This window comes from Carcharhinus amblyrhynchos, chromosome 7, assembly GCF_965287045.1.
Source record: "Carcharhinus amblyrhynchos chromosome 7, sCarAmb.v2.hapA, whole genome shotgun sequence".
NCBI classification, from domain to species: domain Eukaryota; kingdom Metazoa; phylum Chordata; class Chondrichthyes; order Carcharhiniformes; family Carcharhinidae; genus Carcharhinus; species Carcharhinus amblyrhynchos.
The window spans coordinates 9,921,961-10,210,318 of record NC_137330.1 but is presented as its reverse complement, the minus strand read 5'-3'; the positions used below and the strand labels follow the sequence as shown (position 1 = coordinate 10,210,318).

The 288,358-nt window shown below is 42.9% G+C and overlaps 3 protein-coding genes, 1 long non-coding RNA gene and 1 other non-coding gene across 5 annotated transcripts in view; 4 read left to right on the top strand and 1 right to left on the bottom strand.

Moving 5' to 3' along the window:
• LOC145345348 (uncharacterized) overlaps positions 1 to 5,201 on the top strand; it is a 7,240-nt gene extending 2,039 nt beyond the window's left edge. Inside the window, exons 3-6 of the mRNA XM_080193163.1 lie at positions 556 to 732; positions 2,450 to 2,540; positions 4,512 to 4,589; positions 4,672 to 5,201. Of these exons, the coding sequence (XP_080049289.1) occupies positions 556 to 732; positions 2,450 to 2,540; positions 4,512 to 4,589; positions 4,672 to 4,919 (594 nt within the window). The 3' untranslated portion in view covers positions 4,920 to 5,201. The remainder of the gene's footprint in view (positions 1 to 555; positions 733 to 2,449; positions 2,541 to 4,511; positions 4,590 to 4,671) is intronic.
• A 5,514-nt stretch (positions 5,202 to 10,715) lies between these two features.
• On the bottom strand, positions 10,716 to 10,907 carry LOC145345782 (U2 spliceosomal RNA). The gene has a single exon (XR_013887166.1). It is a non-coding gene; the product is annotated as a U2 spliceosomal RNA (small nuclear RNA).
• Positions 10,908 to 38,476: 27,569 nt separating this feature from the next.
• Positions 38,477 to 40,981, top strand: msh5 (mutS homolog 5). The gene has a single exon (XM_080193162.1). The coding sequence runs from the start codon at positions 38,477 to 38,479 to the stop codon at positions 40,979 to 40,981; it is 2,505 nt and encodes an 834-aa protein (XP_080049288.1).
• Positions 40,982 to 54,787: 13,806 nt separating this feature from the next.
• LOC145344797 (uncharacterized) lies at positions 54,788 to 81,048 on the top strand. The gene is made up of 3 exons (XR_013886979.1): positions 54,788 to 54,858; positions 68,440 to 68,527; positions 81,012 to 81,048. It is a non-coding gene; the product is annotated as an uncharacterized LOC145344797 (long non-coding RNA).
• Positions 81,047 to 278,827, top strand: LOC145345346 (uncharacterized). Its single transcript, XM_080193161.1, has 27 exons — positions 81,047 to 81,154; positions 85,416 to 85,976; positions 108,856 to 109,021; positions 109,137 to 109,362; positions 119,035 to 119,208; positions 119,811 to 119,888; positions 122,639 to 122,722; positions 128,480 to 128,542; positions 171,123 to 171,176; positions 171,268 to 171,321; positions 176,125 to 176,178; positions 177,810 to 177,863; positions 177,971 to 178,024; positions 178,330 to 178,383; positions 182,515 to 182,568; positions 204,960 to 205,004; positions 208,924 to 208,977; positions 215,859 to 215,912; positions 220,748 to 220,801; positions 223,008 to 223,079; positions 233,771 to 233,806; positions 245,498 to 245,542; positions 259,802 to 259,834; positions 259,938 to 260,093; positions 260,178 to 260,232; positions 262,312 to 262,503; positions 278,733 to 278,827. The coding sequence occupies exons 1-27, from the start codon at positions 81,055 to 81,057 to the stop codon at positions 278,825 to 278,827; spliced, it is 2,721 nt and encodes a 906-aa protein (XP_080049287.1). The 5' UTR covers positions 81,047 to 81,054.
• Positions 278,828 to 288,358: the final 9,531 nt, after the last annotated feature.

Here is a 288,358-nt window from a genome sequence, read left to right as displayed (position 1 = left end):
GAGTTAGTCAGCCAACAAGTGAGATGCTAATTTCATATAATGAAGACCAATTTTAACAAATGGTATTTTTACTGGTAACCTAATAATCTTACAAATGGGGGCAATTATATTTTAAATAACCACTTTGTGCTTCAATACTATATACACATTACAAAAGTTTTCCTACAATAACTAATGAGATGATAGCAACCAAGTTTTCAGCCAGGTGAATATTTTGAGTCTCAAGAAAAAAAGTTGGCTTTGTTATTCAGATTGTAAACAATAGATTTTTTTTATTTTTAAAGTTTAAAAGTTTATTTATTATTGTCGCAAGTAGGCTTACATTATCACTGCAATGAAGTTACTGTGAAAATCCCCTAGTCGTCACACACCAATGCCTGTTTGGGTACACTAAAGGAGAATTTAGCATGGCCAATGCACCTAAACACTAAAAAAAAATCTTGACTGATATTTTCAACATGATTGGAATAATCCAAGTTCATAATCTAACACAAATCTTAAATCAGCACATTGCACAGCAGTTGAAGCATAATTTTGTTCATATTTTTATTTTAGGGTCCAATTTTGCCCGCCAGTCACGTGATTGATGTCTGCAAGAAACTTGTCCTTGAACAAATATCACTATATACAAGCATCGTGAGAAGGAAGTGTTTCAGTGCATGCCCTCTTTATGGTGATGTGCCAATAGGACCTCCTGGACCAATTGGTGAGAATGGACAACCCGGCCAAACTGTGAGTAAACAAACTGTATGGTGAAAGAATCGAAAGAACCAGAACTGCTGATCCATAGCTTGTTGACTTTTAGGCCAGTTTTCAAGGAGCATATAAGGGCAGGAATAGGCCCCTGGTGATTTATATCAGTTTCATTAACAAGTGATTTTATTTCTTTGCATAAGTACATTTGAACTCTCTGGATATTGAATTTCCTTCCTAGATTTCAAAAAATGTCCTTATTTTAAATTATTCCCCTCCCTGTTTTTATTGTTATTTTCTCCTGTCTAGGATCCTTCAATATCTTGTATTATTCTGACTCAGACAGCAATGAACTAATCTATTTCCTGGCTTTTATGCTGCAATTGAACCAATTGCTGGGAGATGTGCTGAGGCAATGCAAGATGACTCAACCTTTAGTTGTTTTACACACAGTAGCCGGGACATTTAATCATAACAGAACCAACGGAATATGATCCTGGTGCAGGGCATACTGGACAGGCCTGAGAAGGATGACGGCTGGACCGTGAGACATTTGTCTATTGGCTTCATTTGGGAGTACTTGCAATCTGTGGATGCCAGCTGGCCACAGAGGTCGCTCATTCAATCTATCTAAGGTTCACTAAGAGGAAAGCAGTCAGAAAGAATGGCAAGTTGTGGTGGCAGAGTTAGCAGTTTTGAAGTGGAAACTCATGATTCCATTCTAAGGTATCTTTTAAAGACATCTCTAATATTTTGGTCATGTCCTCCAGAAATCTTCTTAAGAATAACTAGTCATGGTGCAGTGAAACTGGATAATCATCAATGTCCTGACACTGCTTCGTTCATGGCAAAGAAATTCTGGCTTTTGGTTCTGAATGAAAGTAAGACTCCATATTGGACACACACGGAGCAGGATTTTTCAGCCTTGCTTGCCCCAAAACTGGATCTCACCCCAGATCAACAGACTTATCAGGTTTGCCCTTGCCCATTCCAATTCCCTTGGCGGGGAGAACCGGAAAATTTGCCCCAAAAGGTTTGATGTTTGTTTTGCACAGCCAACAGGGCCAGCTCTACAGCACTTGATAGGGGAGGCGGTGGTGTAGTGGTATTGTCACTAGACTAGTAATCCAGAGACTCAGGGTAATATTCTGGGGACTTAGGTTCAAATCCCACCATGGCAGATGTTGAGATTTGAATTCAATGAAAACCTGGAATTAAAGAACTCATGATGACCACAAAACCATTGTCAATTGTCATTAAAAACCCATCTGATTCACTAATGTCCTTTAGGGAAGCAAATCTGCCTTCCTTTCCTGGTCTGGCCTAAATGTGACTCCAGACCCATGTGGTTGACTCTCAACTGCCCTCAGATGGGCAAGAAATGCTGACCCAACCACTGATATCCAGATCAGATTTGGAAGTTGTCCCACACCCTTGAAACTAGACAGCTTGTTGGGTAGAAAATAGAAGCAGTGAGATAACTCCCAGGAGTTCCTCTGAAGTTACCAGAATTATGGTGGTACAATACATCAGTATTGTAATCAACAACAGTAGCTACCCTTTCAGGACTGACATGTTTGTTATTCTCGCTCATGAAAGATGCGCAATTAAATAATATGAAGAAACCGTACTTGGCCAATATGGTTTACTGCATAAATCATTGTATGAGTATTGACTAATTTTTGTTTGTCATTTTAAGTAGATTTATCTGATAAACAACTTCTAACTCTCATTAGACTCTCGATCTATTTTTAAGGGTAAACCAGGAATCAATGGACAGGATGGAGAACAAGGCCTTGAAGGATTTTATGGAGAACCGGGTGATCCAGGATTGCAAGGGCTGAAAGGTCTGCTTAATAACGATGATTAGAAAGATCAGATTCCATTTTGCGGCATCTTTTTGATAGGTCGTTGTTACAATAGTAGAGTCTTTGGAGGGATCATACCAAAAAAATTCCAAATACCAAACAAGTGTGTACATTTGCACCTTTTTTTGGATGACATAAAAATCGAATCTTACCTGACTTGGTCAAAACAAATCTTGCCAAATGTATCTTCTGCCAGCAGGGGAGTGGGTAGGGCCTAAATCACCTGAAAGCCGGCTGATAGGAGCAGAGGGTGCAATTACTCTTGTGTAGATTTCTGTGCCCTGAGAGCACAGAGTCCTGTCACTGTTTCTCCTAGATGTAGCAGGCCTTCATGGCCAAAACCTGCCCCCTCTCCCGCTTCCACAGGGATCCACGGCCAATCCTAACCCCACCCAACCCACCCAAACCAAATACCGATCCCCTTCACTGATCGCCAACCTCATGCACCCAACCAATCGCCATTTTCTCCCGCCAAATGCTATTGCAGAGCAGTAGCAATTCCACACTCCTCCAATTATTGTGCAGAATACGCAGGGGTCCCCCACCACCCCCATGATCGCTGTTGCAGAATCTGCAACGATTCCCCCACCCACTGAACAGTCCACTGCCAGTCTGGTCGTGCCCCATCGGATCCCCCCCACTCTTGGCACTGCCTGGTGGGTCCTGCCAGTGACCTGTCTAGCAGTGCAAGGGCTGGAAATGGCAGAGTGCCAGGGTGGCCTCCAGTTCTATTGGCAAGGCCATGACAGTGGGACAATATGTGATCCTCGCCAGAGAGAATCTCCACCTGCGAGGCTACAGTGGTAAGTGAGTCCAGATGATTCAGTCCTGGGCTCTAATTCGATTAAAATCAGACTCAGAACATTTCTAAACATTATAAAAGGCACAAGGCTAATCTTGGCTGATATCTGGTTATGGTAAGATCACAGGAGGCGAGAAATCGGGTGCGAATGTGATTTCCTGGCTCTCATGATTTTATCAGCAGAGAAAAATGATAAGATCACCCCCGATGTTTCAATTTTCGTTATTTTCATTCTTTTCTGTTTTTTTTTCTAGTAAGTTTTGTTTTATTTTCCTCACTCACCTATCGTATTATACAAACCCTTTCTCCCATGTCCCCATCCTCTGCGGTTTTCTCCCCTTGTGCTAAAAATAGTCCTCCCAATCACGTGATGAAAATGCCCAGTCCTATCATGAGAAAAACACTGAGACTCAGATCAGAGAGAGGGAGCAGTGGAGAGATTAGGGGAGGGGGAAGGTCGAGATCACAATCAGGGCGAGGGGGGTAGGGTAGGATGAACAGTAACCATCTATGGCCCATGGTTTTAATCTGAGGTTATGAGGAGTCGGACATAAACTTATCTCGTCAGTGGTGGTTTGCAATGGTTCCTTTAAGGTCTGTCGACTAGGCAGCATGTAAACCTAGTTTTCCTAAATGCAGCTGGCAGCTTCAAGGCAATGCCATATTGCAAAGGCAAAATCCCTTATTTGCTGTGCAAAGAATTTAACAACTGTTATAACCCAGAGCCTGGGCTCCTTTTTTGGCCTACACTAATATTGTGAGTGTTACTTCTGATCTACTTGATTACATGTTTCCTGCCTGTCATATTGAAGTCTTAAGTACCTCGTGGCGCTGTGAGGCATAGTAGTTACCACTGCTGCCTCACAGCACCAGGGACCGTGGGTTCAATTCCTGGCTTTGGTCAATGTCTATGTGGAGTTTGCACATTCTCCCCGTGTCTGCATGGATTTCCTCCGGGTGCTCCAGTTTTCTCCCACAGTCTGAAAGACGTGCTGGTTAGGTACTAAATACTCCCTCAGTGTACTCGAACAGGTGCTAGAGTATGGCGACTAGGGGATGTTCACAATAACTTCATTGCAGTGTAAACGTAAGCCGACTCGTGACACTGATAACTAAACTTAAACTTACTGCTGCATTTCTTTTTTCAGGTGAACATGGAGACACAGGTGATCAAGGTTCTCCGGGAGTTGGGCTCCCTGGATTTATAGGAGCACAAGGCTCAAGAGGTAAGGTGTATTATAGATTAGATCATGTGCATTTTACTAATGGTTGTATCTTTTCGAAACTTAGCTTTGGTTTTGCATGTAGGTGAGCCTGGGAAGTCTGGATTGGGTATACCTGGACAACCGGGGCAACAAGGTCCACGAGGTCACACAGGGCAACCAGGCGTAAGAGGGCACCAAGGACGCAGGGGACCTCCAGGTGTGTGTGGAGTAATGGGATGTGACTGGAATGGTGTTTCTAGTGCTTCAATTCCTAACACTGAAAATCAACGCCCTCCACCACAACGCATTCCACTTCCACAGAATTTCATTGATCAGGAAGAGTATGTTTAAATAGCAAGAAAGTGAACATTCTTAGATGCCACTAAACAAATAAGTATATTTGTAACATGAATCATCTTTTCAATCACGTGTTAAAAACTGGATTTAAAGGAATTCTACAACAGTTTAAGCGGGATTCTGACATAGAAGCATTCAGTCATAAACCCCCGGATGGTGGCTTCGCACCGTTGGCTCCTCGGCCAAGCACATATACCAAATGTCCGAACCTGCGGTTCCTCTCGTACTGAGCAAGATTACTATTGCAACAACACTTTGTAATCATCAGTAGGGTAAAAGTAAAGCTGTAATTATAACCGACAAAATATAAACTTTTAACAATTCCTACACTCGTAATTCTTCATTCTTTCGCTGTGTTTCTTTGTCCTGTACAGAGGTTTCTGCTTTTCTTGAATTAAATCTAAATGTTTCTGTGTATTACAAATTAGTGTAAATTCAGTGGCAAAAGGAATAAATCAAAAATTAATGTTCTGATGTTAGGGTTGCTATAAATAAACATTCTGAAATGCAGCAATAATCAGAGAATCTCTACAGCGCAGATGTAGGTCTTTCAGCCCATCGAGTTTGCACCAACAACAATCTCACTCCAGCCCCATCCCCACAACCTCACATATTTACCCTGCTAATCCCTCTAACCTACATATCCTGGCACATTAAGGGGCAATTTAGCATGGCTGTTTTTAAAAGTTCTATTCACAGTTCTCAATGTGCCTTGAAAATTTTATGGCGTATACCAGCTTGATGACCATTTTACAAGTACACAAGTTAAATACGGATATATTGAAAACTAGTGCAGATACATAGGGCAGCACAGTGGTTAGCACTGCTACCTCGATTATCTGTTCGATTCCCGCCTTGGGTCACTGTCTGTGTGGAGCCTGCATGTTCTCTTCATGTCTGCATGGATTTCCTCGGGTGCTCTGGTTTCCTCCCACAGTCCAAAGACGTGCTGGTTAGGTGAAATGGCTACGCTAACTTCTCCCTCAGTGTACCCAAAGAGGCACCAGAGTGGGGCGACAAGGCCATTTTCTCAGTAGCTTCATTGCAGTGTTCATGTAAGCCTACTTGTGACACCAATATAAACTTAAATTTTAAACTAATTGACAAGCTACCTGCACGCCTATACGTGAAGGATAGACTCCAGAATAAAAGTGCTAAGTGATTAAAAGCTACTATATAGGCCACTGATAGCACTCCATTTTCCACTCCCAGCTAAATTATTGATCTTTTTTATGATAAATTTAGGAAAGTTGGGTTGTAATCACCACTTGCTTTTAAATATTGATGTTCTGCCTTGCAAAAGACAGGCTTAAAGTAGAACCAACCCTTAATAATGCTCTAAACAAAATTACAACAAAAAACATCAATGTCTTCTCCTTAGTGTGTAATGAAAAAAAGAATCCGGTTAAGAGATCCAATGTAAATTCTGCTGGCAGTAATACTCAATTAATGCAGGGAGTCAATGGCCCAGTGATATTATCGCTAGACACTTAATCCAAAAACTCAGCAAACGTTCTGGGGACCCGTCATGGCAGATGATGGAATTTGAATTCAATATTTAAAAATATCTGAAATTAAGAATCTTCTAATGACCGTGAAACACTTGTCGATTGTCAGAAAAGCCCATCTGGTTCACTAATATCCTTTAGGGAAGGAAATCTGCCTTCCTTTCCCAGTCTGGCCTACATGTGACTCCAGAGCCACAGCAGTATGACTAGAGATGGGCAATAAATGCTGGCCACTCATGTCCCATGAATGAATAAAGAAAGAAAGCTAAATCCTTAGCTGAGCAGGTCATAAAACCTTTACACTACTACAGAGTCTTGTCCATTCTGTATGGAAATAAGAGGCTTCACTTTGAAGATTCCCACCATTGGGTAAAACACTCTCTTTCAATCCTACATTCAAAGAAAGTCATGGACCCACAAAACGTGAATACTAGACATCCATTTATTTCAGCACCACAAGTGCCATTTTACTTCCGTCCTTTTTTCTTGTTGTGTGTACAATTCTGATTCTTTTTCTCGTTAGACACTCCTCCTTGTTTAGCAGGAGAGAGCCCACCCTGCCTCCAGGATTATTTTGAAGGCATTATCAACTAATCTGAGATCGACGAATTTTTGTTAAGCAAAGTGATGAAGGGCCAAACACTGGTATGGAGTTAGGCTACAGATCAGCCATGATCTCATTGAATAGCGGAAGAGGTTAGAGGGGCTGAATAACCTACTCTTGTTCTTGTGTTGCTAATTTTGGATTATACAAGGACATACAAGCACACAATATACAGGAACAAGTGTAGGCTGTCCAGTCCCATTGTTGGTTTGATTGTGGTCTCAATTCCAATTTATTAGAGTCCAATACCCTTTTACTCCCTTGTTCAACCTTTCCTTATAAGATAACCCGTATCCCAGGAATCAGACAAGTAAACTGTCCCTGAAATGCTTCTAGTGCAATAATATCCTTTCTTAAATCAGGAAACCACTACAGAAATAAAGTTTACTAACAAAACCAAGCTACAATTCATGCTTAAATCTTCTTGTTATGGATTGAGTTGGTGATTGCATAATTAAAAAAAGTACAGTTCCGAAAAAAAAGTAAATTTCAAGAAACAAAATAAAGAACCCAAATTAAAAAAGAAGGCAAAAGAAATAAAGAGGGGAGGAAGTTAAAGAAGCACTAAGGCTCAAGCTCCGGTAACTGCAATGGCAGGCAAATGTGGTACCCTGGAAACATTTGATGAAAACATAGAAATATGGAATGCTTATGAAGAGATGTCAATATTATCTTGCAGCAAACAGGATAGGAGATGAACTTAAAAGTAATTAGTTTCCTTAGCTGAGCAGGTTATAAAACCTTTACACTACTACAGAGTCTTGTCCATCCCAAGAAGCTTGGTGGAAAAACCTGCGAGGAAGCGACCAAGATTCTAGAAAATCACTTTTCACCTAAACCATTAATAATTACTGAGAGATTCAGATTTCATTGGCAGAGCCAGGAAGAGGGTGAAACTATATCACAATTCGTAGCAACGTTAGCAGAGAACTGAGCGTGACCTGATCCTCCAAGGCGTTCTGCGAGAAAGACTTGTTTGTAGACTTGAAATAAAACAATTCAAAGACAATTGCTCACTAAAAGTACTTTAACGCTAAAATTGTTGGTGAAATTCTGGTGTCCATGGAATTGACCATGAAAGAAGCTTCCCAACTTGGAGCTGGAGCCAACATGTACAAGATGGGAATCGACAAAAAAAATCTGTTAAAATGCAAGCGTGCCGTAAGTATGCTCTGGTGGGGTGCTCTCCATCTGAACGTTACAGCAAAGAAAATATATTTTTTAAACTATGATGTATGCATAGTTTATATATCCTTTGTCATATATTAATGTGGTCAGCTCACTTGTCCAGCAAGATAAATGGATGAAAAGGTTGCTACGTTGTGGATCACTAATGCCATTGAATACTAAGGGGAGATGGTTAGATTATCCTTTGTTGGAAATAGTAATTGCCTGGCACATCGGTGGCCCAAATTTCACACATTACTTATATCCACATCTCGTACGTATGGACACAAACTGCTTTAGTATCAGGATGGTGCTAAACGTTGTGCAGTCGTCAGCAAAATCCCCACTTCTCACCAAACGAAGGGAAGGTTATCGTCGAAATAGTGGAAGTGTCCTGAGCCTGGGACACTACCCTGAAGAAGCCCAGAAATTATGTTTCGGAACTGAGATGACTGACCTCCAAATACCACAACCATCTTACTTTGTGCTAGGTATGATTCCAACTAGTGCAGAGATCAGATTCCATTGACTCCAGTTATGTCTGGGCTCCTTGATATCATACTGGGTCAAATGTTGCTCTGATGTCCTTGATAGAACCCAAACTGAGTGTCAGTGAGAAGGTTATTGCTGAGTAAATGCTGCTTGATAGCTCTGCCGATAATACCTCCATTACTTAGCTAATTGAGAATGAACAGACAATTAGTTAGTCTGGATTTGTTCTGCTTTTTTGTGGGTAAGGACATACCTGGGAAATTTTCCACATTGCCAGGAGATGGCAGTGTTGTAGCTCTACTGGAACAGCTTGACTAGGGCTGCTGCTAAATTATACAGAAGTCTTCAGTTCTGTTACCAGGATGTTGTCAGTACCGATAGCCTTTGCAAGAGCTAGCGTTTTTCAGGCATGAATTAAATTGGTTAACTTTGGCATCTGTGATGCTGGGATCCTTAGGAGGAGGCCGAATTGGATCATAGAAACGTAGAAAATAGGAGCAGAAGTATGCCAATTGGTTCTTTGAGCCTGCTCCACCATTTATTATGATCATGCAACTCAAACTGTTATCGCTTTCCCACATTTCCTTAGATCCCTCTAACCCCAAAAGGTCCAACACCTTGAAAACATACAATGCTTTGGCCTCGACTGCTTTCTGTGTTAGAGAATTCCACAGGCTCATCATGCTCTGGGTGAAGAAATTTCTCCTCATTTCAATCCTAAATGGTTAACTTGATTACCTTCATCACTCACCTGATGAAGGAGCAGCGCTCCAAAAGCTCGTGACTCCAAATAAGCCTACTGGACTTTAACCTGGTGTTGTGAGACTTCTTACTGTGCCCACCCCAGTCCCACACCAGCATCTCTACATCCTAGTTACTATGAATATAGTCCTTACAAACTATAAACTACAAAATAAAGATCTTACCAACTACAGGCGATAAAAGTAGTCAACGCTAACCCAGCCATACTCACCCAAATCAGTTGTTTCCACTTGTCCCACGTGACTTTTGAATCCTGATGTCATTTCAAGAGTTGCAAACTCCAAGCTGGTACTCAGATTTCTCATTGTACTCTTGCGCTGTTTTCAATCTCCTGACAATTTTTTTTCTGTACCCTTTTGTTACTTTATTTCTAATCAAAAATCCAATTTGGCCCAAATATGAGTCCTTAAATGAGAGACATTATGGATCCAAGCTGAAAAAACAGTCCATTCTCCTGTTTTGGGCTCAGTCAAACCACATCCCAGCAGATGGCTTTTCAAAAAATTGCTTCAATCTCCTGACAATTCTTTTTCGTTATATCCAATCAAACACAATCAAAGTCCAATTCAAAGTCTCGACCAGCGAGACTTTACAGATCCAGGCTGACAAGATAGGCTGCCGGATTCCTGTCTTGGGCTCGATCTACATGATCCAAGCAGATAGGAGAAAGTATTTCACCCCCCCCTCCCTCCCTCCTGTGCTTGCTCTCATTTGCATCTTATCCAACAGGCCCAGATGCTGTTTTAAAAAATTGTTTCAAATGAAGCCACAGTGTAACCTCACTGACTTCTATCAAGTGCAGGAGCAAAAAACTACACTTGATCTCAGCCAAAACACCAAGAAGTCTCCTGACAATTTTTTTTTGTTTATATCCAATTCAATCCAAAGTCCAACCCAAAATCTCAGCAAGTGAGACATTCCAGATCCAAGCTGACAAGACAAGGCTCTCACTCCCTGTCTTGGGTTTGATCTACATGATCTAAGCTGATTGGAGTAGGTGTAGCTCCTCCTCCAAGGCTTGATCTAATTTGCATCTTTGCCAAAAGGCCCAGATGCCGCTTTTAAAAAAGTGCTTCAAACGAAGCTGAAATGTAACCTAATGACTTAAACCAAGAGCAACATGTCAATTATTTTTTGTTTACTTTATTCCAATCCAATCAAGTCAAATTAAAGCCAAATCAGAGTCCCAACAAGTTGGGACATTCCTGATCCAAGCTGACAAGACAGGGCTCTCACCTCCCATCTTGGGCTTGATCTACATGGTCCAAGCTGATTGGAGTAGGTATAGCTCCTCTTCCAAGGCTCGATCTCATTTGCATCTTAGCCAAAAGGCTGAGATGCTGCTTTAAAAAATTGCTTCAAAAGAAGCTGAAATGTAATCTAGTGACTTCAACCAAGCACAGCATGTCAATACTACACTTGATCTTGGCCAAAAGGCCAAGAAGCGATAGCCTGTAAACTTCCACTCGGACGCTCCCCCCCCCCCAATCCCCCCCCCTCGCCCCCCAACCCCCCCCCTCATTCCCCCCCCCCGACCCCCCCTCATTCCCCCCCCCCGACCCCCGACCCCCCCTCATTCCCTTAGCCACCGTCTTTCTCGTGCATCTTGTTGAGCATGTCAAAACAGTCACCCTGACTAAATGGTGCAGTTGCAGTGAAATGCAACAGGGGGCATGGTGTGCATGCCCTGACTCTAAAGTCTCCCAACAATGAACTCTTGCCCTTGTATCCTCTCCTCAAGCTGTAAATGCTCCTGACTGTCTGTGCCGGTGTCCTCCTCTCACACTCTCCTCTAGATGCTGCTGAATGGAATCATCTACTCATTACTTCTGGCTGAAGGTGGTTGAATGATTCCCCCATCATTGAGAATGGGAATATTTGTGGAGTCTCTGCCTCCAGCTAGTAGTTTAATTATCCACCACCATCCGCAACTAGGCTGCAGAGTTTTGAGCTGATCCACTGGTTATGGGATCACTTAACTCTTGCTATCACATGCTGCTTCCTGTGTTTGGCATGCAATTAGTCCTGTACTCTAGCTTCTGTAGGCTGACACCTCATATTTAGGTGTACCTGGTTCTCCTGCCATGCCCTCCATTGAATTAGGGTTGATTCCCTGGCGTGATGGTAGAATGGGGGAATTTGTCCAGCTACCATATTGTTATGATACAATTGTTTACCATTTTGCTGCTGCTGATAGCCCACAGTGCCGCCTCAATGCCCAGTTGGAGTTGCTTGATCCATTCCACACAGAGGAGGGTATTCTCAATATGAATATGGGACTTCATCTCCACTAAGATTCTGCAGCAGTCACTCCTGCCAATACTGTCATGAATCAATTTGAATCTGAACCATTATCAACCTGAATCTGAATCATTCTGAACTAGAGTCATTTTGAATTGGAATTGTTCTGAATCTGAATCATCCTTGTAGTAGAGCAGAGTCCAGTACTAGGCAAATCCAGGGTGTGCATGTAACAGCAGGAAAAGAAATGTCTAAGGAATGATCCACCATAACTGCAGGCAGACATACCAAATTAGCATCTCAGACTGCCAACATAGTTACTTTACAGATCAGATCATTTCAAGGCCTTGGCGAACAATGCAGGGTCGATACTGATGAGCAAGGCTCCACTGAACCTAGAGAAGCCATTGTTCAAAGAAACTGGGAGATGGGGCAGTTATCGTACACATCATTTTTGTATCACAAAACAGACAAGAATAGTTGGACACAACTGATTAACATTGTGCCCAGGACGACAGACCCACCTAATGTGATCAACTATAATCAATTCAAGCTATTCGTACCAATGATATCCTGTATTACTTTGGACCCCAGAGAACTGTGTAAGTAATGTGTACAGACTTCGTATCTTCAGAATCAGTCTAAATACAAACTGGACTTCACTGAATCCGGGCTGATTTTCCCTCATGCACGTGGAAATGAAACTGTTTTACTGAAGCCTGACACGGACTCAAAGGCTCATCGTTTATTCCCTCCTGCAATCATTAATCTGACTCATTCTGAATCAGACTCGTTCTAAATTTTATTCATTCAGAATTGGAATCATTTCAAATCTGAATCATTCTGATTTTAAATGATTAAGTATCCATATCAAATTGTGTGTTAATCTGAATCATTCTGTATCTGAATTTGCTCAATCTGAATCTTCTTAGGATCAGAATCATTCTGAATCTGCATCGATTCTCTCTGAGTGTGAACCATTATCATTCTGAATCTAAAACATTGTCATACTGAATCAGTCAGTCTGAAACTGAATAAATCAGAATTTGTACTTGAATAATTTGAATGTAAGTTATTCTGAATCTTAATCATTCTAAATCTAAATAAATCTGAACCTGAATCATTTTGATTTGGAATTATCCTGAATCTCAATCGCCATCATTCTGAATCTCAATCTCCATCATTCTGAATCTCAGTATGATTCTAAGTTAATCTGAACGTGAATCACGCGGACATGAAATTCAGTTGTCAATACTGCTGGAGGCCTTCCGTTTGTGTGATTTTTGCTGGTCACCTCATGCATGATCTATGCAGTATTACCAAAGTGGAATGGTGCACACATGATCATGTGTCCATGGACCTAAAACGGGCACTACCATGACGTCAGTGATCCAAGGTGGCTGGTGCAACATGAGGACACCAAATTTAGTCAACAAATCTCCTGGCAATATCTTCATCACTTTTAAAACAAGCATCAATGAGCAAAATGGTCTCTGTTCTGGTATTAGTTAACGGACGACTCAACAAATTATAGCTTGCTGAGGTGGTTCTGAATGTATTTTTACAGAGTCAATTTTTGTGAAAGCACTGCAATGAGCTGCTGGAGACCTTTGGAGGCTTCTGCTGACCGCTGCAAGGAGGGAAAGACAGTGTCTTGCATAGATATCAGAGCAGTTGTTACAACTAGTGCCACTGTTCTGCAACCTGAGCCAGCATGGGAAAATCTATGAGGAGGGAAGTGAAGAAAGATTTGCTGCTGAAGACCCTATCCATTAAGGGGTTTTAGGAGTATTATTTCTACTTGGCACTTAGCGATGAGCCAACAGCAGTACCTGAGGAGCCTATGGTGAACGACTAGTTCACCAAAGTGTTGTGCTACTTCTGTTGCAATGTCCTATTTTGATCTTCAAACGAAGGATTGTGCTCTGGGTAGCCATCTGCCATTGGTGGGTACAAACAACGTCAGCAATAGAACACAGTTTGCCATGCATTGATGCATCAAGGACATCACAGTGATACTGCATTCAAGGTGAGAGTACTTCATCCTCTGAGAAGGGAACCTCGGACGAAAGGCTACATGGATTCACTATGATAACAGGTTACATAATGATGCAAGCTACTGACTGGATGCATGTAGCTCAGTGGGGTCCCTTGCCAATGATGAGGCGTATCAAAACTGCAAGAACTACAACTCTCTGAACATGCAGTTGGATTGTGACCACACCAGGAAGTTCACTTTGGTGAATGACCACGGTTCTCATAGCATCTACATCCCATTCAATCTTCACTCTCGCATTAAGGGGATTAAGAGTTATGGGGAGAGGGCGGGAATGTGGAACTGAGCCACGACAGATCAGCCATGATCTTATTGAATGGCGGGGCAGGCTTGAAGGGCTAGATGGCCTACTCCTGCTCCTATTTCTTATGTTCTTATGTTCTTATTACACATTTTATCATGCACCAATCTGCAATATGAACCATCTATAGGCTTCCAAGATGCACTGCTAAATACCTTCTCAGTGATAATGACGACCACCTCCGCTCATAGTTCACGTACAACTTTGATGGTCCAGTTACAAAGGTCAGAGGGCATTCAGTGGCAAAGGCTAAGTACAACTCAGCAATAGTTTTCCTGCTTAGATTGTTCAGGGTGATTTCTGCAATACATGCCCCAGAGGGTGTCGATGTTTGTGGTGCTATGTTGCATCCTCCACCACATGGCAATATTGACGGCCCTGCCACTACCTCTTGAAAACCGAAGACAGAAGGTGGAACAGAGAGGGGAGATCACATCCACTATCTGTGATGGGACAGAGCAAGCGAGACCATATAGGCGAGGCTTTGCTTCAATTAAGATTAACTTCAGGACGAAAAGCCACATAGGTTCACCAAGATGAATTAACTTTAGATTAACAGGAGAGCCACTTAGGACTGTAATATAAACAGGGCCTAGTTTTAAGGCTGATAAAATTGGATATCCTAAATTAATGAATTGGGCATATTAAAATCAAACATAGTCAAAACTCGGGCAGGCCAACTGTACAATACATAAATATGTCTGAGCCTGATTCATCAATCTCCCATCAAAGGTCGTTGCACCCTACTGACACTTAGCAGGAGATCATTGCACCCCATTGACATGCACCAGCCTATTGTTAGAAGTCCAGACTGGGCCAGACTTTCTGTCACCACAAGTTCTTGCAGTTGGCTTAATCTGATAACGGGTTACATGTAAGCAACGGCATGGAGATGGACACCTGGGGGTGGACCCTGGTGTCCTGTCAGGCAGACATCAAGAAACCCACTGGGTATTGGAACCCCCTCCTGAGACCTCATTGGCTGGAAGCCAGAGAAGTTTCTGGAAAGGCAAGCAGGCAGGGGACAAAAGGGACACATTTTCAGACACCAGCAGCGAAGACTCAATGAAGGAGGCGACCCTTGACCATCCAGAAGACTAACCAGAGAAGGAAGAAAGAAGCTGACAATGAGACTCACCTTCGTACGACAGACCAGAGGGACTCAGAGAATCGAGCCTGCAGTTTTAACCAATCCATCTTTGTGGATAGTATACTTAAATCTGGGGTATTCTTTTGCTTTATGTGGGTAATTTAAGGGTTAATAGTGTTATTATTAATAAACTTGTTGAACCTTACTTGTGTTTGTCCTTTGTCCATCTTGTAAATAAGGGCACAGGGGTAAAACCTTGGAGGAAGCAAACTGGTCAAAAGTATCTGAGAATTAACAGGCACAACAGGACCGTGATAAACTCATGATTTTATGACTCCCCACATTTTTTCAAATTGGCAAAGGCAGTGTATTGTGTATTGTGATCCGCAGCAAAAGTGGAATTATCCAACTTTTACTGTGGGTACATCTGATTAAAATTTACCAAATACTATTCCCTGCTGTAATATACATTTTGGCAGAATTCAATTGTAAATAATTTATGTTCTAGTATTATTTTTTCCAGCTGACTTTGGTTGGAATTATGACATTGTGTGAAAAATATAAGCATAATTAAAAACATGTAGGTTTGGGATACTGAGTCAGGACTGTCAAGGAGCTTGACTGGATAGATGCTGAGAAGTTGTTTCCCCTTGTGGGAGAGTCTAGGATCAGAGGACATAATCTCAGAATAAGAGATCACCCATTTAAGACAGATGAGGAGGAATTTCTTCTCTCAGACAGTAGCGAATCTAGTGCCTTCTAGAGGCTGGGTCATTATGTATGTTCAAGGCTCAGATAGACAGATTTTTAAATGGTGAAGCAATCAAGGCTTGGGACAGCTGAATCCTCACCTCCAACAGACCTCTGTGTGCCCGAGCCCTCGGATATGCCCGCCTCCACCCAATGTGCATCAGTGCCTCTGCTGTGCTCATCATTAAGTGACCCAGGAGCCTCAACACTAAAAGTACCCACCATGGTGATAGCCTCTGTGCTGATGGCTTGTGTGGTAGATGACAGTGCCACTTCACTGGTGCTGTTCTTGGATGATTCTTCAGAGCCTCCCTGCGAGGTGTCGTCTGGGGGATTGTGGGGAGTTTCTCCAGAGCAAAAGGAGGGCAAAGAGCTGGGTCCAGGGCTGCAATAAAGAACACACATTAGTGGAAGGGATGTAAATCATTCTATGCAGCATCACACTTACTGTGAGGAGGACCTAGCTTGAGGGCTAAGCTGATGCTCACCTGCATGGTGGACACTGGCCTCGCTGTCCGTCCCCATTTTAGATGCCCCGAAACCCCCTGCCAACTCCATGGCATGCTGCTTGAAGCTGGTCAACTGCTGCAGGTCAGGCACACCACCACCAGTCTGTGCCCTCTCGCATTGGTTGTGCTTGCTTTTCTCCCAAGGGAACACAAGGTGGATAGCAAGCATAAATATATTGAAGTGTATAGCATGCAATGTCTTGGACATTGTGTTGGCAGTTTTGGGGCAAAGGGTCAACACTGAAGGGTGCTAGCTGAGGGGTGAGGGGAAGAGGTTAGATTCTGTTCCTGGGTGAAGGTGCCTTGTTACATGCCCTTCAGATGTCTAAGCATGGTTTGAGATCTGTGCCAACCATGTGCGGGTTTCCAAGTGAGATGCTCACTCACTCTTGCTGCCTGAAGAAGGTTGTACAGCTTCTTCTTGCATTGTTGGCCAGACCAAGATGTCATGCTCCTGGCTTTCACAGCATCTGCCACCTTCTCCCACAATGCCTTGGTGGCTGCACCTCTCAGAGTCATAGAGATTTATAGCATGGAAACAGGCTCTTCAGCCCAACTTGTCCATGCTGCCCTTCTTTTAAAACCCCTAAGCTAATCCCAATAGCCCATATTTGGCCCATATCCCTCCATCCATCTTACCCATGTAACTGTCTAAATGCTTTTTAAAAAAGACAAAATTGTACCCACCTCTACTACAAACTCTGGCAGCTTGTTCCAGACACTCTCCACCCTCTGTGTGAAAAAGTTGTCCCTCTGAACACTTTTGTATGTCTCCCCTTAAACCTATGCCCCCTAGTTTTAGATTCCCCTACCTTTAGGAAAAGATATTGACTACCAAGCTGATCGTGCCCCTCCTTATTTTATAGACCTGTATAAGATCACCCCTCAGCCTTCTATGCTCCAGTCTATCCAGCCTCTCCTTATAATACAAACATCAAGTTCGGGTAGCATCCTAGTAAATCTTTTCTGCACTCTTTCTAGTTTAATAACATCCTTTTCATAATAGGGTACACAGTATTCCAAGTGTGGCCTTACCAATGTCTTGTACAACTTCAACAAGATGTCCCAACTCCTGTATTCAGTGTTCTGACTGATGAAACCAAGCATGCTAAATGCCTTCTTCACCACTATGTCTATCTGTGACAATTTTCAAGGAGCTATAACATGTACCCTTAGATCTCTTTGTTCTGTAACTGTTCCCAACACCCTACCATTAACTGATTAAGTCCTGCCCTGGTTCAATCTATCACAATGCATCATCTCGCATTTATCTAAATTAAACTCTATCTGCTATTGTCAGCCCACTGGTCGAATTGATCAAAATCCAGTTGCAATCAGAGATAACTTTCTTCACTATCCACTATGCCACCAATCTTGGTATCATCTGCAAACTTACTAATGATGCCTCCTATATTCTCATCCAAATCTTTATTATAAATGACAGATAATAGTGGACCCAGTACTGACCCCTGAGGCACACCACTGGTCACAAGCCTCCAATTTGAAAAAACAATCCGCTACAACCATCCTCTGATTTCTGGCAAGAAGCCAAACTTTGTATCCATTTAGATATCTCACCCTGGATCCTGTGAGATTTAACCTTATGCAATACCACGTGGGACCTTATCAAAGGCCTTGCTAAAGCCCATGTAGACAACATCAACTGCACTACCCTCATCTATCTTCTTGATTACTCCTTCAAAAAACTCAGTCAAATTTGTGAGACATGATTTTCCATTCACAAAACCATGCTGACTTTTCTCCACAGCATCAAACAGGTGGGCCTTGTCAGCCTCGCTGAATCTTGTTCAGGGTGATTTCTGCAATACATGCCTCAGAAGGGTGTCGATGTTTGTGGTGTTATGTTGCTATGTGGTGCATCCTCCACAACATGGCAATGCTGAAGGCCCTGCCGAAACCTCTTGAAAACCGAAGACAGAAGGTGGAATAAAGGAGAGGGGAGGTCACATCCACTATCAATAATGGGACAGAGCAAGAGAGACCACAAAGGTAAGGCTTTGCTTCAATTAAGATGGACTTCAGGATGAAAGACCACATAGGTTCACCAAGATGAATTAATTTTAGATTAATAGGAGAGCGACTGAGGACCATGATAAACTTATGATTTTATGACCTTTCCACATTATTTCAAAAGTGGAATTATCCAAGTTTTACCGCAGGTATATCTGAGTAAAGTTTACCAAATACTATTCCTCACTGTAACGTACATTTTGGCAGAATTCAATTGTAAATAGTTTATGTTCTAGTATTATTGTTTCCAGCTGAATGTGGTTTAACATTGTTCATGTTGAAAATAAAAGCATAATTAAAAACATGTAGATTTGGGGTACTGAAACATACAGAATTCTCAAGGAGCTTGACATAGTAGATATTGTCCCTTTGTGGGAGAGTCAAGAATCAGAGGCCGTAATCTCAGACTAAGAGGTCAGCCATTTAAGACAGAGGAGGAATTTCTTCTCTCAGATGGTAGCAAATCTATGGAATTCTTTACCTGAGAGGGCTCTTGAGGCTGGTCATTATGTATGTTCAAGGCTGAGATAGACAGATTTTGAAACAGTGAGGAAATCAAGGGTTATGAGATAAGACAGGAAGGTGAAGTTGAGGATTATCAGATTCAAATCAGCCATGATCTCATTGAATGGTGGAGAAGACTCGATGAGCTCCTATATTTTATGTTCTTATAGTTCTTACGACAATTTGGGATTTTGCTACACTCAGCAAATAGAATTCATAGTGCGCAAATGCTATTTAGGGAAAGTAAAATATAATATATTTAACTCTATGTGATGTCTCTATGTTATACAATCTATGGCTCTTGTTAATATGTATTTGATATTAACTACAAATGGTACTTACATTACTCAGTTGTCACAAACCATGTTGATGTTATCTGTGAGGGTATCTCAATGTGAGACACTGGTTCGTGATGGTGTGAAACCACCTGTGTGAATAAGCAGCCCAGTCACTGTATCAATTATTAAACGCTAAGTAAAAGGAAAGACAAATATACATGATCAGGATTATAATTCTTTAATAACATAAATACTGGAGTAATACAGACACACAATTTTATCTTGAAATTACCCCTTGTTCCAAAGTATATCACCGATTCCTGCACTCAGTAAGACTTCCCTGTCCAACAAACAACATCCACTTTAAACATATCTATAAGTCCAATCCAGTTTATAATTACTATATAATACTGGAAAGATGATCCAGACTAGGAAGTGCCTTTGCCTGGTTCAGCAAAGATAGTCAAACTGCCTTTACGATGGTGCTTGCATTAATATAGTTGTAAGAATTTAAAAGAACCTCAGCTGTTAACTGCCTTCCTGCCAGATGTTAAACTGGCCTATCGCTCAGTCATCTTGCTAAACTGTTTTCTGATGTTAGGGCTATATACATCTAATCTTATCGAGATGTTTGCTAATTTCAGTCTCTTTGATTGTGGGTTACTGTTATCATCAGGCAAATTCTCCCTTGTTGCTAGGTAGATTACATCCTATCATTTCCTTTGTTAATTCTGGATCTTGTTGCCAGGCAAATCCATGACACACTTAATTTTTCATATCAACCAACAAGATCTTTTGAAAGTTTTGTAATATAGTATATAGTTCAAGATCCTCTGGAACTGCTTCTCAAAAAGGCAATAACTTCAACACTGATATTGCATTCAACTTGCTACATGAACACTTAAATAAATTTCTGTAAGGGCCGTCAAATATCATGGAAGTGGCTTTCCACTGCAAACTGAATCAGGTGGTTGCTGACAGCATAGCCTATTTACTACACTTAATCTGCTTCAAAAGTTGTTGAATAGATGGAAGTAAAACTTCAAGTCCTCAAGGAATCTCACCACCCATCCAAAAGTGTTGCTCTGAAACATAACTCAAGTTGATCTGTCAAGGCAGTGAAATTAATTATATGGTTCCACAGAAATCAGTTGGAAACATGAGCAGCTTTGTACTTCCTTTCAGCCTCTGGTTTGGGATTTCTTATTGGCATTAATAGTTCTGGATCTCCAAGAGATTTCAATCTCCCTGGTCTTTGAAATAGTACTGGCAAAACGGACCAGCTCAAAAGGAAAAATGGTGACTACAGTTTGTTCATCAGCGTTGTTCTGTTTTTGCCATCTAAAACCATATTGAAACTTTCCCTTGTCATATGTTCTGTGGGATTTTTGATCGGAGTTCTGGTGGAAATCAAGGAAATTTGCCACATGGTAAAAGTGCCATACTTTCTCAAGCTGTTGTTGACCCTCTATAGGAAAATAGACAAGGTGTTATCCCACATGGTTTCCATTGCATATTTGAAATATGACTAATGTAGCAAGTGTCACCAGTGGTGCCTTAAAAGGATCTTACTTTAAAGTTTAACCCTGTGGTATCCCTCACAATAATGAGTACGTTTGTCCAGTTGACATTGGCTGAAATTCAGATCCAATAGGTGGCGTAACTCACTCACAGCCTTCCTTGTGAGGCAGAAATAGTGACAGCAGTTTTTCTCAGACATGGCCAAGTACATGCGCCTGGATCTAAATTACTTAGTTCCTGGGCCAATTCGAAGTGGGTGCCAGATGTCTTTCTTCCCTCTGTTTGAGTTCTTCTGTCTTCTCCAAATTCTTTAGTCATTAGAGGCCCCACAGAATGTGGTTGGAGTTCTAGTTTGTGGCTGCTAGCAATAACAGTGCTGGGGTTACAGATTTATGCAGCATGAGCCCTCAGCTGCAAACATTCAGTAGTGAACATAAAACTGTTCAAACAAACAGAGACAAATTGAAAATTGTTAACAATCTGTAGTTCCAATGTTCACATCTAAATTCTAATATGCACAGCATGGGACTCCTTAAGCACCTAAATTAGATTGCGACATCAGGATGGGGGGGATTCACTAGGCCTGGTAGCTTCTGGTGGGAATATCGATGGGCTGATGAATTGGGAATCAGCTAAAATGGGAATTGCACCAGGCGTCAGATCTGTTGCAATTCTCCCGCCCGCCCTAGCAGTCCCAATTAGGTTTCCAGCCACCATATTCAAACAGAAACTTTTGTGTCATTGCTGCTTTTCAGGCTCGATGCTCCAGCCTCCGGGTTGCTGCCACCCTTCCAGCAGGAAATCCATCAGGTGGGATTTGGTGCAGATCCTTGGATTCATAGAGGGGGCAAAAAGGTAAGTGCTGTGTCTCTGTGTCTCTCTGCCACTGCCAGGCTGCAGAGAGAGAGCCCCCCAAAGGATCTCGGGATTGGGTGGGCTCAGGTTGGGAGCAAGTGGTTAACCTCAGGATTCTCCCCTGGGATGGTGAACTAGTGGCTGCACCTGTCCTAGTTGTTCTGGAAAAAGTGATGTTCACTCTTAGGATGGTTATTTCAAATACCATTTTGGTAAATGTATTTATTATTGTTTCCGAACTTTTAAACCTTTGAAGTGCCCTGATCACTTTGATATCCATGCGCCATGGACAACTGAAGCCTTCAAAATCATGTATCACTCCATTCCACAGTAAGGATTGGCCCTGGTTAATGTCATAAGCTCCAGGTGTTAAATTACCTCTTTAAAGTGCTCTTCTCAAAAGGAACCTGTCAGTATTACCAGGATGATCCCCTAGCTTTATCTCATAAGGCCCAGCTGCTTTGAAGCCTCTTTGTAGTGCTTTGATACACAAGGTTAAGTGAGGAGATCCCCTTTTACCATTGCAACACTGGTTAACAGTTACCTGTCAATTGAAAGTGGATGCCTGAATAGTTGTTAGTTATTGTAACAGAAAATTGACTTAGCCAAAGCAGGCAGATTTTGCTAAAGGACAAAGTACAGGAGGTCAGAGGTCATAGAGGTTTACAGCATGAAAACAGGCCCTCCTTATCCATGCCGCCCTTTTTTTTAAAACCCCAAAGCTAGACCCAATTGTCCACGTTTGGCCCATATCCCTCTATACCCATCTTACCCATGTAATTGTCTAAATGCTTTCTAAAAGACAAAATTGTACCCGCCTCTACTACTACCTGTGGCAACTTGGCCCAGGCACTCACCTCTGTCTGTGTGAAAAAATTGCTCCTCTGGACACTTCTGAATCTCTCCCCTCTCACCTTTAAGCTATGCCATCTAGTTTTAGACTCCCCTACTTTGGGAAAAGATGTTGACTATCTAGTTGTTCAGGACAGATTGCTTCAAAGTATGAATGCCAACTTGGGAATTTGGTGCAGGTGGGAATTCAATGCAAGGTTTTGCTTTTGAAACCTTTTTTCCCAGACTTGAGAAGCTGGTGAGAATTCAAAACTACTGAATATGCAACAGATGTGTGATTGGTTGGTGTCTGGAGACTTTTATCCCTCTTTGAGATTGCAGGAGCAGAGGGGGGCAGTAGCTTAACTGGGTACTTGTAAATCAAGATTCAAAGGCAGGTAGTGGTAATGCCACTGGATTTATAATCCACAAATTCAAGCTATCGATCTTGGAATGGGAGCACAAATTCCACAGCAACCAGGGTAATTTAATTTCAATTGATAAAATCTGGAACATTCACCTGCAGAATGTTTGAGGTGAGGGATGCCATCAGTATCCCTGCTGATTTCACCTGTGAGAAGTGCACCTATCTCCAGCTCCTCAAAAACCGTGTTAGGGAACTGGAGCAGGAGCTGGATGAACTTTGGATCATTCGGGAGGCAGAGATGATCATAGATAAAAGCTTCAGGGATTTAGATACTCCAAAGAATGAAGGTAGTGGGTGACGGTGAGAGGGGCTGGGAGGAAGCAGCTAAATGCGGGGATCCCCTGTGGTCATTCCCCTCGGCAATAAGTATACTGCATTGGATACTGTTGGGGGGGAGCAACCTGCCGGTGGTAAGCCAGGGTGACCAGATCTCCAGCGCTGTGTCTGTCCCTGTGCCTCAGAAGGGAAGGGGGGTGGAGCAGAAGAGCAATAATTATTGGGGACGTGATGGTTAGAGGGACAAATAGGGGGTTCCGCGGCAGCAAAAGACTCACGGATCGTAAAGGTTCACTAGGTTGGCAGCCAAGGTTCACTAGGCTGATACCGGAGATGAGGGAGTTGGACTATGAAGAGAGACTAAATAGACTAGGTCTGTACTTGTTGGAGTTTAAAAGGATGAGGGGGGAGCTTATAGAGACGTATAAGATAATGAAGGGGGTGGATAGGGTAGAGGTAGAGAGATTCTTCCCGCTTAGAAAGGATAGCAGGACTAGAGGACACAGCCTCAAGATTGGAGGGGGGGCAGTTTAGATCAGAGTTGAGGAGGAACTTCTTCACTCAAAGGGTGGTGAATCTCTGGAATTCTCTGCCCGTTGAAGTGGTGGAGGCTACCTCGCTAAATATATTTAAGTCACGGGTAAGATAGGTTTTTGATAGACAGGGAAATTAAGGGTTATGGGGAGAAAGCAGGAAAGTGGAAATGATCCACTTCAGATCAGCCATGATCTTAGTGAATGGCGGGGCAGGCTCTAAGGGCTAGAAGGCCTACTCCTGCTCCTAGTTCTTATGTTCTTATCGTATGTTGCCTCCTGGGTGCAAGGGTCCTTGACGTGTTTTCAGGATCCTTAAGGGGGAGGGGGTCGTGGTACACATCGGTACCAACAACATAAGTAGGAGAAGGGATGGGGATTTAAAACAGGAATTTAGGAAGCGAGGATGGAAGCTGAGAGCCAGAACAAAGCATGTTGTCATCTCTGGTTTGTTGCTGGTGCAACGTGCTAGCGAGTTGAGGAACAGGGCAAGAGTGCAGATTAACATGTGGCTGCAGGGATGGTGTAGGAAAGAGCGTTTCATTTGGATAATTGGAACACATTCTGGGGAAGGTGGGACCTGTACAAACAGAACGGTTTGCACCTGAACCAGAGGGGCACCAATATCCTAGGAGGGAAATTTGCTAGGGCTCTTCGGTGGGGGGTGGGGAGGTTTTAAACTAATTTGTCAGGGGGATGGGAAAATGAGCTGTAGTCCAAAAGCCAGTGTTGGGGGTAGTGAAGTACTGAGGAAGGTATCAAGGTCGCAGGAGTGTTCAGGCAGATAAGATGGTGGGTTGAAGTGTATCTACTTCAATGCAAGGAGCATCCGGAATAAGATAGGTGAACTTGGAGCGTGGATTGGTACTTGGGACTATGATGTTGTGGCCATTATGGAGACATGGTTAGAACAGGGACAGGAATGGTTGTTGGCAGTTCCAGGGTATAGATATTTCATTAAGAGTAGGGATGGTGGTAAAAGAGGTGGAGGAGTAGCATTGTTAATCAAGGATAGTTTAATGGCTGCTGAAAGGAATTTCGAGGGCGATCTGCCTACTGAGGTAATATGTGTTAACATTTATTAACAGGGGGTTTGAGTTTAAGAGCTGTGGGGTTATGCTGCAACATATACAGGACCTTGGTGAGATCATATTTGGAATATTGTGTGCAGTTCTGGTCACCTCATTATAAGAACGATGTGGAAGTATTGGAGAGAGTGCACGGGAGATTTACCAGGATGCTGCCTGGTTTGGAGGGTAAGTCTTATGAGGAAAGATCGAAGGAGCTGGGGCTTTTCTCTTTAGAGCAGAGGAGGATGAGAGGTGGCTTAATAGAAGTTCATAAGATGATGAGGGGAATAGATAGTCTCTGAACGTCCACTCTATTTCCTCAGGCGGATGGAGCTGTTACTAGGGGGCATAACTATGAGGTTCATGGTGGGAGATATAGGATGGATGTCCAAGGTAAATTTTTTGCTCAGAGAATGGTTGGGGTGTGGAATGCACTGCCTGCTGTGGTAGTGGAGTCGGATACTTTAGGAACTTTCAAGTGGTTATTGGATAAGCACGTGGAACACACCAGAATGATAGGGAGTGGGATAGCTATATTTTGGGTTCGGATATAGCTCAGCACAACATCGATGGCCGAAGGGCCTATACTGTGCTGTACTGTTCTATGTTCTATAAACATATTCTCAGTAGTGGTGAGTACTGAATTATCATTGTTGTAAAAGCCCATGTGTCTCAATACTATCCTTTAGGGAAGGAAATCTGCCATCTTTATCTGATCTAGATTGTCTACACATAACTCAGACCTCAGTTATGTCTGAGTGGGGTGACTCGTAACTGCCCTCTGAAATGGCTTAGTAAACCATTCAGTTCAAAGGCAATTAGGGACAGGCAACAAATGCGGAACTTACCAGTAACCAGTACCAGTAATGAAATTAAAAATGTGAAGTTTTGAAGAAAAATACTGCTATAATTGTGGGAGACATTGAACTTCATATAAATTGGGCAAATCTAATTGGCAAAAGTAAACAGGAGTAGCGAAAGTGAGTGTCGATCACTTGGAGAGTGAAACTGGATCAATAATGGGAAACAGGAAATTGTGACGTGGACATACCAGCGTTGGACTGGGGAAAACACGATAAGAAGTCTCACAATACCAGATTAAAGTCCAATAGGTTTATTTGTTATCCCACTCACCTCATGAAGGAGCAGTGCTCCAAAAGCTGGTGGCTGTGCTACAAATAAACCTGTTGGACTTTAACCTGGTGTTGTGAGACTTCTAGCAGGAAATTGACAGAGCCTTTGAATAAGTACTTTTTTTATTTATCATCCAGCAGAAGGCACAAAAAGCACACCAAGAATAGTAGAAAATCAGGAAGCAAAAGGAAAGAAGGAACTTAAAGCAATCACAATCAAGGAAGATATTAGAAAAACTATTGGGACAAAATGAAAAGTGCTGTAGACCTGATAGCATTTTAGGCATGATGTGGATATGCCGGTGTTGGACTGGGGTAAACACAGTAAAAAGTCTGACAACACCAGGTTTAAGTCCAACCGATTTATTTGATAATAAACTCACTAGCTTTCGGGACAAACCCGAAAGCTAGTGAGTTGACTATCAAATAAATCGGTTGGACTTAAACCTGGTGTTGTCAGACTTTTTACAGCATTTTAGGCACCAGTATTGTTAAGGAGTCTTTTGCAGTGTTGACTGAGCAGTGCCCTTTCATTGTTGGTGCTGAGGTCTATACCTGGTGGTTCATCCTTCTTTATTTTTCTTTATCAAAGGCGGCACAGTGGTTAGCACTGCTGCCTCACAGCACTCGGGTTCAATTCTGGTCTTTGTTAACTGTGTCTGCGGGGGTTTCCTCTGGGTGCTTTGGTTTCCTCCCACAGTCCAAAGATGTGTCGGTTACATTGAATGGGCATGCTAAATTGTCACTTTGTTTCAGGGCAACTAGCAGGGTAAATATGTGAGGTTAAGGGGATAAGGTGAGATTGTTGTCAGTGCAGGCTTGATGCACTGTAGGGATTCTATGCTTCTTTTCCATAGTGGCTTAATACAACTGAGTGTCTTGTTAGGCCATTTGAAAGAGCAGTTAAGAGTCAACCACATACTGTGGCTCTGGGGGCCAGGCAAGACCAAAAAAAAGTTGTTTCATGGCCATCATTACTAAGACTGGCTTTCAGTAATGAATTCAAATTTAAATTCCATTAGCTCTTATGTTGGCATATGAACTCATACTCCCAGAGCATTCGTCCAGGTTTTGGAGCACTAGTCCAACATCATTGTGCGATGTCTCTCATGACTCATTCAGCCAATATTCAACAAGGTCAGTATATGCATATACCATGACCTTCCATAAGTACATTCTAGTCTTTAATTAATTTGTTTTTGATAAATGATTCAAATGTATATACAAGCTAAATATTGTTGCTTGGCAGAGATTGTATAAGGAACCAGCCTCTCAAATGCAAAAGCAGTATTTTATTACCAGGTAAAGATAAAGTATTAAATTTTCCTCATTTCGGTGCTCAGTCCTAGGTGAACCAACAAGGTTAAAGGCAAATAAAAGAATCGTTATAGCACTACAAATTAGTTAATGGATTGCTAAAATGAGGCAACTGCTGGAGAAAAACTCTAGAGGCTTGAATGATTAGAAAGTGAGTCATCCTGTTGAATCAATCTGTCAAAAAATGGGAATGTAAAATTGGCTGGCCAAATAGGTAATTTTTGAACAAGTGGTAAAGAGGAATGTGTTGCAATGAGTCATTGGGCAGGATTTTCTGTCTGTTCTTGTTGATGGGATCTTCCAGTCCCATCGAAGATGAGCCCCTACATGGGTTCCCCAGCAGCGCAGCCAGCAAGCAATGAAAAAGGGTATTGATTACGGTGGCCAATGGCAAGCCACCTCTGCTGAGGGAAAACTGGCACCTGAGGGCAAGAAAATATTGACCATTGTCATCAATGAAGCACAACGGATCTCTCTCCAGCATTGGGGTTTGTTGCAAATATCCAGTTCATGGATTTATGTGCCAGAGTCTAATTTTAGTTTCAGAAATTAACGTTTAACTCTAGAAAATGGGATAAATGCAATTAAAGCAAGCTTGGAGCATATTACACACAAATTTTCTAGCGCAGCTTGGTGGGAGAAATCGCTCTGGGCACGTGCAGGACTCATGCATGCGTTCCCACTGTGAATGCATCTCCCAGCGCCAGATTTCCAGCACCATCAGATTCATGCCAGAAACTGGGAGGAAGCAGCAGGTAAGTAAATAATTTACATTTTACTTTAATGTGATTAGCAGACACAGAATTGAATTCTCCAGGCCCGCTAGCATCTCCCACTCCACCAGGAGTATTTCACTCTAGCGGGGTTCAGACTAGCTCCCTACTTTCAGAGAACTAGTGGCCTGACCCTGCTGGAGTGAAGGGAAGGCATCTGGGCATGGGCACACTGGCACTGCCCAAGGAGCAAAGTGCTCATGCTTAGGCGGCACCTTGGCACTGCCAGTGGGCAGTGGGACCTGGCAGGGGGCGGGGCTTAGGGCCAACCAGTAGGGGTGGGGGGTCCCGCTGGCACTCTGCATCAGTGTTGTGAGGCTTCTTACTACGCATGAGGATCGATAGGGGCAGGTGAGAGGCCAGTGATCGTGGCGGGCTGGGTGGTGGTTGGGACTGCTGAGTTGGCGGGGTGGAGGTGAGAATCTGTTTTTAGGGGCTGGAGATTGGGGCAAACTGGGGGGATGCCTAACTGGTGTGGGGGTCTGCTGGAGAGGTGGGTGTGGGGGATCACCGCTGCTGGGGAAGCAGGGGGGATGAGTGTGGACATCGGGATTATTTAGGATAGGGAGGAGTCAAAACTGACCTGGGAATGGTCAGGTGGGGCTGCGATTGGGCTGAGGGGGCATGCGCAGAGTCCTGCTGATTTCAGCTTCTCCACCTGAAATTTAATGATAATCACGCAGGTGGCTTCTGCACCGCACAATGTGGGAGATTCTCGTGTGAACTCGCACTGAAAAAAACAGCTTGAATTATTCCAATTTTTACACAAATTTGATACTTAGGGCTTTTTTGGGACTTTGGCACCCAAAGTTTGGGCCATATTGTCTTAAGAGGGTAACAGCCAGAAAGGTAAGGTAATTAAAATGCTGGGCATTAGATATTGCCAGAACACTTACAGAAATGGCAGTTTAAAACATCGTTCACGTTTGTTCAATAAAGTCAGAATGAGAGAGAGTGGTAAAACAGAAGATGGGGTTAATTAATTAAAGAACTGGAGCTATGATGTCCGCTATTCTTGTAGTAATGGCAATCCACAGAGATATTATTTATTTTAAGAGTTAGAGCTAAATTAATATGAAAAGCATCCAGTAAACCCTGAAGGTTGTAAAACAATTTACTTAATCAGATCGAAAGGATAATTAATCTACAGATCAGTTTGAGGACAACCAAGAGCACAGTACATTGTCCTGAAATGGGTGGAGCTTAAGAAGGTTCTCCAGTTTCGTGTTATCTGTTTTTGCTATGTTAGTTGCTCCCTTGGAAGTTGTTATAACTTTTTCATTTCGTGGTGTTTCCCAGCTTTTCAGTCTGCACGAACACATTCATGGATGTTTACTGGGTAACAAGGGTTATACACTGAAGATATGGCTCCGAATGCATGTGCACAAGCCTGTCGTAGAGGCAGAGGATACCTACAACTGCTGCTATGTGTCAACAAGAGCACATTGAACAGGTTATGGATCTTGTGAAAATGATGTTCTAAAGCCTGGTCAGAATTGGGGAGTCTTTGGTAGTATGCTGTGCTCTGCACAACCTAGCACTCCAGAGGAAAGAAGTTTCAGAGTCGGTGGACTTTCTTACTAAGTCTCCTGTTACTTCTGAGGAGCAGGAAGACTCGGAGTCTGCACACCAGATGGACACGGGTAATCTAACTGTGGGACCACTGACTTTCAGGATGGCTTAATATGCTGCCTGGAATTTTAACATATTTTCTGCAATATAATGCACAGGCACAGGTTAATTGCACACTGAGATCCCTGTGCTTTTTTTTCAGTCTTATTCAAGTTTTGTTCTGTGGGATTTGCACAACCAATTTTCCCCACCCTGCTGAGCTCTAGATCTAAACTCTGCAGCTGTGGGGAAAAGTTAAGTGTGGAATCAAGGAAAAAAACTGAATGTAGTAATTTCCAGGCTGCTCTCAGGGGCTTTTCAGAGTAGCATAGGTTTCTTCTCAAGAACCCAGGCTATATCTTCTGAGTGCCAATACCATGGGAGGGGAGGGGAAAAATATGATCAGAATCAAACTTCGTTTTGTGTTTTTCCTAAATGTAATTTGTTGCCAGCATAATAGAAAAAGATAGAGCTGTTACTGACAGAACTGAAAAATATAGAGTTGTTACTGAAAAAAGACAGACAATCCCTAAAAATATTTTGAACTTTTTTTATGGCAACAAATTAAACTTGTTAGCAAAGTTCCTTTGAAAAACTGCTGTTCCACTAAGTTCTGCAAGTACATTCTTGGTTGAGTGGTTAAAAGAAGTTATATAAAATTGCAAATGTTAAGTACAATTAATTTGTAAAATTAAACACACAACGGAATCTGAAACTTTACTGAAATGTGCAGTACAATAAAAGCTCACGGTATTGGCCCTGCATCCTCTAGTCTTGGAGAATATCAGAAACAGATATAAAACTGTTCTTTATTAAGTACTTTTTGACGTTAATGGAGCATAAAAGTAGGTGAAATATAAAACAGCCCTCTGACCCAAATTCACTCTTTTCCCAGTGGGCAGGTTACGTTAAAATTAAGGTTTGACTCTGATCACTGAATTTTGGGGACAGACTTCACTTGCAACACAATTTATTGTTAATTCTTATAAACTAACTGCAAAGGTGCTCTTGACCATTAAAGCTATTAAAGGGACTATGGTAGCTTCCCCCTGAAGAGTGAGTTAATGGGGTCAGGTGAGTTAATGGGCCACTCGTGATGAGGCATGTGAATTGAGAATTGGAGCATGGGTTTTCTGGCAGTTGGAGTCTAGGAGTCTTGGGAGTTCAGAAGCATTCTTATCTCTTGTATTTAGTTTTCCACAAATAAACCCGTTTATCTGCCTTGTTGGTTATCAGTTCCTCACAACAATTACATTTGGTGACAAGGTAAATCAGAATTATTTTTTATGTCAAGAGAACAGCCTGCTGGATTCAGACTTACAATGTTGTCTGACTTCTCCAGGGTCCACAGATACAAAAACATTCAAACAGCTGGTTGCACGGTTCAAATAACACTATCATGCAAAACCATTGGTGATAATACAGCAACATAAATTTAATTCAACAATGAGAAACATTGGTAAGACATTCATGGCATGGTTGAGGCAGTTAGCTGAGCAATGTGAATTCAGATCAACACTCAACAATATGCTAAGAGATAGGTTAGTTTGTGAAATGAATAACTTCACCATACCAAAAAACCTATTATGCAGAGACAGAAATTACTAGAGCTTAAAGAGATTGCTCAGGCTATTGAAAGTGCTGTAAAAGGTGCACTAGACTTGCAAAAGATGCAGCTAGGCAAGGTCAGCCAGCTTTAGCGGGAAACCTCGGAGCTGTGGGCATTGAAAAAGTTGTGAGCCAAAGAGTGGTGAGCAATACAGGGTACAGAGATACAGAAAGTCAGGTCTACAGACCAAGAAACTAGAAGAATGGTACCAGTGAGGGGGGCAAGCACCTCCAGGAGAGATATAAATTTAAAGTTTTTTTTGCCTGTAACGGAAGGGGGCATATTAGGGTTAAATGCAGACCCAATCAAGGCTTACCAAGGGCCAAACAAAATAAAACAACTTTGGCACATAGTTTAGAAAATAATTCCAAAATGTCTCTGAAGTTTACAGATTAACCAATATTAAAGTCAGCAAGTCAGCCCTACCTGTATTTGTGTTAATGGTGAACAGTTGGCCAATAAAAATGGAGGTGGATACAGGACCCTCTACCATTGGAGAGCAATTGTATCCATATTTGATGGTAGGGTCTTGCCCTTGGAATTGAAAGCATAATGGCCAGACTGACCACATACACTGGAGAAGCTCTGAAGATACTTGGTACCACAACCTGATGCTCAGTCCAGTTACCTACCATTGTAGTCAAGGGCCAAGTCTCATGGACCGAGATTAGTTTTCTCAAATCTGCTTAAATTGGTTAGACCTTCAGTATTAACGAAGGCAATTTTCATGAAATATTAAGGAAATTCAGGACGTATTTCAGAATGAACTGGACAAGATACAGGGTATCAAAGCAATCATCTACGTTGATCCTGAGACAACACCCAAGTTCTACAGCGCTCATCCACTGCCCTATTCGCTACCCAAAAAAATTAGAAGCTGAGATCAAGTGGCTGCAGAATTTAGGAATAATTAAGCCTGTGTAATTTTCTGAGTGGGCTGCCCCACTGTCCCTATTGTTAAGCCAGATAGGACTGTCAGGATATGTGGTGATTATAAGCTAACAATCAACCATGCAGCAAATGTATAGGATCAGTATCCTATAACCAAAATTGAAGACCTATATGCCAAATTCGCTGATGAGTTGACTTGTACTAAACTTGACATGAGTCATGTTTATCAGCAGGTAAGAGTTAGATGAGGCATCTAGGGAATTCATAATAATCAACACCCAGAAAGACTTGTATCAATATACCTGACTGGCCTTCAGAGTATCTTCAACATGTGCCATGACTTGAGGATGGTGTAGTGAGACCTATCATTTTTGCTTCAAATAAAGTAACAGATGTTGAGAGGGCCTATTTTCAGATCGAAAAGGAAGCTTTAACTATTACTTACAAGTTAAAAATCTTTCATCAGCATATTAATGGATATCACTTTACAATAATTACCAATCATAAGATACTTCTAGGTTTGTTCAGAGAGGACAAAGCCAATTCCCTATCACTTCAGCGAGGCTCCAATGTTGGGTTCTACTGTTTGCACCATATGACTTTACATTCCAACATAAGTCTGTCACCTACAATGCAGATGTTTTAAGCCTTCCTTTGCCACAAAGTATTCTAGTGCTACCAGTGCCCCAAGAAATTGTACTTGCTCTTAACTTTCTAGCCATTTGACTACAACAAATTAAGTTGTGGACCTAAAGGGATCCCATATTTTCTAAAGTCAAAAACATTGGCATCATAACAAATCCAAACAATTTCAACCTTTCCAAACCACAAAGGATGAGCTGAGTTGTGAGGATGGAGTATTGCTGTGGGGAGGCAGGGTGATCATTCCTGCTCAGACAACCCTCTTAGAAGAATTGCACTGCGCACATCATGGTATGACAAAAATGAAAATCTTAACCCAGAGTTACATGTGGTGGCTCGGGATCAATGAAGACACGAAAGAGCTCGTCAGACTCTGTGACCAGCATCAAGTACAGCAGTCTTAATCACTCTTAGCTCTTCTGCATCCATGGGAATGATCAAGTGTGACTTCATGGGCAACGTGTTTCTCCTCATTATTGATGTTGACTTTAAATGGATGATTCATGAGATGAAGACAGCAATCTCCTTATCCACAATTCATAAACTACAGCAGACGTTCACCTTACCTGAACTGCCTGATGTTCCAGTCTCTGGCAATGGGACTGCGTTCACGAGCAAGGACTTTCAATTCTTCATGCAAACCAATAGAATTCAACAAGTTAGAACAGACCCCTACCACCTAGCCTCATATGGGTTAACTGAAATGTCCATCCTGCTATGGAAAAACAGTCCTCTGAACCTTTAGAACTTTGGCCAGTTTTCTACTAACATACAGAATAACTCCTCATCCCTCTACATGAGTTACCCCAGCTTAATTGCTCATGAGAAGACATCTTCGGACAAGACTTGATTTAATATTTCCAAATTTGGCATGGAGGATGGAGGCAAAAATGCACAGAAGTGATATCATGATTCCACCAAGATTGAGAGGACTTTTCAGGTAAATATTCTAGTTTACGTAACAAGTTTCAATGCTGGTCCAAATTGGGTCCCTGGGATAGTCATAGCCAAAATAAGTCCAGTGTCATGCATAGCTGAGGGACAAGGTGAGTGAAAAAGCCTGTGGGCCACCCTGAGGAGAAGAGAACCATGCATAGGACCAAGTGAGCAGTCTGTCCCTGTCATGCCTGTTAGTGTGGCTCCAGTGATTGCAAGTGGAATCGAATCCAACAATCCTGAGGGGTCAAGTAACATTCTAGTGGGAACTGGAGGCTATCTGCACTTTACAAATTGAAAGCTTTCCTACTGTTGTTCAAAACAAAAACACCTCGGCTGATGAAGCACCTGTTAATGCATTATGACGCTCTCAAAGAATTAGAAAATCTCCAGATTGATTTACTTTATCAAAGACTATATCAAGTTTCCCTCTTTTGCTGTCTAATGTTGTAAATAGTTTTGCTGTTATTGTAAAATATTAATTAACGACTGAAAAAGTGAAGGATGAAGTCTGCCCTTGGGTAGGTCCTGGGTGAAGTAGGGAAGAAAATTTTCAAGAGCTGCCAACAGGTATGGTTTCTGTGGAGCCAGGAGGGACAATCTTGCGTTTCTTGGTTCTATGTTCAGGTATGAACTTTTAAAATAAATTTATGTTTTTTGTGATGTGCTCCAGCCATGTTTTAAGGACCGCTGTTCAGGTCACATGTAAGTTGGTTATTCTAAATGCAACAGATCGACCCACTACAGACTGCAATGCGTCCAACACAGTTTCAAGGGGGAGTCCTAAAACAGGTGTTTGGTTCATTATTGACATTTGCAAGGGGCTAAATGTATGTTTTAAGTATCTGTCCTGGAGAATAGATTTCATGAATTTAGCAGCTGAACCACTGCCTATGCAGACTGGATGCAGTCCATCCCACTTTTAAACTGGTATACATTTGCTTATTTTGTGCCACAAATGAGCCTGTTCCCAGTAACTGGAAAAAGCAAATAAACCATGCTGCTGTTTTGCTACTTGTCCAGAAGGTTCCTGCTGTGACTGATGAATGACAGAGGAAAGAGTTACCTGTTACACTAATAAATCAGTGGCATGGCAGAGGAAAATGTCTAGCACAATTTTTTCCTAAATGTTTACAACCTTATTAGTATCAAATGAACAACAAAACAGCTGGTACATCTCATTAATTTAAACTGTATGATATAAGGCAGCTATTAAGCAATAGAGACAATTTTCTATTAGAAACATTACAATTCTACTTACCCACTATAATGATAAAAACCTAATTTATTGTTTCAACAAATAGAAACTAAGCTCCTCCATAACTTAATGGCAACCACTATCCAATGTTATATATACTGAGCCATACAGACAGTACATCCCACATTTCAGTTTGATCAGATTAGCTGATGAACAAGATAAGAATGATGATAAGAACTAGGAGCAGGAGTAGGCAATTCTCAAGCCGACCCACCAATTCATGCTGATTTTATCTCGACCTCAATTCCACTTTCCTGCCCACCTCCATAACCCTTCAGCCCATTACTAATTAAAAATGTTTATCCCCTCCTTAAATGTACTCAATGTCCTTGTATCCATCACACTCTGGGGTAGTGAATTCCACAGATTCACCACATTTTTAGAGTAGTAGTTTGTCCTCATTTCAGTTTTAAAACTACTAACCCTTATCCTAAATCTATGACCTCTTGTTCTAGATTGCCCCATAAGAGGAAGCATCGGCTCTACATCTACTTTGTCAGTGCTTTTATCGTTTTATATACCTCAATTAGATCGCTTCTCAGAGAGGTGACCTAGACAGTATAGGCCTAACCTGCTCAATCTCTTTTCATAAGACAAACCCCTCATTTCTGGAATCAACTGTACATAGCACTCCAAGTATGGTCTCATCAATGTCAAGATGGTTGCAGATCTCCTATAAGTTGACTCAACACCTCTAAAGTATAGAAAAAAACAAATTATCCAGAATTCCCATTTCCAATTTTTATATGACAATCCCTAGGATGTATGTTAAATTTGTGTAAAACACCAATTCAATCTCAACTGGAGTATTGTATCCAACTCTAGGTGCCTCCCATCTTTAGGAAAAATGAGGAAAGGGAGAGAGTGCAAAACAGATTTGTAAGAATGCTCCAGGCATGAGGAACTTCAGTTATGTAGAGAGACTGGAGAAAATGGTGCTTTTTTTCCCTGAGGAAAGATCAGGTTGAGAGGAGGTTTGATCGATGTATTCACAATCAGGGAAGGAACCTGAACAAGAGTGGATAGTGAAAAACTCTTCCCAGTGGTCGGACTGGGAACAACAAAGAGCTGAGGCAATTTACAAAAGCAGCAGTGGTTGGTTAAGGTCTACAATGTGCCTGAGAGTGTGGTGAAGGCAGGTTCAATCGAGGAATATACAAAGTTATGGGGAAAAGGCAGGGGGATAGCATTAAGTGCACTGGTCATTTGGAGAACTGGCGTTCGCGCAACAAATATCTTCCCTCTGTGCTGAGACAATTCTATGATGCATGACTTGTACATGTTGAGGACAGCTTTTGAATAGAAGTTGTATTGGTTGGTTGTGATTTTTGAGCTGTTTGCCTGAAGCTACTCACTAGACTCGTATTTGAAAAATAACCAATTCGATAAAATGCAGGCAATGTCTGTAGATTTGTGACCTAGCAAGAAATCAACATTTTCAAAAGAGAAACATGAAGGGAAAATAAGTTGTCAATTAGTCATTAGTTGTATATGAATGAATGGGAGATTTCTGGCAATAAATGCTGAAAATTGGAAATCACAGAAGACCATAAAGGTAAATTTCCTCACCATAACGCAGGAACAAAGATGACTTTTTTGCAATAAAATCTGAGTGGAAGCCATTTGGCCCCTAGCCACATTTACAAGGCTTTTGATCCTTTGCACTCTTGCTGTATACCTGGTATGTCCACTGAGTCATTTGATATATTTGTTTGAACATATCAAATGAGAAACATATATCAGAATTCTGTGTTTCCTCCATTTTGACACTGGTGCACTTTTTTAAAAAAATCATTTATGGGATGTGGGCGTCACTGGCTAGACAGCATTTATTGCCCATCCCTGGTTGCCCTTGAGAAGGTGCTGTCTTCTTGAATCGCTGCAGTCCCTGAGGTGTAGAGATATCCACAGTGCTGTTAGGAAGGAATTCCAATATTTTGACACAGTGACAGTAACAGAATGGTGATGTATTTCCAAGTCAGGATGGTGAGTGGCTTGGAGGGGAACCTCCAGATGGTGGTACTCCCAGGTATTTGGTGCTCTTGTCCTTCTAAATGGCAGTGGTCAAGGGTTTGGAAGGTGCTGAATAAGAAACCTTTATATGGTTGGTCAAGTTCAGTTCTGTTCCATGGTAACCTCCAGGATTTTGATCATGGGGGAATTCAGCGATGATAATGCCATTGAATATCAAGGGTGATGCTTAGATCCTCTCTTGTTAGAGATGGCCATTCCCTGACATTTGTGTGGCGTGAATGTTTTTGCCACTTGTCAGCTCAAGTTTGGATAGTTGGGGCGGGGTTGAGGTGATCAGCTTGGGCGGTGGTCCGATGGGGGTGGGTGGTCGGATTGGATGACAAGTGGTCAGGTATTAATTGGGTCAGATTGAATGGGTAGGTTTCAGTGGTTGGAATAGTTGGCTTTGGTCATGGGAATAGTCAGATGGCCTTAGCAGAGGTAGCTGATTGGGTGGGAGCCTGTTTAGTTGTGAAGTTAGCCACATGTTGAACCAGGTTCTATTCTATCTAACATTTCCTGGGTGACTAGCATAGTAGTTACCGTCCCAAACTTCTGAATCAACTTGAAGTTGGAGACATTCATGTAGCAGGAAATCAATCCATGTGACGTTTAAACATCCCAGGCTATTCCTGCAAAGATCTGCCCCTCACGTCTTCTTCAGGCTCCCAATCTTATTATCAGATGTCTGGTCTCTGATAGTTCAGAGCTGAAAATTTGGGATTTATTTCATGGATCAGAAAACAATGGTGCATTTATTAGCACAAAGCAATTCTCCTGTCATCAACTTTGCCCAGGCTCCTCCAACTTCCACCAGCCATGCAAAAGCAACATGGGCGGTATGGTGGCACAACGGTTAGCACTGTTGCTTGATGGAACCCGGCTTCAATTCCAGCTTCAGGCGATTGTGTGCCAGCTGCACATTAGCTCTGTGGGTTTCCTCCAGTTTCCTCCCACACTCCAAAGATGTTAGCTTGATTGGCCATTCTAAATTGCCCCTTAATGTCAAGGAGACTAGCAGAGTAATGACCAGGAGGTATGGGGCTTAAATTGTTGTCGAGGCAGGCTCAATGGGCCAAATGGCCTCTTCCTACACTGTAAGGAATCTATGATTTGGAATTTCTGTTCTGTGACCAAAACATGACATTGGGTGGCACAGTTAGCACTGTTGCCTCACAGCATCGGGTTCGATTCCTGGCATGGGGCACTGCCTATGCAGAGTCTGAATGTTCTCAGTGTGACTGAATGGGTTTCCTCCCATAGTCCAAAGAGGTGGTGGTTGGATGCGTTGGTCATCTTAAATTCTCCCTCAGCGAACCTGAACAGGCCCTGGAGCGTAGGGGATTTTCACAGCAACTTCATTGCATTGTTAACGTAAGCCTACTTGTGATACTAATAAATAAAGGAGTGCCATTGTTAAATGTCTTGCTCGGAAGGGAGCGGTGCTGAAGTTCAGGACCGCGCGCGGTGACCGTTAACTGTCGCTTCGAGCGGGAATTCCAGAGCCGCGCGCGCGGGGCGACCGTTAACCGTCCGCCTCGACCGGTGACCCAAATGGCGCCATGGACAAACCCATGCGGGCAACAGACCATGATGGTCATGCCGAGCGTTTAGCGAGCCCAGTGAGTAACTCTGCCACCCCGGGACGACAGCAAGCGGCTGGTGTGAGCGAGACGGCGGCGGGCCATGAGGACGACGCCTCTCAGCCGGAGATTTACGCCAGCCTGCTGTGGCATGGCGGGCAGCTGGGGCTGGCTTACTACAGCACCAGGGAGTGCGCCCTGTATTTCATGCCGGACGTCCCGGACGCGCCGGACCTCCGCTTGCTGAGGAAAGTGGTGGAGGAGCTGCAGCCCCGCTGCCTCCTGACCAGCGCCAAGCAAGACCGGCACCTGGCCGACTTCCTCAAGGCGGCGGGCACGGAAAACGGCGGCAGGGACGGGAAACCCGAGATAGCCGTCTTCCCCAACGTGGACTTCGGGCTGAACATCAGCAAGCAGCGGATGCTGTCGGTCAACCTGCCCTGCATCCCCGCCCACCTGACCGAGGCAGAGAGGATTATGTACCTGGCCTCGGTCGTCCCATTCGAGAGCGCCACCATGTTGCGAGCCCTGGGCGGCCTGCTGAAGCTGCTGGAGAGGCGGAGGATTGGGGTGGAGTTGGAAGATCCCAGCGTGAGCGTCCCCATCTTGGCCCTGAGGAAATTCACGCTCAGTGACACCGTGCACATTGACCGGGACGCCTACTGCGTGCTGCAGATCTTCAAGTCAGAAGTGCACCCGTCCGTGTACAAACTGGCATCAGGGCTGAAGGAGGGACTCAGCCTGTTCGGGGTCATGAATCGCTGCAAGTCCCAATGGGGCACCAAGCTGATGAGGCTGTGGTTCATGCGTCCCACCAAGAACCTGGACGAGTTGAACAAACGGCTGGATGTCATCCAGTTTTTCACGCTGGCTAGGAACAGCGAACTGGTGCGTACCCTTCGAGATTGCTTGAAGCACATCAAGAACATCCCACTCATCCTGAAGAGGATGACACTCTCCTACACCAAAGTGAACGATTGGCAAGGTCTCTACAAGACCGTCTACAATGCTGTGTACATTGGAGACACTTGCAGGTCACTCTCCATGTCTGTGGAACTGTTTGCAAAGATTTCTCAGACATTCACCGACGATCTTCATTATATAGCCCGTCTCATAAATAAAGTGGTGGATTTTGAAGGCGGTAATGCGGAGAACAGATTCACAGTTAAGCCAAACGTGGACCCAGCGATAGATGAAAAGAAACGTAAACTGATGGGCCTGTCAGATTTCTTAACTGAAGTAGCAAGAAATGAATTGACACTATTGGACAACAGGATTCCCTCATGCTGTGTCATCTACATACCATTGATTGGATTTCTTCTCACAATTCCGCGTCTTCCCAGCATGGTAGACAAGAATGATTTTGAAATAGAAGGCCTGGATTTCATGTTTCTCTCCGAAGATAGACTCCATTATAGAAGTGCTAGGACCAAGGAGCTTGATACAATGTTGGGAGACTTGCATTGTGAAATCCGAGACCTTGAGACAGCTATTATGTACCAGTTGCAAGCAAAGATTTTAGAGAAATCCGCTGTCCTTTATGATGTGATGGAGTATGCAGCCCAGTTGGACTGCCTAATTGCCATGGCTGTTGTAGCCCGAGAGAACACCTACACAAGACCAAAACTAACCAAGAAGAATATAGTCAACATCAAAGATGGAAGACATCCCTTAATGGAGCTGTGTACAGGAACATTTGTTTCAAACCCCATCAGTAGTGGCGAGGACCATGGAAAGATTCGAATTCTCACTGGTCCAAATTCCAGTGGCAAAAGTGTATATCTGAAAGAGGTTGGGCTAATAGTGTTTATGGCACTAATAGGTAGTTATGTCCCTGCCACGGAGGCAGATATTGGTCTAATAGATGGAATTTACACAAGAATCCAAAGCCGTGAGTCTGTGTCCGTAGGACTCTCAACCTTCATCATAGACTTGAACCAGGTGGCAACTGCAGTTAACAATGCTACAGAGAGATCCCTCGTGCTAATCGATGAATTTGGGAAAGGAACCAATAGTGTTGATGGTTTGTCCCTTCTTGCAGCTGTTTTAAGACACTGGGTGCAGCAAGACATGAAATGCCCTCACATATTTTTATCTACCAACTTTCACAGTTTGGTCCAGCTCAGCCTTCTCCCTTCCAGTACTCTTTTACGGTACCTAACGCTAGAGACCATTCAGGATGGAGAGGAACTGGTGTTTTTCTACCAGCTGAAAGAGGGTGTGTCCACCAACAGCCATACTGCCAATATAGCTATACTAGCTGGGATGCCACCACAGGTGGTGCAGCGAGGGGTACAGGTTTCTGAGCTGTACCGCAGAGGAGAACCTATTCGTCGTATTGACTGTCCTGCAAAAACAAACCAATTTGAGGGGTTTAAGACGTTGGTGAATACATTTCTGCAGTTAGATCTCAGTGACCCCAGTGTGGACTTGCAGGAATTTTTGAGCAAGGATGTGTTGTCATTTGCAACACCTGAGCTTTAACTTGATTTGTTGGTGAACAACATTTCTTGGGATAAAGCCTAAAGTGTAAAGCAAATTGGACAGCTTTATTTTTACAGATAGTAAGTAAATTTATAAAAGTTACAGATAAAAATCTCACGATTTAATTCAAACTAATTCTCATGAGTTGCAGAAAGACAAATGCACTGTCCTACTCATCTTACAATTTTGGCCACAATACTGATTCTAACCGGTATTCAGCTTATGATAAAATATTTTTCTTCTTGATAGATCCTCTTCCCGTCCTGGACCAAACTGGATTGAATGGTTTTAAATCCCTTTACCCTGTTTTTACTATTTCCAGAAAATGAAAATGCTGCCCCCGTGTCTTACCCCGTCTCTTGCCTGGCAAATAAACTTGCTACCCTCTCCCCAAGAGGATATTCTCAGTTTAAGTTGGTTAGCTGGATGGCTGGTTCATGATGCAGAACAATGCCAAAAGCGCAGGTTCAATTCCTGGACTGGCTGAGGTTATTCATGAGTCGTGCTTTTTTAATCTTGCTCCTCACCTGAGATGTGGTGGTCCTCAGATTAAATCACTATCATTCAGCTTTCCTCTTAAAGGGGATTTGGGACTGTGGAACTTTACATTTATTCTCAGCAAATAAACTGAGTACCCAAGAGTACATACCTTGAATAGATGGTATATTTTTAGTTTAAATGAAGACAGTTAATTACTTAATGTCTCTAGTCATTGTGGAAAATAGTAAGGATATTTGTTAAGTCGCAATCCCACTTTGTTACAGCTGCTCCCAGGTGGATTTTAAACCTTTCTGAACTCACTTAATTTTAAAACATAGCTCGTACCTAAATCTTTCTGTGAAAAAAATTGTGAAAGAATCCTGAATCCAAAGAGTCCTACTTCAAATTCATATATATATTCATAATGTGGTAAATTGGATCAGCAAATTTGCTGATGATACAAAGATTGGAGGTGTAGTAGACAGTGAGGAAGGGTATCAAAGCTTGCAGATGGATTTGGACCAGCTAGAAAAATGGGCTGAAAAATGGCAGATGGAGTTTAATGCAGATAAGTGTGAGGTATTGCACTTTGGAAGGACAAACCAAGGTAGAACATAGAAGGTAAATGGTAAGACACTGAAGAGTGCAGTAGAACAGAGGGATCAGGGAATAGATACATAATTCCGTAAAAGTGGCATCAGAGGTAGATAGGGTTGTAAAGAGTGCTTTTGATACATTGGCCTTTATAAATCAAAGTATTGAGTATAATAGTTGGAATGTTATAGTGAGGTTGTATAAGACATTGGTGAGGCCAAATTTAGAGTATTGTGTGCAGTTTTGGTCACCTAATTATAGGAAGGATATTAATAAGGTTGAAAGAGTGTAGAGAAGGTTTACAAGGATGTTGCTGGGACTTGAGAAACTGAGTTACAGAGAAAGGCTGAATAGGTTAGGACTTTATTCCCTGGAGCATAGAAGAATGAGGGGAGATTTTGATAGAGGTGTATAAAACTATGATGGGTATAGATAGAATGAATGCAAGCAGGCTTTTTCCACCGAGGCTAGGGGAGAAAAAAAAACTAGAGGACGTGGGTTAAGGGTGAAGGGGGAAAAGTTTAAAGGGAATATTAGGGAGGGCTTCTTCACACAGAGAGTGGTGGGAGTGTGGAATGAGCTGCCAGATGAAGTGGTGAAAGTGGGCTCACTTCTAACATTTAAGAAAAACTTGGACAGGTACATGGATGAGAAGGGTGTGAAGGGATATGGTCCAGGTGCAGGTCAGTGGGACTAGGCAGAAAAATGACTCGGCACAGCCAAGAAGTGCCAAAAGGCTTGTTTCTATGCTGTAATGTTCTATGGTTCTATGGTGTGCTGAAAACGACATGAGGATGAACATTTGAGAATAGGATCAGGTGCTGTGCACTGTAATAAAATCGCCTGCTAAAACACAGTGTCCATACAAGAGAAACTACATTTTGGACAAAATACTGGAGCATTACCGTTTGCATTTAGGATCCCTTATTTTGAATCGGCATAGATTTATTACAGAATAGAAGGAGGTTTTCAGTCCATCTAGCTCATGTGTATATATAAAAATACAGATTTGTTCAGAATTATCATCTTTATGGTAAATTTTTGGTGTTACAGACTACACTGTAAATGGACTTTTTGCCCTACAAACCAGAACGTGAGTTTACCTGCGCTGTATTTTGGTGGACAATTCTGAGATCCCCTGCTTAGTCTCTACACGCTAAGAAGTATGTCAGACTTCTTACTGTGTTTACCCCAGTCCAACGCCGGCATCTCCACATCATAGTTTCTACACGTCCAGTGGGTAAATTGAATTACAGATTCTGCCAGACTGAGACTTACACCTTACATCAGCAGTAATTTATCTTAGGTAGTACAGTATTCAGTATAAAATCATTTGCATTTTTTAATTTGCAAACTTTAGTTCACTTTACAATGTGTCAAAGCAACAGAGGTCAGAGGTCCATTTATACCTCATCTTGACAAAATTTTCATTATTGTCATAATGCAGCAGTTTCTGTCCCTAAAATTATACTTCTTGAGTTATCAAATAGCATAGCTTAATCTTTGAAAATTATTGTTAGTTCCTTATATGGTAAAACACTGCCATGGAAACAAACGAGCATAGGTTTTAGAATGACTTCTGGGTTGAGACTAACATTAGATAAACTTCTGGCTGCAGATTTGTCAATCAAAATTATCTTTCTGGGATGATTGATGTTATGATGAATCAGATGATTAGAACAGAGCTGAAATCTGGGTCAAATATTTTGCATTTTGTGGCTGGCAATTAATATGTTGTCTCCTCAGCTTTCAAAACTGCAGTCAACAAGTACTGTTCAAATGTTTCTGCACTCAGTCCACATTACCATAGCAGATGCCATTGATTGTTTCACCTGCCTGGATAAAATGTGTATTTCTACACAATGTAGAGACAACTTTGAAACTGCAGTGAAATTGATCCTGCCAGTATTGTGTTATAACTTTAAAATCTCTGATTCTTTTGACCAGTTTGCTTACTCCAATGTTTTACCCCGGTGCCCTTATTTGCAAGGTGGACAAAGGACAAACAAGTAAAGGTTCAACAAGTTTATTAACAATAACACTACTAACCCTTAAATTACCCACATAAAACAAGAGGATATCCCAAAATCAGATATACTACCCACAAAGATGGTTTGGTTAAAACTGCAGGCTCAATTCTCTGAATCCCCCTGGTTGGTCGTCACAAAGGTGAGTCTCGATGGCAGATTCTTCCCTCCTTCCTTCCTTCTCTGGTCAGTCTTCCAAATGGTCAAGGGTTGCCTCCTTCATCGAATCTTCTCCAGTCTTCGCTGCTGGTGCCTGCAAGTGTGTTCCTTTATCCCCTGCCTGCTTGCCTTTCCAGAAACTTCTCTGGCTTCCGGCCAATGAGGTCCCAGGAGGGGGTTCCAATACCCAGTGGGTTTCTTGATGTCTGCCTGACAGGACACCAGGGTCTGCCCCCAGGTGTCCATCTCCATGCTGCTGCTTACACGTAACCTGTTATCAGATTAAGCCAACTGCAGGAACTTGTGGTGACAGAAAGTCTGGCATGATCTGGGCTTCTAACAATAGGCTGGTGCATTTCAGTGGGGTGCAGTGATCTGCTAAGTATCAGTAGGGTGCAACAACCTTTGATAGGAGGTTGATGAGTCAGGCCCAGACAGGTTTGGGTATTGTACAACCGGCCTGCCTGAGGTTTGACTGTGTTTGATTTTTAATATGCCCAATTCTTTAGGATATCCAATTTTATCAGCCATAAAACTAGGCCCTGTTTATGTTACAATTGTTAGTATTAATTACACTCAATAACCTAAATCAGATAGAATGCTGCATAGAGGATACCAGATAACTGTGGAATATACCCACAGAATTTAGTTCTTTCAGGAGATATTGGGTACAATTCACCCGTTTGCAATCTAAATGTTCCCACTAACATGAGAACAGGAGTGTTGCCTGCAGGTAGCACTCAGCAGGCTCTATTCTCCCTATTCAAATTGGCCAGTCTGAACCCCACCTGAAGCACATGAATTCTCCAACTCCAATGGTGCATGATTCGCTGGAGTTGGAAAGTTACCCCTTAGCCCTGAGAAGTGGAAGCAGCATAAAAGAGCTCCCTGCAACTCCCATTCTCACTTCATCAGGCAATATGAAAGTGAGAAGATCTGCAACTATCTTTCTGGATGCAGATACTGATATACTGGATGCCATTGAGGAGAGGAGGGACAGACACCTTGTCATAGAGATTTAGAGCATAGAAACAGGCCCTTTGGCCCGACTTGTCTATGCCACCCCCTTTTTTAAACCCCTAAGCTAGCCCCAATTGCCTGCATTTCTCTCTACACCCATCTTACCCATGCAACTGTCTAAATGCCTTTTAAAACACAAAATTGTTCCCTTCTCTACTATTACCTCTACCAGCTTGTTCCAGATACTCACCATCCTCTGAAAAAATTGCCCTTCTGGACCCTTTTGTATCTCTCCCCTCTTAAACCTGTGTCCTCTGGTTTTAGACTCCCCTACCTTTGGGAAAAGATATTGACTATCTAGCTGATCTACGTCCCTCATTATTTTTTAGACCTCTATAGGATCACCCCTCAGCCTGCTACGTTCCAGAGGAAAAAATCCCAGTCTACCCAGCCTCCTCTTGTTATTCAACAAGGAGAAAACATTGGAGCCCATTCCTGGCCCTCCACCAAGGAGACTGAGGTAGTTCCCAGACCTGAATACCCCCTTCTTGACACCAGCACATCTCCTGGGAAGCAGGCAGAACAAGGTGACATGGCATCACCTATGGATGTCAGCCAGGACATTCCAGATCTGAACCCTCCAGAGGTTACCCACTAGAGGCTGTGGAAAGCAACAGCCCTCCTCCACTTCCGCTGTGCAATCTGTGTAAACACTAGAACAAGCAGGAGGCCATGAGAAGTTGCAGGACCACTGAGTTGACCACTGCAGTCTTACAGCGTTAGGAAGAGAGCACAAAATGATAACACTTACTTAAACCATTGCTGAAATCCAGACCAAGTTGCCTTTCACTGTGCGCAATAACCCTCAGCACTGATGGGTGGGGCATGGACAGTGGATGCTTCTGTCTCCAAGTCGGATCTTTGATTTTCCCACACTACCCACAGCCTTGCCCTCAAGTTGAGAGATAGAGTTAGACATTCTGTGAGAACAGCGCCCCCATCTCCTCCTTCCCATCACCACACCCATTGACATTGCCAACACAGGCCCACCACCCTGGTGTGATGGAACAGTGACCCCTGGAAACGGGAGAGAGGGAGATCACATTTCATGGGACAGGCGGAAATGTAAGGAGGAAGTTGTGGGGAGACAAGGGTTCAGAGGAAGAGGGAGAGACAAAGAGTTGAGAGGAAGTGGGGGAGGGATAAATGTTGAGAGGAATGGGGGTGAGAGACAAGGCTTCAGAGAAAGTGAAGGGAGACAACGATTAAGAGGAAAGGGGTGGAGATAAGGAACTGGGCAAGGAAAGGTCTGAGGATATGTGGGCTGGTTGGGATTGAACTGTCGGACATTAATCATCCTAGCTGGCAAATCTGGAGGCTGCGAGAGCTTCCCTAGCCCTCCTGCCCTATAGTATCCTGGCCCCCTGTCCAGAATCCTGTGGGTTCTCTTCAGGCTCCTAGACACCATCCTGGTCCTCTTCCTCAGATGAGATCATCTTTTCCTCTTCCTCCAGTCTGTTGTCCCATTACTGGGCAAGGTTATGTAGCGCACAGCAAATGGCAGTATTGAAGAGCCACACCAGAGTGGTTCAGACATGAGAACTGCAGCTTTGGAAGGCCTGTACACAGCTCAGTGATGCTTCTGGTGGAAGAGTGGGCCTCATTGTAACAGTTCTCTGCTTTTGTCTGGGGCTCTGCACACATCATCAACTGTGACCTTAGCGGCAACCTTTGTCCCCACTAGCCAACCCATCAGCTGAGGGTGACCCTCAAAGATGCCAAGTGCCTCTGAGTTTGACATCTGCACGCTCCCGGGGTAGTGTACAGATATGCATGCTGTTCAGCTGGTAATTGCACACCAGCTATATGTTCTGGGAGTGGAACCCCTTCTGTTGATGAAGGGCACTTCCTGTCAATACGGTGCTCTGAGGACAACATGGGTGCCATCAATCGCCCCTGGACTTGGGCATCCCGACAATGGCACTGAATCCTGCACCCAGGCATCCTGGTGGGCCTGGTCCAGGTCCAGGGTGATATAATCCAATGGCTGGGCATACAGGACATCTTACCACGCATCTGTGGATGGAGGATTGTAATCTCTTGTGCAGCCCCCCTTTTGAGCCATGGAAAGATCTAGTGGTATAAAAGTTCAGGGCAACCGTGACTTTCACAGCCACCGAGTGGGTGCCCTCTTTGCCCTCTTGCTGCCTGGTATGCAAATACCTAGTATAGGTGCCGCACTGTTTGTGTGTAGGTGGAGTCGTTGATGGCACATGTCCAACAGCACATGAAAAGACCAGTGCCTCCTGTAGCCTACACTATCACTGTCTTGCTACCCCCTCCTCAAACTTGTGGGCGGCCAGCACTTTAGCCTCTATGGCAGCACCCTGATGTTCCGGGGCTGGCTCCTGTGGCACTGGGTTATGCCTCGGCTGGACCTGTCCCACCAACACCTCCTGTGCTTTGGCGTCAATCAGCAGCAATAATATGAGCTGGCCCAGATCCAAACCAATATTCATCTTCAATCTGTGAGGATGTGAAAAAACGAGAGAGAGGGAAACAATGAGTAATGTAATCCAATCTTTGACTCTAACCTCCCTCCTAATCCCGGTTGAAGGTGGACCAAACCTCAGCATTCTCGCTGCCCAACTCTGCTTTACAGCAGATAGTTTACATGGTCATTGACACTGCCCCTATGTCCCATCATCTTACAATATGGCCTCCTGTCTGCATTGTCCCTCCCATCATTTCATCAGTTATGAAGCACCATGGCGATGAACCTTAGGGCCCAACCTGTGACAGTTTCTTTCCCGAACACTTGATAAAGTTCAGACCATGGAGGATAGCTGATTTATTGATGATGAGGAACAGTTTATAGGAGGATCGGGGTTAGCATGGATGAGAGAATGCATGTCTTGATCTCACAAATGAGGAAGGATGCCAGGTAGAAACGCATGAGTGAATATCTCACCAATTTCTTCTTGGCAGGTTAGCAGACTCCAAAGGCCTCGGCAGCCACGATATGACTTGGTGCATAATGTTCAATTGGCAATATTTCCCACCCTCAGCCCCTTCCAGGAACTGCAGTTGACATTACACCCTGATAGCCTTCAGGGAGTCGCTGGCCTCCCCTTGGTATGAAACCGGCAATCCACACAATTGTTCCCTCACACATAAGGAGCTTGTAGTAGCTACATTAAGTGTTAAGGAAATGTGCTGTGGCCTTTCTGAGATTTCCAGGGAGTGCAAGGTAGCCTCCTCAATGAGGCTTCATTGTAGCTTTTTGTGTGAACCGGTATGTGGTCTGGATGTTAATGCAGTGCAGGCAAGCGCCTCCTAAAGAAGCTGAAGTGGTGTCACAGGCTAAGGATTTTCCTCTGTGCAAAATGTGTGCCTTTGCTTGAACCTCAGCTGTTCTGAGTGATATAGCCACTGGTTAAAGTGAGAGTCTTGTCCATAAGCACTTGTAGCCTCCAGCAAACTTCTGAGCGTGTTATTGCTATCTAGTGGGGTAAGGATGAAACCAGAGGGAGCAGCTGTGGTGCAGGGGCAGTAGCCTTCATGGAGCGTTCAATATATGTCTCGGCAGTTCAGCTTTTGATGTGATATGGGATGCCTGTCAGCACATCCTTTACCTGGTAATGGGGCATCTGATCCTTCTGTGCAATAACCTTGGCGATTTCCCTTCCTCATCTGCTGTGAGACTGTCAATGAAGAAAGTTCCATGAAATGTGATAACAGCTTTGCTCATTCAAATTTACAAGACAGAGATCCATTGCTCTGTGAGTGAGAAGAGTCAAGAGAGTGCTGGCACAGCTGGTAGTCATTGAGTCAACCCAGGGTGAGGCCAGGTTGCTAGTGGGTTACCATAGAGATATGCAGGGTGCCAGATGGGCATGATGCATGGATTAACAGTGAGCAGAAAACTCAGACCTGTTACAAGACACAAAGAAGAATGAACATTTTTAACAGGTCCCTGAAACTGACTTGGTGGGAATTAGTTGCTGATGTTTAAACACACAATGAAGCTGGCCAGGCCAGGCACCCCCATTTTGGGGATGATCTCCTGAGATTCCGCCCCCCCATTAGCTTTGACGCTGCACAGGTAGCTAAGATTAAATTTTGTTTTAAGATGTTGATACCAGTTGATGGCCATAACACATGTAAATTTTAAAAATTTACCTCAATCAGTTCCTTCTAAACTCTAGCAGAACAAGCCCAAACTATTCAATCTCTCTTCATATGTTAACACTTTGATCCCTGGAATCAATCTAGTGAACATCCTCTGAACTGCCTCCAATACCACCACATCCTTCCTCAAAAAAGACCAAAACTGGGCACAATACTCCAGATGTGGTCTCAACCAACATCCTATACAATTACAACAACATTCTCTTCTTTTATATTCCAGTCTTTTGCAATAAATGCCAACATCCCATTTGCCTTCTTTATTACATGCTGGGCCTGCATTTCGACTTTCTGCAATTCGTGAACATAGACGCCCAGATCCCTCTGCTCAAACACATTTTGAATCTATTTTCCATCCAGGTAATTTGCCTTTCAGTTTTTTCTGCCAAAATGGATAACTTTACACTTATCCACATTAAATTCCATCTGCCAAATTTTAGCCCATTCTCCGAGGCTACCTGTATCCATCTGTAGAATCTTTATATCCCCTTCACTGCCTGCTTTCCCACCTATTTTAATATCATCCGAAATTTTGTTATGCTATCCTCTGCCCCAGATTGCAGATCATTTACATAGATTGTGAACAGTTGAGATCCAAGGATTGACCCCTGGGGCACCCCATGAGTTATAGTTCACCTGCCACAGAAGGACTTATTTAACCTGACCCTCCACTTTCTGTCAGTCAGCCAATCCTCAATCCAAGTGAGTACCCTATTCCCAATGCCATGCAATCTCACCTTCTGGATCATGAAGCATCTTGTCAAATGCCTTCTGGAATTCGTTAAATTAATTAAATTTAATTAACTAAATCGCATTAGTTCCTCTCCCACAAATTTCTATGAGGTACAGAACCATTGCCTTAGTTTGTTTTATATCTGTTTCTTGACTCTGAAAACTTGATCAAATTCAAAAATAAATTTATCTAAAGAAACAGTCATGTTGGGGAGGGAGAGCATACTTAATTCATGAAAATGCTCCAGACCTCCTCTATTCCTATTTTGGGCAAATCAAATGACCAATTAAAGCAAATCCTTTGTTGGCAGCCTGGGTAATTTGTATAGATATTTGAATGTATTGGTTCCCATTTATTAAGTGAATCGTTAAAGTTTATTTAAATTAAAACGCCTTTGGACCAGGTACAGAAAATATATAACCAAACTTAATTCTTTCACTTACAGAACTGATAAACTAAAATGGGAATTATTGTATCGGCTTGACACTGCCCATTTTAAGTACATTTCTGTCTACCTAAATCCAGATCTTAATCAAGCTATAATCTAGGGGAGTAATGGCATTTAAACACACTCTTCCCACCCAGTTCCCCCCGACTGCTTGTCTGATGCTGAATTTTCTTTTTTTTTTAGAGATTTACTGTTTAGTAAAAGATTTATTTAAAATATTTGTAATTTGTATCAGTCAAATGGTAGAGTTTCAAATGGCTCAAATCTTTGGATCTGGAAATGTTGAAAAAGCTTCAAAGATTTTTTTTTAAAATCCGACAAACTGCTAATACACTCCTAAAATAATACTGTCTCTTCTGTTATTTTATGTTCTACAGAAACAATTGGACTGGATCAAGTTTAAAAGTAATCTGCTTAATTATTCTACTTGTGATTTGGTCTTTAACTTGTGTTGCAAACATCATTACCTCATCATTTTGTGTATCCATGTTCATGAAAAAGTGGACAAAGACTTGGTCTGCCTGAAACAATCATAATGCAACCAAGCATATGCCTCCCACTCTAACATTACACTTTTGTATGTTGAGTCCACACTCGCCACATAAAGTGATGACTTGTTCCAATAATCTTTTGCACAAGAAGAAACCGCCTGACATTTAACCTAGTTCTATGCTTGAATTTGGCGTAATATATAAGAAATATTGTCTGCAGAATTCAAGCATGTTAACTATCTCAGCAAAGAGTATCAGGTGAGTCTCGTACAATTTTTGTAGCATGTACACATTGGCAGGATATATTGGAGGGATTGAGTGTTCATGTTAGAAGTTGATTAGATGCTAAAATATCCTCACATAATCTGGTCAAATTATATTGCTAACTATTGTTGTGCCAAAAAATACCACTTCTGAGTCTGACTGGAGGATCAGTAATACAGTTTTATTTAACGAAGCTTCATGGAGAGAAGGCACCAGCACCTCACGCTACTGGACAGCTACCTTCTCTCGATGAAACAGTAGAAGCAGCCCACCTTTATACCCTTTACCCAATAGGTGGACCGGACACGATTATCACATCATTATAGTCAAATGGGTACAACATTTCTTAGCTCATTATTATGGACAGGTACAGCCATTAGCGTTTCAATATCACATGGTTCCATGAATGGGTACATTTCCTCTTATCAATGACTTATTTTATTCTATTCTTGTAGTACATGGTTCCTTTGTGTTTCTCTTAATCTCCCTATCAGGCCCCCATTATCCCAGGACTACCTTTATCTCTTTTAAGGTGCCTGGCTTCCTGAAGCGTTTGTTCCCTGTTTTAATTCAATTAACAGTCTGTCCTGTGGTTTAAATTTTAAGTGATTGTCTGTCTGTGTTTGAAAGTCAGTGTCTGTGCTGGAAGTCAGTGCAGGTTTAATGCCTTTTAACCCCTTATGTGCTGGACAGCTATTTTTATACCAGGTACCCATCTTTATGGCTTTTTTCCGCCTTCACTACTTAAGCCAAGTCTAACATGTTTGGGCTGAAGTGTAATCAATTTCTACTTAAAGTCATTAAAGATGAAGTCTGACACATTAACTAATGCTAACTGCTTAACAACATCTGTGATAGCACAAGTAACATAATCACAAGCTGAATGTTGAAAATTGCTGAAGTAATTAGATAATTGCTAACACTAATTGTGTTTTGCTTCACAACAACATAACAGTTCAATGTTCAAGATTTCAGAATTTTAGTAAAAATAAGTTTACAGTCTGCTATTAACGTGTATTGATAAATTTGCAAAATTGTGGCTTGCCCATCAGTGATACGAATGTGACTGATATAAAATCTCCTTATTTGTAGAAGGTTGACTGTTGTGCTTGATGATACTGCTTTCTTCAGGTTGCTCAGGCTTCACTTAAAGGGATACTTTTTGCCCAGTATGTACCTTATCACATCACGTATTTTTTTTCATCTTAGTTTGAGGATTGCGATTTCGTATTTTCCTCGCTGATGTTGCAATGACGTTCCCACCCAGAAAGATCATGAACCTCATTTTGATACATTAAAATATAAGTGGGTGTCCTGCTATAACCTCCCCTGACTGCATAATCAAACCTCACCAGCATGACAACATGCCTGTGTAGTGTACATTTATTGATTTATAACAATGTGAACCTGACGACCCCACCTCTGGGGGGAGTTCAGAAGTGAGTGCACAAATTGTCAATGCCCACCAGGGTGATCCCAGGATTCATATGTTCTAATCATACTATTGTCAGAAAGCAGAGGTAGTTTTAAGTGATTCACAGTTGGATTAGATATTGGAATTAAGGTAATTGAGTGTTTTTGTGTAAGAAAATGTAAAACTCTTGTTAAATTCATCTTAAACCAAGGTGTTTGCATTTATATTGGTTTTTGGCTTCAGTTTAAACTGTGTCTGTACTGTACTTAGAGTTTACGACGTGAAAAATAAACACGAGGTGGAATAAGAATGAACTGTTCTTTAACAACAAGGATAGGAAGACCTTTAGTTTTGCTGAATTCATAGCAGTTGGAGCTTAACAGTGAAAGAGAACAAAGCCCTCGGAATCATGCTGGAAAAGAGGAAAGCAATAGCGTGGAGCAATGGACGAGAAAGCAAGTCCAGAGGCTAAGGGACAGTTAGTTCTAGAAACTAGAGAATGAAGAGAAGTTTCCAGGAAGGAAAAGGGTAAAAAGGAACAAAGAAGAACTGCCATTGGAGCAGGATACTGTGCATTGAAGTTAAAGTCAGAGCTGAAAAGTGCAGACCTGGTAGAGTTTGCTAGTGAAAAGCCAGTGATGTCTGAAGCACTCCTAAGGCTGATGATATCTTGCTACAGCTAGTGAAGTAAAAGATTGAAGCAATTATGAAGCAATCAGAGGTTGGATCCCTGAAAGACTGTTTGAAAGCTTCTAGCTATTCAAAGACAAAGGAATACTGAAAAAAGTTGGAAAACCTGGAGGAAAATCCTTGCTGAAAACAGCTGAAAGAAAGTTGTGTTTGAAAGAAGATTCTAAGGTGTGTGTCATTTGGAAACAGACAGGTGGAGGGTGGAGTCCAATGACAGTGTTGAAATGAGCAAATGGCACAAAGTTGGCTTGCTGCCAGTGTTGGACTCAATGGATGGCATGGTGGCACAGTGGTTAGCACTGCTGCCTCAAACAGTAGGGATCTGGTTTTGATTCTCGGTTGGGTCACTATCTGTGTGGAGTTTGCATGTTCTCCCTGTGTCTGTTTGGGTTTCCGCCAGGTGCTCTGGTTTCCTCCCACAGTCCAAAGATGTGTGGGTTAGGTGGATTACCATGCTAAATTGTCCCTTAATGTCAGGGGGCCTAGCTAGGGTAAATGCATGGAGTTCTGGAGATAGGGCCTGGTTGGGACTGTGGTTGGTGCAGGCTAGATGGGCTGAATGGCCTCCTGCACTACAGGATTCTGTGAGTCTATGTGTGTTAATTACACATCAGGATCCCCACAATGCTTTTTTAGAAGCGATCAAATTTAGCCTGTTAATGATGTAGGCTGATTTTTTGCAACCTTTTTAAAAAAGCTATGGACTATCTCCTCCAGAGGTCACTGTTACATTGTAGGCTCAGAAACATAAGCTGTTAAACGTAATAGGATCCAATACTGTTTTTCCTTTGAAATTACTCAACAAATGAATAATGTCACCCTTTTTTACATTTTGCAATTACTTTTGCAAAACTACTTGGGGAATGTAGCAAGTATTGGCAATACCAATAGAGATCTAACATTATTATGGGAGGAGTTTTTGTTTTGAAGGTCTAATGCAGTAATATACTGTTATTCAACCTTTTAAAAATATTTAAAGAGCACAAAAGCAAGAGAGTGAGAAGAATAATTGTTAATTCTGAAATTATCTTGGAATAAACAGGTAACATAACTTTTGAAAAATTTTACTTTTGCCAATGCAGCTGCTGCGGCCATATGGATTGTCGATCAAATATTCTTACAAGTATTTAGCTTGTTGAATTCACCAAAGCAAATTGCGGAGCAACCTTTAAATAAAACAGATCCAAGGTCTTTCCTTTAGAAATATGTATCCCTTGTGGCCGTGTGCAACTCTGTCAGCAAATGACATCTTGCCAGATCCACATGAAAAATTGTGAGAGCGAGTCAAGTTTTTAGTAGTTCAGAGAGCATCAAGACTCAGGCAACATCAGTCCATACCTCCTGCTTAGAGATTACAGCTGGTACAAAGGCTCCTGTCAGCTCTTTCAGATGGTATGCTTCTGAACAATTTATCCTCATTGATTATTGTGTAAGTAGTTGTGAAAAACTATGTACAAAATTGTATAAAAGAGACAAATAGCAAAACATGTTACCCAATTCTAGTACTCAGCATAACTTTGAAAACAAAATACTTAATTCTAAATTTTAAATTTGCATACAGAACTGATTGAAGTTGGTTCTAATTAGTTTATTTGTACAAAGTTAAGGTAGAAACAGATAGACACTAAAATTGCTCTAATAGTGGTCTAAAGAAAGAATCAGCAGACTTTACCTTTTTTACGTATCTAAAATTAGAATGTTGTACTTTTGCAGTACATGTAAGCTGTGCCTGGTTCTCAACATTCTGTGGTTTATTTAGATTATTTATTATTGGTAGTAATGATTAAGCAGAAAATATTAGTGATGGTTGGGATTCTTATTCCAAGTTCATTCTTAAAATATGTGAAATATTATTTGTTTGTGGTTATGCTACAAACTGCAGATGGAGCTGATCCTCCCTGAAGCACTGCCATTCATAACATTACAGCATGTTTGTCAGGCAATTTCTCATAATTGTTTAATAAACCACAAATAATAAACAAACGATTTTATTATATGCAAGGAAATGACTTTAAGGTTACCATTCACTCCATAGTTCTATGATTAACCAACTCCATGATGTAAATCTAGATACAAAGCAGTTGTAAGTAGGCATTTGCTGCATCGATAATATTTGAATTCTTATTATTATCATTGTTTAATTACTAACTTAGCACATGGGAAATCCCTGTGCCCTGTTGTTACATTTGCTGTTATAAAATTCAGTAATTTTCTTGGTATCCAAGGGTTAAATGAGCATTTTGCTAATATGAAGTTCAGAGCAAGATTCCAACTCCAACAATGTGAAATTCTCTTGTGTAGATATTCTTGTATGTTTGAATTTAGATGTTGAATTACCAAGTCGGGACATTTTCAGAAGTGTTGTCACAAATATGGTTTTGAACATTTATTAATTGTACAGATACTGACAATTGCAATCCATGAAAACCATTGTTGATTTGGGAAGTGAACACCCCTGCATTGCCTTTCATTGTTTCAGCAATGTTATTATGCACTATTATACGTTTACAACCATTAAATCTTGCCCATGTACAAGCAATGTTCTTCAAAATAATTACATATGATGTCATTTTATATTTTTTGACATTCATCTTAAAATTTTGAAAGAAAATAGGAAACTTTAGCATTTGCTAGGGTAACCTTATAGGTTAACATTTCTCAAGAGTCTGAGGAGTTTTTATTTTAAAACCTGGTTTTCATACAGCTGGATTTATAGACGGCTGTTTGCTATTTATGTGGCTATAAAATGAGCCTGTGTAATCCTTGGTGCGACAATATAATAAATTAACCCTGTGTATTACAACGCAGGTTTAGAAGAGACCTGTAGTTGCTTCTGATTTTCCCACAACGACTGCCAGAGTTCAGTCCTGCCCAGGACATGTTATTGACCTGGACATGAATTCTGGCAGTCTCAGGGTTAGAGAGAAACAGTGCTTAGAGGTATAGGGTTATCAGGAAAATTTGAGCACCTTTTCCAACTATTATAGAAGACGATTTGGGAGTAATTTTCTGTCTACTGATGTAAGTTATGTTAAAAAGATAAAGCAGTTTGCTGATCCTACATAGATCATAATCAGCTAAGAGTGCTCAAATTTCTGGGATTACTCCAATCCAAAATAAGTCACAGATCTTGGTCACCACGGCAGATGCATATATTGTTAGGGTACGGATCAGAAACCCCAAGTTACATTATGAAGCCCAACTATACCCCAACAGTTTTTCTATTTTTTGAGTGTGAGGATAAGGACTAGACTTCTCTGGTTGTCGATGCGAGTGGGATTCTCCAGTTCTGCCAGCAGCGTGCACCCACCCGTCCACGGGTTTCCAGCTGGCATGGGGTAATGTCAATGGGAATTCCCATTGACAGTAGCAGGACTAGAGAATCCGGCTACTGGCAAACAATGCGCCACCTCCTGCTGACAGGAAACATGTGGCTGGGAGGCTGGAGAATGTGACCCAAGGCATTTCACTCCAGATGTTGTTGACTGACTCCCAATTGACAAACTTTTGTCAAAACAAACTTTATTTAACAATACAGTTTAACTGTTACAGTTAACTTTAACGGAGTTGAGGAGGAACTTCTTCACTCAAAGGGTGGTGAATCTCTGGAATTCTCTGCCCGTTGAAGTGGTGGAGGCTGCCTCGCTAAATATTTTTAAGAAGCGGGTTGATGGGTTTTTGATAAGAGAAGGGATTAAGGGTTATGGGGAGAGGGCGGGAAAGTGGAACTGAGCCACGACAGATCAGCCATGATCTTATTGAATGGCGGGGCAGGCTCGAAGGGCTAGATGGCCTACTCCTGCTCCTATTTCTTATGTTCTTATGTAATACATGAATTAGCTTAAGTTCTATCAGTTGAAATACAGTGAAACCCCGATTTTACGTGCCCCAATTTAGTGCAAATTCGGATATAACACAATGAATCATTGGACCCTTTTTTTTGCTCTTTGATATCTGCCGTAGCCCAGGGGGAGAGCTCGGGCTTCTTTTCCCCGGCTAAACAGAATGTGTTCTGTCCACTGCCAAGCTCATTCAATTGCCCGCGAGTCTCAGCGCCGAAACGTCTTTAAATAGCACCATTTGACAGCTCTGCCACTGCCAGCTGGAGGACGAGGGATTAACAAATGCAAATCCCTCCCAAGGCAAGTCCAAAGCACAGAACGGGACCGGGACCCGGACCGGAATGGATCCAGGACAAGTTAGGAAGTAATAACCTTAATCTTGACAGCACCTTCGGCGACCAACCATCTCTGAAGTGAGTGGTCAGAATAATAATCTCTTCCCTTTTCACCCCAGCTTCTCAAGCTAATGTTTTGTTTATTAAAAAGCTTTACCCCGATTTAGCACGACCGCATTTTTTTCACAATAACATTTTATGGATCCCAAAAATCGCATTATAATGGGGCCACGCTATATTTAACATGACAAGATACAATTCTTAATTGCCTATCAATCTCTATCAATTCCAATTCAAACAATATTCATGTTATAGACTAAAACTGCTCTTCAAAATCAGTTAGTAACACAGAAACTTGCGTGCTTGATTTTGGGCTGCCAGTCCCTGAACCTCCAGAAACCTCTAGAGCAAGAAATAAGAGAGTAAGAGAGACCTATTTCTCCCAGCAGGTCCCAATCAGCAGCCTCTAGAGTGAGAGAGAGAGAGAGAGAGCTCTTGCCTCTTTTAAAACTTGGCAGGAACTGCCTGCTTTTCCCTATAGGTTTAGCTCCCCCCCTTAAGCACATGATTCTGTCAATCAATCGAATCATAACCCTACTTTGAAACACCAGAAGGATAAACCAAATAAACAAAAACGCATGAACTTAGATTAAAACAAACACATCCTGAGCTAAAATCAATCATTAACTTGCATTCTCAGCATGTGAGATGTCTGTTATACAGAAAAATAGGCACCATGTAAAACAGAGCTGAACTCCAAACATACCCCTTATAACAAACATGATACGTATACATTTCTTAAAGGAATAGTATCATCACAAAATGCAGATGTCAGCAGGTGGGCACCAAGCCTCTCATGCAATCTAATCCCCCAATACTCCTTTAGTGGTCCTCTTCCTTTCTTCCCAGCAATTTGATATCTTTTGGCAGTGTGGAACTTGAGTATTGCTGAAAAAGGCATGTTGAACTTTTTGCCTTGCAGTGATCAGGAAAATTCACAAGAATATCAAATGTGAAGGGAACAACGATTATACTTCATGAGAGGAGAGTACTAATTGGTTGGCAAATGAACTCTGGTCGAGGTGTTACCTGGAGGAGAATGCACCAATTTACCGATAACTGACAGTTAACTGCCAAGTGTTGTTTAAATTCAAACCAAGCAGGTTGACTGTGATTGGCCAAGGCATTGCCCTGGGGAATGAACTGAGAATGGGTATCTCCTATGTTGTTTAGTTAAAACAGGTGCAATGCGTCTAAATTTTTTTTTCTCTGTTTGCAAATAACTGAGCCCTGTGTATTAATATATGTGGCTTCTAACATGCATAAGGTGTGTCTCACTGTGAGCTCGAATAGTGATCTTGAATGGTTGTCAGTGTAATTCTTAATATACTGAGGATTGTTTAGCAGATGTTGACCAATCGTAGAATCACATCTAAACTTGGACAGTATGGATGGGATTCCATGGTCTTGACTGTGTCAGGACCCATTACAACTGAAAATGGAAAATTAGGTGATCCAGCCAAAACTTCAATTACTCTTGATGGCACCAGAAAATCACAGCTAAGAATGAGGATGGATGACTGTGATTTGTGTTTCGCAAGCACACCCCCCTCCCCTTCCTCCTCTCCCCCCCCTCCCCCTCCCCTTCCTCCTCCCCTCTCCCCTCCCCTTCCTCCTCCCCTCTCCCCTCCCCTTCCTCCTCCCCTCTCCCCTCCCCTTCCTCCTGCTCTCTCCCCTCCCCTTCCTCCTCCCCTCTCCCCTCCCCTTCCTCCTCTCCTCCCCTCTCCCCTCCCCTTCCTCCTCTTCCCCTCCCCTTCCTCCTCCCCTCCCCTCCCCCTCCCCCTCCCCTTCCTCCTCCCCTCTCCCCTCCCCTTCCTCCTCCCCCCCTCCCCTTCCTCCTCCCTGCCTCCCCTTGTTTGTTCCTAACAGCTGAAGTACAGATTCTGTTCCCTTTACATTTGGTATTCTTGCAAATTATGCTGAGTCGTGCAAGATGAAAAGCTTTGACAACATGTGTCTTTTTGTAGGAAATCATTGTCATGTTTCTGATTTATGACTATTTTCTCATAAAGTATTTAGGACGAAGTTATATTTATCTGTGCATTCATTAAAGCATAATGTATTTACCTAAGTTTAATTCAATACTTGAGACAAAACATAGTTCAAACATTGATGTATTAAGCATTCAAGTTGTTTCTTCAAAGGCAAAAAGCAATAGACATTTTTCTAGTCTGTCACAGAAATTGACAAACACATCACATTTGGCAAAATTTAATGGCGTCTACTGGGGCTGACCATCAGATCCCCGACCATTCAGAGTTGGCCAGATCTACAGAGTCTTTGCGGAAGACCAGCTATTGTGGTGCGGCCTTCCATTAGAGTGGAAAATGCTGCCAAAAGGAGTGAGGAAGTCATCATAATTTCCAAACTGAAGGGCATATCAAGGATCTAAGGAGCAGTTCAGAGGAGCTGAGGGGCAACCATTTGGTGCTGTAACCTCTCAGGCAAGGAGAGGTGCAGTGCCTCAGATGTCAGGTGTATTGGCCAGGCCTGGGCCCCACTGAAGGAACTTCCCGTCCCAACTGCAGCAAAGGGTAAAGGGAGATTCATCCACCCAATCCTCCTGGTTTCAAAGTAAAGGAAGATGGACTCGGCATTAGAGGCTCCAGTGCTGGAGCAGCAGCATTAACAGGTGCCATCAATGTCTCCATGGGCCATCGAACGATGAAGGGGGAATGGCAGCAGACATGAGACCAAAGATGGGTCGTACCATCAATTTTCCATGAACTACTTCTATTTGTCGAAGTGCTAGAGAAGACTGAAGCTGTTAAGGACACCATCACCAAACCCAAGGATCCACTGGGAATGTGTGCAAGATATTCCAAGCCACAGCTGCTGACGCTGGTGAGAAACCCTTGCACTAAAGCCAAGTAACATTTATAATGTCTGCCGTGCATTGACCAGTACATTTAAGAGCTCACTCGTCTTGTTCAAGAGGTGGCGATGCCGTCTTTGAACTGGGGTAAACAATGTAGGAAGTCTCAGAATACCAGGTTAAAGTCCAGCCACTAGTTTTGCTACCAAATAAACCTATTGGACTTCAAGCTGGTGTTGTGAGACATCTTACTTTGTTCAAGAGGACCAGAGAGTTTATGTACTACCACACTGACCCTGATCGCCGAAACATCACTCTTGGATTTGAGACATTTACAGGCTTTCCATCAGTGCTGGATCGAATTGATTGCACCCATCTGGCAATCATAGCTCCCTTGGACCATCCTGCAGCCTTCATAAACAGGAAGAAGTGCTTCTCAAAATGATATACAACAACTTTAAGTGCATCTTGCAACTGTGAGCCAGCTTCCCAGGGAGCTCCAATGACTCCTGTGTACTCCAAGAACTCCAGTTATCATAGCTGATTCCATCCCAAGCATGCCTTGGGGACAAGAGATACCTACACAGGCCACAGCTGCTGACGCTGGTGAGAAACTCCTGCACTAAAGCCAAGTAATATTTAAGATGTCTGCCATGCATTGACGAGAGCCACAATTGAGCAACTAATTGGTTTGATGAAGATGAAAGTTCATTACTTGGAATATTTTGGTGGCTCATTGCAATATGCTGCAGTGAAGGTTTCCAGGACCATTGCTGTCTTGACGCACAGTGCAAAGCCCTAGCATACAGAGCGGGGGAGGCCTTGCAGTCAGAGGAGTTGGAGGAGTCTCACTCATCTTCTGAAAAGGAGGATGTGGAAGAGGAGGCAGAGCAAGCAGAATGAGGCACCTGCAGCAGGGGCAAGAACCATGAATAGACGAACAAGGGAGGTTCATGCAAATTCCCAACTCCAGTTCCAACTTTGTGCAGTCCAGGAATTTACAGCTGAGTTGCAGGCAGGTTGCTGATCATGATACCCCGTGGCTAGAATAATCTTAGCGATTATACTCTGGGTGCCCAAGGTCTGGAGGGCCACAGCATCCTGAGGGCTCCTGTACAGATGCAGCTGCCTCCTCTGTGGCTAAAGCTACTGGAGGCAACAGGTCACTGATAAAGGAATTGAGGAGCAGTTCACCATCGGCCCACCTTGAAAAGAATCTCCAGATGTACCAGGTTGCCACTCCTCTTCCATTTGAAAGGCAGCTTCTCAATACTGTCTACTGGAGATAATGGTTCTGGAGGGAAGTCCAAGCATTTTGCTTCCCTCTTTCTTGCCTGCTCTTGGGTAAAGCAATAGCTTGCAGGTCTGAATGTCACTGAGTGGTCTGCTGAATCTGGCTGTCCATGAGGGTTGCCTATCAATAAGGGAAACCATGCACTCACACATCTGAGGCACAGTAGAACACATGTCCTGGTTGGTCACTTTCATTTGCATGGGCTGCCAATATGAGGATAAGGCCTGGGTGGAATTGATGCAGGCTCAATGGGCCAAACGACTTCCTTCTGTACTGTAAGGATACATTGATACTATTGTTGGAATCATACCTGGGACTAAGGAGGATGGTTGTGGTAACTCAAGGTCAATGATCTCAGCTCCAGGATGTCACTGCATGGGTTATTCAGGGCAGTGTCCTAAGCCCAACCATCTTCACTTTCCTTCCATCATAAGGTTAGAAGGGGGGATATTCGCTGAGGACTGTGTAATGTCCAGTATCATTCATGGCTCCTCAATCTTGAAGCAGCTCATATCCAAATGCAGCGAGACCTGGAAAAGCTTGGGCTGACAGGTGGTGAGTAACAATCTCACCACACACATGCTAAGCAATGACCATCTACAAGAAGAGAAGACCCAACCATCGTTCCTTGACATTCAATGGCATTTACCATTGCTGAATCCCCCACTCTTAGCTTTCTGGGGGTTAAAACTTTGACCCAAAACTGAACTGGACTAACCATATTAAAACTGTGGTGACCAGAGCAGACCAAAGACTAGGAATCCTGTAGCAAGTAACTCACCTGATTTCCCAAAACCTGTCTACCATCTACAAGGCACAAGTCAAGAGTGTAATGGAATGCTTTCCATTTGCCTGAATCAGTGCACCTCCAACAACACTCAAAAAGCTTGGCACCATCCAGGACAAAGTAGCCTGCTTGATTGCTACCCCTTGCACAAACACATAATCCCTCCACTATTGATGAACAGTGGCAGCCATATATACCATCTCTATAAGATACACTGCAAGAACTCACCAAGGTTCCTTCAGCATCACCTTCCAAACCCATGACCGCTACCATCTAGAAGGTTGAGAGCAGCAGATTCCTGGGAACACCACAAACCTGGAGGTTCCTTGCCAAGCCATTCCCCAAACTAACTTGGAAAAACATTGCTGTTCCTTCACTGTCACTGGGTCAAGATCTGGAATTCACTCCCTAACAGCACTATGAGCATACATATACCTCAGGGACTGCAGTGGTTCAAGAAGACAGCCCACCACCACTTTCTCAGAGGCAATTAAGGAGGGGCAGTAAATGTTGGTCTAGCCAGCAACACCTACCTCCCATAAATGAATCAAAAAACATGCTGTGTCCACTCTCACCGAACTTGGAGGACACTGGCATCAAGTGGCAAATGCCTGTCACCCACATGCAGCTGTTGCTCATGATATACCTGCCCTTGAGTCATACAATTCATTCATCTACCTAGTCAATCCCTCCCCAATGAGTATCATTGCATCTTGCCCACATGAAAACACAGTGCTTTCTTCATTCAATTGCCTCATCTTGGCTGTGCAGAGTCAGTCATTGAACCACTTTCAACACTAGACTTGTGTGCATTGCTGAACCCCATGGCTGTTAACTCCCACTATTCTGTCCATCCAGGTTTCTCTGGTCAGGTGGGAGGGTCTCTTCTTGCTATCTGTGGTAACAGCACCGCCTGTTGTTCCTATGTAGACTGAAGGAAAATCCACAGAGAGACATTGCTGAACCTTTGTTGCCACCTTTTGTCTGCCCTGCAACATTTCCTTGTTTACAGCCTGATTTGTTGATTGCTTACTGGAAATATGGGAGTTAGTATCGCTTGTTGCGGGAGTTGAATCTCTTGCTCTTTCTTGTTTTGATCTCCATTGAGACAGTAACTTATTTTCTGTTTGTAAATCTGAAGACCCAGGTCTTCAGACTAAAAGAATGAAGCCACAAGACCCACTATTTAGAACAAAATAATTTAGCTATACAAAAATCAACTAACATGAATGCTAGTAACTACATTATGCTTAGTCAATTATGTTAAGGATATTAAAAGCACAATGAACACAGTTACTTGTACTCTAAGCCAAACTTCTTAACCAAGTCTCAGTGTACTTTAACACTTACAAGTTGTACACTTTAAAAATCTTCTGCTTTTAGATTCAAAGTAAAAGCACACAAAAAGGCAAGAAAAAGCACTAGACCTGAGGTTTGGAAGCAGATGGACAAAGGGATTGATTAAGAAGGAGAAAATAGAAAATGAGTAAACTAGCAAGGAATATAAAAACTCACTTGTAAAAGTTTCTTTATATATGTAAAGAGAAAATGTTTTTTTTAAATGTAGGCCCCTTACAGTCAGAAATGGGGGAATTCATAACAGGGAACAAATAAATGACTGAGGAACTAAATTCATACTTTGCTTCTGTCTTCACTAAGGAAGATATGGATAATATACTGAAAGTTCTGAGAGAAACAGGTTTTGGGGAAATTGATGAACTGAAGGTGGATAAATCTCCAGGACCTGATAATCTTCATCCCAGATTATTTAAGGAAGTGGCCCTAGAAATAGTAGATCTATGGTTGGTCATTTTCCAAAATTATTTGACTCTGGACTGGTTCCTAAAGATTGGAGGGTAGATGATGTAAACCTGCTATTCAAACAAAAGGTGGAGGAAAACAGGGAACTATAGACCAGGTAAGCCTAACATCAGTACTGGGGAAGTTGCTAGAGTATATTATCAAGGATTTCATAGCACCACATTTGGAAAGTCAGCATGGATTTATGAAAGGAAAACCATGTTTGACAAATCTGCTGGAATTCTTTGAGGATGTAACTAGTAGAGTTGAACAGGAATGTGTTGAATGAATGTGGTTTATTTAGACTTTCAGAAGGCTTTTGACAAGGTTTCACATAGCAGATTACCATGTAAAGTTAAACCACATGGAAATGTGGGCAGTGTCTGGAGATGGATGGAAAGCTGGTTAGAAGACAGGAAACAAAATGTTGAAATAAATGAGTTTTTTCTGACTGGCAGGCAGTGTCTAGTGGAGTACCACAAGGATCTATGCTCGGACCCTGTTGTGGGAAAAATTACCACTTCGGAGTCAGACTAGAGGACCAGCAATACAGTTTTATTTAACGAAGCTTTATGGAGAAAAGGCACCAGCACCTCACACTACTGGACAGCTATCTTCTCTCAGTGAAACAATAGAAACAGTCCATCTTTATATCCTTTACACAATAGATGGACCAGACATGATTATCACATTGTTATAGTCAAATGGGTACAACATTTCTTAACTCACTATTATGGACAGGTACAGCCATCATCGTTTCAATATCACATTGTTCCATGTCTTATCAATGACTTAATTTATTCTATTCTTGTAGTACATGGTTCCTTTGTGTTTATGCATTCCTCCCCATTATCCCAGGACTATCTTTATCTCTTCTAACGCGCCTGGCTTCCTGAAGCATTTGTTCCCTGTTTTAATTCAATTAACTGTCTGTCCTGTGGTTTAAGTTTTAAGTGATTGTCTGTGTTTGAAAGTCAGTGTCTGCGCTGAAAGTCAGTGCAGGTTTAATGCCTTTTAACACCTTATGTGTCAGACAGCTATTTTTATGCCAGGTACCCACCTTTATGGGTTTTTTTCTGCCTTCAACCCCAACTGTTCTCATTATATCTTAATGATTTGGACAGGAAACCTTAAGAAGTTGAGTGGGAGGGTGAGCTATGAGGAGGATGCAGACATTCTGCATCATGATTTGGACAGGCTGAGTGAGTGGGCAGTGTAATGTGGATAAATGTGAGGTTATCCAGTTTAGTGGCAAAAATAGGAAGGCAGATTAATATTTGAATGGGTGTAAATTGGTGGATATTCACTGAGGAGTTGGTGTCTTTGTGCATCAGTCACTGAAAGTAAGTGCATTGGTACAGCAGATAGTAAAGATGGCAAATGGTATGTCGGCCTTCATAGCGAGAGGATTTGACTCTAGGAATAGAACTATTCTACTGTGATTATATGGGGCATTACTGAGGCCACAGCTGGAGTAGTTTGTGCAGTTTTGGTGTCCTTAAAGCATGGAAGGATGTCCTTGCTATAGAGGGAATGCCGCAAAGGCTTACAAGGCAGATTCCAGTGATGGCAGGACTCAAATGTGGACAGCGAAGTTGGTTAGGATTATATTCACTGGAGTTTAGAAAAATGAGAGGGGATCTCATAGAAATTTATAAAATTCTAGCAGGATTAGATAGGATGGATTCAGAATGAATGTTCCTGATAGTGGGGAAGTCCAGAACTAGGGGTCATAGTTTGAGGATAAGGAGTAAACATTTTAGGACTGAGGGGAGGAGAAATCTCTTTACCCAGACAGTGGTGAATCAGTGGAATTCACTACTATGGCAAGTAGTTGAGGCTAAAACATTGTGTGATTTCAAGAAGGAATTAAAAATAGCTCTTGGAGCTAAATGGATCAAAGGATTTAGGGAGAAGACAGGATCAGCCATGATCATAATGAACGGTGGAGCAAACTCGAAGGGCCAAATGATCTACTCATGCTTCTAGTTTCTATGTATGTTTCAATACATGTGATTCAGAGAGGCAAATACTATCAACTGAGAAACAACTAGCGCAGTTGTGATAGGGAGCAACAGGTGCATTGTTCAGGCAAGCAAAAGACTGTATTTCATTCACCGCAACTAATGCTAGTCTGGTTGACAGAGCCAGTGGCTTCACAAGTATAGGTGGATTCCACAAGTTCATGCATGTGACCATAAAAGCTCCACTGAGACAGTCAGGGACATTCACAAACTGAAAAAAATTTCATTCCAACAATGTGCAGCTTATGTGTGACCACCATCAATTGATCACGTAGGTGAGTGCTTGTTATCCTGAGAAAGTCACGACTCATGCACAGGTGCCACAAATGTGTTGACCACCAGAAGATTAGGTTTCAAACTCTGGTCCCTTCTGGTCCTGCCAATGTGAATGGGCATTTGAATCACTCCTGCCAAAGTGAACGGTCATTTGAATCATTGTCCCTTCTGCGAAGAGGTCAGAAAATTCCACCCTACAAGGTGATGGTATCTGCAATTATGACGGCATCAAGTTGAGCTTGTATTTCTCAATACCAACTTTGATTTAACCCAGAGATTCCTACCTTAAGTTTGCACAAGACTGTCAATTCCCACCTTCATAATAGCATTCAACTTTGATTTTGGTTCATTTTATTTCTTCTGATGCAATCCTCATCCTTGCCTTTGTTACCTCAAGACTTGATTATTCCAATGCACTCCTGGCCAATCTGCCGCATTCAATCCTCCACAGACTTGAATCTCTTTCAAATCTCTGCTCATGCACTTGCATCAGGCTCAGCTCACCCAGCTCCTCCATGTTCACTGATTTAGATTGGTTCCCTAAATCTAAATCTAAACCCTAATAACTCAGTTCTCATCCTTGTTTTCAAATCACACTGAGGTCCCCCTTCCCATATCTCTGTAACCTCCTTCAGCCTGCAACACCTTAGTTCTCTGAATACCGGTATCTTGAACAATCCCAATTTTAACCACTCTACCTGGCGGCAGTACCTTCAGCTGGCTAGGATTTAAAGCACTGAAACACAGTGTGGAATTTTATTGAAACAAACTACCTTGCAGCATTCTGGATGGCAACAGGTCAGGAACCCATGTGTCAGAATAGTGAGCTGTGTCATGTCTCTAACTCAACCGTAGCATTAGCATTCTGCTTCTGGCATTCCTGTCCAGTTGCAGAGTGGGAGTGCAATGACAACCATAGCTGTCAAAGGATCTCTAGTTAAAGGGATCCCATCACCCCACTCCCCGAATAGGTGAATTCTACTTTGCTGAGGCTTTTGCAATCAGTGGCATGGAAGAGAGGTGTGGGAAGGCCCTCAGCCCCCTTGTCAATTGCCCTTCCCCAAACACGCCTCTCAAGCAACTGATGACTCTTTCCTGCTACAAGTTATGAGAGACTGAAATGAATTGCTGTTTTTGTGGAAGAGAACTATTTTTCAAACCAAGCAGGCATGGATGAAAGACAGCGGAAGTCAGAAGCAGGAATGTGGTGTCTTAATCGAGATATAATTCCACAAGAGGTTTACTGGCCTCATAAGGGCAGAAAGGATGAGTGGTGCACTCAGGTGCAAGCATCGCACTCTGACTTCTCTAGCATTCACGTACATAGCTCCCCTCTGACCAACACGCCTTGTAGCAATATTAGTTTCCTTTTCTAGAGGCCCTCTTCATACGCCCAGCTGTTAGCCTCATCTGATTGCCATCTCACACACACTTACTTCACAATCACCCTCCACAATTCCTTCCACTCCATACCTTCCATTTCACATTGTGATAATAATTTTCTGCTTTCACTGTGGGAGAAAAGCAAACACACTCCTGGGAGAAGCAGAGATCCAGAGATGGTTATATTGACTGCTGCAGTGGAACAAGCTCTAGACAATAACAGGGCGGCAGAGACCATGTGACCTGTTGACAGCATTCATTATCACCCTGTCATTCTCACATGACACTCATGCTGAATTGATGTCAAGACTAATTGAAATAGCATGATATGCACAAAATATAGTTTGAAACCTTTCCTCATATCAGCAATAATTCATGTTTTCATCTTCCACAGGTCCTTCAAGGGTGAAAAAGCAGCAGGAGGAGGGAAAGCAACCTGAAGACACACCTGCACATTGTTTTAGAAGTCTCCACCCGTGCAGGTACATTTAACTTAGTCAATACTACAGTCGAGATATGTAGGTTTTCACACAGTAAGGAGCACATCACGTGCGAGCAAAGCAATGTTGTAGGCAAGCACAGCATTGGTGAATTCCTATTGGAGGACATAGAATACTTCAAACAATGTTCAGCTAAACTAGATGCTGAACTTTGAGGATCAATTACAAAAAGTGAATTTCTGAAGTATGAGTGGGAATGTATGTGCTCCTCCCAGAATTTCTAATGGCAATGCACAGTCTTGCAAAGACTTTGAAGAGGTCTGTCTTCAGCATTAGTGCTGTGACATATCAGACATTTGTGCTGATGTCCACCTGCATGGAAAGAGTGGCAACCCAAATGGAGAATCAGACATAGCAGGCAACCAAGTGCATGCTGGCCCTGACCAATGGCCTGCACAGTCAGTCTTTGACTTTACACAGGATGGAAAAAAGCCTCACCTTAATGGCTCAGTGCCTCACTGAAATTCAGTGAAGTTCTGTCCAACTCTTGACTAGCAGATAAAAGGAGAAAGTCTCTTCTCAAAGTGCTCCTGCTTCTTTACCCTTTCCTGTAACTCTTCTCTACCCCAACAACATCTAAACAGCCTCAAATGTTGTCACGTGCATGGGTTAGGCAGCCTCACAGGCTTTGCAATGCAGAAGACATTCACCATGAGCATCTCATCTGTCAGAGCAGAGGAATATTAGCCTGCCTCTAGCTCAGCTGAAACCACAGGAATTGCAGGACAAGGGAGAAATTGGAAGTGAATGAGAACAGTTTAATACTTTTACAAGGGGATTCACTTAAGTTTGTAATAATAACATCGATGATATTAGATATATGTTTGTTTCAATGAATCAAGACTTTATGTGAATTTGTCATTCTCTTGCCCATCTACTTTGCTCCCGAATTCCAAATAGCCTTAGAGGGTTGGTATGACCAGGTTGGAAGGTGTAAAAAGGGCTGAGGATTATGGGCAATGTTATGGTAGAATTTTGGTTGCAGGAATGATTTTGTTGTGGAGGAGCAATAGAAGCACATGGATTAGAATTGAAGTGGCATGTGGCCTCACATTTAGATTAGCTGAGGCTTCTCTGGCAGCCAGCTGAGTGGCTGCAAGCATCTTGATTATAACTAGCTCCTCCTCCTTTCTTCTTCCTCTTCCTTCTGCCCCTCATTCTCCTCGTGTCTGCGTGAGTTTCCTCCGGGTGCTCCGGTTTCCTCCCACAGTCCAAAGATGTGCGAGTTAGAACATAGAACATTACAGCGCAGCACAGGCCCTACGGCCCTTGATGTTGCGTCAACCAGTGGAACCAATCTAATGACCTTCTAATCTAAACTATTCCAATGTTATCCATATGCCTATCCACTGACCATTTGAACGCCCTTAAAGTTGGCGAGTCCACAACTGCTGCAGGCAGGGCATTCCACGACCTTACTACCCTCTGAGTAAAGAACCTACCTCTGACATCCGTCCTATAATTACCACCCCGTAATTTAAAGCTATGTCCCCTTGTATTAGCCATCACAAGGGGATGTGTTAGGTTGATTGGCCATGCTAAAATTGCCATTTAATGCTCTAAGATGCTTAGGTTAGAGGGATTAGCGGGGTAAAATATGTAGGGATATGGGGGTAAGGCATGAGTGGGATTGTGATCGGAGCAGACTCGATGGGCCGAAGGGCCTCTTTCTGCACTGTAGGGTTCTATGATTCTTCCTTCAATATCTTTCTTACTTTTGATATTCAGCCTTTTAATTTATGACAACTTTGTTCCCTTCAAATAGCCAGATCAAAGAATAAAGAACAAAGAACAATACAGCACAGGAATAGGCCCTTCGGCTCTCCAAGCCTGCACTGATCATGTGTTCCTAACTAGACAATCTGTTTGTATCCCTCTGTTCCCAGTCTGTTCATGTGGCTATCTAAATAAGTCTTAAATGATCCTAACGTGTCTGCCCAACTACCTTACTTGATAGCGCATTCCAGGCGCCACCACCCTCTGTGTAAAATACATCCCCTACATATCCGTATTGAACCTTGCCCCCCGTTACCTTGAACTTGTGACCCCTTGCGTTTGTCATTTCTGACCTGAGAAAAAGCTTCCAACTATCCACCCTATCAATGCCCCTCATAATTTTATAAACTTCTATTAGGTCACCCCTCATCCTCCGTCTTTCCAGGGAGAACAACCTTAGTTTACTCAATATCACCACATAGTTAATACGCTTCATACCAGACAACATCCTGGTAAATCTTTTCTGCACTCTTTCTAAAACCTCCACGTCCTTCCAGTAATGTGGCGACCAGAACTCGATGCAGTATTCCGGATGTGGCCTAACCAGCGTTCTGTATAACTGCAACATCACATGCCAACTTTTATACTCTATGCCCCATCCAATAAAGGCAAGCATGCCATATACCTTCTCAACCACCTTTTCCACCTGTGCTGTCACATTTAAGCATCTGTGGACTTGCGCACCCAGATCCCTCTATATGTCTATACTCCTGATGGCTCTGCCATTTATTGTATAGCACCACCGCCCCCCCCCCCCCCCCCCACATTAGATCTACCAAAATGCATCACTTCGCATTTATCTGGATTAAATTCCATCTGCCATTTCTCCACCCAATTTTCCAGTCTATCTATATCCTGCTATATTCTCTGACAATGCTCATCACTACCTGCAACTCCAGCAATCTTTGCGTGGTCTGCAAACTTACTAATCAGACCAGCTACATCTTCTTCCAAATCATTTATATATATCACAAACAGCAGAGGTTCCAGTACAGAGCCCTGCGGAACACCACTAGTCACAGACCTCCAATCAGAAAAAGTCCCCTCCACTGCTACCCTCTGTCCTCTATGGCCAAGCCAGTTCTGTAGCCGTCTAGCTAGTTCACCTTTGATCCCATGAGATTTAACCTTTTCAACCAGTCTGCCATGAGGGACATTGTCAAAGGCTTTACTAAAATCCATGTAGGTGACATCCATGGCCCTTCCCTCGGCAATCATTTTGTCACCTCCTCAAAAAACTCAACCAAGTTTGTGAGGCATGACCTCCCTCGTAGAAAACCATGTTGTCTATCGCTAATGAGACGATTCAGTTCTAAATGTGTATAGATCCTATCTCTAAGAATCTTCTCCAACAATTTCCCTACCACGGACATCAAGCTCATTAGTCTATAATTACCCGGGTTATCCTTGCTACCTTTCTTAAATAACGGGACCACATTTGCTTTCCTCCAATCCTCTGGAACCTCACCTGTGTTCAATGAAGAAACAAAAATTTCTGTTAGAGGTCCAGCAATTTCATCTCTTGTATCTCATGGTAATCTAGGACAGATAGCATCTGGCCCTGGGGATTTGTCTATCTTAATGCTTCCTAAAATACCTAGCACTTCCTCCCTTGTAATTGCGATTTGTTCTAATGGTCTACACACCCTTCTGAGACACTACCAATCAACGTGTACCTCTCCTTTGTGAATACTGATACAAAGTATTCATTTAGGATCTCACCTACTTCCTTGGGTTCTAAGTATAATTCCCATCCTTTGTTCTTAAAAGGTCCAACTCTTTCTCTGACAACCCTCTTGTTCCTACTATATGTATAAAATACCTTGGGATTCTCTTTAATCTTGTCTGCCAAAGACATTTCATGACCCCTTTTTGCCCTTCTACTCCCTGTTTGAGTTCTTTTCTACTCTCTGTGTATTTCTCCATTGCTTCAGCTGTTTTTAGCTGCCTGGACCTTAAGTATGCCTCCTTTTTTCTTTTTGATTAATTTCCCTGGCTATCCACGGCTCTCGAACCCTACCTTTCCTGTCCTTCCTTTTTACAGGCACATGCCTGGCTTGCATTCCTATCACTGCTCCTTAAAAGACTCCCACATGCCAGATGTGGATTTATCCTCGAACAGCCTCTCCCAATCAACAGCCATCAAATCCTCCCTAATCTGGCTGTAGTTGGCCTTCTCCCAATTCAGCACCTTACCATAGGACAACACTCATCCTTTTTCATGACTATTCGAAAGTTTATAGAATTATGGTTTCTGTTCACCACGTGTTCCCCCACTGAAACTTTGATGACCTGACTGGGCTCATTCCCCAGTACTAGGTCCAGTATAGCTCCCTCTCTAGGTGGACTATCAACATAGTGTTCCAAAGAACCTTCCTGGACACATATGAACATAAGAACATAAGAAATAGGAGCAGGAGTAGGGCATCTAGCCCTTCGAGCCTGCCCCGCCATTCAATAAGATCATGGCTGATCTGAAGTGGCTCAGTTCCACTTTCCCGCTTTCTCCCCATAACCCTTAATTCCCTTGTCTACCAAAAATCTATCTACCCATGTCTTAAATATATTTAACAAGGTAGCTTCCACCACTTCAACGGGCAGAGAATTCCAGAGATTCACCACCCTTTGAGTGAAGAAGTTCCTCCTGAACTCCGTTCTAAACTGCCCCCCCCTTATCTTCAGGCTGTGCCCTCTAGTCCTGCTGTCCTTTCTGAGCGGGAAGAATCTCTCTACCTCTACCCTATCCATCCCTTTCATTATCTTATACGTCTCTATAAGATCCCCCCTCATCCTTCTAAACTCCAACGAGTACAGACCCAGTCTATTTAGTGTCTCTTCATAGTCCAACCCCCTCATCTCCGGTATCAGCCTAGTGAACCTCCTCTGCACTCTCTCCAAGGCCAAAATATCCTTGCGCAAGTGCAGCAACCAAAACTGCACACAGTACTCCAGCTATGGCCTCACCAATGCCCTGTACAGTTGCAGCAAGACCTCCCTGCAAGTCACATTTTATAAATTCCTCCCTGTTCAGACCCCCAGCCCTAAGGAATTTCCAGTCTATATGAGGGAAATTAAAGTCTCCCACTACAACAACCCTATTTTTTCTACACCTGTCCAGAATCTCCTTACATATCCATTCCTCAACTTTCTGTGGGCTGTTGGGAGGCCTGTAGTATATCCCCAGCATAGTGACTGCGCCCTTCCTCTTTCTGAGCTGTACCCACAGTGTCTCGTTACATGATCCTTCCAAATTGTCCGCTCTCTGTACCACTATAATAAGCTGCCTAACCAGTATTGCTACTCCCCCGCCTCTTCTAGCCCTCCTCTGTCTCACCTAAAACACTTATACCCCAGAATATTCAGCTGCCAGTTGTGTCCTTCTTTTAACCAAGTCTCTGTCATTGCAACCACATCCAAGTTCCACGCATGCATTAAGGCTCTAAGTTCATCTGTTTTGCCCGTTACGCTCCTCATATTGAAGCAGATGCACCCCAGACTTCCAGGCCCACTGAGTTCACCCTCCCCCAGATTGCTTTTCCTCTTGGGTAGCCTTGCCTTGGCCCCATGCTCATCCCCAGTCTCTATGCTTGCTGACCAATGTTCTGATCCCCGCCCCCCTGCCACGTTAGTTTAAACCCACCCGAACCACACTAGCAAACCTCCCAGCCAGGATATTGGTGGCCCTCCAGTTCAGGTGTAACCCATTCTTCTTGTACAGGTCCCATCCTCCCTGGAAGACTTCCCAGTTATCCACAAATCTGAAATCAAGTCACAGAGCTTTTCACACAGTTGTTTAATATGCAATAAAAGTAAAGTACTGCATATGCTGGAGTCTGAAACATAAACAGAAAACTCTGGAGAAACTCAGCAGCGTCTGACAGCATCTCTGGGAGAGATAGAGCCAATGTTTCGTGTCTGGATGGCACTTCATCAGAGTTAAGAACAAAGAGAATCAGCAGAGATTTGTATTATTGGGGTGGGCGGGAAAGGGGGGGGTGTGGAATTGGACAAAGGGAATATAAATGAGGATACAGAAGTCTGAGAAGGTGCTAAGAGTATCCTTTAAGTGATCAGAATATGAAAATGGCACAACAGTTACAGATCGTTGAGTTCAAAAACTTCAGAGCATGAACTCTTTCCTTCACCTTCACCCCATTTCCATTTATTTTATTCCTTTTCATTTCATCTCATTCATCCATTTTATCATCGTTCCTTTTCACTTCTATTTTTCCACTTCTCCATTCCAGCTCTCCTTTCTGCACCCTGCCCCCACCCATCCTCTCCAATGCAACTGCCACATTCCTCAGGTACTTAGCATGGACCCTGGAAGCCAACTAGTACAATAAGAAGTCTCACAGCACCAGGTTAAAGTGCAACAAGTTTATTTGACAGCACAAGCTTTTGGAGTCTCATTCCTTCATTAGGTGAGTGAAGACTTGTGTTCACAAACAGGGCATATACAGACACAAACTCAATTTATAAGATAATGATTGGAATGTGAGTCTTTACAGGTAATCAAATCTTAAAGGTAATGTGAGTGGAGAGAGGGCCAAGCACAAGTATCGTCTCCTTAGTGAGATTTTGCAAGCCCAGGCAAGTCGTGGGGTTACAGATAGTGTGGCATGAACCCAAGATCCTCATGTGTGCAGAACATGGCTATCAGTTTCTGATCAGCAATTCTGTGTTGTCGTGTGTCATGAAGGCCGCTTTGGAGAACGCTTACCCGACGATCAGAGGCTGAATGCCGTGACTGCTGAAGAGTTCCCAGCTAATTAGTAGCCGGCCGGAAATCAGGATTACACAAGCAGACATGGTTTCAAATTCAATGACAAATAATTAACATATGCCAATCAAGGTATTGGAGTTTTTTCTATCCACTTACAACTGTTGATTAGGCTTACATCATGCAAAAAATACAAATATTAAAACTAATCACCATCATTGCACACGTGCTTAATTCTAATATGCAATGTTTACTCATGTTAGCTGACCATTGTTAGAAGTTATCCATGATATCCCAGCTTGTATCAGGATTTGTAGCTACCAATTACCATTCTTCTGTTCAGATGTCTGTTTTAATGAATTCTTTCAGACTAAGGGCCTTTGTTAGATAAACAAACCTATATTCTCTGGCTTCCTCCCCTGTAATTAGGCCTTGATGCTTATCTAGGTTGACTTTAATACAAGCCTGTGGTTTCTCTCATAGTAGCTTAAGTGATTTTTAAACTTGTGTGATTATTAACTCTTTCAATGCTGAACAATCTGCACCTTCATCTTGCTGTAAATCCACTCCCCTCTGCAGCTCAGTGCACATGGGTCTTCAATGAGGAACAAGAGTAGCAGCAACACCAGTCAGGAACAAAACAAACATGAATAGCATCAATAAAAGCAGATGCCTTCTCCATAGCCACACAGGTAAAGATGCTGTTAACACATATACCTGCACACCATAGAGAAATAGCCTAAAGTCAGGTAAACTGGATGTAGTCAGACCCATGTACACCACATCCTGCAGGAATTTATGGGGGCCCAGATTAGCAGACAAATGGTAAGCATGATGTGTTGTTTTTGCAACTGAGCATATCTCTTCACTCCAGGGGTGATGAAGGTCACTGAGATAGTCAGGACATCGGTATTTAAGTTGGCAGAAGATTGATCGCAGCTGGTCTGAACTGGACATGTTAAATAGTTTTAGATAAGACAAAGGGGAGAACTAATCAAGAAGATTGAATAAACACTATCATTTGTACTCTTGCGATAACAAGAAACATGATTAGAAGGGGAGTAGAGGGGACGGAAACGTGGGACTATGTGCCAATAGGGGAATGACAACTCACTAATAGGACAGGGACCACCAATTAGGGGAGAACAACACATTGCAAAGCCATTTCAATACTTGTAAAAAAGGTATAAAAATGTGCTGCAAATCAATGTAAGGTGTGCCTTTTTTTTGGACACCCGGTCTTGCAAGAACGTTAAACAAAATATCTTGCTCCTTCAGAACTTGACTCAACTAAATTTTTTTGACTGTGAGCTGCGTTTCTCACAGGAGGAGATGAACACTAGTTCCAGATTGACAGAGATGATACTCTAACATAAGGTGTACAGGTAGAGAAACAGCTTTCTCGAGGTGACAAAGCAACAGTGCTTCAGAAGGCTTAAGTTTTTGAGGCAGCTTCCTGGAACAAGACCTCCTCCCAAAGGGACAGGTGGGCACACATTGCCCATCAGAGGCACAGCAGAGCATAACAGTTCTGGTAACTGTTGCTGGCTAATACTGAAGAGCAGCCTCAGATATGTCCAGGCATCTAAATTTAATCTTCAACAAGCCCAATGGCTTTCTCAACAACTGCCTTTCTGGTCATGTTGCCCATATAATACCTCCCCTCTGCAGCAGTAATAGAGCTTCTCCCAAGAATCATTAACCAGCAGCTTTGTCACCAAGAGCCTGCCATTCATGTTGCGTGATGGAACAATTTTGAAAGTTGATGGAAATGTGACTATCTCAGAATGAATGAATAATGGCTGCTTCCAGGATATTTTGCATAGACATGCATGATAAACATTTGGTGATCATCTACAAGCTGAAACATTTGATGATCGTCTACAAGCTGAATGCTAAGGGAGTGAAATTCCTTCTGACCAATAAATATTCAAAGCAGATCTGAAAACACCTTGAATGGCATTTGTGTTCAGTAGATGACTCACTATACCTTTTGAAATCCAACCACTACAGTACAGAGAGCCCTCTGTGACTGATCTCATTCTCAAAAGTGGATGTAAGTGGTAGCCTTGGCAAAGATGGAGTGTATCGTCAGGAAGATACATTTGCATGTAGCAGAATGTGAAATCGTGCACGTGTTACTAGCAGCCAAATCCCAGAATGGGCGAGAGACAAAGAAACTTAGGCATATGGTGACTTTGACAGCCACTGGCAATGCGTGCCCACCTGTCCCTTTGGGTGGAGGTCTTGTTCCAGGAGGCTGCCTCAAAAACTTAAGCTTTCTGAAGCACTGTTGCTTTGTCACCTCAAGAAAGCTGTTTCTCTATCTGTAAACCTTATGTTAGAGCATTGTCTCTGTCAATCCGGAGCTCTGTGTTCATCTCCTCCACCCTATGGAGCAACATGTGGCTGTGGAGAAGGCAACTGCTATTATTGATGCTGTTCATGTTTGTTTTGTTTCTGATTGGTGTTGCTGATACTCTTGTTCCTCATCGGAGACCCATGTTGTAACTGGTTAAATTGTTCCCATGCTGCAGTGAAGCATGAGATAAGGAAAGTTAGGTCAAGGTAGGTGAAGTTCAAAATAGGTGAAATGGCTTCCAAAAAGCTGCAGTACAGTACAGAATGTCTTTAGCTTAAGTATCTGCAAGATTACAGTTAGCAATATCAGCAAAAAATAATTATTTTCAGGAATGCAGCAGGGTTATTTATACTAATGGTTGAAGACAATGTTCCACAAAACAACAGAGTGCCAGGATTTGTCTTTCACCTGATTTCGTGTAAGTGCAAATTCATAGAGGTAGTCCTGTTTGTATTTTTCCAAAATGTACAAATGTGCCAAACATGGGTCTATGTATTCATCGAAATTCAAAGTGCACACTGCTTGATTTATACTGGGAAGAAAAGGAGAGGAAATCAAACTAACTGAGTGAATCTCAAGAAAATTACACTATAGATATAATTTTGTCATCTGCAATATACAATTTATATTCTACCTGGTTTAGGAGTAGCTTCCCATCCACACTAGGATTCTCCAGGAAACTAACTTCAAATACTAAGAGTATGTTGATGAACATTTCAAGTTTTTTTTTTGTTTGGCCAATACCCTGGAAATTGAACACTCATAGGGTGTTAGTTGGAATGTATTTGCCTCAGAAGGGAGCTGTCAGGATTACGACTAAAATCTTCAGATGTTGTGTCTGAAGTCACTAAAAATGAATTAATTTAATTAAGACTTGCCAACAGAATCAATATAATATTATTCAGAGCAGGGTTTAAATTTAGATTTTGAGAATAAAAGCCAGCATCTTGAACCACTTTGCCTCCTTTTCCCTCACTGTGACACAAGGGAATATTACTCATAGATTTCCTAGAAACTATAAATTGGATATGAGATACACATGGAGTCTTGCAAATGAGTTATTCTCTTGTTACAAAACTTTGCTTTAAGATGCCCTTCGAACCAATTTCTGGATTTAGTCATTTGCATTGGATGTTCCACATAATGAGAACCGATTTGCAGCTAGACTTTAACTAGTGAATATAGTCCTCTAGAAGTGTAGTTGCTGACTTGCTACACATTCTTTTTGTCACATACATACTTTATAATTTGAATATGTTTGGTCAAACAAATTTGAGATGACATCCAGACTAACACACAAATCGCTTAAGAGTAATATTTGACATGAGCAATTATCACTTTTAATTTCTGGCGCAACCATAAATATTAGGAGCAGCTGATTAATTCCTTAGTAAGAAATTATTAAAACAAATTAAATCAAATAGTTTTTGTCTTCTATAAAGCTTTTGCTTAAAACATGGTTAAACATGTACACTGAAATCTTGCTGCTTTCACACTGGCGGGATCTTGTGGTCCTGCTGACTGCACCCCTGCCATGCATTTCCCGGTGACGTGAGGTGCATTAAATAGAAAACCGCGTTGACAATGGTGGGATCATAAGATTCCACCACTAGTGAGTGGCATGCTGGCTGCCTCCCTCCACCACAAAATGCCAGGGAAGAGGAGAAAAATCCTGTCCTTTGCCAGAATCTTACTGCCATATACATTGGTGGGATATTGTAGTCCTGCCGATGGTGCACCCCCCACTGTGGATGGTAAAAGGTGCATTCAATGGGAAACCCCATTGACAACAACGGGATCACAATATCCTCCACCACGAAACGTGCTGTGGAGAGAGAGAAAAATCCTGCCCATACTTTGCATCTATCTATCTTGTAACAAAAAACATACATTCTGTATTAAAGGATACATTTTCCACTTGCCTTCTGTCAGTCTGCATCTAAATTACTGGTGCAACATGGAGGATATCGAGGCATGGACATTTTCTGGTTCAGTGCCTTATGTGAAATGTTTGAAACTTCCTCTGTTGTTTTCTGTGGTTTGATTAAATGCGCAGCTATTTATATAAGATATTAATACGTGGTAAAATGTTACTCAAGACTGCAATCCAATTTCTTTCACTTTCCTCATTACAGCTTTGGAGCATACCTATACCTCCCATTCCTCTAAAGATCTGGTGACATTGTTGCCTGTGCTGGTATTTATGGTATTAGTTTCCTTAAAGGGTCAAGTTTCTATTGTGAAGTTGGTATTGTATTTTTGACTTTTTGCTTTGAACCTTTTCGACCTTTAGGCTTAGCTAATGCAGGCTGGAAATGTCTGTATTATTCTTGATTGAAGTTACCCAAAATGTTCAAATTTTGTGTTGCAATATTTTCCACGGTTGCTGTAAGGAAAATTTGTAAATCTACAGAAGGGCCACATCTCCCAAGTTCTGTCTTCATTAATGTCTCTGTAAGTAAATATTTCTTTAAATGTTACCAGTGAAAGTATGATGCTGGGGTTTAGATTGATAAATTGACACAACAGGTTGCAAAAGCCTGATTTATAATTTTTTGGCTATAGCCAATTAATGGATGAAAGAGGAGGGTCAGATCTCTCATCATCATGAGGAGTACCACAACTTCCCTCATAGTGAGTCGCCATTACCGTCGTGCCTTGCAATCAGACCCGCTGATACTGCCAACACAGATGGGCCCATCTCCCTGGTGTCTGGTTGGGGCGAGGGGTGGGGGGGGTGGAGGTGGGGAGGTGTGGCAGCAGCAGGGTGAAACATATGAAAGGATGAGGGAACAAGAACAGAGGGCAAGGACTGGAGGACAAGGGGTGGGGGAACAAAGGAGGAGGACAAAGAATGGGGGGACAAGGGAGGAAGGCTACGGGTGCGAGGAGGAATGCAAGGGTGGGAGGACAAAGGAGGAGGGCAAGGGGTAGAGGGAGGAATGCAAGCGATGGAGAGATAAGGGATGAGGGCAGGGGACAGGGGTAAGCATATGTTTCAGAAGAAGAGTGGGAGTTACATTGTATCTGCCATGCATATGTCCTCTCACTCAGCCTGTCCAAATCACACTGAAGCATCTCTGCATCCTTCCCTCAATTCACTTTCCCACCCAACTGGGTGAAACCATGATCAAGCAGGTGGTTCACTCAGGACGAGGCTAGCCCATTGCACTCCAGGTGTTCTGAAGCCTGCGATGTCCCCAAATGTGGGATACTTGACTGCAAAATTTGTATCATCTGCAAACTTGGAGATAATACATTTAATCCCCTATTCAAAATCATTAATATATAATGTGAACAGATGGGGTCTTAGCACAGATTCCTGCGAAACCCCACTAATCACTGCCTGCCAATTAGAAAAAGACCCACTTATGCTAACTCTTGCTTCTTGTCTGCCAACCAGCTATTCAGCTTTCTCTCCGTCACAAGACACTGCCTGCAACCCTATCTGCTTTAACTTTTTTGAATTTCTTCTAGTAAAGATGTTGCTCAAAAGCTCAGAGGAATTTGAAACATCACGGAAAGTATTTTGGTTAAACAGGAAAATTTATTTTACTTTCTGTGACTATAACATGATCAGTATTTGTCGTTTTTCTTCATTTCAGTTTTTAATGTGTACTTGGGCTATTGATTCCAAAAGCGTATGACATGGAACTGAATGTAAAAGCCATGAAATTTGTCCTGCACAGTTTTCTGTTGCTGCTATTCCAAACATTCAGTACAGCTGTGGAGGATGATGTAAGATCAAGTAAGGAACTAATACTTCCTTTTCAGTTTATTTTTGTGGTATTTGGCTCCTCACATTGATGAATTACATTATCAAACAATGAAAGTTGTGTCCAGGTACAATGTTGATCATGGAAAGTCTCAACCAGATTCAATGAAGATCTCATTTAGCATGCGCTGGGAGAGATCATAGAATCCTTACAATGCAGAAGCAGGCCATTTGGCCCATTGAGCCTGCACTGCCACCAATCTCACCCAGGCCCTACCCCTGTAATACCAGGTATTTACCCTGTTAATCCCCCTGACGCCAAGGGGCAATTTAGCATGGCCAATCAACTAACCTGCACATCTTTCGACTGTAGGAGAAAACCAGAGCACCCAGAGGAAATCCACGCAGACATGGGGAGATTGTGCAAACTCCACAAAGTCACCTGAGGCCAAAATTGAACCTATGTCTCTGGTGCTGTGAGGCAGCAGTGCTAATCACTGTGTCATTGTGCACCGTGCCACCCCAGGAAGGAATATGGAGGGAATATTTTTCACAGAATTACAGAATTGCTACAGTGCAAAAGGACGCCATTAAGCTCATCTGGTCTGCAACTGAATATTATAAGTTAGTGCCATTCTCCTACCTTTTCTCTGTACTCCTGAACAATGCTTCTATTCACATAATCATCTAATGCGCTACCTAATGACTCGATTGAACCTTCCTCCACCACACTTCCAGACAGTGCATACCAGACCTGAACCACTCACTGTGTGAAAAGTTTTTTCTCACGCAGCATTTGCTTCTTTTGCAAATCACTTTAAATCAGTGCTGTCTGGTTTTCGATCCTTTTACAAGTGGAAACAGTTTCTCCCTATCTACTCTGTCTAGAACATAAGAACATAAGAAATAGGAGCAGGAGTAGGCCATCTAGCCCTTCGAGCCTGCCCCGCCATTCAATAAGATCATGGCTGATCTGTCGTGGCTCAGTTCCACATTCCCGCCCTCTCCCCATAACCCTTAATCCCCTCGCTTATCAAAAACCCACCAACCCGCTTCTTAAAAATATTTAGCGAGGTAGCCTCCACCACTTCAATGGGCAGAGAATTCCAGAGATTCACCACCCTTTGAGTGAAGAAGTTCCTCCTCAACTCCGTCCTAAACCGCCCCCCCTTTATCTTGAGGCTGTGCCCCCTAGTCCTATTATCCTTTCTGAGCGGAAAGAGTCTCTCCACCTCTATCCTATCCATCCCATTCATCATCTTATACGTCTCAATGAGATCTCCCCTCATTCTTCTAAACTCTAACGAGTACAAGCTTAGTTTATTCAGCCTCTCCTCATAGCTCAACCCCCTCAACTCCGGTATCAGCCTAGTAAACCTCCTCTGCACTCCCTCCAAGGCCAAAATATCCTTGCGTAAGTGCGGCGACCAAAACTGCACACAGTACTCCAGCTGCAGCAAGACCTCCCTACTTTTATATTCAATCCCCCTCGCTATGAAGGTCAGCATCCCATTAGCCTTCCTGACCACCTGCTGCACCTGCAGGCTGGGTTTTTGAGACTCATGCATAAGGACCCCGAGGTCCCTCTGCACCGTCGCCTGCTGCAGTTTTTCTCCACGTAAGTAATAGTCCTTCCTACCATTATTCCTACCAAAGTGGACCACCTCGCACTTGCCAACATTAAATTCCATTTGCCAGTTCCTGGCCCATTCGCCCAGCCTATCTAGATCCTTCTGCAGACTCTCCACACCCTCCGCGCAATTTGCCGTTCCACCAATCTTGGTGTCATCAGCAAATTTCGACACCATACACTCGGTTCCCTCCTCCAGGTCATCTATATAAATGGTAAATAGCTGAGGCCCCAGCACCGACCCCTGGGGCACTCCACTAGTCACCAACCACCAATCTGAATAGCACCCATTGACCCCCACTCTCTGCCTCCTATTTGACAACCAATCCTCTATCCACGCTAACACCCTACCCCCAACTCCATGTCCCTCGACCTTCTGCAATAACCTCTTGTGAGGTACCTTGTCAAACGCCTTCTGAAAATCAAGAAAGACCACATCCACCAGCTCTCCTCTATCCACCGCCCTAGACACATCCTCATAGAAATCCAATAAATTTGTCAGACACGACTTCCCCTTAACGAAACCGTGCTGCGTCTGCTCTAATAAGCAATTCCCCTCAAGATGCCTCGCTATTTCCTCCTTGATGACGGATTCTAACATTTTACCTACAACAGACGTTAAACTAACCGGCCTACCCTCATGATTTCAAGGAGAACAGACCCAAATTCTCCAATTTAACCTCATAACTGAAATTTCTCATCCCTGGAACCATTCTTGTAAACCTCTTCTGCACTCCCTCCAATGCGCTCACACCTTTCCAAGAACATCCTTCCAAGTGTGGTTCCAAGAACTGTGTAATACACCAGCTGAGGTCAAACTAGTGTCTTGTATATGTTCAGCATAATCTCCTTGCTCTTGTAATCTATGTCCCTAATATCAAGAAATTAAAATTTTCTTGCTGAATAGCTTATGTGACGATTACAGAAGCAAGGATCAACCTCTCTATAAACTTTGTGGATTTTTTTGGATGAGCACTTTATCTATAAAGTGCATACTTGATAGATCTTTATTTGTTAGCTGAAAACATTGCTATTTAAAAAGAGGTAGATTGTGAATTCACAATCACAGCAAATGGCTCAGTCTTGAAACAGTATCCTGTCGTCTTTTCAGATGGTGACAGATCTGCTATTTATTTTCGGCAAAGTTATTTTGTTATATTTACAACTTGGTACATTAAGAATGATTATTTAGCATTAGTATAATGCTGAATTACAAAAGTGCCTTTTCATCTTTGTGATCAAGTTCAAAGTCAGACATACTAATTGGATAAAATTGGACTATGATGCCTAGTTTGCTGCACACATGAAGAGAAAATTCTGGACAAGGAGTGTACAATTTTGAAGTATGTGCTTATAAAGCATACAAAGAAACAGGAGATCAGAGTTTTTGTTGGCCATATCAATCACTTCTCAATAATCATAGTTTCACAGGAAAAGTTTTGAATTTGGCATAAGTGTTACTTATCTGACATCCGATCCAGTGAACCATAGAATCCTGCAAGTGCAGAAGGAGGCCATTTGGCCCATCAAGTCTGCCCTGACTTTCTGAAAGTCCATCTTACCCGGGCCCATGCATTCCCCCCAATCACTGTCCTATCCCCGTAGCTCCACACATTTACCATGGTTAGTCCAGCTAACCTACACATCTTTGGACACTAAGGGGCAATTTAGCATGGCCAATTCACCTAAACTGCATATCATTGGACTGTGGGAGGAAATTAGAGCACCTGGAGGAAACACACGCAGACACAAGGAGAACATTCAAACTCCACACAGACAGTCACTCAAGGACAGAATCAAATCTAAGTTTTTGGCACTATGAGGCAACAGCACTAACCACAGTGCCACCATGTCACCCTTATGGGAGTGTTGTTTGGTTAAATCAGGCAGGAAGATAAAATAGATGTGGGTTTCTCATACATAAATGGAATTTGGAGCCTATGTGAAGAACTTTGCAAAGGTTATCAAAGATCCATCTTAAAGGTTATGAAATATGCACCTTATATCAAGCATTTTTGAACAGTTTTGAAACAGTTTTCTTTGTAAACTGGACTTATATCTATGGACTTCCATATTTGGTATTATTGAAATAGATGTTGCTTTGCGAGAAGCACATGCATGTTATTTTCTTCAAAATACAACTGAAGAAACCTGTGGCTCACGAATTAAAAATTCCTACCATTCCATGGCCTTTAAATACTTTTTTTGTGACTTTAATAACCTTTTTTTATTCATTTGTGGGACATGGGCATTGCTGGCTGGCCAGCATTTATGTCCATCCCTAGATGCCCAAGGGCAGTTGAGAGTCAACCACGTTGCTGAAGCTCTGGAGTCACATGTAAAAAAAATTTCCTTCCCTAAAGAACCAGATGGTTGTCGACAATGGTTTCATCGTCATCAGTAGATTCTTAATTCCAGATTTTTTAAATTGAATTCAAATTCCACAATTTGCTATGGTGGGATTCAGACCCAGGTCCCCAGAGCATTATTAGTGAAAAAATACAGATGGGAACACCAAACAGTTCGATGCAATGTTACATGTGTCTTACTCAAATATTTAAATGTACATAAATTTTAGCACAAAAATAATATTGTTACCAACCTACTGGATAATATGTACATTATTCCTTTGTAGTAATACCATTTTTCTTTTTTTCCTTCTAGGCTGCAGAACTGCTCCAAATGACTTGGTTTTCATTTTGGATGGCTCATTTAGTGTTGGACCAAAAGATTTTGAAATAGTCAAAAACTGGATTGTCAACATATCCAGCAGTTTTGAAATAGGAACAACGTTTACAAAAGTGGGTGTCATACAATACAGTGATGATCCTCAACTGGAAATTCCTTTGGACAAATATAGGTCTAATGAAGACCTGATGAAAGCAATGGAAGCTATATTATATAGGGGTGGAAACACTAGAACAGGAAAAGCTATAACATTTGGAGTTAACAATGTGTTTGCTACCTCAACCAGGGCTGCAACTGCTGTGACAAAAGTAGCAATTGTACTTACGGATGGAAAGTCCCAGGATGATGTGAAACACTCAGCAGAGGAAGCAAGGAGTAAGAGAATTATACTGTTTGCAATTGGAGTTGGTCAGGAAGTAGAAGATGCAGAACTTCGGGCAATTGCTAATAAGCCGTCATCTACATATGTGTTCCACGTAGAGGACTACACTGGTATCTCCAGAATTAGAGAAATAATGAAACAGAAGCTTTGTGAAGGTAAGTAGTTTTTTCTTTATGTAACAAAAAAATTTGTGTGTGAGGATGGCTCCCAAAAAGTGTTTCATACTAAAATAAAAACAACAAACTTTCTTGCAAAACAATTTTTATAAAGAAAAAGCTCAGATCATTGAAGGCTATGGGCCAAGTCCTGGCAATTGGGATTAGGTGGGCAGGTCAGGGCATTTCATGTGTCGGTGCAGACTCAGTGGGCTGAAGGGCCTCTTCTGTGATTCAGTGTAAAAATATCCTGAACAATATGCTGTAAGATTATGGCCACAATCTTACCAGCTCGTAGGGGGAGCAATGTCTGTGGATGGGGGAGAGAGGGAATTTGGAAGGGGTGGGAGCGGTGACAGGAGACCTCCTTGTACAATAAGAGATTGGGGTGCCTGTACAATGGCACCCCTTGAGCTCAGCAGGTGGCTTTTCCTGCAAGATTCCCCTACTGGTGACAAATGCATTAGGCACTTTTTTTGGCCAAGTGCCACAAGATTGCTTTTTTATAACTCACCCAAAAAATGAGTCTACAACTCTCCCGTTTTCTTGTTCATTCAGCAGTTAGAATTATTTTTCAGAAAATTATGCCCTATAATTTTTCCATATGAAAACTTAATGCTATTTTATTCAATTTCTGTTTGATGCAAATTGCATTACTGTTCATTGGTTAAGTCCATTTATATATATAATTGCTGGTTCATTTTTGTTTAGAAAGCATTAAAAGACTGAAAACAATATATTAATGTAACCCAGAATTGCTTGATTTGAGACTATGGTTGGAATTTCCATTCCGGAGGCTAGGTCCAGTGACAGGCAGGAAAGTTAGTCTGATTCTCACTGGACAGTGGGACAGGTGAACACGCACGATCTTCTACTTATCAGCTCATTAATTATGCATCATTTGAAGTACTGCATTTCCAGAGTCCTTGCTGCTGTGATTCATAATGGAGAAGCTTTCAGGTGTGAGCATCCACGTCCTGGGATATACTAGTGTACGTCTATCACCTTTCGTCACCTCTAGATCTAGAGCACCACTGGCAGTACACCCCAAGGTGGGACCAATGCTTGCTATTGCAGTGTTCCATATTTGTCTGCCTCTCGTCCTCATACAGGCCCTGCTTCTTCTTACTGTCAGGCTCTTGCTCCTCTAGGTAATGTGTCAACAGTAAGGGTCTTCCTTTCCATCTGGATGAGAGCCATTAACTAAGACAGGTTTGCTTGCAGCTGCATCATCAATGCCTCAATGTATGAGTGAACGAATTAAAATGATAAATTAAGTGAGCAAATCCTTTACAGGTTTCACTTTATCTCAGCAGCAAGTGCCAAGTTCTTCACCTGGCTTCCATCTAGACATGGCATCCCCACCCCAACCCTTCCAAATAAAGAATGGCATGGAAGATCAGAGATGGTTATTTCTCCCATTCATAGATGAATCCATATGGAGACATTTGCTCTTTGACAAGGCTGATGAGAGTTGCATGCCGGAAGCCTAACATGGACACTTTTCCACTTATCTCCACTCCCCTCCAGATTCAAGAGAGGGACCATTGCCTGTGGAAACATAAAAGACTAAGTGTATAATTCCTTGTCAGTCATGACCATTCACCCAGGCAGATGGATGTTTGGTGTTGCAGATTGACTGCCCTCCACCAGCCATGCCCTTTCGAGTCATTCTACCTCCCTCCCTATCTTCAACCATGCCTGTGGTTGCAGACGACGGCAAATGGCCCCCCCACATCGCCAGACACTCTGCTCGATCCCTGTAAGCCTACTTCCACGGCCAGTCTTCACTCCATCTTCCACCCTATCCTTTTCCCCAACACCACCCCACCCCTTCCCACCCTCCTCCACAACCCCTCCAGCCTCCAGTCTTCACCTGCCTTCCTTGCACAGCTTTGGCACAGTGTTTGTAATGGCACTTCCGTGGAGTTATACCCCAAAAAGAGGAAGAACATCAGTTCATCAACAATTTTGAATTATGTTGAAGTTCACCAGATGCACATCATATATATATACAGCTGGGAAACAGACCTGTTGCTGGTGGGGAATTCAATTAGCAAAGAAAGTGTAATTCCCATGAGTTAGTCTATCAATGAGCATTCATGAAATGCAAATGAATGCAGATATGGTCCTTGACAGTGATCAGTCGGAAACTAGCCTCTAACCTGGAATTAAAGTCAAGATAACAAAATTTCAAGCTAATATTCCACTTGCGAAAAACTGACTTTTTCCAGAACACCAAAGTTGTTGCCTCTGCTTGCCACAATCCTTGCCACTGCTGGGAACAGAAGGTTCTGCCCCATTGTTAAGGCATTGAGGCTGTTTTTGTATACCGAAAGCAGAATAGCAAAGGCAAGTTCTGCTTTCGGTAGACTGCACTCCACTGTATGGAACGTTGAGGAATGAGCCCAGCAACAAAATTGAAGGTCTACAGTGCCGTGGTACTCACTACCCTCTTGTATGCCTGTGAAACGTGGACTGCGTATCAAAGGCATGCAAGAAAGCTCAATCATTTCCACATGACTTCTCTTCGCAGAATATTACGTATTAGATGGCAAGACAAAGTACCAGACACTGAAGCTCTCTCTAGAGCAAGTCTACCATCAGTCCACACACTGCTGATGAGAGCACAGATCCGGTGGGCAGTTCATGTCATTCGTATGTCAGACGAGCACATACCCAAGCAGTTTCTTTTTGGGGAACTCTCAGCTGGAAGATGCTTGCGTGGAGGGCAGAAGAAACATTACAATACTTAGGCCTCCCCGAAGTCGCTTGACATAGACACAACCACCTGGAAATGCTGGTACAAAACCGTCCTACCTGGCACTGCCTCATCCACAAGGGCTGTTAAGCTTACAAAGCAAGGTGCATTGCTGAAGCATAAGTTAAGCGTGAGCTACTCAAGTCCAGAGCCACCAGCACAATGACTACAGTGCCTACACACGTCTGCCCAATATATGCCAGGACGTTCTGTGCCCAAATTGGCCTGATCAGTCATCTTCGGACACACCACATCCAGCCTCAAAATGACTAATGGTGTTGAGGTCCTCATTGACGATGATGGACGAACAACAACATTTGTGGATATTGGAAATAAGCTATAGTTTTAAGTTTAATTGATATTTCTGTATTGTTGTGTTGAGAAAGGGAGAACCTGAGTTTTGATTTCACTTAAAAGAGTTGCCTGTGGGTTTGTTTGTGTATTTGCATTTTAATAAGGTTTTATGATCCTTGAATTGGAGAGCTGTCTTCAAGAGGACTAGTGGTTCAGGGAAGTTAAAACAAAGTTGCAAAACTGGGCTGTTGTCTAACAACAGAGAACCCACACAGATACTGAAATAGAAAGCAGTTTTAGTTCAGTTAGTAGAAAGTGGACACAGAAGAAATCCAAGGATACAGCCAAAGGTAAGGTGACTCTTTACCTGTGAAGCAGTGGTGTTCTGTTAGTACAGCTGAATATTGAAGGTGCAGCCTGGATGCACATGATGATGCAGAGGAGAGAAACCTCAAAAGGAAAGGTTAAAACCCTGGAAGTAGATCCTGGTTGAAGTTGTCCAAGTGAAAGCATCACTTGGAAGGAAATTCCAAGGCGAGTTCTCCAGAAGTGGAGGTCCGAAACCCAAGGCAGAATTTCTGCGAGATCAATTGACTCTCTATGTGTTTCGAGGTGATTTGTTGATAAATCTACAGAAGTTGCTTTGTGTGGTATCTGTCACTTGGTTTCAGAAATTCTTGTGTTTCACCACAGATTGCCTACTGATTTACATGGATTGTATTTACTGTGAACATTAGATATAAGATAGACTTTACAACTTGTGTTATCCTTACAAATCTGTACCTATCTCTAAAGGTATAGTTGAGGTGAAGGAGTAGTATAATGTAGTTTATTTTTTCTTGTTTAATAAATGTTAGTTCCTTTGTTAAAAGTACATCAGCAGACTTCACTTTGCAGCCACCCTCCATGTTTCGAAACAAAATATAAAAGTTAAGATTTATCAGACTAGGTTCCACCCTAGGTTCTGATTTGTTCAGTAGTTATATTAGCTGGGATCATAACATTATGGGTGGAATCTTATCACACCAAAGAGATTTTCTGGTCCTGCTGCAGTGAACAGAGATTTGGCTGGGCACCAAATTCTCCATCCTCACCACAGATCCAGCAAGGCATGAACGGCCAGTAAGGTCGGAGAATTTGAAACAGTATACGTGGAGCTTTTGCTCAGCTGGCACAGAGAAATTAGGTGAAACAGCCTCCTGCTACATTGTAAACCTCTACATAGTTTTATGATTCCAGCTAGGGTAATGTGGTGAGGCAGGCTTTGGGTAGACATAGGAATGGTATTATGGCATGCATTCTGCTGTTTTCTTAGTGATGAAAATAAATAATTGAAAGCTTCAAAATAATGAAGTGATGATAGGACTTTTGCTCTTATGAATTGAACACTTGGTGTTGGTTTACATTTTAGTGTTATCCAGATAAAATTACCTTGGGGCAAACCTGTAACAATTTTTCATTTTATAACAATTCCTCAAGTTATTAATCTTGTGAGGGAGGTGACTAAGTATGGCATGCATATTTCAAAGCAAATAATCTGTGATTATTATTCAACTCTGAAAGCAATTGAACAAGGGAGATAAAAGATTTCCACAGGGGTGCGATCTTACCATTCAGGCCACACTCCCGCTGCAGCGAGATCTGAGAATTTGGCAGCCAACCAAATCTCAATTCATGCGGCGGGATGGGAAAATCCTGTTGGCGTGAACTGTGGTAAGATTCCAGCCTATATGTTATTTTTAGTGCAGCGTTTGCATCAAAGTCAGATGACCCTGAAAAAGAATTGCGGATACAACCTACGGAGATCCATCGTAGATGCCAAAAGACAGCATTGGACCAAGCTAGAGTCCCAGGCTATCCACACAGACTCCCACCAACTATGGTAAAGTCTGCAAGATGTAACAGGCTACAAGATGAAGATATGTAGAATGGCCGACACCAATGCACCGCTCCCCGATGAGCTCAATGCATTCTATGCTCTTTTTGAGCAAGAGGTCAGCAGGAGCATGCCTTCCACCCTGGAAGCCTCAGGCAAACCAATATCCAAGATCACCATTGCAGACATCAGATCAGCCTTCTCGAAAATCAAAGCGACTGATCCAGATGAGGTACCTGGACAAGCACTCGGATCCTGCACGGACCAGCTAGCAGGGGTATTCACTGACATCTTTAACCTCTCTTTACAACATCCAAGGTCCGTTTCTGCGCCAAGATGACCATCATCCTTGTACCCAAGAGAAACCAGGTGGCGTGCTTTAACGACTATCACCCAAGTGGCTCTGACATTCATCATTATGAAGTGCTCTGAAAGGTTAGACAAGGCACAAATCAATTCCAGCCTCCCAGATAGCTGGGATCCACTACAGTTAGGCACGATAGAAAGCATCCTCTCTGGTTGTACCACAGCATGCTACAGTTCCTGCTCTGTCCAAGGCTACAAAAAACCACAAATGAATGAAGCCCAGTCCATCACTCAAACCAGCCTCCCATCCATTGACTCTGTTTACACTTTCTGCTGCCTTGGAAAAGCAGACAGCAAAATTAGTTACCCCATGCACCCCAGACTTACTCCCTTCCATCTTCTTCTGTCGGGAAAGAGATACAAAAGTTATGTACCAACTGACTCAAGAAAAGTTTCTTTCCTGCTGCCATCAGACTTTTGAGTGGACCTACTTCATAGTAAATTGATCTTTCTCTACACCCTAGCTGTGACTGTAACACTACATTCTGCACCCTCTCCTTACCTTCTCTGTGTAGATGTGCTTTGTTGGTATAGTGTGCAAGAAGCAATACTTTTCACTGTATACTAATAAATGTGACAACAATAAATCAAATCAAACTCTTGTACGTGCTATTTTTGATGAAGTCAAAAATCCATTTATAACATATTGGTTAACAGTGTTCTTACAGAACAAATACAATAATTTGATGTGAAAGTATTAATCAGTGCGCTAAAAAGAGTGTATAGAGCAATTTCAACCTTTGTGATATTAATGTTACAGTATTCAATTTTGAATTGTTCTGTTGTAGAAATTTCAAGATGTCATGAATCATTGGAATCCATTAAGTATTTCTTTTTTAACTCATTCACAGGTCGTGGGCATCACTGATTTAGTTAGCATTTATTGCCTATATCTGATTCCCTTGAGAAGGTGATGGTGAATTGTCTTTTTGACAGTTTAGTGGTCTACTAGGCTCGTGTAAAGGGCAATTATGAGTCAACCTAGCTTACAATGAACCTGGAGTCAAAAACAAACCAGGCAAAATAAGAGATGGAACTATCCTTCTGTAAAGCACATTAGTTAATGAGATGGGTTTTTACAACAATCCGGTGGATGGAAATCTCCCATTTTGAGACTTGGTGTGATGGTGCAGTTTCAGCAGTACCTTTCCCAGTGGCCAGAATGGTGGGATCCCATGCCAAATTCTGCACTTGGAACCTTATTAAGTATACACAGGTGAGTACCCCTCTGAGCCACCTGCAGGCTAGCAGCTGATTAGTCTGACATCGAGTGTGTTGGTGGCACCATATTTAAATATTGGTCCAGCATACTCACATCACTCTCTCCAGCCCACCAGTCTTCACCAGACTGTGTAGGAAGTCTTCCTCAACTCAACCACTCTTATCCTGAGCCCATCACCTGCTAGGCACCTATACTCCACTTGATTTGATTTGAATTGATTTATTATTGTCACATGTATTAGCATCCAGTGAAAAGTATTGTTTCTTGCGTGCTATATAGACAGAGCTTATCGTTCATAGAGAAGGAAACAAGAGAGTGCAGAATGTAGTGTTACAATCATAGCTAGGGTGTAGAGAAAGATCAAATTAATGCAAGGTAAGTCCATTTAAAAGTTTGGCAGCAGCAGGGAAGAAGCTGTTCTTGAGTATGTTAGTACGTGACCCCAGACTTTTGTATCTTTTTCCTGATGGAAGAAGACAGAAGAGAGAATGTCCAGGGTGCATGGGGTCCTTAATTATGTTGGCTGCTTTGCCAAGGCAGCGGGAAGTGTAGACAGTGTCAATGGATGGGAGACTGGTTTGTGTGATGGATTGGGCTACATTCACGACCTTTTGTAGTTTCTTGCAGTCTTGGGCAGAGCAGGAGTCATACCAAGCTGTTACAACCGGAAAGAATGCTTTCTATGGTGCATCCGTAAATATTGGTGAGAGTCGTAACTGACATGCCGAATTTCCTTAGTCCTCTGAGACAGTAGAGGCGTTGTGGGCTTTCTTAACTATAGTGTAGGCATGGGAGACCAGGGCAGGTTGTTGGTGATCTGGACACCTAAAAACTTGAAACTCTTGACTCTTTCTACTTTGTCCTCATTGATGAAGACAAGTGCATGTTATCATATATGCTCCCTGAAGCCGATGACAATCTCCTTCGTTTTGTTGAAATTGAGGGAGAGATTATAGTTGCTGCACTAGATCACCAGATCCTCTATCCCATACCTGTACTCTGTCTTGTCATTGTTTGAGGTCCAACCCACTACCGTGGTGTTGTCAGCAAACTTGAAAATTGAGCTGGAGGGGAATTTGGCAACACAGTCATAGATGTATAAAGAGTATAATAGAGGGCTGAGAACACAACTTTGTGGGGCACTGGTGTTGAGGATGATTATAGAACATAAGAAATAGGAGCAGGAGTAGGCCATCTGGCCCTTCGAGCCTGCCCCGCCATTCAATAAGATCATGGCTGATCTGTCGTGGCTCAGTTCCACATTCCCGCCCTCTCCCCATAACCCTTAATCCCCTCTCTTATCAAAAACCCATCAACCCGCGTCTTAAAAATATTTAGCGAGGTAGCCTCCACCACTTCAACGGGCAGAGAATTCCAGAGATTCACCACCCTTTGAGTGAAGAAGTTCTTCCTCAACTCCGTTCTAAACCGCCCCCCTTTATCTTGAGGCTGTGCCCCCTAGTCCTACTGTCCTTTCTGAGCGGGAAGAGTCTCTCCACCTCTATCCTATCCATCCCATTCATCATCTTATACGTCTCAATGAGATCTCCCCTCATTCTTCTAAACTCTAACGAGTACAAGCCTAATTTATTCAGCCTCTCCTCATAGCTCAACCCCCTCAACTCCGGTATCAGCCTAGTAAACCTCCTCTGCACTCCCTCCAAGGCCAAAATATCCTTGCGTAAGTGCGGCGACCAAAACTGCACACAGTACTCCAGCTGCGGCCTCACCAATGCCCTATACAGCTGCAGCAAGACCTCCCTACTTTTATATTCAATCCCCCTCGCTATGAAGGCCAGCATCCCATTCGCCTTCCTGACCACCTGCTGCACCTGCAAGCTGGGTTTTTGCGACTCATGCATAAGGACCCCGAGGTCCCTCTGCACCGTCGCCTGCTGCAGTTTTTCTCCACGTGAGTAATAGTCCTTCCTACCATTATTCCTACCAAAGTGGACCACCTCACACTTCCCAACATTAAATTCCATTTGCCAATTCCTGGCCCATTCGCCCAGCCTATCTAGATCCTTCTGCAGACTCTCCACACCCTCCGCACAATTTGCCGTTCCACCAATCTTGGTGTCATCAGCAAATTTTGACACCATACACTCGGTTCCCTCCTCCAGGTCATCTGTATAAATGGTAAATAGCTGAGGCCCCAGCACCGACCCCTGGGGCACTCCACTAGTCACCAACCGCCAATCCGAATAGCACCCATTGACCCCCACTCTCTGCCTCCTATTTGACAACCAGTCCTCTATCCACGCTAACACCTTACCCCCAACTCCATGTCCCCTGACCTTCTGCAATAACCTCTTGTGAGGTACCTTGTCAAACGTCTTCTGAAAATCAAGGAAGACCACATCCACCGGCTCTCCTCTATCCACCGCCCTAGACACATCCTCATAGAACTCCAGTAAATTCTTCAGACACGACTTCCCCTTAACGAAACCGTGCTGCGTCTGCTCTATCAAGCAATTCCCCTCAAGATGCCACGTTATTTCCTCCTTGATGACGGATTCTAACATTTTACCTACAACAGACGTTAAACTAACCGGCCTATAATTCCCCGCCTTTTGCCTGGCACCCTTCTTAAACAACAGCGTAACATTAGCCGCTTTCCAATCTTCCGGCACTTCCCCGGAATCCAGCGATGTTTGGAAAATAACCACCAAGGCATCCACTATCACCTCCGCCATTTCTTTCAGAACCCTCGGATGCATTCCATCCGGTCCTGGGGACTTGTCCACAAGTTGTTGCCTATTCTCACTGATTGTGGTCTGTGAGTTAGGAAGTTCGGGATCCAGTTGCAGAGGGAGCAGCTGAGGCTCAAGCCATGGAGTTAGGAGATGAGTTTCGTAGGAATAATAGTGCTAAAGGCTGAGCTGTAGCCAATAAATAGGAGTGTGACATAGGTGTCTTTGTTATCTAGCTATTGCATCCTGAGTCTTTGTGCCTCACATTCCAGTAAACAATGAGGTAGCCTTTTGAACCCCCCTTGTTTGTGAGCTTTTCACAAAGCCCTGTTGGGGTCTAGCTTCCCTTGGACTAAATGTTTGGTCTGCTAGCTGAAGGGCTCTGATGTAATTGTAGTGCTGGAAATAGGAATGTTTTCATCCTAAGATAGGGACACATGTTCATGCTCTGCCACTTCCATTGGGCTGAATGCCAGATTTTTGGACAGCTCTGAAAGCATGCAAGCTCCACTGAGCGCTGATACCTGTACCTGTAATGGCAGCAGTGAGAACTGGGTGTCAGAAGTCTTGAGCTACATACCAGCACAAGGAGATTGTATAACCTCAAGCTGAGCTTCCACTGCAGCACTGAGACATTGGCAGGTCTTCATTGTCTGAGACAACAGGCAGTCTACACTTAGGTTGATTTGACAGTGTTGCCATGCAGTTGCCACCATTTATGCAGTGAAAAGACTCCACACCACTGGAGTATCTGAGTTTGTTGGTGCAAATGCAAGGTGAAGTTTTGCAGCCTCCACTACATTATTGTGGGATGACTCTTCCTTTTCCTCATGTCTCTTCAGAGGCTAAGTAGCCTGAAAGCATATAAAAGGACGAGGAGAGGCAAGGTATGAAAGCAGAGGTTCCAAGGTCGCTCCATCATAGTTTCCATTTCGGTGCACCTTTCAAGGTAAAAATGAAGAGTGGGTCTAGAAGGTGAATAGGCAGCAACTTACATCATCCTCAGTTGCCTCAGCAGTGCCAGATACCAGTAGCTCTGTGGCATGATTCTGATGATTCTACGTGTCATCTCCTCAATGACACCAATGTATGCAGGCAATGCTGGTTCACCACTGGTTCTGTAGTTTTCCCAACTGTTGTGTGCCACTTTGTCCTGTATGGGAGATGGAGGAATGGCAGTGGCTTGATGTCAATGTGCTTGAGTGAGGACTCATCATGGCAGTCTGAGGGGTAAGGAGGTGGATGAAGAAGACAAACAGTGGAAAGCAGAGGGAAGACTGAAATGCCCATGGATCTAGAGCATGCTCCAAAGCCGTCCTGACTCAGAAATTTTTCACTATTCCTTCACTGTCGCTGGGTCAAAATCCTGGAACTCCCTCCCTAATAGCACTGTGTGTGTACCTACACCACATGGACTACAGCAGTCCACAAAGGCAGCTCACCACTACCTTCTCAAGGAGAATTAGGGATGGGCAATAAATGCTGGCCTACTTAGTGATGCCCAATTCCTGTAAATGAATTTTTAAAAAGCTTTCCGTCTCCCTGGTGTGACATAGCCGAATCACTATTGGTCTCCACAGATGGAGACCAGACATGATGATCATGTAGAGATTGGTGGGGTGAGGAGTGGGAAGTCTTGGAGGCCATTGTAACCCATGGGTATTCGGAGACATGGCAGTACAGTGCACTGGCAATGCCTCCCGGAAGGCTCAGGTCCTGATGAAGGTGGGACCTGAAGGGGTGGCACCTGAAGTGGGAGGGCCACAATGCCAGCATTCTATATTCGGAGAATGGAGGGTTCCTTTCAGCATTCTATACTTGGGGGAAGACAGGGGAACGTGCCAAGAATGATGGAGAATTCTCTTGATACTGCAGTGAAATGTCAATCTGAAATGATGTGCTCAAGAGCTTCTTGGGGCTTTAATTGATAACTTCCAGACTCAGATGACAGTAAGCCAATCTGACACTTGATCGGTAATGAATCATGGTAGACAAAACATTCAAAATAATTTAAACTTATTTCTAATTTCATTTGTTCACCTATTTCAACATCTGTTCTTCTGAGTTTTTAAGATATTTTGGCAAATGCTCTTACATAAAAAAAAGCAAAAAATATCCAGATGAGATCAGCTATTCAAATCACACATGCTACACATGCTAATTGACGAAACATCTAATCAATCAGCTTTACAAACCAGAATCAGAGCATCGCTGAAATCTAAGACCCATTTTAAGTTTTTTTCTGCTCTGGTGATCGATATTGATGCTGCTTATTTTTCCAGAAATAGCTTCCTCTCTCCAACTGACCTGCTCCAATGCCTCAATTCCTCCTGATCTCAGCTTAGATGTTTTGTCAATTAGCATGTGTAGCATGTGTGATTTGAATAGCTGATCTCATCTGGATATTTTTTACATTGATTTTTTTTATGTAAGACAAATGAGCATTTGCCAAAATATCTTAAAAACTCAAGAGAACAGATGTTGAAATAAGTGAACAAATGAAATTAGAAATAAGTTTAAATTATTTTGAATGTTTTGTCTACCATGCTTCATTACTGATCAAGTGTCAGATAGGCTTACTGTCATCTGAGTCTGGAAGTTGTCAATTAAAGCCCCAAGAAGCTCTTGAGCACATCATTTCAGACTGACATTTCACTGCAGTATCAAGAGAATTCGCCATCTCTTGAATTCCAGGATTTTGACCCAGCGACAGTGAAGGAGTAGTGAAAAATTTCTGAGTCAGGATGGCTTTGGAGCATGCTCTAGATCCATGGGCATTTCAGTCTTCCCTCTGTTTTCCACTGTTTGTCTTCTTCATCCACCTCCTTACCCCTCAGACTGCCATGATGAGTCTCATTTCCAATTTTCCTTTGCTGCTGTAAGTTGTCTGTACTACAGGGCGGCACAGTGGTTAGCTACCACTGTGTAGTAACAATGAAGTTATTGTGAAAATCCCCTAGTCGCCACACTCCGGCACCTGTTTGGGTACACTGAGAGAGAATTTAGCATGGCCAATGCACCTAACCAGCACATCTTTCGGACTGTGGGAGAAAACTGGGTTTGATTCCTGACTTGGGTCATTGTCTGTCTGGAGTTTGCACGTTCTCCCCATGTCCCACAGTCTGAAAGATGTGCTGGTTAGGTGCATTGGCCATGCTAAATTCTCTCTCGGTGTACCCAAACAGGTGCTGGAGTGTGATGACTAAGGGATTTTCACAGCAACTTCATTGCAGCATTAATGTAAACCTACTTGTGACACTAATAAATAAATTTTAAACCTGTTTGCTTTTTATAAGCCTTGACCCACCCATACACAGTCTTCCCAGATGCATTTTTCAGGAGTTTTTTAAGATGTAGTGGCTACTTCCAATTACAGCTTTACTTTTACTGCTCTCTTGTGCAGTTCTCACTATTTCTGACTCTATTGCTATGTTAACCATTTCATGTGATACAGGTATTTCATGGGGTTTTCACTCTAGCTCCAAATTTGTGATTAAGCCAGGGAATGAATTGTGTTTAACTTAGTGATTTTCAACAACTTGAAGGACTATGAACCAGTTCATATGCGGCAGCATTGTGCAGAATTGTCTCAAAACAGGCCAAAAACAGTGCATTGTACCAAATTTCCATCAGCATGTCTGGAGTGTAATCGGTTGAGAGTCAATAGAGCTTAATCTGTGAGAATTTTGTGGATCTTTTCCTTTACATTTCCATTTAAAGAACTTCAGTACAAATCCCATATGGAGCACAAGAACTAGGAGCAGGAGCAGGCAATTCAACCCTCAAGCCTACTCTGCCTTTCATTTTGATCTCATCTCAACCTCATCGCCACCTTCCTGCCCATCCCCTCAACCCATCATCCCACTACTAATTTTTTAAAAACCTATCTATCTCCTTTAATTTGATTAGTATCCATTGCACTCTGTTATAGAGAATTCCACAGATTTGAGTGAAATAATTCCTCCTCATTTTTGTTTTAATTCTGCAACCCCTTAAAACCGGAGTAATGTGCCCGGGGTCCTTGAAGAAATAGAGACTGTAATTCTTCGGCTGTTCACGCTGACGAGATTCTCAGTTCCGCCAGCGTGGGATGATATCAATGGGAATTTCCACAGCAAACAACACACCACATCCCACCAGTGGGAAACAAATGCCTGTGAGGCTGGAGAACCTCGCCAAGAGTGTAGTTTAGCTAACACTGAATGAAGATTGCAGCAGCAGGCTGGGAGAATATAAGCTAAAGGTTTGGACTACTGGGTTCATTGTCAGAATCCTGCACTGAATGGCCCTTGTAATTTTTGTCTCACTTTTCAAACATGTCCACCAGTGAAGGATTTAGTGCAGTTTGAAGAGAGAAGGACACTACCTGGGGAAGAAAATGACACACTGGCCACATTTCCTTCTCTATCTTGAGGACCCTAGAGACAAGTACTCATCCTGTGCAAGGAATTAATGGGGCACAAACTAGGAGCTTTACAGAATGTGCAGCTATTTCCCTGAGACCCTTACTTGTATGTATGAACCTAAAATCTGCTTCCTCCACAACACAGAAAGACACCAAGGGCAGTATTTTCAGCCTGATAAGGGGGGGGAAATGAATAGGGTGGGCTAATGTGTAATTTTGCCAGGTGCATGCCAGTTTACCACTGCCATCCTACCCCAGAGCCATTTTCCTGGAGGCGAGATCAGACATGTGGGAGTTGTGGGGGAGAAATCTCTGTCTGCACGTAGCGGATAAGTTAATTGAGGTAAGTTAAAGGGCATTGAAGGCCAGTTATTCAAAGCTAACTGAAATTCCATCCCGCCCGCCCAACCCCCCAACCCGGCAATAGCAGCACAGCAGCTGCCTAGTAGCAGCTCCCTGGCAGCAGTTTGAAGAGCCAGTAATCTGAGGCGCCTAATGGCCTACCTTGTCATAGGTCTCCCTTCACAATTTTAAACTAGCAACAATGCCATCTTTTAGTTCAAGTTTGTTAAAGTTGCTCAGGGGGGCAGTTCAAGGTAGAACTGTACTCTTTCTCCCTGACCTGCAATTGTAGAGTGCAATTCCTTCCATGAAGGACTGCCATTTATTTTCAGCTTTGAGAGGCAGCCTATAGTCCTTAATTGGCCAATCAAGGGAAAATAACTGACACAGTGCAGAGTCAGGACCCCTATTTGGCCCTGATGTTGGTGCCCCACCCAAAATGCAAAATCCTGCTCCTGATCTCTAATATTAATTGCCTAGTGCCACCTGGGAGATTGTCTACAATTGCTACCTTTCACCTAATTCATTCAATTTTGTTGCCTGACAAACGTGCGTCCACTATCTTTTAGAGGCAGTGCATGGGTAGTGGGGGAGAGGTTCCCTGACAGTGTATTCCAAAAACCAAGAACTCTATAGCCCAGCAAACTGCCTCTCAATGCCTGTTTCATGTGGACATATCACTTAAAATTACAGATTAATTACCTCAGTCCCTGATTTATGATTCTGGTCTCTCACATGCCAGGCCTGTGGTCTTTTGAATGGATTTGATTATGTCAAGATGAATTGAGGGCCTGGAGGGCATGAAGTTTACAGCAGGTTGTGAGGTAGTTGAAGATCTAGAAGGTTGTTTTGCAGGAGGAGCATAAAAGGGAACAGGTACATATTTTGGCTGCCTGATGTGGTACAACATGTTTCGCAGTCTGCTACACTTAGCGGCTGCACTCATGTTGCAAATGGTTACAGTGAATATGTCTGCAAATAGCTCTGGACTGATCTTTAAAAGCAGACACAAACCTCACCGTGTGACTTTCCACAAGTTCAATTACTTTTCCAAATAAATTGTGGTATTTATATTAATTACGTATCCTGTGTTGTGGATTAACATCTCTGCAATGGCCTAGTGGTAGTATCGCTAAACTATTAATCCAGAAACTCAGCTAATGTTCAAAGCACCTGCGTTCGAATCCTGGCGGGGCAGATGGTGGAATTTAAATTCAACAAAAAAAATCTGGAATTAGGAATCTACTGATGACCATGAAACCATTGTTGATTGTTAGAAAAATCCATCTAGTTCACTAATGTCCTTTAGGGAAAGAAATCTGCCATCCTTACTTGATCTGGCCTAGAAGTAACTCCAGAGCCACACCATTGTGGTTGACTTTCTACTGCTCTCTGAAAAGGCCTAGCAAGCCACTCAGTTGAAGGGCAACTAGGGATGGGCAATGAATGCTGGCCAGCCAGCGATGTTCACGCCCCAAAATTAATAACCAGTCTAGTTTGGATGGGGAAAACCATCATGATACAATGGGATGGTGATAGCAACCATTCATTTCCATCTGCCACCAGTTGGGCTTTGAATTCCCCTTTTGCTCAGAATAAGAGGTCTATAAAATTATGACAGGCGTAGACAAGGTAGATAGTCAGATGCTTTTTCCCGGGGTGGAAATGTCAATTACAAGGAGGCGCAGGTTCAAGGTGAGAGGGGGAAAGCTGAAGGGAGATGTGTTGGGAAAGTTATTCATGCAGAGAGTGGTGGGTGCTTGGAATGCACTACCAGAGGATGTGGTGGATGCAAGTACATTAGCAATATTTAAGAGGCATCTGGATGGGTACATGAATAGGGAGGGAATAGAGGGATATGGTCTGAGTAAGAGCAGAAGTTTTTTTAAAAATTGAGTTAGGGCATCATGATCAGCAATGGGCTTAGACGGCCGAAGGGCCAGTTCCTGTGCTGTACTTTCCTTTGTTAAACATGGGAATGGGCAATCTAGAAAAGTCCACAGTCATTTTTGTTGGCCCATTCTCAAACAAAACTATGTGGGGAATCCCCAGAGTTCTGTGAATGTCCTTATTTAATTTGATATTCATTTTATACTAACTGTAGCTCAAATGCTAACAGTCACGTGATTTGCAGTAGCCATTTTACTAGTTTGTTTGTATCCAGTTTTCCTTATAGCATCAACTGAAAGTTCTTAATATAATGTCGCTGTACTGGGCATGATATTTAACATTCATAGAATCCCTACTGTGCAGAGGGAGGCCATTCAGCCCATCAAATCTGCACCAACAACAATTCCACCCAGGCCCTATCACCATAACCCCACATCTTTACCCTGCTAATCTTCCTGACACTAAGGGGCAATTTAGCGTGGCCAATCCACCTAACCTGCACATCTTTGGACTGTGAGAGGAAACCGGAGCACCTGAAGGAAACCCATGCAGACACTGGGAGAATGTGCAAACTCCACTCAGAGGCCAGAATTGAACTTGGGTCCTGGATGCTTTGAGGCAGCAGTGCTAACCACTGTGGCACGCCGCCCATTAATCGATGCACACTAACTATTCCCAAGTACCATTCAAGAAAACTAAGCAATATGCAATCCATGCATTAAATATTCCAGCGATTTATTGCAAAAGGTTATAAAAATATCCTTTGCTGATGTGACCACACACACATTTCTTGTGACTACGCATGTTTTTTTTACATGTAACTGAAGACGTGGCAGCTGAGAAGAGTCAGAGCATCTTGGACTGGAAGTGGTCTTCTGTCATCCTGCAGTGAACATGAGGCAGATTGACTCTGTCCAGAATTCTTTAGCAACCTGTGCCAGCTATGGTGCAGTTAGTTAGTACGCTTGTCTATGAGAAAAGGTTTGTGGGTTTAAGCCCCATTCCAGCACTTGAACCCAACAGGTCAGGCTTACAATTTTTTGCAATGTAGGGGGACACGCTGTCTTTCAGATAAAATGTTAAAATAAGTTCATGACTACTCTCTCTCAAACACGTTAAAATATCCCATCTCCCCAGGGGGTAGCGCTGAACCACAGCACAGGGCTTTTCACCAGGGATAATCTGGCATTCTCCAGCCCTTCTGAATCTTCCCTTCCTGACATGGCACATCTAATAGGATTCAGCTGGAGGTTTAGGGAATGGAGCCCCTTCCTGTAGATGTGAGGGAATTCCATTACGGGACGATGTTTGTAGGGAAACGTGTGCCATTGATCACCACGTGGACCTGGGGCATCCCGGTGATGGCACTAAGTCCACATGAAGCAGATGTAATCTGTTGCCCAGGCATTCAGGGCATCTGTGAATGGCAGATGCAGCTTTGCATGGTATACAATAACATTGCAAAGTTAAGAAAATGTAGAAAATATCAACAAGAAATAAAACTTGCCCCCTCACCAAGCTTCATAGCTTTGTCTTACTTAAGGGAATAGATGACTGGTAGTGATGATGAGTTTTAGTGGAGGTTGGTAGGGCTTTTTGGAGGGCTATAAGAAGTAGATTTTAGGAGACTATTAGTTGGACTCTCTGCAGCATCCTTTGAAAGATTTGTTCTGGTGGGGCTTTTAAAGACTTCTTCCATTTTCTCCACTTCTGTTTTTCTCCTTTCTGTAGAGTTCCCTGTAGCGTTGACTGTGTTGTTAATGCTTCTATTCACCCTTGAACTACTCTCTCTGCCTGGGTCTTCATCAAAGATAGTCACTGCATCTTCAATCATTCTCCAGGTATCACCAAGTGATTTTAAGTTAAATATCTTGGTTGGTTGTTCATCTTCCTTGTGTACAGCGTTCTTTGTTCCATTTTTTTTCTGACAGAGTATGACCAGGATTTCACCTTTTCATTGTGCCTGTTTTCAGGTACGACATGCTCATAAAGTGGGGCGTAAAACAATTAGTGCAATTGATGTCAATTTTCGCGCCATTTTACAAGCGTAGAATTTCTGATGCAGTCAGCCTCTCACAAAAAATGGGTGAGAGGCAGGTTAATTTATTTAAATAAGCATTTTAATATCATTAGTGTGCCTGGCGCTCAATCGTCTGGGCTCGCTCTGCCTTTATGACCTCGCCAGGAAAGGTTCTCGCCAGCAAGGAATAGACACGTTCCCCATGAATAGGGTGCAGTCAACTTGGCCTTGCCAGTACAACTGGAGCTGTTGAGGCCCCCTGGGTAGGCCAAGTGCAAAAGGGGTGTCTTTGGGCACTGCTAGATTGGCATTGCCATCCTGGCACCTGGATAGTGCCACCCTGGCACCTGGACAGTGCCAAGGGGCAGGGGCAATAGGGGAGGGGGTCAGTGGGGGGGGGGGGGCAGTGCAAATGGTGGAGGGGCCAGTGGGGGCTGGCAGTGAGGGAGGGGCCAGAGGGGGGAGCTAATGGGGGGAGAGGGGCCCACTGCCACTCTGCAGTGATTAGGGGACTTTCACAGTAATAGGATATCTCACAAAATAGGGGATTTGTACAGGAACATAATTTTAATGTGAGTGTAAGCCTACTTGTGATTAACAAAATAAACTTTAAAGCTTTAATCGGTAGGGGGAGGGCAGCAGGGCTGCGATCAATGGGGGGAGGGAGGGAGAGGAGGCCCGCTGCCACTCTGAAGCGATCGCTAGGGGGAGGGAGGGGGTCTGCGATTGATTTGGATGGCGGGGGGGGATCGGCGGAGGCTGCATCTAGGGCCACGGGCCCCCACGATTGCAGGGGTGAGGGTGCTGCTTCAGGCTGCATGCGGTAGCAGGGGCCTGGCAGCTCCTTCTTTGTCTCTGTCTATGCCCTGCTAGTGCTAACGTGCATAGCAGTATCAGAAGCATGCACATGTGCAGGACCTCCTTCTGCAAACTTTCAGACGTGTTAAGCTTTGCCCACAAGCCTCTGCAGTGAGCAACAGGCTCACTTAGAATTTTGCAGCACGAGTGCGTATGGGGGAGCCTAAAAGTATGTCCAAAAGATGAATCTGGAATTCTTCCAATTCCACGCCCGCCCAGCACTTAAACTAAAAATGATAAAATACTGCCCAATACCTCTGCATGAGAGGCAAACAATTCTGCAACATCCTCAGTGTTTAGTTTATCCAATCCAAATTGTTTGCTCATGTCTCTAATTGGCTTTTGGATTGTCTCAATAGACTCAACATACCCCTTGGATCTAACACAATCTGGCCACAAATTCTTCCACACAATATTCATATTAATAAGATGACCTCATTCCAAGCCACAGAGATGTTATCAATGGCCTTAATGATGCTATAATTCTTCCAAAATTCCTTTACAAGTAGGAGTATCGCTACCTTCAGTTTCCCTGATGGCTTATCCAAAAATTCTTCAATGGTAATAGGCTCGAAGGTTGCAATCAGCTACCCTAATAAGAAATAATATTAGTGATTTATCCATGTGTTAAAGGTATAGATGGCATGGAATTCTTAAATTGTATTCAAGAGAACTTTTTTTAGTTAGTACATGGCATGCTAACAGAAGGAATAGTTCTGGACTTAATTTTAAGGCATGAGTGAGGACATCTTGGTGGTTGTGATCATGGTTCATTAGATTTAAATTATACAAAATGATAAAGATAGAGCTGGAGTAACAGGTTTCAATTGGGAAATTCTAATATTACTAAATTGTGATAGGATATGGCAAAGGTGGCCTGGGAACCTGAAAGTAAGTATTTTTGAAAGAAAACACTTTCAGTCCTGTTCAAATATATGTTCAGTATTTTGATATGTGAATATTCCCACTGTGTTTCCTATCCATAGTGTTCTTGGTGAGCAATTATGGATTCCTGGATGAAACTAGCTAATGGTACAGTCCACAATGGACTGCCATGTCACCATAGACTGTTTTCAAACCCCTTTATGTTTACTCAAGCCCGAAACAAACATCCCTAAGAGCTTGTTTTACATTATCAGAACCAATGAAAAACACATTGTTACAGAGTATATAGAATGTTTTCACCAGCACCATAAAACACTAGAACTAACTAATGACTCCGGAAACCTGACTGGAAAGGAGCATAGTTTAATGCAAACAACCATACTGCTGTAGTACAAACATGCTATTCCCTGCATGGAACTACAGTTCTGGAGGTCCAGTTCTGATTTGATTTATTATTGTCACTTGTATTGGTATTGCGTTCTTGCACGCTACTCAAAACATACCGTTCGTAGAGTACAAAAGGGAGAAGGAAAGGAGAGGATACAGAATGTAGTGTTACAATCAGTTACGGTGTAGAGAGAGATCAAGGCTGGCATTCTCCCAAAAAATTCTAAGTTCCCAACCTGTGGGAAAAATGAGAGTAAATCTTGTCAGTTTATTAGTGTGATTTCTGACACCCTGTGCATCACAGAGTGCTCTAGCATGATTCATGCTGAAAATCAGGGGGCAGGGCCTATTCTCACCTGAGACACTGGCAGCATAGCGCTGAATGGCCACTGAGCATGCACCGATCTGTCAGTGCCAAGATTGACGCATGCGCAGTGACTCCACATTGCCAGTCTCCCAATTGCTGGCCAGCCCCGCAACGCCCCATTGCTGGCCAGCAATTGGGAGACTGGCATTGCTGGCCTTCCAACCCCTACAACCCCCAATTGCTGGCCTCCTGGACCTCCCCAAGCCAGCTCCTATGTCTCCCCCACCCTGCAGCCCTGAACAACCCCTCCCCCCAACCTGATTGGCAGCCCCAATTGCCCTCAATTGCTCCCTCTCTTAGTGTCCCACTTGCAGAGTGGCAGTGGGTTCCCTCCTCTACCCTACTGATTGCCCCTCCAACAGGCACCCCCAGGGTGCCTCTTGAGCAATGCCAGTTTGCCCCTAGGGCAGTGCTAGAGTGTCATGCTCCCTTGCCCCCGATCTCCCAGGGGGCCTCAATGGCCTCTTCTCTCAAACAAAGTCAGGCTGCCTGTTCCCTATTAGTTGCGAGCAGAATTAACACTCCCAGCAGGGGGGAAGTGCTAGCTACATTTTCATGCCTGCAGTACAGTTTTGGATGAGGAATGCATTTTTTGATATGTGACAATTTTTGAAATCTTGCGTGAATTCAATTCTCTTGTTAAATGAGATTTAATTTTAAAATACTAATGTCAAGAAGTTCCAGCCTTACCTTTCAACTTAACTGTTGTTGAAACCTGCATTTCAATGAATAATTGCCCTGCCAAATTTTGTAAGGTTATCCCATTGGGTGAATTTTACAGCCCCCTGCAAGCATATTTGAGGACACCTAAAGTAAAATATGTGGTCTGCTGCCACCTTCCCGCCCACCCGAACCTATTTCCCAAGTTAAAGGGGCAGGGAAGGAGTCAGGAAGCCCACCCTATTGATGGCCAATTAATGGCCACTCAAAGGGATAAATTAATGGCCATTCAAGGGTATGATTAATGGTCACTCAAAGACCTCATTTTGCCTCCACTGCTATAAATGCGTGTGGTCCCTCTATGGAGAGATCTGCCCCACTACATCAGGGACCTGGGATGGAGGCTAGTGCATGCAATAGTATCACACAGCCGATAACTGCATTGGTTCACGGTGAAACCTAACCCTTTTGCAATTTTGTGGAATCTGTGGACCCTGTCTATGTCCAATGTTATAGACTGCACTCCTGTTTTAGTTTTCTAAATAACTTTTTTACTAATATTCTGTTTGCAGTTCAGTCACACGCTCCTGATTTAGAGGCATCCATTACACAGGAGGGCAGAGAAGGCTGGAAGATCTCCTCCTGAACCTGCTCCTGGTCCTTGCCATAAACAGGTCCAGGGAGTTGTCCAACCCAACTGTCTGCCCCTCAACTGTCTGGCCATGTGGTGGCCGAGGGCACCATCAAGGCCTTTCGTGCCCATCGAGTCCCGCAGGGATTGGGGTGTATTATTGACCCCTTTAATCATATTTTAGTTTAATGTTTTAAGGTTCCTTTCTGCTTTATTTTTTGGTTCAGGCCATTCCCATCTTTTTGGGGGGACCACCCTTTTTCTTTGTCCCTGAGATTGTTTAATTTATTTTATTTGGTTGGCATCAAAAGGAAATGCTATAATACATGTGGCAGGGGAAGGCCATAGCAAAGTGGGTAGCCCACACAACAAAACAGAAAATGCTGGAAAATCTCAGCTGGTCTGACGGCATCTGTGGAGAGAGAATAGAGCTGACATTTTGAGTCTTGATGATCCTTTGTCAGAGCTTTGTCAAAGTGGGCAGTCAGTTAGTTTTCACTGTGCGGAATGCTGTCAGGCAATAATGGGATGAATGCTCTTTTGGAGGTATCCCCGTCTGCATCAGAAGCAGCCCAATCGTCAAGATAACACCCCCCTTCAAGTGCTCCACCCAACCTCTGAGACACAGCCCCCAAATCCCGCCATCATTAACCCTGCCACTTCAATCTCAGAAATACCTAAGTCCATAATCCATCAGCTGTCATCTTCAGGGACTGCTGGTAGTCCTAGCAGTGGCCACTATTCAATTCTGGTGCTGCTGGAACTACAGAGATGCCAAACAGTTGGATACTCCTGTGGGCGAGCTGAGTTCAGGATGTGTTGGGAGTTGTGTTGGTGGGAGTGGGTTCATGTGTCTGTTTGGGTATGTGTATGTGTATCAGTGGTTAGCATTGCTACCTCACAGCACCAGAGACCCAGATTTGATTCCCGGCTTAGGGTGCTGTCTGTGTGGAGTCTGCATGTTCTCCCCATGTTTGCATGGGTTTCCTCCGGGTGCTTCAGTTTCCTCCACAGTTCGAAAGACATGCTAGTTAGGTGCATTGACCATGCTGAATTCTTCCTCAGTGTACCCGAACAGGCATCACAGTGTGGCAACTGGGGGATATTCACAGAAACTTCATTGCAGTGTTAATGTAAGTCTACTTGTGATGCGAGTAAATAAACTTAAAGACAGTGCATGTGTAAATTTTAATAGCAAAATCTTTCTTTTTGTTCTCTTCAGAAACTGTTTGCCCTACAAGAATACCTGTGGCATCTCGAGATGAAAAAGGTTTTGATATTCTTGTTGGATTAGATATCAGGAAAAAAGCCAGTAAAGTTCAAGGCTCTTACCGTGGCAAAAAAGCTTATAAGGTTACATCGCAGAGTGATTTAACAGAGAAAACAAGGTATTTGTTTTCAGGATCTGCTTATTAAAAATGCTCCCTTATCTTTTCATTGCAGTATTGTTTACAATTTTTGTAGAGTATTCTGTTTATTATAAATCAAGGATTTTCATTACAGGGATATTTTTCCTGATGGCCTTCCTCCTTCCTATGTCTTTGTGTCCACTTTACGATTCAAGAGACCTGTAATTAAGGAAAAATGGGATTTATGGAGAATTCTAGCTATAGATGGCACAATTCAAACAGCAGTTACACTGGATGGTGAAGACAATACAGTAGTTTTTCATACAACACATACGATGAATGATACTCAGTCTGTGACCTTCACTTCTCCTCTTATAAAGGTAGAAAATATCTTAAATCCTGTTTATCTTATTCTGTCTGATAATGCCTTCAGTGGAGACATGCTTATGCAAAATTTTCTGTGGGTATATAGAACTACCATTTATTTCCAGTCCCAATTCCATCCGTAAGCTTATTTCTTTTAATTATTGTCATTGTCTTGTAGTTTAAGGGTTACAGAAAACAAGTGAAAACTTTCTTGTTCATGGATTTCAAACTGAAATTGTAAAATTCTAGCAGAAAAACAAACATCAGTACATCACGTAATGAATGAATTTTTATCATGCTCTTGACTTCAGTGTTTTGCCATTTTCCGGGATGGTTTCCACACCCTCAACTTTTACTGGGTTTGCCCACATGAACCATAGGCATTCATTGTGCAGAAGGAGACCATTCAACCTATTCTGTCTGTATTGGTGTTTCAGTCGTTAAAATTTTGTCAGCCCTTTGGTGACAGGGTACAAAGCAAGAAGGCTGGCAAAATGGTGTGGGGGCGAGGACACCCAGCAGGAATATCCCCCTGCAGCAGCAGTGTACAGGTACTTAGCAAACACCCCAATGATTTCCAGGGTCTGATTTCCTGACCCTGACATTCCCAAATCATATATAATTACCCTTGGGGGAACCCAGTCATGCAGGTGCCCTTGACATTCAGCTGTAGCCTCAGTATTGGCCACTGCTAGTAGTGGCAATGCAACTGCTACTCTCTGATTGAATGACCTTCCAGCTGGCAATATGCTGCCCAGTGTCTTGCCAAAGTGAGCTGACCTCCTACTTCAAGCTCTGGTGGCAAGACTTCTGCTACCTGCATAAAATTCAGCTCAATGTCTTTCCAGTAAGTATATAATCCTATTTCTTTTCTACATATTAAAATATATGGCTTTACAATTATGTTAAATTATATCTATTACCTACCAGCCTATTCCACTAATCTATGTTCTGCGGTATTTTACAGTCCTCTTTGTTTGCCATCTCCTCTCCTTTTTATTTCTTCAACAAATTTTGCTATTGTGAGCAATATAACCAGGTTCAAATCAATTTTATATAACTGAAAACAACACTTTTCCCAGCCCCCACTCCAGGGCTAGACAACTTCCAACCCTTCTTCAGAAGCACCATTGTTTTGCTAACTTTTTTTGTCCATTCGTTATCTTCCTGTTTATGCTACTATATTTCCTCATTGTATAATTTTTCCCAAGAAGCTTCTTGTGATAAAGCTAATCATTGACTCTCCAAGTAAATATATACATTCATCGAATTTCCATTAACTATTTAAGAACATAAGAAATAGGAGCAGGAGTAGCCATCTAGCCCTTCAAGCCTGCCCCGCCATTCAATAAGATCATGACTGATCTGAAGCAGATCAGTTCCACTTTCCCGTTTTCTCCCCATAACCCCTAACTCCCTTGAGTATCAGAAACCTATCTACCCGTGACTTAAATATATTCAGCGAGATAGCCTCCACCACTTCAACGGGCAGAAAATTCCAGAGATTCACCACCCTTTGAGTGAAGAAGTTCCTCCTCAACTCCAATCTAAACTGTTCCCCCTTTATTTTGAGGCTGTGCCCTCTGGTCCTGCTATCCTTTCTAAGCGGGAAGAATCTCTCTACCTCTACCCTATCTATCCCCTTCATTATCTTATATGTCTCTATAAGATCCCCCCTCAGCCTTCTAAAATCCAATGAGTACAGACCCAATCTATTCAGTCTCTCTTCATAGGCTAACCCCCTCATCTCGGTATCAGCCTAGTGAACCTTCTCTGCACTCCCTCCAAGGCCAATATATCCTTCCGCAAGTGTGGTGACCAAAACTGCACACAGTATTCCAGCTGTGGCCTCACCTGTACCCTGTACAGTTGCAGCAAGACCTCTCTGCTTTTATATTCTATCCCCCTCGCTATAAAGGCCAACATTCCATTCGCCTTCTTGATCACCTGCTGCACCTACAGACTGGGTTTTTGCGATTCATGCACAAGGACCCCCAGGTCCCTCTGCACCGTAGCATGCTGCAGCTTTTCGCCTTTTAAATTATAATCCCTCCTACTATTATTTCTACCAAATTTAGTTTACTTCTTCAAAAGAACTCTGTTTTTCCACCATCATTAGTAAAAACTAACACAAAATACTTACTATGGGCTGGAGATGCTCCTTCCAAAGTTGAGCAAATCAATGTCAGAAGGCTGTAATGTGAGGCATGCGGATCTGCAATTTCAAAGTTGCCAGATTATTTCTCCCATCTGCCAATTCCCTGAGTCAGAAAATATGACGCCTCACAACCTGACATACACTTTAAGTGACATTAACTTCACAATATAAATCCCAGCATCAAATTCAAATCTCCTTTCCCATGGTATTTTCTATGAGGCAGGTAGATTTCTGAAGGCTGTTGGAACCCTTCCTGGTAAATCAGTTTTGTCTCTGATGGGGGAAGCTTGTTATGGAGCTGGGAACCTTTTGACAGGTAAATACTTTTCTATCTGCTCCATGGCTTCCCAACCCCATGCCACTTCCATTCCCCTTCCATTATCCTTCCATTATCCTCATGCAACTATGTATCCTCAGTACCCAGTTTCTACTATGTACAGAATTGATGAACCACATAGCAAGTTTTTTACATTCCCATGAAACAGACAAAATAAGCACACCAGAAACGTAAGCACATTAACTCAAACAAATAACATTCAAATAAAACAAATTTTAAAAAATCTAAGACAGCTTCTCCAAAAGCCACGGTAATGATACCGTGCCTTTAAGAAATGTATTTGACTCATCATTCTGTGCAGCATTTCTTTTGACACTGTTAATGGATCTACATCTGTATGCCTTGTAGTGTTACTGCAACAGCAATAATTGCTCCTAATTACTAGACTGTTTGTTTTAATTAGGACTAATGCTTTTCTGCTATTTTTAGTGTTTTCCCTGGGGTTCTGCAGAGTAAGACATGATTAGGTTGATGGAGATAAATATCAGGTGACTGGGCGGAGCTAAGCTTCAGGCAGAAAAATCAAGCTCATCTGCTACTTGGAATGTTTAGAGAGAAGTTGCTTTTTCTGAGTCTCTTTCTCTCTCTGGAGTTGGAGACTGAAATCTGCCAGGAAATAGGTCTCTTTCTCTGAGATTCTGATGTTTGGGGATAGATCTTTCACTGGAGGTGGTTGCATGAGAATCAGAAGCCAGGTGACTATCTGGATCTTTGTCCAGAGATGTTAAAAGGCTGGAAATCCAGCATCTACTGGAGCATATCTGTTTTTGTGTTGATTTAAAGAAGGGCTTTATGTCTATGGGCTCCTGCTTATAATTGGAACAGTAGAAATAGCTGTTAAGAATTATACTTTGTCATGTTAAGTATTTTAACCGGTAAAAGTAATGCTACTTCTTTTTGTTTAATTCTAACTATGTTCGTAAATAAAGTTTGATTTGATAAAAGAACAAAGAAAATATAAAAGGAAAAACTATTAGGGAAGGACGAAATGAGGACTTTATCAGAGTGCAGTGGTGAGGTCAAAAGAAGTGTGAGTAGGCGTAGAAAAGATTTATGAATGGCAATTTTTAAACTTGTAGTATTCTTTCAGATTTGTTCATGGAATGTGAGCATCACTGACAAAGGCCAGCATTTGTTGTCTAAAACTAATTGCTCTTGAAAAGGTGGTGGTGAGCTGAGCAAGTAGTTGATAAAGTTTAATTTTAAATTGTTTCTTGAAAAGCAAAAAAGAATTGAAACCATAAGTGAGATGAAGTGGTGCCAATATATACTTATCTGATTAAAAAGTGGACAAATGAAGAACAGGAATTAATTAAGTCTATTTATTTTTGAAATTTGGAACAAATAGTGGGAAACTAAATCAGAGGATTGATAAAGGTCATCAGATGGAAACAGTTAAATTTAGAGTTATGCTGTAGCAGTTGTTATGGGAAGTCATTATATTTAATGGCACATAACTTCTGGGCTGAATGCCAACTTAAGCTGATTGTGCCTGCGCATGCACGTTGAAAGAGCGCCAAGTTTGAACTTCCATTTTGGATTTGGAAAGTGCTGGGATTGAAGCACTGAGCTGCAATCTCGCCCTAATTTCCCATCACCTGTGCTGATGACAGATAAGTTTTTGCCCATATTTATTTGCGCACTTATTTTTAGCTACAATGATTAGAGGCAGCAGGTGTTCCTTGGTTGGTATAATTTTTTTGTAAATGTTTTGAAAAGGTGTTTAAAATGCATGTAATGCACAGAAAGTGAAAGATTTTTCTTTACATTTTACAACTTCGTCATGACAGCGAATTCCAATAAAATGTGCATTCATATGTGGTAAAGTGGGTGTTAATGTCTGGAATAAATTTCAGCTGGTCCATTTGGATTTTACTACATATTTTGAGCGGCCTCCCGGATGCAACATTGATCCTTATATGCAACTTGGCTATTAAAAAAGTATTCCTTAAGATGACGTGCAAGTATCTTGTAAGCTGATGTGAACTATCTCTCTGAAAGGCACTGCAGAATACAGTGCAGATTGAAAATCTCGAGTCATGTTCCACCACCACTGATGAATCATGCTTTCAGCTTGCCTTCTAACTGAACTTCTTTTTGAAACTTTGATGTAGGCACAGAAATATCAGGCTACATGTGAAATCCGTACCATGTTAACATGGTATCAAAATTTTATACTTATAACATTATTTTTGCTAATAGATTTTTTTCATTAAACTACAAAATTCTACTATTGCTTTATTGAAACAAAACTAAACATTTAAATATGAAATTACATGACAGGTGCTATCTTACTAGCTGCTCATGCCACGCTCCTGCTGCAGCGAGATTGGAGAATTTGGCGCCCAGCCAAATCTGTTTACTGCAGCGGGATGAGAAATCCCACCAACGTGAATGGTGCTAACATTCCAGCCAAATGCTTGATTGTAACATAAAGAACAGTTAAATATGACAATTATAAATGAAGTAAGCAAGGCAGAAGAATGCTAATGATAAACACATTTAGATTTTCCATGGCCCAAATTGTGAACTCTTCTTTGCTCAACCTCATGCAGGTATTCAAATCATGGTTCAAGAAGTTCTGACCTCTCAGTTCTGAAATTAAATTTTTGGTTTCCATATTCTAAATTAAAACATACAAACACATAGCATTCTTCACAAAGTTATATAACATTATAATGCAGATGTAAACAGTAGTTTCAAAGATTTAGAACAAACAACAAAACCTATGTGCATTTTATACTTCAAGTAATACTAATCTTCAATCAAAGAAAATTTTAAAATGAGCCAATAACAATAGGATTAACCAATTAAAATAAATAATAAAAAAAATTAAGTAAATTTTCAACATACCTTTCATAATAGAAGGAAATCCTTCTCTGTTTTCGATGCAAAACAGCTATTTCCAAGCTGGATCAGAGTGGGTGTTCCCAATATTGCTGTGTCATTAGAAGGCATGATGAGAGTCCTCCTGTGTCACGCAGGGGCCTGCAGAGCTAGCTTTGCTGAAGGCTGCTGCTCCCATCGGACGTTCAGACTCTATTTTTCAAGGCAGGAAAGTGTGCAAAAAATTCTTTTATTTCTGGCAGCCCATAGCTTTCTGCCACTGATTGGAATTTATGGGCCATTATTTATATGTTTATTAGTTACAGTAACTTTTAAAGAAAATTTGCATTGAAGGGATAGGGATCATATATTAAAAATAAACTTTGGGGACAGAGAAAAGTAAGCAATAGTGAAAGAGGGTAACAAAAGGGAGAAATTATATTGAACAATCCATTATTTATGTGTTTTATTAGCAACAGCATATTTTTAAATTCAGCTTTGAGTCAGTAATGAGACAGTATAATAAAATATGTATTTTGGGCACAGCGAGGATTTTAGAGATAGGGTACAGAGGGGAAGAGGAAGGATTGTATTTGAATCAAGATGAGCAGCTAGTTGAGTGGCTTGATCCAAAAAATGAGCAATGGTCGGAATGGTGTAGTTCAATATTGCTGAGCTGGTGGTGCATCTCAGTCTTAGTCCTTCTCCTGAGTTGTGTCCAGAATATTTCCAATCTCTCATTTCGCTCCTCCTCAGTGCTTAGTAGCATATGTGGAAACTCATTTCTTCCTCTGCTTTTAAATCTGGCAGATTCTGCTTTATTTCTATAGCCTCGCCAGAGATGACTAACTAGATGCATTGGAGGAGGGTGCCATTTTTATCAGAATACTTTGTGTTAATTTGATGCCAAGCCAGTTGGTGAAGTATAAAACTCGACAGTGATACTTTTCTTGGTAATAGGTTTATTTACAGAATGTAGCGTTACATATGTCTGCTTCTTCTAAGTGCTCTAACCTGTGTACCCTATCATTATAATTAACATACAGTTAACACCCCACTGGATGCAAATTCAGGAACTGAAACTTTATTCTCTCCTGATCAGGCTTTGATGGGTTACACTTTCTTCCAGGCCACACAGCTCAATATTTCACAATTCCTTTTTAGAGCGCAGTCGGAACTCACTAGAGTTAGCAGACTTTATTGCAGCTAGTCTCTTTGGCATGCTATAATGCTTGCATTTCCAAGGATAAGCCTAGGTTAATGGCATAAACTCAAAACATAAATGAATTCAGGTTACCTGGAGGGGAAATACGAGAATCAATCCTCTGATATTTAGTTAATAGTAGGTGGGAGAAATTTAATGCACAGACACCTTTTTAAGCAGCATTAGACCTCCAGATTTTGCATTGCAACCTATCACATTTGTTCTACACCACATATGTATCAGGAGGCTTATTGATTCATTATTCATTGTAGGTACCCACCTGAAACAGGCAATCAGCTCCTTAAGTGTAGGTTTTAGGGGTCTCCTGTCAGTTCTAGGACTGGGGTTATAAAATCAAATTCAAATGGGTGGAGATTTTAGTTATTCATACTCTGCCTAGTTATGCTCATGGTTCCTAACAGGACTTTCGGCAGTCATTCAAAAATACACCCAAAAATATTCAGGGTTTAAATTGTGGGTAACAAATTAATTTGGGCTCATTGTTGATCCATGACATTGCCTTCTTTTCTGACCTGCCAGCTAGCTCATGACTTGCTGCAGTGGATTGCACATTTAGTGCTATAGGTTGATGGCAAAATTGAAAGGAAACTCAAAATCAAATTTTTCTCAGGCTTCAGTGTGCATGGACACGTGCACACAGAATGATCATGCGCTAATTTTCTCATCCTAGACTTCTAGGACAAAAGTAACTTAATACTCAAAGCATCCCCATCCGCATTGTTTTCTCATTTTGAATTTGTTCCTTTGGCATGTTCATTTGCTGTAGAGGTAGCAGCTAATTTCACATATCCGTTGATGTTCTGAAATCAGATGAATGAGAATGGATCACAGTGCCTCTAGCTTTCCATTTCCTTCCTTACCTCGAGAGGATGATTGACCTCAACATGGTACTTCACCAGTGTGAAGACTTCTATAGAGTCTATAGAAAATTGTGGCCACATGTGCTCTCATGCCTTATTGTCAACAATCATAAATTTATAGAACAGTTACCAAGAGGACCCATTGAGTCTGTGCCAGCTCTATATAAGAGCATACAGCTTGATCCATTCCCTTGCAAATGATTTCTGTTCAGGTAATTACCCAATTCTATTTTTAAAGCCACGAAGGAATCTGCCTCCACCACATTCTCAAGCCATGTATTCCAGATCCTAACCACTTGCTACAAAAAAAAGTTTTCCTCATGTCGTCTCTGGTTCTTTTGCCAATTGTCTGATTCAGTATCCTCTGGTTCTCAATCCTACTGTAAAAAGTCTGACAATACCAGGTTTAAGTCCAACCAATTTATTCGATAGTAAACTCACAAGCTTTCGAGGTCAAGCTGTTCTTCAGGCGAATGGAGAGTTCTGGCCTCAGACAGAGCATATAACGCACAGATAGTTTATAGATTACTGATTAGATTGTAAACTGTGTTGTCAGACTTTTTACTGTGTTTACCCCAGTCCACATCTCAATCCTACTGCCAAGCTGGCCTTGAAAATGAACTGTTAATATTCAAGGCCATCCAGACAAAAGCCCTTCTTGTAGTAATGAGAGATTTTTCAAATTTAGTTCATAGAAACACCACGGGGGCGATTCCCCTAAAACATTCTAAGCGTCGTATTCACATGAAAACTGGAGTAAATCAGTCTGCTTTTTTCAGTGTGAGTTTCAAAATGAATCTCCCACTGAAAGCGTGAGTGCCTCAGCGCAAATTACGCTGCAAATCAATGGACGGGGCCTATTGCCGCTGGAGTGGCCGGCAGCATAGCACTGACTGGGCCACTGCGCATGCGGTGATCAACGCTGAGATCAGTATATGCACAGTGAACTCGCCTTCTGGCTCGCCGATCGCTGGCCAGCCCTGCGCCCCCCGCATCACCAGCCATGCGATACCCCATAGCCTAATCGCTGGCCCCGCCAACCATATCAAGGCCCAGCCACGACCGCCCTTCCCCCTTGACAGTGCCGACCCACCCCCACCCCAGACTGGCTTCCCTCCTTCCCCCACTGATCCTGTCTACAGAGTGGCAGCGAGAACCCCCACTGATCGCCCTGCACCCCCATATGCCCACCCCTTGGCACTACCCCATACCCAATGGGCAGTGCTAAGGTGCCCTTTGGGCATTGGCACTTTGGTCCTTGGGCAGTGCTGGGGGCACAGGCTGGCACTGCCAAGGTGCCAATGTCCAGGAGACACTCCCGCCGCCTCACCCTCTAGAGGCTCCAGTTGCCCCCACATTCAGTCCAGCAGGGTCAGGCCACTGGCTCCCCGAAAGTGAGGAGCTACTGTAAACCCCATTGGCATGAAATACTCCTGGCAGGGGGGAGAGACGCTTAACGGGCGCAGAGTCTTCGTGTCCGGAGACTTCGGTCCTGGGCCTGATAATCATACTTAAATTATATTAAAATCCCCCTTCGCATTCCTAATGCAGCTCCTCGTCTCTTTCACGTGTGGCACCAGAAATCTGGTGCTAGACGAGGCGCTTGGGGCCTGTCGCCCAGCATGGATATGCTAATCCAGCCCCGCTGAAATCTCCTGGCCTGCTATGCTAATTTAGCAATGCCATGTCAGCAACAGTATTGTATTAGATAACTTAATTGGACAGATCTATGAAAATAATAGCGTTCTTTAGCATTGGTTGCCCAGGTCACTTATTTTCTCTAATGCTTTAACTTTCAGTTTTCAGTTAAACTTTGAATTTTCTTGGTACCATTTGTTGAGAATGATCGTATGGTTATAGCCCATTGCTTTATGCATATCAATCAAAATAATGGCACAGCAAGGAATTCTGCCCTCATGGCTTTATTCTGTTTAAATGCATAAAACTGATTCCAAACACACTCATGGATTGACTGCTATTACAACAATTACAATAAGGCTTACTTTGTAATCAAGGAACTTCTTTATTTCTTGTTTCATTTTAAGGAAGCAGCTATTTTTGCCAAATTTGTCGGAATTTACTAGGCTAACTTCCGTCTTGAAAGAATAAACAGAGAGACTGCACATGAATAAGTTAAGCATGTGTATGATGAACCTTGCATATTAAAATTGAGAGCCAAAAGAGATTGTTTGCAGATGAAAGTCATGATACGAAGGGAATAAGAAAACTCAAACTAATGTATTAATACTGACTTTTTTTCTAATTTATATCCTGTTCAAGGCACTATTTGATGAAAACTGGCACTTGTTGCGAGTCTTGGTAACAGAGAGGGATGCCACTTTACACCTCGATGATAAATTAATTGAAACAAGGCAATTAGAACCTGTTCTTGGTATCTTCATCAGTGGAAAAACACAGATAGGGAAGTACTTTGGGAAAGAAGCAACAGTACCAGTAAGTTTGGCTTTTGTTCATTCATGTAATAATGAATGATAAATGTTCCCAGCATGTGTTACAGGCTCAGAAAGGGTGGCTGTGTTTACTGTTTGTTTATCTCTTGACCTTATACTGATTTTAAATTTAAATGAAATAAAGATTAATGAAATTGCTCTGGTTATGTAATGAATCAGGTGCAAATCAATACGAAGCTGAGATTTATGTTTTCAAAAGATTCTATTAAACTTGCAAACTTGAATATTACTTATTGTTGCATGTAGAACAAAACATAACAGGTGGAATTTTCCAGCTGCGTTTGCCTCCCTGGAAAATCCCGCCTGAGATCTACAGACCTTTGCATGGTCCCCACCACCCTCCATTGTCATGCTTTTTGCAGGCAGAATGAGAGAATTCTGTCCACCATTGTTTAAAAAGCAAAAAAAAAGACTAGAGTTCTCTGGTTTTGCATGCCTTGCTACTGCTGCCAGTGAGAACGGAAAACATGGTGTTCAGCCTCGTTTCCATAGCAGGACCAGATAATCCTAGCCATTTGTGAGGTTAGAGAATTCCAGCCTACGAATATTGTTTCTGTTTGACATGACATTTCTTTGTATTTGCAGTTTGAAGTTCAAAAGTTAAGGATTTACTGTGACCCAGAACAAAATCAGCGAGAAACTGCTTGTGAAATCCCAGCTGTTGTAAGTACACCTGAACACAAAATATTAAGTTCTTTTCCTTCAATATAACCTTACTTCTTGTAAGTGTGATCTATAGTTGTTATGCCATTTTTCCAATCACATTTCATTGATGATATCCCTATGTCACAAATAGTATATCCTATGACTCACCTCAAGCAATTAATTCCGCGAGTGAGTTGCTGTTAAATGTGCTTATTTTCATAAATGCGTAACACTGAATTAAAATTGGTTTTAAAATAATAAATAAAATTCTGTTATAATCAAAATGGGAGAATGCCAATCTTCTCTACAATTAACAGCATTAGGTCAACCCATTGGATTGGTACGGCCAGCAATATCGATGCTCAGCTGTGAACTGAACTTCTTGACTGCTTCCTTTTATAACTGTTGTAAAATTGCAGGTTGCACTGAACGAGACAATTAGGGATAACTTTCTCGCCATAATTTGCATCACATTACTTTTAACTGTCATCAAACATGAATTTTTAGTGTATTATGGCATCCCATCACTTCTCCCATATTTATTGTGCCGGTCCCTGCATAGTACTAGGTATTTTTGCCATACAGATGGCTATTGTATAAGTTGAAATATATAAAAACTACCAACATACTTATCTTTATATATCCACTTTCAGTTTGTGTTTTTTTTTAAGCCTATACAACATCTATTGTAAACTTTGAAAGTTTAATTGCTCCCGGCTTCTTTTGACCCCCTCAGAAAATGACCAATGTAAGAGCCAAAAGATCACGGAAACGTAAATACATGTTATGATCAGTCCCCAGGCGAGGGTCCTACAGTGTGAACTCCCACATTTTCTCTCCAGCACACACACATCTGCCTTATCTTGCTCAGCCTATACAGATTATCATGTGGCATGGACATAATCTTAAGACTGTTAAAACCTATATCTTTAACTTGTCTCTTAACTCTTGAAACTCCTTTTACAGACCTTCCCACTTTAATGGTTCCAAAATGAACCATGACATTTGGCTATTCTCTTCCCATCTCTAAAATTTTTTGTACCTATTCTATTATACGTTACACCAGGTAGTTGGGAGATAAAACACAACGGGACTCAGGCTCAGGCTATGAGAAGTGTTTGTCTATTCCCTAACATTAATTATGTTACTACATTTAGGTTCCCCTCTTTGGCTCCATAGATCAAGGATTTGCTTGTATTTGCATCCTTCAAATTGTTGTCACTATCATAGTCATTTAGTAGTAAATATCTGATTGTTAATAATTTGGAAGGGATCCCAGCTTTCCCCACAAGCAGCATAGAGGCTGCCTATAATGTAGCAATTACCTTGAGGTCCAGAAAAATGACTGGAGCTAGGGGCACAATGCCAAAGGAGCAGCAGTCTCCCCTTCCCCTAGCTTAAATATCGATAATCTTTGATTCTGCTTGCATTCCATTTGTTTAATCTATTGCAGCATCTTATTCATTCAGCTATTGGTACTTCCCTTATATTTCATTCACTTCTATGACTTTTGCACTGTTTCGCTGTTTTAGCTTTTTGTCTTCTGTTAACACCAATTTCCTACAAATGGCGAGGCAGTGTCATTTGTAATGTTGCTCGATTATACGTTGTTTTGTATCCTTCACTAAATTAAGCATTAATTTTTTTTGGTACCAGTTTAACGATACCTTTTGAAATTTTATTCCAGAATATCCTGGTATGTATTGACTGTCTCATTTTGGAAATAATCAAGTAGGTGATGTTTATATTTATATATGTCATCTATTCAGTATATATTTACCTGATCAATTAAAATGTTGGCCTGAATCCTCCAGCCTCCATTAGCGGTTTCTAGGCAATGCGAGGCACTGGCCATTCGCTAGCAGCAGGATCTTCTGGTCCCATGCTGTCAATGGGATTTCCCATTGTAGCCACACTATGCTGCTGGGAAATCCACGGTTGGGGTATACCTCCAGCTGGTCCAGAGAATCTGCTGCAAGCGAACAATCAGAGTATTTTGGACATCTTTTTCTGATTTTGTGAAGATTTTAAACATGTTTCATCTGAAAAAGAAAACTTACATAATATAGAAAATATGTCATCATTATATATGTACAGCATGTATGATGTGCTGCTGTGATGTAATTGGTTGTTTTTTTCCATCTGATTGTTAATCAGTAGTTCCATGCTTGCTTGCCTTAAGACACAAGCAGCATGGCGGCACAGCGATTAGCACTGCTGCCTCACAGTGCCAGGGACCAGGTTTCAATTCCCTGCTTTGGCCACTGTCTTTGTGGAATCTGCACATTCTCCCCATGTCTGCATGGGTTTCCTCCAGGTGCTCAGGTTTCCTTCCAGAGTCCAAAGGATGTGCTGGTTAGCTGCATTGGCCATGCTAAATTCTCCCTCAGTGTACCCAAACAGGCGCCTGGATGTGGCGACTAAGGGATTTTCACAGTAGTTTCATTGCAGTGTTAATGTAAGCCGACTTGTTACACAATTAAACAGGCATACTTAAAACATTTACAAACGCTTTATCCGAGAACCAGTTTCCAATCACTTTCAATGGATGAAATCCAGACACATGCATATAAGAAAGGTGGCCTCACTGATGTTTTGGTTAAAGTTGTTTTACGTTTTGTGCCAAAAGAGCCTTTTCCTTTTCGCAGATGAATTTACTATTTCCAAAAATACTTGTTTTTTTATTTAGTTACTGTTGCGCACAGTTTACCTTACGTCAACCAAGAATTATGGTACTTATTAGAATTGTTCTGTTTTCTGAATTTTAGTGTGACAATAGCCTTGATGATATTAGTTCTACACCACCACCTTGTACATGTACCCCAGGACCACCTGGCCCTCGCGGTCCAAAGGTAAGATGTGATATTTTTCATCAGGTTATATAAATGAATTTATTAAAGAAGGATTTTGTGACTTGACTAAGTGAACTAAAATTAAGTGAAAGTCATTTGGCAAATGCACTGAGTATCTTGGGAGGTCAGGTGATCTTACTTTCTCGTCCTGCCAGTCAATAGGCAGGGCAAGTGGTAAGATTGCAGGATAGGAGAAAAGTTGGGCTTGCACCTGATTTCTCACCTATTGTGATCTTACCAGGCCAAGATATCTGGTGAGATCAGCTGGTGCGAGACTGATTATAATATTTAAATCTGTTTTAAATCCCCCCCCCCCCCGCCCTCAGGAAACAGATCTTGCTTCATTTTTGCTCAGAGTGGCATTAGACTGGATTTTTAAGCTTGCCCAAAAAACAAATCCGAAACTCTCCCGTTTTCACGCTTGTTTGGTACTTAGAACTTTTATGGTAAGATCACTCACTTGGTACACAGTCAACATATCTAACTATCCAGAAAACATTCTCTTTTAAATATTGTCATCTTGCTGTTCCCTTAATAGCTGTTATTAATTGTTAAAGCTTATGTTGCATTTTTCAAAACAAGATTTATGAAACAAAACATGGGCCTCTGTCTCACCCTCAAAATGCAGGATAAGAGTTAATACGTTAAAAAAACACAAACCCACACCACCCCCTCCCCACCCACTCCGTTCCAAATATGTGCCAGGATTGTTGCCGTACAGAATAGGTGGTCTAGCTAATCATGTCTGAATTAGCTTTCTGAATGAGCAATTCATTTAGTGCCATTCCTCACCTTCCCACCACAACACTGCATATTCTTCCACTTCAGATAACAATCTAATTACCTTTTGGATGCTTCTATTGAACCTGCGTCCATCACAATCCCACGCTGATGACCAGTCACTGTGTAAAAAAAAAACTTTCCTCATGTCCTTCTTTTACCAATTGTTTTAAATCTGTGTCCTCTCATTCTTGATCCTTTTCCGAACGGGCAGCAATTCCTTCTGATCTTCTCTGTGCAACCACCTTGTGATTTTGAGTACTTCAACCAAATGTCCTTCCAGGAGAACAGTTTTAGTCCTAAAAGAAGTAGCTACAGAAATAGTGCTGCATTGATTATAATTTCCCAAAATTCCTTGGATTCTGGAAAAGTCCCGGGGGATTGCAAAACTGCCAATGTGATGCCCCAATTCCAAAAAGAGAGAGAGGTAAAAAGTGGGTAACTATAGGCTGATTAGCTTAACATCTATTGTTGGAATCAGTTATTAAAAAAGTAAAAGTAGTACATTTGAAAAATCATAATCTAATCAAGTAAAGTCAGCATGGCTTCATGAGAGGGAAATAATGTCTGACTAATTTACTAGTTTTTTGAGGAAGTCTTTACCAGAGTGGATAGAGGGAGACAGTAGATGTGTTGTATTGGACTTCTGGAAGGCGTTCGACAAGGTACCTCACCAAAATTAACTCATAAGACAAGAACCTGTGGTGTTGGAGATAGTGTATTGACGTGGATAGAGAATCGATTAATGGGCAGAAACAGCGAGTGGGGACAAGGCATTCCTTTTTAGGTTGGTGACCTGTAACCAGTGGGGCTCCACAGAGTTCAGTGCTGGGACCACAACTGTTCACAATATATATTACTGTCTGGATTGTTCTTTCTACTTTTCCATAGTCATCCTAAATGTTATGATACAATGATCACTATCCCCTCAATATTCACCCACTGACACTCAGGGCGACGTTTTTTGGCCCTATAAGCCAGCAAGTTCTTCTGGCTCCACCAAAAGCAACTCTGTCCTGCCTGCAGCGGGTCCTGTTATGGGCAGGACTGACATGTCCCAATCTGTATTTTCTTTTGCAAAAAGGGTAGTGGAAATCTGGCTGTCTTTCACTCAGAACTTAGATCAATAGATTTTTATTGGCAAAGGGTATCAAATGATATGGAGCAAAGGCGAGGAAATGGAATTAGGATTGCAAATCAGCCATGATACAATTGAATGGCAGACTAGAATGATTGAATCACCTATTCCTATGCTGATTGAATCACCTATTCCTATGCTGATTGTGGTAGCTTGGCCTCTTTAAGGGGCAATCCTTCCTGGGCCAAATTACCTGGCCAGAGCCAATAGAATGCAAGAACACGAACCTGGGACAGCCAGGAACATTCCTGGGACTGGAGGGCTTCAATTAGAGTAGAGCATTGTTAGCAATAGACCTTATTGTTGTTCAACCCTGTGTTGTAAGTTCTTCTTTTCCAAAAATCCTTAGTTGTTGCCATAGTTATTACACTGGTGATGAGGAAAAACAGGATCAGTTGTTGAAAGCCCACAGTGAGAGTTGGAGGGAGAGCAGAGTGATCACTTAAAGTCCAAATGAAAAAAGTAAAGACTCCATCTGAAGATGCTATTATTTGGAAGATAGAACCATTTGACCCCAAGATTGAGAGCTGGAGGTAGTGTATAGAGAGGCTGCAGTATTTATTCTTAGTGAATGAAATAGCAGCCTAGGAGAAACAAAAGGCAATTCAGTTCGCAGTCTGTAGTCTACAGACTCTCAACCTGGTGAGGAGTCTGACACCACCCAAAGCTTAAGAAACAAAATCTTTTGACCAATATGTCAACTCAGTCAACTATGGGTCACCATAACAGCCAACCTTCCATAATCATGCAATGATCCTAATTTTATTCTGCAGTTAGCATGTCAAGAGAGACAGTTTCCAGCTTCAAGGCCAGAGAGTTTCCAGCTTCAAGGCCAGACTTTGACGGCCTGCTGAACACTGCAAATTTGGGACTTGGTTGGGAAACATGTTGAGGGATCATTTAGTATGTGGGATCAATAACTCCAACATCCAAAGGAAATTGCTTGCTGAAACCAAATTTTCAGTGGAGAAAGCAACAGAGATGGCCCAGGTGACTGACTGTGCTGAGCAAGACATGTGAGCAGTAAGACGTGCCGAATGAGGTGAACCAGTTGTGACTGCTGTTGTAAAAACAACCTGAATGAAGGTGCACTGGAGTCTGAAAAGAATCATTCAGCACCATGGTCTGAAATATGTTTTGGGTGTGGGGGAAACCACCCCCAAGAGAGGTGCCAATGCAGGAGTTTTATTTGTTTCAGATATAAAAAGAAGGATTACTGCAAGCCAATTGCAGAGCGAAGCAGTTGCACAGAGCACTCCAAAAAAAAGAAGGAAACAATTAGTACAACCCTTTAAATAAGCTGGCACAGGAACTAAAGGAGGGATATGAGACTTAGCCAAGTGCAACTCAGCAATGTACCACCTATGGATACTGTCCTAATGGTAAGCGGCGGCTCCTGAAGATAGTGATTGACACAGGCTCAGTGGCTATTACATTCAAGCATCTCCAGAAGGGATGACACCTCTTAAGGCTTAGCCATTCTGAGGCTACAATGACAATGTATACTGGACAAACAATAAGAATAACGGGGACAACCTCTGTGCTGCTATTGCACAAGAGCTAGTCAGCTCAGCTGCCCATCACAGACAGAGTACCAGTCTGAATGGGCAGGATTGGTTAAAACAAATAAAACTGGACTGGCTAGAAATATTTAAGGTCCAAGATGGAGAATTCCAGGAATTCTTGTGTAAATATCAGCAGGCGCTCCAGAGGGAGCTTGGTCAAATTGTAGGGATTAAAGCTAAAATTTACTTGAACCACAAAGGCTACGCCTAGGTTTTTCCAAGCTCAGCCCATACCATATGCATTACACCAGAAAGTAGAGGTTGAACCGAAAAGATTGAAAGACTTCGGCATTATCAAACCCACATTGTTTTTAGAATGGGTCGTACCCATTGTCTCCATCCTGAAACCAGACCATACCATGAGGATTTGTGGGGAATATAAACAGACTGTGATTGGGGAGACCAGCTGGATCGTTGCTCCATTTCCAGTGTAGAGGACCTCTATGCTAAGTCAGCAAGAGGCCTGAAGTACACTAAGGCTAGACCTAAGTCACACTTATTAACAATTGAAACTGGAAGACAACTCCAGAAAATTAGTTACTATAAATACCTACAAGGGGTTATATCAGTACACCAGTCACTCTGTGGCACTTCAACAAGGCAGAACAAATGAAGCTATATTTGGAATGCATGGACGAGATAAGTCCAAAGATGGAATGCTACTGTGGGAGTGCCATGTCATTGTATCATCCCTGGAGAGACTGCCCCGCTCCAAGAGTTACATGACCATCCAATGCAGAGTAGAATGAAAGTGTTGGCCGGAATTCATGTCTGGGGGTCTCGCCTTGACAGAGCCATTGAACAAATGGTTGAGCAACGTGAAAATTTTCGGCAAATGTTACCTCCACCAGCGAACTTGCATCCTTGGGAATAGTTGGGCTATCCGTAGTCATGGCCTCATGAAGATTTTGCTGGACCTTTTTAGGATACATGTTCCTGATCTTAGTAGATGCCCATTCCAGGTTGCTGGATGTTCCACCACAGCCACACTTACTATTGAAAAACTGCAGCAGATCTTTGCAATCCATGGTCTTCCCAAAGTGTTGGTAACTGAATCGCAGTCACAGCAGATGAATTTTAGACATTCGCCATGTCTAATTGTGTGCATCATGTTAGCCTAGACTATCCTGCCTCAAGTGGACTGCTGTTCAAGATTTCCATGAAGAAGCAGGCCCTTTGTGATTGGCAAGTTTTTTGCTGTCCTATATTACACCGCATGCCACCACTGAGGTCATGCCTGTAGAGTTGCTAATGGGTCAGCACCTGCATACTTGTTTGGACTTGGTGTTTCCAAATTTGCTGGGAGAAGGTGTAGGCTAGGCAAGCCTCTCAGAGTCACTTCCGGTTATTACATCTATGTTCTTGATTCCAGTCTCTATGGAAGACATATCCGGAAGGAAACAGGGGAAGACAACCAATTCAAAAGAGAGGGGACAGAAATAATGATGATGTAGAGAAACAATTGCAAGAAACAAGAGAGCTTTTTCTTCTCTTATTGTCTATTGATACATCAGACTTATAGGTAGTAGATTTCTTTAGATCTGCTACTGCTTCACTTCTGCATCCCTGCCCAGAAAAGCTTCGAGGAAGTTCCCAATATCGTTTTAAATAATGTTTACATATCTATGCATTATAATTGCTATTGTTATTCCAGAATATTGTGAATGGTAGGAAATGTCCCTTGTTTTCAATTCAATTACTTGAAAGTAATGGTGAGGTTGGCCTATGAACTATAAAAATGAAGTTGGCACATTTTGTAGTGTTCTATATATAAAGCAGACTTTATCAAGCAGACCCCTGAGCCTAATCTGTGTATATGCTGTGCAAAATAATGTATTAATGAAAAATTATCAGATCCCAAAATTTCTTGACTTAATTTTGGAAAATAATTTAAACAATTTTTGCAGAATTCTGTACGTAGCTTGCTGAGTATTCACTTATTGTACATTTTTTGATTTTAAAAAAATTACCGAAAAAATCAGACAGTATGTTGTGCCTCCTGGCATAGCTGACTTCAAGCATTTTTTTTTTCTATTTGTGAAATGTTCTGACTTGAATTTATGATCCAAACGTGTAATTACATGATGCAAGTACATTTAAAAAGATTGTTTTACGTCTTATATGCTAAGCAACAATTAATTTTATATTCATTACTGTGTCAAAACATTGAGTGGCACGTTTTATTTTCACTTCTGCACAGTTGGATTTGCAACTAAGAGGGGATTAGAACAGGCTCAGACAACATTTACATTAATTTATTTCTTTTATATGTAGGGAGAACATGGAGAACCTGGGGAACATGGTCATCCAGGAAGAACTGGTGCAGATGGTAAGCCTGTGAGTACTAAATGGTTTACTCACCTCTCTTTGAAAAAAGCTGCCGTGCTTTTCTTGAGACATACTTCTAAGATCAATGGTTCATTCTGCCATATTTCTGCCAAAATATTGAAACCAATATTTTTAGGACAAAGGTAAGGGAGAGAAATGCAATAACACTGTAATTGGATGTAGGAATCACAAGTAGCCCAAACCCATTCAAAGTAATCCAGCATGGAAACTTTGTGCTAATTACATGGCATGCAACTCAGCGCTGAACACACTTGAGTAATTGCAGACTTCAGAAGGAGCTCCAAGTTTACGCAAGGCTGATCATTAATGGCTGCTTGATACATTCGATGAGCTGTGATATAAAGTGACTTAATGCTTTGTAGGAGACTGCATTTCACTGAATGTTTATTTGGTCCATCTTCAGAGAGATTGTCAAGTACATGGTTCAGATCACAAGGAGATACTACTGTTACATCCATCATCTGTTATGCAAATAGATAAGTTGGGTCAACTCTGTTGCATGCCGCAGTAGATAATATTAACACTTGCTCAACAGCAGGCAGCCATTATTGAACTAACTTTATTTATATCAATCCAACAATGAGCAAAAGAGAAGGCAATATAACAAAATGCTCAGGTCTTGCAATATAATACACTCCCTTCCAAGATAAAACACAAATTATACTTTAAAATGTTAATGGATACATGTGCAGAAGTTCCCAGAATACAATATGACTTAACCAACATCAACAATACCTGAATGTTTCACAGGCTAGGTTGTATGCTCATTGTTATGGATTGGGTGGAGACACCTTTCTCTTACTGACTGGGATTTTCCCAACCTTCCTGCTGGCGGGATTTTCCAGTCCCGCTGATGGTGCACTTGTACTGTGGGTTTCCCTGTGGGGGGGAAATGGATTGAATGGGAAATCCCATTGAAAGCAGAGGGACCAAAAGATCCAGCCAACGGTAGGAAGACTACCTCCAGCCACTGAAAAACAGACCGGTGGAAGTGGGGAGGGATAGGGTGCGGGTGAGGGGGGAGGGATGGGCTGGGGATGGGGAAGAGAATCCAACCCACTGTCTGGAATCACTGTGATTTTGGAGAGGAAGTTGTATATAGTTCTTAAACCACCATCCCCCATTAATTGTGTGATGAATGTAAATGACAACAAGTTTCTGTGTGTTTCAAAAAAGAGAACTATTTATTCACACGTGCACCTGGAGAGTCTGCACTCTATGTCAATCATTCAGCACTCATATGCATACATTTTGAGAAAAATACAGTTAGACGGAATAGTTTACCTTTACAGGTTGTGAAGAAAAAAGTGCTCATAGTAGGAGTACGTTGTTATGAGCCCTGGTAACAAAAGGAGTCTTTTCCACACTTGAAGCGTAGTTTAGATAAGCTCAAATAGCTGGAATGCACATCAGGATTATTGCGGGATTCTCGTGACAAAATGAGTGTTCCACGAATCTTGAAGTTAGGCACTTGTGGCGTTCATACTAGGAGATCGAATTTCCTTGCAGGTAGACTTGGGTTTAGGAATCTGCCTGCAAGGCTTTTAAAATGTAGCAGCCTTCCAAGTTTAAAAATGCTTCGATGTTACTGCTTTGGTTTGCAACTGATATTCCACAGTGGTGTCCCTTGTAGAGTGCCTATATCTCTCTGGGCCTTGATAATAAAGGATTTTGATAACAGAAATCAGTTTTGCTCATGTGACCAACTGCTCTTGTCCACTCAGAATGGCTTAAAGCTGAAAGCCATTGTTATAAAATGGGCTTAGCTGATGGCTCTTCACAACCACTGTGGTTAACTGATTTCTTGCTGTTCTTTCTGTTAAGTTGCAAACATGGAGATATAAGGTGGGATTTTCCAGTCCCACCAACAGCGAGCATCATGCAGGTAGGATCGGATAATTCGGAGTTGGGCAAAACACACTCTACACAACCTGGCACACCCAGGGAGGGATGAAATGCCAAATGCAGAGATGGAGGAGTTCCAATGAAGTGGATGTCAAGAATGCTGGTTGAGGCCAATGATATTGTGGCATTAGAAGGAGCAGTCATAGCACAAGCCAGATATGGCAGATGTGCCAAGATATCCTTACAGCCACAAGGTCATAGAACGATACACATGAATAGCTCATGTGAAACACTTTTACATGTTCCTTCCATGCAGGCTCAATATTAAAACCTTTGTTACTATCCTCATTCTCTCAATAAGGGCCTTCAATCTCAGAATGATAAGTCACAATCTTGCATGACAAAGGACTCATCCTTTGAAGGCTAGGCAGCCTATGGAGCATGTGGCCATTCTGTTATGGAATAGGAACTCTACTAATGTACAACATGAAGAAATTAGACATCATGTACTCTTTTGAAGCATTGTGCCAACATTTCACTGCCTATGGCAGCCTTCAAGAGACATGGCAAAACCTCAGTGCTTTCATGGAAGTATGCCTGGAGTGTTTCAAGCACCACAAGGAAAATAGTCATCTAACACAGGTTCTCTCATGAACAGCTGAGTTCTGGCCTGAATCCGGACTGTGGTACCTCTCCTTAGGCCATCCTCACGCAAGAAGAATGCCTCGGCCTCATCTTCATACTGACTCCTCAGCATAAATTCATTCCTTGAGACACAATGATCTGTCACTCTCAGTAATGGATGTAAGTCTGCCAGACAGTTCACCTTTGTGTGAACAGAGAGAGCTTCAGTAGCAGCATCGTCTGATCACTGACAAACACTCATGAACCTGCCTTCATGTGGTGCATCCAAAGGATTTTGGCATCCAGAATGGCATCGTCCCATTAAAGAATCTGGCACCTGGGACCAAGACACATATCTCTGTTCTTGCATAGCTGTTGCCATCTAGCAAACATTTCAGGAGTCACTAAGTGCTAGCTAGGTTCATACCTCTGCATCATGCAGGTGGAGAATGGGAATTATTATAGGGTGATGTCTAGCTGTACATGCAATTACAATGTCACACTGCAGGCCACTATGAGCACCTAAGATCCCTGATTATTACTTGAAATGTAACCCACAGTCAAATCTGACTTATTACGAGGAGGTAATTGAAATATGCACTGAGTTAGATTGAATTCAGTGCAGGTCACCATTAAAACCTATAATTTCCCCTTAGACCAATGTAGCAGAAGAATAAAACCAAACTGCAAAATCTATACTCGGGCAACATGATATGATCCTCTCACGTGTTTAATACGTGCATTGCCCAGCTACCATTTTGATTGAGAAAGAAGCTAATTCAGTAAGAGGGGATTTTCACTTCATTGCTTTGTTAATGTAAGCCTAGTTGCGGCACTAATAAATAAACTAGAAGCTGTGCTCTTGTTGCTGCTGTGGACAGAAAAGCAATTCACTGTATTGAGATTGTGCAAGACACCGTAGACCTGAGGTGATTGATTGGAAATAAATGAGGAAGGAGGGTCACCTATCACCCTTGTATGATCTTGGAGCACTGCATCAGATAAAAGAGTCATTCATTTAGAATTTCAGATAAGCCTTCTAGATTTACAGATGTAAGAAATATATACAGTGGATGAACACTGTGCCACATTCGTGCCCTCATATTTCTTTATTTTTATTACTCTGCTGTCATGCCTAGGTGCTTTACCTACAACCACAGCAGAAGTTGAGGCAGCCGGCTGATTGTTATGCCCTATTTTTCTGTGATGACCTTGGTAGATGTCCCTTGGAGGGCCCCATCCTGCTTTGGGTCTCCTGTTGTGGGGCATGTAATCCTCCTTTGCCTGAGCAGCTGGAGTTGCTGAGACCTTGAGAGAGTCCTGAGTGGATTCCCCTATTGTGTCTGGTTGATGCTCCTCCTTGTTGGTTCTCATGTGCCCCTTCCTGACTCCTTGAGCAGAAGGGGTTCCTGGATCGAAGCGCCCAGTTCTCACCTCTCATGTAGCAATTGATGGATCTTACTCGTGGCTATGGTGATGGTATGCAGATCTGAGCACTTATCCAGCAGAAACTAAGCATTCTGCTGCAACAGGATTTCCATGGCAGTTGCCATCCTTCTAATGGTGACCTCAGTGCACTGGAATTTCAGCGCTGTGACATCAGGTGGATGAATTCTATGCTCCATTCTAATCTACTAATAACCATTGACAACCCTGTCTCCTGAGGCCTTGCCTATCTATGGAGCTCTCTCTAAAAGCCAATTTCAGTGGCTCAGCATTGAATTTAAATTAGCAGAAATGTAACGTCCAGCAGTCCTTGGTTACCTTGGCTGCCATTGCCTCCGACTGCTGTGGACCTGAATGTGTGCTGTGCTCACCATATGGTGAACCCAAGCCTGCTGTAAAACTTGGTCCTACTGAAGTGTCTGCCTCCTCACTGATGGAGGGTGTAACTGAATGCAGTTACGGTCTCTTCATTTTGTGAACCGTCATCGGGGTGGTCGTGGGGCTGGGGCTGTCGGGCTGACTGGCCATGTGTTTCCTTACTGGTGGTGGTAATAAAATAACTGATGTAACTGCCATGGGCAATCTCCAGGAAATGGACAAAACACCTGAATGATGAGCATTGTGTGGTCACAGACAAGTTGGGCATTGAGAGAGTGGAATCCCTTTTGGTTCCTGAATGGCAATGCTTGCAGCTCATCCACTCTGTAGCCCCCACTCTCATACAAACAAATGGAAGGAACTGCAATCTTCTTGGAAAATTGCAGAGGCTGACACACCTGCCCTCTGGGTCCCCTTACTTGCCTCAGCTGCAATCTTACCCTCCTGTCCCTGACCACTTTCCAAACCAAAAGGCCCTATCCTAAGGTGTGTGACCACTTCCTGAGACAAAGTTTCCAAGTAACTCTTGCTCTCCCTGACATGTTGCAGTTTCCACAGCTAAACTTCTAGCTCAATGATTCTGAGCCAAAACTCCTCAAGGTGCAGATACTTACTGCCAACATGCTTACCCTAGATAATACTGGAATCCACGAGTTTCCAGATGCTGCAGCCATGGTACATCACCTTTTCTGCCAAATTTATGATCTCCAATTAGTTATTTAATTATTCGTTTAACTTATTTTCTTTTAGCTATTTATTAATCTTATCACCAATTCCAATACTATTTTAAACCTTAGGAAAATAAACATTGACCACTTACTGGATAGTCACCAGGTATTCATCACAGTTTGTTTTTTTTTCCCTGTTGTAGAGCCAAAACCAATTCCTACAAGCTGAAAAAGTAGAAGAAGGCAAGGAGTACACCTTTCCCCTCCTCACTGAACTCCTTCAGCTCATCAGTCTGGGTCCGACCTTACCATCAAGTTGCACCCATTTTTGGGCGCGAAAACGTGGTAAAGTCGGACATGAAGCATGTAGTGTGATCCGCGCCCGTCTCCGCACCGGTTCTTCTTTTACCAAGGCACAAAAATAGCTGCGATCGGGACCGTGCCAGAAATGGGAGCAATAGCCATTGAAATGAATTTGCATGCATTTAAATTGACTTAATGGGCTGCACGCTCAATCTTACCAGCACTTCTCCCCTTACCGCCGCGTTTGTCCATCCAGAATCGGCGCAAAACAGACATGTTCCACAAAAGTCCGATTCAGGCACTCCAGTTAATGAGGAGGTAAGTGCTGAGTGTCCAACGGATCTCTGCTTGAGATGGTACAGGGCGGGGTGGGGGTGGGGTGGGGTTGGGCTCCACTGCCACTCTGCCTGAGATCAGTGCGGGGCAAGGGGTGGTCTGCTGCCATTCTGCCTGAGATCAGTGAAGTGGGGGGGGTGCGGGGGGGTCTGCTCCATTCTGTCTGAGATCATTGAGGGGAAAGGGGGTCTGCTGCCATTCTGTTTGAGATCAATAGGGGGAAGGGGCCAATAATTGGTCTTGGATGGTAGGAGGGGGTGGGGAGATAAAGGGGTCAATAATATTGTGGGGATAAGGCAATGTCTGTGGGGGCCAGGGAGAGGCATTATCCGGCCAGGGAGTAGTGTGGCAGGGGAGCCACATTCTATCTTTTTTCTGTGCATACACGGTTGGAGATACCGATTTGGAGCTGCAGGATTTTGCGCGCGATTTGGAATTGTTGATATTTTTTCAGGCAGAGTGCATATGGGGGCACCTGCAAACTGGTCTAAAAATTGGATCTGAAATACTCCCATTTTCAAGTCCGCCCAGCACTTAGAATCAAAATGGTAAAATAGGGCCCTCTGTTTGAGAGTGCATTCCAATACTGGTCGCACAAAGAATCTCTGAATTTATACATTCTGAACATGATGTACCACAGTGACACCAACTGCCTCTCAAACTCCAAAACCCAGAGCTCAAGTTTCTTTAGCTGAAGGCACTTTCTGCACATGTGGTTGCCATGGAAGTATCCTGGAATTCTCACGTGAAACAGGATATGCATTCACATGACTGTGAAGCTTTGTCATGGGTTTTATTTATTTGATTATTTATTAACTGAAGAGAAATAAACTTAAAATCTTAAGTAAACACCAACTGCTCACCAATCTGCTCCTTTTTCTTTGCTCATGTCTCTTTATTTTATTTGAAACCTGAAGCTAACCCACTCACTTCTGTTTTTAGTGGAGCCAGAATGGGCTGGGCCAGACAATCACCTTTTTCATAGAGTACAGACTGGTTCCTAAATATTGCAATGAGGCTTCTTGTCTCAGAATTAACTGCTATTTTAAGTTTTAATCCAGTAAGACATTTTTTAGGTTTTACAGTTCTGACCCAAGTACTATAGAAATAATGAAAGCACATTAAAGCTTAAAAATCTTTATTATCTTTTGCAATGCAATCTATTCACATACTCGAATAAACAAGGGGTGATATGTTAACAGGGGTGGCAGGATGCAAATTTGAGGTTACTATCAGATCAGCCATGATCTTATTCAGTGGCAGAGCAGGCTCAAGGCACTGAATTGCCTACTACTGCTCCTTGTTCATGTGTTGTGATATATTCAATACATTATTAAGTGATAGAATGCACAAAATGATGGAGTTAAGGAACTTCTACCTAAAAATCATTCAAAGAACAAAGAAAATTACAGCACAGGAACAGGCCCTTCGGCCCTCCAAGCCAGCACCAACCATGCTGCCTGACTTAACTAAAACCCCCTACCTTCCGGGGACCATATCCCTCTATTCCCATCCTATTCATGTACTTGTCAAGATGCCTCTTAAAAGTCACTACCGTATCCGTTTCCACTACCTCCTCCGGCAAAGAGTTCCAGGCACCCACTACTCTTTGTGTAAAAAATCTGCCTTTTACATCTCCTTTAAACCTTGCCCCTCACACCTTAAACTTATGCTCTCTAGTAATTGACTCTTCCACCCTGGGAAAAAGCTTCTAACCATCCACGCTGTCCATGCCTCTTAAAATCTAGAAGACTTATTGCAGGTCTCCTCTCAACCTCTGTCGCTCCAGTGAGAACAAACCATGTTTCTCCAAGCTCTCCTCATAACTAATGCCCTCCATACCAGGCAACATCCTGGTGAATCTTTTCTATACCCTCTCCAAAGCCTCCGCATCCTCCTGGTAGTGTGAAGATCAGAATTGAACGCTATATTCATAACCAATCATGAATGTTTATGTACGTATTGATTGTAGTCTTTGGTGGTTGACCAAATGACCTCTCTCTCTGTTAATTGAAGTGTTGAAATTCAAAAGTTATATTGTTTATACATTTAAAGTTCATTAGCATGTTATTTTGAGGCTAGATCCTCACCCTCATTTATTTTCACCTGAACTCAGTTCAGGTTGACTAAAGTGGGCAATTCTTCAGACGTGAAGCCTGAGTGCTTTGTATATTGGCTAGTAATGAGTAGTGTTTGTTAAGCTACAGGGGCATTGACTGAGACAGATTTGTTTTTCCAGACTTTCAAGGTCTACTTTTGTCCTTATGTTGCATAAATCTTGTTTAACTTTCCTTATTAAGACATAGGCTAGCTTTGTTATGAGAAACAAATACTTCACAAAGACATCCCACAGTCCAACAAACTTGAGCAAAAGAAAACACCAGCCCTACTCCCAATGTCCGGAAGCACAATAAATTTCTTAGTCAAGCTTATGTATTTCATATCTAACATCATGGTTGAATAGCCTGTACAATTCCCACCCATGAGCTACGGTTCTTCTTTTTACAGATTCCATATCCTACATATCTGACCTCAGGAAACCCAGCAGCTAGAGGGAGATGAGGACTGCTGGATTCAGGAGGTAAGTACCTTCCCACTTACCTGCTGGATCCAGTTTATATGATTCAACCACCCACACCTGTCTCTTCCAACCTTCTAAAATGTTTCCAATCTCCAATACCACACCCTTCCCAATTCACCCATCTGAGGCATCTTCTTCTCCAAAGTCCTTTATTTCCCACCTCTCAAGGCCACTAATCTCCTTCATGATCAACCCATCCTGTCTACCCTCTCCAATGCTCTCCAAAGTCTCTAATGCCATTTACAGCAAAACTTATTTTCCCTTGCCCCACTCTCCAACCTATCTCCCGATTGTCTCCAATCCTTTCCTCTCTTCAGTACTCCCTTTGGCCATGTCCAAGTGAAAAGGCCTATCTTTCCCACAACTAGTCAGCAGTGTTTCCCCTCAGCTACTCATCTGGTAACAACCCAAACGTTTCTATACAAGCTGAAGACAAGTTGGTCCCTTTAAACATCCATATTGCTGTGCAAAAAAAGTAACTGGTCTATGCACTGTATTTAAATGGATAGGCTACGCACAAAGGTGGGACGTTGCCAGCCAGCCTTAACTTAGCTGGCTGTAGCCAGGAAACAGACAAAAAATATTAGCTAGCTCCTTCCGTTAAATTTGGTAAGCTCTAAGGGTAACCTGTTCCATGATATCAAAACAACAGCCCTCCCACCACCTCCCATCCTCCCTGTCTTGAAGCTAATATCCAGTCTCATGATATCACTGGGAAGGAGAGGGAGGGTTATATACAAACTATGAAGAGGTTGGTCTGAACATGGAGCTCTGGGATACTCTGTACATGAAGCAAAGGATAATATACCTAAGAAGGAAGTATATGAACTGTAATTTATCACCTGTACAAGGCCAACATTGCCTTCAGAAGTTACAACAAAGCATACTTCTTCTGGCTGAGTCTTTGGAAACAGTATTAACATCAAAATTGTTCATCCAAACCTTTTGGGAAAAGATTGAGTTGGATAACAAGGATCTAGGACATAAGTGGATTTAGGAGTGGTGGCCTTCAGGACTGGCATGATATTTTAAAATCGTCAGGGGAAAATGCATCAGAAGTTGCAGATTATGGGATGGTTAAAGACCTGATTAGGGCAAGGGCTGCAGGGAAATCTGGGACTTAAAAAAAGCAGAGGAATGATGGGGTGCTGCTAATGGAGGTAGCTGCAGTTAAGCTGGTGGCTTGGATGTTGAATGGATAAAACTTCACAAATTCATTCTATTTTGTGTCCAAAATGATGATGGAGGTAGGGAAACCAAGTGATAAGGCTGGAATCATAGAATTGTCACAACACAGAAAGAGGCCATTCAATCTGTCATGTCAGGCCAGCTATCAGCAAGAACAACTTGTCTAATTCAACTTCCTGCCTTTTCACCTCAGCCCTGCAAACTTTGGCTTTTAAGTTAATTATTCAATTCTCTTTTGAAAGCCTAGATTGAATCTGCCTCCATTATTCCCTTAAGCAGTGTGATCCAGATCCTAACCATGACATTTAAAGGGTTTCTTCTTATCACTTTGCTTTATTTGTTAATCATACATTGGTGTCCTCTAGTTTTAGATGCTTTCATCAATGGGGACAGTTTCTCCCGAGCTACTGTGTCCACACCCTTCAATATTTTTGAAACCTCTATCAAATCACCTCTTAATCTTCATTTAAATGCAATTGGCTGGTTGGAAGCTTCCATGCATGCTCTGCAGCTCCCCAGCAGGAAGTCATGCAGGCACCAATTAGTCGTGGTCCCAACTGGGAGAAAGGGTTAACTTTGGGCTGTCCCTCAGGGTGGGGCTCTTGTGACTAGACTTCATGTGTAGACATCATTCTACATGTAGGATGGCAATTTCAGGTAATTTTCTGATAAAATTCTTTTAGTCTGTAAAGAATACAACCTTTGAAGTAGGCTTATCTCCTTAAAATCCATGCTCCCTGAACACTTGGACGTCTTCAAAATCATAGCAGCACTCAATTTTAGGGGAATGCCCTTGGTTGATTTCAGAAGCTGTCAGTTTTATCAGAGCTTTTTGAAGTCCTTTGAGTGACAGGAGCTGTGAGTTTCACTACGGAGATACCCTTTTTTAGCTTGAATTAGCCCCAGCATCTCAGAAACCTCTTAGAACTACTGTGATTGTCAGCTCCAGAGCAGATCAAAGAGGGGATTAGCTGAGGTTTGTTTGGTCAATTAGCTTTTTTGACTGACAGCTCCAGGGCATGGAAGACCTATTTCTAAAAGCAGAGGAGTCATAGAGCGGAATAGATTGATAGTCTAAGGGATTAAAGGGGAGTCAAAGGGAAACCTAACTATGACTGTAACATGACATTCTGCACTCTCTTATTTCCTTCTCTGTTTTGACTGTATAGCGTGCAAGAAATGATACTTTTCACTGAATGTTAATACATGTGACAATAATAAATCAAATTAAATCAGATCAAGTTGTTACAATCAGTTCACTTAATTCTGTAGTGCTTTTTCTTTTCACCACACTTGTTCTCCCTGGCTTCATGTTTGAAAATTGCAGCTGTTTTTCAAGCCTGTTGTAAGAACATAAGAGCATAAGAAATAGGAGCAGGAGTAGGCCATCTAGCCCTTCGAGCCTGCCCCGCCATTCAATAAGATCATGGCTGATCTGTCGTGGCTCAGTTCCACCTTCCCGCCCTCTCCCCATAACCCTTAATCCCCTCTCTTATCAAAAACCCATCAACCCGCGTCTTAAAAATATTTAGCGAGGCAGCCTCCACCACTTCAACGGGCAGAGAATTCCAGAGATTCACCACCCTTTGAGTGAAGAAGTTCCTCCTCAACTCCGTTCTAAACCGCCCCCCCTTTATCTTGAGGCTGTGCCCCCTAGTCCTACTGTCTTTTTTGAGCGGGAAGAGTCTCTCCACCTCTATCCTATCCATCCCATTCATCATCTTATACGTCTCAATGAGATCTCCCCTCATTCTTCTAAACTCCAACGAGTACAAGCCTAGTTTATTCAGCCTCTCCTCATAGCTCAACCCCCTCAACTCCGGTATCAGCCTAGTAAACCTCCTCTGCACTCCCTCCAAGGCCAAAATATCTTTGCGCAGGTGCGGCGCCCAAAACTGCACACAGTACTCCAGCTGCGGCCTCACCAATGCCCTATACAGCTGCTTTTATATTCAATCCCCCTCGCTATGAAGGCCAGCATCCCATTCGCCTTCCTGACCACCTGCTGCACCTGCAAGCTGGGTTTTTGCGACTCATGCACAAGGACCCCGAGGTCCCTCTGCACCATCGCCTGCTGCAGTTTTTCGCCACGTAAGTAATAGTCCTTCCTACCATTCTTCCTACCAAAGTGGACCACCTCACACTTGCCAACATTAAATTCCATTTGCCATTTCCTGGCCCATTTGCCCAGCCTATCTAGATCCTTCTGCAGACTCTCCACACCCTCCGCACAATTTGCCGTTCCCCCAATCTTGGTGTCATCAGCAAATTTCGACACCCTACACTCAGTTCCCTCCTCCAGATCATCTATATAAATGGTAAAAAGCTGAGGCCCCAGCACCGACCCCTGGGACACTCCACTAGTCACCATCCACCAATCCGAATAGCACCCGTTGACCCCCACTCTCTGCCTCCTATTTGACAACCAATCCTCTATCCATGCTAACACCCTACCCCCAACTCCATGTCCCTCGACCTTCTGCAATAACCTCTTGTGAGGTACTTTGTCAAACGCCTTCTGAAAATCCAGAAAGACCACTTCCACCGGCTCTCCTCTATCCACCGCCCTAGACACATCCTCATAGAACTCCAGTAAATTTGTCAGACACGACTTCCCTTTAATGAAACCGTGTTGCGTCCGCCCTATCAAGCAATTGCCTTCAAGATGCCTCGCAATTTCCTCCTTAATGACGGATTCTAACATTTTACCTACCACAGACGTTAAACTAACCGGCCTATAATTCCCCGTCTTTTGCCTGGCACCCTTCTTAAACAACGGCGTAACATTAGCCATTTTCCAATCTTCCGGCACTTCCCTGGAATCCAGCGACGTCTGGAAAATAACCACCAAGGCATCCACTATCACCTCCGCCATTTCTTTCAGAACCCTCGGATGCATTCCATCCGGTCCTGGGGACTTGTCCACAATCAGCCCCTCCAGTCTGTCGAGCACCGCCTCTCTAGTAACAGTAATGTCATTAAGACCCTCCAGTCCTACCACCTTTCCATCACTAACACCCGGCAAATTATTCACGTCCTCCTCCGTGAAGACAGAAACAAAAAAGTTATTCAATACCTTAGCCATATCCCCATCCCCTACCACTAGGTCCCCTTTCTCATCCTCTAAAGGACCAACGTTCACCCTAGCCAGCCTCTTCCTTTTTATATATTTATAAAAACTCTTGCTATCCTTTTTTATATTAAGCGCTAGCCCAGCTTCATAGTTTCTCCTACCCTTCTTTATCAACTTCTTTGTCAATCTTTGTTGACATTTAAACCTCTCCCAATCCTCTTCTCACCTACTACTCTTAGCTACTCTAAATTCCTCCGCTTTTAATTTAACACTTTCCTTCACCTCCTTCGTTATCCACGGCTTATTACCTCTCCTCCTACTGTCCTTTTTGACCATCGGAATAAATTTCCGCTGAGCACCAAGAAAGATCTCCTTAAAGATCCTCCACTGCTCCTCAGCAGACCCTCCCTCCAACGCGCTCCCCCAGTCGACATTCGCCAATTCTTCTCTCATCCTACCGTACTCCCCTCTATTCAAACAAAGTACGCGTGTCTGGGAACCCACTTTCTCCTCCTCCATCTGCACCAGAAACTCCACCATACAATGATCACTCTCCCCAAGAGAATCCTTCACCGCAAGGCCCCTAATTCTACCCGCCTCATTACATAGCACGAGATCCAAGATAGCTCTCTCCCTCGTCGGCTCCAACACGCACTGTTCCAGGAAATTATCCCGGCAGCATTCCAAGAACTCCTCCTCGAGCCCACCGCGTACAACATGGGTCGACCAATCAATATGCAGATTGAAATCCCCCATAACTACGGCTGTCCCATTCCTGCACGCCGCACTTATTTGCGCGTTAACAGCCCGCCCCACCTCCAGATCATTATTCGGGGGCCTATAGACGACACCCACCAGCGTCTTCCTCCCTTTGCTGTTCCTAATCTCCACCCACAACGATTCCACGTTCTGCTCCTTGGCTCCAATATCATCCCTTGCTACCACCTTGATGATATCCTTAATCAGCAGAGCTACGCCCCCCCCTTCTCCCTCCTGCCTATCCTTCCTAACCACTTGATAGCCCTGTACATTCAGCTCCCAGTCCCTGTCACCTTGCAGCCACGTCTCTGTAATGGCCACCAGATCGTATCCATTTGTGTCGATCTGCGCCACCAGCTCATCCACTTTATTCCGAATGCTTCCTGCATTCAGATAAAGCGCTTTCATCCCAGCCTTCACCTGGACCCTATTTGCCGTAACGCCACCAACCATACTCACGCCCCCTACTCCCTCTATTATTGGGACATCCTCGGCCTCTTCCCTTACCTGTACCCCTCCCCAGATCCTCAGTCCGCATTTTGCTTACGTCGCCGGCACCCACATGTACCACAACGACCGGATTCTCACCCTCCCACTCCAGGTTCCTCTGCAGCCCAGCTGCGACATCCCGGACCCGAGCACCAGGCAGACAACACACCCTTCTGTGCACTTTGTCATTGCGACAAAGGACAGTATCAATACCCTTCACCCCACTATCCCCAATCACTACTACGTTCCTTCTCCCCTTCTCTTTGCCTATGTCCTGCTGCATCACTGTACCGTGTGCAGTTTGCTCACCAACCTCACCTGCCTCGTCCTCTTCCAGACTGGAAGCAAGAACCTCAAACCTGTTATGCAGATTAAGAGGCTGAGGCCTCCGCTCCCCACCCTCCTTCCTCCTCTCCCCACTCTCCTTCCTCCGCTCCTCACCCCCCTTCCTCCTCCCAGCAGCCCCCTCTTGTTCCTGACCCTTAGAGTTAGCCAGTCTAGGGGGGGTGGATGTCTCTTGCACCCCATTGACAATGGCACCCTCTCTCCCCCTGATGAGCCTCAGTGTCTGTAGCTCAGAGGCCAGCTCATCCACCTTGAGCTGGAGCTCCTCCAGCAACCTGCATTTACTGCAGAGATGGTCACTGGGATGGACCCTGGAGTCCACCAGTTCCCACATCATACAGAAACCACACATCACATGCCCCTCCATTATTCACTGTAGTAGTTTTGAAAAAAAGTTTTTTTTTCCTTGTTTTCCAAACGAACTCACCTGGCCTTTTTTCCCTCCAGCCCTTTTTGATATTAAGCCCTAATAACTCACTCTGCTTCCCTCTCACTCCGCTGCCCGCTCCGACGCTGCCCGCTGTCTACACCAGGCCTCCTTTTAAACCTGGCGCTGATTTAAAGCTGATGGCCCACAACTGCCTTCTAACCACTCCCTCAGAATTCTTAAAGCAGTAAATACAATAAATAAATGCTTTAAACAGTTCTATAAAGAACGAAGTGCTTTAAACTTATTTTAAACAGGTTTTTAACAGGTAAAATCTTAGCTATCTCTCTGCTCCTTCACTCGTCTGCTGCACTTTTTAGAACTATTAGCTTCCTTTTCTTGCCCGTAAAGCTTCTCGCTGAACCAATAACCTTCATATCACCGCATTTTTCACTTACTTTTTTTTCAACTCTCCCAAGCTTCAAGATTGGATAGGCTGGTATTTTTATCTTTAATATAGAGGAAGCTGAGTTACATAAAATAATGAGGAGGCCTTAACAGAGTGTTTATGGTCTATTTCTAAAAGAGAAGTCATAGAGGGGCATAGATGGACAGTCTAAAGGATTAAAGGAGAGTCAAGGGGAAATTTATTTTAACTAGAGACTGGGAAGGGAAGGCAGAAAGCTTCTGAAACATGCAGTGAATGATTATCCATTAGAAGCATTATGATCTACAGGGCTTCTGCCATGGGCTGAAAAATCAATCTTTCAACTGGCAGACATCTGATGGACTGATTGACTGCCTCCTCGGCTATTATTTTCTATCAATCTATAGCCAATCTCCTCATTTCATACAATGAGACCCTTAACAGTATTCGTATTAGAAATAAGACGTAAATAAGACATCAAAATAATTCTGCCATTGAGATGAGAATGCAGAATGTTACCCATTTGAACATTGGCTTATTTAGTATTTCATTGGCTCTTAGAAGTTTCACAAATCTGACTTTTGTTCTGGCTCCCTTAGATTTAAAATTGATCTTAGAGTTATGACGATACCACACTTAACTCACATGCCACACCCTGCAAGTGAAAACTGGTAATTAAACTCCAGATTCTTTCCCTATGATTTTGCTTCCTTTTCATGAATGTTGGCCTACTTAAGAACTGTTCATAATATTTCAGTGTAATTCATTGACCATCTGGGATGTCAAGAAGACATGATAAGGTGCTATGTAAAAATACAAGTCTTCTGATGATGATTTTCTTATAATTTCTGGCACTTATAAGTGAGATGTTGGGCAGCTAATCGTTAGGAGGTATGCTAGGGGTGGTATTGGGGTAACTCTTCCTCCCTGTGTGGGGAGTGTTTGCCTTCCAATGATGAGATGAGATTGGAAAGTCATGAGGTACTGTATATGCTAATCTCTATCTCTCTGCTTTATTACATTCAAGCTCAAAAACTATGCTACCCTGATGCTCCTGCACTAGGTACTATTTCAGAACCACACCTCATTCTATTGTGGGTATGTATGAAAGGTAGAACCATTGAGATGCAGTTGTCATGGAGCCATGATCTTATCGAATGGCGGGGCAGGCTCGAAGGGCTAGATGGCCTACTCCTGCTCCTATTTCTTATGTTCTTATGTAGAATTAAAATACATGATTCTGTTACATCACATATTTTAAATGGACATTACATGAAACATCTAAGTAACACAGAAACACAGAAAAACTATAGCACAGTACAAGCCCTTCGGTCCACAAAGTTGTGCTGAACCTTAGAGATTACTAGGCTTACCTATAGCCCTCTAAATTACTAAGTTCCATGTACTTATCTAAAAGTCTCTTAAAAGATCCTATCGAATCCGCCTCCAACACCATTGTCAGCAGCCCATTCCACGCACCCACCACTCTGAAATATTTACCCCTGACATCTCCTCTGTACCTACTCCCCAGCACCTTAAACCTGTGTCCTCTTGTGGCAACCATTTCAGCCCTGGAAAAAAGACATGATAAAGTGCTATGTAAAAATACAAGTCTTCTGATGATGATTTTCTTATAATTTCTGGCACTTATAAGTGAGATGTTGGGCAGCTAATCGTTAGGAGGTATACTAGGGGTGGTATTGGGGTAACTCTTGCTCCCTGTGTGGGGAGTGTTTGCCTTCCAATGATGAGATGAGATCAATACCTCTCAACATCTTATACACCTCTATCAGGTCACCCTTCATCCTTCATCTCTCCAAGGAGAAGAGGCCAAGCTCCCTTAACCTATCCTCATAAGACATGCTCCCCAATCCAGGCAACATCCTTGTAAATCTCCTCTGTACCCTTTCAATGGCTTCCACATCCTTCCCATAATTAGGCGACCAGAACTGAGTACAGTACTCCAAGTGGGGTCTGACCAGGGTCCTAAATAGCTGCAACATTATCTCTCGACTCCTAAACTCAATTCCTCGATTGATGAAGGCCAGTACACCATACGCCTTCTTAACCACAGCTTCAACCTGCACAGCTGCTTTGAGCGTCCTATGAACTCGGATCCCAAGATCCTTCTGATCTTCCATACTGCCAAGAGTCCTACCATTAATATTATATTCTGCCATCCTATTTGACCTACCAAAATGAACAACTTCACACTTATCTGGGTTGAACTCCATCTGCCACTTCTCCACCCAGTCTTGCATCCTATCAATGTCTCACTGCAACTTCTGACATCCCTCTACACCATCCACAACACCTCCAACTTTTGTATCATCAGCAAACTTAGCAACCAATCCCTCCACTTCCTCATCCAGGTCATTTATAAAATTCACAAAGAGTAAGGGTCCCAGAACAGATCCCTGGGACACTCCACTGGTAACCGACCTCCATGCAGAATATGACCAATCTATAACCATTCTTTGCCTTCTGTGGGCAAGCCAGTTCTGGATCCACAAAGCAATGTCCCCTTGGATCCCATGCCCCCTCACTTTTTCAATAAGCTTTGCATGGGGCACCTTATCAAATGCCTGCATCTTATCAAATGCAAACCATGCTGCCCGACTGAACTAAAGCCCCCTATCCTTCCGGGGACTATATCCTTCTACAAACATACAGGGGGTGATCTTGTGTATATAAAAAAAAATTTGAAGTCAAGAACAAGTGTGAAAACGTGAGAGTTCCAGATCTGTGTTTTTGGTGAGTCCAAATGTTGAATCTTATGCATTTATGCATGAAATAATCTTTAAATCAATTTCTCATCTGTAGGAGAAGGGGTGGGGCTTAAATTACCAGAAGGCTGGCTCGTAGTAGCTGAGGGTGCCATTGCACGTGTAGATCTCTGCTCTGGCCATACAGCCTCTGCTACATACAGCTGTCCTCTGTGGGCTAAACCCTACCCAACCCTCTCACACAATGCAGTACTCTCCAGCTGTTCGCTACCTTCCCCCATCCCACCCTGGACTAATCACCATCCTCCCCCCAACACTGATCGCTATGCAGAGTGGCAGCAGCAGTAGACCACCTTGTTCCAGAGTGGTAGCATTTCCTCACCAATTGGCCAGTCCCAGTCGGCACTGCCCAGTGGGCAGAGCTAGGATGCTTGCCAGGGAGTGTCAGGGTGCCAGTGCCTGGGTGGCACTGCCCAAGGGGCAGCCCCCTTGTCCGAACTTCCACAAGGGGGCCCTCAATGGCCTCCAGTGTAACGGTGAGGTCATCACATCCGATCCTCGTTGATTGGGTCCATATGTGATCCTCGCTGGAGAGAATCTCCCCCGGTTAGGGCACATAGCCAAGTAAGCCCACTCGATACCATCACAAACTCATTAATTCCATTTAAATTAACATGATAATAAATTTAAATTTATTCAGCCTTGTGCCAGAAATGGGTGCAATGCTGATTGCTCTGGATATCTGGAGCCATTAAGATCGTGAGAAGCTAGAAATTGGGCGCAAACCTGATTTCTCAGCTCACCTGCCCAAAGAACAAACAAAGAAAATTACAGCACAAGAACAGGCCCTTCAAGCCTGCACCAAATGCTGCCCGTCTGAACTAAAACCCTCTATCCTTCCAGGGACTATATCCTTCTATTCCCATCCTATTCATGCATTTGTCCAAACACCCCTTAAAAGTCACTATCGTATCCACTTCCCTGGCAGTGAGTTCCAGGCATTCACCACCCTCTGTGTAAAAAAAATTACCATCGGCTAGTGGGACACGATAGTAAGATCGCCCCCTCAGGGTACAAGGAACAAATTGAATGAACTGCAGGTGCAAATTCAACTTAGATGGTAAGATATCTTACTGATACATTGTTGGGATTTTCCTGTCCCACCCGTGGCGAGAATTGTCATGGGTGGAACAGAAAATCTGATGGACCAGGTATCTCAACTTTTAGTGGGAAATCCTGGTTGTAATAATCATGAATGAGATATATACTGAGTTATAAAATTTATGGGAAAGATAAGAAGAAAAAGATAAAGAAATTTATGGGAACGGTAAGAAGTAGAAGGGGAGGAATAGCCATAGCCATTGAGATGAAATCAATGTTGAGATGCATGTAGGCAGAGGAGACTTAATGGGTAGAATTCAAAAATGCAAGAGGATTTTAAGACTGAAGTGGGAATTGTGTACAGGCCCCGGTAGCTGCTATCAACTGATAGATTGCCTATTCTCTGCACTTAAACATTCATCTAGCAAAAGCAAAGTGATTTTAATCAAGGAGGGGGTTTAAACTTTTACAGAGGTTGCGATACCAGATCAGAACATGTCGAAAATATTCATGGGTGTTCAAGGTAATTTTCTGAAACAGAAGACTTAGACTTGGCCAGGCCATATAAATTTCATAACTAGTAAAGAGCCAGATTTGATTAACAGCCTAGAAATGTCTGAACGTTTATCTAATAACAATTGTAACCTGACTGAATTCAATGTGGTGTTTAAAAGGGAAAAACATGAAATAACTCAGATTCTAGATTTAGGTAAGGCTAACTTGAACGCAATGAGCTGGAGCCATCCACATAAATTGGGCAAATCTGTGATTTCACCAGTGCTCTGTATTGTTACAGCAAGGTTTTCATACTTTTACATTCCACCCCTTTGCAATCACTACTCACCGTACCTAGACGCTAACTTTTTATGATTCACATCTTTTTTAAAAGTCAAACATCTTCGAATATTTAATTGCTAATCTTGGTGACCTGGCAATGATGGCCTATATTGACTACAAATCAAACCCTTTTATTCTCTATCCATGTTATTAATTCATTTATTTTGCTGCAAATGCTTCACTCATTAAAATATAATGCTTTTAACTTTTGTCTTCTGTCTCGAATTCCCTATTTCCTTTAAGCTCTCTGTCCCTTCTTTACCCATTCTGCTTATATTTATCCAGATCACTGCTCTGTTCAGCAATCTGGCATTTTTAAAATTCATTTGTAGGATATTTGCTGTCACTGGGTGGCCAGCATTTAATGCCCATCCCTAGTTGCCCTTGGAGGGCAGTTGAGAGTCAACCACATTGCTGCGGCTCTGGAGTCACATGTAGGCCAGACCAGGTAAGAGCGGCAGATTTCCTTCCCTAGACGACATTAATGAACCAGATGGGTTTTTCTGACAATTGACAATGGTTTCATGGTCATCAGTAGATTCTTAATTCCAAATGTTTTTTAATTTCAAGTTCCACCAACTGCCATGGTGGGATTTGAATCTGGGTTCCCAGAATATTAGCTGAGTATCTGGATTAATAGTTTAGCGGTAATACTATTAGGCCATTTCTTACGGCTTTTGAATTTTCCCTTTCCTGGATCCCCTCAACACCCACCTTCACTTCACCTGATCTATCATCCTAATTATTTGATTTACTGAGATATCAACAGCCAGCAGGCTCCAACTGACCATAAACTGAACTGGACTAGCTATGTAGATACTGTGACAACACAGGTCAGAGGCTGGGAATTCCATTGAGAGTAACTCACCTCCTAATTCTCCAAAGACTGTACACCATCTGTAAGGCACAAATCAGATGTGCGATGGAATACTCCCCACTTGATTGGTTCAGTACAGATCTTACCGGCCATTCACGCCACGCTCCCGCTGCAGCACAGCCAAAAAATTTGACACCCAGCTAAATCTTCATTCACTAAAAATTCTGCCGGTCTGAATGGCCATAACATTCGAGCCAGTGTGTTTCAAGAAGCTCAACCTCATTCTGGACAAAACAGCTTACTTGACTGGCTGCCACTTTCCGACATGCATCGCCTCCACAGTGGCAGCAGTGTGAGCCAATCTACAAGATGCACTGCAGCAACCCGCCAAAGCACCTTACACACCACTTTCAAAAGCAGTAACCTCCATCACCTCGGACAAAGGGCAACAGATGTCTGGGAACACCATTACCTGCAAGTCTCCGTCCAAATCGCGCACACATCCTGACCTGCAACTCGCCATAGCTTTCGTGTCGTTGAATCAACATTTCTCTTTCTCATTAGAAGATGCCGCGACCTCTTGCTTCCAAGCTGCAACTCGCATCCTGACAGAAGCGAAAACAACGACGCTTGTACTCGTTAGAGTTTAGAAGAATGAGGGGAGATCTCATTGAGACGTATAAGATGATGAATGGGATGGATAGGATAGAGGTGGAGAGACTCTTCCCGCTCAAAAAAGACAGTAGGACTAGGGGGCACAGCCTCAAGATAAAGGGGAGGCGGTTTAGAACGGAGTTGAGGAGGAACTTCTTCACTCAAAGGGTGGTGAATCTCTGGAATTCTCTGCCCGTTGAAGTGGTGGAGGCTGCCTCGCTAAATATTTTTAAGAAGCGGGTTGATGGGTTCTTGATAAGAGAGGGGATTAAGGGTTATGGGGAGAGGGCGGGAAAGTGGAACTGAGCCACAACAGATCAGCCATGATCTTATTGAATGGCGGGGCAGGCTCGAAGGGCTAGATGGCCTACTCCTGCTCCTATTTCTTATGTTCTTATGTTCTTATAATTAAAAAAAAACCTGAATATTAGCTGAAGGAGGGGAGGAAACAAGGATGCTGGCAGACAGTCATTGCTGTCATTTTTGCTGATCAACATTAGGTGTCCGAGCAGCCAACATCCGGGGATCTCAGTAGCCCCGGCTGCCAATAACGGCCAACATCTGTCTTGTAATGAACTAAACTTTAGGACAACAGTTCAGATCCAGGCTTCAATGATTTTTTTTATGGGTTCTTGCTGCAGCGTCGATACATCGTGCAGGTGTGTAACCCTTTCTCAGGAAACAACCATGTGTTATATCTTGGGTCACATGCAAATAGAAACATAGAAACTGAGAAAATAGGAGCAGGAGGAGGCCATTTGGCCCTTCGAGTCTGCTTTGCCATTCATTACGATCATGGCTGATCATTCAACTCAATAGCCTAATCCTGCTTTTTTCCCCATAACCTTTGATCCTATTCGTCTCAAGTGCCATATCTAGCCGCCTCTCGAATACATTCAATGTTTTGGCATCAACTACTTCCTGTGGTGATGAATTCCACAGGCTCACCACTCTTTGAATGAAGAAACATCTCCTCATCTCTGCCCTGAATGATCCACCCTCAATCCTCAGATTGTGACCCCTGGTTCTGGACTCCTTCACCATCGGGAACGTTCTCCCTTCATCTACCCTGTCTAGTCCTGTTAGAATTTTATAAGTCCTTATGAGAACTCCCCTCATTTGTCTGAACTCCAGCAAAAACAATCCTAACCTTATCAATCTTTCCTCATACATCAGTCCGGCCATTTCCAGAATCAGCCTGGTAAACCTTCGCTGCATTCCCTCAAGAGCAAGAACATCCTCCTCAGAAAAGGAGACCAAATCTGTGCACGATACACTAGGTGTGGCCTCACCAAGATACTGTATAATTGCAACAACACTTCCCTGCTTCTGTACTTGACACCTCTCACAATGAAGACCTGCATACAATTTGCCTTCTTTACTGTCTGCTGCATCTGCATGCTTACCTTCAGTGACTGGTGCACAAGGACACCCAGGTACCGCTGCACATTCCCCTCTCCCAATTTACAGCCATTCACATAGTAATCTGCCTTGTTTTTGCTTCCAAGGTGAATAACCTCACATTTATCCAAATTATACTGCATCTGCCATTGATTTGCCCACCTACCCATCCAGATCATTCTGAAGGATCTCTGCATTCTCGTCACAGTTCATCCTCCCACCCAACTTGGCATCATCTGCAAACAGGTTACATTTTGTTCCCTCATCCAAATCATTGATATATATTGTGAATAGCTGGTGTCCCAGCACTAATCCCTGTGGCACCCCACTAGTTATTGCCTACCAATTTGAAAAGCACCCATTAATTCCTACTCTTTGTTTCCTCTCTGCAGGTCAGTTTTCTATCCATCTCAATACACTTCCCCCAATCCCATGCGCTTTAATCTTGCACAATAATCTCTTATGCAGGACTTTGTCAAACGCTTTCAGAAAGTCCAAATATACTGTATCGACTGGCTCGCCCTTATCAAGTCTACAAGTTACATCTTCAAAGAGTTCCAACAGATTTGTCAAGCATGATTTCCCATTCATAAATCCATGCTGACTCTGTCTGATCCTGCCACTGCTTTCTAAATGCTCTGCTTGATAATGGATTCAAGCATTTTCCCCACTACCAATGTTAAGTTTACTGGTCTATAATTCCCTGTTTTCTCTCTACCTTTTTGAATATTGAAGTGACATTCTACCCTCCAATCTTCGGGGACTGTTCCCAAGTGTATTGAATCCTCGAAGATGACCATTAATGCATCTACTATTTCTAGAGTACTCTGGGATGTAGATTATCAAGCCCTGAGGATTTAATTTGCCTTCAATCCCATCAATTTTCCCAGCACCATTTCTCTGCTAATACTGAGTCCCTCAGTTCTTCCCTCTCACCAAATTCTGGCATCTGATTTATGTCGCTTTTGTGAAGACAGAACCAAAGTATGTTTTCAGTTGCTCAGCCATTTCTTTGTCCCCTATTATACATTCCTCCATTTCTGTCTGTAGGGGACCTACATATGTCTTCACCAACCTCATCCTCTTCATGTATCTATAGAAACTTTTAGTATCAGTCTTTAAGTTCCCTAGAAACATTGATGCCAAGTTGGGTGGGAGGATGAACTGTGACGAGAATGCAGAGATCTTTCAGAATAATCGGGACAGGTTAGATGAGTGGGCAAATCAATGGCAGATACAGTATAATTCGGATAAATGTGAGGTTATTCACCTTGGAAGCAAAAACAAGGCAGATTACTACCTGAATGGCTGTAAATTGGGAGAGGGGAATGTGCAGCGGTTCCTGGGTGTCCTTGTACACTGAAGGTAAGCATGCAGGTACGGCAGACAGTAAAGAAGGCAAATGGTATGCAGGCCTTCATTGAGAGAGGTTTCAAGTACAGGAGCAGGGAAGTGATGTTGCAATTATACAGGATCTTGGTGAGGCCACACCTTGTGCGCAGATTTGGCCTCCTTTTCTGAGGAGGATGTTCTTGCTCTTGAGGGAGTGCAGCAAAGGTTTACTGGGCTGATTCCAGAGATGGCCGGACTGATGTACGAGGAAAGATTGATAAGGTGAGGATTGTTTTCGTACTGAATTTCACCTTCTTAATCAATCCCTTGGTCTTTGTTGCTGAATTTTAAACTACTCCCAATCCTCAGACCTATTATTTTTCTTGGCCAATCTCTATGCTTTTTCCTTGGATCGGACACTCTCTCTAATTTCCTTTCTAAGCCATGGATTGGCCCTCTTATCCATTTTGCTTTTGTGCCAGACAGGAATAAATACTCGCTGCAGTTTCCCCATGCGTTCCTTGAATATTTGCCATTGCCTATCCACTGTCATCCCTTTAAGTAACTCTTCCCAATCTATCAAGGCTAACTCACGCCTCATATCCTCATAGTTTCCTTTATTAAGATTCAGCACACTAGACTCCAAATCAACTACTTCACTCTCCATTTTATTAAAATATTCTATCATGTTATGGTTGCTCCACCCCTAGATGACTTGTACAGCTAGATTGGCAATAATTCCCTTCTCATTAAACGGTATCCAGATAGCCTACTCTCTAGTTGGTTCCTCCGCATATTGGTCAAAAAAACCATCTCATGTACACTCCAGGAATTCCTTCTCTATGGCATTGTGGCTAATTTGATGTGCCCAATCTATGTGCAGGTTAAAATCACTCATGATCACCAATATTCCCTTATCACATGCATCTCTAATTTTGTGTTTAATGCCAATCCCAACATCACCATTGCAGTTTGGGGGTCTATATATGACACCCAGTAATGTATTTCTCAACTCTACCCGTACGGACTCTGCATTGTCAGAGCTAATATTCTTTCTCACTATTGTGTTAATTTCCTCTTTGACCAGCAATGCCACTGCATCACCTTTTCCTTTATGCCTGTCCTTCCTAAATATTGAATACACTGGAACATTCAATTCCCATCCCTAGTCACCCTGCAACCATATCTCTGTAATCCCAATTTTATCGTACCTAATACAGCCACTGGATTTGGAGTCTTCTTGCTACAGCCTCTTTTTCTTTTAATTGAGTAAAAGCAGGCACCTTAGAGAGGAAGTCTCATCTTTAAATGTTTAAGGAATCAATGGGGGGCGATTTTCCCATCACGACCTGCAACTTTTCTGATAGGTCGGGTTGGGAGGTGCGCATCACCGGCCTTGTTCCAGGATTTGCGCGTGCCCCGGGAATGCATGCACTTCTCCCAGAGTCGGAGACCAGACCATGCTGGAAACTGGCGGGAAAACAGGTAAGTCATTTGAATATTTTTTAATATGTTTTATATGTAATTTTTGGGAACTTACCGGGCCTGACTGAATCTCCCACTCCACCAGGAGTACTTCATTCTGGCAGGGTTTGGAGTAGCTCCCCACATTCGGGGAACTAGTGGGAGACCATGCTGGAATGAAGGGGGTGGCAATTGGGGTCCCCCGATTTGGGTGGTGGGGGGGTAGTGCCCCCTGAACATGGGCACCCTGGCAGTGCCAGCCTGTGTCCTCGGCACTACCCAAGGGACAAAGTGCCCATCCCCAGGGGGCACCTTCACACTGCCCATTGGGCATTGTGCAGTGCCAAGGGAGCAAGGCCTATTGTGGGCAGGCCCGAGGAGCAATCGGTGGGAGTGGAGGAGCCTGCTGCCACTCTGCATGGGGATCAGTCTGGAATGGAGAGTGAGGAGTGAGGGGCTGGTCAGCATGAGATGGCCCGCCTTCCTGGGGGGGCGGATTCTGACCCCAGGGGGATTGGAGGGTTAGTCTGCCGGGGTGGGGTACCATATCTGCATGGGTTTCTTTCAAGTGCTCAAGTTTCTTCCCAAAGTCCAAAGATGTGTAGGTTATTTGGTTTGGCCATACTAAATTCCCCTTAGTGTCCAAAAATGTGTAGGTTAGGGAGATTAGCAGGGTAAATCTTGGATTTACGGGAATAGGTGGAGTTGGGCCTGGGTAGGATGCTGTCAGAGAGTCAGTGTGTACTTGCTAGGCTGAATGGCACCTCTCTTCACTGTAGGGATTCTGCTCTATTCTATAGACTGTTGCTCCTGAAAGAAATTAAGTTAGTCTAATTTTGATATGCAGTAATTTTTGTAAGGAAGAAAAAATAATTACTTGGACTTCTTCATCATAGCTTCAGCAGGTTTTTGCTTATTGAATTGTTTTTTTTAATTACTAGCACTAATTAATGAAAACCTGTATTTGTTGGGCCAATTTTCTGAGTTCATCTTACTGGCACGGAACCTCTCTTTCCATTTAGTTGGAAAATTGTTAGTACAACTGTAATTTCCAGCTATGCATGGCTAGCAGCTGAAGTTCCACACAGGCAATATTCAGAACATTAGTCCTAATTTGTCCTTAATCCAAAATATACTCCTTTGTGTTATCAGTATGATATAACTTGGAAGAAAATGCACAATGCTAGTCTCATATTATTTCTGGATGTGGCGCAAAAATGCTAATGCAGGTCCCAAAAGACCTCCAACTCATAGAGAGTTGAGGGAAGGAAAAGGGAAACAGAAAAACATTTACATTCTCAACAAAATAGCGCTTTGGTCAAGATCATGTATTACATCTTGTAATGAAAAATTTACTTTTCGTAAAATAAGTGCTTGAAATATGACTCAAATTGAAAATAGAAGTTATTACAGAATTGCTTTGAGAAGGCTGGTGGAAAAATGAAAAATATTTTTTTCTTCACAAATCACAGTCTTTACCTGGAGAAGCACAAAAATTCAACATTGTTTCAAAGTAGACAGAATAATATTCAAGGTTAAAATACAAAAACAAAAATACATCATTTCCATTGAGCCTCTACATTATAATGATACTGTCTCCGGTTAAATCCACTGAGAGGTATTATTTCCTGCCTCTGTTCAGTTTTTATATGAACTCAGTCATTGTTAGTATGTAGCCCTATCTACTTTGGGACAGAAATACACAGGATGGAGCATCACTACACCCATCACTCCAAATCTCATCAGTAACTGCTGCAAGTAGCATCCAAGCTCAGCCAAGCATTGAAGTGTTCTCATCTGTTTGACACAGTCTATCTTTTGCCACTAGATTCACAACTTAAAGGACAAGACTTTTAATTCCATATGCCACTGAAGTTTTAAAGTTTATTTATTAGTGCCACAAGTAGGCTTACATTAACCCTGCAATGAAGTTATTATGAAAATCCCCGAGTTGCCGCACTCCGACACCTTTTTAGGTACACTACGGGAGAATTTAGCATGGCCAGTTCACCTAACAGCATGTCTTTAGGACTGTGGGAGGAAACCAGAGCACCTGGAGGAAACCCACACATACACAGGGAGAAAGTGCAGATTTCACACAGACAGTGACCTGAGCCGTGAGTCAAACCTGGGTCCCTGGCGTTGTGAGACAGCAGTGCTAACCACTGTGCCATCTCGAAGCAGCCTTGGCGAGTGCTGCAATGCATCATTTTTACATTACACACTGCTGCCACTCTGTGCTGCCAGATAAGGAAGTGATCACTTAAGTTGGTGAAAGGGGTGCTGATCAAATGCACTGCTTTGTCCTGGATGGTGTTGGGTTTCTTGAGTGTTGTTGGACCAGGCAAGTGGAGAGTATTCCATCACACTCCTGACTTGTGCCTTGTAGATGGTGGACAGGCTTTGAGAAGTCAGGAGGTAAGTTACTCATCATAGCATTCTCAATCTCTGATCTGCTCGTGTAGCCACAAGTATTTGTTATGCTTTATCAACAATGCAAATATTACTTGTCATTCGTCAGCCCAAGCTTCCTTGTTGTCTTGATCTCCTTATACATGGATAAGGACTGCTTGAGTATGAGGAGTTGTTATCACATTGTGTAATCACTTTTGACCTTCTGATGGAGGAAAAGTCATTGATATAGCACATGAAAATGGTTGGGCTTAGGCCGTTACCCTGCAGGGATATTCTGGGACCGAGATGATTCCAACGACCACAACCACCTTAATTTGTACGGTGTTAGGATACCCATAGAAGAACAATACCTCTAAAATAAAGGAATTGTTATGAAGCCAACGGAAAGAAAACTGACGGAACATATTCCTCTTTTTGTTTTACTGTCAGAAACCAACTTAACAATAATAAGGTAAGTTTCACTTTAAATAGTTGGTGCAACAAAGATGCGCCTCACATAGTTGCAAGAATTATATATATAGGAAGGATGTGGAAGCTTTGGAAAAGGTGCAGAGGAGACTTACCAGGATGTTGCCTGGTATGGTGGGAAGGTCTTATGAGGAAAGGCTGAGGGACTTGAGGCTGTTTTCATTAGAAAGAAGAAGGTTAAGAGGTGACTTAATAGAGGCATATAAGATGATCAGAGGATTAGGTAGGGTGGACAGTGAGAGCTGCTTTCCTCGGATGGAGATGGCGAACACGAGGGGACATAGTTTTAAATTGAGGGGTGATAGATATAGGACAGATGTCAGAGGCAGGTTCTTTAATCAGAAAATAGTAAGGGTATGGAATGACCTCCTGCAATATTAGTGGACTTGCCAACATTAAGGGCATTTGAATGATCGTTGGGTAAACATATGAATGCTATTGGATTAGTGTATGTTCGATGGGCTTTCACAGGTTGCATTTCACAGGTCGGCGCAACATCGAGGGCTGAAGGGTCTGTAATGTTCTATGATCTATGATACTTTAGTTCTGATCTTCCTTCCTTGGGTGTGGTGGCTCTCCTTGTGCTGGTCGTTGCTGGTGATGCTCACTGTTGTTGTCACTCGCTCGTTAGCTAAGAGAGAGTTAGTTAAAAGGGAGCAAAAACCACATACCTCATCGGTTTTTGCTCCCTTTTTGGTCATTGCCAATCAATCGATCAGGACTTGATCACCCTGATCGATAAAGGTCCAATCAGGTGCTGCCACACCGATCTCTGGGTGTTTCCCGACATGGAGATGCTGGCGTTGGACTGGGGTAAACACAGTAAGAAGTCTCACAACACCAGGTTAAAGTCCAAAAGGTTTATTTGTAGCAAATGCTACTAGCTTTCGGAACTGGCTGTTCCAGCATCAGGTGGGTGGAAGTTCTGATAACAAACAGGGCATATAAAGACACAAACTCAATTTACATGAAAAATGATTGGATACACATCTTTTTAACCTGTGCTTAATGCTCTCTCCACTCACATTGTCTGTACCTTTTAAGACTTGATTAGCTGTAAAGAGTTGAATTTGTGTCTTTGTATGCCCTGTTTGTGATCAGAACTCCCACCCACCTAACGAAGGAGCAGCCAGATCCCAAAGCTAGTGGCGTTTGCTACAAATAAACCTGTTGGACTTTAACCTGGTGTTGTGAGACTTCTTACTCCGCTTCCCGACAGCAATGCCTGTAGGTTCTGAAGGTTAGTAGGTCACATACCTCCCTCCCAAATAAGGGGTTAAGGTGCCTCCATGTCTGGTAAACAGCCAAGTTTGACCAGGAAGTGTCCTTTGTCCAGGAGGTGGCCTATATCCTGTGTATTCCAGCTCCTGCAGCTGCAGCCTGTTTATCTCTGTCCAATTTATTTTGAGGCTGCAACCTGTCTGTTTCAGTGCTTGTCCAATTATTCCAGCATGCGCTTGCAAACCACCATCTTAGGTGGGCTGTTTGGCTACAAAACAGTCAGCGTTCAAATCGAGATTACAAAAACATGCCAGCCAGTTCTCAAATGCAGCTCGAATTTATCCCCACTCCTTTCGGTAGATCAGGCGTAGTGGCATTCATTCTCCAGCCCCTCTCCCCAAATTAGCCAGGGTGTCCGTCATACCATGTAACAGGATTTCCAAGGTCTGAAGGCGAGCCTCCTCCAAGGAAACTGCCATCGCAACTGGCAGTGTTTCTCCTCCATTTCATTCATTTTCTTTCGATACCTTCCACTTCGTGAACATGAGCGCCAGTGATTTGTGCAGTGATTTGAGACCATCATCCACAACTTTACTCACAATATTAGCCATCACCTCTAGCTAAACTGCCACTGTGAACAAGGCCCCAAGCTGACTGTCTTCAACTGCCTTGAACACACAAGGATTTTCTTGACTTAACTCAGTTCCCTATCACCCAAATTTAACCAGGATCTTCCAGGAAAATAGCATGGAGTATAGACGCTAGGATTAGACAATTATTGGTTGTGCATCAGGATAAATAAAAGGATTAAAATATGAGTGGCACCAGAGCTCATGAGAAAGCAGCTGTTCCAGTGCTTCCATCATATGATTCCTCCGGGCATTTTTTGAATAATGTCATAATCAGAAAATCAACAAACCCTCTTTCAGACTTTTCCCAGCACATGGGTCATTATGTTGCTCAATATGACTTCCATCACTGGAGAGTTTTTCTCCTAATTCCCACTGACTTCAATTTTGCCAGGGCCCCTTGATGCCACACTTGGTCAAATGATGCCTTCATGTCAATGAAAGCCACATGAGTTCAGCTGTTTTTTCTATATATAGGTCAAGGTTTTAATGAGGTCAGGAATCAAGTGGGCCTGATGCAATCAAACTAAATATCAATGAACAGGTTATTGCTGTCGATGATGATTGAGAGGAGTCTGACAGGATGGTAATTCATTGAATAGGGTTTGTCCTGATCTTTTGTTAGACAGAACATAGCTGGCTATTCCATATTGTTGGGTATGTGCCTGTGTTGTAGCTGTACTAGAACATATTCGAAAGGGACGTGGCTAGTTCTGGAGTATAAGTCTTTGGTACTTATGCTTGGATGTTATCAGGGTTCATACTTATACAGTATCCAGTGCCTTCAGCCAGATCTTGATATCACGTGGAGTAAATTGAATTGGCTGAAATTGGTGTCAGTGAAACTGGGGACCTTAAGAGAAAGACAAAGTGGATCATCCACAAAGCACTTCTGGCTGAAGATGGTTGTAAAAGTTTCAGCCTTGTCTTTTACCTTGATGTGCTGAGCTCTCCCATCATTGAGGAAATTGGTGAAGCCTCCTCCTCCAGTTGTTTAATTGTCCACCACCATTCACAGCTGAATGTTACAGGACCACAGAGCTTAGATCTGCTCTGTTGGTTCTGGGATTGCGTAACTCTGTTGATCGCTATGCTAATTCTGCTGTTTAGCATGCAATAATCCTGTGTTATAGCTTCAGACATTTTTAAGTATGGCTGGCGCTGCACTTGGCATATCCTCTGCACTCCTCAATGAACCAGGATTTTTCACTTTGCTTGCCACTAGAGTAAGTGCTTCCCCAACAGATCTATGACTGTTCTTTGCGAGTTCTTTAATGTTCCAGTTGTCCCTTCAAGTCACCAATGTACAAGCTTTAATGCTGTGAAATATTGCTGTTTTACTATCATTTTGTACAAAGTTCTGACCCTATCTTTTTATCTGCTGGTTCTCTCTGGGCCACCTTTGTTAACGTTGCTTATTTTTATCTGCTTTTCCTCTTTCTCTTCTTACATGAGTTTCTGGTATTTTTGGCTTTGTTAGTTTATTCTTCTTCTTCCAACTTTGCTATGTTATTTTATCCCTGGCTGTGCTGGCCTGTGATTTTCTCCATTACCTTATTTTATTACTGCCACCAGTTCTTCATTTATTTTCTACATTTGTGCTGAGTTAGAAACAGACATAATATTTTGTTAGTGACAGGGTGAGATTTCTGAAATGTCTGCCTACTCACTTTGCAGTCTATTGATATTATTTTTCAAATGAATTGTGAAGGAAAGTAGTTCATAGATTTCTACAGCACAAAAGGCATTACACCCATCAGGCCTATGCTGGTACAGTGGAAGAGCTATCCGGTTAATACTAGTCCTTTGGTCTTTCCCCATGGCCCTGCAAATCTTTCCTTTCAAATTGTCCAGTTGTCTTTTGAAATTAACCACTGAATGTGATTGCTCCGTCTTTTCATGCAGTGTATTCCAAATCATAACAACTTACTGCCAATTAACTTAAATCTCTGCCACCTGGTCATCAAACCTCCTCCATGGGCAACAGTTTTTCCCTATCTAGTCTATCAAAACCCATCTTCATTCTGAAAACTTCTGGTAATTTTCTGCTTAACCTTCTCTGCCTGTAGTTTTAAGCTAAGTTGAAGCTTATTTATTAATGTCAGAAGTTGGCATACATTAACACTGCAATGAAGCTACTGTGAAAACCCCCTAGTCACAACAATCTGGTGCCTGTTCGTGTACACTGAGGGAGAATTTAGCACGGCCAATGCACCTAACCAGCATGTCTTTCAGACTGTGGGAGGAAACTGGAGCATCCGGATGGATCCACGCAGACACAGGGAGAACGTACAGACAGCAACTCAAGCCGGTAATTGAATCTGGGTCCCTGGCACTGTGCAAAGCAGTGCTAATCACTGTGCTATCATGCTGCTCCAGAGAGAGCAGAGAATAAGTGTCCTGAAAATGCATTTCTGATGTTTGATTTGCTCAGGTGGAGCCCTGCAATACTCACCACAAAGTGTCCAGGATGATCATTGTTTGCTGTGTCTTGCACAACCTAGCATTGCAAAGGGGAGAAATGTCTTTCCTGAACAAGAAGTCTCCTCTGACAAAGAAGATGTTAAATGGAATGGATTTAACGAGGGGCATGATGTCAATGAGCCACATGAAATGTGTATGATGCATCAGATATACCTGTGACAAAAGATTCCAAGATGAGTAATGTGCCAACACATTCTCACAATTGTTTGATTCTCTTGCTTTTTCATGCCTTTCTTAAATTCCATATTTTCTTAAGGATTGGGGAAATATCAGTACTGAATCTATGTCTTGATGTTGCGTTCATCATTGGAAAGCATTAAAGTATAGTTAAATGAGTAGATTTGGCAACATATGGCTCCTGTAGAGCCTGAACAGCGCTCTACTCCCACGACCTTGGGCAACTTTACATAGAATAGTTCTTTCATCCATGTCCTCAACAAGTCAGTATGCACATCAGCTTATAAATGGCTTGAACTCAAAGTTACCCAGAGACGCACCCCTGTCACCCTGACTCCTGCTTAATAAAGTGGGTTGACCACAGATCATTCGTTCAGATAACCAGATAGTTGGCTCAACAGGAAGCAACAGCATCAGAGCACTACATGTCCCATCAACAGGGCTCCTCAAAGCAGATTGATAAAGCATTATCTTGTTAATGCCTGCTAATTGCCATTTGGACATCATAAAACCAGAAGTATTAACACCTTGATCGTGCAGTTAAGTTTCAAAGTTTGTTTGCAGTGTGCTCACAGAGTGCCTCACCAGGTTTATGGTTTGTTGAGGCCCAACTACTTGAGACTGTGAGTCATCAGAAGTCTTAGTCTCAGTCCTAGATGAATTTTACAATAGGGCGAGACCTTGAGCACTCGTTTTGGATATACAGCAAAGGGAGCATTGTTTCCTCCACGGACCCTGCAGGGGCCTTAGAGAGTTGGCTTTGCATCACATTGAGAACATCAGTCCTTGAGATGGTACAGCACACATCCATTCCTGTCTGTCTCTCTCTCTCTCTCTCCTTATTTGCTGAAAGTCAGTCATGCAGTGCCTTTTCCTATTTGAGTAGAGTGCTATACCTTTACCCAAGAGCTACTGAAACTCTAGCTAAGGAGGCATGCAGGTTCAAATAAAAATAATTTGAACTCAGGAAACATAAGTCACACGTTTGAACCCCTCTTGCAGTCAAGTTTAAGCTGAGAGTTATGTCCTTACTTGCCTAGTTCAGCATCATGATTGCTGAGAATAACAATTCAGCAAGGAAAGACATTCAGCATTAGGCACACACTCTACATCTTCCTCCCAGCTTATGTAGAAGCTTATGATCATTATGAGGGATGAATGACAATGTGAAATTGAGACCACGATCAGATTAGCCATGATCAAATAAGCAAGGCAATGCATTTCTGCAGGTCAATTCAGGTGGGAACTATTAAATAAATGGCAGAAACATTTGAAGCGTACACCCACAGAGAGATCTGGAAGTGCAGATCCACAGATTTTTAAAAGTGGCAGCACAGGTGGAAAGAGTGGTGAAGAAAGCATATGGCATGCTTGCCTTCATCGGCCAGGGCATCAATTATAAAAGTTGGCAAATTATGTTACAGTTATATAAAACGTTGATTAGGCCACATTTGGAACACTGTGTCCAATTCTGGTCGCCATACTACCAGAAGGACATGGAGGCTTTAAAGGGAGTACAGAAAAAGTTTACCAGGATGTTGTCTGCTACTAGCTATTAGCTATGAGGAGAGATTGAATAAGCTGGGTTTGTTCTCCCTGGAAAGACAGAGGCTGAGGAGTGACCTGACTGAAGTTTATAAAATTATAAGGAGCACAGATATGGTGAACAGTTGGCAACATTTTCCTAGGGCAGAAATGACAATCACAAGGGGGTACAAGTTCAACATAATAATGGAAAGGTTCAGTAAAGTTGTGTGGGGGAAGTTTTTTACTTTCTCGGCCCACAGAGGATCTAGAATGCACTGTCAAGAGAGGTGGTTGAGGCAAACACATTAGCAACATTTAAGACTTATCTGGATTGACACATAAACAGTTGGGGAACAGAGGGTTACAGGCAGTTGGTCTAGATAGGACAGTGTGATCGGCGCAGGCTTGATGGGCCGAAGGGGCTATTCTGTGCTGTTCTGTTCTTTGTTCTTTGTCCTTATAGGTTTCAATTACTATCATTACAGTGATCGAAAACAGTTTCTCACACCTGAAAAATCATTAGAAATGACATTTTGGACAGATGAATCTGATTTAAGTTGCCATGACTACTCTTACCATCAAAATAACTGACATTGCAACAGTAAGTGCAATAACTTTGATGAGCATTTCTCCAGAATGCTAAAGAATAGTTATCAGAGATAATTAGTCTACAGGCATACTGGTCAGGCAGCACAGTTCCAAATGATGTGAATTGGCTGATGTTGCACATGTGCCATTATAGACTGCTCAGTCTGGGGACAATTAGAAGAACTGAACCATTTGAGTTTCCTGGAAGGATTCCATTGGGGGGGCCAACATTCTGGAGCCTTAACTGACCGCGAAATTTTGAAAAAAAAGAAAAATGGATTCCATAAAACTTGGAAAAGGATAGGTTCAACAATTACTTACAGAAGTGACAACTATATACAATGACTGTACACCCACGCTACCAGTGTGCTTTCAATACTCTCTCATTTTTCTAACTGTACTACTACATTTAGGTGCAATCTCCACGTCCACAGTGGAGGCTGCCTGATGATTGCTATGCCCTATAAACTGAAATTACTTTGGACATTTTTTGATGGCCCAGGCTTTTGTGGGCCCCAACCTGCTCAGTGTCTCCTGTTTAGATCCATTGGCTTTGGCCTGACCTGCTGCAATTGAACAGAGGGCAGGTGAAGTGGCAGGGCATCCTTAGAATCTGCTGGGTGAATACTCCCAGGTTGCTTTGCTGATGCGTCTCCTACCTGTGGGTGACCGGTGGCCCCTCCCTGATCCCTTGAGGAGAAGGGATACCTGGAGGGAGATCGAAATGCTGCATCCTCTTTTAGCCTTGCCATTGCAGAAATGCGCACACGGCTACAATGATGGAGTGCAGGTTCGAGCGAAATTTACAGCAACAGTTGGACCTGGAGCTCCAATGTGGCTGCTACCATATCCTTGGAGACTTTGATGTGCTGAAAGGCCAAAGCCATGATTGCAGATAGAATATGGACATACACCTCCAGCCTTCAGTTCAGTCCACAGATGGCCTCTGGTAACTCTGGCTATGTTCGCTTGCCTGTCTCTGCATTTCCAAGAGACCTGTTAGGGTCAAGTCTAGAGGCTCATCATCTGACCAGAAATCTTAGCATCCTCTGGTCTCCTGTGATCCTCAACTGTCACTGCCTCCTCCAGCCTTGGTCCCATGTTTATGAAGTCATCACCAGACAGTGAACCCAAGCCTGCGAGAACTAGGACCCATTGGTGCCTGTATCTATAACTGGTGGAGGGTGCAGGTGAATGCAGTGATGATACTTGCTCTGAGGTACTAAGACTTCTGCCTCAGAGTTGAGCTGGGGCGATGACATCCCTTTCACGATGTCCTGCCCTTTTTCTTACTGCTTCCTGAAATAGAGAAAAAAGAATTAGTGATTGACTAAACAACCTAGTATATGAAAAATTACTTACAGTCAGTGGCCGCATATTGTAAAGGGATATTGTATGCATCCTCTCTGTGTTGTTGGGTCTATCTTGCCTTCCTTGCAGGCATGGTTTCTCTCCTCTTCCATGGCCTATTCCTCAATGTTCCTGAAGGCACCAATTTCCAGAGTGCCAAATTGGTATATCCACCACCCCCCACCGCTACCCTCCAGGTCTTTGCCCACTCTCTTTTGTTATACAATACCTTACTCTGCAAAAACTCAGAAAAATTGAATGTGAGGCCATTGGGTGGCAGAGTCTGTTCTCTTATTCACCTACTGAGGAAGGGTCAGCAGCTACAACAGGCATGCATGGCTGTTGTAGCTGCTGATCCTTCCCCAGTAAATGAGTAAGAGTCTGTTTGTGCAGTAACTATTACGAGATGGAGAGCTTAGAGTGGCTGACACTCATTGTGTACTGGTGTTCCGTCTGCATATGTGAAATTGCTGTCCATTTTAATCCTTACTGTCCAATACTCTTTCAAGTGTGACATAATAATGAATAGATGGTTCACTTAGCTTGGGAAGCACAGCAGATCATTCTGTCTCTTCCTGTACTCCAGGCCAATCCATTTTTGAGCTAAGTACCCCAGTGATCACCCCTTCAGCGCCATGATCAGGTGGGAGGGCCTCCTCCTCCCATCTGCTTCCCTTTTTTGATTTGAGTTTGGGATCAACATCAAAGTGCAGCATATCCAAAGGTAAGTTGTTTGGGAGAACAATTTAACAGATGTTGTTTCCTTGGCGACTCAATGTCTTCAGCTGTACAAGTTCTCTGTTCTTTAATGTCATCTTCATAGTTAGATTCTCTCTTGTTGGAGATTGTTTTGTCTGATATTTGTGCTACAATTAAGTTTCAGTAGCTTAAAAAAAACGTATGATGCCAACTTTTACACCTCCAAACTGTTGCTCCCTGCTTCAGAACCTTGACCTCCAAGGAGTAGGGAAAGTAAAGGATCACACGGCCAGTCCCTGTCACCATCATTTAGATCTTTTCTTTGACCATTATGACTTGCCCCTTATATATTCAGCTCTTCCTCTCTATTGTATTTTCCCCCTCTCAGCAAAAAAAATTACTTGTTGGAAACAAAAGTAGGAAATGCTGGAGACAATCGGCAAAGATAACAGACAAGTTAATGCTTTAACTTTTGACTCTTTGGGTGGAATTTTCTCAAAAAAGTTCTAAATGTCGAATAGGCGAGAAAATGTTTTTTTTCAGCGAGGTAGTTAACAGAATTTATGAAACTCTATGCAAGACGTCATGCAATTCTGGCCAGTACGGGTGTGGGCGAGCCTCAGCTTGCCTGTGAAGCTGGCTGCTGAGTTCCAGGGGCACCATTATGCAGGCACTCCAATCTCCCAGTACACTGTGTACACAGTGTACTAGGAGATCTCCTGATCTCTTGTCACTCCCCCCCCACCCCCCCCACCTCCATGGACATGGATCTCCCCCGCCCCTGATTGTTGCCCCAGACATCAACCTCCTCCTGATCACCACCCTGACTGACCGTCCCCCCCTCACCATCCCACCCCCCCCATCACCATCCTGCCCGGTCAACCTTCCCCCTGAACACCACCCTCACCAATCAACCACCCCCTCTGCAGAGCTCCCCAATTTCCTTTACCCCTACATAGCTCCTTCCTAGAGATGGTCCCAACTTCCATTCCCCATCCCTACAGAGAAAATCTAGCCTTCTGTTTCCTCACCACAGGTGCTGTCAGACTTGCTGAGCATTTACAGCATTTTATATTTCTAATTCAGATTCCTAACTTCTACTGCATTTGTTTTTGTATATTAAACACACTAGGCTTGTATTCCTGCAATTTAGAAGATTAAGGTGATTTGTCTGAAGTATTCAAAATATCAAAGGGCACAGATAGGGTAGAATCTGATTGAATTTTTGAAGAGGTAAATGTAGTGGATGGGGAATATCTTTGGATCCAGAAGAATTTGTTAGTCTTTCTGAAAAGATTGTCAGCTAATGTTGAAGTTCATGTTAATAGACAGCAGGGCCCAGGATAGGAAGGGATACAGATGGTGCCAAGCATCAGATCCGTGGGCTAGAGGGGTCCCGTACTTGAAGTTTTAAACTGAGTTTTCAGGCTGTCTAGCAGGAGCTTCAGATCTTAAAGACTGGCTTAAAAACTTCAGTAGTATCAGGCTGCATGCTCTGAATATTTACTTGTGCTGGTCTGTCAGTGTCAGACCTGACCTTTGGGGAACTTCAGGATTCTGAATTTTTTATGAATAGCCCACCAAAAAACTGTGAAACTGCCCGAAGGTCAGCAGCAGTAGTGCAGCAACTGTCAAGTGAGTATTCTCTGTTGAAAAATGACTCAGTGCTGTGTGTGTTCCAGGGCGGGCGGGTGGAGGGGGGGGGGTGGAATCTCCATTTCTCATGAAGAGATTGCTTAAAGAAAGGTTTTACAAATCTACTGAACCCTAGATCCACCTCACCCTGCATTATCCTGTTTAAAACCTAGCAGAAGGTAATTACACTGTGACACTAAAATTTCTCTGGGTTGAGGATTCTGATCATCCATTGTAACCTTGACAAACAAATCCATTGAAATCCCTGAGAAATGGCATGAAGGGCTTTTACCATTTAAGAGTCTTTATAAGAACCTAATCCAATGGCTTATGTGCTTCCAGAAATGTTTCTCTCAGGATTTTGCTGTTACATTATTTTCATTGTTGTTGGAGCTTCTTACTTGTTGATCTACATTTTTCCACTTAATTTGTCTGTTTCTCTCATATTTCAAACAGTAGAACATTAGAACAGTACAGGCCCTTCGGTCCTCAATGTTCTGCCGAACTATGTCCAATCCCAATCCCAAGATCAAGCTATCCCACTCCCTATAATTCTGGTGTGCTCCATGTGGCAACCTTCAGAAATCTGTGGATATGAACCCTCCACATTCCTCAGAACCCTGCCGTTGACCCTGTAATCCGCATTCAAGTTTGTCCTACCAAAATGAATCATCTCGCACTTCTTTGCAGCCTACAAGAGCCCTCCACCTCATCTACTACTCCACCAATCTGGGTGTCATCAGCAAATTTACTAACTCACCCTTCAGCCCCCTCTTCCAAGTCATTGATAAAAATCACAAATAGCAAAGGACCCAGCACTGATCCCTGTGGTACACCACTGGTATTGGCCTCCAGTCTGAAAATTTTCCCTTCACCACCAACCTCTGTCTTCTGTGAGATAGCCATTTTCTTATCCAATCAGCCAAATTTCCTTTTATCCCACATCTCCTTACTTTCTTCATGAGCCTATCATGGGGAACCTTATCAAACGCCTTACTAAAAGCCATATATATGACATCAACTGCTCTACCTTCATCTACACACTTAGTTATCTCCTCAAAGAATTCAATCAAATTTGTGAGGCAAGACTTACCCCTCACTAATCGTGCTGACTATCCCAGATTAAGCTGTATCTTTCCAAATGGTCATAAACCCTATCCCTCAGGACCCTTTTCATTAACTTACCAATCACCGAAGTAAGACTAACTGGCCTATAATTACCAGGGCCTTTCCTATTTCCTTTCTTGATGAGAGGAACAACATTTGCCACTTTCCAGTCCTCTGGCACAATCCCTGTGGACAGTGAAGACCCAAAGATCAAAGCTAAAGGCTTTGCAACTCATCCCTTGCTTCCCAAAGTATCCTAGGATGTATCCCATCTGGCCTAGGGGACTTATCAATCCTCTGGTTTTTCAAAATTGTTAAAACATCTTCCCTCAGAACATCTACCTCCTCCATCCTATCAGCCTGTATCACACTCTCATCCTCAAAAACATGGCCCCTCTCCTTAGTGAACACTGAAGAAAAGTATTCATTCACGCCTCACCTAACTCTTCTGACTCCATGCACAAGTTCCCACTACTATCCTTGACTGGCCCTAAGCTCACCTTGGTCATTCTTTTATTTCTCACATAAGAGGAAAAAGCCTTGGGGTTTTCCTAGATTCAACGCACCAAGGACTTCTCATGCCCCCTCCTAGCTCTCCTAAGCCCTTTTAACTCATTCCTTGCTACCTTGTAATCCTCAAGCGACCCAACTGAACCTTGTTTTCTCATCCTTACATATGCTTCCTTTTACCTCTTGACAAGACATTCAACTTTGTGAATCATGGTTCCCTCACTCAGCCATTTCCTCCCTGTCTAACAGAGACATACCTATCAAGGACACACAGTATTTGTTCCTTGAACAAGCTCCACTTTTCATTTGTGCCTTTACCTGACAGTTTCTATTCCCATCTTATGCTCCCTAATTCTTGCCTAATCGCATCATAATTACCCCACCCCAATTATAAACTTTGCCCTGCCATGTGACCCTATCCCTCTCCATTGCAATAATGAAAGACAGCGAACTGTGGTCACTATCTCCAAAGTGCTCTCCCACAAACAAATATAACACTTGGCCCGGTTCATTGCCCAGTACCAAGTCCAACTTGGCTCCCCGTCTTGTCAGCTTATCCACATATTGTATCAGGAAACCCTCCTGCGCACTCTGTACAAGAAGTGCTCCATCCAAACTTTTCAACCTATAAAGGTTCCAATCAATATTTGGAAAGTTAAAGTCACCCATGATAATTATCCTGTGACCTCCACACCTATCCATAATCTGTGTTTGCCATTTCCTCCTCCACATCGCTATTGCTATTTGGGGGCCTATAGAAAATTCCTAACAATGTGACTGCTTCTTTCTATTTCTAACTGCAACTCATATTACCTCAATAGACAAATCCCCCTCAAATTGCCTTTCAGCAGCTGTTAAACTATCCTTGATTAACAATGTTACTCCTCCATCTCTTTTACCACCTTCCCTACTCTTACTGAAACATCTATACCTTGGAACTGCCAACAACCATTCCTGTCCCTGTTCTAACCATGTCTCTGTAATGGCCACAATATCATAATCCCAAGTACCAAGTTCACCTACCTTTATTCCGGATGCTCCTTGCATTGAAGTAAATACACTTCAACCCACCATCCCGTCTGCCTATACACTCATGTGACCTTGATACCTTCCTTCGTGCCTCATTACCCTCAATATTGGCTTCTGGACCACAACTCGTTTTCCCATGCCCCTGACAAATTACTTTAAACCACCCCCCCCCCCCCCCCCCCCCGAAGAGCCATAGCAAGCCTCCCTCCCAGGATATTGGTGCCTCTCTGGTTCAGGTGCAAACCGTCCTGTGTGTACAGGTCCCACCTTCCCTAGAATGTGCTCCAATTATCCATGTAAGTTAAACTCTCTTTCTTACACCATCCCTGCAGCCACATGTTAATCTCTCTCTCCCTGTTCTTCAACTCGCTAGCACAATTAATTGGATTTTTTTTAAATTACGCATTTATTTAATACAAATCATATGGAACCTGTCGATAAGCTGTTAATTCACAGTGTACAAAACAAATGTATGAGAGTGGATTGGTGTCAGAGAGGTCAGAATGGTATGGTTGTATCAACTACAGAGCTTGAATTATTTTTTAATTATGTTGAATTATTTGAATCCACTTCCCTAGCATCAACTGATTGCTCTATGATTAATTATTCTTTGGCATTGGGCCTCAATTTCACTATTTCTATAGTCACTCTGTCGACTGCATGCAGATGTAATGAATGAAATACAAAACCTACATTTATACAGCATCTTGCATGATATGCCAAATCATTTAACAGCCCATTAAGTACTTTTAAATCGTAGTCCCAGGGGTCTGTGATTATTGACCTCCAACAATCACAACTCATCCTACTTTGCGCTAGGTATGTCTCCAACTAATGGTGAGTTTTTTCCAGATTTCCATTGACTCCAATTTTGTTCAAACTCCTTGATGCCACACTTGGTCAAACTTTATGTTGAAGGAAGTCACTCTCATTCCACCTCTGGAATTCGCTCATTTGCCCATCTGTTGAATAAGCTGGTAATAAGGTTTAGAGCTGAGTGACCCTAGTAAAACCCAAACTGAGTATCAGTAAAGTTATTGCTGAGTAAGTGCCACTTGATAGCATTGTCAACATCACCTTCCATCACTTTGCTGCAGCGTGAGATTAAATTGATGGGGCAATAATTGGCCAGATTGGATTTGTCCTGTTCTTTTTCTGGATGGCACATATTCAGACAATTTTCCATATAGTCAGTTAGTTGCCAGTGTTGCAGCTGTACTGGAACAGCTTCAGAATGGAGGTTTCCTCTCTCCAAATTTTTTAAATTGGCTTTTGCAGCCAAGCTCTGTAAGGCACTCAGGAGGGTGGCAAAGGGGGAGCTCCTCCACAGGCAGCCTTCAATATCCAGGTCAGCAGGGAGGGCCTCAAATGCAATAGTGACACTTAGTGAGCCAAGCTGATGCTGAAGTTTATCTTCTCTAATGTTGTACTTCTTTCCTAGCTCATTGAAACTGTCTCAAGTCTAAATTAAACAGCACTTATTGTATTTAAGTGAAGTGCCATACCTAGATTGATAGATTTTGCTGAATTTTCATTATGGTGTTAAAAGTGTTAATATTATTTTACAGGGAACTCCAGGATTGCCGGGAAGCCCAGGCATGCCAGGACCCCAAGGCATTCAAGTATGAGCAATGCTTTAGTGAATTGTATTGTCCAGTTGACATTCACTTTACGATTGCTTTCTTTGCTAATTTTCATGATTACCTTTCATAGGGATTGCGTGGATTTCATGGATACAAGGGCGAGCAGGGGAGGGCTGGTGTTTCGGTAGGAATCAGTGTATTACATTTGAACTCTTTCTCTAAAGCAAGAAACAAATGTAAAGAATAATTTGCATGCAGCAAGTAGATCTTGTATTTGTGTAACAATAGCAGTTTCATCTCTCAAAATAAAAATCGGGAGAGATGTAAAATAAGCTGCCAATTTGCTATCACCCAATTTAACTCATCCTGTGGTCTCATTACTTTTTGATAGTTAACATTGATTTTATATATACTAAATTCTTGCAATCCTAAGTGTCTTTTCACTTAAGGTACAGTGGAATCAGCTTGCTTGTTGTCACTATTCAGGAGCATGGAGAAGTCCAGTTCCAATTTGGCACATGGCTTCATGCAGAGCTTGGAACCCATCCTTTCTACATTAAGGTGGTGGCCAATTCGATGAAAATATTAACAGACCAAACCATGATGCGTCTGTTGGCTGATATTTCAGCTTCAATTGCAGCACAAACTTGAATCTGAATGCTACAATGGAGGCTTAGACTGATGTCATGAATCTCAGCTTGTTGTGACACAAATTCATCTAGATGCCTTGCATATTGAAACTTCTGCTATCATAGCTGCAGATGCCAATGTAGCAATCTATGCTCCAATAGATTGCTAGGATTACTGAGGCGTTGCCCCGGGGGAGTGGAAGTGGCTCCATGGAACATGAACCTGCTGTCTTATCTCAGGATGACAGCATTCATTCTCCCACCATTCCCAGTGTTCTATTGCCTATCATCCAGCTCAGATTACTGCTGCCCATACCAAGATGGTGCAGTCCACAGCTAGGCCTTAAATGCCCAGAGACATCCAAAGGTATCCAAAGATGTAATCTCACTCATTGAAGGCAAGCAGCCTTCCACCAGCCATGCTGCAGTCCTCAGCCAAGCAAAGGATTTCACAGTGGTGTTTAGTCAAGTATTGTATGGAATTTTGTACTATTACTAGATAAAGTTGATATGAAATGGCTGTTCTGTGGTGCTGTATTTTGTATGTTCTGTTGGCCAACAGAACATTTTCAGGTTTTGTAACAGAGGGCAGGTGCTGTGAGGAAGTGTTGTACCATGAGGATCTGAAGTTTCATTCACGGAACTGGATGATGTGTTCATAAGCAACCTGTCTGGAGTATGAATATTCTGGATGTCTCTTCATTTTTTCCTCTTTCTCTCCTGGGATTGTTGCCAAACCTTGAGTATTGAAAGACGATTTTCCACTTATCCCCACTGACCTCATCTTTACTAGCTGTGTGTTTAATTGTCCACCAGCATCTGTGTCTGGATGTAGCATTGTTGTGGGATCACTTAGCCATGTTGATAACCTGCTTCTTCCGCTATTAACTGAAAAGTTGGTGTTTCAAGCCAACCCAGGCATGAAGGCTTCCTTCATTTAATAGTGGCAGCTGTGGCTCAGTTGGTAGCCCTCTCACCTCTGATTCTCACTCCAGGACTTGAGCATAAAAGTGTGGCTGACCTTTCCAGTGCAGCACTGTACTTTTGGAGGTTTCAGGTGAGATGGTAAACTGAAGTCATGTCTTACCTCTCAATCGGACATAAAAGATCCTATGACATTATTTTGAAGAAAAGTGGAAGAAATATCACTGGTACCTTGATCAATTTTTAGCCCTTAATAAACATCACAAAAGCAGATTATTTGGTCATTATCGCATTCCTGTTGATGGATTTTTGGAGTGTGAAAATTGGCTACACTTCCTACATTACAATGGTGTCTACACTTCAAAAAATTCTTGAATGACTGTTAAGCACTATGGATCATCTTGTAGTCATGAAAGGTACTAACAATTGCAAGTTTTTATTTTTACATACAGTCCTGTGATATCGGTTCACCAGATTGGTACCTCAGGCAGAATTTTCCCAAAAAATGGCAGTGTTGTTTCCGGCAAAAAAAACAGTGCGTTTTCCTCCAGAAAAACTGGCTGTTTTTCTCTCCAGATCTTCCAAATAGTGCCAAAATAAATCAAGGCGACTTGTTTCATGCCATCATGCAGGGAGGCGGGGGCTCAAAACACCAGCAAAACTCTGCTACTCAGAGATCAAGGCACCATCTTTAACGGACACCACGATCAGAGTAAACCGTGCCCCAGCCTACCATGGGGGTTTCAGGGCCCCCCTCCCCTGATCCCCAATTGAAATTAGCATTTCTCTACCCACCACCTGATCATTAGCCCCTTCTGCCCCCACAACCCAATCATGGGTCCATTCTCCGGTGAGATCAATAGCATTGTGGACAGATGCATCAATGATAAACAGATTAGTGAGGACAAGGTCAAGTCAGTTATTCATCCATGTTGAATCTCTCACTCAATCAGGTAGCAACATCCTTAAGGGCTCTGCCAGCTTGATCAGTTATGGTGCTACAATAATGGACATTGGAGTCTTGCCATCAAAATACATTTTATGTCCTTGCAAACCTTAGCCCTTCCTCTATGTGGTGTTCAGCATAGAAGAATACTGAACCATCAGCTGAGGGAGGATGGTTAGGTAGTAATGAAAAGCTTGTTTCTGTGCTCATGATCCAGAATCAATGCTGAGGCATGGCATCAGGTACTTGCAGTTTTCCAGTAACATTGCAGTGATATCTGAGGCCCAATTTCACCTGAGCCTTAAGTTTCCTAATTTGAGTGCTTGCCTGAAGTGTGCCATTAGTTAAAACAGCCCAGATAATCTGTATCATCTTAAATAACGTTACAGAAAATTTGCTCATGTTTTAAATGCTTCCCTATGATGATTAAATAACATTGTGTAAAGCTCTTTTTCAAGCTGGTTGTATTTTCCAAGCCTTTCTCTATTCAATCTCTTTATCATTCCTCTTTCAATATTTGGACAATGATTTAGCCAAACAGGTGTTGGCTTTAAAATTTCAAAGAGTGATTGACGTGGAACTGGAGAAGTGGAAATGTAAAAAGAACGTACGTCATATAACGATTTATCATTGCACAAAATTATTGAAAAATGCATGCAATTGCTAAATTGTAGAGTAAATGTTTCACATTTTACAGTAATAATGATCACAGTTCAACTTTGTTTATTGTAATTGAATTCATGACTTTTCAATATAACTTTCAAACCACAAATCAAGAAACTTTCAGTTACATTTTCAGCTGACATGTTTAGTTATTCCTTGCTGAATCTTTGGTAATTGATAATGAAATTATTATCAAATTTATGTATGAATACTAACAGAAGCAGTTTCCTATTCTATTGTATATTCTAATTTGAATCAGTAGTATCCAGATATCATTATGATTCAAGCTTATAGGCCAGAATGTTGTTCCTGCCGATTGGAGTATTAATGGGAGTCCTGCGCCTTTTCCATGAGGAAAGCTCAATGCAATTAAGTGTTGGTCAGGCACCCAACTAGGCAATGGCAAGCCTGCCTTGGGATCTGGGGCCTTGTGGATGGAGATCTTGCCTGCAAATCTGGCCAGCAGATCTCCTTTGCCATCAATGCCAACAGGAGCAGTGGCTGCTGATGTTAAATGTCTCATGGGCAGCCCAGGATTGGCCCTGCATCTGAGGGCACAGGAGAATGAGGGATGGGAAAGGAGGTTGAGGGCCTCACCCCACTTGCCGATCAGACACTGACTGTCTGTGAATGAGGGACTCTTCCACTGCTGCCTTCCCACTCCCCGTCCTGCATCCAGGCTTCTGATAAATCATTTTTAAACCTTTCATGGGATGTGGACATTAATGGCAAGTCCAGCATTTGTTGCTTGTCCCTAAGTATCCTTGTGAAGGGGGTGGTGAGGCACCATGGTTTGCTGAATGTCCTTTTGAGAGGCAGAAGAAAGCTGTCAGACTCCCATTTAATCTCTGGGTCACCACTAAACTTCAATGGGCTCAGGGATAATTAGTATCAGGTAGCTTATGAACTTATTGACATACTGCTGACAGCAGGTGGGATTTCTACATCAGACCCTTCAAAAGAATATCGGCCCAACTTGCCATCATTTCCTTATAAGGCAACCTTTTCACGCCAGGAATCAGCTTCATGAACCTTCTCTGAACTGCTTCTAATGCAAGTGTATCCCTCTTTAAGTCAGGAGACCAAAACTGTATATAATGCTCCACATGCAGTTTCACTGATTCCCTGTTATGCTATAGCAAAACATCCATACTTTTAGACTTCATTCCATTGCAATAAAGGCCTGTTCATTTGCCTTCCTAATTACTTGCTGTACCTGCATGCTAACTATTTGTAATTCATGTACAAGGACATCCAGATTCCTCTGTACAGCCACAATTCTTTAGTTGATCTCCATTTGAATAATGTTCTGTTTTCCTATTCTTAATGTCAAAGTGGGCAACATCATATTTCCCCACATTATTCATTGCCTACTCAGTTTATCTATCTACTTATCTTTGCAAGCTCTTTGTGTCCTCCTCACAACTTGTTTTATTGCTCATCTTTGGGGGCAGCACCGTGGCACAGTTGTTAGCACTGATGCCTCACTGCACTTGGGACCCAGGTTCAATTCCTGACTTGGGTCACTGCCTGTGCGGAGCCAGCACATTCTTCCTGTCTCTGTGTGGGTTTCCTCCAGTTGCTCTGGTTTCCTCCCACAATCTGGAAGATGCGCTGGTTAGGTGCATTGGCCATGCTAAATTCTCCCTTAATGTACCCAAACAGGCACCCATGTCTGCTGCTCATGTACATAGTTTACTGTGTGAAATAGACAAAGTTATGAATTAATCTGCAATCATTCTGTAAATTACAAAATCATTCAGTTTATTTGATTTAATTAAAAGGAGTAAGTTTATTTTGTAAAATCGTATTTTAATTGTGTCAGGGTAAACGAGGAGCTCCAGGATTTCAAGGACTACCTGGTCCACAAGGCCCTAAGGTAATGGAGAACATTTTGTAATCCTTTCATGTTGGAGGTTACTAACTTTATATTTATATCTGTACTGTTACAAAACGTTATATTGAACAATGGAAACATAAACGATCATATATAACTTCTCTTGTCTCTTGGGTCTGGTCTGATTCAGGGAAAACAAAGATTATAGGCTTCAGAAATTGATGCTTGGTCTGATAATGAAATATACTTTCTATTATTGTCAGAGATGAATACCTTCAGAATAGAAATAGAAGTAAGGCTTATGGCAACTTGAGCCTATTCTGTTCAATATGATCATGGCCTATCTTAAACCTCTGTTTTACCTTCCCACCCGATCCCCATATTTCTGAATTCCCTTAGGTTCTTAGAGTCTATTGGTTTTGGCCATGTGGCCTCAATCACCGAGCATCCACAGTGCTATGGGCTAGAGAATCCCATGGCTTGGAATCTCATCTGTGAAGTCTCAGATTTCAGATCAAACAGCAATTCAAAATGATCTTTGTTCACCAATTACTGCCCCCTCTTCACCTACTAACCAGTCAATGCCCCTCCATCTTGAATGCCATTTGGAGGAAACAGCTCTGTGAAGGGGAAGTCGAATCCCAAAAGTGTCTCAGTAGGAACAAAGGGATAAGAGTAGGCCATTTAACCTTTCAAACCTGTACCACCATTCATTGAAATCATGGCTGACCCTCAAATTAACTCTATGGGCCCAACATTCCTCTAGATATTGTTTTTCATTTTTTATTCATTCTTGGGATTTGGGAATTGTTGGCAAGGTCAGCATTTAGTATGTATTCCTAATTACCTTGAGAAGCTGGTAGAATCATAGAATCTCTACAGTGCAGAAGGAGGTCATTTGGCTCATCAAGCCTGCACCAACACAATCCCAACCACACTCTTCTTAGTAACCCCACGTATTTACCCTGCTAATCCCCCTAACATTAAAGGGCAATTTAGAATGTTCAATCAACTTAACCCACACATTTTTGGACTGTGGGAGGAAACTGAAGCACCTAGAGGAAACACACAGACACAGGGAGAATATGCAAACTCCACACAGACAGTGCTGTGCGGTAACAGTGTTAACCACTGTGCTACCATGGTGAGCTGCTTTCTTGAATGCTGCAGTCCATATGATACAGTGTTGTTAGGGAGAGAGTTGCAGGATTTTGATCCAGCAACTGTGAAAGAATGGGAATATTATCCCAAATCAGAATGGAGAGGAACTTACAAGTGATGGTGTCCCCATGTGTCTGCTGTCCATGTCCTACTGGCTGATAGAATTCTGATGGCTTTGGAAGTTGCTGTCAAAGATCCCTGGGTGAGTTGCTCCAGTACCTTGTATATGGTAAAAACCATTTGTGTGTAGAAGTATTTCCGAATTTCACTCTGGAGAGATCCAGCTCCAACCTCGAGACTACGTCCACTAATCTTAAACCCCCAGCCAAAGTAAAGTTTTTCTCTATTAGAAGCTTTGGTCAAATAAATACATGCACAGCCAACCTAAAGAAGCCTATTTAATGATGCTATACAAAGGGACAAATCCTGCTGAATGATCTTATAATTTTTACTGTCGAGGACTAATTTTGGTATGTGATTTTTAATTACTACACATTTTATTTGAATTTCAGGGTACTAAAGGTTTCAAAGGGGAACCAGGCCTACGTGGCTTTGAGGGTAAAAAGGTAGATGTGAAATCATTCAAAATTTTACAAGTAAAAAATTCTCAATCTATTATTTTATATAAAATCAAATATTTAAAAACTAAGTTTAATTCATTTTTTTGCACAAGGGTATAAAAGGTGATGAAGGTTCTCATGGTTACCCTGGATTACGTGGACCTCCTGTAAGTTTAAATGAACTAATATTTGATGTTGAAATTTATAAACACTGGGTGAGATTCTCCGGTCTCCCAGCCGCATGTTTCCTGCCGGTGGGAGGTGGTGCATCATTTGCTAGCAGTGGGATTCTCTGGTCTCTCAGCTGTCAATGGGAATTCCCAATGATGTCACCCCACTCCAGTGGGAAACCCCCATGCAGGGGTGCATTGCCAGTGGGACCGAAGAATCCCATTGGAGTGAACAGCCGGAGAATTCCAGCCCTTAAGTATACATAATAAAATAATTGCAATAACTTTTTTTTACATCATAGGGACGTCAAGGTGAAAGTGGAAAAAATGGCTCACCTGGAATTCCTGGTGCAAAGGTCTGTGAAGTTTGTAATTGTTTTCTATCCCTGTACTATAATTGAATGTTGCTGAAAAGAAGACATGTTGGCAAAGCTTTTCGACTTACACTCATCAGGACAAATGCAAGAATGCCAACATGGTGGCACAGTGGTTAGCTCTGCTGCCTCACAGTGCAGGGACCCAGGTTCGATTCCCGGCTCGGGTCACTGTCTGTGTGGAATCTGCACATTCTCCCCGTGTCTACGTGGCTTTCCTCTGGGTGCTCCGGGTTCTTCCCACAGTCCAAGAGACATGCTGATTAGTGCATTGGCCGTACTAAATTCTCCCTCTGTACCCAAACAGGCGACTAAGGGATTTTCACAGTAACTTCATTGCAGTGTAACTGTAAGCCTACTTGTGACACTATTAAATAGAAAACCTTAAAAATACTTCAAAAATTTATACCACAGGTAAAGGTGCTGATTGATTGGCAAGTCAATCCTGATTGGCTGAGGTGTTGCTATGGAGAAAGTAATGGAAAACTAAAGGTCCCCATGCTTCCAGGTAATACAAAAAATGCATAAGGCTTGAATAAATTACTTTTGTTTGCAGAAAAAAACCCCTGTCTGTGAATGTGTGTCATATCTAGTTAGCATATATAAGCCATCTTACAAGTGCGACTGATTAGTTTTTAAATTTCGTTATTTTGAAACTTCAGCAACATGTCTTTTTTCAGCAAAAATGTTTGTATCTTTAGCCAAACACTTTGAATTGGTATCCTTTGGTTCTCAGTTCTTCCACTGATTCATCATGTTGAATTCCTCTATTCAAAAAGAAGGACCATCTCTTCCTGAAGAAGAACAGTTATGTAGTATCTCCAATCTGTCTATTAACTGAAGTTCATCATCTCTGTAATCATTCTTGTGAAACTTTTCTGGATGCTGTCTCATGCTTACATAACATTCTCAAAGTGTGGTTTCCAGAATTGGACTTAATACTCCAGTTGAGGCTGAACCAGATTTTATGAATGTTTATCATATCTTTCTTGTTTTTGTACTCTAGTCCTCTATTTTATAAAGCCCAGTATCCATGCAATTTGTTTAACCACACTTTCAACCTGCCATGTCACCTTCAATGATTTATATATATATATTCCCCAGATCCCTCTGCTCCTTTGCCCTCTTTAAGATTGTGTCTTTTAATTTAATTTGCCTGTCCCAGTTCTTCCTGACAAAATTAGTCACTGCACATTTTTGCTTTCAGTGTCATCTGCCACATGTCACATATGTTTGATAGTTTCATACAAACATAAGGAGGGACAATTCTCCCAGCAAAAGTAATGCAGTGGCCTGGAGACTGAAGTGGAGGCCATTATGTGGGTTTCCCACTGTGCACCATGGCCTTCGCAAGTGTCCAAGCACTGGATTTCCTGTGCCGTCAGCTCCATGCCAGAAATGGGGGTAGGGCTGCATAAATTCTGTTAATTCCCATTATGATATAATTCCCCTCTTATGAGCAGGCCTGGGATTGAAGACTTAGGGTCTGCTAGCCTCCTCCTCCTCCTGCCTGCACCACCACCACCACCACCACCACCACCTCCGCCACCCCCCAATCCCTGCCAAGAGTGGTTCACTCCAGCAGAGTTAAGTATAGCTTCCCATTCGTGGGGAGCTGGGGCCCGACCCTGCTGGAGTGAAGTAGGGCCATTGAGGTCCTCCAGGAGATCGGGGTTGAAGGGGGGTGCCCTCTGGGCATTGCCAGACTGGCAGTACCAGCCCAGGCACCAGGCTTACCCAAGAGCAGTGTTCAAGGGGCCTGGCCCTTATGAGTGTGGGGCCTATAGAGGGCAAAGCCGCTGGAGAGATTGGTGGGGGTGAGGGGCCCTGCTGTCACTCTGCACTGGGATCAGTGACAGAGGGAGGGAAGCTAGCGACCAGTGCTGGCCATCAGGATTGGGGGTGATCGTAGTTAGGCCTGCCAGGGGGTGGGGGGCAGGACTTGGTGGGGTCAGGACTCCCAGTCTGAGGGGGAGGGTTGGGAAGAGTGGGGATTGGGCCTGGCTCAGATATGTCCGAAAGACCAGCGACTGGGTTATGAGGGGGTTAGAGTGGCAACGATGCAGGATCATGGAGGCTGGTCAGCGATCGGGAGGCCGGCATGGCGGGGCTGCTGTGCATAAACCAATCTCAGCACTGACAGATCAGCGCATGTGCAGTGGGCCGCTCAGAACTATGTGCCGGTCTCTTCAGTGGGAATAGGCCCCCCTCCACTGATTTTCAGTGTGATTCATGTCAGGGCTCTCTGCAGTGTACAGAGTGTGGGAGATTCATTTTGAAACTCATGCTGAAAAAAACAGTGGGATTTACTCCATTTCTTACGTGAATTCAACAATTAGAATTTTTTTAGGAGAATTGCCACCATGAATTAGAAGCAGGAGTAAGCCACTCAGCCCCTTGAGCCTGCTTGTCTTTCAATACAATCATGGCTGATCTTATTGTAACTTCATTCCCTCATTCCTGCCTAACAATAAGCTTTCACCTCATTGTTAATCAAAAATCTATCCCATTCTGCCTTCAAAATATTCAAAGACTCTGCTTCCATTGCCTTTTCAGGAAGGGAGTTCCAGCAACTCATTGCCCTCTGAGAGAAAAAAAACTATCATCTCTATCTTAAATGAGGAACCCATTATTTTTAAACAGTGACCCTAATTCTAGATTCTCCGACAACATTTGCTTCACATCCATTCTGTCAATACTACTCAGGACTTAAAAGTTTTGATCAAGTCACCTCTTATTCTTCTAAACTTGAATAGAAACACATTCAACCTCTCTAACCTTTCCTCATAAGTCAGCCCACCCCATGCTGGTATTAATCCCGTAAACCTTCCCTGAACTGTTTAAAATGCATTTACATCTTTTCCTAAATAAGGAGACCAATTCTGTACACAACACTCCAGACGCAGTCTCACCAGTACCATGCACAACTGAAGCATAAGCTCCCTACTCTTGTAATCAATTTCCCCAACAATAAACAATAGCATTCTGTTACCTTTCCTAATTACTTGCTGTACAAAGCATTTGTATAAAAAGTTGAGACCCCAACACTAATTAACCATAGATTCATAGAAGGAGGCCATTCAGAAGGAGGCCATTCAGTGCATTGAGTCTTTACCGACAACGATCCTACCCAGCCTGCTCATCCTCTGAAACAAAGGGCAAATGTAGCATGATCAATGGACATAACCTGCACATCTTTGGACTGTGGAAGGAAACTAGAGCGCCTGGAGGAAGCCTGCACAGACATGGGGAGAATGTGCAAACTCCACATAGCAAGTGATCCAAGCTGGGAATTGAACCTGGGTCTCTGGTGCAGTGAGGCAGCAGTGCTAACCACATCTTGCCAATTAGGAAAAGACTCATTTATGTCAATTCTCTGTTTTCTGTTAGCTAGCCAATCTTCAATCCATGCTACAATGTTATTCCCTGCATCCTGAGCTTTTATTTTGTGCAACAATCTTTGATGTGGTGCCGTATCAAATGCTTTCTGGAAATCTAAGTACAATACATCTACCAGTTCCCCTTCATCCAGAGCACATGTAACTCCTTCAAAGAACTTCAACAAATTGATTAAATGTGATTTCTCTTTCACAGAACCATGTAGACTTTGTCTGATTGCCTTTAAGTTTTCAAAGTGTTCTGACATCTTTAATAATGGCTTCTAACATTTTCCTTCTGACAGATATTAGGCTAACTGACCTACAGTGTCCTCCTTTATGTCCCCCTCTCTTACTAAACAAAGGAGTTACATTTGTTAGCTTTCAATTTAATGGAACCTTCCCTGATTCTGGGGAGTTTTGGAAAATTACAACCAATACATCAACTATCTCATGGTCAATCCACCTAACCTGCATATCTTTGGACTGTGGGAGGAAGCCAGAGCACCCGGAGGAAACCCATGCAGACGCAGAATGTGCAATCTTCTAACAGTCACTGAAGGCTAGAATTGAACCCAGGTCCATGGTGCTGTGAAGCGGCAGTGCTAACCACTTTGCAACTGTGCCACTTGGGTGTGAGGGAAAAGGATATAATCCAAAGTAGCAGATGGTCTAAGTTATATTGTTAAAAGTCCAGTCATTTTTTAAAAAATCCTTGTGCTTCTTTCTATTTTAGGGAGAACCTGGAAGGGCTGGTCTCCCAGGATTGGATGGAATAGCAGGACTACCTGTAAGTACATTTAGGACATACTAATTAGAAATTCAGTTTGTATGTATCTTAAACTGCATCTTTTCTCAACGCAGAAGAAATTGATCTTCAATTGTAGCACAAAGTGGGCAATACTGAATCATCAACTGTTTCATATGTCATCTAATTTTTGTGCTGGTCGTAGAGTGAGCTGCCAGTTCATTATTGCTCATTTTGATTTGATTATCAAAAAACAACTTCAACTATCACCATCTACCTTGACCCCATAAGTTAGACCATTACAAAGTATTACTTTGAAATACAATAACTGTTGCTACGTAGATGAATGTGTCAGCTATTTTGTACTCAAAAGTGAACAGTAAATTTATCTACTTCCAGAGATGCTGGTTGATGATACATTTTAGTCAGAACATTGGGTGTTCTCTCTCTTCTTCATTTAAATACAGCTGAAGAATTTTTAGTGTCAATTTTTAGACTTTTGAAGCAGGCAGACTGCATTAATCAATGCATTAAAAGTTACACACAGAAGAGTTGAACTTTGTCGTAGGAGTTCAAGATATAAATCACCACTGATTCAAGAAGAAAATGGCAACAGTTGAAAAATTTGACGACCAAAACATTGGCAAAAATAGTTGAATAAAGTAGAATCTCTTATAGAAGGAAAATAATCTAATTTTTCATTGATTAGAAATGACTTTCTTGTTTGAATTTACTAAGAAAAATCAGGATTCAAAGAAATCAGTAAAGGAGAGGAAATTGCTTCAAATTATGCCTCCAATCGAAACCTATTATTACACAACACAAGAGTCAGGAGTAAAAATATGCCATTTGGGCCCTCTAACCTGCTCCATCACTCAATAAGATCACAGGTAATCTGACAGCATTTTCCTGTCTTACCAAAAACCCTTAACTCCCTTGTTGATCAATCTGTCTAATTCGGCATTGAATATATTCAATAACACCCTATCCGCACTGCTTCCTGGAGAAGAAAATTTCACAGACTAATGACAAATGTGAATGGAAGAGCTTTAATTTTTAAACTAATTAAGCTTGGTGAGGCTGCGCAGATGCATGAAGCACATAATTTCAGGCTGGGAATTGCAAGATACATTTAACTCGCAACTTCATATCTAAAACACAAGTCATCTTAAGGGTATCTCTTCTGATATTATAGAATGGATATCACAGATGTGGTGAATTTTTAGCTGAGCTGTACAATAACTGATTGTACGTTTCAACCGGAGGCTAGGGGTTGGGTGATGATGGAATTTGCACGCGAAAAGACCATAGCAAAGAGGGCAAATTATTCCTCAGCTCAGTCCACAGAAATTCTACCAAGGCTTCTTTTACTTAATTTCTATGCTGTAATATTAGGATTGACAATGACCTGTTCTACATACTACTGCACCCATAGTCAGATACATGTTGTTGACAGGCACTCACAATATAACTTGGGTAGTCATCACATCAAGGAAGGCAGAGAAAACAGCCAACAATGCTTCCATTTTATGGGACCACTAATAAAGAATGTTGCTGAAAAATGACATGGAGTGGAATTTTTCAGCAGTGGGCTGGAAAAAATTGTGTTGATTGGACAATATTTGCTAAATAATCTTTAGTGTGCTTAAAAAGTATGCTGACAACCAAACCTCAGCTTGTCAGTCAGGCTCATAGTATATCGTGCAAGCTACATATATTAAGACACAAGGCCCTGTTCTTTGCAGACAGAAAGAACAGGTATACATAGTGCACCTGTTTCAGCTAAACAAAGTGAATGATAGCCATTTGCTGGTTCATTCCACAGGGCAATGCCTTGACCAGAGTCAAGCTGCCTGGTTTAAATTTCAAACAGTACCTGGCAGTTAACTGTTTGTCACCATCAATTGGTGCATTCTCCATGGCAATTCCTAATCCAATTGGAGTCCATTGCTAACCAATCAGCACCCTCTTGTCACATAGGAGAAAGTTATTTCCGTGACATTGATATTCTTGTAATAATTCTGATTCGAGATAGATGGAAGCTTCAACAAAATATCTTTTCTCAATACTCAAGTTCTGTAGTACCAAATGACGATGAGATTTTTTTTTTATTGGCAGCTCTTTAACTGGATTACTTTCATGTTTGGGTTGGCAGATAGCAAGGGGAATCCAAGCTTCTAAAAGCAGAAGGTTGGCTAAACTTCATGCATTTAAGCATAGTGAGTGTTCACTAAATCCGAGGACAAGGGTAAGGAAACATTCAGCCTCCCAGTCCCCTCCCTGATAATGCAAGTTCTGCACAGCAGAGATTTCCACTGACTTTTCAAAATAATTATATTCAAGGTACTTGGAAGCTAAACAACAGCATCAAACCATTCCAAATCCTGTTCATGCCAAACTCCTTGTACTTGGTTACCTAAATGGTTTTGTTTTAATATGATTGGCTTTCCCCTTAAGCCTGCTATATTGAAGGCAAAGATAATGCACAACATTTGTACTAAGTTAGGCCGAGGACTTGATTTTCAGTTAGCTAGTTTACAATGACTACCAAGGTAAAACTAAACAAAATAGTTTTTCCTTTCATTCCTCTACTACATTAATTCTCTCCTCCTAATTTTACTTTGAAACCCTAATTTTTTAGCCTGCAGTATGTATTAACCTGTTCAATACACTGTCCCATTTATCATTCAAACAAATGTGATCGTAACTCATGTTTTCTTTAGATCAGGATGGCATGATGGCACAGTGGTTAGCACTGCAGCCTCATGGCCCCAGGAACCTGTGTTCAATTCTAGCTTCGAATGACTGTATGGATTGTGCACATTGTCCCCGTTGGTTTCTCTGAGCTTTTCGGTTTCCTCCCACACTCCAAAGATGTTAAATTGCCCCTTGGTGTCAGGAGGACTAGCAGGGTAAATGTGTGGGGTTATGGGGATACGGCCAGGGTGGGCTAAATGGCCTTCTTCTGCACTGTAGTGATTCTATGATTTGTTTTTACTTAACTTATTTTTATGTCCTCTAATTCTTCCTTCAAGGTATGCATCGCAGTAATAATCTGGTTAATTTATCTATTGTCATTTATATTTTATATATTTTAGTGAGGCATTCACTTTAACCTTTTCTTGTGAGAATGTGAAGCGAAAGTCTCAATCATGGCTGATTGGCCATGTTAAATTGCCCCTTAGTGTCAGGAGGACTAGCAGGACAAATATGTGGGGTGATGGGGATAAGGCCAGGGTGGGATTGTAGATGGTGCAGACTTGATGGGCCAGATGGCCTCCTTCTGCACTGTAGTGATTCTATGATTTGTTTTACTTAACTTATTTTTATGTCCTCTAATTCTTCCTCCTTGGCATGCATCGCAGTAATAATATGGTTACCTTATCTATTGTCATTTATATTTTATATATTTTAGTGAGGCATTCACTTTAACCTTTTCTTTCTAGAGTGTGAAGTGTAAGTCTCTTTAATCTTTCCTCATAGCTTATTTGTTTTGACGTGGTTCATCAGCATCGCCTTTGTGGAATGGTTGTGATGCACACGGTGAGCTTGCTTACAAATTCTCTCCTTTTTTGTAAGCTTTACCCTTTGCCATCAGTTTTCTCCAACAAAAATTGTTAAGTATTAGACAATGGTAGTAATAAAAAGTAAATATAATTTTAAAAAGCAAATAGCATGGTGACAGGCAGGGGTCGGAGGATGCAAGGTGACAGCGGCAGAATGCCACCTTGCCCCTTCTTGCACACGCACCTCACAGGAAATGGAAATCTCAAACATAGCCCCTGCACAGGAGTCAAATGTAGATGTACAAAAATGACCTTATTAGAACATGATCAATCATTGAACAAGCACAGTGCCTGCTACTGAGCTGTTTTGGTGCAGGATGACAGTGCATTCTAGACTGAGCTATTCAATGATTGATGATGGGTGACAAGTTTATCTTGAATCTTGAATGGGTAGAAGAAAAATGACATTGCAGGAATTAAAAATTGCTTCATGTAATAACATAGTTTCAAGTTATGCAATAACAAAGCTTCGAGTTATTCAATAATCAGTAATCTACATGTTGAGAAAGGCACTTTGATTTCAACTGTTGCGATGAAGGATTAAACAATTATATAATATACTCTTCACACAAATAAAAATTAAGTCAATCTTTGGTGAAGATGAACCTTTGGCTCAGTGGGAAGCACACTTGACTCTCAGTTGGGAGATCATGGATTCAAACCTCACTCCAAAAAACTGTACACACATTCTCAGCCAATTCCTCAGTACTGAAATAATGGTGCATCTTTCAAATGAGGCATTAAACTCAAGCCCCACTTACTCTTGTTAGGTAGGCATAAAAGATTCCAAGCTCTTTTTCAAAGCAGAATCTCTAGAGTCCAAGTCAACATTTATCATTCAACTAAAACTTTAAAACAGATGATTTCATTATTTATCTCTCCTGCTATTTGTGGGGCCTTACTGTGTGTAGGTTTACCAGTGCATATTCAGTAACTGTGGCCATAACTTTCTGGCAAGATCTTCCAGTCTCACTGATGGCGCACCCCCGCCACAGATTTCATTGCAGTGAGGGGTGTATTCAACGAGAAAGCCCTTTGACGATGGCGGAGCCAGAAGATCCTGCCACCAGCTAATGGCGGGCTGCCTTCACCACCATGAAACATGGGCACATTACTTGTGCAGAAGATCCCACCCACATCCCAAAAGAACCAATGTGCTTTGGGATACCCTGAAGTTGTGAAAAAGACTTAATAAATGCACATTATTCCTTTCGGTCCAATTAATTAATGCTTCCCTGAATGAATAGTTCAACTAATTGGGTAGATATTACTATGGTGTAAACTAAATAAATGCAGAAACAGTTAATGGCTGGAATTTCCAACGGCGGGTCGCCTCTGCAGAAAATGCAGCAGGGTTGTGGAAAATCCCACCCAATGTGTGTGTTTTGAAATTATCCTCTTTTCCACTCTTTAGATAAATACACAATACTCATGTGAACTGAAATTGTACTGTGAGATATCTGTATTTAAATCAAGGACATTACTTTTTCTCTTTGTATTTTGTGTAATAAGCCATTTAGCACTTTTAATGTAATCAGCCATCCCAAGACATTTCACATAGGCAATATAAAGCAAAATATGACACCTGAGCCACATGAGAAAGTATTAGTGTAGAAAACCAAAAGCTTAGTCAAGGAAATAGGTTTGAAGGAGTACAGATGAACAAGAAGCAGGAGGACACCACTTAGCTTTACGAATCTGCTCCTCCACTCAATAGAATCATGGCTGATCTAATTGTTATCCCAACCCCAGTTTCCTGCCTAATTAAGAATCCATCTACCTCAAAAATATTCAAAGGCTTTGTTTCCATTGCCTTATGAGGAAGAGCATTCCAACAACTCACAACCCTCAGAGAAGAAATCCTCCTCATCCCTATCTTAAATGAACTAAATATTATTTTCTTAAAGGAGAAAAGTGAGTTAGAGAGCAAGAGGAGTTTTGGGCTAAACTGAAGTCTCTGGGCTCACTAGCCTGGCAGTGCCAGCCTGCAATCCCAAGTGCAGGGTGGCAGCAGATTCCCCCCACCCCTGCCAATAGGCCCCACCCTCTCTAGCCTGACAGTGCCAAGGTGTCCCTTGGGCAGTGCCTGGCACTGCCCAAGGGACACCTTGGCACTGTCAGGCTAGAGTGGGCAGGGCCTATTGAGGGTGATTGGCAGGGGTGGGGGGAATCTGCTGCCACCCTGCACTTGGGATTGCAGGCAAAAGGAGGAAAGACGTGCCAGAAGGGTTGGGCTTCCGGGGTGAGTTTGGGAGGGGATCAGGAGATTGGGGCTGGCCTGATAAGGTATTGGGGAGGGGATGTCAGGGCTGACCTGGGAAGGTCCGGAAGTCCAGTGATCAGGGTTTGGGAGAGTCGGAAAGCTAGTGATTGGGGGGGGGTGTGGGGGCGTTGCAGGGCTGGCCAGCAATCTCGAGGCCTGCAGTGCAGGCCACTGCGCATACGTCGATTTCCTCACTAATAGATTGGCGCGCACGCAGTGGCCCGCTCAGTGCTATGCTGCCAGCCTCTCAGGTGGGAATAGGCCCCACCCACAGATTTTCAGAGGAAACCCTGCTAAGACATTCCGCGATGTACAGAGTGTCAAAGATTCATTCTGGAAATCATGTTTCAAAAAAAAAATAGGAATTGCTCCCATTTTCCCACAAGTTGGAGACTTCGAATTTTTCTGAGAGAATCCCAGCCACTGAATTTGAATCTTCTCTGGTACCATAATATTGTGATGTGAGGTGGTCAGTCAATTTCAAATAAAGTTATACAATCACTGTGCAAATGAATTATGATTATACGTCAGTCTATACCCTTTTGGAATTAAAGGTGTCCTCCAAAATGACAAGAGCCACCCACATTCACGTGTTATATGTTACTAAATGTGAATTACAGAATTAAATGATTTACAAATAGAAAGCTAGATTTTACTGTTAGCAAAGTTATTACACAAAATGAACATGCTCTTCACAAAGTTTCCTGTCCAATCTTTCAATGTTTGTCTTAATTTGAATATTTTAACTTGATTATTCTAACGTAAGTAGTTAGGTAGTAAGTAGGTGGGAGAGATCTCTATTACACTCATCCAAGAAAGGATTTGAAATAAAAATAGAAGGAACATGTTTACATATACTCCCCCATCTAGTCTCAGGTCATCCATCTCAAAGTGTTTCCATACAGTGAAATGTTATGGAGACAAATACCGCAGCCAACTTATGTGCAATAAAGTTCCACAAATAATAAATAAAATGAAGGCCAAGATAAATCTGTTTAAAATCTGTTTATAAATCTGTTTCTGAGGGAAAACTGTTGGCCAGGGTGCTGGGGAAGTTCCTTCTCTTCTTTGATTAATCCCATTGGATCAGCTGCATTCACTTGAATTATTGGAACAGCAGATAGACTAGGTTTAAAATATGCAGCTGGATATAGTCAGCCTGACAGGCATCACCCCCAGTGGTCAGTCAGCTGGCAGGGAATCCCACCAGCTCCATGGGGTAAGTGGCCACCAACTGACCTGGCAGGGGATTCAGGACTCTGGTATCAGACGTCCCACCCCTAAGAGCAGTCAGGAGCACTGGCAACTGCCAGCTGTGCACTCACCAGAGGCCCAGGATTGTAGAAAGACCCCAGGCCAACGGTGAGTGAGGGCAGGGTGGTGATTGCAAGGAGAGGGTTGTGGGAGAGGGAGTCAGAGGCAAGGACAGGACGGTGACTTTTAGGGCTCCTCCACTTCCCAAAGACGAGTCCCTCGATCGGGCACTGAGTGCCTTATAAAGAGGGGCCCCCTCCTTGACAGGCAATGTTTGCTGGATAGCGCCTTCAGAAGGCACAGAAAAGCCAATTGGCTCCCATTTAATCTCTGAGCCACCACTGAATAGCAGTGGATTTAGAGAGAATGGGTATTAATTGGCTCATTAATGAACCAAATGGGCATCCCACTGCTGGCAACCAAGAATTTGGTGTTAGACCTTCCACCCTCCAGGATTCTGGGACCTTTTGTCCCCAACTGACAGATCCAGCACAACCGTTCCCTTTGAGACAGATTGCATTAAATCCAGCCATGGTCTGAAAGGTAATATCTCTGAATACCTTTCCACTGCTGCATATGTGCTTAATTCCTGGACTGGGGCTTGAATCCACAATCTTCTGACTCTTGAAAGACAGAAACCATGACACTAAGGTGAAATAAAGAGGACGTAACAGGGACCAAGAGAAAATATCCCAAACATCGAGGTAAAAGGGAGGTATTTGACGAGAGAATTAGTGAGCCTCTGTACTTTACTCAAGAACAGTGAAAATAAAATGAAAACAATCCAAAGGCATCAGTGACTATTAGTGCAATTAAATACGATGGACTGGCACATTATTACACATAGAGATTAAGAACAGAATTCTGAGTACTAAGTGCCCCTCCCACTCTTCATGGTGATCTGCTAAAATGTAAAAATAAATAGCTCTATTCTGTCTCTACAGATGCTGTAAGAAGTCTCACAACACCAGGTTAGAGTCCAACCAGTTTATTTGATAGTAATCTCACAAGCTATCAAAGCTATTATTACTATCAAATAAACTGGTTAGACTCTAACCTTGTGTTGTGAGACTTCTTACTGTGTTTACCCCAGTCCAACACCGGCATCTCTACATCATGTCTATAGATGCTATCAGAGCTGCAGAGATTTTCCAACATTTTCTGTTTTTTGTGTTAGTATCTGAGGAGATGTGCATGGTACTGAATATTGTGCAATTATCAATAAACATTCCCACATCTTACCTTATGCTGAAGGGAAGGTCATTGATGAAGATGATTGAGCCTAGGACACTACTGTGAAGGACTCTTTCAGCAGTGTCTCAGGATTGAAATGATTAACCTCCAATAACCAGAACCATCTTGATTACGCTAGGTAAGACTTTCACTAGTGAAGAGGTTTCCCCTGATTCCCATTAACTTCAGTTTTGCTAGGGATCTTTCATGCTGCCTTAATGTCAAGGATAGTTACTCTCAGTTCAGCTATTTTGTCCATGTTTGGATCCAAGCTGTAATGAGGTCAAGAACTGAGCAGTCCTGGCAGAGCCCAAACTGAGCATCAATGAGCAGGTTATTACTGTGTAAGTGCCACTTTATAGAACCATTGATGACATTTTCCAGTACTTTGCTGGTGATTAACAGTAAACTATGGGGACAGTAATTGGCCAGATTTTATTTGTCCTGCATTTTGTGGACAGAACATACCTGGGCAATTTTGCATATTGTCAGATAGTTGCCATTGTTGGATAGTATTGGGGAGTGTTGGGTAGTACTGTTGGGTACTAACTCCAGGAGTTGGCTATGAAGGAACCATGCTTTTATTGCACAAAATAAAAGTAAACAATAACCACAAGACTGTGGTGAACACAATAGGTCCCAGCCGGGACTAAAAGGTTAATGGACCCTCTCAGGGTCTTGCTTTATACATGGCTCAGTATATGAGCTCCATCTGGTTGGCTAATTACCAATCCCCAAGGAGCCCAACTGGGAGGTCAATTAGTGATTTCCCATGCAGGTTATCACAGGTAGATGCCAGTATTGCAGAAATACTGGAACAGTTTGGATAGGGGACTGGTTAGTTCTGGAGCACAAGTGTTCAATACAACACAGTGAAGTTATTGCAGCACACAGCTTTTGCAATATTCAGTGCCTTCAGTCACTCTATTATCGGGTAAAATGAAAAAAAAATAGCTGAAGACTGGCAGCTGTGATGCTGGGACCTCAGGAGGAAGCCAAGATGAATTGTCCACTCATTTGATTGTAGCAATGTGTTCACAGTAGGTGGTAGGAATTTTCTAGAAGGACCAAATGAATAGGCAGTGGCCTATGTTTTACCCTCCATTGGCCAGTTCCTGAGAAAACTTTATACTGTGCTTTTTCAGCAGCCTCCTTCTCCCATACCCAAGAACCAAATTGGTCCATGTCACCACTGCCATTCTTGTGCTGCCATACATGAATCCACCTATTTGCCACCTTCAACAACCTGCTCCTAATCCTCCCAATGCTATAGCAGTTTGGAATGCATTCTCATTCACCACCACCTCCCCCCACTTGACCCAAGGCCAGAAATTCCTGTTTGAGGTCAGTAGACCTTTGCATAGTCCACTCCAGTCTGCCATGATTCCCATGGGGGCAGAATGGGAAATTTCCACCTCAGGGGCAGCAAGCAGCAATACAAGTGGAAAGAATGGAGTTTGGTAGATTGTACATCCCAAGAAAGGCATCAGTAAGAGGCAGGAAGCTAGGACTGAAATACCAAATGATCAAAGCTATTCATTTATTAATTCATTTATACTCACTGCTCCATTTGGTCATTAGTGGCCTGGTGTTAGCTGCCCCCTCGAATTTTTTAAAAACCTTTTCTTCTATAAAAATCTAGACACTGATAAATTAGTAACCACACCAAACAGCAGAAGCAATTAACATTGCTGACCTTGTGAAGTCATGATAGCTGGTCCTGCTTTGGAGGGGCTCTGCAGTTAGAGTTGTCACTTCTTTCCACAGGTCCAGGCTGCTCTTTGTCATTCACTTTTATTCCAATCTGAAAAGTTTTAATTTGCTGAACCCAAATATTAGGATGGGGTCAGCATGAGCAGGTCTGTAGGAAGTCCAGCAGCAAACCAAAGATAACCCATTAATTATATTAAGGATAAATTCAGTGGGTCAATACTGGAGGGGCAGTGGCATTGTGATCACGAGACTAGTAATCCAGAAACCCAATGTATGATCTGGAGACCCAGATCCATGGCAGATGGTGAAATGTGAATTCAATAAAAATCTAGAATTAATAATCTTGAACCCGATTGTCGACCCTTAGGGAAGGAAATCTGCCATTCTTACCTGGTCTGGCCTACACGTGACACCAGTATGTGATGTGACAACAATGTGGTTGACTCTCAAATGCCTTCTGAAATGGAGGGCAGTTGGGAATGGGAAGAAATTATGGCCCAGCCAGCGATGCCCACATCCCATAAATGAATAAAATCAGGAATTTTTTTCATTATAAAGTTTTGTTTATTGCTGCTACTGTGCTTGATAACTTGATTATCTTGAATTATAAATTAGCTTCCAAACTGCCTGTTCTCCATAATTGTCCTTTAACAAGCAACACAAAGGTTGTTTAGCTAATTTCCTCAAGATCATATTTTGTCTCAGAGTAACCCTGAGACCCTAGACACAAACTCAAAGAGGGAAATTGGTTTGGGGTGATAATGCAAAGCAGATGATAGCCAATTAGCTGTCCAATTTATAATACAACTAGGCGATGGCTTGATGGTATTATCGCTGGACTATTAATCCAGAAACTCAGTTAACGTCCTGGGGATCCAGATTCGAATCCCACCATAGCAGATGGCGGAATTTGAATTAAAAAAAAATCTGGAATTAAGAATCTACTGATGACCATGAAACCATCGTCGATTGTTGTAAAAACCCACCTGGTTCACTAAAGTCCTTGAGTCCTTACTGGCCTACATGTGACTCCAGAGCCACAGCAATGTGGTTGATTCTCAACTACCCTTTGAAATGGCGAGCAAACTATTCAATTCAGGAGCAACTAGGGATGGGCAATAAATGCTACCCAGCTATGCCCATCTCCCATGAATGAATAAAATAATTTACAAGTGCCTCATTCTTTTTTTCTTTCACTTTTTCCAATTTCAATAGCTCAATGATTGTTAGTACAGTAATGTTCACCTTTTTATTAAGATTAATAACACAGAAAATACAGGGCAGAGTGAGGAAATTGAGGCCAAGTTCTCCTAGACTGTCTTCCTCCCCACAAAGCAATAATTCCGCTTTAAATTCAACTTTGTATTAATATTACAACAACTTGTATTTATATAGCCACTAAAATCTGACAACAAGTCACATAACTAGTTATTATGACAGGTAGCCAAAAATTTTGTCAAAGTGGTAGGTTTTAAGGAGCATCTTTTATGGCAGCATTGTGGCACAGTGGTTAGCACTGCTGCCTCATAGCACCAGGGGCCTGGGTTCATTTCCTGGCTTGAGTCATTGTCTGTGCGGAGTCTACGCGTTTTCCTTGAGTCTGCATGGGTTTCCTCCGGGTGCTCCGGTTTCCTGCCTCCGAATGACATGCTGGTTAGGTGCTAAATTCTCTCTGTGTACCCAAACAGGCGACTAGGGGATTTTCACAGTAGCCTACTTGTGACATGACTAAATGAACTTTAAACTGAAAAAGAAGAGAGAGGTAGAAAGGTGGAGAGGCTTAAGGGCAGAAATTCCAGAGACCAAGAATGGGATACATGAAGGTGAACAATAATGTACTAACAGTCGTTAATTTTATCCTTTATATAATTAATGGGTTATCTTTTGTTCGCTGCTGGACTTCCCACCAACCTGCTCAATGCTGACCCCCTCCTAAAATTTGGGTTCAGTAAGTTAAAGCTTTTCAGGTTGGGATAAAAGTGGATGACAAAGAGTAGCCTGGACCTGTGGAAAGAAGTGACAACTCGCTAACTGCAGAGTCCCAACAATATGAAGCATTAAAACAGGGATAAGCAAGAGGCTAAAATTTGAAGATTACTGAGATCTCCAAAGGTCATGGGCTAGAGGATGTCATAGGTATAGAAGGGGCGACAAAGAGATTTGAAAATAACAACGAGAATTTTAAAATCAAAGCACTGCCAGACTAAAAACCAATATAGGTTAGCAAGCACAGAGATAATGGGTGAATGGGACTTGATGCAAGTTAGTATGTGGTCAGCAGAATTTTGGGTGAGTTTATGGAGACAGAAATGTGGGATTAGCCAGGAGACCACTGAATATTAATGAAGGTTTCACTTGCAGGTGACCTGAAGCAGTGCAGAGACAATCAATGTTACCAATATGGTCACTGTCAGTATGGAAGCTCGTGCTGGTGATGGTCAGAACCCTTACAGTGCAAAAGGAAGCCATTCAGCCCTTCAAATCTGTACCCAGCTCTCTGAAAGAGCATGTCACCCAGGTCCACCCATCCCTCTACATTTATCAAGGCAAATCCACCTAACCGACACATTTCTGGAAATGAGAGGCAATTAAGCATGGCCAAACCACCTAAGCTGCACATCTTTGGACTGAGGGGGGAAACCAGACTCTTCAAAGGAAACCCATGCAGACAAAGGGAGAGTGTGCAACCTCCACACAGACAGTCACCCAAGGCTGGAATTGAACCTGGGTCCTTGGTACCATGAGGCAGCATTGCTAACCACTATGCCACCAGACCTCTGGATGCCTAATCTTACAACATTACCATTACACCACCACCTCCGCATTAACAGTTAACACAAGTTCCATCTCTACATCTGGGTTCCTGGTACTGTGATGCAGCAGTGCTTGCCTCCCTGCTAGTGGGATCTTCAACATATTCAAGGTATTGCTGTTGGAGATCTACCTGCAATGCGTTACCTGGCAGCAGACATGCAGGGCATGTAAAAACCCCAGAGATATCATTTGACACCAGAAGATCCTGCTGCCAATAGGCTGCCTCTGCCACTGGAATATATGCCACAAGGGAGTGGAAATGCCCACACCATGGCTTTCGTTTTCCCAATATTTGGAGGAAGTTTCTGTTAAATAAGCAGTGTAACAAGCCAGAGACAATAAAAGGGAGGAGAGAGATGATGGTGAATAGCAGAATGCTAATGATGATAGCCATATTTCAAACTATTTTAAAGGCATTATTACAAAACAAAATGGAAGATTTGGATGTTTGTAAAATGCATCTGGTAATCTATCATAATGGCATTAATTTGGTACAACAAGTTCATTAAAAAGCAATATCGCAAAATGGGACAACTTTGAAACAACATTTAACAGCTGGTAACACTTTTTAGTGTAAAAACAGATGCTATGCATTGGTGCAGCATGATATCCATAATGACTCACAATTTTTCCTTCCAGATTGTCGAGATGCATTTTCAACATTGGATGTTTGTTACCTTCAGTGTAGTATCTGTCATCATTTTAGGACACTGTAAATCCACTCCAGCTGACCTGAGCATTTTCCAGCAATTCTAAGGAATATTCTTCCATTCTGTGTGCCAGTGTTCTACAGTCTGTTACTAAAACACATGTCTCCATGACTTGGTCAATAACTTGCACTAGTTTTCATTACAGCAGTCACTTTCATTCATTGATTTTTTGCAAACCAATTGCCTTTTTAATAACTATTCTATTTTTGCATCCAACCAAATAACGTTCTAATAACTGCAGGAATTCCATAAGTGCATCTTGATCTCTAATATTCGGTTTCTAAAACTAATGAAGACGCTTGTTCTTCTGGATAGTGCAGACAGCATCACATCCACAGCACCATTGATGGCTCATCTGTACAAGGAGGGAGGAGGAAAAATATAAAAGCCAGGGATTCAAAAATTATTGTGGCCGCAGACACGGATCCAGGATGGTGAGCTGCCTCTCTGGAGCCAGTCACTGAACGGTCAAGGGGTGAATATTGCAGAAACTCTAGAGGAGTATAAAGAGAGTAGGAGTGAAACTAAAACAGAAATTAGAAAAGGAAAGAAGGCATGAAAAAGATGGCAAGTAAAATCAAGGAAGACCCAAGGATGTTTGATGAATACGTAAAGGGCAAACAGATAACTAAGAAAAGAGTAAGATGGATAAGTGACCAAAATGGTAACTGGTGTGTGGAGGCATAAAGATGTGGCTGTGGTTCTTAATGGAGACATTACATCTCTTTTCACAAAAAAAAGGGACAATGCAGACATGGCAGATAAGGAGGAGTGTGAAACACTGGATGGCATAAACCTAGGAGAGAGAAAATATTAATAATTTAGTGAACACCAGGGGGAGGGGGCAATCTTACTTTCTTGCTGTGTTGGCCAATAGGCAAGCTGAGCTGGTAAAATAGTGAGAGAGCTGAGAAATTGGATTCGTGTCCGATTTCTCATCTCTTGTGATCTTAGCGGCACCTGATAACAGGATGGGCACAGGGCTTATTGTAATATTTAAATGTTAATAGTATTTAAATATTAGAAGTGAGCCCGAAATGCAATCATCCGTGTTCACTTGCCTCTTTGGACACACCAGTGAAGGTTCTCTCAGGCAAGGATTGCGTATTGTCCCCATCGACTGAGACCTTTGTAATTGCCTTGCAGGTGAAACCTGCAGCCATTGTCCCTGCAGCAGCAGCCTGCCCCCCCTGCCAAGAGGCTGGGGCAGAAGGAGATGCTGTTTGAGCAGATGCTAACCTGGCACCCTGGCAGTGCCCACCAGACATCAGGCAGTGCCGAGGGGCAGGGTCAGACGGGGTTATTTGGGAGGGAGAACCACTTCGCACTCTGTAGTAGCGATCATTGAGGGGGGGGGCCACTGTGCATTCTGTACAGCAATTGGTTGGAGGGGGCGGTTGGGATTTCATCCGCGGTTGGCCTGCCTTTGTGTGAAAAAATTGCCCCTCTGGACACTTTTGTAACTCTCCCCTCTCACCTTAAACCTATGCCCTTTAGTTTTAGACACCCCTACCTTTGGGAAAAGATGTTGACTATCTAGCTGATCTATGCCCCTCGTTATTTTATAGACTTTGTAAGATCACCCCTCAGCCTTCTACACCCCAGAGGAAAAAGTCCTAGTCTATCCAGCCTCTCCTCATAACTCAAACCATCAAGCCCCAGTAGCATCCTAATAAATTTTTTCTCCAGTCTCTCTAGTTTAATAATATCCTTTCTATAATAGGGTGATCAGAATTGTACACAGTATTCCAAGCGTGGCCTTACCAATGTTTTGTACAATTTCAACAAGATGTCCCAACTCCTGTATTCAATGTTCTAACCGATGAAACCAAGCACGCTGAATGCCTTCTTCACCACTCTGTCCACCTGTGACTCCACCTTCAAGGAGCTATGAACATGTACTCCTAGATCTCTTTGTTCTGTAACTCTCCTCAAAGCCCTACCATTAACTGAGTAAGTCCTGCCCTGGTTCAGTCTACCAAAATGCATCACCTTGCATCTTAAATTAAACTCCATCTGCTATTTGTCAGCCCGCTGGCCCAATTGACCAAGATCCCATTGCAATCGGAGATAACTTTCTTCATTGTCCACTGTGCCACCAATCTTGGTGTCATCTGCAAACTTACTAACCATGCCTCTATATTCTCATCCAAATCATTAATATAACAAATAACAGTGCATCCAGCACTGATCCCTGAGGCACAGACCTCCAGTTCAATTAAAAAAAAACCCTCTACAACCACCCTCTGGCTTCTGTCAAGAAGGCAATTTTGTATCCATTTATATATCTCACCTTGGATCCTATGAGATTTAACCTTATGCACCTACCATGTGGTAACTTGTCAAAAGCCTTGCTAAAGTCCATGTAGACAACATCAACTGCACTGCCTCATCTCCTTCTTGATTACCCCTTCAAAAAACTCAATAAAATTTGTGAGACATGATTTTCCACTCACGAAACCATGCTGACTGTCCCTAATCAGTCCTTACATCTCTAAATGTCTGTAGATCCTGTCTCTCAAAATACTTTCCAACAACTTACCCACCACAGATGTGAGGCTCACTGGCCTGTAGTTCTCAGGCTTTTCCCTGCAGTCCTTTTTAAACAAAGGCACAACATTTGCCACTCTTCAATCTTCAGGCACCTCACCTGTGACTATCGATAGTTCAAATGTTTTGTCTAGGGAATCCACAATTTCCGCCCTAGCCTCCTACAAAGTCCTGGGATACACTTCATCAGGGTCCGGGGATTTATCTATCTTGATGCCCTTTAAGACTTCTAGCACCTCTTTCTCTGTAATATGTACACTCCTCAAGACATCACTGTTTATTTCCCCAAGTTCCCTAACATCCATGATTTTCTCAACAGTAAATACTGATGAGAAATATTCATTTCGGATCTCACCCATTTCTTTTGGATCTGCACATAGATGACTTGTTGATCCTTAAGAGGCCCTACTCTCTCCCTTGTTACTCTTTTGGCTTTTATATATTTGGAGAAGCTCTTTGGATTCTTCTTTGCCTTACCAAAACAATCTTGTGTCCCCTTTTTTGTCCTCCTGATCAGATGGCTTGTAGGTGAGCTAGGCTCTGCCCACTCTCCCTGCTGGTGGAAAACTGATTTGGCTTCATTTTATTGACAGAGTCAGGTAAGATTCAATTTTTAAGTCACCAAAAAAAGAGGCAAGTTTCTCTTGCTTTCACGCTTGTTAGGCACTTAGAATTTTTTTTTGTAAGATCGTCCCCAGGCCCATCTTAACTGGAAGCAGAGAGGGAGCTCAAGGAAAATTAGGGATGGGTAATAAATGCACAGCTTGCCAGCGAACCTACATCCCATGAACAAAATAAAAATCCTTGATCCACCGATCGTCCCCCACCAGCAATCCCCTCCTGGAATGTTCAGGAAATGAAGCAGCAACATATAAATGAGGCCTATTGGCTAAAGTTTTCATTGGCTTCTCCACCTCTGGCAGGTTTGAAATTTGCTCACAATGGGGTTTCCAGCCTTCAAGTTAAGATCAATCTGAAAGATGGGCAGTATTTCTTGATCTATGAAAAGCTGCCTGAAATACTAGTCTTCAGCTACTTGTGATAATGGAATTAGCAGTTTTTTAAACCATCACGTTTCTTTCTGCATTGTAATGAGTACAGACTTTCCAAGAGTTATTTGCAAAACTTTTTTCCAAATCAGAAAGATGTAAGAATTATAGACTTGGCAACCTTTCTTGTAGAGCAAAGATCATGCAGGCCCCATTCCTGACATTGATTTTAGGGTTGCACAGTGGCAGAGTGGTTAGCACTGCTGCCTCACCGCACCAGGGACCTGGGTTCGATTCTCGTCTTGGATCACTGTCTATGTGGAGCTTGCACATTCTCCCCATGTCTGCGTGGGTTTCTTCTGTGTACTCCGGTTTCCTCCCACAGTCCAAAGATGTGCAGGTTAGATGTATTGGCCATGCTAAATTGCCCCTTACTGCCCTAGGATTTGTAGAGTAGAGAGATTATTGGGGTAAATAGGTAGGGTTACAAGGGTAGGGTGTAGGTGGGATTATTGTCGGTACAGACCCGATGGGCCGAATAGCCTCCTTCTGTTCAGGTTTCTATGATTCAGATGCAATTGCAATTCTGTTTCTATACCATGGGAAATTTCTCAAAGGTTTCAAAAAATACTCCATATCTTTAATTAGAGTCTGGAAATAGTTTTGATTTGATTTGATTATTATTCTCATGTGTTAACATACAGTGAAAAGTATTGTTTCATGCGCGCTATACAGACAAAACATACTATTTATAGAGAAGGAAATGAGAGAGTGCAGAATGTAGTGTTACTGTCATAGCTAGAGTGTAGAGAAAAATCAACTTAATGCAAGGTAAATCCATTCAAAAGTCTGACAGCAGCAGGGAAGAAACTGTTCTCCAATCGGTTGGTACATGACCTCAGACTTCTTGCATCTTTTCCCCTAAGGAAGAAGGTGGAAGGGAGAACGTCCAGGGTCCATGGGGTCCTTAATTATGCTGGTTGCTTTGCTGAGGCAGTGGGAAGTGTAGACAGAGTCAATGGATGGGAGGCTAGTTTGCGTGATGGATTGGGCTACATTCACGACCTTTTGTAGTTCCTTGCAGTCTTGGGAAAAGCAGGAGCCATACCAAGCTGTGATAAAACCAGAAAGAATGCTTTCTACGGTGTGTCTGTGAAAGTTGGCGAGAGTCGTAGCTGACATGTTAAATTTCCTTAGTCTTCTGAGAAATTAGAGGTGTTGGTGGACTTTCTTATCTATACTGTCAGTATGGACCGACCAAGACAGGTTGTTGGTGATCTAGACAGTTAAAAACTTTAAATTCTTGACCCTTTCTACTTCATCCCCATTGATATAAACAGGGGCATGTTCTCCTTTATGCTTCCTGAAGTCGATGACAATCTCCTTTGTTTTGTTGACATTGAGAGAGAGATTATTGCTGCCGCACCATTTCATCAGATTCTCTATCACGTTTCTGTATTCTGTCTTGTCATTATTTGAGATCCGACCTACTACGGTGGTGTTGTCAGCAAACTTGAAAATCGAATTGGAGCAGAATTTGGTCGTACGTCATCAGAGTATAGTAGGGGGACTGAGAACACAGCCTTGTGGAGCACTGGCATTGAAGATAATCGTGGAGGAGATGTTGTTGCCTATCCTTACTGATTGTGGTCTGTGAGTTAGGAAGTTCAGGATCTGGTCACAGAGAGAGGTGCTGAGACCAAGGTCATGGAGTTTGGAGATGAGTTTCATGGGAATAATAGTGTTGAAGGCTGAGCTGTAGTCAATAAATAGGAGTTTGACATACATATTGTTATCTCGATGTTCCAGGGTTGAAAGCAGGGCCAGGAAAATGGCGTCTGCTGTGTACCTGTTGCTGCGATAGGCAAACTGTAGTGGATCCAGGTAGTCTAGGAGGCTGAAATTTGATTTGTGCCATGACTAACCTATTGAAGTACATCATAATGATGGATGTCAGCGCCACCAGCTGATAGTCATTAAGGCACGTTGCTTGGTTTTTGCTTGGAATAATGGTTGTCTTCTTGAAGCAGATAGGGATCTCAGATTGGTGTAAAGAGAGGTTGAAGATGTCCGTGAATACCTCTGCCAGCTGATCCGTGCAGGATCTGAGTGCACGTCCGAGTACCACATCCGGGCTAGTTGCTTTCCATGGATTGACCTTCAAAAAAGCTGTTCTGATATCTGCAATGGTGACCCCAGATACAGGTTCTTCCAGGGTGGAGGGCATCCTCTCACTGACCTCTTGCTCAAAACGAGCGTAGAATGCATTGAGCTCATCGAGAGAGTGCGATTTTACATGCCTTCATCTTGTAGCGTCTTATGTCTTGTGTCTGGAGATTTTGGGATGGGCATCGCCAGCAAGGCCAACATTCATTGCCCATCTCCAATTGCCTTGAGAAGGTGGTGAACTGTCTTCTTGAACCATTGCTGTCCATGGGTGCAGGTACATCCGCGGAGCTGTTAGGTAGAGTTTTCCAAGATTTTAAACCAACGAAAGCGAATAATTTACAATGTAATCCCAAGTTAGGAAGAAGGGTGACTTGAGGGGGAATCTGTGATAAGGGATAGGACCTACAAATATTTGGATAGACAGGGACGTATTAGGGAGAGTCAACATGGCTTTGTGTGTGGTAGGTCATGTTTGACCAATCTATTAGAGTTTTCGAGGAGGTTATCAGGAAAGTGGCTGAAGGGAAGGTGGTGGCGGATGTTGTCTACCTGGATTTCAGCAAGGCCTTCGATAAGGTCCCTCATGGGAGGTTAGTTAGGAAGGTTCAGTCGCTAGGTATACATGGGGAGATTGTAAATTGGGTTAGACACTGGCTCAATGGAAGAAGCCAGAGAGTGGTTGTGGAGGATTGCTTCTCTGAGTGGAGGCCTGTGACGAGTGGTGTGCCGCAGGGATCGGTGTTGGACCCATTGTTGTTTGTCACCTATTTCAATGATCTGGATGATAATGTGGTAAATTGGATCAGCAAATTTGCTGATGATAAAAAGATTGGAGGTGTAGTGGATAGTGAGGAAGGTTTTCAAAGCTTGCAGTGGGATTTGGACCAACTAGAAAAATGGGCTGAAAAATGGCAAATAGAATTTAACACAGACAAGTGTGAGGTATTGCACTTTGGAAGGACAAACCAAAGTAGAACGTACAGGCTAAATGGTAGAACTCTGAAGAGTGCTGTTGAACAGAGGGTTCTGGGAATACAGGTACAGAATTCCTTAAAAGTGACGTCACAGGTGGATAGGGTCGTAAAGAGTGCTTTTGGTACATTGGCCTTTATAAATCGGGAGTGTCAAGTATAAAAGTTGGAGTGTTGCTAAGGTTGTATAAGGCATTGGTGAGGCCGAATTTAGAGTATTGTGTACAGTTTTGATCACCTAGTTACAGGAAAGATGTAAATAAGGTTGAAAGAATGCAGAGAAGGTTCACAAGGACGTTGCTGGGACTTGAGAAGCTAAGTTACAGAGAGAGATTGAATAAGTTAGGACTTTATTCCCTGGAGCGTAGAAGAATGAGGGGAGATTTGATAGAGGTGTATAAGATTTTGATGGGTATAGACAGAGTGAATGCAAGCAGGCTTTTTCCATTGAGGCTAGGGGAGAAAAAAACCAGAGGGCATGGGTTCAGGGTGAACGGAGAAAAGTTTAAAAAGAATATTAGGGGGAGCTTCTTCACGCAGAGAGTGGTGGGCGTGTGGAATGAGTGCCAGATAAAGTGGTAAATGCAGGGTCACTTTTAACATTTAAGAAAAACTTGTACGGATTCATGGATGAAAGGGGAGTAGAGGGATATGGACCAATTGCAGGTCAGTGGGACTAGGCAAAAAATGGTTTGGCACAGACAAGAAGGGCCAAAAGGCCTGTTTCTGAACTGTAATTTTCTGTGGTTCTATGGGAGCTCGTAGGTGATAGTGTTCTTGCTCTTGTCCCAGATGACTCCCTTTGAGAGGGAAGGCTGTCTAGTGGTGATTTAACCTGAGGCAAGGAATAAGGTTGAGAAGGTGGACCCTTCATGAATAACCTCAGCCGGTACGAGAATTGAATGTCGCTCTACAACACAAACCAACCATTCAGCCAACTGAGTTAACCAATCCCTTTGTCAACCTGCCGTTGGAGGACAGAGCACAATGATCAATTACTGTAGTAAAAGCACTTACTTATAAGACAGTATCTAATAGTAACTTTTGAAGCTGTCAAATGTCAGAATGTTCTAGACTCCACTGCAGGCTGTCACGAAGGTTCTTGAACTTTCTTACCTGGCATTTTCTCCAGAGGCTTCCAAACCCACTCACACCAATAAAAATACTGTGGGACATGAAATACAAATTTTGACAGCCTAGGCCATGAAATCAGGCTTAATCTGAACCTTTTTCAGTCTATGGGAAGTTAATGTGGGACTCTTTTTGAGGGGAAATTTCAAATTTCAATCCAGCCACCTTTTTTTTTAACACCTATTTGCAATTTTTTAAAAATCTGATCTCAGGGCCAGGACTTTTCTAATAGTGCTGCCACCAAATGAGTAAGTAAAGAATAGACCTGCCAAAGGCAGCCAATGAACATTCCAAGGAGCATTAATTAATTGGCTGGAGTTGGAACATCCACCACCCACTTGGAAGCGAGTCCTGCATCAAAGAGCTGCTGCCAATCACATGGGCTTGCAGCTCTGTTGTCCCAACCAGCACCATAAGCAATAGTGGCCATTTCCCAGAGTCTTATGTACTGGAGTCCAGGATCAGATAAGTGTGAGGCTTCTCACAACAGGAATGGGCAATAAGACCCAGGGAGAGCAGGATGGGAATATTGATGGAGAGGCCAAGTACAGAGCAACAGCTTGGGGAGACCTTGTGCAGTGGCAAGGGAGGGGAAGGAGAAGCACCCAATTTTGGAAGGAGGCTACCGATGGAGCCAACCCCATCCCTAGGGCCCACCATAAAACTGCAGACAGGTTGAAGTTGGTGACTTTTGGGGGTGGAATAGCCTTTTGGGGAGTTTTATGGGCCCACTCCTCCATGCAAACCCAGTAGTGAGGGAGGGACCATACAATTCTGCCCCATATATTTCCTCTCCCTTGAAGGTGGACTGCAGCAATTCAAGAAGATGGTTCACCACCACCTTCTCAAGGATGATTAGGATCAGAAACAAAATGTTGTCCTTGCTAATGACACCTAAATCTAATTAAGGAATTTTAAAAGGTTTACTATTTTATACCTAAATTCAATAGGACTTTCCCTTTTTTTTCCCAGACAGGATTTTTTGTCTTTATTGAATGTCTTTATCAAATCTGATCCAAATCAATGCTTTAATATCAAAGAATAATAACTTTGTTGTATTTCTCTTGTAGGGCCCTCTTGGAATGCCAGGACATATTGGACCAATGGGACACAAGGTTTGTATATACTTTCAACATCAAACTTACAAAGCCAACATTATGGCGAGGAGCTGAAATAGAGCATCCTGCAGGTTAGTGACACCTTGATCAGATCATTTTGCATGGGCCTAAGGCCTTTGGTCCTGAAAAGTGCCCAGTCTATTGAAATTACCCTGGTGCAGCTTCCTGCAGTAGTAGCATGAGTTCATCATTAAGATCAAGCCAAAAACATGTTCTGCCCATCACACAAATGTGTAATGTGGTATATGAATTTCGGTGCCAATGTGATGTTAGGTATGTAGGCCCTATGTCCCTCAAACTGGTGAATCATGTCAAATAACATGTCCCTTCTGCTGTTTACAATGGGCAAGTAATTGACCATACTCAACCAGCCCGTGCTTGTAAAACTCAAAACACAGTGTCCAAAATTATATTTATTCCTCAATTGGACAACATTTGCAAAATAATCCTCAATATGCTAAGAATTACACTGACAACCGATTTAAAATTGTCCGCCAGGCTCACAGTGTGGTGCATTTGCTTTCCTGGAACTTAGATATATGAATACACTGGGCCCTGTTCTTTGCAGACAGATATTCAGCTAAACAAAGTGATACTCATTCACTGGTTCGTTCCTCAGGGCAATGCCTTGGCCAATCAGAGTCAAGCTGTGTGGTTTAAATTTCAAAAATGCTTGGCAGTTAACTGTCAGTCACCATCCACTGGAACATTCTCAAAGGCAACACCTCTGCTAATCAGTCTCCAGTTGCCAACTAATCAACACCCTCTTCACGTACAGTATAAATTTGTTCTGTCTCCTGACATTGGTATTCTTGAGAATTGTCCTGAGGAGTGCATGATGAAAAGCTTTGACAAAAGCATCTTTACTTGCATTGTATTTGTGGATTAGTGAAGCAAAAATGCTCTATTTTTGTTTAGTCATTCATGGAGTATGGACGTCGCTAGCCGGCTAGCATTTAATGCTCATCCCTCGTTGCCCAAGTGTGATTGAGAATCAACCATGTTGCTGTGGGGCTGGATTCACATGTAGGCCAGACTGAATAAGGACTTTCTTCCCTAAAGGACGGAAATGAACCAGATGGGTTTCTCTGACAATCGATAATAGTTTCATGGTCATCAGTAGATTTCTAATTCCAGATATTTTTTATTGAATTCAAATTCCACCATCTGGTGGGATTCAAACTCTCAGATCCCCAGAATTCGCTGAGTTTCTGGATTAATAATCTAGCGATAATACCACGAGGCCATCACGTTTTATGTTTGATGGTCACATGTCAATGACTGTTGTACCTTAACTATTCTTGTGAACTTGTGCTCATTTTATAACTTGTTCCTATTGAAATAGCATAGTTATACTTGTGTCATTGTGTTCATTGCACCATACCTTGTTTCTTTTGAAATAGTAGGCAGGATTTTATGATCTTGCTCGGATGAGATTGTAAAATCCCACCCAAGGCCAACAAGAGATTTCCGTTCTGAGATTTCCATTCTGTTCTCCAATTCCAGGTGGGCGAGGTGATAGATTTTCAACAAGTGATTTTTAATTACTTTCTGTGTGGTAAATCTCCTGAAAATATTTACACAATGCCTTATCTTCATTTCTGAAAGACAATTAATTAGCTGTCACAAAGCACCATGTCATTGCAGAAAGTATGTTTGCACAGAATCATAGAATCCTGACAGTACAGAAAGAGGCCATTTGGCCCATCGAGCCTGTACCAACCACAATCCTATTCAGGCCCTATTCCCAAGACCGTCATTTACCCTGCAAATCCTCCTACACTAGGGTCAATTTAGCACGGCCATTCGACGTAATCCGTACATCTTTGGAATGTGGGAGGAAACCGGAGCACCTAGGGGGAAATCCACACAGACACAGGGACAAAATGCAAACTCCACACAAACAGTGACCTAAGGCTGGAACTGAACCCAACTGTCTGGCACTATGAGACTGCAATCTTAACCACTGCACCACTGTGCCGCCCTTTATTAACTTGTGTATAAAAATAGCCTGGTTGGAAGTGAAACAGCCACTGAAATTTTATGAATTTGAAAACAGGTAGACCAGAAATCTAATGACCTGCTGGGATATTTTCATGTACCTCTTAGGGTTCAGAAATTTCAGGTTGAAAATTTCTAGTGGAATGATTTCCTTTGTTCTGGATAAGTTTTTTTAAGTTTATTTATGTGTGTCACAAGCAGGCTTACATTAACACTGCAATGAAGTTACTGTGAAAATCCCCTTGTTGCCTCATTTCAGCACCTGCTCGGGCACACTGATGGAAAATTTAGCAGAGCCAATGCACTTAACCTGCATGTCTTTCAGACTGGGAGGAAACAGGGGCACCCAGAAAAAACCCATGCAGACGAGGAGAGAAGATGTAGACTCCGCACAGACAGTGATTCAAGTCAGAAATCAAACCTAGCTCCCTGGCACTATGAGGAGGCAGAGCTAACCACTGTGCCACCATATAGGCATAGTATGATCAAAGTGTGCCATGCCTAACCATGTCTGTACTTGTTATGTCACATTATCAACATAGGCGATCACACCCCTAGAATGGAACCAACCTCCGGCAGGGCACAGATCCTTCGAGTTAGGGATAGAAAGCAAACCTGGTGCAAACTTCAGCTTTGCAGCTGTGGGCATGATGCTTGGCCTCAGGGAAACAACAATCAGCAAACTTCCTGATCCTTGGGTAGTTGGAAGGAAAATTTCTCAGGCGTCCTTTGATTTGCTACTTGCCACACTCAGGTCCTTCAACATGTGAGGATTCTTGATTCGAGTTTCCAATCTTCTAGGTTCCACTGGACTACTCTCCAGGGCACTGCTGAAAACAATCAAGAAGAAAAATAAAAAATGTGTTTATATTTAAATTTAATTCAGTACTTTTATTTATTAATCATAAAAATATTGGCCATGTCACCAGCCCATCAGCTCCCCATGTTGCATCAACAAATTCGTTCATATTTTTGGGGGAACACCTTTTTCACAACTGCTTTCTGAAGTGTTAGAAGAATGTAAAGGACAACAGGGTCGCACAATAAGTCATGTGATAAAAGACGAGTCAATAGACCAGTCAATCTACTTTTGGTGGATTGAAGGATAAATGTTGGGCAAAGCACCTGGAAAACTCACCCTTTCTTCTTTGAATATTATATTCACCTGAGCAGGGAGACTCATTTAAAATACAGCAGATCTGACAATGTAGTCGTTCTGTGGGAGTGACTGAAAAATTGGGGATAAGTAGCTTTGGTGGTGAACCACACACTAATCTTTAGAGGCAGTGACAGGTGATTTACCAAAGTATTCAGTAATGTAACATTAGTGCTCAGGATGTTATAACGAATTCTGACACTGGGAAAAAGGGATTAAAGTTGACCATGGATGATAGGAAATGATCTGTGATATTTCAATTACAATTGCCAGGGACCCAGGGTTCAGCCTTGTGTGACTTATGTGTGGAGTCTGCAGCTGGAATTTTACTGCCCCGCCTACCATGGAAATTGAAGCGGGTGAGAGGTGGACCATGGAAAGGTCCTTTGGACTCAGGTGGAATTTTAAGTTTTGGGATGAGTGAGGCTGTTAAATCCCGCCCTGCTTGTTCTCTCCATGTGTGTGTGGGTTTCCTCCAAGTGCTCTGGTTTCCTCCCACTTTCCAAAGATGTGCAGGTTAGGTACATTGTCCATGTTAAATTGCCCCTTAGTGTCAGGGGGATTAGCAGCAAAAATACATAAAGTTAAGGGCGTACGGCCTGGGTGGGATTATAAATGCAGGCTCAATGGGCTGAATAGCCTCCTTCTGCCTGTAGGCATTCTATGATTCCAAGAATTGCTGCAGTTTTAGATTAGCTTAACTATAATAATACAAATCAACCCCTGTGCGGAAACTAATTTTAATGTGATTTGTTACAGGGTGAAAATGGAATTCCTGGGGAAAAGGGAGAAAGGGGACCTCCTGGCAAAACAGTAAGATGTCTTATAATATATATATAAAACATGGATTCTAATTACATAAATGTTGAAGTATCAAGTAATGGCTATTTAAGAAAATTTAAGTTTTGTTTCTATATTTTACCATACAAGCAATGTGTTTTATTAATATTATTCAGACAATAGTTTGTAATTTTTTACAACAAATTAAAAAAATTTCTGTATCAAAAATTTTATACTACAAAACAAAGATCCAGAAAATTGCATAGATTTGATCCAGATTTTGGAAGTGCTCCAAAAAACTAGCCACAGGTAATTCAGTGCACCTAAGGACTTTTATTTTTGCCAATTGAACACTGAATTGACCTTGCCATTGATGGATGATAGACAAAACTGACTTAGCACACTTTGTAATATCCAGATTCAAAATTCCTGCCACTTCATTACAGGTTCTGACAGCATCACAGACACAAAATTGAGCTGCCTAGCACCATAGGACTAAAATGTTGTGGGCCACACTGACAGCCGTCACTAATGCAGTGCCCTATACTGGACAGGATGCTGGTGTGAGCATGGCACAAGTGCACCAATAGCACAAGGAGGGGTTGGACAGTGACATTAATCAACCATTCCAGCTGATTTGATGCGTGTTGTTAAAACTTAGTTTGCACAGCTCTACTCAACTTCTGTGTTAATCACTCTGAGCTAAATGTGCACTCAGCTGCATGAAAAATCCCCACTAGTGCTATTGAAAGGGATTGGCTTTCCAAATTGAAGTTAGGTGCCTTTGACATACTTCTTCAGTGGAGAGGTTTGTGGAAGTGGTTTATTTCAGCAGGTCTGTTGGTGAGCTTGTGCATCCATTCAGGGAGGCCAGAGGATTTTGTTACTTGTAGTTTGCAAGGAATATGAGAATTTTGTTGGAGTGCTTCTAGGTCTGAACATAATTAACAGATGGATTAGAAGCTGCAGAAAGTGGAAACTCTGAAAACAGGGAAGAAGGAGATAGCTCTACCTTTCCTGCACACTGAGAGTTTTCTGACAGCATGTTTTAGACCCTCAACTGAGCCAGGGAAATGCCTGAGGTGTATTGGGTTTACTAAGGAGGTTGTTATTGAACTATGTCACCTCTTTGAACATAACTTGAAGCTTTACCCCAAAGTTAAGATGATGCTACCAATGACCAAAAATTTCCATGGCATTAAACTTCTATGTAACTGGTTCTTTCCTGGCAGGAGTGGGCAGCATATCCAATACCTCCCAGCATATTCCAGTAAGGCATCCAGGAGGGGACAGAATCCTTATATATACCAAGAGAGGTGATGATGTTGTATTTTCCACGTTACAGAAAAAAGGATGATTGGGCATGTATTTTTCCCAGCATAGCAGGATTCCCAATGATGTAAGGAATCACACAGGTGATTTTCAGGGGGGCCACCACATCAATAGGAAGAGATGTAGGATCCATAAGGGATTCCATTTTGTCACTGTGCAGTTGGTGCGTGACTATGTATTTCGTGTCAGTGAATATCTGCTATCTTGGCAGCAGCCATAATGCTTGCTGCCATTCCAAAGGATTCTGTCAATATTGCTGTCTTCATGTATCCAAGAATAACAAGAGGATGCCGATTTGGCCACAAAGGATATCTCCTGTGCACCTGGTTGATGATCTCCCATCTGCCATTCGATCACACAATAGTTGGCATATAATAAGAGCCATGGAGCCACCAGGAAAATTATGGCCCAGACTATCAGCTTGTTGGAGCAACACTCAGCTGGTCTCCAGTTATGCCAGAATGTATCACTAAAATAAAAGCAAAATACCCTGGATGCTGAAAACTTGAAATAAAATCATATCAGTGGAAAAATTCAGCAGGTCTGACAACACCTGTGGAGAGAGAAACAGAGTTAAACTTTGGAGCTTGTGGCTGCCAGACTTGCTGAGATTTTCCAGCATTTTCTGTTTTTATGGCAGAACGTACCTTCCAGTTTCTGGTGACCTGCTGCTTCCTCCACAATTTCACTATCATGAAAGAATTCCAGTCTATATGAAGATTAAAGTCCACCACGATCTTTACATTGCCTTTGTTACAAGGTCCAATAATTTCTTGTTTAATGCTCTGTCAAATGAGATAACTATTAGCATTTTCTGATTCTTGCTATATTTAATGTCATCCATACTGATTCGACTTCATGATCCTTTTGTCCTTTTAGGTCATCCTTTATTATCAGGACCCCCCTTCTGTTTGGGATTGAAATGCAATTACTAAAGGTCCTACCTAGTCACATAGTCCTGTGACCTTTGCCATGAAACATTACCTGGGGGCAGTTACATTAAGTTCTAATAAAGACATGGGGACTAGTTTTCCCGTTCCACCCGCCATGGGAATCATAGTGGGCAAGGGGCTGACCATGGAAAAATCCACTCACCTCAGGTGGGAATTTCAGGTTTCAGGGTGAGCGCGTTCAGTAAATCATTGTACTAGAAATAAGTTCATAATATGGGGTCTGAATTGAAGTTGAAATTGCATCTTGAAGAGCTAGAGGTAAGTCACTGTTACTGAAAAAGAAATAAAAATAAGAACATAAGAAATAGGAACAGGAGTAGGCCATCTAGCCCCTCGAGCCTGCCCCGCCATTCAATAAGATCACGGCTGATCTGAAGTGGATCAGTTCCACTTTCCCGCTTTCTCCCCATAACCCTTAATTCCCTTGTCTACCAAAAACCTATCTACCCGCGTCTTAAATATATTTAGTGAGGTAGCTTCCACCACTTCAATGGGCAGAGAATTCCAGAGATTCACCACCCTTTGAGTGAAGAAGTACCTCCTCAACTCTGTTCTAAACTGCCCCCCCTTTATCTTGAGGCTGTGCCCTCTAGTCCTGCTGTCCTTTCTGAGCTCCAGAAAGTTTCTGAAAAAAAACCACTGAAAAGGAAAACAAATGAATTGTGTGTGTCAAATTGGCTGTTAATCTTCCTCACCCAACTCTTCTCCATTTATATAGATTAACCATTTATTATATAGATTATATATATTTATTATATAGATTAACCATTTATTATAAATATTAACCATTTATTATATTTATTATATAGATTAACCATTTATACAGATGATCTGGAGGAGGGGGCGGAGTGTAGGGTGATGAAATTTGCTGATGACACAAAGATAAGTGGAAAAGCAAATTGTGTGGAGGGTGTGGAAAGTCTGCAGAGGGATCTAGATAGGCTGAGCGAGTGGGCGAGGACCTGGCAGATGGAGTACAATGTTAGCAAGTGTGAGGTTATCCACTTTGGCAGGAATAATAGTAGGAGGGATTACTATTTAAAGGGCGAAAAGCTGCAGCATGCTACGGTGCAGAGGGACCTGGGGGTCCTTGTGCATGAGTCGCAAAAACCCAGTCTGCAGGTGCAGCAGGTGATCAAGAAGGCGAATGGGATGCTGGCCTTTATAGCGAGGGGGATAGAATATAAAAGCAGGGAGGTCTTGCTGCAACTGTACAGGTGAGGCCGCAGCTGGAGTACTGTGTGCAGTTTTGGTCGCCGCACTTGCGCAAGGATATTTTGGCCTTGGAGGGAGTGCAGAGGAGGTTCACTAGGCTGATACCGGAAATGACGGGGTCAGACTATGAAGAGAGACTAAATAGACTGGGTCTGTACTCGTTGGAGTTTAGAAGGATGAAGGGGGATCTTATAGAGACGTATAAGATAATGAAAGGATGGATAGGATAGAGGTAGAGAGATTCTTCCTGCTGAGAAAGGATAGCAGGACTAGAGGGCACAGCCTCAAGATAAGGGGGGGGGGCTGCAGTTTAGAACGGAGTTGAGGAGGAACTTCTTCACTCAAAGGGTGGTGAATCTCTGGAATTCTCTGCCCGTTGAAGTGGTGGAGGCTACCTCGCTAAATATATTTAAGACACGGGTAGATAGGTTTTTGGTAGACAAGGGAATTAAGGGTTATGGGGAGAAAGCAGGAAAGTGGAACTGAGCCACTTCAGATCAGCCATAATCTTATTGAATGGCGGGGCAGGCTCGAAGGGCTAGATGGCCTACTCCTGCTCCTACTTCTTATGTTCTTATGTTCTTCTTGTCAAAATGAAAGGCAATGTGCAGCAGAGCTGGCAGCTTTTCCACTTACAAAAGCAAAACTATTAGATTGCAGTATATTTAATTAACAAGCCCAGAATTAATGTGAGCAGCAACATTTAAAATTGTTGAGGAGACACTACTACAAATTGTATTTCACATAAACTCTCCAAAGAACAGAAAAAAACAGACAGAAATCATGAAGGTATGCTTTGAACCTCAAGTAAGCGTAATTTATGAATGTCATGTGTTCAATATTAGGGCTAAAGGAAAAAAAAGAGTCTACTGATCAGTATGTGACTGCAGTAACACAGTTCACAGAATTCTGTGAATTTTTACAACTAAAAGATAGAATGCATATAGAATTCCTCCAATGCAGCAAGAGGCAATTCGACCCATTGAGCCTGCACCAACTCTCTGAAAGAGCATCTTAACCAAGTCCACTCCCCCTGCCCTGTCCCCATAGTCCCATGCATTTGCCATTGCTAATCCACTGAACCTAAACATCTTTGTGTCCCTAAGGGGTAATTTAGCATAGCCAATCCATCTAACTTGCACATCTTTGATTTGTGGGAGGAAACCGGAACACCCAAAGGAAATCCATGCAGACATGGGAGAACATGCAAACCACCACACCCCCCCCCCTCAAAAGGCTGGAATCAAATGCAGGTCCGTGGCACTGTGAGACAGCAGTGCCACTGTGCCACCCTTGATGATCTCATTAATGGTAGGATAGTCTTAGGTAAAAGTGATTCTACAGTGAGAGCAAGTCTACTGAGAGAAGACAACTTAGTCTGAAGAAAACAATTGACGTGTGCAGAGGGAAGCCTCAGCTAGAGCATGTGTATGACAGAACAGACCAGGTATTGCATTTATTCATAAATATTTCCGATCAAAAGAGCAGATCACGCACAAGGGCAGGATATAAATACTGCAGAGGACACCACACAAAAGAAAGGAAGGCTTGTCCAGCCTAGGAAAAGTACTGTTCTAACTGTCAGAAGCTGAATTATTTTGTACACAAGTGTTTGGCTAGAAAAAAGCAAAACAAGTCCACACAGATGGCCACTAGAGAAGTACCAACCAAAGAATCTGATCAACCACTGTTCACTATAAAGCAGGTTGGCTGTGTCAAGTGTATAGGTGATAAATGGTTTGTGACTGCAGGAGCATCAAATGAACATAAAGTATCAAATAGGCAACATCAATGACATTCACAGACCTGTATGAAGTGGTACAATATGGAAATCCAAAAGTGAAGCCCACGGAAGTAAGGTTGAGGCTATGTGATTGCACAATATCCATATTGACAGGATAAGTTAACCTCTCGGGCAGGATTTTCCGACATTGGGGCAAGAGTGGCCAGAAAATCCTACCCTACCTCGTTGACCAAGCCTTTGACATCTGCCCTAATATTTTCTTATATGGCCCTTTATCTAAGTCTGTTTTATAACGTTCCTGGGAAATGCCTGGGATCGTTTTTTTATGATGTGGAGATACTGGCATTGGACTGGGCACAGTAAGAAGTCTCACAACACCCGGTTAAAGACCAACAGTTTATTTGGTAGCATGAGCTTTTGGAGCACTGCTCCTTCATTAGGTGAGTCTCCTGATGAAGGAACAGCACTCCAAAAGCTTGTGCTACCAAATAAACCTGTTGGACTTTAACCTGGTATTGTCAGACTTCTCATTTTATTATGTTAGAGATAGTATATAAATATAAGTTATTGTTTCTTGATCAAGTATGCTAAAAGTTGGGAATGTCATTCTTTGCCAACAGCAATAACATTCATATTGTGTCATTAAAGTAGTGAAACATCAAAATTCACCTACTATAGGCAGTAGATTTGCTTCAATACACTCTCACTTGTCTCCATTACAAGACTGCCTAGGTCAAGTGTGTAACTCTTTAGACTGCATATTTAAATTTAGTGAGACCTAAGTTCAATATTATGCCCTTGAACTTTCTTTCAAGAGGCTTGTGATTTTTGCAGGGATGAAACAACTCATTAGCTCAAGAAGTTTCTCATGGGGTCAAAGTGCGAACTCTGTTTCTCTCTCCATAGATGCTGCCAGCTCTGCTGAGTTTTTCCAATTTTTCCTGTTTTTATTTCAAGTGTGTTCAGTTTTGATTCCTTACTACTATATTTTGTAACATTTAGAGAAAACAACTATAAAGCAGCTGAACTGTATTTTTCCTGGCCAGTTTACATTAAAAGAAAAAAATTCTGAAATGAAAAACTTCTTTATCTCAGTGTCACTCATTCTTACTGCAACACCTCAGAAAATTGAAAGAATTCTCCGGCTCCCAATGTCATTCATATTTTCTTTACAAAATATCGCTAATACATTTATGCCAAAAAGTACAAGTTCATGTTCAACTCACATTTGGGTAACAATTCAGTTGAAACTATCCAAACTTTTAATGGAATTTAATGGACCATACTCTAGCCTATCAACCTGCAGGATTTACTGCTCATCTCAGGATTAGAGTATTTTGAACACTCGGTTTTTATCTGCACAGACTTTATATTCCAGTCAGTATGCAGTTAGTTTTAAGTGTCTTTCATTGCTTTATTACCGATTAAATCAAAACAGGGAACAGCAATGTTTAATTTATTTTAATATATAGAAATTATCCTATGAAAAGATTAGGAGCAAATGCTTGATTAAAATAAATGGATCATTTAACACTAAAATACTCATTGAATAAATTTAATATAAATGCATTAAACCATTTCACTCTAATTTTTGCAAAGTACAACTCGAATCCACAAATGTAACATTTTCTCATTTCAATAATAGATGTTTTTTTTTTCTTTTGCGTTAGGGTGAAGTGGGATTACCAGGAATACCTGGTTCACAAGGACTACCTGGGACCAAGGTATTGTACATAAAGATACTTTCAATTCAAAAGATTAGGCACTTACATGTTAATTAATTTGAAGCTTTATAAGAGATGATAACATCTGCAATAGTATTCATTATCATACTGCATTTATTTTGAATTACTTTCTGTTTTTATTTGTATTTCTTGTAATTTATCAGCAGAAATAATGCAGAAGAAAAATGCCTCATGAAAGGTGCCTTGATAGGGAGCTAGCAATGAATAATACTTTTAAAATATTTTTGTTAATACATGGAAGTATACAGCTTTTAAAGTATTTTGGGTGAGATTCTCTGGCCTCCCAGCTGTGTGTTTCCCACTGGTGGGAGGTGGTGCATTGTTTTACTCTGGTTTCACTGCAGCCAATGGGAATTCCCATTGATGCCAACCCATGCCGGCAGCAAAACTGCAGGCAAGGGTGCACTGCTGGCGGGACCGAAGAATCCTGTTGGCGTGATCAGCTGGAAAATTCCAGCCTATGTATTTGAATATAGAACATAGACGGTTAGAAATTTAAGATTATCTGATATAAGATGGCTAAGAAAACCTAGCTTGTCTGTGGTGAGCGTCCAAAATGACAAATCACCATGTTTCCAACTTGAAGCCAGAGGGAATAGGAAAGATACTGCTCGCATTGTCAATGTTATGGAATAAATTTCTTTTAATATGTGTAAATCTCACTTTTTGTACAAAGTAAAAGCTTTGATTGTCTGGGAAAGGGGTTTTGAGACCATTTGTCATCAGTAGGGCCTCACTTGAAACAGGTGCCTTCCTGTCAGACTATAGTCTGTTCATTGATGTTTTTCTCATCATCTGAGTGTTGTTTGCAAGGTTCTGCCAGGAGTCTATAGGTTTCAAAAATATTCATGCTTTGTGTATGTTGAGCTTGAATGTTCGTGCACATGGACTCACATTTCTTCTGCAAACAAGTTTGATTATTTGTAAGTGGGAGCTTTTTTTGTATAGATGTTTGAAGTTTTACGTAAGTGGCTAATAAGTCTTTGTGTGAGATATTTGGATTTTCTGTCTATATGGGCTTATACTTCTGTGATTGCATATGCCCACTCATTGGCCCCAATATTTATTGCGCAAGAGGGAGAGTGAAAATGGCTGGGGCCACACAGATCCTGTTGAACTGAATGACAGGACCAAATTATGATTTTTCATTTCCCATCTTGTAACCAACTAAACTGACATTTTTGCTGGCTGCTGGTGTGAAAACCCGCAGCAAAAGGCTGTAATTAGGGTAACGTGGAGTTGATCCCTAGCAATCAAGAGGCAGTAAGACTGGAGATTGGGACTTTGAAGGGAGGGAAGAGAGTCCATTGCCTTGGTGTGGGACAGTGGGAGGAGGAAAGCTAGGTTTCAGTGCTGGGAGCCTGAGGGCAATCGTGACCACAGCAGCAGGAGGGAGAGGCTGCAGTCAGCACAAGAGAGGCTCCTTCTTGCCCACAGGGGATGCTTTAAAAGGCATTTCTCTTCTTGAATCAGCAGCTCCTGCTTCCTTTTCACAACCAGGTTTTCTGGGCCTGTGCCTGAATAACAGCAACTTGTATACACTTAGCGCCTTTATGTAATAAAGGTTGAGATTCTCAATGTCCCAGCTGTGTATTTCCACCGGCGGCAAGCAGCACATTGTTTGCTGGCAGCAGGATTCTCTGGTCCTGCCGCTGTCAATGGGAATTCCCATTGACGTCACCTCATATCAGCAGGAAACCCACAGGTCGGGGTGCACTGCTGGTGGGACCGGAGAATCCCGCCGGCATGAACGGCCGGAGAATTCCAGCCAAAATGTCCAAATTTACAGGAGCATTATGAAGCAAATTCTGACACCAAGCTGCATAAAGCTAGGGCAGATTTCCAAAAGCTTTTTACTTTATTCTTTCACGGAAACAAGGTCAGCATTTGTTGTACGTTCTTAATTTCCCTTGAGCAATCTAGCTGGTGTAGGTACACCCATAGTGATGTTAGGAAGGGAGCTCCAGAACTTTGATCAAGCAACAGCGACATGGACAGTGGGGTAGTGGTAATATTATGGTCTAATAATCCAGAGGCCTCAGCTAATACTTTGGAGACATGAGTTTAAATACCACCAAGATGACTGGAATTTAAATTAATCCTGGAATTAAAAAGCCTGTCACTGGACTGATGCCTGTGAAAATGCCGGGTCATTAAAAAAAATAATTTGGTCCACTAACTTGCTTCAGGGAAGGAAATCTGCTATTCTTGCTCAGTCTGGTCGAATGTAATTCCATGAGCACAGATTTCTCAGAAGAGTGTACAGCAGGAGGAGATTACAGAGACAAAGAGAGGTGAGGCGATGGAGGGACTTGAAAATAAGGACAGTAATTATAAAAATTGAGATTTTGTTTGACCTTGTTCCAGTGAATATGAACAGACACAGGTGGATAGGTGAACAGATTTGGTCTGAAACAATAGATGGGCAGCAAAGTTTTGGATGAGGTCAAGTTTATGGAGGGTAAAATGTGGGAGACAGCCCTTGTGGTAATACAAGCCCACAAGAGGCAAGATGCCTTGGGCAGTATGGTGGCACAGTGATTAACACAGATGCCTCACAGCTCCAGAGACCCGGGTTCGATTCTGGCCTCAGGTCACTGTCTATGTGGAGTTTGCACATTCTCCCCATGGGTTTCCTCCAGGTGCTCCGGTTTCCTCCACATGTCTCCCAACCTCCCAGTATGCTGGGAGATCGGTGATGATACAATGGCTCCTTGAGCAGTCTGATGCCAACCTCACGAACTGGTTTAGGCAAAGCCTCTCCACTGGCATAAATCGCTTGATGACCTCTGTGCTGCACAGAATGCTATAAACTCATTTAACTAAGCCTGTCAAAAAACTGTTTTCCTGCCCGTTGGTCACTTAGAATTCTTTTGGGAAAATCGTGCCAAACATCTTGAAACATATTATATTATGGCCACTATTGCCTCGACATCTTTATACTTTTATTTCTAGGTCTGCTCTGGCTCATTTCTCATTACTAGATCCAATAGAACATTCTCCCAGTTGGATTTCTTACATATTTGATTAAGAACGAATCCTGTTGTCGATGTAGGAATCCAAGGCCTGCATAACTAAAACAATCCTTTTGTTATGGATGGGTACCAAGATACAATAGCACACTGCAAAAAGCTAAGGGCACGATCCTCTGAAAGAAAAAGTGCTGCCATCAGCAGGAAGTCAGTGTGTTTGCTGCTGGCAGCATTAATCAGAGGTTATTCAATCTCAATTTGAAATTTCTTTGGAGATGGGCAAATTTTTTACTGACCTTGAGAGGGGTGGGGCCTAAACACGCTAACAGATCCTGCTCCTCAGAGATAGGGGTACTATTTGTAAAAAGTGTCACAATCTCAAAGAACTGTGACAGGCTCCGTCCTCCCTTCACCACACATTGCAATCCCCTGCAGACAAGGGAAACATCCCCAACCTTTCAACATGCAGTGGCAACCTTCCCCCCACCATTAAATGCTCCAGTCACCACCTCCACACACACACACACACACACACACACACACACACACACACACACACACACACACACACACACACACACACACACACACAAAACACAAGCAAAAAGGTGACCCAAAGTGAGCGACATTCCACTCTTAGGTTGCCAAAGCAAGCCAACCTGGCACTGCCCTCTTGCATCCTGAAATTTCCAATATGGCAGTGCAATCTCGCATACTGACAGTGCTAACCTTTCACTGTGAGTTTGGCAGTGCCTGGGAATTGTACAGCTGTGCTCCTGACAAAGAATTCTGATTAGCCCTGGCCCCATCCCTGACATCGTTCTCATTATATAGTGAGAACAACGTCCTCATTGTGGTGCCCCTGCATCTCAATGTCTTGAGTGATGCCAGCTACTTGCATGATGGATCACCACCTTCAGTGCTGGCATTCTGTTCAGGCAGGAGAGGTTCTGAGATTTCAGCTTTAAACCAATTGGGCTAACCAGACTATATTGAGGGATAGTGGTGTAGTGGTATTGCCACTGGACTAATAACCCAGAGGTCTAGACTAATGGTTTGCAGACATGGGCTCAAATCGCATTATAAGTTCAATTAATTAAATCTGGAATTGATGCTAATGTCAGTATTGGTGACTAGAGAACTATTGTTGATTACCATCTGGTTCACTTGTGTCCTTTCAGGACCCATAGCAGTGCGCTTGATTCTTAAGTGTCCTTGAAATGTCCTAGCAGGCCAGTCAGTTCATGGGCAATTAGGGTGAGCAACAAATGGTGTTTCTGCCAGCAATGCCCTCATCCCATGATAGAATAAATTTTTAAAAATGTGTTATTTATGTTGTATGTAAATAAACATTTCCTATGTTTTCCATATTTTATGAAAAGGTTAATGATAATGAGTTGCCCAGATAGTACAACATGGGTTACACTCATAAGCTTGATTTGATCCAGATCTATAGCCAGCATGTTTTGAGAGAGAATCTGCCAGCTACAGGGGAAGCAGCCGCTCCTCTTCAAGGAGAAATACCAAAAAACAGTGGTTACAAAAACATGTTGCAGGAGGCCTGAAACTTAGTTGGCTCACATTTATTCTCACTTGCTAAATGTTGCATAGTACCAGGGGAACTCAACAAAATAATGTTGAATAAAGAGAATAAATGAAAGAAGAAACGCCATTATCTGATGATCCCAGTGTAACTCAGACAGTTGTGATCTCCCCAGTTAAACCATCGGATCGTGGAAGCCGTGCACTCCCTGCCCCCCATCCAGATTTGTTAACACAGTAAAATTGAAGCAAATTCATAAAGTAGCAATGTTAAATGGTTTAATCTGTTTCATTATATAGGGTGACAAGGGTGAACAAGGAATCCAGGGTATTCAAGGACAATATGGTACTCAGGTAATAGATCAAAATTTTACAATTTGTGATATAAATTGTCATTCATTCTGCCCAAGTCTAACTCTTTTGCAAATTAAGCAGGATCCGCTTTGTGGATTTTTTGCATTTCGTTGTAAATTTAAAGGTATTCTGCAGCTCCATCATTTATTTTTAAAAAAGTTTTAAAATGTTACAGATTATTGTCTAAATGTTAAAACTTTTAATGCTGTGAAAGAGCAACAAAGTTGTTAACAAAGTCAAATTTAGTGTACTTATTATTATGCAATAATAGGATTGATTAAATAGTACACATTTCTAAAACTTCAAAACATTGCATGCTTACTTCATTCAGCAGCACAATCAGACAAAGTGAACCCAGAAATATCAGTGCTTATCAGTTGGACATCTTTTTGTTGAACTTCCATGTCCATGTCAATTTATTCTTATTGTAAATTCTCATGTTCATATTCATAACAAGAAACACACTGACCACCACCTCTTGCCATTCAATAGTGTTACCATCACTGAATCCTCCACATCTTTGTCGACATCCTTGGGGTTATCATTGACCAAAAACTCAACTAGACTCGCCAGATAAACACAGCGGCTACAAGAGCAGGTCAGAGGTTAGGAATACTTCGGCAAGTAACTCACCTCCTGTCTCCTCAGAGCCTGTCCACCATGTACAAGGCACAAGTCAGGACTGTGATGGAATACTTTCCACTTGCCTGATTGGGTATAGCTCCAACAACACTCAAGAAGCTTAACACTATCCAGGACAAAGCAGCCCATTTAATTGGCACCACATCCACAAGCACCCACTCCTTCCACCACCAACACTCAGTTGTGTTCTATCTACAAGATGCACTGCAACAATTCACCAAAAATTCTTAGACAGCACCTTCCAAACCCATGATCACTTCCATCTAGAAGGATAAAGGCAGCAGATACATGGGAACACCATCACCTGCAAGGTCCCCTCCAAGCCACTCACCATTCTGATATGGAAATATATTACCATTCCTTCACAGTCCCTAGGTCAAAATCCTGGAATTCCCTCCCTAATGACATTGTGAATTAACCCACAGCACGTGGACTGCAGCGATTCAAGAAAGCAGCGCAGCACCACCTTCTTAAGGGCAACGAGGGATGGGCGATAAATGCTGGCCAGCCAGTGATGCTCGTGTCCCACAAATGAATTTTTAAAATGGAAACTTCCAACATAAGTTATTACACCATAATCAGATCAACCTGGCACTGGAAGCATTATAAAACTTGATACACTGTAATAACACCCACCTGCCACTGTAACACTATGAATGTGTCATGCTATAAGTACAACTTCTTTGCCCTGGTGTCATTGTGTTACATTGTTAAACCCACCTGTCACCGGTTACACTTGTCATTGTGAATATACATACCTTCTACTTGTTAGGCTGCAGCACACAAATGTTGCTACGCTCAGCTCCTCAATCTGTTATACAGAGAAGCTCTGTGTCCAAACAACTGCTCTTGTTCCTAAATGTCCCTAAATTCTACCATTTGACAACCAAGAATAATATAAGATCAATAATGCCTGACAACAAGGCAGTACCACTTTAAATAGAGATTGAATTATGTCTGGGTATCCGAGTCAAATGCTACCCAATAATGCCTGTTTCACCTGGAGTATGCATTGATCTTCTGTGCTGTGGATCCCACCTCCCACCCCAGTCAGGATGTGCAACACAAACTACATTATACAGCAAAACATAAATACTTCATAAAACAGGGCCCGTTTTTTCTAAAGTTAGCTCAGTTTTGTGATGTTTGAAGCTATCAAAATTCAGAAATTTGGAAAATAATTATTTTTAGTGTTTGAATACTTAATTTGATGTTGCTAACAGCAAATGTTTGAGCGTTGTAGTTGTGACAATTGATGACATTAATGTAAGTTATGGTACATTTAATATCAAATGGTAGCGGAGTGATTAGTTTAGATTGCAATTGATGCTAAATGATTATTTTTGAACATAGTTAATGCTAAATGATTCCTTTTGAACACAATTGATATACGACTACTGTTGAACACAAATGATGTCAAACTTTACAGGTGAGCATTCTCATTCTGCTTGACATAACTGTATGCTAACATGGAGTCTAAAAGGACAAGAAGGAATATAGAGTTGGGTTTGAACACAGCAGTTCCTCAGAAGAGCAATGATAGGTTTTGTTTTGTATTAAATAGGGGCAGAAAGGAGAACCAGGTTTACCAGGTCAGCCAGGACACTCTGGAATGCCAGGAATTAAAGGAATAAAGGTATAGTGCTTCTATTCTCACTTTGTAGCCCTGTCATAACCTTCACAAGAAGCTCCCTGACTCAGCAAATTTATGATGTGGTGATGTCGGCATTGGACTGGGATAAGCACAGTAAGCAGTCTCACAACACCAGGTTAAAGTTCAACAGGTTTATCTGGTTTATTTCACCTGAAGAAGTGACACTCCGAAAGCTTATGCTACCAAATAAACCTGTTGGACTTTAACCTACTCTCACTCTGCAAATTTATCAGTGAGTTGAGCTATCCCGCCAAAGAAGCTCCCAGGTTCAGCTCTAGTTTGTGCCAACCTTCAGAACGGTGGTCAGCTTCCCTGGATTGTGGCGGAATCAATCAGGATTCTTGCTTTCACTTTCCTCCAATCCCTCTCAGAAGACTTCATGTGTAGACTAGTTTGAATCTGTCTACAATGTCTCTGCGTATATAACTCACCACACCCACTGTTAGGTCTCACACACACAAATTAGTGACTATTTGGATCAGGTTTCCTACAGATTCATACCCCATCAATAAGTCACACCTTCAGGAACAGAAGAGAGAAGTAATTGGCAAACAGCAGGTACAATGACAGGAAATTTGATCTACTGTATGATATTTCATTTTTCATTAAATTATTAGCATTCATCAAAGATCCAAATAATCGACAATTTGAATTTAATTTCTTCATTCCTCTCCCATGGGCGCTGACTCATGCTAACTCACTTTCCACAAGTGCTAGCTACTCTCCAGCTGTCTATCGAGTTGTTGACTGTCAACAGACTATTGTCCAAAGTGAGCATCACAGCAAAGCCTGATTGTCCACACATTGGGTGGTGACCTATACATGAACTTTCCAGTAAGGGATCAAGAGTGGCATCCTGGAAAATGTGTTTCCATTCTCAGCTTGAATCAAACTTTAAATGTCTGTTGTCTCCCTCAGTGAATTAGCTCAGGAATCTACTGAGACTAAACTTGGAATCTTCCTAGAATTCTTATAATCTTCCCACTCGGCAATATGTTTACCCAGTAGGTTATTTGGTGAAGAAATCATTCATTGTCTAGATTATTTCTGCATTTTCATTATTTTAAAAAATCACAAATGGAAGATTCTCAGGTTTAGTAGTATCAGATTGAGACGTTTGGTTAAGTCTTAAAGCAATTTACGATTTTTATTCAGATGAGATTACTGTTTGGTGATCATTTCTATGGAACTATATTTCATAATAGTACTATAAAATGGTAGCATTTTTACCTTGCATTGTTTTATTGTTGACAAGAATAATTGAATGCCAGCTTATCCTGACACGATACTGTGGCTAAAAGAGCAGGTCAGAGCCTGAGAATTCTGTGGCCGGTAATTGTCTTCCTCTCTGTGACTGCAACTACCCAGAAGGACAAGGGCAACAGATACATGGGAACACTCCCACCTGTTCCCTTCCAAGTCAACAGCATCCAGACTTGGAATGATACAGGTGGTGGTGAACTTGGAACTATTGGAGTTCCTTCACTGTCACTGATCCAAAACATGGAATACCACCACCTTCTTGAGGGCAGTTAAAAATGATCAACAAATGCTGGCCTAGCCAGTGAGATTACATCCCATGAAAGAATTTTAAAAATCCAATTGCAAAAGCTCTACAACAGTAACATTTAGCAACATTTAAAAAGCATTTGGACAAGTACATGGATGGGAAAGAATTAGAGGGATATATACCAAACATGGGCGATTGGGACTAGCTGGGAGGGCACTGTGGTTGATGTGGATCAGTTGGGCTGAAGAGCCTGTTTCCATGCTGGCATGAATCTATGACTCTAACAAATCTAAATTGTGAAATCTAAATTATACTCAAAATGATGGTAATACAAGTGAAAATTTGGGACCAAAGGAAAAGTTGGTTGAAGGCTTTGAAAAAACAGATACCCATTAGCAGAATAAGATGAAAGAAGGTGTTGAGTACAGTCTTCCGCTGAATGAGATTCTGCTTTCATTCTTAACTATCTAATTATCGCCACTCTCAAACTATTACCCTTGCTCTAGCTTCTTCAAGGACCTATCTTTGCCCATTGTACCACCACACCACCCCACCCCCTGCCCCACACAGCCCATTTCTTATCAACATGCCCCTCAAGGACTTAATCTGAAAGCCTGGCATCATTCACACTGACTTCACTTTATTTCCTCCACTCTCCCTAAGTGATCAGGCTGCTTGTTCAACATCCAGTATTGGATAAGCATAAACTTATTTGGGAAGATTGTCAAATTTGGAAGTAATAAAAGCATAGATTAGGATTTCAACAGTGTATGTCATCGGTCATGGCTACAGACACTATTCTTTGGCCACTAAATCTGTCCCACTCCTGGCAATTGCCTGAGATTAAATTAGACTATTCACAAGCTCGGTGCCATACTTGACATGGAGATGAGCTTCTAACCACATACCTATGTCAATAAAAGACTGCGTGTATGATTTTCCAGGCCTGCTGCATTGCTCGAGTAATGCAGCACGCCTGGAAATGTCAGCGGGAGGGCTGAAACGGGGAAGCCTGTCGTGACTTTTCCAGGCTATTTTTTACAGCTTGATCAGCCACGTGCTGGGAAACAGAAGTTGATTACAAGTTGGGATATTAGCAAGTCTGGGACAGTATCGTCCAGGCTTGCTAATGTTTCTGACCTCACCAGAGGAGGTTCTCACCAGCAGGGACTAAAGCTGGTCCCCATTAATGGGGATTAAGCGTGATGGCCTCTCTGATGGGCGCAGAGGATACTGAGGCCCCCAGGGAGGTTAGGAGCAGGGAGATGCTCCTTGGGCAGTGCCCACCAGACACCCTCGTAGTGCCAAGGGGGTAAGGCCCTCCAGAGGCAGTGCCAGATTGGGGATGGGCCGATTGAAACCACTGAGCACTTTGCACAGCCATCAATGGGGGAGGGAGGGAGGGAGGGGTCAACTGGGGTTGGCCATGTTATGGGAGGTGATCAGGCTGGCCATCGGGGGGACAATCAGGGCTGGCTGTGGTGGGGAGGGGGGTCAGGCTGGCCATCGGGGGTGGGGAAGGGGGCGAAGGCTCAAAGGCTGGCAATCAGGGCGGGGTAGGAGGGAGGAGACTGATGATGGGCACATTGATGCCTGTCTCTCAGGTGGGATTAGGCCACCCCAAGACCTCTCTTCCCCCCCCCCCCCCCCCCCCCCACACACACACACACACACACACACACACACACACACTACCCGCGTGAATCCCCTGATGGATTCTGTGAAATGATGTGGAGATGCCAGCGTTGGACTGGGGTAAACACAGTAAGGAGTTTCACAATACCAGGTTAAAATCCAACAGGTTTATTTGGTCACAAAAACCACTAGCTTTCGGGGCTTTGCCCCTTTGTCAGGTGACGAAGGGGCAAAGCCCCAAAAACTAGTGGCATTTGCTACCAAATAAACTTGTTGGACTTTAACCTGGTGTTGTGAGACTTCTTACTGTGTGGACTCTGTGAAACGCAGGGTGCTGGTAGTTCAACTAAGTTCACCCAAAAAAACGGGTGGGAAAATCACCCATTTTCTCAGCAGTTGAGCACTTCATTTTTTTTTGGAAAATCACCCTCTGTGTATTTCCAATACCATAACATCACCCAACTTCATCCGCGTCAGTTCATATGGTCTTGAAATTTTAATCTATGCTTTTGTTACTTATAAACCTGACAATTCCTATGCATTCCTTGCTGGCCTACCATATTTTACCCTCTGTAAACTTGAAGTCATCCAAAACTCTGCTGCCTGTGTCCTTGTAGCACCAAGTCCCATTCCATACTCACTGACCTGCACTGGTTCCCAGTTAAGCAAGATTTTTAACATTTTAAAATTCTCATCAGTGCTTCTAAATTCCTCTGTGGCCTCACTCATGCCTAACTCTGTAATCTTCATTAATTGCTTCAAACCTTATAATCAAACGAAGTAGCTGCATTCCACTATTTCTGGACTCCTGATCGACCCTGATTTTAATTGCTCCACAACTAGTAGCCATGCCTTCAGCTGCCTAGGCCTGAATTTATGGAACTTCATGCCTACACCTCTCTATTTCTTTAAAACCTATCTCCTTAACTAATTCCTTAGCCAGAAAGTTTCCACTATCCAAAGAGTCAGTAAGGAACACATCTCCACTGAGTCTGACTGGTCCTGCAGCCATTTTACACTCCATTGTACATTGATTGGCATTAGGCAGGACCTCCATCCCTCACACAGAAGGACATTGCACCTTGGAGATCTGTCAGCCAATCTGATTGGCCAACAGCTCTCCAATCCCTCCAGCAACACTGCTGCAGTGGCCGAAAGAAGAACTGACTGGTGCTGCCTGAGACTAGGTCCTGGGAACTGATGACCCAGGCAAACGTAGGGGTCCCCGGGACGGGGAGGGTAAGGAAGGTCTGGACGGATACAAGGGGGGCATTCAGGGTCTCGAGATAGGCTGGAGTGGAGTGAGGTCAGCAGGTCCTGGAGCCTTAAGGGAAGGGTGTCCAGCCATAAGATGACACCTGCAACCTTCCATCCTTTCTGACTCAAGACCTAACTATTTTTATATTCAAATTTCCTGACAGAACTTAAATCAGCCATGAGCCTAAAAATTGAAGCTGGGCAGGAAGCTGTCTTTAAGTGGCCAAACTTAAGGACAAGGATGAGTTTCCTATCAAAGTCCTTGCCTACTCCAATATAAAATCAAGGCAAGCGAGAACCTGGAGGGAATCCCATCCCTGCAATTGCATGTGCTCCTGAGGCGACCATGAAATTCTGGTCCTTATGTGGCATGGCATCAAATGTTGCTTTGTAATACTCCTGCATATAAAATAATACATCTTGAAACTAAGGGCAAAATTTCTCTCTCATGCTCATTTTATTGTAAAACAAATGAATGAAACTGGTGTAACTGCACTGATCTCAGAATTCCTACTGTGCTAAAATGGATTAAATGACCATTGACATAACAGATTGTTTCAATTTTATTTAGTTTACGTGAGTTTGTACAGCTGAGCTTTAGAATCAATTTAAAATGACAGTGGGGCAATTTTCTGGGGCCGCAAGCTTCAAGTGGGATTTACGACAGCCCATTGAATTGGGAATGATGACCAAAACGGGATTCTCGCCAAGCGTGAAACCCATTGTGAGTCTCCTGGCCTACTGCGCCAGCCCCAATCAGTTTCTCACCCAGAGCAGGTGAGAACTTGATGAATACTCATTCATATTCATTTAAATCTAATTACCAGGTTTGATGCCATATGCTCCCAGCCTCCAGATATGCTTTCATCACTGCCCCCCATTCCCTCCACAAAGCCTCCTGATATGCCAGTGGGAAGCCCAGCAGGCACCAATCAATACTAGTCCTTGGACCAGGCGCCTTGGACTCTGAGGGGGCTAAGTACTGTGCCCACATGACCCTCTGCCGCTGCTAGGCTGCAGAGGGGGTCCCAAGAATTGGGTGGCCTCAGGCTAGAGGTTGACCTTGGGACTGTCCTCTAGGATGGAGGTCCTGTGGCTGGAGGTCTTTTTCTTGCCTTAGGAAACTCTCAGCATGGTGATTTCTGGCAATTTTCTGTTAAAAATTTTCATTATTGTTTGTGTTCTGTGTTTTTGAAATGACTTGGTCACATTAACATCCCTGCCCTTGAACATCTGGAAGCCTTCAAAATCACAGCAACGCTCCATTCTACAGAAGGGATTGTTCTTGGTTGATTTCAGAAGCCCCAGGTGTGATCAGACCCCATCTGATTGGCAGGAGATGTCAGTTTCACAAGGAGGTTTCCCCTTTGTAGTCTGAATGAGCCAAAGACTAGAGTTGAACCTGGTCCCCCGGTGCTGTGATGCAACAGTGCTGCCCCTTTTTCTTTGTTCTGAAGATCATGGTGGGTCTTCTTCATTCTCTCATCAGGAATAGCATGCATGCACTGTTGGTAGCTTTATTCATAGAACAGACTGCCACCATTCTTCCTGCCACCCTACAATGCCCCCTGCATTGTGACACCCTAGCACTGACAATTGGCAGTTTGGCACTGCCATGGGTTGGGGCCTAAAGGATTGGGCTGAGTGGGGTGGGGCCTTTGGGTGACCCCATATGGCCATGTCTCTCTCTTGTGAGGGTGGGGGATGGGGCAGCTGATTTAGGGGATGGGTTTGGGTTACCCTTATGCCTAGGTGGTGGGAATGTGGGGGTCGGGTGGGGTGGGGAGTGAGTGACCCATGCATTTAGTGGTGGATGGAAGAGAGGTTACCTCCCAGTGGTGAAGGCTTGCAGGCGCTCCCTTGATTTGCAGAGTGTGGCCATGCCCGTGGTGGGGAAGGAGGCTTGTCAATTAACTCCAGGTACCCTTAAATTCTTGTGAAGGTGGCTGCCCAGCATGTATTTTATTGAGAATTTTTTCAAAGTCCAAAGATGTGCAGGTTAAGTTGATTGGCCATGCTAAATTGACCCTAGTGTCAGGGGGATTGATAGGGTAAATATGTAGGGTTACAGGAATAGGGCCTGGGTGGGATTGTGGTCGATGCAGACTCGATGGGCCAAATGGCCTCCTTCTGCACTGAAAAATAGGTAACTGTATCCCACCTGGCAAGTGCTGCCTGTGCCAACCAGAAACACTCTAGCTTTCCTGATGACGGCAACATTCAGTTTTTATTCTGGAATATCGGACCCAGTATTTAACTCCAGAACAAATCTGGCACAAAATCTTTTGTGGTATCATCACAGCTGGGACAGCAGAGTATGGAACCAAATGTTTTAAACACTTCCCTGATCATCCATTCTAATCCAAACCTCTGAGCTGCCAAAAGAATGATTGAAATTTAATTAAGAGCCCTAATTCTCTCAATAAAATAATAATTTTAAAAAGTTACCTTTCACTGTGGAATAAAAAGATTAAGGAGATACATGTTTTAATTTTAAAAATGACTAATAATTATATACCCCACATCCTTTCAAAACAAATATGTGAATAATAACTGGTGCTCATAAAGATGCATTCTATTGAGATTTTAATTTTATTTTGTCCTCATCCTCTTTGAAAATAAACAAAGATGGAGTATCTGCAAAACTGACTGGCCCAAAATTTGCCAGAAATTTCTGCCTTAAGAACATTCACCATTATTCCAATGTAGACATTCCAGGAAGTTATGGTGTCTATGACTTCCAGAGAAACTATTTCCGCTGTTCAGGGATCTCAACAGAATGGCATAACTATCTGGAACACTTGCACCACTTTACCATCGCCTCTCAACAAAAAAAATGGCCTGGATTTTGTAGTCAGTGATGAAAGAATGGCGCTAAGCTTCTTGTGGACTTTATGGAAGAATCACTGGACATCTGTTAAAGTTCAGCAAATTCTGCAGGAGACTTTTGATTTGATTTATTGTTGTCACATGTATTGGGATACGGTGAAAAGTATTGTTTCTTGCGCACTATACAAAGCATGTGGGTTCATAAAGTACATAGGGAAGAAGGAAAGGAGAGGGTGCGAATGTAATGTTACAGTCATAGCTAGGATTTAGAGATAGATCAACTTCATATGAAATAGGTCCATTCAAAAGTCTGATGACGGCAGGGAAGAAGCTATTCTTGAGTCAGTTGGTTTGTGACCTCGGATTTTTGTATCTTTTTCCGGACAGAAGGTGGAAAAGAGAATGTTCAGGGTGCATGGGATCCTTGCTTATGCTGGTTGCTTTTCCGAGGCAGCGGGAAGTGAAGACAGAATCAATGGATAGGACTCAACTATGAGAGAGGCTAATGTAGTGGTAATATTGCTGGACTAGTACTCCAGAGGACCAGTTGAATGTTCTAGGGATGTGAGTTCAATTCCCACTCTGGCAGCTGGTGGGATTTAAATTCAATTAATAAAATCTGGAATTGAAAGCTAGTATCAGTGATAATGACCAATTATTGATTGTTGTAAACTACGTTTGATTTACCAATGTCCCTTAAAGAAGGAAACTGCCACCTCTATATGACTCCAGTTCCACGACAATGTGGTTGATTTTTAATTGCTTTCTGAATAATTCTGTGAAGATGTGTCTAGGGCGGTGGATAGAGGAGAGCTGGTGGATGTGGTCTTTCTTGATTTTCAGAAGGCGTTTGACAAGGTACCTCACAAGAGGTTATTGCAGAAGGTAAGGGGGCATGGAGTTGGGGGTAGGGTGTTAGCGTGGATAGAGGATTGGTTGTCAAATAGGAGGCAGAGAGTGGGGGTCAATGGGTGCTATTCGGATTGGCGGTTGGTGACTAGTGGAGTGCCCCAGGGGTCGGTGCTGGGGCCTCAGCTATTTACCATTTATATAGATGATCTGGAGGAGGGAACCGAGTGTATGGTGTTGAAATTTGCTGATGACACCAAGATTGGTGGAACGGCAAATTGCGCGGAGGGTGTGGAGAGTCTGCAGAAGGATCTAGATAGGCTGGGCGAATGGGCCAGGAACTGGCAAATGGAATTTAATGTTGGCAAGTGCAAGGTGGTCCACTTTGGTAGGAATAATGGTAGGAAGGACTATTACTTACGTGGCGAAAAACTGCAGCAGGCGACGGTACAGAGGGACCTCGGGGTCCTTGTGCATGAGTCACAAAAACCCAGCCTGCAGGTGCAGCAGGTGGTCAGGAAGGCAAATGGGATGCTGGCCTTCATAGCGAGGGGGTTTGAATATAAAAGTAGGGAGGTCTTGCTGCAGCTGTATAGGGCATTGGTGAGGCCGCAGCTGGAGTACTGTGTGCAGTTTTGGGCGCCGCACTTATGCAAGGATATTTTGGCCTTGGAGGAGGTTTACTAGGATGATACCGGAGTTGAGGGGGTTGAGCTATGAGGAGAGGCTGAATAAACTAGGCTTGTACTCGTTAGAGTTTAGAAGAATGAGGGGAGATCTCACTGAGACATATAAGATGATGAATGGGATGGATAGGATAGAGGTGGAGAGACTCTTCCCGCTCAGAAAGGACAGTAGGACTAGGGGGCACAGCCTCAAGATAAAGGGGGGGCAGTTTAGAACGGAGTTGAGGAGGAACTTCTTCACTCAAAGGGTGGTGAATCTCTGGAATTCTCTGCCCGTTGAGGTGGTGGAGGCTGCCTCGCTAAATATATTTAAGACGCGGGTTGATGGGTTTTTGATAAGAGAGGGGATTAAGGGTTATGGGGAGAGGGTGGGAATGTGGAACTGAGCCATGACAGATCAGCCATGATCTTATTGAATGGCGGGGCAGGCTCGAAGGTCTAGATGGCCTACTCCTGCTCCTATTTCTTATGTTCTTATGTTCTTAAATTACACTCAGTTCAAAGGCAATAAGGAATGGGCAACAAATGCTGACCTTGCCAGTGATGCCCACATCTCATGAAGGAATAAAGGAAAAAACTGTACGATATCAGTGGGGTGCAGCAAATATCAGCTAAAAATGGTCAGGTTGGAACAACAAATTGCATTTATATTTTGTTTAATGGAGTAAGACACCCATAAAGAAACTGGTCTGATTTTTGTTCAATATTTTATATTTTTAACACTCACACCTCTGGGTGCAGGCTGAGAAAAATCTTCCCTTCACAGAGATTAATATGTGCAGCAACCTTTACCAAAAGTAGATTTGTGAGTGGATACAATAGTCACAAAAACAAAGGACTACCTAGGGAAAGAAATTGGCAATGATTCAAACATCTGTTTCATTTAAAAATTAAGAAAGCTCCATTATCTGTATCCTTAATTATTGCTACAGTCTTCTGGCTTGTGAAAGAACCTGAAATTCACCATCTGTTTCAACATATTGGTTGTGGCCAAGAGTAATAATTGAAGAATTTGTGAAATAAAGTTGATTTATTGAGACATCTTCCCATCAATTAGGTTACATAAAAAATGGGGTCCCATAGCATCGTGCAGTATCAGATTTATCAAAGTGTTTTGTACCTCAGCCTAAATTTTTATCATACTCAAGTGGGGATATCATTCATTATAGAAATTGGATCAATCCTTAATCAGAGATATTTAAGTAGTGCGTTATCCTTGCTACCTATACCTGTGTTTTCATTTTTGTCACAGCTTGGTATTCATAAATAGCCTATTTAGAAATATGCCATTTTTACTTTCATGGAGAATCATTGAATCTCTACAGTGCAGAAGGAGGCCATTTGGCCTATCAAGACTGCACTGACTCTCCGAAAGAGCATTATAACTGTGCACATTTATCATGGCCTAAGCCACCTAATCTACATATCTTTGTACACAATGCCCAGAATTTTACCGCCTCCCCACTCCAGAATTGGGTGGGCGAGGCTCACAGGACAGCATTCTCCGTTGGCCTCAGGGGGGATCTTATGAGCCTTGAGTGGGCGAGGGTATAAAATACCAGCCTATGGATCAATTTAGCATGGCCAATCCACCTAATCTGAACATCTTTGGACTATCTGGAGGAAACCCACACAGACACGGGCAGAATGTACAAACTCTAGACAGCTACTCTAGGTCGGAATTGATCCCAGGTCAAATGCTTGAGACCAATAAGTGTTAAAGATTAAGCAATGACATTTAGTTTCTTTTCATGATATTCTTTTTTTTTACTTTGATAAACTATAGTTAAATTCCACAGGATACAGATGACACTGAAGGCTGAAATGGATCATAATTTTTAGTTTGCTTGTACCAAGAGAGAAATTTTCAAGAAATGTTTCAGGAAGTTCAATCTGATTTCTTTCAGGGTGACAAAGGGAACAGAGGTGTCAAAGGAAATCAGGTAAATCGCACTATTCTCTTGATAATGCTGAATTAATTAATAGTTAAAATATTCTAATTAAACAAATATGAATGAAATTACAAAACAAAATCCATAATGCTAGTATGAAATGTGAGAAAAGAATCAAGGTGCAAAGGAAACTTGAGAATTTTATTTGCATATTATTGTAATGCACACCGCTACATGTTATTATTGTCACAATTTGAATTGTATCAATTGTTAAAAACTTGGAACATAAAATATTAAATGTGCTAACAGTGTCCAAGAATGCAACCAATTGTTCTGTGCCTTGGAATAAAATATGGGTGTAAAATAGAAAGTACCACATACGTGCAGCATATGCATTTTAGTGCTGTATAAGACAATAAGTACAGGTTAAATGGACATTTTAATTTAAAAATAACGAGGAGAATTTTCTGGCAGTGCTCGCCCCAAAACCAAAAAATCCCACCTGAGGTCCATGGTCTGCTCCTCGCCTGTTACAATACCCGTGATGGGCAGAGTGAGAAAATTTCATCCCAACATTTTACTCTTAAATACATTCTCAAGGAAAGCATTAAACATGTTTTAACATTTATTTATTAGTCACAAGTAAGGATTACATTACCACTGCAATTAAGTCACTGTGAAACTCCCTTAGTTGCCACACACCAGAGCCTGTTTGGGTCAATGCACCTAAACTAGAGAATTTATCTATTTTGACTAGAATACTTTTAATTTTAATGAAATAATCAAAATATTTGACACCATTCATTGAACAAAAATAGTTAAAATAGATAAGGGGCAATGAAAAAAACATGGAAAAGAAAGAGTTGACATACTGTAGATTATTTCATGTCTTAGGGTGAAGTGATTCATAGCCAATGAATTACTTTGAGATGTGGTCACTGTTGACTTATAGGAACATACAGCAACTAATTTGCAGAAACATTGCTATCTGCAGGATGTTGATTAGATATTGATACTTTGCATTAGTGTGTTGCTTGAATATTAACCAAGGACAGCCTAAGCTCTTAGCCTTTTTGTACATGTCAGCAATGCACCACCTGTGTAGACCTATGGCCCAGACCTGACACTGACTTCACTGTCCTAAACTGTTCCTTTACTTTTCAATGGGTGTCTCTATTATAAGTCCAACACTCTGTCTCAGCATGTTGCTCCTCTCTAAGATCCTTGAACCTTTCCCTGTGTAAGCATTCTTCGTAGCAAAAGCCACTAGCTTTCGGAGCGCTGCTCCTTCGTCAGGTAAGTGGGAGTTCTGTTCACAAACAGGGCATATAAAGACACAATCTCAATTTACAAAATAATGATTGCAATGCGAGTCTTTACAGGTAATCAAGTCTTAAAGATACAGACAATGTGAGTGGAGAGAGGGTTAAGCACAGGTTAAAGAGATGTGGATTGTCTCCAGCCAGGACAGTTAGTGAGATTTTGCAAGCCCAGGCAAGTCGTGGAGGTTACAGATAGTGTGACATGAACCCAAGACTCCGGTTGAGGCCATCCTCTTGTGTGCGGAACTCGGTTAACAGTCTCTGCTCAGCGACTCTGCATTGTCATGTGTCATGAAGGCCACCTTGGAGAACGCTTACCCAAAGATCAGAGGCCGAATGCCGTGACAGCTGAAGAGTTCCCCAACTTGCTTGGTGATTGTCAAGAGGTGTTCATTCATTTGTTGCCATAGTATCTGCATAGTCTCCCCAGTGTACCATGCCGCAGGACATCCTTTTCTGCAGCGTATCAGGTAGACAACGTTGGCCGAGTTACAAGATTATGTACCATGTACCTGCTGGATGGTATTCTCACGTGAGATGATGGCATCCATGTCAGTGATCTGGCATATCTTGCAGAGGTTGCTGTGGCAGGGTTGTGTGGTGTCGTGGTCACTGTTCTCCTGAAGGATGGGTAGTTTGCTGCAGATAATGGTCTGTTTGAGGTTGTGCGGTTGTTTGAAGGCATGAAGTTGGGTGTGGGGATGGCCTTGGCAAGGTGTTCATCTTCACCAATGACATGTTGAAGGCTCCGGAGAAGATGTCATAGCTTCTCCGCTCCGGGAAAGTATTGAACGACAAACGGTACTCTGTCCGCTGTATCCCACGTTTGTCTTCAGAGGAGGTTTTTTGCTGTGGCACATCAGAAGCTCTGACTGCCTCAACCAGGTTCCTGGGTTCATGTCACACTATCTGTAACCCCCATGACTTGCCTGGGCTTGCAAAATCTCACTAACTGTCCTGGCTGGAGACAATACACATCTCTTGAACCTGTGCTTAACCCTCTCTCCACTCACATTGTCAGTACCTTTAAGACTTGATTACCTGCAAAAACTCGCATTCCAACCATTATTTTGTAAATTGAGCTTGTGTTTTTATATGCCCTATTTGTGAACAGAACTCCCACTTACCTGATGAAGGAGCAGTGCTCTGAAAGCTAGTGGCTTTTGCTACCAACTAAACCTGTTGGACTTTAACCTGGTGTTGTGAGACTTCTTACTGTGTTTACCCCAGTCCAACGCCGGTATCTTCACATCATAAGCATTCTTCAACAGAGTCAAAATTGATTTGGGGCCTCAGCACAACCAAAGTAGTTGTATAAACATTAGTGAAAAATGCTGTCATTCCGGTGTTAATGATCTGGGTTCATGTAGTTTAGTTTTATGCTATTGTTCCAATGGAATTGTGTGATGTTCAGTGTCAGACTAACAGTGCTGATAATTGCTGCTGTAGGTGTTGAACCACATTCCTGATAAACAATGCTCCTCTGTTCTAAAATACTCGATCAGAAAGCAGGCTAATTGGCCTCTATATCCAGAGGCAACTCATAAAGTCCAGTCATCAATCTGGCTTTGATCTCGGCAGCTCCACCAATGCTGAACCCTCACCATCAATACATCTTTGCTTGAAGAAATACTGACTCATCAGTAAATAATGAATGTCAAGGCATGATCTTAAATTACTCTGAACCTATTCACTTACACAGAATTAAAATCAGGCCCAAAATATCTACACCTGAGCAGTTGACTGATGCAGCTCTATATGGATAGCCCATGCTATAGTGATTATTCTTTTGCTGAATTAGATTTTCTTGCTGTTTGGACAGCATATTAGACATTATTAGTTTTGAAACAAAATATTTATTTGTTTAAAAAAGTCATTAATGTAGTGCCTTTTGCAACCTCAGGATGTCCCAAAGAGCTTTACAGTCAGTGAAACATTTTTTGAAGTCTAATTGCTGTTACATTGTAGGGAACACAATTAAGCAGGATTCGCCAGCCTCGGCAAAGGACCCACAGGCATCCCAATGACCCGCAGAATGGGGCGATGGCCAAAAATCAGGATTCCCGACAGGCATCAAAGCAATCAGAATTCACATGACCTTCCCCGCCGACCCTGATCAGGTTCCTGTCAATAGTGAACAGCAGCCCAATAATTATGCAAGTTGACCCCCATTCACCAGCCCCTGGCCATGCATCCAGCCACCCAGTGGGGACAACACAGGGAGAGCTTTGTGATGGCAATCACAAGTACGGATATACCATGCTAGACCTAAGGGTCCAGGAGAGCTCCAACAACCCTTCAGAACAGAGGACCATCCTCCTACCAACCATTCAAATTACAGGTCAACCTCCTGACACCACACCGCACAGGCATGAGGGTGACCCGACCCACCCCCCTGCCCTCAGCCCTCACCCCTCAAACCTCCCACTCAGACTTCCTTCACCCTTAAATCACAGGTCAACCCCCCTTCACCACAGCGCACAGGCATGAGGGTGACCCGACCTCCCTTCCAGCCCCTACCCCCTCAAACATCCCACTCAGGCTTCCTTCACCCTCAGGTCCACACTGAGGCCTCCCCATTCAGGCCATACACCTTAGGAGTGCCAATGGTGCACTGGCACTAATATCCTGGCCTGGCACCTTGGGTCAAGAGAGGGATCAAGGAGCTAGGTACAATGGCCATTTGCTCCTCTGCCACTGCAGAGGATGGGTCCCTCAAGGATCCTGGGGATTTGTTGGGCTCAAGCTGGAGGAAAGGGGTTGACCTCACCACTTTCCCCTGGGATGGGAGTCGTGTGGTTGGCCCTCCCCTGCTAGCCCTGGCAAACTTGAAGACCATCCATGGCATGGTGATCTCGGGCAGCCCTGCGACCAACATCTGAATTCCTGCCTGTCAGCTGTGCAAATTCTGAAGTAGCCAAGTCACTTTAACCTCCATGTCCCCTGTCACCTGGCAGGATTTTAAACCATTGCAGCACTCCATTCTGCAGCCTCCCTATCTGAGTGGGGAAGGGGTCTGGGGTGGGGGGGGGAGGTGTGGCTGTGGTGTTTGCGATGGGAGAGGGGTTGAGTCGAGAAGAGGCTGAAGAAGGAGGGGGGCTGTTGGGAGTCTGAGAGCAGAGGAAGGCTGAGGGGGGCCTGAATGGGTGATGTTATGAGGGAGTGGGTTGAGTGGGGGTCTGATGGTTGAGGGGGGCACAGAGAGCTCCGGGTGTCTGAGATGGGAGGGGGGCTGTGGGAAGAGGGGAGTGAGGGAGGAGGGAGGCTAAGGAGGATTGAGTGACAGTTTAACGGGGAGGTGGCTAAGGTAGGAGAGGAGCTGAGGGGGGTCTGAAAGAAGGGGAAGGCTGAGGGGGACTTGAATAGGTGGTGTTAAGGAGAAGTGGGCTGAGTGGGGTTCTGAAAGGGGAGGGGGCCTCAAGGAGGGTGTCGGGTCAGATCACCTTCATTCCTGCATGGTATGGGTGTAGTGGCCCCTTATTTGAGTGTTGTGGGGGGAAGATGCCCCTCATTTTTGAGGAGTTGGTGGTGCTCCCCTGGACATTCAGAGTGCAGCATGCCAGGTCCATGACAGTGATGATCCACACCAAAGCCCACCCAGTACATTTCCTGCTGGGGGGTTGGGTCCATGTGGAGAGGCTGGTGAATGGGCTCTCACCCCTGCTAGTTGATATATATTAATCTGATTGACACTCATTCTCAGCAGGAACCTCACTGGGATTGGCAGGGTAGGTTGGGTGAATCCCTAACGCCCAGCAGGAATCACAATTTTAGCCCCAAAGCCCAATTCAGTGGGCAATCAGGATTCCCGGTATCGGCGAATGGAGCCAATGGATACCCCTCCACCTCCAAGGATGTTTTATTAGTTTATTTATTAGTGTCTGAATGATGCAATGATGTTACGTGAAAATTCCCTAGTCACCAAACTCTGGCATCTGTTTGGGTACACTGAGGGAAAATTTAGCATAGCCAATTCAGACTGTGGGAGGAAACCAGAGCATCTGGAGGAAACCCATGCAGACACAGGGAGAATGTGCAAACTCCACACAGTGACCTAAGCAGAGAATCAAACCCGGATCTCTGGCAGCAGTGCTAACCATGTGCCACCATGTTTCAGTTCCCAAGTCACATTGTAATCTCGCCAATAAGTTTCCAATTTAACTGCCAAACCTAATTGCAAACCAATCGACTGGCAAGAGCATTTTCTCATAAAGAAAGATTGCATTGCCTTGCGGTTTCCAAGATTCTAAAAGAATCTTCTCTAAGTGAGCCACAGGCAAGCCCCTTCTTTCTCAAAGGTGATTGTAAAAGAGGTGGGGATGATGAGGAAACTCTTGTTTCCCAGCAATGCCAGGCAGCTTGTCAATCACTCCATCTAGAATGTGTGGAGATGCAGTTTCAAGGTCACCAGGCCAGCACCAATGCAATAATGTTTCACTGCGAGGTTAAGAACTGCACTTTATTTATTCTTCTCTCTTGAACCCATAGCAGAAGTGCTTCAATGCTCCTCTCATTCCTCAACCAATCCTCCATCCAGCACTATGAACAATTCCCTCCCTTCTATCACAAGACAAAATTCTGCTACTTCCCATTCTCATTACAAACACACATTTACTACTGACCAAGATTAATTTTATTCTTGGCTTCCCAACCTTTGCTCTGCCAGTTTGAATTTACAAACTCCATTATTCAAACGCTTCAAGAATATGACTACTGCATTGTGATTAACCAAATTGTATTTGTTGTTTCCAGAAAATGTGGCTAATTAATCCTTTGAAAAAAGAGCAGAAATACATAGGGCATGACTTTTGAAGTCAATATTCTATAACTTACAGTTTGAGCAACAGAGCCAAGATAACTGTTCATGGCAGTACATTCTGGTGATGTCCGAATAGATATTTTAAGATTTTGTTTTCAGACAGTTCACACTGTTTGGAAGTAATCCACATGCAGCTTGTACTGCAGCTGTCTAAACCCAGACTGTTAGAAACAGCATTGCAAAGCAAGCATTCACAAGGACAAATACATGACTGGATTCATCCTTTGTGGATGTGTTGGACTGAAATTGCTGTATTTCAGACTAAATATGTTTTTGCTTTTTCTCCTGCAAATTATTTCATTTTTGTAGTATTCCCATTTTTGACAAAGTATTAAAACATCTAAATCTAATTTTCATGGCAGTTTTTCAATGTAAACACTTTACTTTCCAAAGAAAACATAGCAATTACGATAATGTATACCATTCCACACCTAATGTAAGTTACGATAATGCATAACCATTGCAAACCTAGCCTAAGTGACATATTGTTAGGAAATAGATATAGTTTTAAGTAAGATATATTTATATTTGTGCATGTTGGGTATAGTCTACTGCTTTACTTTGTAGTTTCATTTTTAAAAGATGCCTGTAAGTCTGCAGGTTTATTTAGATACCTGCCTTTTAATGAAGATTTTATGACATCAGAGCAAACATGGTACAAAAAAACAGGGTTGTTACCTAGCAACCAGGGCCCACACAAAAAAGCAGAAGCAGTTTGAGTCAGTTGGAACAAGGTAACACAGAAGCAAAGAGCTTTTCAAAGGAACTGCCAGAACAGGGATGAAGAGAGGCTACAGAGACCAAGCCCCAGACTAAAGAACAGGAAAATATCAGAAACCAGATAATGGGACAGAAGAAAGTTCCAAGAAGACTGTAAAGTAAAAGGAATAAAGAACAGGAATCTGAAAAAAAGGTCCTGTTCGGTGAACTCAAGAGAGGTTCCCCATTAAAAGAAAGGGCTGCAAGGAGCAGATCTGGGATAATGTGGCTTTGCAAGAAACCAGAGAACCAAGGTTGGTGACTCCTTATTATGTGCCTGTGGAACACTCGTGCTTTGTCGGCATGCCAGCTTATCTAAAGATTGCATGGAAGAGGAAGTTGAATGCATATGGCATTCCAGGGCACAGGAATATCTCAAGTAGATGTTGAAATCCTGGAGGGGGATCCTTGGTGAAGACACCTAAGAGAAAGCTTAATTTTGGAGAAGAATACAAAGCATGTTCTTTGAGAGCAAAGATTGGAAACTCTCACGTGAAAAACAGAATTTCAATCAGACGAGTTGGCTAATAGCGTGACAAGCATTTGGGGGGATTTAATGAGAAATCTATAGAAGTTGTTTGTGTGGCATCTGTCACTCAGTTTCAGAATGTGGGGTGTCTGACCATCATTCACCTATTGATTTACATGACCTTGTACATTCTATGAACATTAGATATAAGATAGATTTTGTCACTTGTATTATCCTTACAACTTCACATATATCTGTAAAGGTATAGTGGAGTGAAGGAGTAATGTAATATAGTTCATCTGTTCTTACTTAATAAATGTTTTTTCTTTGTTAAACATTCGTCAGCTGGCTCCTGTTCAGTAGCCACCTTCCATGTATCTAAACAACAGATAAAAGTCAGGAGCTTTTTGTCTATCCACCGTGGGATCTGACTTGGCCAGTGGTAACAGCGGCTAGGATCACAATATATATTATAAACTTTAACCCTAGCAGAAATGTGTCACTTATGTTACAATGTAAAAAACTGAATGACCAGATAATCATATGGGCCATGAACTGGGTAGCCTGGCCTGTGCATTTGAATTGCTAATACGCATTTTCAGCACATAATGCTCAACACCACTAAACAGTAAAATGTGTCCACACGTTTCTGTCTATCTCTTCCTTAAATTTAATCAATATCACAGCATCCACCACATTCTGGGGTACTGAATTCCACAAATTCACTACTCTTTCAGAGAAGTAATTTCTCCTCATCTCAGTTTTAAATCTGCTACCTCTGATCCTAAATCTAAGATGTCTTGTTCTAGATTGCCCCACAAGAAGAAGCATAGGCCCCATGTCTACTTTGCTAATACCTTTTATCATTTTATATACCTCAATTAGATCTTCTCTCATTCTTCTAACCTAAACAAGCCTAAACTGATCAATCTCACTTCCTAAGACAAATCCCTCATCTCTAGAATCAATCGACTGAACCTCCTCTGAGCTGCTTCTGACGCCACTGCATTTTTTCTCAAATAAGGGAGCCAAAACGGTACACAGTGCTCCAGGTGCGGTCTCATCAATACTTTGTGTAGTTGCAACAACACTTCCCTACTTTTATACTCTATTCCTTTAGTGAGAAATGCCAAGATTCCATTTGCTTACTTAATGCTGCTGAATACCAGTTTTCTACTACTCATGCACAAGAATACCCAGATCCCTCTGCACCTCAACACTCCAATGTCTCTCTCCATTTAGATAATGAGTTGCCTTTCCATTTTTCGATCAAGATGGATAACCTCATATTTATCCATGTTAAACTCCATCTGCCACATTTTTTCCCACTCATTTAATGTATCTACATAAATCTGTAAATTTCTTACTTCCTCATTGCAATTTCCAATTCCCCCTACTTTAGCATCATCTGTAAATTTGGCTATATACCTTCTATCCCTGTATCCATTGGTATAAATTTTAAATAGTTGGGGCTTGAGGACTGGACCTTGGCGCATCCCACTGGTTGCTAACCAGAAAAAAGACCCATTTCTCCCAACTCTCTGTCTTCTGTCAGTTAGCCAGTCTTCTATCCAAGCTAATAAATTAACCCAACCCCATATGATCTTATCTTGTACTTTAACCTTCTGTGTAGCAAATACCTTCCTGAAGTCCAGATATATTACATCTGTAGTGGGTTGAGGGGGACCCATTACCACTTTGCTTGTTACATCTTTGAAGAACTGTAGCAAATTAGTCAAACGCGATTTACCCTGGTTGTTTCAATGAGGCGTTGTCTCTCTATCATTATTAATACAGAATGCTGGCCCCAGAATGACAGTTCAGAGATGCTGGAAAATAAACATTCTAGTTCAGTGCCATGTGATTTTAAGAGTATGCAACATAGAAGATGTGGCCATTCAATTTTAACACAGGTGGCTTTTGTTTCTTCAGCCTGCCCTGGCTGGATGTCAAGGGAAATGCCTGGGCAGGTCTGTAATACATCCTGTTTCCAGACCCTGAAATGGGGCTGGCAGATCTCCCACACCCCACTCCATGACTGCCAGACTATCCCTTCCTCTCTCCAACTGACACTGTGGAACTACCCAACTGCACATCTCTCACATGAAACACAGGACAGCAGTATAAATTCCAGGGCAATCACGTAAAATATAGGACGGTTGGTTGCTTGGGTGGAAGCTCAAGAAAGTCTGCAACCTGATAACATAGGTAATGTTCAATAAGCAGCACGTGAGCATGCAGAAAAATGGAGAGCATTAGTTTGGTATCAGACCTTGGTGACACAGAGGCAACGCTGCAGCATAATGGTTAATGCTGCTGCCTCACAGCACCAGGGACCAGGGTTCAGTCCCCAGCTTGGGTCATTGTCTGTGCGGAGTCTGCATATTCTTCCCATGTCTCTGTGGGTTTCCTCAGGATGCTCTGATCTTCTCCCACAGGCCAAAGACATGCTGGTTAGGTGCATTGGCCATGTTAAATTGTCTCTCAGTGTCCCGGACAGGTTCCAGAGTGTGGTGACAGTGGAATTTTCACAGTAACTTCATTGCAGTGTTAATGTGAGCCTACTTGTGACACTAATAAATAAACTTGAAACACAGAGCTCAGGAGATCACAGAGAGACGACAGTGTCTAGACCGGTTAGTTTCCAGTTAAATCATCTGTTCCCAGTAAATCACAACCAGAAACAGCCAGTTTGGCTGTCAAGATCAGGCACCAACTAATTTCCATTTGGATTTCCCAGTTGTTCATGTTGCATACAGGTTATTCCAGTTACATGCCAGTTTGAAACATTTGCAGTTTTCAACCAGTTTCACTAGACTTTTCCTTCTGAGAGTTCCTTGCAAAGAATTTGAGGGAGTAAAATTCTTTCCTGGCATCGACTCCAGTGAGGTCTAGCAGTGCTGTGTAATGGGCAAAAATGACAGGCAGTTTTGGTTGCGGGCCATCTGTGATTTTCCCTGGCAACGGGTCAGTACAAGTGAGCCCAAACAACAGCATCTGTCACTCACTAGTGACATGTAATTCATGCCATTAGTGTTGATACCAACCTCGCTCCCTTTCTGTTGATTTTGCTGGCAAAACAGTGCCAGTAAGAGCAGATGAGGTGAGAAAGCAGGAGCGAACCCAATTTTTCGCCTCTCATGCTATTTTACTGACTGGCCCCACTGGTCGATCGGCATGGCAAGCAGGTAAGATTGCACACTCGGTTTCCACTAGTGGAGACCAGGTGCCATGGCCATGCCAGAGGGATCGGAGGACATTGAAGCCTCCAGGTGCTCAGGGGCATGGCTAGGCAGTGCCCATCTCGTGCACTGGCAGTGCCATTGGTCACTGTAAGTGTGACAGCACAGTGCCAAAGGGTTGGGACCAGAGTGGGTCTGGCACCTGCGTGGGGCTATGATGGGGGTGTCTTGGACGGGAGATATAACTGGGGGTTATAATGGGTGCCTATGTACAGAGGGTCCATACAGGGGGTAGAGTTTGTGCAGGGGTAGATCGTGATGGGAGTCATGATGGGGGGGCATGTCAGGGGTCTGCACAGAGGGGCATGTCGTGAGTCACCAGGAGACCCATCAGGAGTGCTCTGATATTCTGATACCAGTGTCCCATGTCAGTGGGGGGCGGGGGGGGGGGGGGGGGGGGGTGGAAATTGGAAAATGCCACCAATGAGCGGGGGAGGTTCCCAATGCCCATAGGTGATAGAAGGAGGTCTCCCAGTTCACCGGCAGATTGGGGCGCCCTAGCGAAATGGTGCCCAAGCACTCTAAAACCAATTCCACCACGTGTTAGCTTCCCCTCCTTTGCCAGCACCAACTCCCAAAGGAGGGGAAGCTAACACATGGTAGAATTGGCTTCAGAGTGCTTGGGCACCATTTCGCTAGGACGCCCCAATCTGCCGGTGAACTGGGAGACCTCCTTCCACCACCTATGGACATTGGGAGCCTCCCCCCATCATTGGTCGCATGTTCAAATCTCCCCACACTGACACGGGACACTGGTATCAGAGCACTCCTGATGGGCCTCCTGGTGACTCCTGACAACTCCTTTCTGGGAGTTGGTGCTAGCAGTTGTCCAGAAAAGTGGTGGAGTGTCGGAAGATTGCGACATTCTGATGCTTGTATGCCTTGTGACATTATATTAGAATTATATTAGAAAATTCTGTCTTTGATATCTAAGCAGTTCTATTTAAAATGTTTTCCTATTTGAATGTTTTTGCACTGACAGTTAATTGGTTAAAGTATAATTTTGATGTTTTCATCCAAATTAGCTATTGAAGTCAGTAAATGTATCATACAAGTAAATAATCTTAATTGTATGATACATTTGCTGACATAGATCTTCTTAGTAATACTGATTTCTATTTCTGTTGAAAGGGTGACAGGGGTGTAACAGGAGAGCGAGGAATGCCAGGACTACAGGTAACTTCTAATCCATATATTTCCCTTTGCTTGTAATGTATGTCATTTTGCATATCTATATACAGCATCATATTAAAGTGTTTTTGACTTAGATTTGTTTAAAATTTGCATGCAAAATAGCAAAAAAACTCACACAATGTTCAAGGTAATTACAGAAGTAAAATACTGCAGATGCTAGAAATCTGAAATAACGTTTTCTGTTTTTACAGCAGCTTATATTTATATAGCACCTTTAATGTAATAGAATGCCCAAGACACTTCACTGGATCAATACTTTTTGTAATTCATCCCTGGGACGTGGGCCTCACTGTTTAGGATTTATTGCTGTTTGCCAGTTGCCCCTCAGAGGGTGGTGGTGAGCTGCCTTCTGAACTGCTGCAGTCCCTGAGTTGTAGGTGCACTTGCAGTGCTGGTAGGGAAGGAATTCCAGAATTTTGTCTCAAGACAGTGAAGGAACAGTAATATATTTCCAAGTCAAGAAGGTGAGTGGCTTGGAGGGGAGCCTACAAGAGATGGTATTTCCAGCATCTGCTGCCCTTGTCCTTCTAGTGGTTGTTAGTTTGGAAGGTGCTTCTTAAGAAACCTTGGTGAGTTCCTGTAGTGTGTATCTTGTAGCTGGTACATACGGCTGCCACTATTCATTGGTGGTGGAAGAATTGAACGTTTGTGGAAGAGGTTGCAGTAAAGTAGTGAGTTATTCGCCCCAGGGCTTCTAGCCTTTGACCTGCTTTAGTATTTATATGGCTAGTCCAGTTCAGTTTCTGGTCAGGGTGATAGTGGAGAATTCTGTGATAATGTCAAGGGATGATAGTTAGATCATCTCCTGTTGAAGATGGTCATTGCCCGGCAAGTGTGTTGCACAAATTTTACATCATTTGTCAGCCCAAGCCTGGATATTGCCCAGGTCTTGCTGCCTTTGGAGATGAACTTCTTCAGTATTTGACAAGTCACAAATGGTGCTGAACACTGTGCAATTATCAGTGAACTGCCTACTTCTGACCTTATGATGGAAAGAAGGTCATTGATGAAGCAGCTTTAGATGGTTGGGCCTATTATAAACACAGATAAAATATCAAGCCATATAAGGCAGCATTATGGCAGAAGGCCAAAAGTTTGGTCAAAGGAACATCATAAAAGACGAGGCCACGATTTAATCCAGAAGTCATGGGGCTTTTCCCATGTTTCTCACAAACGTTGAGAAAGGCCGGGTTGCTCCGACGTGGGACGCCATGACACAATTTTGCGGTTCAGGAAATTAGTTGCCCCACGAAGGAGGATATCCCACCTGCAAGAGCTGCCAGCCTATCAGAGTGCAAGCAACTCCTAAGGCTCAGCAGCTCCATCATGAGCAGTGGCCACTCATTAGACTGCACCCGTCCTGAACCCAGCATCAACGGAAGCTTAGGTAAATGGCACAGGCTCACTCAGGCAGGCCCTAGTGTGAGGCCGGGGTTTGGAGTATGGGGGTGGGGACAAAGATCCTGAAGCCATTGGGGGACAATGCAGATTCAGTCTTTTCTGCTGGGTGTCCTCTGCACACAACCCTGCCACAGCAACCTCTGCAAGACATGCCGGATCATCGACATGGATACCATCACACGTGAGAATACCATCCACCAGGTACATGGTAAATACTCTTGCAACTCGGCCAACATTGTCTACCTGATACGTTGCAAGAAAGGATGTCCCGCAGCATGGTACACTGGGGAGAGCATGCAGACGCTACGACAACGGATGAATGAACATCGCTCGACAATCACCAGGCAAGACTGTTCCCTGCCTGTTGGCGAACACTTCAGTGGTCACGGGCATTCAGCCTCTGACCTTCGGGTAAGCATTCTCCAAGGCGGCCTTCACGACACACGACAGCGCAGAGTCGCTGAACAGAGACTGATAGCCAAGTTCCGCACACGTGAGGACGGTCTCAACAGGGATCTTGGGTTCATGTCGCACTATCTGTAACCCCCGTGACTTGCCTGGGTTTGCAAAACCTCACTTACTGTACTGTCTGGAGACAATACACATCTCAGTAACCTGTGATCAGTGCTCCTTCCACTCACATTGTCAGCCACTTCAGGTCTTGAACAGCAGGTTAGGTGTAAGGATTCGCATTCTAATCAGTAATCTCTAAACTGTCTGTGCTTTATATGCTCTGTCTGAGGCCAGAACTCTCCATTCACCTGACGAAGAGGGAAACCTCGAAAGCTTGTGAGTCTATTATCAAATAAATCGGTTGGACTAAAACCTGGTGTTGTCAGACTTTTTACTGTGTTTACGCCAGTCCAACGCCGGCATACCCACATCATGTCCTCTGGGAGGCATGGGATGCCTGAACAAGAGGGAACATTCTCAAAATCAGGTCTTGCCATGTGGTTGGCACCGCACCACAACTGGTAAAACACCAGCAGCAGTATGAAGAGGCACTTAATTGGCCTACCACAAGCACAATTGAGCCACCTACTTAGCCGACTAAGATTTTGCCCACGTCAGAGGAGCTCACCAAGTAAACCCTGGTGGCAACCCCCCCATCAGACTTTCAAGGAGGGAAGAGACCTTCCTTAATGAGTACGCGATGGCCCACAGAGAAATCATTGTTGTGAACGTCTATCACCCCCATGGCAAAAGAGTACCTCATGCCCTCAGTGACCCCTATCCTTCTCTGATTGCTGCGGTCTGCTTGCTTTGCCCAGGCATCCCCCAATCTCACTTATTTGCCTTCAAGAGTGTCTCAGAAATTGACGGGCTCTCTCCTTGGTGCTGAGATTATTGAGCTGCCAGCTCACAGATTGGCTGAACAACTCTTGAAGGTGAGCCAGCGTGATGGCAGCCACTTTATTTTGCTGCCTGTAAAATGTTGCCCCTGAGTCCTGGCTGGCCAAAGGGGCCTTGCCTCCAGTTACGACACTAACGGTGGGACTTTTGGGTAGCATAAAATTGAGCCCCGAGGTTGTGAACAGTCAGGTTTGGTCTCAGACATTTGTCAAGATGAGAAATAGAGTTGGTCACTAGGGAGTGAATACCTGCTTTTGGATGTTGTAGCCATGGAATACATTAGCTGAGAAATAGGGACTGTAATAATCTTAGCAAGGCCAATCTGCCGTCACCATCACCCTTTATCTACAATGTGCTCAAAGTGCCACTCAGTGGCTGCAGTTTACAGATCAGCACACAAATCTTTCAGTTGCTGGCCTGAGTGGAGCCAGCTGATTTTAAACCCCATATTGGGCAAGCCGTCACTTGCCTAACAGGAGAGCTCATATTCTAACAGGCCCATAGGAGGTCCTGTGATGATCCCCCCGGGTCAGCATAAAATCCCTCCCCTCTCAAGCCTGTTTCTTTCCCAGCACAGGAGGGTCTTTTCTGCCACTTAGTGATTAGACTGAGGGAGGACTGGATCAAGAAGTGTGAAACAGATTGGAGACCTTCACTTCCAAAGGGAAGACCATAAAGCCATTGACACTGGTACTTCCTGAGGTCTTCATTTAGGGCACTGATCTCCTCGCTTCCATCTCGGAATCCGTGTCCTCATCACCTGGGGTTGACATTTTGTGGTGGTTTGATGCTGGCAGTGGTCATCCCCCTGACTGGTAATGAGACCTGCGCTGGCATGAACTCCCTACTCCTGAGATGGTCCAGGTGCTTCCTGACAATTTTACCCCACATTCAGGCCTTATACACTACAGGTCCCTCTTTTTTAGTTATGATCTCGGGAACCTGACTGAGGCCATCCCCAAAGTTCTTCATATGACGAGGTCACCAGTTTAGAACATTCTTTCTGTCCTTGCAAAATCATAGTCCTTCTTCCGATCCTCTTGTTAGGACTTCACCCTCCCCATCAGGTTTGGAAACAGTAAGCTCAATCTTGTCCAAAGCCTCAGTTGCATTATTAATTCCACTGAGGTGAATCCTGTCATGAGGGGTAGTCCTTTAGTCAAACAAAAATCGTGCCATTTTGGTCTCTGTGGACACTTGTGGGTTTCTTCATCCTGCCAAACTTACATCGCCCATTCAGCCAGCCCATTTGATAATAGGTAATAGGGTACTGATGTGTTCGACTCCATTGGAAAGCATGGAGGTCTGAAACGCGGTGCTTATAAAGGCAGTACCATTGTCAGAGACAAGGACTTCAAGTATCCCATGCAAGCAGAAACTTTGTTGCAGTTTCTCAATGATAGCATGGGAAGTGGCAGAACCATGTGATGCACCTCCAACCATTTGAAGTATGCATCAACCATAATTAGAAACATAGAGCCCAAAAATCCATCATAACAGGGACCAAGAATAAATCCTTAGAGAATATCAAACAGATCAGGAAGAGAAGCCTTTCCAATTTAATTGAAATACAGATGGAAAATCCAAATTTATTCAAATTGGAGTAGGTGGTGTGGGAAAACAAGAGAGAAATCAGATTAAATAGATTTGGTACTAAAATAATTAGGTTATTTTCGGTGTTGCAATTAACAAAGGAACTGTTTCATGTTTTTATATTGTAATTGACCTGGAGATGGGAATAATGATTTAAAATGATCATTATTATGTCTTCTGGATCCAATTTGATAGGAATTCAATCAGACTAACAAATCAAAACATTAATTAATGTTTTAATTAAAAAGCATAATAATTATGTGCCAACATAAAATCAATTAAGTGCTTTAAGAATCAGGTGATATTTATGGAAATATTGTACTAAAATTATATTGTCGTTCATGATGCAATATTGTTACAATCAGGTGAGGAGGAGTGAATTGGCTCTCCTCTATTAAGTGTCCTAGATTGCTCACAACAAATGGTTTTAAATTTGTTTTCCTCATGGCTTCCTTTTCCAAGTCCAAAGCCAGTATTCTCCGATGATGCCTGCGGTTGGGATTCTCCAGTCCAGCTGCAGGGAATGGCAATTTGGCTGAGCACCAAATTCTTCATTCCTGCTTGATGCAAGGGAATTCTCAGGTGTATTGAGTGAAATCAATCATGGTTGACAAAATGATGAGGAGCCAACAAAAAATTAGTGCTATCGTAAATCAAACTACAAGCAATGGTGTGTTTTATGGTGAACTTATAGCGAAAATAATGCTTTCCAAGTATATTATCAATGCTATTTTGCTGTGTTCAGAGCTGAGAAAAGCTATCGATAGATTGAGACAATAATAAGTAGCTAACGGGGTTGAAGTTATAGCTATTAAGACTGCACATCTCAGTTATCTTGCCATAAAGCACTTGCAAGTTAGATTGACAATATTAATCCTGAATCCTAAGTTAATTATTTTGGAATATACTGGCAATTCAAATTGCATTTGTTGTGGGAAGTTCACCACTTTGGAGTCAGACTTGGAGGTTCAACAAAACAGTTTTATTCAGACAAAGCTTTGGAAGAAGCGTTGGCACTCCGCAGTACTGGCAGCCACCTTCTCAACTACACAATGGCAGTTGAGCATCTTTTATACTTTTTAGATAACAGACAATATGGACATTAGCCATTAGCAAATTTTTATAAGTTAAGTAGACAGAGACGGACATCGACAGTTAACACATCATTATAAGCAGACAGGTACGGACATTGATAGTTAACACATCATTGTACAGAGAGTAGATACGTTGATGTAGTCATGCCCTCATCAGTGTCTGATCTCATTATCAAACTCATTGTTCTGGGTCTGCTCTTATCTCAAGTTTTAAGGTACCTCAAGGTCTGACCAGTTTCCTGCAGCGATTTTAAACACTACAGGTTTTAACTCTGCGTAAATGTCTGTGCTCAAAGTTAGTGCCGCTTCATGTCCCTTCCCAGAGTCCATTTTGTGTCCAGCACTTCGATTTGACCCTAATAGCTCCGTCTTTTGGTCAGGATTATTATTTAATAATCCACAGACCAACAACAGCAGCATCTTCACAGGTAGATGTTCATCTTCTCCTTTCCTTCCTCATAGCTCTTGATATCTTCAGGGGTTCCCATTATGTATTCTTCCTCGATGGTTACACTGGCTCCTGGCACAATTCATGTCAACACCAGGTTTTAGTCCAACCTATTTATTTGATAATATTCTCACAAGCTTTCGAGGGGACAGCCTCTTCGTCAGGTGAATAGAGAGTTCTGGCCTCAGACAGAGCATATAAAGCACAGACAGTTTAGAGATTACTGATTAAAATGCGAATCCTTACACCTAACCTGCTGTTCAAGACCTGAAGTGGCTGACAATGTGAGTGGTAGGAGCACTGATCACAGTTTAAAGAGATGTGTATTGTCTCCAGACAGTACAGTAAGTGAGGTTTTGCAAACCCAGGCAAGTCACGGGGGTTACAGATAGTGCGACATGAACCCAAGATCCCTGTTGAGACCGTCCTCATGTGTGCGGAACTTGGCTATCAGTCTCTGCTCAGCGACTCTGCGCTGTCGTGTGTTGTGCAACACACGACAGCGCAGAGTCGCTGAGCAGAGACTGATAGCCAAGTTCCGCACACATGAGGACGGTCTCAACAGGGATCTTGGGTTCATGTCGCACTATCTGTAACCCCCGTGACTTGCCTGGGTTTGCAAAACCTCACTTACTGTACTGTCTGGAGACAATACACATCTCTTTAAACTGTGATCAGTGCTCCTACCACTCACATTGTCAGCCACTTCAGGTCTTGAACAGCAGGTTAGGTGTAAGGATTCGCATTTTAATCAGTAATCTCTAAACTGTCTGTGCTTTATATGCTCTGTCTGAGGCCAGAACTCTCCATTCACCTGACGAAGAGGCTGTCCCCTCGAAAGCTTGTGAGTCTATTATCAAATAAATCGGTTGGACTAAAACCTGGTGTTGTCAGACTTTTTACTGTGTTTATGCCAGTCCAACGCCGGCATACCCACATCATGACAATTCATGTCACCATTACTTTGCAACAGACATTAAATATCCAACAATTAGGCAACAGACAATTACTATTGCAATGAGAAATGCAGGTGCAGCAGGTGGTCAGGAAGGCGAATGGGATGCTGGCCTTCATAGCGAGGGGGATTGAATATAAAAGTAGGGAGGTCTTGCTGCAGCTGTATAGGGCATTGGTGAGGCCGCAGCTGGAGTACTGTGTGCAGTTTTGGGCGCCGCACCTGCGCAAGGATATTTTGGCCTTGGAGGGAGTGCAGAGGAGGTTTACTAGGCTGATACCGGAGTTGAGGGGGTTGAGCTATGAGGAGAGGCTGAATAAACTAGGCTTGTACTCGTTAGAGTTTAGAAGAATGAGGGGAGATCTCATTGAGACGTATAAGATGATGAATGGGATGGATAGGATAGAGGTGGAAAGACTCTTCCCGCTCAAAAAAGACAGTAGGACTAGGGGGCACAGCCTCAAGATAAAGGGGGGGCGGTTCAGAACGGAGTTGAGGAGGAACTTCTTCACTCAAAGGGTGGTGAATCTCTGGAATTCTCTGCCCGTTGAAGTGGTGGAGGCTGCCTCGCTAAATATTTTTAAGAAGCGGGTTGATGGGTTTTTGATAAGAGAGGGGATTAAGGGTTATGGGGAGAGGGCGGGAAAGTGGAACTGAGCCACGACAGATCAGCCATGATCTTATTGAATGGCGGGGCAGGCTCGAAGGGCCAGATGGCCTACTCCTGCTCCTATTTCTTATTTCTTATGAGAATGATCAGTCCATGCATTAAATAGGATCCCCAGGATCCCCCCACTAGCCATTCCAGCCAGCTACTCCCTTTCTTGGGTCCTTGTCTGAAGTTATCAAACTGTTCTGTTATGTTGTTAATGACTTGGGTGATGTTATAGGATTCGTCTGTGATATGTGTTATACGTTTGTCTCCTATGATTGTAATACTCCCCCCTGTTGGGCTAATTGGTAGTCTACTGCATATCAGTCCTGCTGTGTATATAATCTCAATTGAGCCATTTCTTGGTTGACAGCCTCCAGTGCTTTTGATGTACTGTTTCCCAGGACTATAAGTCCACAGAAAATATTGTTCCTATTTTTTGCACTAATTACTCCTGCTGCTCCTCCCGCCTCCCCCACTCCACCCCCACCCCCTACCCCGGGTTACTATATTTCTCCAGATATGCCCCTTCTGAGGGCATGGAACAGTGAGTGGTCTATTGTTCCTACTGCAAAAGGGAGAGTTGGTTTTGCTGTCAGTTAGGTGCCGTTGAAGAAGAATATAATCCCTTCTTAGCCCAGTAGCATTTCCTGTCCTGATCACTGGTTTGTGTAAACTGCCAATTGCTCGGTTTACTTGACTCCCCGTTTAATTCCACCACCTGGTAAGTATCAAATGGTTATGTCCATTCGGCTGAGCTGACATGAGTCCCATTACAGTGTCCACAAATGAGCTGCCTCCTCGCGGTTACATTCAGGCATTTCTGTTCATCACAGGCGCAAGTAAACTGACCCCTATTTACCCGACAGTGCTGACGGACACACTGAATCTGTACGCAGGAGCCATTCTTGGGGACCAAGGCATTTACACAAGCCTATCCCTGCCCCAAAAACCAAAGCAGTTAGCTTGCATTATCCGAGCATGCTCTTTCTCCCACCCCTTGGAGCCCCCTGCACACAACATCTGTGGGATTTACAAGTTCTACACATCTTTCCTGTATATCCCTTTTATATTTGCCAATTTGTCCCTTACAACTTGTGTCTGAGGTATCTACTTTATTTAAGTCATGGGAGGTTCACCCAGGGGTGGCCATAAATAGGGCTTGTACAGATTGGGCTAATGGGTAATATACAGTTCGATTCCTGTGTAAATGTTTATGAGCCTTGTAGAATAGGTTATCCTCTAGCCCAGTCAAGTTTACAGTCGCGACAACACAAAATAATAGTTTCATATGCAATCTTATACATATCCGCAACAAGCAAGTATCAATCTTATTACTTTAAGTTATACAATTTTCCAAAAGTTACATTGTCAACCAGAACGCATCAGTTACTCTTGCTTGCAGTCATCACCTGTTTTGGGGAAAGCACTCTGGTCACTTCAAGTCATCCATTCATTTCTTTGTGTAATTTCAGCTGGGTCCAATGTTTCCATACACCTTTCCCTCTTATGTCTAGATAGGCACAGGTGTCTCCACTAATTATAACTTCATTGGCCCATTCCATTTTGGTGCAAACCCTGGATTTTCAGGTAATGTTTTTACTAGGACGCGACTTCCCGCCGTTGGGACGTCAGGCAGCATTTCAAGCTCTCTCTCTCTGTCTCTTTCTTCCTGATTATCTTTTACTAACTTACACATTCCTTTTAGTTGGGTGCTTAGTTCCAAAACATATCTTTTGATTTTGTCTTTTGATGGACCTACATCAGTCCCACCTGTTATGATGTTTTCTGGTAATTGCATCACCCTTCCCGTCATCACTTCATAACGGCTTAATCCGGTTGTCCGGTTTGTGGTAGCTCTTAACCTCATTAATATAGTGGGAAATACTTCTGTCCACATTTTTCCTGACTTTATGGCTTTAGCCAAAGCATTCTTAAGTGTTCTGTTCATACTTTCCACCTTCCAGAATTTTTTGGGTGGTAAGGGATGTGGAATTTTTGTTTTATCCCCATTAGCTGGCATACTGTTTTTACCACCTTTCTGGTGAAGTCCATCCCTTGATCCGAATCGATTTGTAGGGTACTCCCCATCTAGGGATTACCTCCTCTGCCAGTATTTAGTCACTGTGGTAGCAGTACAATTTTCAGTAGGGAAAGGTTCTACCCGTCTGGTGAACTGGTTTATAATAACCGGACAATAGGTTTTGCCATGGGATTGTGGTAGTGGCCCTGTGAAATCCATTTGCCCTTTGGTCGGGGCTGGTGTTCCATCTTAATTTTTATGGGTTGTGTTGCGCGCATGTCACGCACTGGTGACAGTGTCGGGCTACGACTCTTCCCATTCCTTTCCACCACCATTCCTTTCCTATACTAGTTGCCATGGCCTCTCTTCCCGCATGTGAGAGTCCGTGGTGTAGTTCCAAGAGGGTGTTTCGTATGCACTCCGGTGCCACTACTTTATCATTTCATCTTGAAACGTTATAAGTCCTTTTGCTTGCTCCCTGTGCTTCCCACTTCCCCTTTTCCTCTTTTGAGATATCCTCATGTAACTCCTGAATATCTATTTCGTCTCCTGTCTGTCCTGTTGCTGCTATTGGCAGCTCGCCAACTCCCTCTTGCTCTAAGGTTAATTGCGTTGCTCTATCTGCAGCTTCGTTCCCTTTGAAATTTGACCAGTCCAGGTTATCACTTCCTGGTTCTTTCTGGTGTGCTTTAATTTTTATTACTGAGGCTTCTAGGGGTTTCTCACTAGCTTTTAGCAATGCCTCGATTCTTTGTTGGTGTTTAATAGCGTTCCTCCCATGGTTACAAACCCCCCTCTCTCCCATGCTGTCATATAGTCATGTATTAGCCCGAATGCGTACCTACTGCCTGTATATATACTTACCGTCTTGCCTTCAGATAATTCTAGAAACTTTGTGAGTGCCACTAGTTCTGCCACTTGCACGGATAGATCTCCATCAATTCTTTCTGACCTTACTGTTTCTAATTTGTCATTTACTATTGCCCACCCCATCCAGGGTGATCCTTCTGCATATTTTGCATGAGCCATCTACAAAAGGGTCTCCTCAGCTGTTGTTCAAGGTACATCCTTTATCCTACCTTCTTCCACGTCCATATCTATATCCCCACAATTGTGTAGCTCTCCTGTGTCTAAAATTCCTTCTGCTGGGTTATCTCCTGTGTCCCTTATTATTATAACTGATTTGCTTGGAGGTAGGAGGTCAGCTTCCCATTTAACCCTTCCCATATTTGAGACGGACCTTAGCTTTCCCATGTTCAGCATTTCCACCAAGGTGCGTTTAGTGTGGAAGATTATATTCCCTGTCATTATTATTGGCTCACTTAGTTAAGCCAGTATCTAATTGTGTTTTAGCCCATACTACGGGGACAGAGGCACAGATTAGCTCCAAACCCTCCTGTCTCTAATTCCCAATCTCTGGTGGTGGTTGTGGCCACCTTAATAGTTTCGAGGTGACTTGTGAGTTTCCCTATTCTAGCTTTCCGACTGTCCTGTCTTGGCCAGATTAATTCTCCCCTTCCACAGTCTATCAAAATCTCATATTCTTTCATTAAGTCATTTCCCATTATTGTACCATCGTTATTTTAACACACATAGAACTTATTCATATATACTAATCATTTATTTCTATTAACGTGGTCTCGCTCAGGTAGGCGGGTGTTTTGTTCCCTCCTGTTCCTGTTAGGTAAATCATCCTACTTGTAGTGGATAAGGGTAGGTCAGTGACAGATATGGGTGCTCCTGTGTCCACCAGCATCTCACATTGCCTGCCCACTACTAGTACAGATACATAAATCCTTCCCTCCTTCTTACCCTTGTGAATGGGGGGCTGCAGTCCGTCAATCTTGCTGATCTCGGAGGTTCCTTGGTTCCTCCAATTCTGCTTTGGTCATGGATCGGGTCAGGGGTCTCCCATGTTTGTCCCAACACACTGCTTCTGTGTGTCCATTTTTATTATAGTGATTATAATGTTTCCCACTGCTTCTGAACTTGTTTCCTTTCCTTGGGGCCCTGCAATCCCTCGCAAAGTGCTCTTGTCAGCCACAATTGTGACAAGTCAATTTGGACTTAATCCCGTTAGCATTACTGTAAGCGGCTACTCTTTCTTGCCTTACTCTTGTCTGGGATTTCTCCTCTCCGCCTCCCAGTAAGCCATTAGTCCATTCCACTAGTTCATCATAATCCTGGGACATAATCACTCCCATTTTTAGAATGGTTTGGTGAGCACTAGGCCATCCTTGAAAGCCTGGATGAACGTTCGATCCCCACGGCCTGGGTTCCCTTCCCCTGAGCATTCCTGGTATACTTGGGACAACTGTTGCCCGTATTCAGAACCCCTTCCCCCTTTAGCTGCTTGGTTGATGTAATTCTGCTCCAGTTAGTAGGAGCATTTCCTAAAATTCTCTGGACTTCTGACTTAAACTGGGTGAAGAGTACTTGTTGGGCATCTATTTCTGCTGTTAGGGCCACTACATGTGTCCAACGTCCCCCACTATAATCTTGTGCTGTCGGAGTGGCATGTCCGCGTGCTACCTGCCTCCACTTATCCGCTGGACAGGCTGCCCTGACCAGTTGATGTATGTCTCTCAGGTGTAGTTGGTGTCCTACCCAAACTGTATCTAATTCTTCCCAGAATTTAGCGTTTGTGCTTCTAGGTTGTAGTTTACCCAGAGAAGCCATTATCTGCTGTCTTTCGCCTGGGGTGAATGGTTTAAAATTTGCTTTTGGCTGCACATCTGTTCCCCCTCGGGTTACCGGCGCTAAGTTGTGTTCTCGTGCTTCCCATTCTGCTGGAGGGATGGTTGGTCCCTGACGTGTGGACTCATAAGGGAATAGAGGAACAGTTTCCCCTCCCCGTTGATTCTCCTCTAACACTTCGTTTCATTTCTCCTGTCCCCTTACTCTGGATTCTAACTCTCTAATCTTCTCTTTATCTTCGCTTCACTTTTTGGTATAAGCAACTACTTGTTCAATTTGTCCCACTAATTGATGTACCAATAATACCCCTGCCTTCTTTGTCTTGTCTTTCTTTTCCCCATCTATGCAGTTTCTCTGCTGTTCTGAGGTCTGAGAAGCATCCCAGCCATTCCTTTGCATCCGCTTTATTAACGCTCGTCTGTCTGTCATGTACATTTCAATAAGAGATCCTCCTTTATCTGCCATCTTGCAGACTTCACTACCCCCGGTCACTATTGCCTCCTTGGCGATGTGTTTTATGCACCATACGGTCATGATTACTTCCTAGCAATGTGTTTTCCTACTGTTTCAGGGTTTCTATTTATACTCACGACCACTATTACCGCCTCGGCAACGTGTTTCTTCACCACAGTCCAGCTCTCGGTCAGAGTTGATCTCCTTTTCCACATCGCTTTACAACATTGACAGTCCAATACCCAACTATACAAACTTCCATGCAAACAGGTGGCAAACGCTGCATTTGTTCGCCACTATAGAGTTTGATGTTAACTGACCTTTGCCGCTTGTGCTTCACGATCATAAGTACCCTTGGTACCTCTACGTCCACTTCAGGGTCCTGACCTTCACATGGGGGATTTCCCCTCTTAACAACCGGTCTAAGGCTGTGCGTTTGAGACAGGCATTTCCTTGTCCTCTGGTCGGTCAGCGCAGTAACAGTCAATCAATACTTATCACTATACCATCAACAATGAGTACTTATCTCGAGAATACCCCTTAACTTTACCCCTTTTAAACTGTATTGTTGACCCCATCTGATTCCCACAGATTCAATGATATCTACCCTGGTTTGCCAATTATGGTTAATCGATCGAACTTACCACCAGTAGTGAGATCCTGTCCGACTACACCAATTTGTTGTGGGAAATTTACCACTTCGGAGTCAGACTTGGAGGTTCAACAAAACAGTTTTATTCAGACAAAGCTTTGGGAGAAGCGCTGACGCTCCACAGTACTGGCAGCCACCTTCTCAACTACACAATGGCAGTTGAGCATCTTTTATACTTTTTAGATAATAGACAGTATGGACATTAGCCATTGGCACATTGTTACAAGTTGAGTAGACAGATACAGACATCGACAGTAATCACATCATTATAAGCAGACAGGTACAGACATTGATAGTTAACGCATCATTGTACATAGAGTAGATACATTTATGCAGTTATGTTCTCATCGGCGTCTGATCTCGTTATCAAACTCATTGTTCTCGGTCTGCTCTTATCTCAAGATTTAAGGTGCCTCAAGGTCTGACCAGTTTCCTGCAGCAATTTAAACAGTACAGGTTTTAACTCTGTGTAAATGTCTGTGCCTAAAGTCAGTGCCTCTTAATGTCCCTTCTCAGAGTCCATTTTGTGTGCCTGGTAACCATTTTGGATCCATCACTTTGATTTCACCTTAACACGTTGACACAGTACATTTAATGATATTGCAGTATCTTACCTTGAGCATTTCACAAATAATGGGTGAGATTCCATGATCTCCCCTCAGTGATTTTCTTGGGGGCGGGAGAGGGGGCACTGTTCACTGGTGGTGGGATCCTCTGGCCTGCCACTGTCAATGGGAATTCCCATTGAAGTCACCCTAAGCCACTGGGAAATCTGGGGCAGGGATGCACCACCGGCAGGACCAGAGAATCCACCAGTGTGAACGGCCAGAGAAGTCTGGTCATTCAGACAGATTTTACTTATCTTTTGCCTGGTGTATTGTTCAAATTAAGTACGTTGATCGTTTAATTATTTTCTACAGGGGACCAAAGGCTCAGAAGGATCAAAAGGAGAGGTAGGCCAACCAAAAAAAGGCTAGCAAATGAATTGTTCACATTAAGATTAAGTGTTATAAAATCACAAAGCTATCACTGTTATTCAGAGTCTTTTTCTTCTAGCCAGGTGAGCCAGGAGCATTAGGCATTGCAGGCATTAGTGGTCAAAAGGGAGAACCTGGCTTACCTGGTAGAACTGGTCTTCCAGGGCCTAAAGGAAACAACGGATTTTCAGGAGCACCAGGACCTCCGGGACCTCCAGGACCAGAAGGAACTTCTGTAGGTGTACATGTAAATATATTTTGATACAACTTCTTGTTTTGTGTGCTTCTGCTTATTTCTAATGCCAAACTGTTTTAATAGGGAAGAACCATTTCAGATGAATACATCCGACAGGTTTGCATGGATGTGCTAAGAAGTAAGTATGGAGCATTAATCCAGCTTTAAAATCAACTGAAATTAGTTAAAATAATCACTGCAAAGAAATGTTTATCCTAAAGCTACTTGTATTGAGAGAGAACTCAGTATAGAATTTTCTGTTGAAGCATATAAGGAGAAGTAAATAGACAGGGATGAAGGATTCCACTTATGTGGAGACACTATGGCTGGAATTCTCCAACCTCACTCATGGCTGGGATTCTCTGGTCCCACTACTGTAAAGGGAGTTTTAGCTGAGTGCCAAATTCACTGTTCTCGCTGGCAACGGTGGCAGGGCAAACAACATCAGAGAATTCCAGTCTATAAATTCAAATTGCTCTCTTTAGGTGAAGGGATGATTTAATAGAAGTGTCCCAAATTATGCGGGTGGGTCACTAACCAGAAGATGTAGATTGAAGGTAATTGACAAAAGAATCAGAGAGGAGATAAGATTTGTTTTATGCATTGAACTATGATCTGAAATTAAGTGCCTAAAAGGGTGGTGAAAACACACTCAATATTGACTTTCAGAAGAGAATTGGATCAATACTTGAAATAGACATTTTGTATTTTGATTTGATTTATTTATTGTCACATGTATTATGCACAGTGAAAAGCATTATTTCTTGTACCATTATCTTCGCTAGTTGGCCACCAGTGGAAGATGGGATCTCATGAATACATGCAAATTGACTCCAGTTTGTTTCAATTAGAATGCTGATGTCAAAAATCACAATAATTACAATCAGCACCCTAGCTGCCAGTAAAATCGAGTGGCATTGGTTTCCCAGGGCTGCTACAGTAGTATTTTTCGGGTATTTACCAATCATCAGCTGGTAATTCAATTATTGCAGCACTATCATTTGTGCTTTATAAATGGCCATGAGAGTCTGCAGGTTCTTTGACACACTGTTTTGCATGACTTACTTCTGTAAGTTGTATTGTCTTGTCACAAGAGCTTTATTGCTCGGCTTGGTTGGAGAAGAGAACTATTTGAAGAGGGGGAGGAGCAGTACTGGCAGCCAATATCAGGAAGCCTATAAAAAAAACTCGTCTATAGTTTTAAATCTTTTTTCATTTCTTATCTCTGCCCATAAAGTCTCCGTGCCAATTTGCTTCTAATTACATCCTTTCTTGTCATTGATATGATGTATTCTTTATCCACTAAGGCTATTCCCATACCATTTCCCCTACCTTTTCTCATTTCATTCATGGAATATGAGCATTGCTGGCGAGGCCAGCATTTCTTGTCCATCCCTAATTGCCTTTGAGAAGCAGGGTAGCGCAGGGGAGTGGGGATCATTGTGTTAAGGAAATTCCAGGGGCAGAATTTTACACTCCTGCCAACATGGTTTAGACATGAGGGGGAGCATAAAATTAAATGGATGGGATTTCCCTTGGGAACCCTCCCACCCAAATCCAGGTGCAATTTCTTAGGCAGCAGGAACACCATCCATTCGTCAATTAAGACCCTTATGTAGCCACTTAATTCACACTGGACTCTGTTTCAACCACTTATAAGCAAACAACAAATTACGAATAGTTAACTTGTTTTGCTGTTCATTGAGGGATGAATGGTGAATACCTTGATCTTTTTATATAGCGCCGTGGGATTCTTTTTACCCACAACTCAGCGCACAGTCAGTACCTCAGTCAGTGCAGATTTCCCTCAGTACTGCACTGAAGTATTATTCTGGGTTATGTGCTCAATTCAACACTGGTGCTTAAAGCTACAAATTTTGGACTCAGGTGAAGCTGGTGCCTACTGGCATTAAAACATAAATTCTTAAGAAATCTTACTTAGCGTCTTATTTAGCACGGCCAATGCGCCTAACCAGCACGCCTTTTGTACTGTGAAAAGAAACCCATGCAGACTCCGCACAGACAGTGACCTAAGCCTGGAATTGAACTGGGTCCCTGGCACTGTGAGGCAGCAGTGCTAATCACTGTGCCATATATATATAAAATGTGTGTTGTTCTTTGGTTGTTCAGTGTCGATGAAAATTACTTTACTTTAAATATTTCTGTTTGATTCAATACTTGATTTGATTTTTCATTGCCATTCCATTTTTTTTGTCAGCCCAATTATCTTCAGTTTTGCGGAACCAAAGGAATCAAAATTGTTGGCACTGTCAGACACACAAGGGTTTGCCCGGGCCACCTGGACCACCAGGACTGCAAGGCCCACCGGGTTTCCCAGGTTTGGATGGTGAACAAGGTCAACCAGGGCATTCAGGTTTACCTGGTCTTCCAGGCATTCAAGGACTTATGGGTAAGATTGAAAAAAAATGTTGAAATCCACTTTAATATGCAACTCATTATACATGTGTATTACTTCTCTTTTTCTTCAGTCCACATTTGGCAAAGAATTTCTAATGTTTGTTTCTGTTTTATTCCTTCAAAAAGAGTGACAATATTGATAAATAGAACTGAAGCACAAGCGAGCTTTTAAATATTCATCCATCTTAAAAATGGCAGAGGCATTAAAACACTCACTTCTTTGTTTTGATGATTATAAATTACATTGAATTCTGCAGCACAGAAACAACTGGTCTCTGTCAGTGTCACGAGCATTCTCACATCCCACTTTATCCAACTCTATCAACATATCTTTATAATCGTTTCTTCCTCATTTTCTTAACCGTTTTTCTATTAAATGCGATGCAAGGCTAATTTATGCTGAACTTTGCAAGAATAGTGATCACGCATAAGTGTATTTGATTTTCAATTGAGGCGAGGCAGAACTTTACATGGGAATAGTTAAGAGCCAGTCTGTTAATCTGCCTTTATTCGTGGTCAGTTGAAAGCACGCCATAATCAACTTTTGAAGGAATTCAGCAATTAAAGGATGTCAAGCAATAACTGCTTTGATCAAACAAAAAAACAGTTACGGGCAGCTGAGAAACTTTGGCACTTGTGCTTTGAAAATGAAAAACATATACTTGTAATGTGATTGAACGGTTTCACACAGGTCTTTTCAAGTTGCTAAAGTATTGTGCAAATATTAAAAAAGGGCCGTGTCTTATTTTGACAAGAAAATGGGTTTATAATGTTCAAAAATACTGGGAGAAATTTTACCAAAAAATGGCAGAATGTTGGTTCTGGTGCAAAAGATCACTGTCTGTGCGGAGTCTGCATGGGTTTCTTTTCACAGTACAAAAGGCGTGCTGGTTCCTCGCCAACGGCAGCAGTTTTTGAGTTGAATCTTATGCCTCATACTTTCTATGCCCCTGAGTTTCACACCACACTTGCGGCACGTTCCATCTGATTTGCCCACCCCACAACGACTTAACTATTGAAAGCACTGGGAGGCTCCATATAAGTGGCTCCCTAGCACTTATTCTATAATGACTGCAGGGAATGGCAGCCAGGAAGCCTGTACCATACTTTTCAGAGGGGGGGCTCTCACCAGGATGCTGGATGGAGTGGAGCAGAGATGGGACACACTCTACCCCCACTCCAGGAGATGGCCTTCCAGCGGGATCACTATCCCCACCTGGGATGCAGTGGCACCCTGGGTAAGTGCAAACATGTTGCATAAGAGGACGGGGCAATAGGGCCGGAAGATGATGAATGATATTCTTCACTCAGCCAGGATAAGGGAACTCCCCCAATCTCCCGCTGGACCTCCTTGCATCCCCAACTTCATTAAACCTCCCTGGACTTAGCCAACACTATGTACCAGGTTTCTCACTCCTTCCCACAATCACCATGTTCCCCCAGTACTTGCTATGCTCCTCACACTCCATCTCCCCAACCAAACACCATATCTGCCAGACCTCGTCATCATCTTAAATATCAACACTCCCACCTACACTCTTCCTCTCTGTGTCATTGCAGGACAAACTCAACCACAAACAAGCGTGAGGGGGCACAGCCGGCTGGAGTCAAGCCTGGGCTCCAAGCCCTCAAACTGGCCAGGGAGTAAGAAGACCGTACCTGCGCTACTGATGAAATGGGGGCAGCAGAGAAACATGAGCATCCTCAAAACATATGCTGTCATTTCTCATGTCTCAAGCGAGCATATCTCAAGTCTCATGTTTCCTCATATCCCCTGCTGCCGTGTCTCTTCTCTTGCAGACCAGCCAGTTGAACAGCCTCACGCCCCCTGGACCCACCAGATTCCAACAGTTCAGGGGCAGCTTCCCCAACCCCACCACTGAAGAGGCATCACAGCCGTCACCTGCATCCAGCACCAGCGCAGATACTCACACCTCAATTAGTACAGAGGCTTCTAGGTCACTCACTGGTGAGCACTTCACAGCTGAAGATCCACAGAAGGGTTGTGCTAGATTATCGGCACTTAGAGGAATGCTGGAGTCCAGGACTCTGCTGAGCCGCTTGCCAATGATGTGCCCTTGGGCCCGGTCATCCCATCCTAGAAGCTGCAGGAGCTGTAAAGGCAGAGTCGTGAGTATCAGGAAGGGATGACAGCAGCCCCCCTTGGAGTACAAAGTTGATTGGAGGATTCCCATCACCATCTATCCAAGAAGATGATCCATCACATCAGTGCAATGAGGCAACACTGCAAAGATGGTGTCCTTAGTGGAGACCTTGGTGCAGGATGAGCACTCCGTGGTAGGAGATGTCCTCACCGTGGCATAGCTCATGACCTCCATGTCTGAGCACATGACCTCCATGGTGCTGGGCTTCAACTGCAGGCACTGTGGGAATCCATGAGTGGCAGCACCAAAGGATGGCAGCGTTTCTGGATCTCACTCCAGCTGTGCCTCCATCCTGTGAAGGAGCACAGGGATCCCTGGGAACCCAAAAGGAAGAGGATTGGCAGGGAGTACAACCAGGGCCCTCCAGCCAGGAGACCCAGGACATGGAGCAGGTGAATAACCATTCCCTGGCTTGAACCCGGCAGTGTGTCGGGAACCCAGAAAATATTCAAAACCTCTTTGAGCAGTGAAAGCAACTGAACGGTCCCTCCTCAGTGTGAATGCTTTGCTGAGCCATCAGTTCCCAATGTCCCCTGCCCATCTGACACTCCCTTTCCAATGAGCAAAGGATTTCCAGCCCCTGACACTTAGGAGGGCATCAGGCAAATTCTGCCCAAACGCAGGCCTCGACTCTCAAGATTCCGGCCCGCCACGCTCGCACCCCCCTCCCCCCCCCCCCCAACGCCATCTCAAGCAAAAGAGCGTGGAAGTCAGCATCCACCTCATCCTCAGCTGTGGATCCTGGGAATATCCCTCACTGTAGTGTAAGAGTGAGGAAGATTAAGAAACCATCGGCACTTCATGTGCATGGTGAATATAGGTCACCCTTGTCGTTGGTTACCATCTTGTATTGAATATTTGGTATTGAAAGCTATTTCTTTCATCCACAGAGCCTCCACCTTGTCTGTTCATACCACCAAGCTTGGGGGAACCATTGCACTCACCCTACGTCTTATCCCTGTGGGGTGTAAGAATGGTCTTACGTTCCTCCCACATCAACGATGCAGTAAGGAGGCCCTCCTGCCGGCATCGTGCCCCCTGGAGCCCATCCCCCAACTCCTATCCATGAAAGCTGAATCCCTTCACCCAACTCCATCAAGACTCACTCTCTCATGTCTAACAGTGCACTCTAACAGTCTAACAGTGTTGTCCAGTGATTGCAATATGGAGGTGTTGCCTGGCTGCCCACCTCAACTGGAAGATGGATATGAATTACCAAGACCCCTGATGTGGGTCACCTTGTAGTAGCTGACGCTGCACGTCCTGCCTTTCTGGGCCCTATGATAAGCCCATTTGATGGCAGAACGCGTGTAGCTCTCATAAGAACATAAGAAATAGGAGCAAGAGTAGGGCATCTAGCCCTTCGAGCCTGCCCCGCCATTCAACAAGATCATGGCTGATCTGAAGTGGATGAGTTCCACTTTCCCGCTTTCTCCCCATAACTCTTAGTTCCCTTGTCTATCAGAAATCTATCTACCCGTGAGTTAAATATATTCAGCGAGATAGCCTCCACCACTTCAATGGGGAGAGAATTCCGGAGACTCACCACCCTTTGAGTGAAGATGTTCTTCCTCTCTGTCAGGCAGGAGTCAGATACAGCACTAAGGATGATCGGAGAATCACTCTATCTTACATGCAAAGGCGTCTCTAGCACGCCAGCCCAATCAGGCCCTGAGTACTCCTGGCCCTCTTCTACCTCCTCATCTGCACGGTCACCCTCATCATCCTCCTCGACATCCTCTTTATCTGAGTAAGTGTGACACTCTTCCATTTGCTCCAGGTCCTGGTGGTCTCCCCTCTACAGCGCCAGGTTGTGGAGAGTATAGATGACTATAGTGATGCAGGAGACCCTCTGGGACCTATATTCTAGGGCACCCCTGGACTGTCCAGGCACTGGAAACCACATCTTCAGCAGACAAATTCCCTTCTCAACCTCCACGCGCTTTGCCGCATGAGCCTCACTGTAATGAGTCTCAGCAGGTGTTGTGGCCTCTGGTATCATTCATGATTTCAAAAAGAAATTGAATGAGCACTTGAAGGAAATAATCAGGGCTACAGAACTAGAGCAGGTGATTGGGACCAACTGGATTGGTCTACAGGTAGCCAATATTGATTTGATGAGCCCAGTGACCCCCTTCTGTGTTGTATTTTATGACATTTTTTGACACTATGCTCAGGTCCTGGGCACCACACTCCTGCCGACAGGTTCTGCAATGTCCAGCTATGCCTTGTTTAGTTTTTTTTTGGGGGCGGTGATGGTGTGGGGATGGCGGCTGACCTCTTTCTGCCATATTTAGAAAAGACATGTTCATCATACTTAGGAAATACACTGTGACTTGCACTATCTCCTGCACGACTTGCACTATCTCCTGCACAACTTCCAGGGAAAAGTCAAAGAACCAGGGTCAGAGGGGCAGTTTTCCCATGTCTTCCTTCTATTTACTTGCCTCCAGAAGTCTTCATAACCAAGGTTTCCTGAATCCCTTCTGATCTTTTCCAGGGTCTCTTTAAATATAGACAGAAAGTGCTAGAAATACTCAGCAGATCTGAAGAAGAGTCATATTCAGCTCACTAACTCTGTTTCTTTCTACACAGATTATGCCAAATCTGATGAGTATTTCCAGCATTTTCTGTTTTTATTTCAGATATCCAGCATCCGCAGTATTTTACTTTTATCACTAAGTAGAAATCCTTCTGTGGCAGACCGGCACACAGTGATTTGATGGGAAACCTGAAGAGGGATGCTATTGCTGTGACTGAGTTAAAGGAACATGACAAATGATCAGGTTCCTGACCTATTGTCAGCCTGCATGATATGTGTAAAATATTTTCACAACATCTGCACAGAAGTGGAATAAAATGTTCAAGATGGTAGTAAATGACTCCTTAATGATGTTCTGGGTTGCCAGCGTTGGCACAGTTTGCATTCGAGTTGCAGGAGCCTGTTTAGCTACGTAAGCTGTCGCAGCTGCTGCCGGAAGCTGATGGTGGGGGTGGAGATGCAGGTCTATTCAGATAAAATTCCACCCCTACAGTCAAATGGTCAAAGATCTAAAAAACATCTCATTTTCAATACTAGCTGTGCAAACCATTTTCACCTTGATGTTCCTGCTCTGGAGGCATATAATTAAAAGGATGCATAGTGAGGCAAGCGAACAAAGAGAAAATTACAGCACAGGAAAAGTCCCTTTGGCCCTCCAAGCCTGCACTGACCATGTTGTCCAACTGAACTAAAACCCCCTATCCTTCCGGGGACTATATCTTTCCATTCCCATCCTATTCATGTATTTGTCAAGATGCCCAATAAAAGTCACTATCGTACCTGCTTCCACTAACTCTCCCGGCAGCGAGTTCTAGGCACCCACTACCCTCTGTGTAAAAAACTTGCATCGTACATTTTCAAGTTTTGCCCCCCCGCATCTTAAACCTATGCCCCCTAGTAATTGGCTCTTCAACTCTGGGAAAAAGCCTCTGGCTATCCACTCTGTCCATGCCCTCCTAATCTTATAGACTTTGATCAGGTCACCCCTCAACCTCCATTATTCCAGTGAGAAAAAAACAAGTTTCTCCAACCTCTCCTCATTGCTAATGCCCTCCATACCAGGCAACATCCTGGTAAATCTTTTCTGTAACTTCCCCAAAGCCTCCACATCCTAATGTAGTGTGGCGACCAGAATTGAACTCTATATTCCAAGTATGGCCGAACTAAAGTTCTAAAAAGCTGCAACGTGACTTGGCAATTTTTAAACTCAATGCCCTAGCGAATGAAGACAAGATTGCCGTATGCCTTCTTGACTATCTTCTCCACATGCATTGCCACTTTCAGTGACCTGTGTACTTGTACACCCAGATCCCTCTGCCTATCAATACTCTTAAGGGTTCTGCTAATTACTGTATATTTCCTACCTTTATTAGGTCTTCTAAATTGCATTTCCTCACATTTGTCCAGATTAAATTCCATCTGCCATCTCTCCGCCCAAGCCTCCAACTGAGTTATATCCTGCCGTATCCCCGAACGGTCCTCATGGCTACCTGCAAATCCATCAACCTTTGTGTTGTCCACAAACTCACTAATCAAATCAATTACATTTTCCTCCAAATCATTTATATATATCACAAACAGCAAAGGTCTCAGCACTGATCCCTGAGAAACACTATTTATCACAGCCGCCCATTCAGAAACGCACCCTTCCACTGCTACCCTCTGTATTGTATGACCGACCCAGTTCTGTATCCACCTTGTTAGCTCACCTCTGATCCCATGTGACTTCACCTTCTGCACCAGTCTACCGTGAGGGACCTTGTTAAAGGCCTTACTGAAGTCCACGTAGACAACATCCATTGCCCTACCTTCATCAATCATCTTTGTCACTTCCTCAAAAAACTCAAGTTAGTTAGACACGACCTTCCCTTCACAAAACCATGTTGCCTCTCGCTCATCCATCCACTTATTTCCAAATAGGAGTAATTCCTATGTTGAAGAATCCTCTCCAATAATTTGCTACCACTGATGTAAGGCTTACCAGCCTGTAATTACCTGGATTATTCTTGCTACCCTTCTTAAGCAAAGGAACAACATTGGCTATTTTCCAGTCCTCTGGGACCTCCCCTGTAGCCAGTGGGAATACAAAAATTTCTCTTAAGGCCCCAGCAATTTCCTCCCTTGCCTTTCTCTATTCTCAGATATATCCCATCAGGCCCTGGGAACTTGTCTACCTTAATGTTTCTCAAGAACCCCAAACCTTCCTCCTTTTTAGAACAAAGAACAAAGAACAACCCAGCACGGGAAACAGGCCCTTTGGCCCAACGAGCCCGTGCCGCCGCATCCTCCTACACCTACCCTGCCCTGTGTGTATGTGAGTTTTGATCTCAAACGTGACTCAAACAATCTACACACCCTTCCCCAGAGTCATCGTCCACCAAGTCCTTCTCTTTGGTGTATACTGACGCAAAGTACTTGGTTAATACCCTATCCATTTCCTCTGACTCCATACATAGATTCTCTCCCCTGCCCTTGAGTGGGCCAATCCTTTCTCTGGCTACCCCCTTGGTTTTTGTATATTTATAAAAAGCCTTCGAACTTTCCTTAATCCTATTGGCTAAAGTTTTTCGTGACCCCTTTTAGCCCTCCTTACTCCTTGCTTAAGTTTCTTTCTACTTTCTTTGTATTCCAACTTGCTTTGTGCGTTCCCAGCCTCCTAGCATTAACAAATGCTTCCTTTTTCTCTTTGACTAGTCTCACAATATCTCTCATTATCCAAGGTTCCTAAAACTTGCCATACTTATTCTTCATCCTTGCAGGAATGTACCGGTCCTGAATCCCTATCAGCTTACACTTGAAAGCCTCCCACGTGCCAGATGTTAATTTGCCCTCAAACATCTGCCACCAATCTATGTTCTTCAGTTCCTGCCTAATATTGTTGTAATTAGCCTTCTCCCCAGTTTAGCAATCTTAACATTAGGACTACACTTACCTTTATCCATCAGTACCTTAAAGCTGATTGAATTGTGGTCAGTGTTCCTGAACTGCTCCTCTACTGAAATGTTGACCACCTGGCCAGGCTCCTTCCCCAATACCAGGTTCAATATGGCCCCTTCCCTAGTTGGACTATCTACATATTGTTTCAAGAAACCCTCCTGGATGCTCCTTTCAAAACATACTATTTCAAGAAGCCCTCTTGGATGATCCTTACAAAACATACTGAGAAAACAAAGAGATTTAGGATTGGTAATATCACCATCTCCTAACACTGTGACTCACATCACATGTCTTAGTAATTTCTCTGCTTCTTTTAGCACTTTAGAATTACTGGTTGGAAGTGGCCTAAGAATCAGTATTTTGTGGCAAACTCCCTCTCTTGTGAGATCTGCCTGTTAATATCATGTGAGAGGAAATCCATCTGTCCATGTGTGGAATCTGATAAAGCCACATGAGAGAAAATAAAGCACAAGACATTTGCTTTCATGGTTCCTCTGAGTATTTTTCTAAACCAGAACATAACATTACAATGTAATTCAGGCATTCTGATAAGAAAAAAAATGCACTTGTGCAGCATTTTTCAAATAATCAAAGTGTCCCAAAGTGCTTTACAGCCACTTACACTTTTGAAGTTAATCGGTGGTATAATATCGGACTAAATGTGGTTACCTCTCTTGTTTACTTTTAAGATAACAAACTAAGTCAGGATAATATACTTCTTTAAATGAATAGAAATTGAAAACCCTACCGTAGATTTCTATTTTGCGAACTATAAACGGAATTTGAAAATTTGAACGTACTTATAGTTCATCCTATCATAATTCAGCTGTACAGCAGTGGAAATTACACAGAGATCTAGATAAACCAGGTCCTAAAGGTTGGCCCCCTGCATCAGAGAAGGCATTGCCAGGAGTGATTGAGAGGTGGGGATGTTGTACACTCACCATCTTGGAATTTCCTTATTTCACATCTGGGAATTCACTACAAAGCTGAGCAAAAGTAGCATAATGGCTTAACATTCAACAGACACGGAGCTGAACCAACCCTGACCTGATTCGTGCCCTGATTCCCACAAATGCTTACACAACTTCGCCAACTTTCAACCACCTTTCCAAGGACTGATGGGGATATTTTCAGGGTTGTTGTGGGTAGGATTCCAACAACCATATTGTTGCGCTCTCAGAGTGATCATCCTTTGCCAGGATTCCCAAGCCTCATGTAGAATGGTGTACATGCCACCAATATGATGAGGTGACGTCCTTTGACTTTGCATACTCCAGCAGAGTTATCACTAAAGGTCACCAGTGAACCATAGAATCCCTACAGTGCAGAAGTAGGCTATTCGACCCATTGAGCCTGCACTGACAACAATCCCACTCAGGCTCTATCCCTGCGACTCCACGGGTCCGATTTTACCATCACGTTGCACCCAAAAATCCTGGTAAAGTTGGGCATGAGGCACACACCTCAGTGCCGGTTCCCCCTTTACCGTGGCCCGAAAATGGCTGCAATCGGGCCCGCGCCTGAAACGGGCACAACAACCATTTAAATGCACGTGCATGCATTTAAATTGACTTAATGGGCTGCACGCCCAATTTTACCGGCACTTCCCCCTTTACCACCACGTTTGCCCATCCAGAATCGGCGCAAAACAGACATGCTCTGCAAAAGTCCGATTCGGGCGCCCCAGCTAGTGAGGAAGTAGGCATCGAGCATCCGACGGCCCTCTGCTCGAGATCGGTGGGGTGTGGAGGGAAGATGGGTCCGATGGCACTCTGCTCGAGATCAGCAGGGAGTGGGGGAATGTGGGTCCGATGGCTCTCTGCTTGAGATTGTTTGGGAGAGAAGGGGAGGTCAGCTGCCACTCTGCCTGTGATCAGTGAGGGGAGGGGGACCCACAATTGGCCTGGGTGGCAGAAGGGGTGGGGGGATAAGGGGGTCAGCAATGTCGTGGGGGTGGGGCAATATCTGTGGCGGCCAGGGGAGGCATTATCCAGCACTCTATAATTTTTTTTGCGCATGTGCAGTTGGAGGCACCGATCAGAGCTACAGGATTTCGAGTGTGTTAAGCCCCACCACAGGCAGCACGATTTGGAATTGCTGATTTTTTTCAAGCAGAGTGCATATGGGGGTGCCTGAGAATGGATCTGAAACACTTACAGTTTCAAGTCCACCCAGCACTCAGACTCAAAATGGTAAAATAGGGCCCCACGTATTTACACTGCTAGTCCCCTGACCCTAAGGGACAATTTAGCATGGCCAATCCACCTAACCCACACATCGTAGGAGTGTGAGAGAAAACTGGAGCACCCAGAGGAAACCCACACAACCATGGGGAGAACATACAAACTCCACACAGTCACCCGAGGCCAGAAATGAACTCAGGTCCCTGGCGCCGTGAGGGAGTAATGCTAACCACTGTGCCAGCGTGCTGGGACTGAGAAGTTGATAGTGATCTTTTTCCTTGAATCATTACCTCATGCCAATTTTTGGCTGGAATTTCAGGAACATTATAGTTGCCCCTTTCATCCAGAATTGTTGCATGACTCCTGCCAGTTCAATTGCATACCCAATACCAAGGTTAACCCTCCATCATTTTCCAAGCACCATAGTGACTTCACTGGCTGTAACATACATTAAAAGTAATTAAAACTACAGGGTAAACTGTGCCACAGAAATTTTTAGTTCAAATTTAGTTGAATGTTCTTGCTAAGTGATTAATGTATTACAATGAACAGATCAGTTGCTGAATTAAAATTGACTCAGCTTGTTTGTTAGTGTGGTAAAGATCGTCAACTGGATAATGTGCCAAAATTGCACATTTATAGTGAACTACACAGTCAGCATCTGAATATCTCGTGGTCCAATGTAGTATTTGACAGATTCCACAGAATATTGTGACAGATCATCTGTATAGGTACAGTAGGGTTGAAATTCATCTTTGGCAGGAACATAAAAAGTGGTTACACGACATCGCTAGCCATTAAAGACCCTGCCGTGACTTGTGTTTAATATCCCCGCCGTGGTTTATTTTCACCCCTCTCCTGTCAATAAACCTTAAAGAATATGAATTCTCCCAGTCCTGTGGAGATGAGATTGAGTTAAGGCCAGCAGCAAGCCCTTGCAAGCCATTGCTCCGGCCTAGAATCCAAGCAATATTATCACCTATAGATCTTTGGCTATGCCAAGAAACTTCAAATAGTAAATGGGTATTGTTGGTGCATTCTGCAATAGTAAGAATTCACTAACGTCCTGCACGATTCGGAAAAGATCTGCATTGTGCGGGGCTTTATTATGATCATGCAAGCCATTGTGTATATGCTGAGTTTTGAAGAGCTACCTAATTAGTTAACTTCCCTTCATTTTTCCCATAGCCCTACAATTTGTCATTTTTCAGTTTAATTTGGAAGTTACTGTCATAACTCCCAAGATCTGCACGGGGAGTCACTAATTGACCTCCCAGCTGGGTTCGTTGAGTACGAGCTCCCTAGAGATTGATAATTAGCCAAACAAGTGGAACCTGTATACCGAGCTCTATGTAAAGCAAGACCCGAATGGGTCCATTCTTCTTTTAGTCCCGGCTAGGACCTGCTGTGTTCATCACAGGCTTGTGGTTATTGCTTATTTTCATTCTGTGCAATAAAACACAGTTCCTTCACCGTCAATTCTTCGAGTTATTATAGTGACAATTAAGTGTGACTCCACCATCCTTTCAAGCAGTGTGTTCTAGATCATACAAACTTGCCAGGTAGGTTTTTTCCTCACCTGCTCCAATTAATAATGATTTTATTAAAATAACATTCAACAGAACTTCATCCACTGGAGTTTAAAAGAGTAAGAGGTGACAAAAAGAGTAAGAGGTGAAACATATGATACTCTAAGGGGACTTTACAGGATAGATGTGGAAAGGATATTTCCTCTTGTAGAAGAATCTAGAATTAGGGGACCACTGTTTAAAAAAAAATACGGGATCATCCATTTAAGACAGAGATTATGTCAAGAAAAATAAGTTTTAATATTTTTTATTTTTGGTCTATCACTGTTATATTGTTTATCTTAGGCAGTTCCTTGAAATCGAAGATGACTTGCTTCCACACTAAAAATGAGTTCTCAGGTGACTGAGGAGTCCAGTGCATGACCTACAGTCTCTGTCACAGCTGGAGCACAGTAAAAAGTCTGACAACACCAGGTTTAAGTCCAACCGATTTATTTGATAGTACACTCACTAGCTTTCGGGTTAGTCCCTTTGTCAGGTGAATGGAGAGTTCTGGCCTCAGACAGAGCATATAAAGCGCAGACAGTTTACAGATTACTGATTAGGTGTAAAGATTCGCATTCTAACCTGCTGTTCAAGTCTTAAAGTGGCCGACAATGTGAGCGGAAGGAGCACTGATCACAGTTTAAAGAGATGTGTATTGTCTCCAGACAGTACAGTAAGTGAGGTTTTGCAAACCCAGGCAAGTCACGGGGGTTACAGATAGTGCGACATGAACCCAAGATCCCTGTTGAGACCGTCCTCACGTGTGCGGAACTTGGCTATCAGTCTCTGCTCAGCAACTCTGCGCTGTCGTGTGTCGGGAAGGCCACCTTCAAGGCCCTCTTCAGTAATCTGTAAACTGTCTGTGCTTTATATGCTCTGTCTGAGGCCAGAACTCTCCATTCACCTGACGAAGGGACTAACCCGAAAGCTAGTGAGTGTACTATCAAATAAATCGGTCGGACTTAAACCTGGTGTTGTCAGACTTTTTACAGTGTTTACCCCAGTCCAACGCCGGCATATCCACATCATGACAGCTGGAGCAGACAGCGGTTGGAGGAGCGGGTAGGTGGGGTGCCCGAACTGTCACAGTATCCTTTTGCTGCCGATGCTTGGCTTCAGCTCGTTCTAGGAAATTAAACTCAAGATGTTCAGCTCCTTCCTGGATGTTTTTCCTCCACTGTTAACAGCCTTAGGCCAGAGATTCCCAGGTGTTGGTAAGGTTGTTGCTCTTTTCCAAGGAGGCTTTGAGGGTGTCCCTGAGCATTTCCTCTGCTCTCCTGGGACTTGCTTGCTTTGTCGAAGCACTTGTCAAGTGCTTGTTTCAGGAATCTTGTGCTAGGCATGTGGACAGTACGGCCTGTCCCATGGAACTGATCAAGCACGGTCAATGCTTCAATGCTGGGGAAGTCAGCCTTTTCGAGAACACCAACACTGGTGCGCCTATCCTACCAATAGATTTACAGGATCTTGTGGAGGCAATATTGCTGGTGCTTCTCCAGAGTTTTGAGGTGCTTTCTGTATATAGTCCATGTCACTGAGCCATATAGGAGATGGGTATATCTACTGCTCTGCAGACTGTCTGGTGCCAAGTCTTGGGTCTTGATCTTCAAACACTCTCTTCCTCCGATGACCGAAGACTGCGCTAGCAAACTGAAGACAGTGTTGAACCTCCGTATCAATATGTGACAGTAGGTTCCCAAGGTAAGGAAAGTGGTCCACGTTGTCCAATGACTCATCATGATTGTCGATAATGGGGAGGAGGGGGACGGTCGCGCGCCAGTGCTATGTGACAGGGTCAAGTTGGTAAAGGACGAAGGGCCTCTATCTTACAGATGTTTAGCGTGTGCTCCTGTACACCTCAGTGAAGATGTTGACGACGGTTGGAGCTCGACCATCATGTCTGCACCGACGCAAGCATCATCCGCATACTGTAGTTCAGTAACAGAGGATGGGAGGATGGGACAACACTAGATCTAGCCTGCAGACAGCAGAAGTTGAACAGATTCCTATTTGCTCTGCAATTTAGCCCCACTCAATGGGGAGCATTGCAGCAAGATTGAGAAGAGTGTCCGTTTGATGACCCAGCCATCCGTGATCCCAGTCCAAATGTGAATTGGGTCTGTGCTGGATCTGTTGTTCAGGATTATGGCTAGCATGTCAACGTGGAGCAGGCAGAGGAAACAAACCTTTGGGAGCAATCAAAGCGGAGGAGAATGCTCCGTAATCCCTCGCAGTTGTCGAAGGCCTTTGTGAGGTCAAAGAAGACCACGTACAAGGATTGGTGTTGTTCCCTGCATTTCTCTTGTTGCCACATGTTGCATATCATGTCCATCGTGCCCCATAGTCGGCAGAATCCACATTCCAACTTTGGAAGAGCTCTTCAGCCACCAGGAGAAGGCAATGAAGGAGGATTCTTACAATGTCTTCCCCTGTGATCATCAGCAAGGAAATTCCTCTGTACTTACTACAGTCGGACCGGTCACTTTCTTGAAAGCGGTTGACACATTGTATATAATGGGAAATAAACTTATAGGGATATGACTAATTTAATGGGATTGGAGACACAAAGCCCACGAAGGACAAATATGAATAAGAAAGGTGCGAAGGCAAGTATTTTGATATGCTCTGATGAAGAGTAATCCAGATTTGAAATGTTAGCTCGATTCTCTCTCCACAAATGCTTGCAGAGCTGCTGAGATTTTCCAATATTTTCTGGTTTTGTTTCAAGTCCCAGACTCTGAGTCATTTGTTTTTATCTTACGGTTTGATCTGTTGATGAACGCAGGGTGCCGGGAAAACCGACATAAGAATTTATATAAGGCAAAGAAAGAGGAGGCGAAGAGGCTGTTGTATTTCCAAAGGGAACATATAATCGGAAGGTTGTAAATAAATGAGGAAAGAGAAGGTACGTTTACTGTAAAAATGGAACTTCTAAAGAATTGGAGCAGGTAACAGGGGGAAGATGAAAGGAGAGAAACAGATTTAAAGAAACATTAAAGATTGTACGAGGCCAGTGGCTGGTAACATCTCAATGAAGACAAGAACGTAGATGAGGCCAGACCTGGAGAACCAGTTTGCTGTTGCCCACAGGGCCATTAGGCAGTGTGGTGAAGTAATGCTTTTACTGTATCCAGTTTATAAAATGGCCCACCTCGTTTTTACTATTTACTATTTACAATCCCAGCACTTTTTCCCATTCCTCATTGCCCCTTGAACTGAGTAGTTGTCTTGGCCATTTCAGAGGACAGTGAGGAGTTGCTGTGAGTCTGGAGTCACAAAAAAGGATGACAATTTTCCTTCCCTAAAGGGCATTAGTGAACCCTTTGGGTTTTTATAACAATTGACGATAATTTCGTGGTCATCCTTACTGGGACTAGTATTATTGTATAGATTTATTAATTGAATTTTAAATTCCACCAGCTATGGTGAGAGTTGAACCAATTTTCCCAGAACGTTAAAGTTTATTTATTAGTGTCACAAGTAGGCTTACACTAACACTGCAATGAAGTTACTGTGGAAATCCCTTAGTCGCCACGCTCTGGCGCCTGAGGGAGAATTTAGCACGGCCAATGCACCTATCCAGCTCATCTTTTGACGTGCGGGAGGAAACCAGAGCACCCGCACAGGCACAGGGAGAACGTGCAGACTCCGCATACTCAGTGATCCAAACCAGGAATTGAACCTGAATCCTTGGTGCTGTGAGGCAGCGTGCTAACTACTGTGCTGCCGTGCCCCTAGACCATGGATTCTTGTAACATTACTATTACACCACCGCCTCCCCATTAACAGTTAACACAAGTTCCATCTGTACAATGTCTGGAAAGATAAATTAGAAAAATTGAAACAAAGTAATAATATTTTAGATTTGCTATAAAAAGTAACAATGAGACTAACGACCCTCACCATTACTAAAGTATAAATCAGACAGCAATTTAGTTTGAGTGCACATAGATAGTTACATACAGAAATTAAGAAGTTACTGTCTGAAGTGAGCTGCTCCTCCTAAAGCTGCACAAAATATATTATCTCAGCGTTTAATGACACTGAATAAATGAGATTGCTACACTTAACTCATTGATGTGAACTATTTAGCATTTGTCCATTTCAGCATAGGTGTCCTTTTAAAGATACGATAGGCCTTAATTCTTGCCAATCAACCTTTATCACTGAAAACTTACTTTTACAAGTATGGCGGTATAATACTTCAGACTTTGTCGTTGGATCTTTTGTTCTGTCTTTCTCTTAATCCAATCTTCCTTTCCTTCTCTGAATCTGATTTAATGTTGAATTCAATATTCTAACTGATTTTTTTCGCTCATACTTTGTACTGCCGGTGGGACCAGAGAATCTCACCGGCACAAACGGCTGAAGATTTCCACCTTTTTATTAATTGTGTTTTGTGAAGCTAGTAATAAATATGTTTATGTGCAACTTGATATGTTTCAATTTCACATAAATGCCGCAATAATGCAAATATGAATATAGCTTGAGATGATCATAGTAGATTGGAATGACCTGATACTTAGTAGGCATAATTCTAAGTATTAGACTACATAGTCGAAGCGTAGGTTGCCAAATTTACAACTGTGTCTGATCATTAACTCTGGGGGTAGTATATATCATTTTAATCTTAATGTAGTATTCATACTTTTATTCTAGATGTAATCTTCATTGTTTTATTTTAGACGTAGCATTTATTATTTTATTCCAGATATAGCGTTCAGTATTTTATCCTGGGTGATCTAGTAGACACTACGTCAAATGTTTTAGTTTTTTACACCATCAGTTCTGTTGTTGTCAACAATTGTTTTTCACAGGATTTCCTGGTGCGAAAGGTGAGAAAGGTGACAGAGGAGTAGGATCCCCTGGACTGCAAGGCCTACCAGGACCACCAGGTACTGTAAAATGCTAATCTTGTTTTCACTATTGAATTTTACGTACAGAGATGTACTTGTCAGCATTTTAAAGTGTAAGTAAGTGAGCAGGTTAAATATTTCAGTGTAGATTTTTGAGAAGGGAGAACAGGAAATTTAGAAAACGTTGCATGTTGGTCCACACTGACAGTTGATCTTGCCAGAGATGGGGTCTGACTGCTAGTGATTCCCATCCCAGGAACAGCAGGTAGCTAGTTGAGTGCATATGTGAGAACTAATTGTGAGGCCAGGAACTGAACCTGCCAGGAACTTTCCTTTTCCAAGCAGGTGGCTTAGAGGCAGCCGAGGTCTCCTTTAAGATCCCATTTCCACTGTACTTCTTCAGAGCCACAGGTGCCAGATCTACAGTTGCAGTTATTAGTCATCCTTTTGAAGTCTTCAGAAATCACTTCCATCTTGTGGAGTACTTGCGGTCTCCAACAAACATCGACAGTGGCCACCTCTCTCGGTGGAGTTGCTGACCCACCAACAGCCTCGCGTGTTTGGATTGGCCGTCTGTCCTGTGCAGTCTGCCCAACGTCCTTAGTCAGAGAAGATCTTGGAGGGCTGCCTCTGGGAAGACCTCACAGGAGGGCGGACTCTGACACCGTTTGGGGTCAAGATCCACATATGAGATGAGATCTTTCATCTGCACTCGTCCCAAGACCAGAAATTCCACCCGCGTCAACGGACCATGGCACAGTTTGGTGAATTTTCTGTCCCGCCCACTACGATTCCCATGGCAGGTGGGAGAGGAAAATTCTGCCCTTGGTCTCGGATCTCCATTTACAATCGATATCATTAAGATTCCATTCAGAGATTTGGATGTGCTTAAGTTCACGGAGGATGGAAGATGCTAGGTAATGCAGGAGATCATTGGGATAGTCACATCTCGAAGTAACAAAGCCACGGATGAGTGCTTTCATGGTTAAGTGTATCTGCTGGCCTTGGAAAATAAGGCATCGGTGACTCGGGAAATGCATTTATGGGAAACAGATCGAGAGATTCTTGCGATGTCATCAAAAAAATCCCTCAATTGAGTCAGAGGAGTAGAAATCCTGGTGCTGCCGTTGCCTACATCTCTCTATTCATCCTCTTTCATTGGGAGTAGCATGTAGCTACAGAGAAATCAGTTGCTGTCAGTGCTGTTTGTTGGCCCGGCTCCCTTGCTGTTGATGTGGGTCCTGCTGTTCACGTTGCTCTCTTTGCTGTTAGTCTGCCGCCTGGTGCAGCTCTTGATGTCGCAGCTTCTGTTGCTCCCTATGCTACTACCACATGGGGTTATGGGGATAGGGCCAGAAGTGGGCATGGGTAAGATGCTGTTTTGGAGTGTCAGTGTAGACTCAATGGGCCAAAAGGCTTCCTTTTGCACTGTAAGGATTCTATGAAATTGCTCCTATGCTGCAATGAAGGGTTGACAGCAAGTAAATTGAGATTAAATTGAGTTTGCTCCACTATAATAACAGCAAATTATTGTGAATGCTGGAATTTGAAACAAAAAAATGCTGGAAATTCATCCAGGTTAAACCTAGACTTAGACAAAATCACGTCGGGGGAATCACCTCTCTCTACTCCTGACACTAGAACCTCCTCCACCTTGGCAGATAAATTTTAGTTGGAAGAAATTTCCACCTATGGATGTTAAATAAGAATTGCGATAAATCAGAGAATCAGACGCTGGAGGAGTTGAAAGAGGCGATGGGGAAGTAAAACTAGTCATTATCGGTGCACGTGCGGAACTTGACATTGTGTTTTCAGACGACGGCCAGAATTTTACCATCCTGTCTGCCGTGGGAATCAGAACAGGCAAGAGGCGACCATAGAAAGGTCCATTAACCTCGGGCGGGATTTTATGTTTTTAAGACGAGCGAGGCTGTAAAATCCCGCCCAATGTCTCTGAGGGGCAACACGTAGATGAGGAATAGGAATGGTCAATTCTACATCCTCAGTAAACTCCAGAGATAATTGTATGAAGAACCATTATAGGTCATTCTCTGGATCCAGGAAGGCCACCAGGACAACACAAGAAGAGGATGGTGTGTTCAAGCGTGTCAAAGATTGCAGATAGTCCAAAGAGGTTAAGGAGTTTACCACAGTTACAATGCATATTAGTTATCAAATTGATATGGGCAGTTTTAGTACTATGACATGGCAGAAACCTGATCGGAGGGGTTCAAATATGAAGTTACAGTTTAAAGTTTATTTTGTTAGTGTCACAAGTAGGCTGACATTAACACTGCAATGAAGTTACAATGAAAATCCAGCAGTCGCCACATCCGGCGCACGTTTGGGTACACTAAGGGAGAATTTAGCGCAGCAAATCACCTAACCAGCACGTCTTTCGGACAGAGAGGAAACCGGAGCACCTGGAGGAAAACCACGCAGACGTGGGGAAAATATGCAGACTCCGTGCAGACAGTGACCCAGCCGGGAATTGAACCCAAGTCCCTGGCACAGTGAGACAGCAGTGCCACCGTGCCTCCCGGGTATGGCGGTACAGGAAAGATGGACACAAATTTGGAAGAAATAAAATGTTCAAGCAGGAAAGAAGACTTACGTTTACACCTGAGAATGTTTTAGAAGTCATTGATACTCCATTAGACAAATACTTTTATAACTTGGATAAGATCAGATAAGAGTCCATTGAAGTTTGGGTCACAAAGGAAGCGCATTGATCAAGGAGAGAAACAATTGCTAGGAAACAACATTAACGAAGTTTGGCTCAGATGATGTGAACTAGGCCCAGTACGTAACCTTACTTCTCTGAAAGGAATTCTTTCTCTTTGTCCACCATCCTCCCGCCCTCACTAATCAGAGTCAACGAACCTCAAATCTCAAAAAAGTCCCATTTCATTCCACCAAATGGAATACAAACCCACATTGAACCCCACTGAATTTGACACATAGGTACAGGAATACATACTGTACTACTAATGGCAAGCCCAATGGTTGGGCAGAAATTCTGGTATTATACCACAAGCCCTTATTCATTCTGCATGCCCTCATCCCATGTAACTTCTACCTTCTACACACTAAATGAACAATAGCTGACTCACCGACCAATTATTGTTTTGGTCACCAGAACCCAATCTCCTTATCTTCTTTTCTACTTCTATATCCAAACCCCGCAAAGTAAGCATTCCATGTCTCTAAATCTTCTCCATCTCCCCTCTTTCCTCTTGCTCTCTTTCACATCTGTCTTCTCTCTCGCTCTCTCTGTCCCTGTTCTTCTCCTCCTTCTTCCCTTAGTGTTAGGCACAACTTAGTAGGTGATGCTGTCACCTCTGAGCTAACAAATCATGGATTGAAGTCCCACTATAGAGCTATGAATCCACGAACCTGGCTAATATTTTGGTGTAGTACGGCGAGAGTAAGTACTTCATCATCTGTCTTCCAGATGCCCTACCTGCCTTCTCAGGTGGATATAAAAGATCCCTTTGGACTATTTGAAGAGCAGTGAGGAGAGTTCTCCCTACGTTACGCCAATCTTTATCCCTCGACCAACTGTAAACACAGATTGCCTGATCATTGTCCCATTGGAACTAGGTTACGTGCAAATTGTTTGCCACGTTTCCATACATCGTAGAACATAGAACATTACAGCGCAGTACAGGCCCTTCGGCCCTCGATGTCGCGCCAACCAGCGGAACCAATCTAATAACCCTGTAACCTAAACTATTCCAATGTTATCCATATGCCTATCCACTGACCTCTTGAATGCCCTTCAAGTTGGCGAGGCCACAGCTGCTGCAGGCAGGGCATTTCACGACCTTACTACCCTCTGAGTAAAGAACCTACCTCTGACGTCCGTCCTATAATTACCACCCCTTAATTTAAAGCTACGTCCCCTCGTGTTAGCCATCACTATCCAAGGTAAAAGGCTCTCACTGTCCACACTATCCAATCCTTTGATCATCTTGTATGCCTCAATCAGGTCACCTCGTAACCTTCTTCCCTCCAATGAAAATAACCTCAAGTCCCCTCAGCCTTTCCTCATAAGACCTTCCCACCATACCAGGCAACATCCTGGTAAACCTCCTCTGCACCCTTTCCAACGCCTCCACCTCTTATAATGCGGTGACCAGAACTGTACGCAATACTCCAGGGTTCGGCTAAGCAACTCCACCCGATAGGCAATGATCTCCTGTTACCACAGTGTAAATAAAACCCCTAACGGGTGTAAAATTTTTAAACCATTAAGGCACTGACAGAACTAATAGCATTCAGTTAAATGGCTTTTAAAATAAGTTTACGAGTAACATGAAGCAGTTTACACATATGAGATGCAGTAATTGATTCAAACGAGTTTTCGAACGAGTGATTATGATTGTAGAACACATACTTTGATACTTTGAACGTATCATTGAATTAAGGAATATTGTTCACTTTGACTAAAAGCAGTTTACTGCTAAGCGTCATGGTAGAAAGACATTAGGATAAAGCCATATTTCAAGAGAATAATCGAGCCTCGGAAATATGCAAGATTCATCAGTTAAAGTTTCAGTTGGAAAGAACATTTAGAACACTTAATCACATTTCATGAATCGGTTTATTCACTGTCTGGACAAGATGGATTGGTGCCCAGACGTGGTGTCACGAGTTGGTATGGTTAGACAGTAACCTTCAAGGGAACCCATGAAAACATTTATTTGAACTCTGGACTGGGCATCTTAGGCTACTAGATAACCAGGGGTCAGCTAAAACAGGAGTTAGCTTCTGGATTTCATGAGCTAATAAGTTGGGAAATGGGATTCAATTAGTATTTGACAGGTATTATTGTCGATTTGCATACCCTGAAGATGATTGATTTAAAGTTACTAAAAAGGCTTTCAATAATCGATAAGGAAACCTCTCATTGATCTATTTTGAATCGTATACATCAGATTTCATCAGAGAGGTTCGGCAGCTTTATCTTAGAGCTGTCCTGATCCTTTCATGGTCTCCTGGCAGCTGCCGGCTTAAAAAAGGTTACATCTTTATGCGGAGATATCTGCCTTGTGAATCTTTTATTGGCTAAACTTTAGGCAGTACTCGTCACCTCGGTTACCCCCACCAACACATGGGAACTTGTATTCCATAAGTCCACAGGGAGGTCAATTAAGGATTCTCATATGGAAGTCCTGGGGGTGCTCATACCCCCGCCCTTCTGAGTCTGAGTGTTCCCCTGCAGTCCTAAAGCATTGGGACTGTTTTTGTCTTTTGGCCTGTGGCTGCCTTTTTGTTGTGTATACAGTCTTGGGGGGGCAGGGTGGGGGCAGTGTATACCAAGTAAGCGAGTGTATCTTTCTTAAATGAACATCTAAATGTCACTGTAAGGGTGCAGGGGGCTCATCTTCAGCGGTGACCTCTGACTGTGACTGCCACTTCCGTCTCCATTTCCGAGGCAGAGTCTTCATAAGCTTCTCTTGAGCTTACGGCGGGTGGAGTTTCCAGTCCGCAGGCCAACGAGCAAGGTGCCAATGATCGCGTGCCTGGTCTGGTGGTTTCCCCTACGGAGAGTTCTCAATAGTGGAGACGGTCAATATGTTTCTTCATTGTTTTGTCTCCAGTTCTTAAAGTATTTGAAACTGGTTCAGTTCTTGAGAGGACAACTCCTGGGCACTATGGGGCATTGTCTCCAAACTTTTGCATACGAATGGTGCCTCCCAGTCGAAAAACATATCAGGCTTACGTCCATCGTGGCCCCTGTTTTGGGCTTCTTGTTTTCCATCGGCTTTCTCACTCAGGTTTGGGAAATTGAAGCTAAGCCAGGTCCAAAGGCACAGTTCATCAGTGGTTCCACCCAAGCTATACCTGTTGTCGTGTGGTGTATGGTTCTGTCCTTAAAAAGGAACCATGCCAGCTTTGTATCTAAGGAGCCCTTAATTTGTTTCTTCATTCCATTCTTAATTACCTGGACTGCTTGCTCAGCCAGGCCATCTGAAGACAGGTGATAGGTGTCCTGTGGATGTGCCTCAATCTGTTTGTGGTTATGGAGATTTGGAACTCTCCACTGGTAAATAGGATGGTATTGTCCAGTACAAGGACCTCAGGTATGCTATACGTGCTGAGGGACTGCCTGAGTCTTTCTACGGTAGTATGAGAAGTGGCAGGAGCCATCCGGTGCACTACAATCCACCTTGAACGGGCATCAATCAATATTAGGAACATAGAGTTCACAAATGGCCCTGCAAAGCTCCTGCGTACTTGAACCCAAAGTCTCCCCGGCCATTTCCAAGTATGTAATGAGGACGCTAGTGTGACCTTCAGGTTGTCTTGGCAGGTTTTGTATCACTTGATCATATTTTCTATGTCCTTATCTGTTTCAGGCCACCAAACGTAGCTTTTAGCTAGCATTGCACTTTGCAAATGCCCGGGTGGCCGTCATGTAATTTTTGGAGAATTAAATCACTGGTCTGGATGTGGGATAATCACCTGAGCTCCCCACAAAATAATACCATCCTCAATGCTCAGCTTTGAGTATTTTGCTGTGTACAATTTTGGGTCCTGTAGCAGATACCCTTGTAGTCTTCCAGTTCATATGATGTGATATAGTTTTGCCAATGTAGGGTCCTTTCAAGTCCAAGCCTGAATTTGGCTGTTACTGGCAGCGCGTCCATGAAATATAACATCATAATGATTTTGTCCATCCTCGGAGGCGAGGGTAGGCTGGTGGGTGTCGGTAGGCGGTTCAAAGCGTCCACATTGGTGATCTGTGTCCCTGAGTGACGATCCAGGGTGCACTTGTAAGCAGCCGGCAACGTTGCATCCGACGCTATGGGGAAATTGCTTTGTTTTCTGCAAGAGGCCCATTGGAGGTTTATGGTCTGCCAGTGTAGGCAAAGTCCAACAGTATTGGAAGAATTCCTTACTGCAAATACCATAGCCAAATCTTCTTTCTCAATTTGAGCTTACCCCCGCCTCTGCATCTGCTAAACTATGCAATTGGGCACTCTCTTCCATTGTCCCAATAGTGTGATAGCACTATTCTTATTCAACAGCAGGGAGCATTGAGATTATAATAGGTGGTCTTCTTATTTCATAATGGGTCAATACATTTGTTGTTTGTAATTAGCGTTTGACCCTTGTAAAAACTTGTTCCGTGGCTTCTGCTAGGAGCATTCCTGATTTATTTTTGGAGCAGAGCACGGGCTGCCAACAAGGTCACCAGGTTCAGAATGAATTTTCCGTAGCAGTTAACGCGGCCTAAAAGAACTCGGAGTAGAGGTGTTTCAGAAAAGATTTGAACTCAAGAAGATAGAGTAACTAAGGAGAAACCTGTTCAGATGACAGAAAGATTGTTAACCAGAGAACACAGGCTTAAAGTTATTGGCAAATCAACCAAAGATGAGATGATGAAATAAAATGTATGCAGTGAATTGTTATGATCTGGAAGGACCTGACTGAAGGAATGATGGATACAGATTTAATAATAACCTTCAAATGGAAGTGAATATATATGTGAAGTGCAGAAAATTACAGACTTGTGGGAGAACAGGACTAATTGGTTAACTCTTTTAAACAGCCTGATATTATATCGTTTTATTGTATCATTGTATAGCTCCATGCTCTTTCTAATTAAAACCACTTTGTTCCCCCATGACATACATATATTCTACTCAAATGAGAAGGATTAGAACTCCTGATTATGTGTATGGAGATGGCTGATTTACGTGTGGGCACAGTCAACCTGACAAATCTGCTGGGATCATGCCTCATTAAACCTTCAAAGCTAGGGTGCAATCTGACAATGATCTGGAGTTGCTCACTTCAGGGGTGAAATGTCTAGCACTACACTTTTAAATGTCTAAAATGGTTGGATAAATGAGTTTTTAAGGGGATAAAAATGTACAAACCTTGTTGAGCACAACAGAGGAAGAGAATGGATCAGCAGTCCACCAGGTGCTCCTGGATCAGAAAAAAATTAGGTGAATGGAGCTGCTTTGTTTTTTCACAACAGTTGAAAACAATTTCAACTGCTGTTTAACATCTTAGAATGTCTTAAGGACGGGAAAAATTTTTTTTTGTACTTATTCCAATTCATTCAAATGAAGTCCCATTCAGAGTTTAATGCAGACAAGTGTGAGGTATTGCATTTTGGAAGGACAAACCAAGGGAGAACATACAAGGTAAACGGTAGGACACTGAAGAGTGTAGCAGAACAGAGGGATCTGGGAATACAGATATATAATTCCCTAAGCGATGTCACAGGTCATAAAGAGTGCAGTTGGAACATTGGCCTTTATAAATCAACGTATTGAGTATAAGAGTTATATGTTATGGTGAGGTTGTATAAGACATTGGTGAGGCCAAATTTAGAGTTTTGTGTGCAGTTTTGATCACCTAATTACAGGAAGGATATTAATAAGGTTGAAAGAGTGATGTTGCCGGGACTTGCGAAACTGAGTTACGGAGAAAGGTTGAATAGATTAGGACTTTATTCCCTGGAGCATAGAAGAATGAGGGGAGATTTGATAGAGGTGTATAAAATTATGATGGTGATAGATAGAGTGAAAAGTTAAAAGGAAATATTGTTGGGGGGGGGGGGGGGGGGGGGGGTGGCATCGCTTATTCATGCAGAGAGTGGTGAAAGTGGGCTCACTTTTAACATTAAGAAAAACTTGGACAGGTATATGGATGAGAAGGGTGTGGTCCAGGTGCAGGTCAGTGGGACGAGGCAGAAAACTGGTTCAGCACCGCCAAGAAGGGCCAAAAGGCCTGTTTCAGTGCTGTAGTATTCTATAGTTAGAACATGCAGTTCCCACTGCCTTATTCTCACTTTCCTCTCCCCTACTCCCCCTCCTCGGTATGAGTTAGTCTCCAGCGTCTAATTTTATTTTGCATTCAATGCGATGCTTGGTCATGATTCCCTACATGTGCCTCACCGAAGCATTTATATAGCCAGGAACAGATGTGACAAAACTGTTATATGAGGAGAAAAGTTGCAGTAAAAATGTGCGAATGGGAATCATCATTTAAAGCAGTTACGTACTCAAGCACCAGTCCATTCAACATAAACAAAAGTCTGATTTATGTGCACAATTTAGATCCACTCACATTGCTGTAATATGATGGAACACAGCACAAAATGCGCAGAGCAGGGATGAGGACTTGGAGCCAGCTGCCTTCAGATGCAACATGACCATTCATCCTCCCTCCCTCCCTCCTCCTCCCTCCCCTCCTCCTCCTCCCTCCCCTCCTCCTCCCTCCCTCCCTCCCCTCTTCCCCTCCCCTCCTCCTTCCCCTCCTCCTCCTCCTCCCTCCCTCCTCCTCCCTCCCTCCTCCTCCTCCCCTCCTCCTCCTCCCTCCCTCCCTCCTCCCTCCTCCTCCCTTCCCCTCCCTCCCCCTCCTCCTCTCCTCCTCCTCCCCTCCTCCTCCTCCTCCTCCCTCCCTCCTCCTCCCTCCTCCTCCCTCCCTCCTCCCTCCTCCTCCCTCCTCCCTCCTCCTCTCCTCCTCCCTCCCTCCTCCTCCTCCTCTCCCCTCCCTCCTCCTCCTCCTCCCTCCCCTCCTCCTCCTCCCCCCTCCCTCCTCCTCTCCCTCCTCCTCCTCCT

What these genes read in the sequence shown, in the direction of transcription:
- msh5 (XM_080193162.1), top strand. Translation starts at nt 38,477, where the DNA reads ATGGACAAACCCATGCGGGCAACAGACCATGATGGTCATGCCGAGCGT.
- LOC145345346 (XM_080193161.1), top strand. Translation starts at nt 81,055, where the DNA reads ATGGAACTGAATGTAAAAGCCATGAAATTTGTCCTGCACAGTTTTCTG. An exon ending in AAGGACTACCTGGGACCAAG is followed by an intron (nt 215,913 to 220,747) that starts GTATTGTACATA and finishes TTCATTATATAG; the next exon opens with GGTGACAAGGGTGAACAAGG. An exon ending in AAGGACAATATGGTACTCAG is followed by an intron (nt 220,802 to 223,007) that starts GTAATAGATCAA and finishes TGTATTAAATAG; the next exon opens with GGGCAGAAAGGAGAACCAGG.